The sequence below is a fragment of the Megalobrama amblycephala genome, linkage group LG6 (genome assembly GCF_018812025.1).
Source record: "Megalobrama amblycephala isolate DHTTF-2021 linkage group LG6, ASM1881202v1, whole genome shotgun sequence".
Taxonomy (NCBI): domain Eukaryota; kingdom Metazoa; phylum Chordata; class Actinopteri; order Cypriniformes; family Xenocyprididae; genus Megalobrama; species Megalobrama amblycephala.
The window spans coordinates 14,655,737-14,887,203 of NC_063049.1; the positions used below are offsets into that span (position 1 = coordinate 14,655,737).

Consider the following 231,467-nt stretch of genomic DNA (forward strand, 5'->3'; position numbering starts at 1 on the left):
TCAATACTCAGCACATTACAATTAGGTCACAAAATTCGTTCTGGACTATATGCATGTTGTTTGTCTTGGTGTGACAAGGAAGATGCTTAATTTTTGGACCAAAGGTGACCTAAAATACAGACAGAGCTCCCTTAAGATAAAAGCCATCTCAGAAAACTTGTGTGGATGTTAAAGTACATACCTTCTGAATTCGCGTGAAAGCCAAGGCCACTCTCTGAATTGGATCTCTGGAAAGCTACAGCGTTTCGTCAGTTTCTCCTTTACACTGGTCCAGTAGTACTGAAAAATGTTCTCCCAGCTCCACTTTACAACAACTTCCTTTCACTACCCATTAGCATATATTTGATGCTTTCTCCAACCCTGTCCACCCACTACTGTGATTATGCAGATAACCTGATTGGGTACTTCCTTGAACAGTTCAGGACCTTGTATGGGGTTGAGGGGATGGTCTACATTATCCACTCTCTGTGTCATCTGGCAGATGATGTGAGGAGCTCAGAAAACCACAACACATTCTCCAGCAAATAACATGTGTTGTAGAGAGGCAGCCTACACAGAACAAGTCCACTTACCACCCAGATAAACCCAAACTAGGTAGAAAGCACTCAAATGGCCCAACAGTGCCAGACGGTGCATCAAGATTGCAGTACAAAAGGGCCACAATTGAAAATGCTACAATAAAATGTAGGAAGGGAGACAACTGTGTAATTATTGATGGACAGCTTGGCTTGGTTGAGAACATCTTATGTGACAGCACCACAGAAGAAACTTTCATTCTGTTTAGAAGGTTTTTGGATCTGGCCCCACTGCACACAGAGCCAATTAACTCTCAAGACATTGGCATCTTCACAGCTTGTGAAATGTTTCTCTTTGTGAGGTTTGGTTAATGGTGGCTGAAATGCATCTTTACGCACAACTGCCAGCCAGCATGGAGAGCTTCTTGAGACTCCAGAGACACCAGCAGCTTCAAATACCTGTTTGCTGCTCAACACTGGCTTTTTTATAGCTGCCCTTTTAATACAATTCATTTTTTTGACAGGAACTTTCATTAATAAGCCTTTATCTGACCGAGTTCTGCTGTGCTCTAAATCACTCAGAAATCTTATGATAATTTGATAATCTCCATATTGCATGAGAACTGTGACTTGTTTAATAATGTGGAATAACCTCCCCAGCCAGCAATGACACGTGGGGCCCAGATGGGTTAACTACGGGTTCCATGGGTACTGTGTGGGCATGGGCTTTGGCTGGGTGAAATCAGCGGGTCCCATGTAGGTTTTGTAGTATGAGTCCCACATAGGAAGCCCATATGAGCTGATTACATGGGCCCCATAAGGGACAGGCATGGGCCAAGTGGGCATGGGTTTGATCTGGGAACACATATATGGGTCTTGCATGGCATATTTATGGGCCAAATGGGCATGGGTTTGAACTGGGAATGCACATATGGGTCCTGCATAGAATTTTTATGGGCCAAGTGGGCATGGGTTTGAACTGGGAACACATATATGGGTCTTGCATGACATATTTATGGGCCAAGTGGGCATGGGTTTGATCTGGGAACACATATATGGGTCTTGAATGGCATATTTATGGGCCAAGTGGACATGGGTTTGAACTGGGAATGCACATATGGGTCCTGCATTGAAATTTTATGGGCCAAGTGGGCATGGGTTTGAATATACGCATTTGAATAATACGCATATTGCTGAGTGACACGTGAGCCTTGCTTATCGTGGACGCTTGCACACACTAATGTCCCTGTGTGCTCTGCACGCATACACATGCACACAGACACACGCACACACACACACTTAGTGTCATGTAAGCTGGTTATTTGATGTTAAATGGTTACTTATCTTTTTATTGAAAGCTCCTGTTGAACACTGATTTGCTCAATTTTTGTCTAATTTCATTAAGGTCTTGCCAGCCAGAAGACAGGAGCCAACCAGACAGGAGCCAGCCAGACAGGAGGAGGTGTACCCTGTTGTTCATAAATATGGCGTAAGTTTCCATACATCGACCTTAAAGTTTCCTTTAAATGCTCCTGATATGTTACAAGACGTTGACAAATTATGTTAATTTCAAATGCTTATGACTTATATCACAGTAGTTTAACCAGGATATTCTCATTTCAAAAGCAGAGGTGCAGCCCACAACTGATATTACATTTGATATTTGATGAAAGTTCCCAATCAGGGAGAGGAGGGCTCTAAAGTATTCAGAATTTGGGTGGATATTTTATTTAACCCATTTTGCCCATTTTTATCAATTTCTTACACGAAGGGTTTTTCCTCCATAGAGATTTCGGTGGCGGCCGCCACCACGTTATTTCTTGCCGCCACCACCTCACGATGAGGAAATCCAAAAATAAATACTTCAAGCGCTGTCTGTCGGGTGCGCTGGTTTTTCTTATTCTGCGCGACCCATGCTATTTCTGGATCTTACAGTTACGCTAGCACCCCCCCACCATCGTAGCTATGATCGCACCATGCCGCGTGCTCCGCGAGGGGTTACCACCACTCTCCTTTTTTGGCCAAGGAAAAACCCTGATATTGCTCAATTAAACATGATTGTAGTATCAGTTCTGGCCACAATCTTACATATGACTCCTTTAAACAGACCATCACAGATTAGGGATGTGTCACGATCTTTGAATATTGGAATATATTATTATTAATTATTATTAAAGATAATTTTTGTTGTTCAATTTAATATATTTCTTGCAGTTCAAAGCATCAAGTGTCTTGTATTTATCTTGTACTTACATTCATTCTTCGTTTTTAATTTTTCTTAGATTGTTTCCTAAAATGAATGGTTGGGCTTACCCAATTATGAATTTAATTATGAATTACCATTAATTATGAATTGCCCAGTTAGGACCAACATAAGATCCTTACAGAGCCCACTTTAAGCCCATATGGGCATTCACGGTTGAATCCTGGTGCAAGCCCACTTTAAACCCCTTTAGGCAGGTGGGGCCCAAATGGGTCTGACACAAATTGCCCGGTTAAGACCCACATAAGACCCTTACAGATCCCACTTAAAACCCACCTGGGCATCCATGGCTGGCCCCCATGTGGATCCCGGGTGCAAGCCCACTTTAAACCCCTTCAGATTGGTGGGCCCCAAATGGGTCTGACATGAATTGCCCAGTTAAGACCGACATAAGACCCTTACAGATCCCACTTAAAACCCATCTGGGCATCCACGGCTGGCCCCCATGTGGATCCCGGTTGCAAACCCACTTTAAACCCCTTTGGGCAGGTGGGGCCCAAATGGGTCTGACATGAATTGCCCAATTAAGACCCATGCAGTACCCTTACAGGTCACACTTTTAGTACGTCTGTGTCAGGGTTCTGCCCTGACAGCCCTGTCTGTTTTGTCTTTGTTTAATGTCTCCATGTTTATGTTATGTCTGAGCACATGGCTTTGTCTGTGTTTGTGTCTGCCATGTGCTCCTCTGTTCCCTCCTCCTTGTTTGTCACCACGCCCCCTGGTCTAGTCATTGTTTAGTGTTTTCACCTGTTCCCTATCCTCCCTGCTCCCTTTCTTGTTGAGTCCTCGTTTGTCTAAGTGTTGTCACCTGTTCCTCATGTTCTTTGCCTCCTTTATATTGTGCACTCTTTCCCTCATGTCTTTGCCAGTTCGTTAAACTTCGTGCTTGTGTTCTAGTCTTTGTTCACCTAAGCTCTTAGCGTTTTGTGTTGGAGATTCTCGTATCCCTTTTTGCCATTGTTGTCTTCCCTGTTCCAGACCATCTAACCACCTGTCTCGTCTAGTCCTCGTAGTGTCTCTGGTCTCCCCCTGTCCTGTCCTACAGACTGAGGATCCCTGTGGCTGCTCCTTCTCCCCGACAAGCAGCAAGACCGGTTCAGTGCCTGATCGTGTCTGATGGTTCTAACTGCTTAAGCTGTTTGATCCTGTCTGGCTCCCACTACATCTTTGGGCCTCATACTGCACACCTGCCAATGCTCACCGGCCTGCTTACTACCTGGGCTGTTCTCAGTGGCCGTTCCCTCAGCGTGCTCGTCTTTGTGTCGCACCCCCTTCCTATTGTATGGACTGTGTTCACCTCCACACCCTCTATATTCCCAGTTTGTCAATAAACCTGTAAAACTCATCCTGCGTTTGAGTCCTCCCTCACAGATCCCTGACAGTCTGGGCTTCCACGGCTTGCCCCAATGTGGATCCCGGGTGCAAGCCCATAATGGGGCCCACATTTGCCGCCCATGAAGCCCTCATCTGGGCCCCACATGTCATTGCTGGCTGGGTCTAAGTATGGTTTCCATAGATCTGGCAAATTATTTTGTATGAGATTGATACCAGTTATCTAAAAAGACATGGATAAATAAACATTTTCTTAGAAAAACTAAAATCTGAATGTTTATTGTACTGAAATCTTACTGATATGTCACTTGCATAATAATTTGGAACGCAGTGTATTACACCATTCGTTCGATAATCTTCTCACAACATTCATTTGATTCTTTAATTTTGTTAAAATATGGAACAAATGTAATTCCATAGTTAAACGGGTATCATTTGTATTATTATCTATTACATCATCAATAATCTTGTACAGCAAATTTGATATTTTACATTTCACACATTGTTTAAAGAAATGTTTAGCCAGCCAGGTAGAGCAGCAGAGGTTCCCCATCTCTCACTTAGTCGGACTCAGAGTTAGCAGCACCTTCCAGGCGTCAACCGCGTCGTAACCTGTTCACCTGTTCTCACATCTCTCATCCACAAGTTTCTGTCTGATAGTGGCCAGTTCCTCTACTATGTACATTTCATCTGAGTTCACACAAGACATTGGCCATGCTAAAATGATTTTTAGCTCAGGCTTAAGCAGTTTTTCCCTTATTTTGTCAAAAGAACCATACAAATAACAAGTCACCGGCTCATACAGATATGAGTGTCTTGTTTGGGAAGCGTGGTCAACAGTGGATTCGTCGCATTCTGTCTTAAGGTGTTTTTCTATCAGGTGTTCCAGGAGCTTTAATGATCCTGTCCCTTGTCACTCCACTACAGCTGTTCACGTCATCACCGGCACTGTCAGAGGTCTGTCAGAGGCTTGAGTGATGTAGAACCCTCCCCAGTGGTAGGTATTTTAATGATTGTAAAATGTGGGCAGAGCGACAGTCTGAACACCACGCCTGGTGGGGAAGAACCATTCAGTGTGAAACAATTTCACTTTGATACCGTTGTACCTTTCAGACACATCACACCACTTAAACAGCTGGTCTGTTTTGGCAAAAACGTCTTCCAGCACAGGTACATCTTTCCACTGAAACATGAATTTAATGTCGTATTTCATATGATCAGCCTCTGATATAGGCCATGAGCATTCAGGCATCCCTTTTCCGAAATCACTACAGAGAATATAAACATAATCATCTGCATATTTTTTGACGTGATCTTTGAGCAACCTGTATCTTGTCCCCATGGTCACACCATTCTACTCGGCAATGAACAAAGGCTCGTCAACCCCTTCTTTCAGATCATGCCACACTCGTGGGTAAAACAAAATCCAGTCTGTGAAAAACAGATCGGGGTCATCTGTTGCATTCATTGTAAATCTTTCTTCATTGTGCACATTGACCAATTTGACCTCAGGGTTATTCTTGTCGAAATCGTACGTACACACCCAATTACCTGACATTACCTGTTTACGTAAATCATAGGTTTTGTGTCTTGTGTTTAAGAAGACTGTGAACCTTTTTTAAAACATCCCACCAAAAGATGCATGTGCACATCTATCCACTGGTGTTGGGGGTGTGTTATGGGGGTGACTGACGTCGGTTTTGGGGGCGTGTTAGGGGCAGAGACTTGGGTGCGGCTTCACAGGCCCTTCTGTCCTCATTCTACATTTGTCTCCGGGTGGTGAGAATATTTTTATCAGGGTAATAAATCAATAATTTGACACATGCTGTTGGCCAACATGTAATTTTGCTGTATTCAGCACAAACTCTGCTACAATAATATGAGAGCAAAATAAAGATTATACATGGTTAGTAAGTTTTGGGAAAAAATTGTCTTTGCACCATAAAACACATACTCTATAGTTGTTCACAAGACTTTTGACTTATCAAGCTTGTAGGCTAGAATTTTTACTTGAAAAAAATGTTACACAATAATTCTGAACAATCCTTGACAAACAACCAGAGATAGATTTGAGGGGGGATGCAAGGGATGGCATCCCCTTAGTTGAAAAAAAAAAAATAAAAATGACAAAAAGCATCCCTTCTGTTAAGCCACCATCCCCTCATAACAGTGTTATGTATTATGTCAAACTTATCATGTAAACTAAATTTTAAAATTCTCTGTATGGCAATTAACAAACTATAAATAACAGCAATTGGACCAATCAGAACTCAATATTGTAACGTTCTATAAAAAGAAGAGAACAGAAGGTATGATATTACTTTGATTAGTGCTTTAATAACATTCCCCTGACAGTAGAACAAATACCAAATACCACCACCAGCCTTCGACAAAACTCAGACAGGCAGTCACTAGGGTTGTGCCGATGGACGATATCATCATCCATCGTGATGGCTGATCGACATCACGGTGGAGAGACACCATCATGATGCCACGCCCCCGCCCCGCTCCGCTGCAAGTCTTGCGAGTCGACACCATGGACACTAAAAAAATACACACACTAATCCTAGTCTTTTCTATAGACTATAGTTAACCTAAAATCTTTGCAGGAATTGCTCTGTAAATTAAATTGAGAATATAACTAATGCATATATGCTATTTTAAATACTGTAGTCTATGCCAGAGACGTGACGTGTGTCTGTAAAAATACCGCGTCAGGCATTTGATCTTGACATTGTTAGAATCTTGTCTTTTTTACATGTCTAACACTGTACATTCAACTTAAAATATTTTATTTTGTTCAAGAAAACAGCACATTATTAGTAGCCTATTGTAGTGTAGTGGAGATTGTGCTCATTGTTACATAGCTCTGTGGCTATACTGCACTGAAGCGGCAGTTTAAGATATAAACCCAGAATTCAGCGAACGTCAATTAAAGGTGCTAAATAGGATCTTTTTGTTGACTGAGAAACCAAATTTTTGAAATGAGCGCATGTGTAAGAACAACCCCCCTCTTTCACAGCTGGAAGGAAACGGCATTCGCTGTGTCGTGTTAGTGGATTCATTATGTCGGACTCACCTCAGGTAACTCATAATCTGCAGTTGTTACTCCTGTCTCCTGACAAAAACATTGCATGCAGCGCCTGTGGAGTGTGGAAAGTTACTAGAGCGCGCAGCCGCGCTCGTCTCTCACAAGGAACGTCATGGCAGTGATTGACAAGCCAGAGGGCCAATCCGTGCACGTCTCTCACAAGGAACGTCACGGCAGTGATTGACAAGCCAGAGGGCCAATCGTTTACGCGATGATCGCGATTTGCTGTTTTGAGCCCCATCGTGTTGCACAGTCCTGTCAGTAAAGATGCAGTAAATAATAAAATACATATTAAATAATTTAAACAATAATGTAATTTTTTTTAATAGTTTTTAAATAATTTGTTCGTTGTTAGATAACTGTTTTAAAAATTACCATGATCAGTGAGTGCTCAGGGAGTTTCATTTCCACTTTCCACTGTGCGAAAACACAGTGTTGACTGTCCAGCAAACCCCAAAAGCTCGGTCTGTGCTGGCCCTCTGTTGCGCAAGCGAGTTGTTTATGGCCAGGTTCAAGTTGTGCCCAAAGCAACTTAACCATGGCTATTTCAACTGCCGGATGGCTGCAACAATATTCGCCCCATTGTCGGTAGTTATACAGGCAATTTGTTTCTCCTGTAGTTTCCAGTCATTAATTGCCTTGCGCAGTGCTTCTTTCAAATTATCTGCTGTATGGCTTTCGGGAATGAAGCAAGTTTGTAAGCATTTGGACTGCAGTGTCCACTCTTTATTTACATAATGCACTGTCACTTACATATAGGGCATCATATTGCAGCTAGACCACATGTCCGTTGTCAGGGCCAAATATTCTACATCACCCAGCTCTTTATTGATGTTACTTCTAACCTCGTTGAAAAGATTTGGGATAGCCGTCTTTGAGAAATATTTCCGACCTGGCAGCTCGTACTGTTTAACAAAGGTATGCAGCATGGCCTTGAACGACAGCTTCTCCACTGTATTGAACGAAACCATTTCTTTGGCCAGGAAGCGATTTACCGCATCTGTCAACTGCCTCCATCTGTCACTGTCGGTTTTATATTTAGTGCCTTTTGCAAAAGCCCCAGTTATCGTCTGCTGACCCTGGCTAGCTTTTTTGCTAGGCCCAGCACGTGCAGGCAAGATGGCATATTCTGCTGGATGGCGAACACGCAAGTGGTCATGAAGATTGGTCTTCTGCCCATATTTTGCGCGGATCACACATGAGCAGATCTTGCACACAACTTCAGTCAGGTCCCTTGGCTGCCCACTCTCATCAGGTCTAAATCCAAAAAATTGCCATATAGGCAAAGTAGTACCCTTTTTAGCAACCAATACCAATGCCATTATCAACTTTTTAAGTGGAAGGACGCTACTTTTTTTTTTTCCCCTCACATGCAACATATTGGAAAGCCCAGATGACGAAATTATAGTTTTTAAGAAGAAAAAAATATATATTTATGTAAAGAGATATATTAAAATAAAAAGTGCTTAAAAGTGCACAACTCTTTTTAAGTGGAAGAAAGAATCATGGCACTCTACCAATTGTTTTGCACTCTGCACTTTTGATGGCCTCTGGACAATAAATTCGTTGGAGCTTTTTTGACTTCATTCTCGTGTGCGGATCTTTCATTCTTTTTGATCTTGATTTTAATAAAGACACAGAACTATCATTTCACGGTAAGACACAACGGAAGTGCGTCACTTTTTTTTACTTTCATTTTCTCTTCAGGGTAAACCAATCAAGGAAAACATGTGCCTAGAGCACCTCCTCGTGGTCATTATATAAAACTTAACAGCATTAACTCAAAATATATGCAAGCTAAACTAAAAGAAATGATTCTTATAAGAGTGTTCCCTTTCGAAAGGGAACTTCAACTCTGCGTTGATTAACGCTTTGGGGAACGTCACGTGACCCAGGTGTCTGAAAGCAACTATCCAATAACTCCAATCCCTATTGGCCGGCGACAGCCTATGACGTAATATGGCACTATAAAAGGAGCGCCTGGAGAAACAGAAGACATCTCATCGTCTTTCGGTGCTGTTCTGTCTATCGCGACTATATCAACTCCGGTAGGGTTTTTATATATGCCTTACAAACGTTCATTAGAGTGTGTTTATCTGTGTCCCAGGGTTTGACACTTGATATACATATTTTTCTGTGCGTTTTTTTGTTTGGAGAGGAGCGCGCATAGACAGTGCTTGAGGGCACTTCTGTGTGTTTGTCTGTTGTTTATTCTGTTGGAATGTGTAGCCTAGCGCAGGTTGCAGTTAGCTTCCCATAGTTATGTTGGGTTAGAGCTGGTTTCCTGTAGCTTGGTCCCCTTTTAAATTCACGAGCTGGAGCCACATGTCATTGAATCAGCAGGCCCCTTCAGGCCTCCTTTTTAGTCCACACGTTGACACGGTTGGTGTTTTAATTTGCAAACAGGCTGAACGCCACTTGTTGCTGGAATGGTAGGCCTCTCAAGGCCTCTTTTCTTAGTCGACTTGATGGCAGGATGCCTGGGAAACCATGCCACCATCGGCCACGCCCCATCGCCAACGAATAGGCTCTAAACAGGCCTGTTCTCGATGTTTGGCAGTGTTTCATGTATTTCCTCTTTGGAAATTTCTAATACATGGCTCTTGGGTGGTATGGTTAGGGTAGCCACTTGCTAATGCCACATGTTTACTAAGGTAGGCCTACCTCGGCCTACGGTGTAACATGTGGAGTTCAGTATTCATTATTATTGAGTGGCTGGCCCCTCAGGTTGGTTATGGTTGTGAAACCTTTCTGAGGTTTGGTTTTATCTACATCTGACTCCCTGAGTCTGATTTCTACTCTAGTTGAGCTAAGAGCCACCTAGCACCTAGGGTGGATCTATTGTGCTCCTAGAAACGGCCACTAGTCTTACGCCGTGTGTCTTAGAGGTTGCTAGGCCCTATGGGCCGCCTTTTTGAACACACTGGTGTATGTTTGTGTATATTTCTCTTTGAGAATTCTGTATACACTTCTGGTTGGCCAGAGGCCCAAGTGATAAATCCAACCTCCTTTGCTCAGGTTGTTTTTGGTGCCCAAACACTGCCACAAGCTGATGCCACATGTCTGAGGTTATAGGCCCTTCCAGGCCTTCCTTAATACGTGTTGGCATGCCTTGTACTTCTCTTGCTTTAAAAGAGTGAAAAGGTGTTTTTACTGAGTACACTGCTCGTTGGATTGTGTCAGGTAAGGTGAACCACCTCAAAAGGCCACGCCCCACCCTGATGGATAGGCCCTAATCAGGCCTGTTCACGGTGGGTGGCAGCATTCTATGTATTTCTTCTGAGGAAGTCTTTAATACATGGCTTTTTGGTGCTCTGGTTATGGCAGCAACTTGCTGATGCCATATGCTTACTAGGTAGGCCTACTTCGGCCTCCGGTGCAACATATGGAGTTCAGTCATGTACTCTTCTCACTATGAGGGTAACAAGGTGCTTTTACTGAGTATTTTGAGTGGCTAGCCTCTCAGATGGAGTATGGTAGTGAAACCTTACTGAGGTTCGGTTTAACCTACATTTGCCTCCCTGAGTCTTATTTCTACTCTAGTTGAGCTAAGAGCCACCTAGAGCCTAGGGTGGATCTTTTGTGCTCCTAGAAACGGCCACGAGACTTACGCCATGTGTCCTAAAGGTTGCTAGGCCTGCGGGCTGTCTGGAGTATGTTTGGGTGTATTTCTCTTGGAGAATTATTTCTATACACTTTCGCTGGCCAGGGGCCCAAGTGGTAGGTCCAACCTCCTCTTTGGCGGGTTGTTTACCGTGCTTGGGATCAAACACTGCCACAAACTGATGCCACGTGTCTGTTGAGGTTATAGGCCCCTCCAGGCCTTCCTTAATACGTGTTGGCATATGCTGTACTCCTCTTGCTTTAAAGAGTAAAATGTGCTTTTACCAAGTACACTGCTCGTTGGATTGTGTTAGGTGGATTGTCATGCGGGCACTTTGCAGCCTCCTATGCTGCCGTTGACAGACGTTCAGGGTGGCCCTTCCAGGCCACTTTCTGAAAATACTTCTGTTTCACATATAGCTACTATCATGCTGTAGGCCCCTCTTCAGCCTCCATGAGTATGTGCCCTTTGCATGGTCTACCTGTTAGGTGTGCTTTGTACTTCCCTTTTAGGGTTATGTTTGTAATAGTGCTTAGCTTCCTAAGCTGATCATGGAGGTAGGCCTTAATCAGGCCTCCTCCTAAGATTCAGCCCTAGGCTGGTTTGTGCTCTCCTGTAGGAACAGGTGTTTAGCGCACAGCCTCCTCAGTGCGTTAATTAAGCACTGAGTAGGTCCTAGGATGAGCGGATTATACTCCCCTCAATACGAGGGTTCATAACACTCAGCTGAGTTCTGCTCTCCAGGATGCCCGTCTCTACGCGTGGGTCTGAGTTGCTCCTGCCTTTCTGCAGTCACTCTTACCTGCTCTCTTCTTTGAAGAATGCATTATGGAGATTCTGTATTCAGACAGGGCTGGCCAAGACTTAGTTTGTCTTACGATAGACCAGGTCGGCCTCCCTGGTGGCATTGGGGGTGACTTTGTTCCTCTCTAGTGACTGGTCGGGGTTCCCTTCGGTTCCCTGGCCTCATTCCCTAGTAGAGACCACTTTGTCTGCGGAGAAATTGGTCTTAGATGCTCTCTCTCTTTAGAGGAAGGCCTTCTGTAGGCTCAGCTTGGGCTGTTGGCCATAGGGAATGCCGTCACTGACAGCCTGGTGTGACCTGAGGGTGAGTTGCTAAGCGTTTCCTTCGAAACTGCTCAACGTTTGTCAGCCATATTTTTTGACATGCACTCTCCTCAAGCATGGCGGCGTGGGTATATCGTTCCCCAAAGCGTTAATCAATGCAGAGTTGAAGTTCCCTTACGAAAGGGAACGTCTCAGGTTACGAATGTAACCATAGTTCCCTGAGAACCAGGGACCTTGCCATGCTTTGGGCTGCCTGCCTGCAGAACAGTCCCTCAAGATGCTAGATGTCTTCTGTTTCTCCAGGCACTCCTTCAAAATCCCCTTGATCAAATCAAATCCCCTTGATTTTTTTTTTTTTTTTTCAATTCGTCCTCAATTCGTCCATGTCTTTCTTTCTTCAGTCGAAAAGAAATTAAAGTTTTTGATGAAAACATTCCAGGATTTTTTTTCCATGTAGTAGACTTCAATGGGCACCATACAGTTGAAGGTCAAAATTAGTTTCACTGCAGCTTCAAATTGTTCTACACGATCCCAGACGAGAAATAATGGTCTTATCTAGAGAAACAATCACTCATTTTCTAAAAAAAAATAAAATTTTATACATTTTAACCAGAAATGCTCATCTTGATCTAGCTATCTTCTTCTTCTCTATCAGAATTCCGGCAGTGTAGATACTGCTAAGTGTATTACTGCCCTCCTCAGGTCAAAGTTTTGAACTCATTTTTATATGCAATATGCTAGTTCAATAGTATATAACAATTAGTTCAAACTTTGACCTGTTGAGGGCAGTAATACCCTTAGCAGTGTCTACACTGCTGGAATTCTAATAGAGAAGAAGAAGAGATCTTGTTCAAGATGAGCATTTATGGTTAAAACTATATAATTTTCGATTTTTTTTCAGAAAATTTCTTTATAACTTTTCTATGAGTGGAACGCATCGTTATATTATATGTTTAGTATCTCGAACTTTCCTGAGCAGCATTTTGCACTCAGACAAATGACAAGGGGAGTAGCAACCTCAGGTGAGCGCAGGTGGGGTAAAATGCCCCAGTCAGACATAGCAATTTGCTTTACACATTTACAGCAAAATCAGAGTACATGAAGTTTTATCTTATAAATTAAAAACAATATAATCAATTATGAATAACACAATTATAACATCCTATTTGAAAAATAGTGTTAGCTGATGCTGGCTAACTAGCTACCTGATGCTAACTTTTAACTTTTAAGTTTTAAACATAAAGCCAAATATTTTTATTCAACCACCTAGTTAGATTACATTTGATGGAAAAACAAATAATTTGATTTTGAGAACAGAGTAGCTACAGTAATTATGACAGAGGGAAGCCATTCCCCTTGGGGACATTTTACCACACAGACTAGGTTTGTCATTCTGAAAATAAAATTATTTTCCTTAAATAACACATAGTCCCTTATCTACAGGCCTTACTATTCTCTTATCATATATTACCGTGTTCAACAAAACAGCAAGCTTTAAAACACATTTTCTTAGCCTACTGCTGAAATTAGATCATTTACAGTGAAATCCATTTTCTTTCAGGCTTCATCACCATAAGCTTCATGGGCTCTCAAGTGTCACGCATTGAGCGTGACAGTCACTCATTGAGCGTGACAGTCACTCATTTCGGTCTTTTGTCACACATTCCCGCTACACATTGTATTTCTCATGCAGAAAAACTATTTATGATATATTTAATATGCCGCGGCTCTCTCTCTATGAAACCAGACAGGAATCAAGCGCGTCTCCCCTGGAGTTCTTTAGTCGAGCCTGCCACTTATCAGCCAATCAAAAATAAGAAAGAGGCTACAAAATAGCCAATCAGAAAATAGCACTATTGTGTCTGGGTAAGATTTAACGCAACAACCAATGAAAAAAAGCATATCCTGGAATTGTTCACCATCATCCTCGTTCACCCACAGAGGAAACCACTGGAGCTCCGAGCATCACTTTAAAGTTTAAGCAGCACAGAATAAGTCATGATCTCCTGTTTTAATGTTACAACAAATTCACAACTTGTTTGACAAAAACAATGACAACTTGACTGCTGTTAAAGAATGTTTTCCAGATGATCAGCATCAGTTTTTCTTGAGTGTCTGATCTTAGCCAACAGTTTTACAGCCTGTTCATTGACAACACCTGCTCAGAACAAGTAGTCTAGGCCTAGTTATATTGTCGTTATCACACAATGACTGACATTTTGTCACATTAAACATCTCTCTCCATATAGGCTTAATAATTTTATTAGCACTAAATCAATTAAAGTGTATTGCATCGTCGATGTTATAGGTCACTTTTAAAATCATGTTTATATCCTGGCCATGGATGCATTAATCATTGCATCTGTCTTTCAAAGATGTCAGGTAAAAGGCAACTAGGCATCCTCTCATTCGCCCTGAGAGGAAAGCCCCCTAAAAAGGCCAGGTTACAGGATGCTGGCCCAGAGAAAGTGGCGAAAAGGGTAGGCCCATTAGAGGAGGAGACAGTGCAGGTGGAAGTGGAAGAGATGAAGAGACGGAGGAGATGGCTAGGGTGTCATAAGAGACAATCAAAACAAAATGGAGAAAAGTACCAGGAGCAGCCACCTACAAGAGCTCTTTTAATAATAAATGGACCTCTAAATGGCCATTTAATACTGTAGGAAGCACCAGCTCCTATTACTGGTGCTCTGTCTGCTGCCAAGAGAACTCCTGTGCCCATCAAGGTGTGCAGGATGTGACAAGGCACATGGAAAGTAAGGGGCAAGATTTCAATAGTGCCAGCACAAAAACTATGTGCATCATTAATCAAGCAGTTGCACCACATTATAGAAACGAGCTGGTGATGACGGTGAGGGAAAATCCCTTTACACTGGTCATTGATGGCTCAAATGACACAGGTATACCTTTGACAGCTAAATTGCCTGTTTCCTTGGCTGGGCTTGAGCCGAACTGTTTCAAATGGGAGCCAACACCACAAATGATAAAGGAGTCCAAAAAGGCAACAAACATTTACAATAAACAACACCAATCATAGTCTCTCTCTCTCTCTCTCTCTCTCTCTCTCTCTCTCTCTCTCTCGTGTGTGAGGAGCGTGGATGGGGAGTGAGCGACCCCAGTGTGAGGTACGAGTGTTTGAAAACTTTTTCTACCTTTTCTATCTCTGCTTTTTGTGTCATATTAGTTATTTTGAGGTATTGGTAATATTAGCGAGATAAAGGTGTTTATTTTGGGGAGTTTTTACTCCCAGTCTGTGTACTGGGAGTATGGCAGCTCCAGGTGCAGAGAGTTTGGAGTTTCTAACAAGACGTCATGGTGTGAAAATCGATACTACTGCCAGTATAGAGGATTGTAGTTTAGCGGTTAGTGCAGTAGTTGGACATGAAAATGTTTTATCGGCATCGCGAATGAACAACGCGGTTGTTTTGTTTGTTAAGACGATTGAATTGGCGAACTTGTTAGTAGAGAGTGGTGTAGAAATAGGTGGTATTTTTACCTCAGTATTACCTCTTTCTACGCCTTCAAAGAGAGTAAAGGTCATTGCACACTGAGTCCGAAATTCGCATGCGAAACTTTCGCACGTTAAAAAATAAATTCGACCTCACGTTATGTCAATCGCGTTTGCACACTGCCTCCGAAACTTTCGTCCGTCAAACAAATATTCGGATCAGGTTCGATTTTCTGCGTTTTTCGCATCCGTGGCACGCATTTTGAGAGACGTTTTGACAATTCAGAGCCACCGTACGCGAACGCAAAAATCTAGAATGCCATCTGACAAGTTGATCCACGTCATCCACAGCACAAAACAGCAGCACTGAATGACTAACAACGTGAGGAATACAAAGAGACCGAATATAAAGACCTATTGTGCCAGTAGTAAAGCATCAAACCGAGCCACTGACATCCTGAAGTAATCTTTGAAACGCTCTGATAATCACGCAGCTCCTTGATGAGGTGAATTCTCCTTTCTCTCTATGCAATCTCGGGATTGAATGGACCCAATATTTCCTCTTTCTTTTTCTCTTTTTAGAAGAGAGGAGACAACTAATCGTGCTCACTACTTGAAGACTTCATTTTGTATTGTTTTGCGTTTTTTTTCCGCAACGCATTCATTAATAGGCCTACGCATCGGACTCAGTGTGCAAGGTCTCTGTGCGTGACGAATTTTTAGGATTGCGAATACGAAGAAACGCATGCGAAAATTTTGGACTCAGTGTGCAAAGGCCTTACTATCTAATGTGCCGCCGTTTATTAAGAACGAGGTTCTAATTGGTAGATGCTCTCTAGGTATGGAAAACTGGTCTCTTCAATAAAAATGATTCCAATTGGAAGTAAGTCTTCTTTGTTGAAACGTGGTTTCTTTCAGACGTTATGTTTATATGGTACTGAAAGATAACGTGGAAGAACTTGATTTGACTCTTAATTTTCGTCATGATGAATTTAATTATGTGATATACGCCACAACAAACACAATGAAATGCTTTGGTTGCGGTGAAAATGGACACCTTATTCGTGGTTGTCCAAAAAGGGTGGAAACTGCAACTGCACAAACTGTTGTCTCAGAAAATGTAGCTGAAGTGCAGAATGATGTTGCTGCTGTTGATGATGAGATGCCTGGTCCAAGTAGGGCACCGGTTGGCGCAGAATCTGTGAAAAATGGCGCAGAGTTTCTGGAGGGAAAAATGGTTGAGAAAGACAGGACAGCTGCAACTGAGATAGAAAAGGTGAGAAGTTCTCTGAGAACAGAGCAAACAGTAGGTGGATCAGATGAATCAGAAGGTGGCAATAGTGAAGATGAGGCTGTGGTAAATCCAGAAGATGAAGGTTCTTTGTTGGGAGATGAAGGATGTTTCTTTAAAATCCCCCAAAAAAGAAAGTTGATGGAATGCCTTACTGATAAACAAGCAAAAAGAACAGATAGTATTCATATGAGCCAGACCGACACAGAGAGTGAAAGTGACATTTCAGAGTGTAGTGTCACTGCTAGTCTGCCCCAAAGTGGTTTCTCTAGCCGATCATATACAGTTGGTGACATTAAGTCTTTCTTGAAAGTGACGAAAAATCTGAAAAAGGTAAAAATAGAAGAGTATTTTCCAGACATTGTACAGTTTATTGAAAAGGTTACAAAGTTAAGTAGTTAAGTAGTCAGTCAGGTGTGTCCAGCGAAAACAGCCAGAATGGACAGTTTGATGCATCTTTTGTGTTTTTTTTTTTTGTCTCTTTTGTTCTTTTCTTTTTTTCTTAATGGGGGAAATAAATCTTGCTTATTTGAATGCTAATGGAGCAAGAGATTTTAAGAAAAGAGCTCAATTAATGAAACAAAAGAAAATTGATGTATTGTTTATACAAGAGTCTCAGCGATGCATCTAATGCTGTGGAATGGGCCAAGGAATTTGATGGTTTAGTGATTTTAAGCCATTATACCTCTTTGAGTGGTGGAGTTGCTGTTTTATTTTCAAAGAATTTTACCCCATATTCCTATAATGTTGAAGAAATAACTAAAGGAAGAGTGTTGAAAGTTAAAGCTGTATTTGAAAATAGCTCTTTTGTTTTTATTTGTGCATATGCTCCAACTATGGCAATTGAAAAAATGACCTTTTTGAACACTTTGGATGATGTTTTAAATGATTGTAGCAATGATGATTTCTTAATGTTAGGAGGAGATTTTAATTGCACTGAAAATGATATGGACCGAAATCATGTTGAACCACATATGCAATCAAGGAAGAGGTTAATTCAAATGATAAAGTCTCATAGCATTACGGATATATGGAGAAATTTCTATGGTTCTAAGACAGTACACTTGGGCTCATGCTCATGATAATCAGATATCTTTGGCAAGGTTTGATCGATTCTATGGTTTTAAGCATCAATTAAGCATGTTTAGAGAATGTTCAATACTTCCTGTATGTTTTTCTGATCATAATTTGATAAAATGTGTTGTGGCAAAAAATGATGTAAAATCAAAAAGCGCCTATTGGCATTTTAATAATAATCTACTGTGTGATTCTCTATTTAGAGAAGTTTTTAAAGAGTTCTGGACAAATGCTAAAATCATGAAATCTTCATTTTTAACATTACAGCAATGGTGGGATTTTGTGAAGGTACAAATAAAACAATTGTGTTTGCAATATACTCACAACGCCACAAGAGATATTAATAGCTAAATTAATGTGTTGGAAGAGGATTTAATGAAGTTACAAGAGTTAGCGGAGTCCAGAAAAGATGCAACCTATGTGAAGAACATAAAAAAGAAAAAGAATTTATTAGCTGATATGCTGGGTTTGACAATGAGAGGGGCTATAATTAGATCCCGTTTTCAAAATGCAGAATTAATGGATGCTCCTTCAAAATTCATTTTTTAGTTTAGAAAAAAAGAATGGTCAGAAAAAACGTTTTCATGCCTTGCGGTCTAAAAAGGGGGATTTTTTGACTAACCCCTTAGATATCAGAAAAAGAGCTGTACAGTTTTATAAGGATTTGTACAAAAGTGAAATTTCAGGTGAACAAGATTTTTTTTTTTTTTTTTGAAAATTTACCACAGATTACTAAAGATGCTAATGAGAAAATTAGTAAAACCTTGAGCTTAGGTGAACTTGAAGAGGCACTTAAAAAAATGGAAAATGGAAGAGCACCAGGTATTGATGGTTTCACGGTTGAATTTTATAAATCTTTTTGGGTAGAAGTGGGTCCAGAATTAGTATCTGTTTTTAATGAGAGTATGGTAAATGGACAATTGCCCAGAAGTTGCCGGAGAGCAATTATTACTTTATTGCCAAAAAAAGGAGATTTAAATGAAATAAAAAAAACTGGAGACCAGTAAGTTTATTATGTAATGATAACAAAATACTGTCTAAAGCCTTAGCAATCAGACTTGGTGAAGTCATTGAATCTATTATTTATCCAGATCAGTCATATTGTGTACCAGGAAGAAGAATCTTTGATAATGTCTCCTTTATTAGAGACATTTTAGATTGTGGAAGACTTTTTGATTTGGATTTTGGGCTCATATCAATTGATCAAGAGAAGGCTTTTGATAGAATTGAATATATGTATTTATGGAGTGTTTTAAAAGCTTTTGGTTTTAGTTCTGATTTCATTTCAATGATAAAAGTTATGTACTGTGGCGTTAAGAGTATATTAAAGATTAATGGTGACTTATGCTCTCCATTCAGGGTATATAGGGGTGTCAGACCAGGTTGTGCACTGTCAGGCATGTTATATACCTTAGCCATAGAACCCCTGTTAAATAAATTAAGAAATGATGTGCATGGTTTATATATGCCAAATTGTGAAAATACTTTTAAGTTATCAGCGTATGCTGATGATGTCATTATAATAATCAGTGAACCCAATGATGTCAATGTGATGTTAAAGATTTTAGATGATTTTAAAGCTCTTTCTTCTGCAAAGGTTAACTGGAAAAAGAGTGAAGCCATTTTAGTGGGAAAATGGTTGAATGGCGAACCAAGGCTTCCTGATGGTCTAAAATGGTCCAGAGATGGTTTTAAATATCTTGGTGTTTTTTTAGGAAATGAAAGTGTTGTAAAAAAGAATTTTGAGGGAACTGTTGAAAAAGTAAAAGGGCGATTGGATAAGTGGAGGTTTTTACTTCCTAAAATGTCTTATAAAGGATGTATTCTGATTATTAATAATCTAGTGGCCTCTGCACTCTGGCACCGTTTAGCCTGCATGGATCCTCCAGCTGATGTTCTGATGAAAATCCAGTCAATTTTAATTGATTTTTTCTGGGACAAATTGCACTGGGTGCCAAAAAGTGTTTTGTATTTGCCAAAAGATGAAGGAGGGCTTGGTTTGGTACACTTGCAGAGCAGAACGGCTGCGTTTCGTCTGCAGTATGTTCAAAGACTTTTAAGGTGCTCTGCAGAGTCAAGTTGGATGAGCGCAGCTTGTGCAATTCTTCGATGTATTGAAGGCTTGGGACTAGACAAAGCTTTATTTTGGTTGGACCCTCAAAGATTAAAACTCTGTGATTATCCAATTTTTTATCGTAACCTGTTTAAAGTCTGGTCTTTATTTAAGACAAATAGGGAAAGTAATACTTCCCTCTTTTGGTTATTACAGGAGCCGTTGATTTTTGGCTCACGACTGGACTTATCAAGAGAGATGTCTTTTGCCATACCAGAAAGGACTTTGCGTAATGCCCAGCTGATAACAATCGGTCATCTGCATCAAATAGCTGGAACTGCTTTTAAAAATGTGACTGTGATTGCTGAGCGGTTAGAAATCAAATCATGCCGCATAGTGGCGAAAGCACTTGAAAAATGGAGATCAGCCCTTACTGGGGAAGAAACAGAGTTGTTGGATCAGTACTCGAACGGGTCTATTAATTTTGACTGTAAAGACCCTTTTCCAAACTTGAGTATAACCCCCATTTTGGGTGAGTGTAATGGTATGCTGTTGGATAATAAAGAATTGATGTTTGTGGGTTCAAATTCTGTATGTGGCAAGGATTTGTATGTGAGTTGTGTAAAAGCCTTTAATAAGAAATCTTTGAACAATAGGTGTGACACTCCATGGCGAAGCATACTTAAGCTTGATGTCAATGAGAAACCAGAATGGAGAGCTTTGTACAAGTCACCATTGGTCAAAAAAACTGGGGATTTACAGTGGAGAGTGTTGCATGGTGCCATCGCTGTTAATGCATTTGTTTCTGTGATAAATTCTGAAATCACTGAAAATTGTCCTTTTTGTTTGCATAAAGAGACTCTTTTTCATGCTTTCATGCACTGTGAGAGGTTAAAACCTTTATTTGTTATCTTAAAGAGGATTTTTAATCTTTTTGATGTGACCTTTACAATGAAAATGTTTATTTGTGGTTTTAGATATGTGAAAAAACGTTGACAAAAGTCTCAAGTGTTGAACTTCTTATTAGGTCAAGCAAAAATGGCTATTTATGCTACAAGAAAAGAAAAAGTTGAGCAAAATGTTAGTCGCTTAGAAGTTGTTTTTGTTAAATTAGTAAAATCTAGGATTTTGATTGATTATCATTATTATAGATTAATGCATGATCTTGTATCCTTTGAAGCAATTTGGTGTTTAAGTGGAATTCTTTGTGAAATTGTTGAAGAAGAGTTGTATTTTTCTTTTTTGTTGAGATGATTTTTATTGAATTTTAATATTTAATTAGTGTTTGGTCATTTGCTGTATTGGGTTTTGGCATACAATTGTAATAAAAGGGGTTTTGAAAATCAAAAATCTCTCTCTCTCTCTTTCTCACTCTCTCTCTAATAAATAATAAGTCAATTGTTGAATTTTTTAATTGGACAGGCCAAATTTGCTGTTCACGTAACCAGGAAAAACAAAGTAGAGGGTAGAGAAGGACAACATGTGGTTATTGTTTTTAAAAATCTGGTAAAAGCGAGGGTTATGCTTGATTTTAAGTTTTATAAAATGATGAATGATCTTGAAAGTTTTTCGCATAAATGGTGTTTTAATGAAGCTATTTGTAAAGTTGTAGAAGAAGTGCTGATCTTTACTACCTTATTGCAATAATGTTTTAGTTTTTTGTACTTCTGTACTTTATTTGTTTGTTTTGCTTTTTTGGATAATATTTGTTGTTCTGATGAATTTGTTATGATTTAAATAAAGTGTGTTGAAAACTCCCTCTCTCTCTCTCTCTCACACACACACACACACACACACACACACACACACACACACACACACACACACACAAATTAATAAATGGAAATTGAATAAATACTTTGTATTTGGTGAATTTTTGTTCAGTTATCCTTACCAAACACAACAACACCCCCATTGTTGTGTTTGGGTGGGGGGTTGGAGATGTCACTCTTGCCTGTCTTCAAAACTTGAGAGACCTGATACTTCTACATCACTCTTGTCAATGTAGTCTATAGTTACAACAAAAATGTATCTTGACTTTATTTAGTGGCAATTTTGTGGAAAAAACAGTAGGGGGCGTTTCCCCCCTAAATTCACAATTAGGGATGGGCATTTTTCCAAAATATTGTATTCGAATATTTGAGCTCGTAAAAAATGAATATTTGGACTTCCGGGTGTGCTCATGGAGTAGTTGGTCGCATTGAAACCTCTCTCCCACTTTAACCTTGAAAATCCCGTTTGAACTCGCTATTTTATTCGTTATTTTTAACAAAATAATATATGAAAGGGAGAAGAAACACACTAGGCCACAAAAGATCGATAAAAATGCCCAAAGCCCAGGATAAAAGTGCCTCAGCCGCAAAAGCTAACACCCAACTGGACCAAGCTAGCAACATCACGGCTAGCGCGGGAACGGAGAGCCCCGGGGCAAACATAAACGCAGATACTGCCGGGGTACTTAAGGCAATAGAGGACTTAAAATCAGATCTAAAAAGAGACAATGCCAAGCTCAAACAGGATATTGGCCAACTGGGACAAGAAATCAATGGTAAACTGGACAATATTGCAACTGACGTACAAGGCCTATCACAGCGGATGGATGAGGCGGAGGCCCGCATGAGCCAGGTGGAGGGATGGGCAGAGGAGGCGACTGAGGCGCTGTGCACCTGTCTTGAACAGCAGAGGAAACTTCAGTTCAAAGTGCTTAATTTAGAATCACGATCCAGAAGAAATAATATGCGTGTCTTTGGGGTGCCAGAAGGACAAGAGGGGGACTCTGTAACGCAGTTCATTGAGAAGCTTTTGCGGAGCCAGCTACAACTACCGGAGGATTTTAACTTTAAAATACAACGCGCACATCGGGCTCTTGCAAGTAAACCCCCGCCTGGTGCATCACCGAGGGCGGTAATTGTAAACTTTCTGGAGTTTTCTATGAAAGAAATGATCTTGAGGGAAGTGTGGAAAAAAGGCAGGATACAGGTGGGCACCACATCTATATACTTCGACCACGACTATGCACCCGAGATTGTTAAGAAGCGCAGAGAATATAACGCCATTAAAAAAATACTCAAGGATAAAGGCATACGTTTCCAAACACCATTCACTAACATGAGGATTCATTGGGAGACAGGTGTGCGCACATATTCCAGCGCTCAGGAAGCTTATAAGGAGTAAACTTTTCAAATGGAGGAGCCGGTTATAGCCAACAGAGGGAACAGCGCGGAGTCTCGTCTTCGGGAGCTATTGGGCTGGCAACCGGCAAGCAGCAGCGGGCCCGTCGTGGCGCTCAGAGCGAAGGCCAAGTTGCAAGAATTCCAGAGGGAACAATCCGATTAAAAAGGAGCAGGGCATCAAGTTACAACGCGTTGTTTTTCAGGCCAGGACTTGATTATCTACTACGTGGGAGAGGTCACACTTTTTCATTTACGTTGGACTAATAAGATGGAAGTGTTTTTATATACAGACACATTTTCTGTCTTTTTTTGGGACCTCTTGTCTAGAGAGACTTAACCCTCGACCTGCCAACGGGGTTTCATGGGAGGAGGAAGAATCCTCTTCTCGTTTGGAAGTCAGGTCATTAAGGTTCATTTTTGTTATTGTTCAATGTGTGTTTTTAGGGGCCGCTATATCATGTAAGGGATTTTGTTATTATAACAGTGTCTTGTGATTTAAAAATTGCTTCTTTGAATGTAAATGGCTTGAGTAGTCCAGTGAAAAGAAAAAGGGTTCTAGCTAAATTGAGAAAAGATGGGTTACAAGTCGCTTTTCTACAGGAGACGCATATGTCCAAGCAAGAACATGATAAATTTAAAACATTAGGGTATTCAAATACATTTCATAGCTGGTGTAAAAATAGTAGGAAAGGGGGGGTGGCTACATTTCTAACTCTTTAAACTTTGAATTAATTTCTGAAAAGGCTGACAAAGAAGGCAGATTTATTATTATAAAAGGGAGAATTGATAATGTTGTGGTTACGTTTGCTAACATTTACGTCCCACCGGAAAGTGACGGGAAATTTTTAAAAATGCTTTTTGATACAATAATTTCAGTAAGTGAGGGAATTTTAGTTTGTGCTGGTGATTGGAATACAATCCTAAATTATTCTATGGATACAACCAGCTTCAAAAAACAAAAAACTGGCAGGTCAAAAGATCTTAATATTTTAATTAGAGAAATTGGTATGTATGATGTCTGGAGGGATCTCCACATGAAAGAGAGAGATTTTACCCATTATTCTCTCACACATAAAGTCCACTCCAGGATTGACTTCTTTTTGATGAACACAACTGACAGGTTTAGGGTGAAGGATTGCAAAATTGGAACATCTGATATATCGGACCACAATGTGGTTTATCTGTCTATTCATTTATCTAATCAACCAAAAACAACTCTATGGCGCTTAAATATAAGCATTCTCAACAGGGAAACCACAATGAACGACATTAAGAAGGAAATTGAACTATCCCAGGGACAGAGCCAACCTCAAACCCGTTTAGGTGGTAAAGTTATCTCAAATAAAGATGGGAATCGTATAGTTGAAGACACACTATTAATTTGGAAAGAGATTGTAAATTGACTAATGATATTAAACTTTTGATCTGGCCCTCCTGCAACCCGAGTTTTCGACTAGGTGAAATAGACTCTTCATTCTTGAGTTGGAAAGATCGAGGCCTCATGGCACTGTGTCAGTTTTTAGATGGCAACACATTCAAAAAATTCGAACAACTTAAGAGTCAATACAAACTGGAGAACAGAGATCTTTTCAAATATTTTCAAGTGAGACATTTCTACAACAGTGAAATAAGAAAAGGTATCTCTCCTGAGGGTAATGACATTGTTAAAGTCTTTAGTGATGCTTATAAGTTCTTGCCAAGTAAAACTGTCTCTAAATTGTATAAAGCACTGCAGAAACAAAAGGGAAATAATACATTGTATATTAAGTCGAAATGGGAAAAGGAATTATGTATGGAAGTGTCAGAGGGTGATTGGCTTTCAATGTGTGTGACACAACAGACATCTACTAGTTCTAAAAGATGGAGGGAATTTGGGTCGAAGAGTTTGGTTAGATTTTTCATTACACCTCATATTATTAATAAACAAAGGGGTGAACAACAGCAATGCTGGCGACAGTGTGGACATCGGAACGCCAATCACTCTCATATATTTTGTATGTGCCCAAAGTTAGAACAATTCTGGGACAGTATCCTTTTAATTACTGGAAGGATAATGGGTTATGTCATCCCTAAAGACCCTAGGATTTTCTTATTAGGTCTTCTACCTGGTGAGGTGGTCCAAAAAGAAGACACTTATCTTTTTAAAATTCTAATGATTGCATGTAAAAAAGCTATCACTCGGTCTTGGTTAAAGATTGACCCACCTCGGACTGATCAGTGGAAAGAAATAGTGGAGGAGATACACTCAATGGAGAAGATGACATACTTTCTACGTATCAAAGGACACATATATAATAAGTGCTGGTCAAAATGGTTCGCATATAAAGAAGCAGAACAATTTTAATATTTTATTTTAGTATTTTATTTCGCTGTTATATAATTTATAGTGCCCCTTGTCCTTTGTCCTTGTATGTTGTGTTGTAATTAAGAAAAATGCCAAATAAAGAGTTAAAAAAAAATAATAATAATAATATTTGAATATTCGTTTATTTAAATATGTTAAATGAGAAAGACGTTATTTTTTTTTATATTCATCAAGATTTTGTAACCATTTCTGAACAAGCTTACGATTAGGCAATATACACAACAAGCTTAAATTATATCTTAAGGTTTTATTTTAGTTGAAAGCATTAAATATGTGCAAACAAAACATATAAAGAACAAAAGCATTTAAGCTCAAGCAGCAGAGCGGGAAAAACACTATATAAAGTAGACAGCGCCAGTTATCGTACATAATACACTCGAGTCAGTATATGGTTATCGTGTTTATATTGTTTCACGTGTATATATGTGACCTGATCCAGCAAAATGAGTCACAGTGACCCAAATTTCAAAACTGAGATTTTGGTATCAATGGAAAGATGAGACAATAAGCTTTAAAATGATATCCTAGTCAAAGTCATACCTTGAATGGTTTTAAAGATATACCCATTTGAATTATGGTCGTCTGCCCTCTTTTTCCAATTGAAAACCTGAGAAAATCGCTTTGAAAGTTTTTTGCCCGTTTTTTTGTTTATATCTTTCAAAATCCATTGCATTTAAAGGGATAAACTATTTATTTTACAGCTTAATTTGACCAAAGACATTTTTATATATATATAAATGCTATTAAACCAGGCTGAAGCTCAAATTATTTTAAAGTATTTATTATATATATTTATAAATTAACCCTTTAAGACCTGAAGGCTTTTTTAGAGTTCTTTTTTTTTTTTTTTTTTTTTTTCTGAGCGGCGACACACAAAAGTAAAGACTCATAACTCCAAAACTCTAGCAAGGAGAGTCAAAAGGTAGGTATCATTTGATAGAAAACATTTTAAAATTTAAGAAAATATAAATTACATTACATTTGGACATTATCTTGCTGACAAACAGCTGATAAAAGACAAAAAATATATATAATTTTTTAAAAATATTTTTTCTTTTTTTATTTGACATGGAATAACTCAGGAACACAATAAGATCGCTAAAAAATTATTTTTTGGTGATGCTCTCCTATATGTGAGCTGCATCTGGTTCAAATTTCGTGGCGATATTATAAAGAATAGTTTGAAAAATTGTTGTTCATTTTTTTCGCAGCCAGGTGGCGCCAACGGGCGGTAAACTCCGGTTTAGAGGAGCTTCTCATCACTCGTTAGGAGTTTTTCGAAATGGTTAGATGCATTACAAAGATGAGATTCTAAGCTTTAAAATGATATCTATTATGTGTTATTCCACGTTGGAAAACGAACATGGATAGGTCCGGGAACATTGGATACACACTGCATCCCGGAGAGATGAGAGACATGTTTTTAGCCAAGTATGTTAAATCATTTCGTGAGTAATATCTTGTGATCAACGCAATATATTATATTGATTTTGGATTCATTTTAATCTTGAGAATCTGCTTTAAATATTGATGTGCGATTTTTATGATCTGTGCATTTTTCATGAAGTTATGAGCATGTGAAATATACATACTTGTATTCAGCTAGCTGCTGTGCTATTTTTGTTGTAAACGCATATTACTCAGACTCATTAGAGGGTGAAAACAACGCAACAGAAGCATGTTGGAGGCTTGATATTAAAGTTTAAAGTCTTTGGTTTTGTATGCAAAAAGAATTTTTGTGCTACCTATATGGATTCAATTTTTATTGGCTTTTAAAGAGAGACACGCAAATGGGAGTTTTATTTTATAAGGCGCGCTAGTCTGACAGGAGGATGGCTGGACCGATCGCGTGCCTGTCAGTCGAAACGGGGCTTCCCATTGTTAAAAATCAGCGTTTAGGTCAGTATGTTTACATTTCTAAGCTTTTTGATTGGTTCTATACAACGTGTAACACCATATTTGTAGAGCAGAGATAATGACGTTTCAGGGGATACTGGGAAATGCTCATAAGTGACGAGAGGAGTTGAGAAGTTAATTTCCAGCGAATTTAGTAAAACCATGTCAAATTTAATAGCCATTTAAATACCTTTACTCAATTATCTGGACTACGAAACTTTGGGAGATTATTTTTGAAAGTCTGTTCTTTGAAATTAGCTTTAAAAAAAAAAAAATCGATTTTTTCATTGTTTTTCCACATTATCGGCCCATATCTTAAAATAGAACGTTGCGACTTCTATGGAGTCAAATTAATGCCTTAAAGTTTTGCACAAAAATAAAGTTTTGCAAAACACAAAAAAGAATTGAGCAATAAAAAAATGTTTTGCAAACAAAAATAAAGAATTGCAAAGGAAAAATAAAGTATTGAGCGGAAAAAAATAAGTTTTGCAAACAAAAATAATAAATTGCAAAATAAAATAAAGTAGTGCAAAAATAAAAATATAATCAATTACAAAAATCAATGACAGCTGTAATCCTATTTTATCTTTGCCACATATTTTCCATGCTCAAACCTACTAAATCATTTGCAACGCTCTTTTTATTCTGCGTTTCAGTCAAGCGTGCGCTCACGATACCGGTTTTCTTTTGCGCTGCACTTTTCTGTGCGGATCTCTTTATGGCACTGGTTTGACGTGGGGGTGGAGTCAAGAAACGGGGGCACGCCCCTGCGAAATGCATTGGAGGGGAACGTAATCGGCGACAGGTGAAATAATTCTTTGACATGGTTAAAAATAATGAATGGTTTGTTTTTGTTGGTTTGTTTAGCATATGTTGTCGCCGATTACGACCCCCTCCGATGCATTTCTTATAGTAATATGACCCGTTGCTCTCTGTCTCACTGCCTGTATCCACTTTTGTGTCCTTAAACATTCGTTTTTGGGGGTCGACAGCTTATAAAAACTTATTTCTGGGTTTTTTAGCTTGTTAGCTGTACACCTTGTCACACAGCAGCTTTTAGGCATTGTTCTGTTTTTTGTAATGAGTCAGAAAAGACAAGAAGGCAGCCTGGAGACAGTTGGATTGTTTAATAAATGCGCTTTGTCTCTATGCTTGATCTGTTCTGTTGCGATCTGCGTCTCCTGCCGATGACGTGTTTCGCGGGGGCGTGCCCCCGTTTCTTGACTCCACCCCCACGTCAAACCAGTGCCATAAAGAGAACCGCACAGAAAAGTGCAGCGCAAAAGAAAACCGGTATCGTGAGCGCACACTTGACTGAAACGCAGAATAAAATGAGCGTTGCAAATGATTTAGTAGGTTTGAGCATGAAAAATATGTGGCAAAGATAAAATAGGATTACAGCTGTCATTGATTTTTGTAATTGATTATATTTTTATTTTTGCACTACGTTATTTTATTTTGCAATTTATTATTTTTGTTTGCAAAACATTTTTTTATTGCTGAATTCTTTTTTTTGTTTTGCAAAACTTTATTTTTGTGCAAAACTTTAAGGCATTAATTTGACTCCATAGACTTCCGACTCATTTCGCCAGATCGGGTCACATATTGGTTCATGTTGAGAAAAACAATAATATCCACATGCTCGGGTGAGAAAACGAGCTGCAGATGTTGCAGACACACAAAGATAAAGATAATACATAACGGTATGCTAAGCAGTGGCGGAGCCAGGATGTTTTCATAGGGGTGGCCAGGCAGGGGCCAGCAACCAGTCTGGGGTGGCACAGAAATCTGCATTATTTCAACATAAAAATGAGTCTGACTATAAATTACTGGACTGTGCCTACAAATACAGTTAATTTGTAGCCTACTTAATTGTAACTGAGATTAGATCATTGAACGCTGAGTGAATTTGACCTTTTCTTTTTCTTTCTTTCTTTCTTTTTTTTCATATCTCACTTGCAGGCATATAAGGAGCTCACACTATAGCTAAAATTCAACTTGTTCAGTCAGTTCTGGTTCTCAAAACCCCCAATAGCTTGTTCTCCATTGTTGCATCTCCATGGATGAGACACGCAGATACATAATGTAGTTCAAAGATTACTCAACCTTCATCAAATTTTATGTATAATCAGTGAACTTCAACAATTCTGAGTTTGTCTGTTTCAAAAACTAACCAAAAATGTAAACACTAAATGTTTAACTTTCTGTATTGTCAAAATAAATAGAAGAATACGTTTTATTTATATAGTGCCTTTCCATAGCTCAAGGTCGCTTCACATAGTGCTATACAATGCATATGGACATCCACATACACAATACAAACACATAAGGCCAGATTTAGCCACATTATCCAAAATAAATATTGAAAAGATATGTTTTTAGCTGAGTCTTGAAGGTAGGCAAAGATGATATATTATGAAGTGTAAGGGGTAGCGAATTCCATAATTTAGGAGCATTATCACTAAATGACCTACCACCTACAGAGGACAGCCGAAAATGAGGAAGAGCACAAGACCATTTAAAGCCTTAAATGTTAGAAGTAATATCTTAAAGTGAATACGTGATGCCATATTCACTTTATAATAATTGCAACAGTTCTATCATACCTAAATTAAACTCAGTACAAAGAAAAAAAGAAGTGTTCTCTTTTGAATTCCCATTTGCTGATGTGGAAGCGGAAGTCAACAGCACATAAATGCCAAAATGTCAAATTTTATGCATTTAAATGTGATACATTTTTGTTTGTACTTTATAAATCAATGCAAAATTAGCATCTTCTAGTATAAATGCACAGTTCTCACATTTATTTATGCATTAAAAAACGACATATCAGTTTGTGCCTTATATTGTTGTAACGATCAGCCAAATCGGTTGAGTCACAAGATTTAAAATGGGGTCAGATTTTACTGTGCGAGTTTGCTAGTGGTTAAAAGAATGAGACATAAAATAGTGATAAGTTTAAATAAGAATTGTGTATTTACAATATTCACAGGAACTTTAAAACAACACAATAAAACCAGGAAAACTCAGTCTGTTAAAAGCATACAGTCCAAAGTACCATACCCTAAAACAGTCCAAGAATCCTAGTGCGCTGATAAAGTCCCAATGTGAGTGTCCACCAGTGTATATTAGTGATGTTATGTATGACACTGAGGCTTCGATGTGCGTATCGCGCATGCGATTTCTAGCGAAGCCCCGTATCGGGGTGTGTATTGGTCACATGATCGATGACAAATGAAGCCTCACTTTCTATCCAATCACGTGCGCGTTTCACTTTGCGTGTCAGAAGGTTCAAACCCCAGATGTTACTTAAAGGGATAGTTCACCCAAAAATGAAAATTTGATGTTTATCTGCTTACCCCCAGTGCATCCAAGATGTAGGTGACTTTGTTTCTTCAAATAATTCAAATAATGCGAGTGGATGGGAACTTCTACTATAAGAGTAAATAAAACTTGCATAGACAAGTCCAAATTAAACCCTGCGGCTCGTGACGACACATTGATGTCCTAAGACACGAAACGATCGGTTTGTGTGATAAACCGAACAGTATTTATATCATTTTTTAACTCTAATACACCACTATGTCCAACTGCATTCAGCACTCGTTAGTAAGGTCTGATCGCGCTCTGACAGCAGCAGTGATGTCTCTCTCTCATTGAAGTATATACACGAGACATCACTGCCGTTGTCAGAGCACGATCAGACCTCACTAAGCGAATGTTGAATGCAGTTGGACATAATGGTGTATTAGAGTTAAAAAATGATATAAATACTGTTTGGTTTATCACACAAACCGATCGGTTCTTGTCTTATGACATCAATGTGTCGTCACGAGCCGTAGGGTTTAATTTGGACTTGTCTGTGCAAGTTTTATTTACTCTTATAGTAGAAGTTCCCATCCACTCGCATTATTTGACTGACAGACGGCAACGGTTGGAGTTAAAAATCATCATTTGTGTTCTACTGAAGAAACAAAGTCACCTACATCTTGGATGCCCTGGGGGTAAGCAGATAAACATCAAATTTTCATTTTTGGGTGAACTACCCCTTTAACGAGTCCTCGTTGGCTCAGTCTGGTTGATGGGTTTGTAAGGAGAGTGCTGTATTTCGAAAGTTAATCAATATATTACATTTAAATAACCAACAACATTTATTTGTCACTACTTATTCATTCTTTTTTTTTTTTTTATTTATTCTTACTTTATTGTCTTTTTGTTTTTGTAAAATCTTTGCACTTTTGGTGTTTTTTTAGGTAACTTGGTGTTGGTATTTGGGGTTAGGGTGGGATTAAGGGAGAGGGGATAGGGTTGGTGTTTGGTGAAGGATTTGTGTTTAGAGCCAAAAAAAGAAAGACTTCCCCTATCTGGGAATATTTCGAGCTTATACGTTCCAATGTATGTATGCTTTTCTAAAAAAAAAACATCAGTTTTTGCTTAAACTTATTTTGTTCTTGTATATAATTTCTTAATTTCATATAACTTTATTCAGAAGGTGGGATGCTTGGTGTGTGACAAGGAACTTATGTATGGAAACAGCACATCATCCATGTTAAGGCATTTCAGAGCTTTATATGAGACTGCACAGCCCCAAAACAATCCTACAAGCACACAAAGTAGGACTGTTGCTTCATGATTTTTATTCATAATTGTGAATGCATTATCATGATTTAAGTCAATACATGTATATTATATAAAACTTTCATTTCAATTCATTATAGCATCACGCAAGCAAATGGTTGATGAGGCATTGGTCAACATGGTCATAAAAGACTCTCAGCCATTTACAGTGGTTGAGGATGAGGGTCTCAGGGGCCTCATCCATGCCCTTGATCCTTCCTATATAATCAGACAGGTGAGTTTAAAAGAGGTCAATTTTGATCTATAATCTATATAATACATCTATATCTATAATAATATAATTGTATAATTGTCTCTTATTTTTTTGTGACCTCAAAAAGGCTTTAAAGAAAATGGTGGCTTTAAAATATGAAAAAGCAACTGCTGTGTCTCTAATATCAGATATGTGGACTTCTATCAACACAGATGCATATCTTGCAATAACCTGCCATTACATTGATGACAGTGTTGAGATGTTGAGAAGTTCCCAGACAGATACACAGCGGAAAATATGGCCCTGGTGAAAAAGAATGTCATGATGGAGTGGGCAATCAAGGACAAGGTGAAGTGTCTTGTCACAGATGCGGCAGCAAACATGATTGCTTGTGCAAAAATTCTGCAAGTGAGACATTCAGTTTGCATTGCACATGCACTTAACACCATGGTTAAAAAGTCTTTTGATCAGGTACCAGCTCTGTATGACATTCGAAACAAAGCTAAAAAAGTGGTCACCTCTTTTCGAAGCAGCACCTCTGCTAAAGAAATGTTGACCCAGGTGCAGAAAGAGATGAACAGGCCAGCTCGTAAACTAGTGAATGATGTGGAAACATGCTGGAACAGCACTTTACACATGCTTCAACGGCTGCATGAGGAAAGGCAAACTGTGGGAACATCCCTTGCATCACTTAAAACTGATATAGCTCCACTTCATGCACAGGACTATGAAGCCATACAGCAAATTCTGTGTGTTCTTGCCCCATTCCACCTAGCCACAGTAGAGCGGTCCGAGGAAAAACGAGTGTCTGGCTCCAAAGTAATTCCTTTGCTAAAAATGATTCACCATTCATTCAGGGGCGTAAATCGCGGGGGGGGACGGGGGGGACATGACCCCCCCTATCTGAGTGCTGTCCCCCCCCAAAAAATTATAATTAAAAACCACTCTAAGTATTGTAAGTAAATTATATATCCTTAAAATAATTGTGTAAGAAGTAAAGCAATACAAACGCAAACAGGCGTTTAAGTTTAGAAACATTTTGAGTCACCCCTCCCTTGCCTCACAGTGGTTTGGTCCACCGCGCACGTCACACTCGTGCGTGTAGAAATCCAGCGGCGCCGGCGGGAGAGGAGACAGACAGTGGTTGAAAGGAGCTCTAGTAAGTAGGCTTTTAAGGCTATTTTATTCAAAAACATAGGATGAAGTGGTTATTTTTGCTTTAATGCTGATGACGCTGAGTAATTAGTCATAACAAAAAAAGCAAGATGATAACATGATTTTTTTCCCCCCGTGAGTCCGCTATTTTAGCGATTATAATGTTACTTAGCGTGTTTGGTAGCTTGTTTACCATAGCTTGTTGGATATTATAAGATAAGTCACCCACACCAACAATTAACATTGTGATAAGAATGTGAACTGTAATAAGGCTATTAGATTTACTGTTGTGTGTTGGGTTTTGCTCAAAGTGTATTCATCGTATTTTGGTGACTTGGTTGTAAACAACTTCAAAAATATTCCAATAAATAAATGATTTTGAATATTTTGGTCAATTTAGTCAGTTTTTTTAATTGAACCAAAGAGAAACATTGAGCATAATGGCAGTCTACATGCTACACTAATAATAGTAGTAAGGTTTTCTTCTGTGTAACATTATATATATGATATATCCTTTATAAGTAAAATTTTGGCAGTATTATGTGTCCCCTTCAAAAATTGCTCTTGAGAAATGTTATGTTTATTGTCCCCCCCCTACTGTCCGATGAAATTTACGCCCCTGCATTCATTACAGGGTGAACAAAACAGGTATTGATTTTTATTTATGTACATTAACGAATGTAATGAATGTTTTGATGCCTTTTTTATTCATTTTTAATGTTTTATTTTTGTATTTCAGTAAATCATTGTATATTTCATAGGTTAACATTGGCCATTGCAAAGGAATTAACAGACAACCTCATCAGGCGTCTGAAGGAACATATCTGGAATATGGAGTCGCTCAGCATAACGACCATGGCAACTCTGCTGGACCCAAGGTTTAAAACTTTGGGTTTCCTTAACCACACTAAAATGACAGAGGCTGTCAAGCGGCTAAAAGCAGAATGTGCTAATGTCATTAGGGCTGAAGATGTATTTATTTATTTATTCTTTATTTGACAGGGACAATGGACAATAAAATATTACCCCAGAATTAGCTACAGAGCTAAATTTCATCTGCTGTCCCTGGGCAGGAGTACAACAAATTATCAATAAAAATACCATAGAAATTAAACACAATAGAATACAAAAAGTATAAAAACATATTCAAAAATCATTACCTTGTATAATTAATGATCACAAACCTGACATGCCTTTAAAAATCTTTTCAAATATAATTTAAACTGGACAAAGGTAGTACACCGTCTAATATCAGTTGGTAAACTATTCCAATAATTAACAGCTTTTACAGAAAAAGCTGATCGTCCAAAATCTGTTTTTCTAAAATGCGCTTCACAGTCACCTCTTAACGAGGCTCTTGTCTGTCTTAAACTTTCATTGTGCAGTGAAACAAACATCTTTAAAGGTGGAGGTGCAAGATCATTCACAATTTTATACATTAAACTACAATTATGAAATATTACAAAGTTTTTAAAAGTAAAAAGATTATGTTTTTGAATTATAAGACAATGATGATATCTGTCTGGTTTCTTATCAAAGACTTTTATAGCACGTTTGTATAAACTATGTAAAGGTCTAAGAGTAGATTTTCCTGCTTGGGACCATGAATTAATGCAATAAGAGAAATGAAAAAAATAAAAGAGTGCAGAAAGATTCTTGCAGCTTCTGCTGAAAGTTGACTCCGTATAAATTTAAAATTTCTAAGTTGGGGTGTAACTGTACAAACTATTTTTTTAACATGCTTTTCAAATGTCAAGTGAGTGTCTAAAATAACTCCAAGGTATTTAAAGTCCGATACAATCTGTAATCTTTCACCATTTACCCATATATCTGGTACAACCTCCTCCATCTTTCTAATCGTAAAATACATACAAGCAGTTTTCTGGACGTTTAACGATAAACAACACTGATTAAACCAGTCTGAGATTTTGGTCATGGCAGCAGATAATTTTTGTGATACCCGTTCATGTGTTTTAGCATGCACATAAATCACAGTATCGTCTGCATACATTTGAATAAATGCATCAGAACAAACATCTGGAAGATCATTCAAGTACAGACTAAAAAGTAGAGGTCTTAGTATGGACCCCTGAGGTACCCCTGAAGAACAGTGTCTTGTTGAAGATGTACGTGTTTTAATCCGGGTGCATTGCTTCCTTGATATAAGTAAAAGACTCAATCCATTTAATTGTTTGCATAGAAAAATTAAAATTAGTTAATTTAGATAACAAAATATTATGATTTTTTGCAAATCGAGAAACACAGCACCCACAACCCCACCCTTATCTAATTTTAATCGCACTTGCTCAATGAAGTAACATACAGCAGTTTCCGTAGAGTGCCGTTTACGGAACCCGAATTGCATAGGGCAAAGTAAGTTATTTTGTGTATCTAAAAAATTTACAATTTGCTCAGTTACTACACTTTCTGTTATTTTTGATACAGCTGACAAGATTGAGATTGGCCTATAATTTGCTACGATTAGTGGATCGCCTGCTTTGAAGACTGGGGTGACTATCCCAGTTTTCCAGCAATTTGGAAAAACAGATTGCTTAATCGATAAGTTCACAAGGTGTGTAATTGGTAGGGCTGCACGATATATCGCATGAGATTATCACGCGCATTTCGTCAGTAAAGCCGGTTCCCTGATTACCGCTAAATCGCCATCACCTGCTTTCAAATGGAGCGGCATTTAATAGACAGAGCCGTAGGTCACTGAAAAGCCACGCAATATCGCGTTCATTATCGAAGGCGATTCATCTGCGATATGAACGCGATATTGCGTGGCTTTTCAGTGATCTACGGCTCTGTATATTAAATGCCGCTCCAACAATGGCGAAGCGGTAATCAGGGAACCGGCTATGACGAAATGCGCGTGAAATCTCAGCGATATATCTGCACCCTAGTATTGGTCAAAAAATATTCACAGTTATTTTTAAAAAAATTACAATTTAAACCATCTATATCTTTAGCGTTGAATTTCAGGTTTTTAAACCTTCTGAATCTTATTCCTGATCTTTGTTAAATCAAAAGCAGGTTCAGCTGATTAACAGAGTAATTCTCTATATCTGAAAATTTATCATCAATTTTGAATACAACAAAATAATTATTAAAAGATTACAATTTCATCAGGTTTATTAAGTATTCTTTCTTTTAATTCTGAACATTTAATACATGATTTAGATTCTTTCTTTGTCAATTGATTAATAGTTTGCCACATTTTTTTGCCATTTCCTTTAGCCTCATTTAAAATATTAATAAAATATTGTGCCTTAGCCTGCCGTAATGTCTTAACCACCTTATTTCTTAAGCAATTAAACATAAGTCGATCCTGTTGTAAACCAGATTTTATAGCTTTTTTTAGAACATTATCACGCTTTTTCATGAGCATCCACACCTCTTCCGAAATCCATGGTAGGTTATTCTTTCTATGCCTATTTCTAACTAATTTTGTATATTTATTTTTTATATTTTTTTATCTCCTCTATAAACATTTTATACCCTGTTTCCAAGTCTTCAGTAGATGAAAGGGATACCCAGTCAATCTGTCCAAGCTCTTATTCGAAAGCACTCATATCCTTTTTTGGTATTCGAAAAGAACAATTCTGTTCGTTCTGTGTGGTTTCATGATAAACAAACCTATTTTTATTTAACTTCCTAGATATGAGAGTTAAATTATGATCTGATAATCCAGTTAAAAAATTAAAAGTCTTAGTAATTCTATCTGGTTTATTAGTAAAGATAAGATCTATTAAAGTTCGCAAAGTAGCTGTGATATGTGTGGGGGTCTCTATCATTTGTATAAAATCATACAATTTAGTTATCTCCTTCGATTTCTTTCTGGCCTTTTTATCAAACCAATTAATATTGAAATCCCCCATAACAATACACTCTTTGCGTATATCCACTTCTTTAAAGAGATTTTTAAAATGATCATAGAATGAGATATCTGATGAGGGACATGAGATATCTGAAGAGACATTTGCGGAGATAGTGTAATTAAAACAGCAATACATTCAAATTCATTAGAACACTCAAGATGTAGGCCTACTTGTTTGCTTATCAAATAATCTTTAACATAAATAAGAAGCCCTCCTCCTCTACCAATTTTCCTATCCTGTCTGTAATGTTTATACCCAGGCATTGCCAAAGCAGCACTAGGAGAAGTTTTAGTTAACCACGTTTCAGACAAACACAAGAAATCTAAATTTGAGTCCAAAAGCAGATTTTCAATTTGTTCATGTTTTGAAGACACACTTCGGATATTTAAATGTCCTCCAAAAATACCTTTCGGTTTAGACCCACGGTCCCAGATTACTTTAGACTGGTTCACAGTTTGAAAGTAGTGCAGCGTCCGATGCCTCTCGCCAGCCGTTCTATGATGGCGAGTCGATGTAGCTCCGGCCAAATCACAATGACCAGACGATGCTTGTTACACTTGGACCACAGCCAGCCCCAGGCCCAGCCTGAAGACCGGCGACCGACCTGGAATACTCCATCTTACAATACTTCTTGCCATCTGACACACGCCGACATTCCGACAGCGCCTCCAGGCCATGTACAACCCCGGCATGATGAGCAGAAAGCCCAGGCAGATCACCAACACATACCGGCGAGACGACCGCCGCGGGAAACTCAGGCGAATCTCCAGTCCACTCCAGCAGGCCAACTAGGCCGTGACCAGGTCCACCCCGACCACAGATGTCCAACGACGACAGCAAAGCACCCCCAGATGCGTCGCCCGAAACTAAGACAACGCGCTGAGCACATCCAGTGTCGCCAGGGCCTGGGTTGAGTTGAATATCACCAGCAAGGAGAAGCGTCGTTACCAGGTAAAGCAATACCTTTCTCTGAGGCCGCATAGATCTCTCATGTGCGGGACTTCTCGATACAGTTGGTGTTAACGCTTTTCCGTGTTTTAAAACAACGGAATACGAAGCAAACTGGCCCAGTCTACTTAGGCAAATAGCAACTGGGTCTCGTTGTTAGGTGCACAAGTAGTCCAACAACACTGAACAGAAGCGTAAAGGAGGGCAAACATATATCCGAAAATCAAAAATCTCTGCATAAATTTCGATTTATAAAAATTCATAAAAACCGCAGTAAAGTTGACCCAACCCAACAGCCCACACCAAACTCATTTATGTTTTTTTTTAATCATTTATTTAAAGGTCCCGTTTTTTGTGGTTTTTTGAAGCTTTGATTGTGTTTATAGTGTGCAATATAACGTGTTCATGTTTCGCGTGTAAATAAAACACAGTATTTTTCACATAATATACTTATCTGTATACCGCTGTTTCCACTGTCATAAAAACGGGCTGATGACTTCCTTGTTCTATGAAGTCCCTCCTTCAGAAATACGTAACGAGTTCTGATTGTGCCAGCGGTTCCTGTGTTGTGATTCGACAGCAGCTTAGCAAACCTTGCCCGGAAAGGTCACGCCTCTTACCATAACGTGGAGATGCACGCGCTCAGTGTTATTGTAAACATGTCTTTAATTTTACCCTATCAATTTGAGCCGGAATCAGACCCGGTGATTGGACTGCGGGATGAAAATAACAGCGTTTCGACGACATGGCGACAAACACACTCTACAAACGCAACTCTTGTGTATTCCTGTGGGTGGAGGTTAGTCAAAAAACTGTTTTAGTGACGTCATTAAAGGAGGAAGTAGAGGGATGTAGTCCAAACTGGCCGTTCTATGGCGGCATTTTAATGCCATTAATGACCGAGCGCACAATTGATGCTTGCGCGCGCAGTAAATCACTTCCGCGAGAGGATAACAGATCTGCACGCGAGGAAACGGGAGCCCGCAAGCTCATTTTAAACCCGCGCGCGCGCATGACATCTCCTCTGCGCGCAGATCAAGCCCTCGCGTGCTCGGACAAGATTTGCAGCACGCGCGTCATCATTCCCCACACTCGCGCTCAATCTTCTATTTCGCTCGCGCGAACACTTTTGATTTTTGTCAGTCGTGGGGCGGGACTTTACTTATTTCAGTGTAAGCTCAAATGTCATTGGTCAATTCAGTTTTTCCAGAAGTCTGTTTTGATTGGACGCCTGTTGTAAAATGATTAGACATGGCTTGGACCAGATGAAAAAATACTATAGTAATTTATAGTAAATACTATAGTGTTTTTGAACCATAGTATAGTATAGTACTTTTATTTGCTGTGGTAATTCTATAGTTGTTGAGGGTAATATAAACAAATTACCCAAATACTATAGTTTTCTACAACTATAGGGTATATTACTACAATATACACTAGAGTTTACTGTAGTAAAAACTAAAGTAGCCTATACAGTATTTATTACAGTTTATCAGTTCATCATAGTTAATACACTGTATACTGAAGCATTCATTAACAAAGTGTTGTAAATAGTATAATGTATACAGTATACTACACTTTACTATAGTATGGTCCAAAACACTATAGTATTTACTAGTATTATGCAAGTGAGTTAAACTTTATTTATTGACTGATTGATTGCATTATTATTATTATTATATGTCCTTATTAGATACTATATTAACTTGATTTATTATTTTTATGGAGCTGTAGCTGCTGGGGAAAAATGAGAACACATAGTAGTTCACCGCTACATTATCATTATACTTCCACTAAACAGTATCTGCTTACCCATGATAGTATACAAAAACAACAACAAAAAAACGAAATATGTCTTAGATATAAAGATTTCTAAATTGGGTTTCGGGGGGTATGATCATTCATACTGTGTACTGTATCTTAACTTTAACTGCAACCTTTCAACAGAGTGAAATGCTGAAACCATTTTATACTGTATTTAATGGAAAATATATTAACCTGATAATATATTAAACTGACAAAGAATGATAACAAAAAGCTTACACAACAACTCTTGCTGATATGAACAAGTGATGTATCTTTCATCCAAAGCCACATGAAGCAATTCTGGATTTAGAATCATAGTTACAACTATTTAATTGACACTTTTGACATTTCTGTAGTTCTCAGAACTGATATAATTTTGGCTGGGTAAACAGATACTGTTTAGTGGAAGTATAGTGGTAATGTACTACAGCAAATATAATATGTGTTCTCTTATTTCCCCAGCAGCTACAGCTCCATAAAATAAAAATAAATCAAGTTAATGTATATGGTAGGCCATATTATAATAATAATGCAATCAATCAGTTAATAAATAAAGTTTAACTCACTTGCATCTGGTCCATTGATGAAGCCATGTCTAATCGTTTTACAACAGACGTCCAATCAAAACAGACTTCTGGAAAAACTGAATTGACCAATGACATTTGAGGTTACACTGAAATAAGTAAAGTCCCGCCCCACGACTGACAAAAATCAAAAGTGTTCGCGCGAGCGAAATAGAAGATTGAGCGCGAGTGTGGGGAATGATGACGCGCGTGCTGCGAATATTGTCCGAGCACGCGAGGGCTTGATCTGCGCGCAGATGAGATGTCATGCGCGCGCGCGGGTTTAAAATGAGCTTGCAGGCTCCCGTTTCCTCGCGTGCAGATCTGTTATCCTCTCGCGGAAGTGATTTACTGCGCGAGCAAGCATCACTTGTGCGCTCGGTCATTAATGGCATTAAAATGCCGCCATACCGTTCGATGTAGGCGACTTCTGTTAAATAAAATATCTCGCTTGGCATTGAACTTTGAGCTTTAAAATTTTACAGATTTTATTTATACTCTAACAACAACATTACACACTAACTAAAGTTTGAAACATGGGATCACGAAGAACGGGACCTTTAATAATTGTTGACCGTGGACGCGGCTGACCGCTTCTCCTTCTTTCCAAAGCGCTTGCGCTCCTGTGGCGTCGGTCGTTGCTATGCAACCATGAACTGAGCTCTCCAAGAGGATCAGGATGTTTCTGCAAAGGATAAATGATTTCTAGCCCTTGCATTAGTTTTACTACGAGATATATTGATGGAGATAAGATATAAAAACCACCATGTACAGCTATGATCAGCTATGATCAGCTGTTCGGCTGAGCTTTTGATGTTTTGTTACGGAAAGGCCATAGCTGATCGGTTGATTCTTGTCACACGACCTGCGGTGCGCTTGCGGCATTCTGAGAAGTTGGGAATTGCATGCGCGTCGCGACCGCGTTGATCCAATTATGAGCGCGCCTGCCGCGCAGCTACATTTGAAAATAATAACTGACTTGCACGCGGAAAAGACGCAATATGTGAACGGGCCCACAGAACTTCTTAAAGCAAAGCATCGCAAGCGTCTTTTGCTTTTCTGTGAGCACAGCTGTTGCTGTGCACTGCGGTGAAAGAAAGCCACGACTTTTCTCACGCGACCATGCAAGAGACTGACATGAGAAACGTTTAAACCTTGCAAGATTCAATGTGTGCCCGAAACACTTACTGAACTAGAGAGCTGATTAAGACACACCATCTACGATAAATCGTTACACCCCTAATACTTATAGTAATTTAAAAATGTGGTAGCATTGGATCTGGACAGGAAGGATAACTCTGGGAGTTGGAAGGGGTGTGTCGCGATTCTGCCTTCTCACATCGCGATACAGGTTCGTGGACCTGCGTATCGCGATTTCGGTTTCATATCGCATATCGTTACAGCCCTATTGACCACTGATGTGTCTTATCTTCAGCCAATGTACATGTTCAGTCATTCCCAATCATATATTTTTGTCCTCACACTTCTTAGGTAGAAATCTTTGGCTTCTGTTGGACAGTGCTGTAGACCACAGCAAACAAAGCTCAAATGCCACTTCTGATGCGATCGTACAAGTTGATAGATACCTTACAGAGACAAACATACAAAGAGCTGAAGATCCACTTGAATACTGGAGAATGCAGAAACATGTCTTTTTTTATTGTAAATTATTTTAAAAAATGAAACTTTCATTTAGATTCCCTACATGTAAAGTAAAACATTTCAAAAGTTTTTTTTTATTTTTTTATTTTTTATTTGTTGATTAGAGCGTACAGCTAATGAAAGTCCAAAATCCAGTATCACAAAATATTAGAATATTTACATTTGAGTTTCATTAAATGACCATCCCTACAGTATAAATTCCGGGTATCTCTTGTTCTTTGAAACCACACTAATGGGGAAGACTGCTGACTTGGCAATGGTCCAGGAGACAATCATTGACACCCTCCACAAAGAGAGTAAGTCACAGATGGTCATTACTGAATGGGGTGGCTGTTTACAGAGTGATGTATCAAAGCATATTAACAGGAATATTCAATGGATGTGTTGTCTCGAGATCTTGAACAGCAGTTTCTGCTGAGACCTTAAGATGTCTTGAGAAAAGTGCATATGAGCAGAGTCCTATGCACAAGGCCTTACATGCAAATGGTCCTTTAACTACCCACCACAGACGGCTACAGTATTACAAATCACACTATAACTATGTTCAGCCTGTTGAAGTCGCACTTGGTTACAGTGATACAGGCCAGAAGAGGCACTATCATTACATTCCAATACTGGAAAGCCTTGGTGCACTGCAAAGAGAGTGCAGTGCAACTCATCAGAGCTTCAACCATCTTCTTGTTGAAGATGGTACACTCTATGATTTCACTGATGGCCATGCCATTAGATTTAATGCCATGTTTGTGTCAGACCCAGACTCATTAAAGTTGAAGCTTTTTCAAGACTCTTTTGAGATGGCTAATCCTCTTGGAAGTTTTAGTCTACTTCACTCTGGGAAATTTCTATCCACACAACCGGTCAACTGTTGATCAAATACAGTTGGTCCTACTCTGTATAGAGAAAGACTGAAAATATTTTGGAGTGGATAGAGTTTTCAGTAAGCTTGAGACAGACTTGTGTGAGCTGGAGGTAAAGGGCATTTCTTTTGAGGGAAAGCTATATACAGGGACGGTTCCATGCATAATGGGAGATAACCTGGGCTCCCACACGATTAGTGGGTTTACAGAAAATGTTGGCTCTGCTGAGTATTTCTGTAGATACTGCTTAATGACAAAAGATGAATTTCACGCTAACCCTCTCACAACTGTCACTCAGAGAGATCCTGCTGGTAATAAAGAGTCTGTGCAGTTTTTGGAGAGACATCTTGAAGTGACCATGCATCAAGGCATTAAACACAACAGTGTTTTCAACAAACTGTCTAACTTCCATGTGTGTCACCCTGGATTACCGCCCTGCCTAGCACATGATTTGTTTGAGGGTGTTGTTGATTATGACCTAGCGATGTGCTTGCAGTACTTAATTAAAACGAAAATGTGGTTCAGTTACGAGTCACTAAATGACAGACTCAGATCCTTTCCTGGTGAAAGCAGCAACAAGCCAAATGCTCTACCCAACAAAGGAGTAAAGCTTGGAGGCCATGCAGCCCAAAACGGGAGGCTTTTGAGGTTCTTGCCTCTTCTGTTGCATGACAGAATAGCAGATGCTAACAATGCTGTTTGGCAGCTGGTACTTCTGCTGAGGGAGTTGGTTGAATTTGTCTGTGTGCCTAGACTTTCAGAGTCAGATTGCTTACATGAAAGTGCTGATCAAAGAGTATGTGTAAATGAGACACCGGTTATTTCCACATGCAAATCTCAGACCAAAACACAACTTTCTGCTTCACTATGCTGTGTTGTAGGCCTATGTTCTCGCACAATAATTTATAATTTTTTCCGATTTAGTTGATATTCGTGAAGATACTGAATGTATTTGTTACTGTGCCCTCACTTTTTTATTTATTGAATTATTAACTTATATTTGTTGGTGGTGCCGTTTATTTAGTATTGTACCAAGCCAGGCATATATGTTGTAGTAATGTTAAGCAGCTGTGGCAAATGAATTACAATATTATGTGTATATTGGACAGTTAGTGCCTTCAAAGAGTATGTGGAAATGAGACACCGGTTATATCCACATGCAAATCTCAGACCAAAACACCACTTTCTGCTTCACTATGCTGACTTGACTTTACAGTTTGGTCCACTCATACATACTTGAACCATGCACTTCGAAAGTAAGCATAGCTATTTCAAAAGGTGCATCAGGTCAAGTAGGAAAGTCCCTTGCTCATAGACATCAGTTGTTTCAAGCATTTCAGAGTAGTGGCAATTTATTTAGCCAAACGGTTCAAGTTTCAGACTCCACTAGCTTTTATCCAGAGCTCTATGATAGTAGCATAAGAGAAGCAGTTGCAGACTTTGGACTTACCTCAGTTAACTCAGTTGTCACAGATAAAATCCAAGTTAGAGACACTTCATACGCAAATGGTATGCATGTCTTACTGAAATACACCAAAGACAGCTACAAATAGCTAGCATTTTTATCAAAGACGAAACCATTGCCCTACTTTTGCTGTGGGGAAAAACTGCTAACTGGGTGCCTGAGCTTGGAGTGTACGAAATGGATAAAAATGCTTCCGATAAAGCTCATCTGTAAAAATCTTGTCAAGCTCAGTGACTTTACTTCATTTTCTTTTTACCACAGAGGTGCAAGGTTACTTCTCCCACTTAAACATATCCCACTATGGAGTGTGTGAAAGCTATGCCATTACTCAGAAATGATCTGATGGATTCACTTTGATTTTGCTTGTATCTTTTATTATTACTATTATTACTATTATTATTATTATTATTGTTATTATTATTAAAGATAAATCTTCCCCAAATCTTGGTATGATTTTGATCAGAACTAAAGTGATTGTAGCAGGAGGCCTTGACTTGTATTTGCATGTACCATATTGTTATTACTTAAATAATGTCCATTGCTCATGTTGTTCATTTTTGGTTAAATGTGTTATGCATAGGGTCACAAGCACTTGTCTCCGATTCTCCGTCTCCTCATCAGGATATTCATGCACTTCAAACACTATCTCTGACACAAAGTTACGTAGCATGTTCCACATCTAATGAGGTATATGTTTTACCATGGCACAAAATACCCTCAAACCTCATGCTTTCCTTAAGTGGAAAGAAAAGACCAAGACCCAGTGAGAGAAGGGAGCTAGTCTGCATCGTCATTGATGATTTACTCCATAAAGAGAATGAAAGGCCTGGAAGAGTAAAGCTGTGGGATATTGCAAAGCAGATTGTAGATAAATATCCCTGCTCTAAAAAAAAGTGCTATATAGCACTAAAAGTGGTTATTGGCTAGTAATCATAGGGGAACCACTTTTGGTGCTATATCTTTATATATTTAAAGGTGCTCTACATGGTGCTATGTAGAACCCATAAGAGGTGCCATATCGCATTTTATTTCTTTAACAAAAATGGTGCTAAACAGCACCAACAGTGGTTCTTTGGCCCGTAAAGAACCTTTAAAGGGGCTTAACAGGTTCTTTGTATGGCAGTGGTGCTATAGCACCTCAGTCATCCCAAAGAACCAGTGAAGAACCACTGAAGCACCAAAATCTGGTGCTATACAGCACTTATAGTGGTTCTCCTATGATTACAAGCCAAAGAACCACTTTTAGTACTATATAGCACCATTTTTTTTGTGTTTCCAAGACAGAGATATCTCATGATCATATCTTCATATCTCATGATCTTCAGGAGTCCTGCACTAGAAAATTGATGGCTGAAACAATTGCATCCAGTGTGTAACCATCAACAAAGGAAGCAATGTAAACACAGTATTGGAAGAGTGGCCTTTCCTTTTTGAAGCTGTTGACCTGTTCGATCACACATGTACACATTGTCACACATTGGCTTTCCTGTGCAAAAAAAGCTGGCAGAGGAATTAACAAACAAAGGAAAAACCATCAGAGACATCCTTAATTCAAAAGAAATGAAGACTGAACTCTGTGATGATCCAGTTCAGCTGATCTCTGGTATTGCCAAATTCTTAAATGAAAACCCTGATCACCTTTACTGCCAAAATGAGGTGGGTTTACACTTTTAATGTTTTATTTAATTTTAAATTTTTTGTGATTGCTTGTATGAATTTAAATCACAGAAAATGACTTCAGATTTAAATTCAACTTCCTTGTACCATGATCTGTGCTTATCTTCTGCCTCTAGCTGTTGGATATGTTCCATACTCTGTAATGAAAATTGAGCTTGCAACCTTTAGGCTTATTGTAAATACTGTAACAAATGTAAAGGTGCCCTAGAATCAAAAATTGAATTTACCTTGGCATAGTTGAATAACAAGAGTTCAGTACATGGAAAAGACATACATTGAGTTTCAAACTCCATTGCTTCCTCCTTCTTATGTAAATCAATTTTTTTTAAAAGACCTCTGAAGAACAGGCGAATCTCAACATAACACCAACTGTTACGTAACAGTTGGGATCATTAATATGTACGCCCCCAATATTTGCATATGCCAGCTCATGTTCAAGGCATTAGACAAGGGCAGGACGTCTGGATGTGCACAGCTGAATCAACAGACTAGGTAAGCAAGCAAGAACAATAGCGAAAAATGGCAGATGGAGCAATAATAAATGACATGATCCATGATAACATGATATTTTTATTGATATTTGTAAATTGTCTTTCTAAATAATTTGTTAACATGTTGCTAATGTACTGTTAAATGTGGTTACCATCATTTACCATCAATTACCATCATTTATTACTGTATTCACGGAGACAAGAGAGCCATCGCTATTTTCATTTTTAAAAACTTGCAGTCTGTATAATTCATAAACACAACTTCATTTTTTGTAAATCTCTCCAACAGTGTAGCATTAGCCGTTAGCCATGGAGCATAGCCTCAAACTCATTCAGAATGTTACGTAATAGTCGGTGTTATGTTGAGATTCGCCTGTTTTTCAGAGGTCTTTTAAACAAATGAGATTTATATAAGAAGAAGGAAACAATGGAGTTTGAGACTCACTGTATGTCTTTTCCATGTACTGAACTCTTGTTATTCAACTATGCCGAGGTAAATTCAATTTTTGAATCTAGGGCACCTTTAATGATGCACCAAAATAGGCTGTTAAAAAAATTTATTAAAAAAAATCTCTGATGGTATATTGAGGTCTTATGAAGCAAATCGATCAGTCTTTTCAAGAAATGGAATGTTATTTACAACATTATTACATGTAATCCACAGCCTGGGCAAACTGTCTTGAGCGCCTTCATGACAGTCTGCAGTGTGAGCTTCCTGTCGCATATGCCGTATGTACGGAAGCTCAAACTTTGTGTCAGTGTCAGTCTTCCCTATTTGCAATCATGCACATGTAGTATTGTTCAAAAGACTGGAAATATTATTAATGTTTTAAATATTTTAAATATTTGTATTAAATATTAATGTTTTTGAAAGAAGTCTTGGTAACACTTTACATAAGGTTAGTTAACATGAACTAATAATGAACTGCACTTAAACAGTATTTATTAATCTTTGTTAATTTCAACATTTGCTAATACTTTATTAAAATCTTGTTAACATTAGTTAATACACAGTGAACTAACATGAACAATGAACAACTGTATTTTCATTAACTAACGTTAAAGATTAGTAAATACAGTACCAAATGTATTGCTTATCTTTAGTTCATGTTAGTTAATACATTGCCTAATGTTTAACTAATGAACTTTATTGTAAAGTGTGAATCAAGTCTCTATTTGATCAAAAATACAGAAAAACAGTAATATTGTGAAACATTACAATGTAAAATGTTTTTTTATTGTAATGTACTTAAAACCTGTGATACTATTTCCAGGATTCTTTGATGAATAAAAAGGTTTAGCATTTTTTTTTTTTTTTTTTTTTTTTTTTTTTTATTTTTTTTATTAAATTAATATTTTTATAGTTCCAAAAAATCTTAAGCAGCACAATCATATTAGAATGATTTCTGAAAGATCACGTGACACTGAAGACTGGAGTAATGATGCTGAAAATACAGCTTTGCATCAAAGAAATAAACGCACTCATGACATTCAGGTTGTGGATTACAGTCATTTCACTTCATAAGACCTCAATGTATCGTCAAGAGCCACATATATTTTTGGATGAACTGTTCCTTTAAGTCTTACCAGTCATTTATAATAAAAGTATGTGAAACTCTAAACATTGAATACATTTCATGACTTTCATATTGACTAAAAATATATGCACCTCTTGATGGAAATAACATCACAACATTTATTTTCTTCGAGAGTTGCATCAATTTTTGGTCAAGATCTTGACCAAAAACATTCCAAAAACGTACACTGGGGTTAAGGTCAGGACTCAGAGGTGCCAATTCATGTGTGAACACACTCCATCATTTAGGGTTAGAAGAACTGTTGCCAAACATAAAACATGCTAGAAACATAATAAATACTGTAATAATGATCCATTCATAGACTCTTAAGTATTTGCCTTTTAAAATCCAAACAGCAACTTTTGTGTCTGTGCGTAGTGTGTCTGTGTGCGCATGTATGTATATGTATGTATTAGGGATGTTGACGAATAATCGACGATTGATTAATTGTTGATAATACATTTAATCGATAAAACCTATTGATCGTTGATTAAGCATGTTCATGCACGTGCATGCTGCTCAACCGTGAAACATGTAACACAGACACGAGGAAAAATAAAGCGAGCATGCTGGAGTTAGGTTTGGGACCATTTAACAGCTAGAGTTACACCATCATCATGACTAAGTTTTTGTGTGCATTCGCAACCTTTTGTTTTGTGCAAATGTAAGTTGTAATATTTTTTTAAAAGGTCTGAATCTCAAGCTTCCTTATTTTTCATATATCAATTTTAGAGTAAAACTATTTTGTAAAGTATATTTTATATAAAATTAAATGAAACTTTTGAAATGTTGAAAATATAAAAATGTTATTTGAAATTATTTATAAAATGAAAAGATACTTAATGTAAAATTAAACCCACCAGAAGGTGGCAGCAAGTCCCCTTTAATGAGCGAGTCATTGAAATTCAACCGATTCATTCACCGCTAATTCATTTAGTAAGTGTTGCTCAGAGACGCAAAAACAATGCTGTGGACTTTGTTTAGAATTATTTTCCTTGGTGAAACAGCTAAACGGGCGATTTAATGTCTAAAATGTAAGTCACTTAATATAAACTTCTTGTTTATTAAACGACGTTGTATAAAATCAATATCACATTTTAAAAAATGCTTATATTTAAATAAAAATGGCACTTCTCATGTAATATTGGTTAACTATTTTAAATTATATAAATAGAAAAGACATACAGGGGCATTTTTGCCCCTTTTCTTGAATTCTGGGTGCATTCTAAATGCATTTTTTAATAGACTAAATCACGCAGTGAACTCTAAATTCGCACGCACGCTCATCCGGCTATCACATAGTGTATGCGTTCACTCAATAGCATAGGGTGACCACCCGTCCCGAAAGTACTTAAATTGGGAGCTTTGTACAGTTCACTGTCAGACAGCACTGTAATGTCCTTGACATTCTTCTTAACATTTAGTAGATGGCAGGCTGCTGCTCCAGATATCTATCCATCATGTCATAAATGGTATTTCATTGAGTTGGGGAGTCATGTATTAATTTGTGAACAGGGGGCATGAGCAGCTGTTGTGCTTTTATGGAAAAATGTTACAACATTTCTGACCTTACTCAACAGATGGCTGATCTGATGAAGTGCTACTGCCTTCTTGGTTGCAAGATTGAGAATGTGTGCAAAACATCCTATTTGTGGCCCTAGTCCAGCTGGTTCTTTTATGGCATTCACCATGTTCTGTGCATTATCTGTGGTGACTGGAATGGTGATGTTAAGTCTCTGTAACTTCCAGTCTGTCACTGCACTCATCAGTGCATCAGCCAAATGGCTACTTGTGTGGCTTTCAAAAAGGGGACATGTTTGTAAGACAGAACTTTCCATTTTCCAATCCAAAATGTAATGTGCTGTCACTGTTAAGTAACTTTCAGTTGCCCTTGAGGTCCAACTATGAGTTGTCAGAGTTAAATTTTGTGCGTTTGCAAGTTTGTTCTCAATTTTGCCCCGAGTTTCATCATACAGTTCAGGAATAACCTTGCTGCTGAAGTGGGTACGTGAAGGGATTTCATAACGTGGCTCGAGCTTCTTAATCATATGCAGAAATCCCACATCGTCAACAACGGAGTAGGGATTAGCACTTGAAAGTCTTTGTTGAAACACAGAAGGCAATGTGTGCTGTTTCGGTCTCACCTGCGCTCACGCGCCGTCAACACCCGGGTGGTGACGGTGTAAATGACTTATCATATTAGATGTATTGCCTTGAGCATACGGCACTCGCATCAAACTAATTCTACACAGAGTGACCGTTTTGTCTACATTTTTGTGACCATCACTGCTGTAGCGTATTGGAAACTTAAAATGTTTACAGACAGCAGACTTATATGAAGGTGGTGGTGGCTCTATTATCGGCTTGTCTCCTTCACTTGCCATGATGAACTGTCCGCAACACACCAACCAACACGTGAGGAACGGTGATGTCAGCAACATACTAAGAGTTGATTGGACGTGTTCTCTCACGTGAAATGCATGAGGAGCATATTTGGAACCACAGATTAGCAGAACCATGTGTTTTATGCGTTGTTTTTTCACCAAACCATATTTACATGTATTATCAGATTAACCGCGGTGCACATGCGTGCCAAACCGTGGGAGGAGAACGGTACAGTTCGATTTTTTACCGAGAACCGTTGCACCCCTAGTAAACACAACTACACCAGCGAGGGTTTCATCTCACATACTGGATAATAGGGCTGGGCGATATATCTCATGCGATTGTCACGCGCATTTCGTCAGTAAAGCCGGTTCCCTGATAAAGGAACCTGCTAAATCGGCATCACCTGCTGACAAGCTACGCAATATCGCGTTCACTATCGAAGGCGATTCATCTGCGATAATGAACACGATATTGCATAGCTTCTCAGTGAACTACGGCTCTGTCTATTAAATGCCGCTCCATTTGAAAGCAGGTGATGGCGATTTAGCAGTAATCCGGGAACCGGCTTTACTGATGAAATGCGCGTGACAATCGCATGCGATATATCGCCCGGCCCCACTGGATAAGAACCTCAAGAGCTCCTCAAAGCTGCCCAAACTGATGATTTAAAGCATGTAACCATCGATCCTGATGTTAAATATTTCCAACGAACATGTGCCGATCCCGTGCATGCTTGAGCGCCACCCACGGAAATGGTCGAGCACCTACGGAAAAACAGGAGATATTCTCCTTTCGTTTTAACCAATAAAAAATTGATTGCAACTTTTAGACATGACTTTGTTCTCACCTTAATAGTCCATTTAATGCGGGTTCTATGGCGTTATTATAATGAAAAATGTCAAGAGCACATTATTTTAACACGAGCACACCAAATGTGCGAGCAGGAATCTCTCCGCTCACAGGCAGATTCCCTTTTCGCACAAAACTGGACATGCGCACTATCTCATTTATATATTACATGTACATGCTCAAACTTTGTCCTCCTGCATGTACACCCATGAATCTAGAATTGTCTTCTCTCCAGGATTTAATGTTGTCAGAAGCGTAACATTATAGTGTGGGCACCCACCGGCAGAAACATTAATTGGTGCATATGCCAAGTTTGCCAACAAATGTAAATCAATAATAGCGTAATAGTGTTACACATATAGAAAGCAGGCATCGTTTCTGGTGCAACACATCTAATATGCTTGTTTTGCATTCAAATCTGCAAGGAAATTAGTAACAAGATAAAGTCAATCACATATGGAGCTTATCAATTCTGTGTGTTAGCTATCTCGTCTCACATTAACTGCTGTATTAAACTATCATAAACTCAGTATAACATTCTCTAAATGCTCTATAACATTCCCTGTTGTTCACAAACAAATGTAAACATATTCACTTGCAAATACAGTTTGCATATCAAGCATATGAACACAAGTTGCTTAATAACAAAAAAATAAACACTGTTAAACTTAATTTGACCCTCTACAATATTTTCAGTATGTTTAACCACTTCCCAGAGTAGGCCTACATACTTTCTGTCCCAAACATTACATATTTACTCTAATTAAACAATGACACTTTAATGTTTTCTTATGTCACATTTTATTACTGTTTGGGTTCATAGGCGAGCGCTTCACCTTGTTTGTGTTGTTGGTAACCCTAAACCACAGCGACAGACAATTTACACAAGATGGCGGACACCAGCGAACTCCATGTTCACCACTTAAATCACTTTACAATTAAATGATCTGTTTAACCATAAAAATAACAATAAAATAAGTGCTTTAAACTATATATTGTCACTCCGGTGGACAATAACGATCTTGGTTCAATACAAACTTCCACCACAGCTATCTACGAGTAATTACAATACAGTCGTGGTGCTCAAAACCTACCCAAAGCACCAGAACTGCAATGAAAACTGAAGTAACAATATAAAGTCAACCACATATGGAGCGTATCAATTCTGTGTGTTAGCTATCTGCTCCTCTTGCAACTGCTGTATTACGTGTTCTCTCTAGCAGACCTTGGCGAGAGCTCCCTCTAGTGGTTTGGATAATTTACGCCATTGTGTACACATGGAAAGATGTAACCTTTCTGCAGATAGTATCATTTAAAGTATAAAAGAGGAGCCAAAAAAACCAAAAAAAAAAAAAAAAAAACACATCAAACACTTTTAGACATTTAGTCTGGATAGATTACCATTTCTGTATAGAAATATCTAAAACTCACATTTTAAATTTCCATTTATGTCTTTTCTTTACACTATCTTTTCTTTAGTGCCACAATAGCAGCAAATTTATCTGTCTCACACGTGTCCCAAATGTCCAGCAAAATCACATCTAGACTACTGTGCTACAACAGATCAATAGCCAGGTGGTCACCCTACTCAATGGGTGTGTTTTTGTTTTGTTTTTGTAAAGTGAGGGACAATGATAATGCTCCAACTCCGTTCATGACTCCTTTAGTGATGTCTGATCGCGTTCTGACAATGGAAGTGATGTCTCGTGCATATACTTCAATGAGTGTCAGACATCACTGCCGCTGTCAGAGCGCGATCAGACATCACTAAAGGAGTCATGAACGGAGTTGGACATAGTGGTGTATTAGAGGTAAAAAATGATATAAATACTGTTCGGTTTCTCACACAAACCGATCGTTTCGTGTCTTAGGACATCAATGTGTCGTCACGAGCCGCAGGGTTTAATTTGGATTTGTCTAAGCAAGCTTTATTTACTCTTATAGATGAAGTTCCCATCTACTGCCATTATACGATTGACAGACGGCAGCGGTTGGAGTTAAAAATCATCATTTGTGTTCTACTGAAGAAACAAAGTCACCTACATCTTGGATGCGCTGGGAGTAAGCAGATAAACATAAAATTTTCATTTTTGGGTGAACTATCCCTTTAACAGTGGCGCCTGCAGCTGTACTGCTGTACGCACTGTGCGTACCATGAGAGGGTGCTAATTAATGCTGTTATTTGTTTATGTTTTTTTACATAATTTTTAAAATGATTATTAATCTATCTGTATACTCTCACGACATATTGAGAAAGCATGAGAGAATGAGAATAAATAAAGGTGTGGGTTTGTGTGTTTTAATGTATGTACTTGAAAAGTGGGGGGATGGGTGAAAATAAATCTATTGGCTTTAGTTTTGTTTAATTGGTGCTTTTTCCACACACGACAAATTACAATTAAGATAGTTATTGTTTACAGCAAGGTTCAAAATGAGCAAACACTCTCTAAAACGGCTAAACTTAATTGAGACATTTGCCAAAAGGCCTAAAACTAATGAGACAAATATTCGGGTGTTAAGTCTGACGTCACGCCGCAACACTTCCGGGTCCAAATGCTCTATCTCATACCACAAGAAAACAACAAATGGTGCTAATATACACACACGATGTGGTGTAATACTACAAAAAAATTATAATCATAACCTTTATCTCCATACCAAAACTCCAGATGGCCAGACAGTGATTCATCTTTTATAAATCGTTAAAATATTAATGTCTGTGACGCTGTGAGCACGGAGACTGTTGTGTAGACTGTAAGTATTTAAAATGTTTAACTTTTTAAAATGAATAATGTTTAATATGAATAAATAGCGCTCATAAACGGCCGTCGATGGCTTTCTTAAGTGAAACGAGTCACGACTTAAAGGGATAGTTCACCCAAAAATGAAAATTTGATGTTTATATGCTTACCCCCAGGGCATCCAAGATGTAGATGACTTTTTTTCTTCGGTCGAACGCAAATTATGATTTTTAACTGCAACCGCTGCCGTCTGTCAGTCAAATAATAGCAGTGATTGGGAACTTGAACAATAAGAGTTGAAAAAACTTCCATAGACAAGTCCAAATTAAACCCTGCGGCTCGTGACGGCACATTAATGTCATAAGACACGAAACGATCGGTTTGTGCGAGAAATCGAACAGTATTTATATATTTTTTTACCTCTAATACACCACTATGTCCAAGTTCGTTCAGCTTCCGGCTAGTGAGGTCTGATCGCGCTCTGACAACGGAAGTGATGTCTCGCGCTCATTGAAGTATATGGGCGAGACATCACTTCCGTCTTCAGAACGCGTTTTTTGACCTCACTAACAGGAAGCTGAACGAAGTTGGACATAGTGGTGTATTAGAGGTAAAAATTATATAAATAATGTTCGGTTTCTCGCACAAACCGATCGTTTCGTGTCTTAGGACATTAATGTGTCGTCACGAGCCGCAGGTTTTAATTTTGATTTGTCTAAGCAAGTTTTATTTACTGTTATAGTTGAAGTTCCCATCTACTGCTATTATTTGACTGACAGACGGCAGCGGTTGCAGTTAAAAATCATAATTTGCGTTCGACTGAAGAAAAAAAGTCACCTACATCTTGGATGCACTGGGGGTAAGCAAATAAACATCAAATTTTCATTTTTGGGTGAACTATCCCTTTAACAAGCGGATTGATCTTCCGCCCGGGGGTTGAGACCGCACCTGAGTCTGGGCAACTCCAAGCCAAGCCCCACTCTCTTTCATCGGATGATGCAGATCCAGCTGCCAGCTGCTCAGCCTCCTCGCATGGAACCGCTATCCTCCAACAGCAACCATCAGTTATCAGTTATCGGAATTTTGGAAAGCCACAGATAATACAGATTGTAAAAAAAGTCATATTTATCATCCCATTTACCTCAGAAAAGCCGTACAGTGTCCGAAAACTTATTAGTCAGCTACAAAAATGAGAGAAAAACTTAGAGCGGAGCATTTTGCTAAATATATGCACTATAGGCTATTGCATATCCCTTGTATTTGTACTTAACTTGTGCTTCAATATTCAATATATGTTTGAATGACAGCCACCATTTAAATGTTTATAGGCTAATAAACGAGTAGAAACATGTATAATAAATGTATTATAAGGTTATTTGAAAAACCTCATGTTCTTTATATAGCTTACACATTGATAAATTTTAAACTTTAATAATATAATGATGTACCAACTGTCACTCCTGTATAGTTTACAGCATTAGCTGAGAGATATTTTTTTCTTTGAGGAAATTTGCCATGTAATTAATCGTATAGGCCCCTAATTAATCAATATTGAATCAAATAAAAATCTAATCGCAAGCTCCTGAATTGAATCAAAATCGAATCCAATTGTGAAATTTGTGTCAATACTCAGCCCTAGTGTCAATACATTTTATTTTTTATTTTATTTTTTCTTGAATCATTTTTTTCCATTTATTTTCTTGTCGGAGTGCACAGAAACGCTTTGTTTACATGTTAAAATCACAAACATTTTCTCATGGGGATGATGCCCCCAGACCCCCCTACAATAAGTTGACAATATTGAAAGAAGTATATAGAGAGGCGTTGGCTTTGGAACAACTGCCTCCAACATTTAATGATGCATTAATTACTCTAATTCTTAAAGGGACAAGGATCCTTATGATCCTGGGAGTTTTCGTCCAGTTAGTCTAGAAAATGTTGATTGTAAAATGGTGTCTAAAGTATTTGCGTCGAGGTTGGAAGGTGTTTTATCCCATATTGTTCATAGTGACCATGCAGGTAGGTTTTATTAGAGGGAGTTCCTCTTCTGACAACCTTCGATCACTACTAGATGTAGAACTTTATAATACTACATTTGAAATGATTAAAATATGGCCAAGCAGGAATATAGATGGCATAGGCTGGTTGGAAATAGAGAAAACTTTAACTACCCCATTTGGTGTTATTGTTATTTTGCTGTTATCTCAGCGATCACCATGTTTGATATAACCCTATATTGGAACACTCAGCATGTCTGGAGAAAAGCTCATAAGATATTTAATTTGTCTCTCTTAAAGCAAGGCTATTCTTCATTATGGAACAACACAGCTATTAAGATCTATTAAGGGCAGAAAACAGTGTATTGAAAGGACTGAATGCACTGTGCAAAGTGCACTTTATTAATTTCAGGAGTTGAAAGTTCAAATTACTGGATAAAGTGATGCGAGAGTGGTGCTGTGAAATTGGATCCTCTTTCAAGGATTGGATTGAGTTTATGACTTCTAATGCATTATATGAACAAATGCTGGTAAAACTTACAGACTCCACCTATGCTTTCAGAGATGGGGTAGCTTTCTGAATTATTTGGAAAACATGTATAGATATATAGAGATATAGTTTTGCTGTTTTTTTATTATTATATTGTTATTTTTATTATTGCTGGCATTAATTTACGTACGCGCAAAAGCTAGATTCTGCGTACGCACAAAAAAAATTCAGATTTATAAAACCATGCATAGGCCAGAGCCTGCGCACAAATCCCTTTATAAATCCCAGTCAGCGGAAGATTGTGCGTACCCAGCAAGCAATAGCCGTCATTTCACCGTCTCGGTTAACTATAGACCCGATATAATCTATGACATGTTATATTGTGTAGGCTGTGCGTAGCCACGATTTAGCTCATAGTCAGACCGGCTATTTGTAGCCCACCTATAGTCAATCCTGATTTATTGTAGTTTTTGGACAGGAAGTGCTTGAGATGGTTGATATCTCATCATGTTCGCAATGTCAATGATTTCTACAAGATTTAAGTGGCATTTCATGACATGGTCTATATGTAGTCACGATTTAGCTCTGAATTGGATAGGCTATGTGTAGTCTGCTTTTAGTCCACCCAGCGAAATCGAGGCAATTTATAGTCTAGTTTTTACGGCTTGGCTATAGCCCTGATTCAGACCAGCAATGAGTGTAACCAAAATAGTGTTAAGTCATTTTCGACCACAAAGCTTGTGGGGTTCTTGATATACTAGTATAATAGTATAATATACATTTATATGCAAGTATATATTTGAAACAGCATATTTTTGCTGTCACACAATCCTACATTCTACGATATCATATAAATATATATATATATATATATATATATATATATATATATATATATATATATATATATATATCAGGGTATAGCCAAGCCATATATTAATTATAATTATATACAACACACATATATGACTGTATTTAATTTTAAGTTAAATAAAAATTTACAATTCTCAACCGCTAGATGGCAACTGTGGCTCTACTGAGACATGACCACTGGCAACGCGAGACTTGAACGTTGACTCTCGATCACTGTTGCCAGATCTCGCGATAAACATTTCCGCATTTTACAACTGTTGGAGACGGAGAGCAAGCAACAGCAAATGTTAAAGCAAATTCTTTCCTGCTTTTGGTCTTGTAAGTATCTGTGTTTTTCATTTTGACATGTGTTTATTATTTATGTACATTATGTGTAGGAACCGTGACATTTTAGCGGGTAACAGTGCAGACTCAGAGTAAAACGTGGTTAGATTAACATAAACGCACATGTACTGTAGTGTTTCCTTGTGCCCTAAAACTCTGTAATTATCTAAATACAAGGGGGTAAACATGAAACCTGTGCACCCTACTATTATTTGTTATGGAAGCCTTGTATATCTTTTAATCTTTTGATCATAATGAAATAAAAATATGAGTTTTTGATTTGGCAAGGCAAGTTTATTTTGTATAGCACATTTCAACAACAATGTTCAAGGTAATTCAGAGTGCTTTTCATAAAACATGGAATTTATGGAACTGAAAATTAATCAGGTTGTTTTATAAACCAAAAAATATTGTTAACATTTTTTATTTAACTTTTTTTTTTTTTTTGTCAATGTTATATATTTTATTGTTACACGTTGTAATTTTCTTTTAATGTTTATTTGTATTGTATTTGTAATTTTTTTTTTTTTTATCATTGTGCATTATCTTGAGTTCTTTTTCTAAATAAAACCTTTTATATTTAATTTGTTTGGACGGATTGTCATTTATGAGAACCTGTTAGGCCTATATTTAAGTGAAAAGAATCCTTTAGCCATTATTTAGTTGTCTATTGCATGTATAGATGTAATCATTCATTAGTAGTGTAATTGATGACTAGTCTATTTTTAGGTTATAGATAGACGTCTATTAGATTTTCACTGACAGCCCCAATTTTGCCTTATTTTAGCCTAGACCCGTATTAACCGTCTTTTAAACATAAATATGTAGTTGTCTAATAGTCGTCTAATTGATGACTAGTCTACTCTTGGGTTATGGTTAGACGTCTGTTAGATTTTCACTGACAGCCCAAATTCAGCCTTATTTTAGCCTAGATCCATATTCACCGTCTATTAGACATATATATGTAGTCGTCTAATAGTCGTCTAATTGATGACTAGTCTATTTTTGGGTTATGGTTAGACGTCTATTAGATTTTCACTGACAGCCCAAATTTTGCCTGGTTTTAGCCTAGACGGCCGGGCTATGTTTTGACGGCTATTAGACGTCTAATAGACATAAAATTGCTTGCTGGGTACGTGCATCTCCACCCTGTCTCCTCCCCGAAATCACCATATATGGAGCTTACGATGCCTAGTTTTACTATGCATAACCTCATCTGCATATAATTTCCATACATATTCCCATCCAGGTGACACCACGTTTAACACCGTCAAAGGTACAAGACATTGGAAAATATTAGATATGGACTATAAATGCAATTTGTGCCACACATTATATCATGGGCGTCGGAAGCAGAAAAAATGTGGGTGGGTCCTCCCTCCAAATTTTTTTTATGCAATTTTATATTATATGGTTCCGACGCCCATGCATTATATTGATAAAGATCATCCAATATCCTCTTTATGTTTTAGAATAAATATATCAAAATATCCATAAAAACATAATTGTATAAAATACTTCAGATAAAGGGTTTTTGAGTAGAGTTGATTCATTCATTTCCACTGGCCAGATAGTATTTTAATAGTTTTAAACAATTCAAATCAAATTTATGCAGTTTTGCTGATAAGGTGAACATATCTTTTAGGAAGTTTATAGGCTATTTTTAGTGGAAACAGATCGGCCTACTTATTTACTGCAGTGTAAATACAATTGTCTGACTCGGCGCGTCACTGACAAAGTATTTTAAAAAGAAAACATGCAAATCTTACCGTTTTCCTCAAATTAGATCCTTCAAATGGTAATTGTTTGAAGATCCTTCACACGACATCAACTCCTCCTGCAGTTGTGGTTGTACAGTAAGATATTATTGGACCTATTCAAACGTATTCAATGAAACTAAACCTACTGGATTTAAAGGAGGTTGTGTTCCTTAAAAATCCCTTTAAACATGATAATGGATTTACAGAAACCATGATTGTTTTGTTGTGCAGGTTGACATTATGGTTTTACTTCAAGTAAAAATAGTAATTGAATTCGGGTCATTCTACAGAAAAGTCCACTTTTGGTATGACAAAATGTCTTAAAATGTATTTTTTTTTTCTAACGTTTAAACTTAGACCACATTATTATATTACAGATTGACTTTATGAATACAAATGACAGCTTTATGATTTATTATTATTATTATTATTATTATTATTATTTTGTGCATTTAAAGACAGCATGTACCATTTTTTTGTCACTGTTACCATACTTCTCTGGCATTTTAAACATTTTTATGAAATGATATTTCTCAATTTTTTTCAGCACATGCAGTCAGAGTTACAGAAAAAAAGATAATGAAAAAAATAAGGAGATTGTGTTTTTTTTTTTTTTCAATCAGGTTAGTTAAAAGTGATTGAATTATGCTAATTTAATTATGCATGTATTTGCTATAACAATGGAAATATTTGAAAAACAGTTATAAACAAGTAATGCAATCCTTTACATCTTAATTCTTGAGTTTAGCAGAATTCAATGAATGTAAAAGTATTATCATGTCACATATGACACATTTTATTTAATGAGAAAAACAGTAACAACAGTGACACAATGAATCACCAGTGACAGATACATACACTCTAAAAAATGCTGGGTTGTTTCAACCCAAGTTTGGGTCAAAAATGGACAAACCCAACCACTGGGTTAAATTTTTAAATGCATTTTGTAACCCAACGGTTGGGTTTGTCCATATTTGACCCAAATTTGGGTTGAAACAACCCAGCATTTTTTAGAGTGTAGGACCAAAGATAGCCTACTTATTCTTCAACTATAATCAAGGAGAGGAGACAAAATTTTTTACATTTTTTATACAATCAAAGACTTTTCATTGACACTTAGTGAAAGCAGTCAGTAAAAGATCATAAACAACATTTTAAAAATGTCTGTAAAATACGCTGTCCGTAAAGTCGCTGCTTCTCAGCTTCTCAGTTTAGCCAAATACCCTCAATTTAGCCATATCTGACCAAAGGAGGATTAACAATAGGAAAAAAAGTTAGAATCACATTATTTAGTGCTATTTTATGCAAAATAACTAAATAAATAGCTTTGAATAAAGTTTTTTTTTCTATAAACAACACCAGTGACAGTAACACCAGTGACATTTTTCATGAAAAATGCATTTTATGGCTGCTGCAAGGTATCAATCCACATGTTGTCAATCATGGTATATTCACTAAATTAAGTAGTTTAATCCATTTGTATTCTAGTTTTTTAAAATTCCCTAATAATAAAGTAGGTCACACCAGTGACTTCAACTAAAAGCTTCATATGAAATTATGATTTTCTAATTAAAATTTCTGATAACTGAAAAGAGATAGTGGACTTTCCATGTGTCTTTCTTCATGGATCTTCAGGAAATAGTAAGAAGGTAGTCAACTGATGTCAACAGGGTGATTTTTATTTCAAAATAAGAGATTTTTGTTAAAGGTAACACCAGTGACACAACACCAGGGTTTTTTTTTTTTTATATATTTTATAATATTTATTCAGCATTTGTTTTTGTTTTTTTATGTCATTTACATAATATATTTGACAGTTATGCATACATTATTGTATTTAAACCCTGTTTCTGAGCTCAAAATAAAGCACTTTCCCACATGACTGTGGGGACGAGCACTTCTGTGCTGTTTGGAATTTTTATAATTAAAAAACAAATACTGCCACATTGATGCGCAAGAAGGTTTAATTGTTCAAATATTGTTTCATATTAAAATATATAAAAACAATTGTTTTCAATATAAAAAAAAGTGTAATATTTCTGTAAAGGGACAGAAAAGTTGACTTTTCTGTAGAATGACCCATTCATTGTAAAATGAAGTAAATATTAAAAATGAACAACTTTCATGTTAGCCTATGGGAAAAAATAATGGAGTAACTTCAACCTACTAACTAATTAAAGATGTCATCAGATCATGTGTGCTTTCAGCAGTTATCATTTTAAACATCAAAATCATGATGCCCCCCAATAGTAGGCTACTGAATATAAGATGTGGGATAATATAAGAATGGGACATTTTATCCAAGTCATCTCAATGGTAAAAAGTGTCCCAATCACCCTGAACTGGAGCTCTAAAATAATGTTATTGACTTCAACTGATGAATGCAGCCAAAGAAAAGATGAAGAATGGAAAAGCACTTTGCTGGCAAAGAAATTGGAAAATAACACAGGTAAGACAATTCCTATACCCATAAATACCTGTCAAACATGGTTTTATTAAAGAAAAGTTATTTTAAAAAAATTACTTTAATTTTTACACATAAGAAAGGTATAGCATGTGGCAAAAAGTGTAATATAGCCACACTGTGAGATACAAGCAAGTGACGATCGAGTGACGTCATTCTTTAGGTTACGCGCATGTATCCATGGCAACGCTCGGCTGCATCGACAGTTAACGGTCCTGCCGGTGATTTTCTCAGATGAGGCCTTGAGTTTTCTCTTTCGTCGGTCGAAAAGGTATTTTAAATTTTAGTTTAGCAGACATTAGCTACCATAACCACTGTTTATCTTGTAAAGTTTAAATTATATGACAAGATTACATTTACAAACGTTTGCTGAAGTTGTTGTCCGTCGCGGCTGACCGTTACGGCCTATCTTCAAATGTACGCTAATCTTGGTCTCACGAATCCAAATTGTAAGTAACAAATGTTTCTTAATAGACAAACGATACCTGAAACATTATTGAATGTGTTCATTTTGTCGTTTTAGGTTAGAAGCCATCGAAAAAAACTGCCATCGGACTACCACAGCTGACAACGAGAGACGCGCGTGCACAACTGCATAACACACACACACACACACACACACACGGAAAGAGCACAACAATTATGAAACTGCTCATTTATTATAAATAAATAAATGTATTTTTCTCCTTACAACGTGTTTGTGTTCTTTTGTTAACCTAGAAGTAAAATAAAAAACAATAAGAGGACTTAATCGAAAGTCCCCTAAACGTCCCGAATGGCCGCTGAACGTCCTGTGAACGTCCCCGTGAACGTCCGGAGGACGTCTTTGCGGACGTCCCCGGGACAGCTAGAGGACCCTACACATGGACGTTTGGGGGACGTTCGCAGAGGCCATTCAGGGGACGTTCTGGGGACCTTTTTTTGTTAGCTGGGTGGTTGCAGAAAAATAGCGGTAGCAATTGAAGGAAAATGTGCAAAATCCACAGAATAAGAGAAAAATGTTTTGTTGTGCCTCTGGATGTTGGAATTGGAATGCAAAAAATATAGTCTTCATTTTTAAAGAAAACCATTGTTGAAAACGTCCTTTGAAGATAAACAGAGACGTTTCACAGCCTGGACTGATGACACCTGCAAGGATTAGTCTACTATTAAAGCAGGAATTTGATGTAAACAGTAAGTCTACATAATTCACATATGTAGGGGAGAGTGGGGTAAAGTGGGACATTTTTTACATTTGCTCCCCTCTAAGCGAGCTAAAATGATATATCAGTAAATGTACACCTTTCCCATTAATTCAGGATGTTTCCTAGCCATGGAAATGATCAGAATGTATTCAGGATGAAGATCCATGAAAATATGATTGTTTTTAAAAAAGTCATCTTGTGTCTCACTTTACCCCAGTTTAGGGGTAAACTGAGACAGACCACAAAAATCAAGGGGGTAAAGTGAACCAGCTGGGGGTAAACTGATCCACTTACTTTTTCCACTGTGAAACTACCATAACAACACTTGTTGTAACCGTTTGAATCCTGACAGCTAGTCTGACAACCACACATTCCAGAACTAATGTCGGACTAGTAACAAAATCATGGGGATTGGTCAATTAAGCACTTTTTTTCCTAAACACTTGAAAGTAACTTTGAACAAAATCAAATACAACATAATATAATTCAAAATATTTTAATTAACATTCAAATGACAGATAGAACCAGTTAGATTAGAACACAGTCTGGGGGTCAGAACACAGGACCCTTAGGGTGCGTTCACACTTGTCATGTTTGGTTCAATTAAAACAAACCCTGGTGCAATTGCTCAGTTAGCGCGGTTCATTTGAACATATGTGAACGCTGCCTAAAAAGAAACTCTAAAAAGGATAGAATCCTCACACATGTTGGTTTTTCTTGTCATAGTCGCAAGTTTGCCCATCACAGGCATCAGATGCGCGTCTCGTTTGTGTGTGTAACGGATGGATTCCCGCCGCTATTTTGACTACTTTACACATTTTATGAGCTCTTCATGAGTTCCCAGCTGGTCAAAATACCATCACATGCAGGCTACGCACACACAAAAAGCGCATTTACCTCAGCACACAGCATTGTTTTGGATGTTTGTTAAAGGTACAATCTGTAATATTTTTTTCCGCTAGAGGTCGCTAGAAGCCTATTCAAAACAAAGGCGTAGTTTGATGGCTCCAAGTTTTAGAGCAGAAACTTGGGACATGTGGTCTCCATCTCAACGGACGGTGCAAAAGAATAGGGATTGGAGTCGGGAAGAACTCATGTTCATGGATGCGATTATTAACGTTACTGTAGAATGAAGCAGAGCAGGAGCGAGTGTTGTGGAGCTGAACGAGGAGCTGGAGCGATTGATCAACACACGCCTCACGAGCAGCGGGACTTTTATTATAACACAGTCACCGGCGCCGCTTCCGCTTTTCCGGTCATGAGTATGAAGTTTACGGGAGCTGTCCTTGTCGACAGAACCAGCGGCAGACGGTAAACAGTAATTATGTTCCATAAATAAGTAACACAATCCACCATAAAACGTGCAAGAAGTAAATAAGGAACAGCTTGAAGCAAGCTAGTGGTTTGCTGGACGCTAGACACTACTTCCGCATTTGTCCACGACACTGTTGTCATGTGGTTTCTACGTCAGTAAAGGCGGTAACAAAGGGTAACCAACGTCATTGACAGGCGACTGCACTGCCCCGTGTCACTGTTTAGAATGGGAATTTTCTCATGATTTACAAGGAGTTGAAAACATTAGAGATATTGTTAGTCATCAGCTGGACAAAATATATAACACTAGCCTAGTGGTTTTTGGATATTTTACTGCGAATATCTTACAGATTGTACCTTTAAGTTCCAATTCAAAATAGGCAATACATCATAAAATCTGACCAATCACGTTGTGAATGTATTGAACGTAATGAACTCAAGGTTCGGTATCTTTTGGTTTGGTGATAAAATTGCCAATCTGAACGCTAATTGGACCGGGACTAAATGTTTTTTTTTCTTCTTTGGTCCGGACCAAATAAACCAAACGAACCGAACTACAAGTGTGAACGCACCCTTAGAGCCAGCTAGTGTCTGGAGGTCAGAGCAAAGCACAATCAGAACCAGCTAGAACAGCCTGGGACTCAGAACACAGGACTAGACCCACCTGTATTAGAACATCAGCCTACTGTTATACTCTACAACTAGGCCTACTCTACATTCCAGCCCTGAAGGTTACAGGGAAAGATGAGGAGATGCTCTCTCCATCTCTCCAGGCCTTTTAGGTTGAGGCAGCTTCTTTACCACATCACTTTTAGGAACATGTGCCACATCATTCTCCTCGAGGGGTGTTTTGCCCCAGAGGTTGTCTTCCTGGTGTTTTGCCTAGGCATGATGGCTTTTCTACAATGTTTATGACATTAAAAATAAAACATATGTAATGTAATATTACATTAAAATATGTTTAAGACTAAATTTAACTTGTGCCTTATGTCTCACTTTACCCCAAAGCATTTGTCTCACTTTACCTCACCACTACATTTTAGAAAAAAATGATCACTCTTAGCAATTCAGGCTACTCTTCAGCTTGCATCATCACATGGTTTTATATGTTGATAGTTCATCAACATGTATGATATAAGTTTTTCTACCTGAATCAGTTTGCTTTGGCACAACAGTTGATTAAGTTGACCGCAAGAAAATTTACTTTTATATGCAAAAAATATATTTTTGTGAAAAAAACATGCTTAGCACAGCACCATGAGGTCCTCTCCTTCATGGCCAAGGGGAAATGTGAGGGGCTTGAAAACATAATTGTCACATAACCACAAATGTGTTCCTTTGTCGAGATACAGGGGGTGTCTCACATTACCCGATGTCTCACATTACCCCACTCTCCCCTAGTTCAGAGGACATACATACATAGCAGTTACAGCATGAAATAATTATAATTAAAATAATTTAAACCTACAATATTTTACATAGATAACTTTTAAACATAATAATTTTTATTTCACAATTCTGACTTTTTTTTTCTTGCATTTGCGTGTTTATTACTCCCAGTTCAGACTATAACTCGCAATTGTGAGTTTATTTCACAATTCTGAGGGGGAAAAAGCCAGAATTGCGGGATAAATTGCAATTCAGAAAAGACAGAATAACGAGCATATCTCACAATTCTGTTTTTCTTTGTAAGAAATGTGAGATGTAAACTCAGATTTGCGAGAAATAAAAGTCAGAATTGTGAGATATAAACTCAAAATTAACTTTTTTCATTCTTTTATTTCGTGGCTTCCATAGACTTCTACTGCTCAACTGTCATTTTCTGCAACCAGCTAGGCTCCGCCCGCAAAAAACGTCATCGCTGTTTGCAAACACCAAATTGGTCTATACGTCGCCACAACGTAACTTTGTGACGTTGCCAGTTAGTAACTGCGACGTCGTGGCAACGTTGTGTATCAATAGTTGTGTGTTGGTCATCAGTTGGTAATTCTTATATTTATTTATTTTTCTATGGGCGGACATGCAGTAGTTTAACCTAATTTATGTCCTCATTTGCCCAAACTAATGTAAAGGCTATTCCAACAGCTGTGAACGACGAATGCAGACTCGAAATGAATTCAATTCATTTATTTTGAAAAACACACAGAACATGAACAAAACTCCAAATAAAAATAATAAAATACACTCAAACTATAAATAAAAACATATAGCCTACAGCGAAACATAAAATAAAAGCATTCAAGACGTTTTGCTCTCAGTATCATTAAAAACATATGCTATGCTAACGTACCATTTTGCTAACATATATTTCAGACGATCAAGGAAATCACAGAGGTAAAAATATTAACAAAAGTACTTAAAGTAGACTGTGGGTAATGTTACTTAACCAATCTGACGCAGTTGTTGAACTTTATTGCTATAAAATTGACGAGAAACACGGAGAAACGTCGACGCTGTCCTCTCCAGCAGCTTGAATGTTTTCCCGGTTGCCATGGCAACTCTAACGGACACCTGCACTAACGTAAACATAACAATAAAAAAAGGTTTTGCGTCTTTCCAAAGTTAACTTTATACATTTTTATAAAAGCCATTTATTCGTTGTCACCTCGGAAAAATAAATTCTTCTCTCAGAAAAATTAACTTTTTAACTCCATTTGTGGAGGCGCGCGCTGTATGTCACGTCACTATATATTAAAATCAGTCATCCATACTCTGATTTGGTGAAAAGAAACATTTTTTTTCTTAAGGGACATTTCAGTCTTGTGTCTGACATTTAATTACACGTTTTATATTGCAAATTCTGGTAATAATAACATATAAAGAATATGTAAATGATGGTAATGAAATTATGAGCACATGACGTTGCTGTTACCTTGCCAGTAAGTCATGGAATGACCATTATATTACGAATAGAGGACGTATCTGGAACGTCCTTGGTAATCTTGTAACGTTAGGAGAACGTACTGACGACGTTGTGATATGGTAATTTGATGGTAATATTATTATGGGCATACAACGTTACGTAGTAAGTCATGGAATTGCCAATATATTACGAATAGAGGACGTAACTGTTACGTCGTGTGTTAGCTGGGTAGGCACGGTTCGAAGTTTGCTTAAAGGTGCGCACATTCTCCCATCACGTTTGTTTTTATAGATCACAACCTTTGCGTGGGAACTGGCGTACGCACGTTTCCAGCCCCGTTTTATACGTATGCACGGTTTATAAATGAGACCCCTGATGTTTTGTAATGCGATCGCAGTGTGTTCATGCGATTTTTACGTCACTCGTCACGATTCTGTGCTCATGGGAGTCTATTCAAAGATTTTACATACCCAACGTTCTCAAGACAGTTGCGAAAGGCAGTCAGTAAAAGGTCAGTGATGTGTCAGAACTCGTATATTACAGAGACAGCTTTATAATACAAGCAAAACATAATGGGTCGTATCATAAAAGTTTCAAAACTCTGCTCTCTTTTGTCACATCATTGTCTTTATTTTTCATATTGCCAGCACATAATTTCGCTGGCTTCAGCAGCAGACCACACTATAAATAAAGGCATAATTGCTTACTTTAGGGGCTTTTTACACTACATAGTTTTAGTTTTCAACATTCTGGATGTTCATTTACACAACAACTGCGTTTTTGTCGTATGAAAACGCAAACATTTGAAAAGGGTTTCAAAGTGCAAGTTTTTGAAAACGATGTTGTCATCAGCGATCTCCTGTCATGTGTAGGGGTGGGAATCGGAGGGTACCTCACGATACGATACGATCACAATAAATGGCTCACGATAACGATAATATCGCGAGTCAGCGATTCTGCAATAATCTATATTCACGTCACCGAAAGCAAGAAATATGATGTGCATTTTATTGACCATCAGCTAATTTCAAAATCAAAGAACACAATAGGAGAGATCGGCAACGGCACTGGTAAGGTCTCATTACTTTTAAGGAAGACAATTTTGTAACGTTACGCATCTGCGACTTACTTTCACTTCATATGCGACAGTTTGCGCGTCAGCTTGCTGAAGAGATCTGCGGCGATGCGTGATGCAGTAGCGTTGTCATATATGACTCTCACATATGTTTCAGTTTTAGTATTTTTGGGAGAAGTAAAATTTACATATGTAGTTTCAACAACCAGATGCATTTAGACTGATGCATAGACAGTTTTGACTGGAATGCGTCCCAGACCATCTCCTGAAGTGGTTTGAGCGATCGGATTTAAATCCATCTCAAATGCGTTTCGGAGGGCATTTAGACCTGGGATCTCATTTATAAAACTGTGCGTAGGATCCCTACTAAATGTTTACGTGCGCCCAAAAGCCTAAAATGGCGTACGCCAAAAAATATTCCGATTTATAAAACCCGTGTGTACGCACACCTGTAAGCAATGTTCCCTTTATAAATCACAGATCACCCGCAGATGTGCGTATGTGAACCAGCCTCATATCCCGCCCTGTACACGCCCATTTGTAACCATAAATAGTCAATGCAAATCACCTCATGACTGCTGATCGGCATGTAAATGGACTGGAATGCATGCGACCCGCCAATTAATTCATCGAAGAAAGTGAAAACGTATGTATTTGTGTTACTTTGAATAATGGCGACAGGTGAGAAAAGAGAGAAAAAAAAAAAAGTAATTTCTCAGACACTGAGATTGAAACACTTGTAGGGGAGGCGGAGGCTCGGAAAACGGTGTTATTTGGTGGCCACAGCAGTGGGGTCAATATAAAAAAAGAAGCAGTGCGAGTGGCAAAGTGTTGCTGTTGCCGTCAATTGTGTCAAGTGGGACAGAACGGACAGTTGCAGAATTAAAGAAAAATGGTCCGACCTGAAGGTATACTAATTTTTTACCAACATATTAAATTTGTGTTTTATTACATATATATATATATATATATATATATATATATATATATATATATATATATAGTTACGACCCGTCCTAATCTAGGGGTTGGACGGATCGGTAACAAAGAAATTAGAATAATAAAAGATCTAAATCAACGAAAATTCCTCCTCTCCTGTCCCAGCTCACAATAATCACCACGTTTTGAAACGAAAACTTTTGTTTATTCTCTTCTCACAAGTCAAAAATGAACAGAAGCATTTTCTCGGAAGGGGGACAAAGGCCAAAAAAAAAAAAAAAAAGGGAATCTACCTAAGGGTTTGGAGAAGCTGACTTACCTTACGAATGAAATATAAACAAAAGTACAACAAACTTCCCTAACTCCCCAACTAAACCATAAACAGGAGAAAACAAATTGCACAAAGTAAAAGTGGCGCTCCCCCCACCTACAGCTTCGCATACAATATAAAGGGGTAACAGAAACAAGCGTTATTTAACAAGAGTATATGATGAGATAGAGCAGTTCTTACTGGGCGTTGTTTAAAGTCTCCGTCACACAACTGGGAGAAAACAATTCTCACACATAGACAACAATAGCATCGGTCACACCATAACAATTATTAACAGTCTGGGGCAGGAGACAGAGGACAGGACACGCGTGGAGCTCACGACGCGCTCGACACAGCTCAACAACACAGTCCTCCTTTCCTGCATTTAAGCGCTCCCGCTCTTCCACGTAACTTGCCGCAGCTGGTCTCTCAATCAAGCGGTGCTGCCAGAGAGAGAGAGGGAGAGGGAGAGAGAGCGAGAGAGAGAGCGTGCACTACACATAATACATTACAATAAATGTATACAAAACACAACAGAGTAATACGTCTATGACGTAACAATACACATAAAACAAATACGTTCATGACGTAACACCCCCACCCTTAGTTACAAATCCCGATTTGTAAGAAGTTACATCATATACATTAGAAAGAAAAAAAAAAATTCAGGTATCACCAGCGTAAGCTCTAGATAGTGCGTCAGCGATGAGGTTTTCTGCACCTTTCTTGTAACGTATGTCTAGATTGAACTCCTGTAAAATCAGTGCCCACCTCATTAATCGCTGATTGGAGTTTGACATGCGAGACAGGAACGTTAGCGGATTATGATCGGTGTAGATTGTAACACAATCACCAGAGCTCAAGTACACTTCGAAGTGTTGAAGGGCTAACAACAAAGCCAGAGCTTCTTTTTCGATGGTACTATAATTTTGCTGACACCTGGTAAACTTCTTGGAGAAGTAACTGACAGGATGTTCGATACCAGCATCATCAGTCTGCATAAGCACTGCACCAGCACCGCGGGCACTTGCGTCAACCTGCAAACTAAATGGCAAATCAAAGTTTGGGGCAGACAAGATTGGAGCATTGCACAACAGATCTTTAGCAGAGCAAAAGGCAGACTCACACTCATTACTCCACACAAATTTTTGTTCGGTTCTCAGGAGATCGGTAAGAGGCGCAACCACAGAGGCAAAGTTCTTGCAAAACCCTCTGTAATACCCGGTCATTCCTAAGAAACGTCGTAGTTCACGTTTATTGGTTGGCGAAGGAAACTCTGCAATGGCTTCAATCTTTGCATTCACTGGCTTAACCTGGCCCTGTCCCACTAGTTTTCCAAGGTAAGTAACAACAGCCTTGGCAAACTCACACTTGCTAAGGTTAAGTGTCAAAGATGCATTAGCCAAGCGTTTTAAAACCAAATCAAGGGTGTGTAAGTGGTCATCCCACGACATAGAATAAACCACAACATCGTCAAGGTACACTTCACAATTCTGCACGTCAGATAACACCATTTGCATCAACCTTTGGAACGTGGCAGGTGCGTTGCGCATTCCGAATGCCATCACAGAATATTGCATGAACGCATCTGGCGTCACAAAGGCAGAGATCTCGGAAGTGCGCGGTGTCAGCGGCACCTGCCAGTATCCTTTTAGAAGGTCAAGCTTCGTAACGTAGCGTGACGATCCCACTCGATCGACACAGTCCTCTATTCTGGGAAGTGGAAAAGAGTCAGCTTTAGTCACGTTATTCACTTTGCGGAAATCAGTACAGAATCGGAGTGAGCCATCAGATTTGGGCACAAGAATGCAGGGCGAACTCCATGGGCTCTGACTGGCTACTGCAAAACCATTACGTACCAAGTAGTCAACCTCATCTCTCATCACTTGACGTTTATGTGGGTTAACCCGATAAGCATGCTGTTTGATAGGCGTGCTTTGACCCACATCAATGTCATGCACTAGCACGTTAGTTTTTGAGGGAACATCATTAAACAGCATTGGATACCTATTGATCAGCTCAATGACATCATCGCGTTGTTCATCGGGCAGATAAGAGAGATAAGACGGCAAAGTAGACAGAATGGCAGAATTCGTAAGCCTACCACAAGTGGCTTGAACACCCTTGTCAATCAGGTCATCTTCCTCAGACACATTTCTAGAGGGCAGATCAACATTCACAACAGACATGTTCTTAATAACGGGACTGACGTCATTCTCATTTCGGGTAACATACGCTTTTAGCATATTTACATGGCAGACTCTGCTTTTGCGCCGTCGATCAGGGGTTAAAACAGTGTAGTTAGTGTCACTCAGCTTCTTTTCAATTTCGTACGGACCAGCGAAACGAGCATGCATAGGAGAATTGGGGACAGGCAGCAGCACAAGCACAGAGTCTCCAGGTTGAAAACTGCGAGCAACACTCTTTTTGTCATATCTCGTTTTCATTCTGGACTGAGAGTCAGCAAGATGCCGTTTAGCGACCTCCCAAGCTTTATGGAGATGCTCATGAAACGTATTCACATATTGCAAGTCTGGCATGCGGGGAGAATTTTTAGAAAGGAACTGCTCACTTATCAACTTCAAAGGTCCCCGGACTGTATGCCCGAACACAAGTTCAGCAGGGCTGAAACCCAACGATTCCTGTACTGTACTCCTTATGGCCAACATTAACAGGGGTAAGCCATCTACCCATTTCTTACCAGTTTCGACGCAATAAGTGCGCAACATTGACTTAAGCGTCTGGTGAAAACGCTCGAGCGCTCCTTGCGATTCTGTGTGAAATGCAGTTGACAGTACATGCTCGACTCGCAGCTCTTTAACCAGCTGTTCAAACATGTGCGAGGTAAAGTTTGTACCACGGTCTGTTTGAATTATTTTAGGTAAACCAAATAAAGAACAAAACTTGATCAATTCTTTAACCACCGCTTTCGTTGTAATAGAACGCAGGGGTACGGCCTCTGGATACCGAGTAGCTGTACACATTATTGTAAGAATGTACTGGTGACCAGACTTGGCTTTTGGCAAGGGACCTACACAGTCAAGTATTAGTCTTTCAAAGGGCTCTCCCATCACAGGAATAGGCTGCAGCGGGGCTTGAGGAACCACCTGATTTGGTTTACCAGCAAGTTGGCAGACACGGCAAGATTTAATAAATGCAGACACGGAAGACTTCATGCTGGGCCAGAAAAAGTGTCCAGCGATACGGTCGTAAGTTTTTGTAACACCCAGATGTCCCGAGCAAACATGCTCGTGGGCCAACTTCATTATCTGAATCCTGTAGCTGGCAGGAAGGACAATTTGAAAAGCCCCATCACGTTCAGAGTCTGACGGCTTCCACCAGCGCATCAGTACACCATTATCCCAAAAATAACCTACCGACGTTTTTAGAACTTCTGCTTTATCACTAGCAGCATTAACACATTTACTCAATGTCATGTCACCTTTCTGGGCAGCAATTAACTGTTCCCTACCTACTTTCAAGGGAGCGTCGCTTTCGTTCGCACGGTCATCATCTGGGTGCGGCTGCGGCTGAACAAGTAATTTACACTCTGTATTCTCCGGTGATGAAACCAGGAATGAGCTAGAAAGATCAAGTACATCATTAAATTTCTTTTTCTGTGCGCGCGTCACTGCGCACGACGGAAAAACAGAGGAGAGATGCGCAAGGGTGTCATTTTGACCGCTAACATCAGGCTCTGCAGACACAATCGGGAACGGAAAAACTTTAGCTCCAGCCAAATCATTACCTAGGATCATATTCACACCATCTACAGGCAATTGTGAATGCACACCGATACTAACCGGACCAGAGATAAGGTCAGATTCTAAATGGACCGTGTTCAATGGCACGGACGTACAGCCCATTTCAATACCACGGATGAGCACATTATTACCTGTATACGATTTTGACGAGAACGGCAGTGCATTTTCCAGAATTATTGACTGAGCAGACCCTGTGTCTCGCAGCATTACAATGGACTTAGGTTCAGCGTCATCAGAAAGTGCAACGGTACATGTGCGCAGGAATGACTTGAAAGGAGAGGTATTCGATTGTGAATTTGCACGACCAGAAACAGAGGTAAGCGCTACTCCTTTAGGTTTATTCGTTTTCTGCTGCCAAGCTTTGCAGTTTGAAATTAAATGGCCAGAATCAAGGCAGTAGAAACAAACCCTCCGTTTATCGGGCCTTTTCGGAGCGTTTCTGGACTCGCCAGCAAGCCGAGAAGAATATTTACCCTTGTCTTTCCCTGCATCCACGGTGGAGAAAGGTTTAGCAGCGCACGCGGGAGAGAATACAGTTTTATGCGAAAGCACAAATTCGTCTGCTAGAATTGCAGCATCGGTCAATTTAGAAACTTTCTGCTCGTTTAAATGTACTACCATACCCTCTGGTAAACAGTTTTTAAAATCTTCGAGCAGAATCAGTTCCTGCAACTCTTCAATAGAAGTAATTTTGGTAGCAAGACACCACTTTTCGAATAGTGCTTTCTTTTCGCTTGCAAACTCTACAAACGTTTGCTTGGCTGTCTTTGAACAAGCCCTGAACTTTTGTCGGTACGCTTCTGGAACCAGTTCGTAAGCGCGCAAAACAGCCAATTTTACAATATCATAATCCAGTGAATCTTCAATTGGCAAAGCCGCACACACCTCCTGGGCTTTGCCAACGAGATTGCACTGCAACAATAATGCCCACATATCGCGAGGCCACTTTAATTTACCCGCGACCCGTTCGAAGGCCACAAAGTACGAGTCTACTTCGGTTTCGCGGAAAGGAGGTACAAGTTTAACGTACTTACCTACATCAAAGTCAGGTTGTTGCCCAACCTCAGAAGTACTGGAAGGGGGCCTGGTGCGCGGTGATGGAACCGGCTGGTTACGCAGTCTTTGGACTTCCAACTCCAGTTTACGTAACTTGACATCCCGATCAGTTTTTAACTCAAGTTCTTTTAATCGGAGTAATTGCGTATCGTGCTCTTGTTTTTTTAACGCAAGATCTAATTCTTTTAAACGAATGGTAACTTCAGGATCTACAAACTGAAGAGACTTTCTATCACTTACCGAATCTGCGCCATCAGACGCGGCCTCTCCGTCAGTCTCCACTTCAGGTCCTCCTGCTACCATACGTTCAGGCAGAATACCCATCTCGACTAGCTTACCATAAAGTTCGTCTTTAATGAGATGTTTCCTTTGCTCTTTGGAAACCAATACGTTAAAGAACTCCGCAATTACAATTCAATCTTTCTTTCTACAGCGATCAAATTCTTCCAGCGTAGGCGAAAGAGTGAACTTGATTAAATCAAACTCCATATTAAATCCTTCCTAACTTCCTCCCCTACCAAAAATTCAAAGCAGCCAAGCAAACTCGCTGTAATGAACGGACGAGACCAACTGTCATAAGCGGATGAAGCACCAATTGTCGCAATAGGACGAGCCCCCAATTGTTACGACCCGTCCTAATCTAGGGGTTGGACGGATCGGTAACAAAGAAATTAGAATAATAAAAGATCTAAATCAACGAAAATTCCTCCTCTCCTGTCCCAGCTCACAAGAATCACCACGTTTTGAAACGAAAACTTTTCTTTATTCTCTTCTCACAAGTCAAAAATGAACAGAAGCATTTTCTCGGAAGGGGGACAAAGGCCAAAACAACAAACAAAAGGGAATCTACCTAAGGGTTTGGAGAAGCTGACTTACCTTACGAATGAAATATAAACAAAAGTACAACAAACTTCCCTAACTCCCCAACTAAACCATAAACAGGAGAAAACAAATTGCACAAAGTAAAAGTGGCGCTCCCCCCACCTACAGCTTCGCATACAATATAAAGGGGTAACAGAAACAAGCGTTATTTAACAAGAGTATATGATGAGATAGAGCAGTTCTTACTGGGCGTTGTTTAAAGTCTCCATCACACAACTGGGAGAAAACAATTCTCACACATAGACAACAATAGCATCGGTCACACCATAACAATTATTAACAGTCTGGGGCAGGAGACAGAGGACAGGACACGCGTGGAGCTCACGACGCGCTCAACACAGCTCAACAACACAGTCCTCCTTTCCTGCATTTAAGCGCTCCCGCTCTTCCACGTAACTTGCCGCAGCTGGTCTCTCAATCAAGCGGTGCTGCCAGAGAGAGAGAGGGAGAGGGAGAGAGAGCGAGAGAGAGAGCGTGCACTACACATAATACATTACAATAAATGTATACACACAACACAACAGAGTAATACGTCTATGACGTAACAATATACATAAAACAAATACGTTTATGACGTAACAATATATATATATATATATATAGTAATATTGCATTTCAAAAAGGTTTATTTACATGTGCTTACAGTATGTGAAATAGATTCTCATTCATTCAAGGTGGAGACAAAGAGAAAACTGTCCTCCCACCACCAGAGCATGGCTGCAACTGGTGGGGTCCCAATTACAGAAAATTGCTGCCATAATTGGGGAGGTCAGCATGTGTAGGATTGTGTTGGAAAAGGAGGGAGACACTGACGTGACTGAAACCACAGAGAAGTAAGGTTAAACAGATTTTTAATCATTAACGCTGTACATTTGAGTGTGTGGGGTGATAATTGTTGCCAATTGTTTGTCTTCCAGTCCTTCTGGAGTCTGAAGCTGTGGGTGAACAGGAGGTTCAGTGTGAGGGGTTCTCAGATGCAGATGCACAGCGTCCGGCTCAAAGCGGTGCATCTTCTGCGTCTGGCACATCCAAAAGTGGTCGGGTACTCACTGACGCAGTCCTGCAGTTACAGCGAGACACAATAAACGCTGTCAACAGAGTTGCAGATGAGCTACGGTAGATGAGAGAAGTGATGCAAGAAATTGCACAATTATTAAAAGATGCAGTTAAAACATGAACCTCGAGTTCTCATGGATTCTTGCACCTTGTTGATATCCCTCTTGTCGGCCAGGGGGCTGTGGCTCGGGGCCATAATGCTGGGGAAGAGGGAGATCAGGAGAGAGAGGAATACCATTCCTCAGTGCTATATTGTGCAAAACACCACACGCCCTTATAATCTTGCACACTTTTGATGGATGGTATAAAAGTCTGCCATCCGAGGCATCCAGAGCACGGCATCTGCATTTCAGGATGCCGATGGCACGCTCCACAGCTGTGCGGGCATGAGAGTGGACCCCGTTATAATGAGTTTCCTCTGAGCTCTGTGGGTTTAAAAATGGGGTGAGGAGCCAGCGTCTCAGGGGGTAGCCACTGTCACCTGCAGGTTATAATTATATTAAAAGTAACATTCTTATTGTATTAAAAGCAACAAAATTGTTACAGTTTCTACTTTTTAATATTGTTAAACTCATCAAGAAGCCAGCCATCACGTACTGTGCCTGCATTTAGTCTGTTCCCTACACTGCTATGTGTCAAGATAAAGGAATCATGTGTCGAACCAGGCCAGTGTGCCACAATGTTTGTGAGGGTCATGTTGGAGTCACATATGACTTGCACATTAATAGAATGCACATGCTTTCTATTAACATAAGAAAATTCATTTTCAGATGGTGCCCTTATAGCAAAATGAGTGCAGTCAATTGCGACGATTACATTTGGGAAACCAAACATTACTGCAAATTGCAAAGATACATGAACTATTTACATTTACATGTAATGTTAGCTTGTTTCAATGTAGTTTAAGAGTTGGCTATAGAGCTCCACTAGGCTAGCTAATGCTAAAGTTTGCGTCATGTATTTTACCAGCTTAAGTACAATAAAAGTAAGCTTAGTAATTAAAAAATGACAGAATGCCAGAATAATTTATATAAATTATACGTTGATGGAATGCAATAAAGCCGTACACTTCACAAAGTGCAAGCGAACATACACTTTAACACGAACATTAATTTTAATTTTGGCCTGTTCTCGCACAGTGTAGGGGAACCTGATGTATCGACTACCCATATTAAGTATACCATTCAAAACGACAGATCGTCCCCTTGGAATTATAAGGTTCTATCTGCATTCTGAGCAGTTTTGAGATATTGAGCTTCAAAGTTTTCGCATTCCATATAGCAAAAACTATATGGGGAACAAGTTTCTTTCAAACATGAAAATGACAGGGACCCTAAGTGTATTCTAAATGTACAATATCAAATTCCTGTCAAATTTGTATATATGAAATTTCGGAACGGGTCAAACGCAGATAGAACCTTCTAATTCTAAACACTTTTCGCTTGGAATTATAAGGTTCTATCTGCAAAAAAAAATTAATTGAAGCAATAATTTTCATGAAACACAAACAGTTTACTTATAATTTGTTTTAAAACACAAAATTAGTGTTGTAACAATGTGTTGACATGCATGAGAAAGTTAAATTTAAAAGTTTTTATGACATTTATTTCATATTTTATCCCTGTGTTTAGTTTTCCTGTGTATGACCCTGGACTGCCTTGACTACTCTGATTCTGTTCGCCGCCTGCCTTGTGATCTGTTTGCCTGTTCTCTGATTTATCCTGCCTTGTCTGCCGCCAGCCCTGATTGTTTGCCTGTCCCCGATACTGAGTTTGTCTTGGCTCTGATATTGCTTCTGCTGTTATCTGACCCCAGCCTGTACGACTGCGATCTTCTAATAAAGCTGCACATGGATTTCACTGAGTCTGCTTCGTTACAGGTTCTATCTGCAAAAAAATTAATTGAAGCAATAATTTTCATGAAACACAAACAGTTTACTTATAATTTGTTTTAAAACACAAAATTAGTGTTGTAACAATGTGTTGACATGTATGAGAAAGTTAAATTTAAAAGTTTTTATGACATTTATTTCATATTTTAAATTAATAGTTTTTTTTCTTGTTGAATAGTTTTTTCTTGTTATGTCTTAAGCATAAAAGGCAGTGTTAAATATTTTGTCCAGTGCAGATGTTAAATTTAGGTAGGAATATGATGGGTAATTTATTAGGGGTGTAACGATACACTCAGGTCACGATACGGTATGTATCGTGATACTGAGTTCACGATACGTATCACGATATTTTTAACAAAATGAAACTGAAATTCAAATAAGATTTATTTAAAAAACATTAACAAATTTCAATAATTTTCCTTGTTGTACATACAAGATCACATTTCAAGGTTTAATAAAAACCTTCTGTATTCAGATTAACAGCTGAATAGGTCTGTCTGTCACTGAAAAAAATTTTACATTTAGAATTAAGAATAGGGACCGTTCACATATCACATCTAAAAACGCGCGGAAGACGTGGCCGTGCCGCTTTCTCCTCCTTTCTACAAGTGCTTGCATGTCATTGCTATGCAACCACGAACTGCGCTTCTCCAAGTGGAGTAGAAGGTTTCAGCAAAGGATTAATTTATTTCTAGCCCTTGCATTACCTTTCCTACTATATATATTTATGGAGATAAGATATAGAAACCACCCTGTACAGCTACAATCAGCTGTTCGGCTGTTTTGTTACAGACAGGCCATATCTGATCAGTTGGTTCTTGTCACATGACCTGCGGTGCGCTTGCGGCATTCTGAAAAGTTCAGAATTTGTCATCTCGTTGCTCCTGGAAAACGCACCGCATGCACGTCGCGAACATAGCGTCGGACCAGATCCGGCCCAGATCTGGTCCGCGTGTAAACCACATGTACCAGATGTGGGCCGGATCTGGGCCACACTATGATGCTGTCTGGGAACTGACTTGCTCGTGGAAAATGTGAACAGACCCTAACACGAAGCACCGCAAGTGTAGCAGTTCTGTCTTCCTCTGACGTAAACCACAAATAAGAGGAGTGTCTCTAATTACACTCATTTGGTGGTGTATAAATGCTCCCGTAGGGGCGCTATGTGTGTGCATCTTCTCTGTCTCTGGTAGCGAGTCACCTTACTTCCGGCAGGGCGTGTGGATGTTTGTGGGGTAGGAGCTGTTGTCAGTGATTGTGGTCTGTTTGTGGGCTTTTTTTTGTTTTGTTTTGTTTTGTTTTGTTTTGTTAAAAGGTGGACTGAGGAGCTTTGTTGGATGCTATCATCTGTTTTTATAATGCATTTAGCACGCAACAATTTATGTGCCATGTGAGCCGCATTACAGGTATGTTTTGATTTTGAGCATATAACTGTATGATCATTAGCGGCCTGCTGGTTAAACTTATGTTTGTGTATTTTACGTTTAAGGTGCGGGCCAACATGCAAGTGACGTTACAGTGGGCTTTGTGTCTCGTTTATATCTCCGTTTGAATTGCCGTTTGGATTCCTGTCGTGTTGACTGCTTCGCTCTACCTCTACTACACTGCGTTATCGGACTTTTGTCACCGCGATCATTACTCTGTGAATCAAGGACGACTGGATCACAGCCTATGGTTCTATTGCTGAACTAGACTGTTTTCTCCGCGCTGTGAACTAGTTTCACGTCGTGTCGTGCTACATCGTGTCTATTACTAACCGTTTATATTTGCAGCATTCAATATTTGCAGCATTCAACACCTGCTGAATCGGCTGGACTGTGGTTTGGTCTTGTGGCATGGTGCTTTTATCAATTGGAATTGTGTGAGTGACAAACTGAATTTTAAAGCCTTAAAGTGGTGTGGAAAAGACGACCGGCCACCTAGCGATCACCACGCTTTTCTACTGTCTTGTGTTTGTTTGTTTTTCTAAGTGAATTGTTTTTGCTTTATTTTATGTTTCATATATGTTCTCTTCTGATGTGTTTTTGAGTTTGATATTTATACATATTACTTTGTTTTCTGTGATTGATTTAAGTGTTTTTGTATTTTTCTTTTTGCCTTGTTTGATGTGAGGTTGTTTTGTATGTGTTTTCTTTGGCAATACTGCTGGCTACCCGTTTCCAACCTGGCATCCAATTGGTTATTGTCGGGACCGGATGCGGTCCCTTGACCAGTTTAGGACCAGGTAGGATTGACATGGACAACTTGCATACTGGTTGAACTTGTGATGCATGTTTGTTTTATTGTTAGTTTTTAAACTAACTTTGTCAGTGGTTGTTTTAGTGTGTTTTATTTCCCTTCAGAATTGGGGCAGTCCGCTGCAGAGGACCAGTGTCTCTCGTTGCTGTGGTGGTGGGGCTTTTGCCTGAATGCAGTGAATCACAGTGAGGTGTGGCGTGCTGTGGTGTGAGTGTACACATGTGACTGCTGGTTTCCTTGGATTAGTGTGGCCAACCCCCAATTCTAAATTTGGTAACCTGTGTGAGAGTGACTTTTTATTGAAGTGGTATTTTCTATTATCCCAAAGATCATTGTTGAACTTTACGCCTCATTGTCTGATATCTGAGTAGGCCCCTGGGGTGGCGTAGTTGGTCATTAGATACAGTTGAATTCCCTCCATTTACTGACACTGCCACACACGCATCTTTTGCTTTTCTGTGAGCACAGCTATTGCTGTGGCACTGCAGTGAAAGAAAGCCATGACTTTTCTCATGCGACCAAGAGACTGACGCGAGAAACGTTTAAACCTGTTTGCAAGATCCGATGTGTGCGCGAAACACTTGAACTAGAGAGCTGATTGAGACACACCCTTAATACATTTGCTGGTCATATAATTAGAATATCATCAAAAAGTTGATTGATTTTACTAATTCCATTGAAAATGTGAAACTTGTATACTATATTCATTCATTCATTACACACAGACATATATTATTACAGAGATATATTTCAAATGTTTATTTCTTTTAATTTTGATGATTATAACTGACAACTAAGGAAAATCCCAAATTCAGTATCTCAGAAAATTAGAATATTACTTAAGACCAATACAAAGAAAGGATTTTTAGAAATCTTGGCCAACTGAAAAGTATGAACATGAAAAGTATGAGCATGTACAGTACTCAATACTTAGTTGGGGCTCCTTTTGCCTCCAATTACTGCAGCAATGCGGCGTGGCATGGAGTCGATCAGTCTGTGGCACTGCTCAGGTGTTATGAGAGCCCAGGTTGCTCTGATAGTGGCCTTCAGCTCTTCTGCATTGTTGGGTCTGGCATTTCGCATCTTCCTCTTCACATTACCCCATAGATTTTCTATGGGAAAGTTTGCTGGCCAATTAAGAACAGGGATACCATGGTCCTTAAACCAGGTACTGGTAGCTTTGGCACTGTGTGCAGGTGCCAAGTCCTGTTGGAAAATGAAATCTGCAATCTGCGACAGCTGAAACCCATGTCTTGCATACATCTGTGCGTAGTGGTTCTTGAAGCACTGACTCCAGCTGCAGTCCACTCTTTGTGAATCTCCCTCACATTTTTGAATGGGTTTTGTTTCACAATCCTCTCCAGGGTGCGGTTATCCCTATTGCTTGTACATTTTTTTTCTACCACATCTTTTCCTTCCCTTTGCCTCTCTATTAATGTGCTTGGAAACAGAGCTCTGTGAACAGGCAGCCTCTTTTGCAATGACCTTTTGTGTCTTGCCCTCTTTGTGCAAGGTGTCAATGGTTGTCTTTTGGACAACTGTCAAGTCAGCAGTCTTCCCCATGATTGTGTAGCCTACAGAACTAGACTGAGAGACCATTTAAAGGCCTTTGCAGGTGTTTTGAGTTAATTAGCTGATTAGAATGTGGCACCAGGTATCTTTAATATTGAACCTTTTCACAATATTCTAATTTTCTGAGATGCTGAATTTGGGATTTTCCTTAGTTGTCAGTTATAATCATCAAAAGTAAAAGAAATAAACTTTTGAAATATCAGTCTGTGTGTAATGAATGAATATAATATACAATTTCCACTTTTTGAATGGAATTAGTGAAATAAATCAACTTTTTGATGATATTCTAATTATATGACCAGCACCTGTATGCGGTGACAATCCGGCTTCTCTCACTGCCACCTCCATGTTGCAGAGTAGGTCATGTCGGCAGCTCAACCAATAAGATTAGACTGCCGTCATATCGTAAAAGTATCGACATCACTCAATGATACATATCGTAACATTTTTGCATAGCGAAATATCGTACTGCGATATATCGTTACACCGCTAGTAATTAGGAACCATTTAAGTTTAAGTTTCCTTTTGTTTAGACAGAAAGCAGCTACTGTAATATATCTGAGCAGGACTTTATTCCACAGAAAGTGGGACATGTACAATGGCTTTCTCTAGACATCAATAATGCTGAAATAACATGCTAACGTTTATTGTTGTAATTAAGACCCCATCAATTAAATTATTGACGATTTGACCTTTAAGCCTTAATATTGTAAAGTTTAAGACTAAAGAATATATAGACTAAAAAAATAGACTTTATAGACTAAAAAACTGCAAGAAAACAGACAATGCTTCAACAAAGGTGTTTAATAAACATTGAAAAAATGTTTCACTGACTATATTAAAAATATTTCACATTTAAAATATTTAAATTACTTGCAACTATGCAACTATGCAACAACTCCATTTTTACCAACAATGAAAAATTTAACAACTTTAATTTAACTTTAATCCAGTATGCCATAGCGTAGAGCTATAGCTACATAGTTCATGCAGCTCAGTACAAGTACACAGGTCAAGGTTAGATCAAGGTTAAAACATAAACTAATATATACATAACTTTCCCTCGTATGACAACGACATGACTGGAAATAAGCAAAGACTGCAAAACCTGAACCTATCCTCTTAATAGCGCTGCTGGCTAACGTTAGAGTGGTGTCTAACTGAAAATAACTCCTCAGCAATCGGATACAACAAAACACACAAAAAGACTGTAATTCCATGGAATTTGGGCTGCTGTCATTGACAAGATCATAAATAATACAGTTGATCATGAGGTTTCTTATAAACATCGCGTTGTGTGAAATTTAGTCTTTTTACCGATTTAGCGTTTTTAAGCGTTAGCATTCGCTATCGCGCCAACATGACAAAGAACGCTGATCCGGATTGGTCCTCATGTGTGCATTCGAAGTGCTGATTGGCTCACGCAGATAGAACTTTATAGAGCCAAGTTAGAGTGCGACTTTGTAGATAGAACCTTTTTGTTTTCTAAAAAAAGTAACAAAATGTGCACAACTTAAAAAAAGAAACATCACATAATGTAAATAAGTTGTCACAGAATATGAATATGTGAATAACTCAATTTTGACAAAAATATCAGATAGAACCTTATAATTCCAAGGGGACGATTTTGCTTTTAGTCCAGACATGTGAGGGATGTGTATGTGTGTATATATATATATATATTATATTATATATATATATATATATATAATATATATCAAATAGGCCTACATACATTCAAGCAGTTTTAACTCGGCTTTAATCCCCTTTTTGGTTATTTCATGATAATAGACGACAGAACTACGATGCTGCATGCTTGTAGTTTCTTGTGCACTTTATTTATAGTGAGTAATATACAGCGCGCTATTTGCCCGTGATTGAAAAGTGCGCGTTCTTGCAACCCAACAGTTGAGAAACATTGACGTAAGCTATATATAATGTTCGCCATCACTGCTCTGCTGTAGCTCAGTCCTGTATCATTTTCGTGCGCGTTTGACTTGCGCCTGGCACTGAGGCGAAGTTGGAGTGCGCGTCTGAAAACTCTCCCGTTTTTTGCGGACTTAAAGAGGCGGTACTGCGTTTAAATAAGCGCAATTCTTGTCAACAAAATTCACTGTCTTTCTCATTCGACAGGTGTTTAGATTTCACGCGCTTTCTCATTATAGTGTTGATATTATGATAACTCAGTTTCATTAATTCATTTGATAAAAAGTAATTCCATTTTGTAAGAGAATTTCCATCCATGCAAGTAATTTCAAACTTTGCGCGGGCAGGCGACAACATTTTGTGAAGATCAAATAAAATAAATTTGTTAAACATGCTCCACAGCGCCACCCGGTGCATTTAGTTATAACTGCGAGTTTTAGTGCTTAGGATTTATCATGGATTCACTGCATTTATAGGTGCCCTAGATTCAAAAATTGAATTTACCTCGGCATAGTTGAATAACAAGAGTTCAGTACATGGAAATGACATACAGTGAGTCTCAAACTCCATTGTTTCCTCCTTCTTATATAAATCTCATTTGTTTAAATGACCTCCGATAAACAGGCGAATCTCAACATAACACCGACTGTTATGTAACAGCCGGGGTGTACGCCCCAATATTTGCATAATGCCAGCCCATGTTTAAGGGATTACACAAGCCAGTAAAGTCTGGATCTGTGCACAGATGAAGTATCAGACTAGGTAAGCAAGCAAGAACAATAGAAAAAAGGGGCAGCATCGAGTGTAAATCAGTGCATAGTTAATGATGCCCCAAAATAGGCAGTTAAAAAAATGTATTTTAAAAAATCTATGGGGTATTTTGAGCTGAAACTTCACAGACACATTCATGAGACACCTTAGATTTATATTACATCTTGTGAAAAAGCATTCTTGGGCACCTTTATGGCCAGAAAAGCAACATAGTAAAATTTGAATAGTATTTTTATTTTTCAAATATTAATTACAGATCGAATATTCGACTATTTGTGCACAACCCTATTCGCAATTGTGATTTGCAAAGTCTGAATTGCGTCATATAAAGCCACAATTGTGTCTAATAAAGCCAGAATTGTGAGATATAAATTGCAATTCTGATTTTTTTCTCAGCATTGCAAGTTTATATATTCTGACTTTATAAGCCACAATTACAATCCATATAATTTTTTTTTTTTTTTATAATATTCTCTCTATTAGTATAATGTTTTTACTCAAGTATTGATTCATAAAAATGAAAACCAAAAACTAATAATTGTTAACATTAGGGATAAGAAAGCGGTAAATATATTTTCAAAATTAATGTACAAATTATTCTGTACCTCTTCCGGGTTAAAATGGATGCAAATGCAATAGGAGGGTTAAAATGTTAAGTACTGTCAGAGGTCTTTAATGACGCTCCATATACTGGGATGTGAATTTGATAGGTGCTTGATATAATATAAATGGTGCTTTAAAAAGTCCTTGAAAGTTCTTGAATCTGGTGTTCATGAAAGAGTGGGAAACCTCCTTCATATTCATGACATGTGCCTTGAAAATTACATCCAGGATAAAGGACTCAAAGCTCAGGATGGTAGTCTTTTGTCTTTTCTCCTAGAAAAGAGATGAGCCATGATAAATACAGCCGTTTGTTTAGACTACAGTATCTTCTTTCACCAAAACATGCACTCTTGAAAATAAATGTGTGGTTTATGTCAGGCATTCCACATTACCATCATCTCAATCTCTTGATAAACTTTTTGTAAGTAAACAAAAGGAATTCACCTTTTTGCCAGTAGAGTGAGCCGATTCCTGTACCATACTCGTTTGAAGCTTTACAGATATACATGCCATTGAGGTCAGACGTCAATTCCAAGAAGATGATTTTGTTCCCTTCTATTTTAATGACATCATTAGGGATAGTCTGGTGTTTGCTGTTTCATGAAAAAGAGCAAAGAATATAAAATCAGTTTAGTGTAGTCTGGTTTTAACCCTCTACCGCACGCATTATGATAGACCTATAGAAAAAAATGTTTGACTCTTTTTTTTTTTTTTCTTTTCTTTTCTTAGAATGGCTTAACTTGGTGCTGTAAAAAAAATTGTGAATTTTTTTTTTTTTTTTTTTTTTTTAAGGTATTTTATGATATGTTGCCATATGGCAACAACATCCATAGTGGAAATAACTTAGAATAAGTGTAAGTGTATATAGTTAATATTTTTCCTCAAAAATGTTTTTTGTATTGAATCAATTGGTGCTATTATAAGCTTTAACAGAAATTATAAACAACACCTTATACATACTTTCCAACATCTTGTGATTTTATTCTGCTTTATATTCTTTGAATGAATTTCATTACATTTTTCATGAATATTATTTAAACTGCAAATTTATACAGTTAAAAACAAATAATACTGTTTATCTTGTATCATAAAACATTGACAAGAAACCAAAAACATTGTAGTTCAAGGAAAATTCAACATTACGCAGATGTATGCACCTGCATACACCTGCTGGACAGCTTGTCATAGCCAGGTTGTTCAGCAGGTACCTGTTCGTCATTGTTGGCACAGTGTAGAAATCGTTTGATAGCCTCCCATCTTTTCATTGACATTGTCTCAGCCACACAATCTACTCTTGTCTTTGTGCCCCAAACATTCGGGTGTGTGGCAGACCATGCACAGACATGTGAAAGCATATTCCCAGGAACTGCTCCATCTCCTCAAAGGTGACATTCAAGGGCGTGGTTTGGTCACACTGGATGGCATAGAGATTGCTCTGGACCACCATCTCTTCAATGATGTTTCTGCTCAGAAGACACCTGAAGTATTCAATGGGCTCCTTTACATGGTCAGGATGAGGGGGGGCTACCCTTCCATCCTGGAATGTCAGCAGTGCTCCTCTTTTTCATCCATTTCAGGTTCTTCATCTTTTGGAAGGGTGGGTACAGGGCAGCGCTAACCTCTTGATTTAATGAAACGTAAGCAAACATACATGAATGTAATGTAGAAAACTTGTAGGAAGATGTGGATGATTCGATTTCAAGACCTCTTCTTTTACCTGACCCATAACTGTCTCTTTTACCCACCTTGTTCTACTTTACTTTCTGCACAAGTCCAAACCTATATGCACACTCTCTCACGCACACGCGCACACTCTCTCACGCACACGCACACACTCTCCCACTCACACACCCACACACACACACTCATGCACTCACACATGCATAAATTTTCTTTAAGCCCTAATCTGTACGAGTTGAGGGCGTGTCAATGAGAAACAATAAGTACCACAATATTTATAGATATTAGCAGTGGCATTGTCAGGCTTTTCTATTTACAACAAAGTAAGCTGATTCCCAGCAAAAAATACAATAGAATCATATAAAAATGTAATATGTAACGATAACGTTTACAATGGCTTAATTAAAAACATAAAAAAGAAACATACAACCAATGCACATTCTTGAGCTACATTTTCTAGAAGTAGAAGTGTTATTTTGTGTAATTAATTTAGAGAAGGCACACCGCCATCATATTCCGACGAAAGTGACTTACCTACGCACCTACCATCGTACACGACTTCCCGCCTCGTAAATACGAACTTCCCAGGAGGTCTCCTCTTTCCAACACGCACACACAAAAAAAAAAAAGAATGTTCTCTTAAAGAGACAGAGGCAAGGAAATGAACACAAAGTGTATGTTATGGCATATATGGCAACACCATGCGGTAGAGGGTTAAGACTATCCACCGTAAAAAAAATAAATAAATAATCTGTAAAAATACGGGACAAAGTACCGTATTAATGTGAAGGAATTTTCCATATTTTCTTTTTACAGGTTTTTACCTGTATTTTGAATTATGCATTGCATTGTGGGAGCAAGAACCTCAGTCGGTGTGAAATGCATGAGAGACAAACGCCGTTACACACACGGATCACCATCACGTTTCAGTCAGATTCTGGAGTAGGATAAACCTCAAGCTTCTGTGGTAAACATTAAGAATTGTATTTTGATTTTTATATTTTTGTCACATAACCTGTTTTAGTGCGCTAACTTAGTATTATATTTTAGGTGCGATCTGGCTTGTTTGTCAGACCCTTTGCATTTACCGAAAAAGGGGTGTTTTGGTCTGAGATTTGCATGTGGAAATAACCGGTATTTCAATTCCACATACTCTTCGATCAGCACTTTCATGTTAGCAATCTGAGACTCTGGAAGTCTCAGAGTCTCAGATTGCTTACATAAAAGTGCTGATCAAAGAGTATGTGGAAATGAGAGACCGGTTATTTCCATGTAAATCTCAGACCAAAACACCACTTTCTGCTTCACTATGCTGTGTTATAGGCCTATGTTCTTGCACAATGATTTATCATGATATTTCATTGTCTGAATTTCTGAAGCACTGCAGAACCCACAGACATGTTAATCATGTATTTTTCTCGTGTGGCCATAAAGATTGTGGATGAAAGTTTTCCTCATTCAATTGCTTTACTGTTCATATGTCTTAAACACATCCAAACAGGAGGGCCAGACAAACCTGAAACCGGAATGTGTCTATACAATTAAAATGTTCAATGAATTAATGCATCACAGAATATGCAGATGTTAAAGGGCTTCTGTTTCACTTGAGTAGCCACATACAAGAGGGGCTGACTGTAACTTGTCCCTTTGATGGATGTTCTAAGACTTTCAATGTAAAATCATTATTTTCATCTCATATTTCCAGATATCATAGAAGGTGGAATGTCACCCAGATAGCACCGGTTCATCTACAAACTCGATTCCAAAAAAGTTGGAACACTGTACAAATTGTGAATAAAAACAGAATGCAATGATGTGGAAGTTTCAAATTTCAATATTTTATTCAGAAGAGCATATATTGTTCTAGAACTTGGATATACCTTTCAGCATTGATGGTGCCTTTCCAGATGTGTAAGCTGCCCATGCCGCACGCACTCATGCAACCCCATACCATCAGAGATGCAGGCTTCTGAACTGAGCGCTGATAACAACTTGGGTTGTCCTTGTCCTCTTTAGTCCGGATGACATGGCGTCCCAGTTTTCCAAAAAGAACTTCAAATTTTGATTCGTCTGACCCACAGAACAGTTTTCCACTTTGCCACAGTCCATTTTAAATGAGCCTTGGCCCAGAGAAAACGCCTGCGCTTTTGGATCATGTTTAGATATGGCTTCTTTTTTGACCTATAGAGTTTTAGCCGGCAAAGGCGAATGGCACAGTGGATTGTGTTCACCGACAATGTTTTCTGGAAGTATTCCTGAGCCCATGTTGTGATTTCCATTACAGTAGCATTCCTGTATGTGATGCAGTGCCGTCTAAGGGTATGGTTTTCCATCCAGTATGGTTTTCCGGCCTTGACCCTTACGCACAGAGATTGTTCCAGATTCTCTAAATCTTTGGATGAGATTATGCACTGTAGATGATGATAACTTCAAACTCTTTGCAATTTTTCTCTGAGAAACTGCTTCCTGATATTGTTCCACTATTTTTCGCCGCAGCATTGGGGGAAATCGGTGATCCTCTGCCCATCTTGACTTCTGACAGACACTGCCACTCTAAGAGGCTCTTTTTATACCCAATCATGTTGCCAATTGACCTAATAATTTGCAAATTGGTCCTCAAGCTGTTCCTTATATGTACATTTAACTTTTCCGGCCTCTTATTGCTACCTGTCCCAACTTTTTTGGAATGTGTAGCTCTCCTGAAATCCAAAATGAGCCTATATTTGGCATGACATTTCAAAATGTCTCCCTTTCAACATTTCATATGTTATCTATATTCTATTGTGAAAAAAATATAAGTTTATGAGATTTGTAAATTATTGCATTCCTTTTTTATTCACAATTTGTACAGTGTCCCAACTTTTTTGGAATCGGGTTTGTATGTGAAGTTGCAGAACAGTCTTCTCCAGGTGAGGGAGCACATGTTGATTATAGTGTACCTGAAGAAATTGATGTGGTTAATGCAGACCAATGTAAGAATGAAGTGCAAGATGCCTACACAGACAATCTAGCTCTGTTTTACTTGGGTTTGCAGGCAAAACAATTAGTTCCAGCCTCCACAATTACAGAGATAGCAAATGAAATGCAAATTCTTCTGGATATTCAATAGGAATATTCAATGGATGGTATGGTGTTTCTGCTGAGACCTTAAGATATCTTGGGAAAAGTGCATATGAGCAGAGTCCTATGCACAAGGCCTTACATGCAAATGGTCCTTTAACTACCCACCACAGACGGCTACAGTATTACAAATCGCACTATAACTATGTTCAGCCTGTTGAAGTCACACTTGGTTACAATGATACAGGCCAGAAGAGGCACTACCATTACATTCCAATACTGGAAAGCCTTGGTGCACTGCAAAGAGAGTGCAGTGCAACTCAGAGCTTCAACCATCTTCTTGTTGAAGATGGTACACTATGATTTCACTGATGGCCATGCCATTAGATTTAATGCCATGTTTGTGTCAGACCCAGACTCATTAAAGGTGATGGTTTTTCAAGACTCTTTTGAGATGGCTAATCCTCTTGGATCCGCCAAGCAAAAGCACAAAGTTTAGTCTACTTCACTCTGGGGAAATTTCTATCCACACAACTGGTCAACTGTTGATCAAATACAGTTGGTCATACTCTGTATAGAGAAGGACTGAAAATATTTTGGAGTGGATAGAGTTTTCAGTAAGCTTGAGACATGTTGAGACTTGCGTGAGCTGGAGGTAAAGGGCATATCTTTTGAGTAAAAGCTATATACAGGGACGGTTCCATGCATAACCTGGGCTCCCACACGATTAGTGGGTTTACAGAAAATTTTGGCACTGCTGAGTATTTCTGTAGATACTGCTTAATGACAAGAGATGAATTTCACGCTAACCCTCTCACAGCTGTCACTCAGAGAGATCCTGCTGGTAATAAAGTGTCTGTGCAGTTTTTGGAGATACACCTTGAAGTGACCATGCATCAAGGCATTAAGGCCAGAACACACCAAGCCGACGCCGACAAACTAGTGGCGACGAAAGCAGACTGCGGGGTTGGCTCACGTCGGCAGCTTGGGTCCAAAGTTGCCCTGACACACCAAACCAACGCTAAACGGCTGACGGCCAAGCAGCACGTCAGTTCTGCACCTGCGTGAGATGAAATGCCTTTCTGAACCAGCAGGCGGCAGTAGCTGAACAGCCAATCAGAATTATCAAATGGCCCGACGGACCGATGAGCTACGACGCCGATTCAACATTTCGAATCGGCCGAAAAAAAGCTGACGAGGACCAACTTCAGCCGACGGTGTGGAACACACTGAGAAAAACTGCCCGACGGCCGACCGTCGGCTTGGTGTGTTCCTGCCTTTAAACACAAGTGTTTTCAACAAACTGTCTAACTTCCATGTGTGTCACCCTGGATTACCGCCCTGCCTAGCACATAATTTGTTTGAAGGTGTTGTTGATTATGACCTAGCGATGTGTTTGCAGTACTTAAAACGAAAATGTGGTTCAGTTACGAGTCACTAAATGACAGACTCAGATCCTTTCCTGGTGAAAGCATCAACAAGCCAAATGCTCTACCCAACAAAGGAGTAAAGCTTGGAGGCCATGCAGCCCAAAACGGGATGCTTTTGAGGTTCTTGCCTCTTCTGGTGCGTGACAGAATAGCAGATGCTAACAATTGGCAGTTGGTACTTCTACTGAGGGAGTTGATTGAATTTGTCTGTGTGCCTAGACTTTCAGAGTCTCAGATTGCTTACATGAAAGTGCTGATCGAAGAATATGTGGGAATGAGACACCGGTTATATCCACATGCAAATCTCAGAGCAAAACACCACTTTCTGCTTCACTATGCTGACTTGACTTTACAGTTTGGTCCACTCATACATACTTGTCCATGCACTTCGAAAGTAAGCATAGCTATTTCAAAAGGTGCATCAGGTCAAGTAGGAAAGTCCCTTGCTCATAGACATCAGTTCTTTCAAGCATTTCAGAGTAGTGGCAATTTATTTAGCCAAACGGTTCAAGTTTCAGACTCCACTAGCTTTTATCCAGAGCTCTATGATAGTAGCATAAGAGAAGCAGTTGCAGACTTTGGACTTACCTCAGTTAACTCAGTTGTCACAGATAAAATCCAAGTTAGAGACACTTCATACGCAAATGGTATGCATGTCTTACTGAAATATACCAAAAGACAGATACAAATAGCTAGCATTTTTATCAAAGATGAAACAACTGCCCTACTTTTGCTGTGGGGAAAAACTGCTGGGTGCCTAAGCTTGGCGTGTACAAAATGGATAAAAATGCTTCCGATAAAGCTCATCTGTAAAAATATTGACAAGCTCAGTGACTTTACTTCATTTTCTTTTTACCACAGATGTGCAAGTTTACTTCTCCCACTTAAACATATCCCACTATGTAGTCTGTCAAAGTTATGCCATCACTCAGAAATGATCTGATGGATTCACTCAGACTCGATATGATTGGCGTAAACAGTGTAGATTACTATAAGCAATGGGTTACAATTTAAAGCTTGTATCTACCTTAAATTTAATTGTTCAATTTAGCTCATTTGATTTTACTTGTATCTTTTATTATTATTATTATTATTATTATTATTATTATTATTATTTATTATTAAAGATAAATCTGCCCCAAATCTTGCTATACGATTTTGATCAGAACTAAAGTGATTAGAGCAGGAGGCCCCGACTTGTATTTGCATGTACCATATTGTTATTATTTAATGTCCATTGCTCATGTTGCTCATGAACCACTCTACAGCACCTTTGTCAAATGGTGCTATGTAGAACCCATAAGAGGTGCCATATCGCATTATATTTCTTCAACAAAAATGGTGCTAAACAGCACCAACAGTGGTTCTTTGGCTCGTAAAGAACCTTTAAAGGGGCTTAACAGGTTCTGTATAAGGTAGCAGTGCTATAGCACATCAGTCATCCCAAAGAACCTGTGAAGAACCACTGAAGCACCAAAATGTGGTGCTATACAGCACTTATAGTGGTTCTCCTATGATTACAAGGCAAAGAAACACTTTTAGTACTATATAGAACCATTTTTAGAGTGTTTCCAAGACAGAGATAGCTCATGATCTTCAGGAGTCCTGCACTAGAAAATTGATGGCTGAAACATATTGCATCCAGCGTGCAACCATCAACAAAGGAAGCAATGTAAACACAGTATTGGAAGAGTGGCCTTTCCTTTTTGAAGCTGTTGACCTGTTCGATCACACATGTACACTCATTGGCTTTCCGGTGCAAAAAAAAGCTGGCAGAGGAATTAACAGACTTCCTTAATTCAAAAGAAATAAAGTTTGAACTCTGTGATGATCCAGTTAAGCTGATCTCTGGTGGCCCGACAGACCGACGAGCTCCGACACAGATTCAACATGTCGAATCGGACAAAAAAAAAAAGCCAATTAGGATTCAGCTGACGGTGCGGAACACACTGAGAAAACTTAGTCGGCCGACAAACAAAAACTGCCCAACGACCAACCGTCGTGTGTTCCTGCCTTTAAGGCTTGCAGAGTGAACATGGCCCTAGTGGCTTTGTCTTTTGTTTGGATTACAGTTTTTTACAAACGTTAGGACACATTTCTCAATACTTAGGTCACTTTTGCAAAACTCTTCACACAGTTCTCCTAACCAACTTTCAGCTTGGCAAAGCAGTTCATTTCACATTCAAAATGCACTACAACTAGCAAAACACTTTATTCAGGTCTCAAATCAACTCATTCTTCCAGAACACTAGGTTGACAGCCAACAAACACACTTTGTCACCCACAAAACAATGACCTAAAAAACACAACAACATGTAGCATTATACAATGTTTTCTTGTGTAAAACAAGGACACATCTATGTTTATAATTCACTGCAATATATGTTACTGGAATAAATCAGACATGATGCAGAATTTGTCAATATTTTATGTCATTTATTTATTTTTATTTTTTTGCACTGAGTAATTTCAAAATACAAGAATTTGTAACACCATCCACTGATACAGATACAATTCAATTGTTTTTATAGCATTTAATTTTAATATTTAAAATATATTTCATTAAAATATTACTGTAGAAATGCAGCATATTTCTGTCTTATTCAGTTTTGTATTATGTTATTGTTTTGAACATAAGTTTAACAGTTTTGAAAACAGTATGTAAGCATGTGCAAATTGGCCTGTACGTACAAAGAGTTTTGGCAGTTGTTGTGTCTGAGTGAGAAAAGAATTCATGAAATTTGAGAGATGTAGTCATTGAATGCATTTTGTACCAAAGCAATGATAACTGATCCTCAGTTTAGCCCACATAGACTTCTGTTGTGCCCTAGTGTCTGTAAAAGTGTCTGTGCCCTAGTGTCTGTAAAAAAAAAAAAAAAACTGTAATAGAAGTACCATTTGCACATAGATCCTCGACTCAGCTCTCCCTCCCTGCAGCCACACTCCAGATGCAGGTATAACGACCATTGTGAACATTTGCTCTATAGTACAGTGGTTTTGGTTCAACTGAATCCTTTAAGATTTCATACATCAATCAGCTTTCACAAGAAAGTAGTGCAGTTCACAATCATTTTGTGATGAGGCAACCATTTTAAACTAGTGTTGATTTTTCTGTCAGGGAGATTAGAAGAGAAAAGATTAGGAGAGACAAGAAACGACAAGGCAGATGGTGAAAACTTAATTCTTCACTGACACAGGTGGCAGACAGAACCACGAGAATAGAGCTACAAATAATCTAAAATAGTATCCACTACAAACTATTAACAACAAAGCATACAATAGCTCATGAAATAACACAGTAGCACAAAGTTTACCTCACACAAGGCAGAATGTATAACGAACTGGCAAAACATGAGGGAAAGAGAGCACATTGGAAAGGGAGCTGAGAACATGAGGAACATGTGAGCATACTCAGGCAAATGAGGACTCATCAAGGACTAAACAAGAAGGCATGGTAATTGGAAACAAGGAGGTGGGACAAGAGGAGCACATGGCCAACACAAACACAGAGTCATGTGCTCAAGCTCAAAACAACCAAAGACACATTGAACGAAGACAGGACTATCAGAGGAAAACTTGAGTTCCACTTCCAATTTAGATGTTTTTCATACAAAACAACTTTGGTTTGTAATCTCAAAGTGGAGAACACTCAAATATTATGCCAACATACAGAATTATTAAAATTAATTAAATTAAAATTCTTTATTATTATTATTTTTTAAACCCCAATAATTTTAGTTGGATCAAATATGGCTATTTAATCTGATTAGAATGAGATCTAGTAATGATCATTTAGCACTTCTTTTACTATATATATTTTTTTATTATTTGACCTTAATATGACAATACATTACGGTGAATTCTGCACATGACAAAACTATTTTATGACAGGTGTTGATAATTAATTATATTAAATTACATTTGAGTCACATCATCAAAAAAAAAAAAAAAAAAAAAAAAAAAAAAAAAATAGTAGGGGTGTAACTGCGGCATCCTGGCCAAATTTGCCCATTGGTCTCTATCCCCATATATATACACTGATATATACTGAAATCTATCTATCTATCTATCTATCTATCTATCTATATATATATATATATATCTATCTATCTATCTATCTATCTTCTATCTATCTATCTATCTATCTATCTATCTATCTATCTATCTATCTATCTATCTATCTATCTATCTATCTATCTATCTATCTATCTATCTATCTATCTATCTATCTATCTATCTATCTATCTATCTATCTATCTATCTATCTATCTATACTTATCTCTATTTGCATATTGGATTTCCTACCTGTGCCAGCTGAAGTGTGTAGCTGCAGGATTGGCATCTGCCTCACACTGATAGACTTCAGCATTAGAGTGATTTTCGAAAGGTGTCACAAACACCAGCTGAGGTGGATCTTTAAAACACACAAACACAAACATATGACTGCAAAGTTCTCACATGTAAACTACAATCCAGCTAAACAAATTCCTGTATACATTTGTGCAACCAGTTCAAATGACAAATCAACTGATCAAAATAATAAATGTGTAAACATTTGGATAAAAAGATAAATCAATATTTACAGTAATGAAAAACAAACATTTAAATACAATGATTGTGAAAAAGTCTGCTTAATAGTACTGAATGTGCACTCCTACTATACTTCAAATCTTAAAAGTATATATATATATATATATATATATATATATATATATATATATATATATATATATATATATATATATATATATATATATATATATATATATATATATATATATATATATATATATAAAAAAAAAAAAAAACCTTCACTTGCAGATAATATATTAATGAAATAAAAGGCAACTTAGCATACTTAAAGGGTTAGTTCACTCAAAAATAAAAATTCTGTAATTAATTACTCACCCTCATGTCGTTCCACACCCGTACGACCTTTGTTCATCTTCAGAACACAAATTAAGATTTTTTTCATAAAATCTGATGGATAAGAGAGGCCTGCATTGCAAGCAAGACAATTAACACTTCCAATGCCCAGAAAGGTACTAAAAACATATTTAAAACAGTTAATGTGGTTCAACCTTAATGTTATGAAGTGACGAAAATACTTTTGTGCACCAAAAAAACTAATAACGACTTTAATCAACAATATCTAGTGATGGCCGATTTCAAAACACTGCTTCATGAAGCTACAAAGCTTATTGAGTCATTTGTTTCGAATCAGTGGCTCAGAGTGCGTATCAAACTGCCAAAGTCACGCCCCCCAGTGGTAAACCACTGAAATTTCGAAACACTTATGATGTAACAAAGTCTCATTTACTGAAATCATGCGACTTTGGCAGTTTGATACATGCTCCAAACCACTGATTCAAAACAAATGATTTGTTAAGCAGCTTCATAAAGCGGTGTGTTGAAATCGCCCATCACTAGGTATTGGTAAATAAAGTTGTTATTTGTTTTTTGGCACACAAAAAAGTATTCTCGTCGCTTCACAACATTAAGGTTGAACCACTGTTTTAAATATAACTTTAGTAGCTTTCTGGGCATCTGAAAGTGTTAATTATCTTGCTGGCAATGGAGGCCTCACTGAGCCATTGGATTGTATCAAAAATATCTTAATTTGTGTTCTGAAGGTGAACGAAGGTCTTACGGGTGTGGAACGACATGAGGCTGAGTAATTAATGACAGAATTTTCATTTTTGGGTTTAATTACTGTCATTAATTACTGAGGCAGGAATTGGCCCTCAAATGACAGAGATGTGTGCAGTTTGTGTCATCTTATAAAGACTCACATTACTCACAGTGCACATTGATCTTGTGATCAATTCTCAATTCCTCTTTCATCGTGGCATGTCTGATCACACACTTGACAAGCTGTTGATTCATCTGTACAGTAGGAGTAGCAATCAGACTGCTTTTGACAGTAAATGTCCCATTCAGATGTTTCACTGTGCTGGTCGATATCCTCACAGAATTAGAGAAAGTGCCCAAATGCCAGGACACCTCAGCAGCAGGCTCCGCTGTGGAAGCTGTGCAGGTCGCCAGGGGAACCTCAGAGCGTCCAGCCACAGGCACTGCATCCACAGTCAAGCTCACATTCACAGGGCTCGTGGCTGGTGATCATGAACAACTAGGTCAGTCAATCAGATCTTTTAGCACATTTTAAGTAAAAAAAAAAGAGAGATTAAAACCAATATAATAACACATTTTTATATTTAGACACTTGTATTTGATATTTTTAAAGCAGGGATGGTCAAACTCAGTCCTGGAGGGCCACTGACCTGCAGAGTTCAGCTTCAACCCTGATAAAACTCACCTGCCCCTTCTTTAGTAATCCTGAAGACCTTGATTAGCTGGTTCAGGTGAGTTTGATTAGGTGAGCTAAACTCTGCAGGACAGAGGCCATCCAGAACAGAGTTTGCCAATCCCGGTTTTAAACAAATGATAAACACTTGCAAATGAAAGCATTTGCTCATGTGGAGTATTTCGTGGGTGTTAAATAGACATTTATACAATGTTTTAAAGATGTTTTATGTTTATGATTTATACTTTTTAAGGATGTTCCCAGCTAACAATTGTTAAGTTATGAAAACGTTATTCCTGAATGTTTTTTAATCGTTCAAAATGTCCTTTAATGTATTAAGAATGTTTTTTTCTTGATTTATGTGATGTGTCTATCATTATGAAAATGTTATTTCTGTATATTTTCTGAAAAAATCGTTTTTAAAGGTTTTAAGAGCATGTTCTCTAAACATTACGGGAACGTATATTAACTATTAATTACATTATAAGAACATTGCATAAACATTTTCCTATTATGTCAACAAACAAAAATCAGCACACTGCCACTGCTGCTCTCAAAATTTATTAAAAAGACAATGTTTCGACCAAAGAGGTCTTCGTCAGGTCAGGCAAACAGTAGTCAAAAAATGGCAATTTCTTTCAAATTTTTTCAACATGATCAATCACACCTGATACAAGTCATCAAACTCATCACCCAATAATCCAATCAACACTAGTAACAAATGGAATCAAATAAACTCCCGTAATTTGTATGGCCCTACCTCGTTATATGAATAATCACATCAATACATTATTCCAAGGTTGTCCAGTTGCCAGATCTTGTATGAAACGCGTCCTACTCACACAATAGATATCATACAATTTTTAATCGATTTGTAACCTCAACCTGGCAACCTACAACTCGGTTGCGCTGTTGATATCTGCGCAGGTAGACGGGGGAATTTGAATCAACCGTCACTATTAAAAATGGCATTAGAAAGCTCAAGTGGTGCTACGGCGAAACAAACTAAATATAGCTGCAAATATAATAACAGGTGGACGGATTTCATTTCTTATCAAGAAGAAGCATCGACAATTCTCACGCTTTTTGCAAAATATGTCGCACTGATTTCAGTATCGGACACGGTGAGAAAACGACGTAACGCAGCACAATAAATCACAAGGGCACAATCGCGCTGTGGAGGCACAAAGTGGCACACTGGCGATTTCAAACTTTATCACTAAGGGACGGACGGAGGCAGAAACCGTATTAAGCCTCATTTACACTGCACACGTGTGTGTTGCATTACGGCTCCGGCAAGGTTTTGTTCCGTCTTCTGAGCGGTGTTAACTCACACCAGAAGCATCTCAGAAGCGAAGCGGCTGGATTCCCAAAGACCACGAGATTTGCATGTCTGACATTTTTTTCATTGATTTTTTTCGTGTTTTTAATGGCTAAATCGTTATATTTTGTCCTGTTTGATTGTGTTTATTGCTATGCGAGCCGCTTCTGGGACGCTTCTCAAATGCACCGCGGCGTGGCTGGTGTAAACACGAGCATTGGCTAGAGTGGTCGCGTATCAGCTCCGGTAGCCGCGTCGGAGTCCTATCATTACAAACTACAGCTCACCAAGCTGGACTTGAGTGAGAAGAAGAACTTGCTCCTCCCACAGAAAATTGACATTGGCCTAGGTGCAGATAAAGCCCTGAAGGTATTATGGTCAATTTTGAAGTTGTAGTTTTAGAAATTTTGGTCAGGATACAAGAAGCAGGAATCATTATGTTGTACATTCTACTTACTTGTGTTTTTATTGTACATCCCTCTTCAGGACACTAAAATATCAGATCTCAGAGTCCTTGAATTTAGAAGGGACTGCATGCAGGGGCTGACTAATATAGTCAGAAAAGTGCAGGAGAAGAGCCCACTCAAATACGCCACTGTCAGGCAGATGGCCTGTCTGGACCCCTCTAACATGTTCAGAGACCCAGACAGGTGCAAGGAACAAATGAAATGTCTGGTGCAGACCTTTCTACAGGAGAGAGAGAATTATACTGCACTTTATGTTTCAGATTCAGTATACTACGAGAACTTTGATGAGCTTTGAACACGTTGGGGTATAACAATATTCAATTAATGTAAACTAGAATTCAACGTGACTGAATGTTTCACATATAAGTTATCTCAGTAAAAACAATTAATTATTTAACTGGGCTTTTTAAATATACACATTCTATCTTTCGGTGTTGAGGTGGGCCTGTTAGGGGCGGATAACGTTGATGTTTGGAGGCGTGTTAGGGGCGGAGACTTGGGAGCGTTTTCACAGGCTGTTCTGCCTTCATTCTGAATTTGCCAGTGATGGGAAAGGACGTGTTTCACAGATCAGTGTAAGAATTATTTTTTGCTAAAACGTTAACAGTAAATGTTAGAAGTGTTTTGCTTGAAAACGTACTCGGTTACGTACGTAACCTCTGTTCCCTGAGATACGGGAACGAGTACTGCGTATGGGAAAAGCTCCTTTTTCCTCCTCGCTGAAGCCTTTTTCAATAGCGCAGTGTAACTGCACGTCTATTGGCTCAAAGGAATGTAACTCTTTGAACCAATGACGGCGCGGTGTAGTCGCGCGAGCCTATGGCGAAACAGCGCGCCAACAAGCCCGCCAAAACCGGCGTGGCTTATGGCTATATAAGCCGATGTTTCGCCATGGGATTCAGTTTAAACTCGACTGAAGCGACGACACTGAGCCGCAGTGTCGAGGCATGGCATAAAACGCAGTACTCGTTCCCGTATCTCAGGGAACCGAGGTTACGTACGTAACCGAGTACGTTCCCTTTCGATACTCGCACTCATACTGCGTATGGGGAACGAATACAATCACGCCGTGCTACGACAAGGACAGACAAAAACATATCATGGGCGCGAGGGGGCCCAGAGGATACGTGAGGGGCCAAGGCCGTCGAACCCTAGGTACACAGGAGCAGGGAGACCCCTGAGGAGGCGTGACGACGGGGCTCGAAGAGGCCGTCGTATCACACCGAGAGGACCCGAGCATGTAAGGTCGGGATGTCCAAGTTGTAAAACTGACAAAAGTGGACGGCGAGGACCAGCCGGCCGCCTCACAGATGTCTTTGAGAGAAACGCCACTAGACCACGCCCAGGATGAGGCCATGCCTCTAGTGGAATGGACTCTTACTCTTATGGGGCAGTCCAGGCCCATAGAGGAGTAGCATAGAGCAATCGCATCGACTATCCAACGCGAGAGGCGTTGCTTTGAGACCGGAGACCCCTTGGTGCGGCCACCAAAGCAGACGAAGAGCTGGTACGATTGCCTGAACGGCTCGGACTGCTCAATATAGACCCTCAATGCCCTGACGGGGCAGAGCAATTGCACCTCTCGCTCATCCAAAGAAGGAGGTAGCGCCGAGAGGGAAATGATCTGTGCTCTGAACAGGGTCGAGAGCACCTTGGGGATATAGCCATGTCTGGGTTTCAGAACGACCTTAGAGTCGTTGGGCCCGAACTAAAGGCATGCAGGGCTCACAGAGAGGGCCTGCAGGTCGCCGACACGCTTAACCGATGCTAGTGCGAGTAGCAGAGCGGTTTTGAGCGTTAAGGGCCGGAGATCAGCTGACCGCAGTGGCTCAAATGGCGGACCTTTGAGGGCTGCAAGGACAGTGGCGAGGTCCCAAGAGGGAACGGTAAGTGGTCTAGGGGGGTTAAGATGCCTAGCACCTCTTAGGAAATGGACAATGAGGCCGTTTCTGCCCACCGTCTGGTCAGCGATAGGGGCGTGAAACGCTCCAATGGCTGCAACGTAGACCTTGAGCGTGGAAGGGGTGAGACCTCTGTCCAGCCGTTCTTGGAGGAAAGACAGTATCTGAGATATGTCACTCTCCACAGGGTCGATGCTGCGCGTTGAGCACCAGTCAACGAAGACCGACCATTTCTGAGCATAGAGACGCCTGGTAGACGGAGCTCTAGCTTGAGAAATGGTGTGCAGAATGTTCCCGGGGAGACTTATCGGCTCCCATCGAGGGACCACAGGTGCAGAGCCCATAGCTCGGGCTGGGGGGTGCCAGATCATCCTGTTTGCCTGAGAGAGGAGGTCTCATCTCAGGGGGATTGGCCATGGGGCTCTCGTGGAGAGCCTGAACAGCTCCGAGGACCAGATTTGGGTCCTCCAGAGTGGGGCCACCAGGAGGACTCTGTGTCTGTCTTCCCTGATCCGTCTGATGACACAAGGAATCATCGCGAACGGGGGAAAGGCATAAAGGAGGAGCCTGGGCCAGTCGTGGGCCAGCGCATCCATTTCCTTTGAAAAGAAGGTTGGGCAGTGAGAGCTGTCTTCTGAGGCAAAGAGGTCTACCTCTGCCTTCCCGAAGATCTCCCATATCTTTTGTACCATCTGGGGATGGAGCATCCACTCGTCTGAGGGGACATTGCTCCGTGACAGCATGTCTGCCCCTAGGTTCGATTTCCCAGGTATGTGCGTCGCTCTGAGCGACCGCAGCCTGGGCACTGCCCATTTGAGGAGGCGCTTTGTCAGGGTGCAAAGGCGGCTGGACGACAGGCCTCCCTGGTGGTTTATATATGACACGACCGTCATGCTGTCCGATTGGACCAGGACGTGGTGTCCTTTCAGGAACTTCTGGAACGCGGCCAGGGCGCGTTCTACTGCCAGCATCTCGAGGCAGTTGATGTGCAGATGGCTCTGCTCGTGGGTCCACGAGCCGAAGGCCGGTCTGCCCTCGAAAACGGCTCCCCAACCCGTGTTGGAGGCGTCCGTCGAGAGCACCTTCCTTCTTGACACCGCCTGAAGGGGAACTCCACGCTTGAACCAGCTGGGGTTTGTCCAAGGTCTCAGAGCTGTGACACAGGCTTGATTGACCCTGATTAAGAAGCGGCCATGCCGCCAAGCATGCAGTGGAACCCTGAGTTTCAGCCAGTATTGCTTTCAGTGAAGCTTTCAGTGAAGAAAGCGATCCGAGCGTGGAGAGAAGCGAGACTCATGCACTCGCAGTGCGGGCATGAAGTCTCGGTGAGCGCGGCTTCTGCATGGGGCTTGCCCAGACATCCGACGCACTCACCGTGGTCGTCGTCGTCCTGCAGAGGGGCTCTGCAGGTGCCACAAGCGTGGCGCGGCATTATAACAACGCTGCCGCCGTTAAAACGGCATTTGGGTGGGCTCTTTTAGAGCGGTATAGACCGCGGAAGAAGCTCTTTTAGCAGCGGCGGAGAACCGCTTGAAGGTGCTTTAAACTCTGCTGCTCCAGCATTTGGGAGAGTACACTCATGGTGACAACAGATTCATCCTCACACACTGTGGCTTTAGTTTGCTTAGGAGGCATGATCTTACCAAGATGTACAAAAGGTGATTATTGTTGTTGAATGTTGGCAAAAATGCTGATGTCCAGGCCCTCTTCAAGCAGAGTCCTTCTAGGCCAAGAAGCCTCTTGACTTAGTTTAACACCACACTCCTTATGTTGAGTTTTTATACTCCACTAAACACAAAAAAACTGAAGCGTAAGTAGAACTTGCTTCGACAAATAAGTCACTGCTAAGATTTCCAACAGGATTCCACAGATATTTGTTGGATTCTGGTAACATTCTTATAAGCAAAATGCTTAGAGACATGACATGGCAGCTATCTGAGTGCCGCTCTTAAGCCATTGGTTGCATTCAACACTGCCTTCCAGGTAGGTAGAATGAATGGTGAAGACCAAGCATTATATATATACAGAGAAATCTTAATTTATGTAGATGTTAGTCCCCTTGAGCTTTTTAGCATTACCTGATGTCAAAAGTTCTGAGTCAGTCCTTCTAGACAAATTTCGCCAGCTGTGAGTAGGTTTGCTCTGTCTCCAGGTGTAAACCTGCTGTAGTTTGTAATCATCAGCGTCTCTATGAAACTTTTTCTTCTTCACCGCTTTTATCTCCACCTCAAGTTGTTTTTGTTGTTGCTCACATTCAGCGATGGTCTCCTCCAATTTGTCCTTATCAACAATTGTCTTTCCAAGACTCTCACAAGTACTTTTGATTTCACCACGGACAACAGTCAGCTGTTCCGTGATTTCTTGGATAAGGAGCGCCATCAGATCAAATGAACATTTGTTAGTGATTTCACACCATTTGTCACAAAATGCAGGATTGTTAATGCCCAAAGTTGTCCCTTTTTGAATTCTAAGTCCTTGTGGAATTCTTCTTTGACCAAGGTAATCACTCAGTGTCACTGCATATAGAAAAAGTTTAGTTTCTCTAATGAGGAGGTTATTGAAAGTCCGTCTAAGATCATTATTCCCAGAAGTGATGTAGATGCATCTTCAAAGACAGATTTTTTTAAAATAATCCTTTCATAGTCCTCTTGAGAATTCAAATGTGTTACCAGTTGCCATCTTATCACCAAAAAACCTTAAATCCAACGATGAGAGTCTTCACAAAAAAAAGGAGTGCCGCACATGAAAAGCAATTGAGAAAAAAAAAAAACACACACTGCCACTGCTGCTCTTAACATGTATTAAAAAGACAACATTTCGACTACAGAGGTCTTTGTCAGGTCAGGGAAACAGTAAATAGTCAAAAAATTGCAATTTCTTATCATTTTCTCAACATGGTCAGTCACACCTGATACAATTCATTTAATCAACATGATCAATCACACCTGTACGGTGTCCATTTTAGGACATTCTCAAACCTCAGTCATACAACAAAAAGGCATCATGCCTCAGACTAAATGGCTTCAGTCATCAGACAAAACGGCATCACGCTTCAAACTGAAAGGCTTCAGGTCTCAGGAAAAACGGTGTCAGATCTTGTACAATTAGGCATCAGACGAAACTGCCTCAGAATAAAAGGCTTCAGAAGAAAAGGCATCGGATGAAATGGACTCAGACAAAAAAGCAGACTAAAAGGCATCAGTTTTTTTTTTTTTTTTTTTTTTTTTGGCTATGTTTTTTTGTATAACTTTCTATTGGCTTATCCCATCGTAATGCCATCCTTCAGTTATCTTTTTCTTTCTCCCTCCTTTTTATATTTATCTGTAACTATTACCAAATTGATATAAGGTGTGTGTGCATGTATGTTAATTATGTAGAATCTATCTATTGATGGTATTCATGTAGGCTATTTATGTATTCCCTTAGCAATGTTCTTTGTTATTGTTATGTAATATATTATATATATGGCCACATTCACACAGCAGCAGAATACGGTTGTCAGTCCTGTATTTGAGTCCTTAATACGGTTACGTTCACACACAGTACGGTTATTTACAGGTGTGACAACCGCATTCTATAACAGAACTCACACCCGTAAATTTTCAGGACTCACAACCACATTCTCAAAATTTCCGCACTGTGTGAACGGAACAGGACTGGACAACTAGTTGTCTGTCACGTCATACAATGCAAGAGAGCGGGTGTTTTGTGTGTGGTTTCACTTTCAGTAACTTACAGGTACTGTAAGCTATAGGCTACCTTATGAAATTTTATTCTTACAGCTTTAATTAAATATTACACTGGTTAGGTTCTATACAGAAAAGAACATGGCGATTTTCACATTGGTCTGCAGGAAAACAGCAATTATCTGAATTAAAATGTAATCGACTCTGACAGTAGGTGGTGCTGGAACAGCAGAAATAAAGCCTTTTCCTTGGTAACCTTTGTACACAAAGCAGCTGTGGTTATAACAACGCAGTCTAATAGCTTGAAAGATTTTTTTTTACTTCCCTTATGAAAATTGGGAAAACTGGGACGCCATGTCATCCGGACTAAAGAGGACAAGGACAACCCAAGTTGTTATCAGCGCTCAGTTCAGAAGCCTGCATCTCTGATGGTATGGGGTTGCATGAGTGCGTGTGGCATGGGCAGCTTACACATCTGGAAAGGCACCATCAATGCTGAAAGGTATATCCAAGTTCTAGAACAACATATGCTCCCATCCAGACGTCGTCTCTTTAAGGGAAGACCTTGCATTTTCCAACATGACAATGCCAGACCACATACTGCATCAATTACAACATCATGGCTGCGTAGAAGAAGGATCCGGGTACTGAAATGGCCAGCCTGCAGTCCAGATCTTTCACCCATAGAAAACATTTGGCGCATCATAAAAAGGAAGATGCGACAAAGAAGACCTAAGACAGTTGAGCAACTAGAAGCCTGTATTAGACAAGAATGAGACAACATTCCTTTTCCTAAACTTGAGCAACTTGTCTCCTCAGTCCCCAGACGTTTGCAGACTGTTATAAAAAGAAGAGGGGATGGCACACAGTGGTAAACATGGCATTGTCCCAACTTTTTTGAGATGTGTTGATGCCATGAAATTTAAAATCAACTTATTTTTCCCTTAAAATTATACATTTTCTTAGTTTAAACATTTGATATGTCATCTATGTTGTATTCTGAATAAAATATTGAAATTTGAAACTTCCACATCATTGCATTCTGTTTTTATTCACAATTTGTACAGTGTCCCAACTTTTTTGGAATGGGGTTTGTAGAAAACTGCGTGCATGTGACGTCACATTGAGGCAGGGCATTTCGCTTCCTTAAGTCCATTTCGTCTGATGCTTTTATGTCTGATGCCTTTTTGTCTGAGTTCATTTCATCTGATGCCTTTTTATCTGAGTGCCTTTTAGTCTTAGGGTTGTTTTGTCTGATGCCTAATTGTACAAGACCTGACACCTGACGTTGTTTTTCCTGAGACCTGAAGCCTTTCAGTCTGAGGCGCGATGCCGTTTTGTCCGAAGTCATTAAACTCATCACCCAATAATCCAATCAACACTAGTAACAAATTGTAACCCTGCATTAGGTGTGATTGATCATGTTGATGAAATGAATTGTATCAGGTGTGACTGACCATGTTGAGAAAATGATAAGAAATTGACATTTTTTGACTATTTACTGTTTACCTGATGAAGACCTCCTTGGTTGAAACGTTGTCTTTTTGATACATTTTGAGAGCAGCAGTGGCAGGGTGCAGATTTTTGTTTGACTCTGATGATCGAGCACCTGCTCTAAGTTGAGCTGGGATGTGCGCATACTACTTTTTTCTATATAAACATTGTCCTAACATTTACATATTCTTTAAAGAATGTTAGTGAAAATAATGGGAACATTCACTGCTTCAAACTTTCTGGACCGGCTTTTTCAAGCTTGACAAACATTTTTCATCTAGTTTTCCCTGTTTTACTATCTGAAAGCAAATATTTGTGTCTATTAAAATGCCTGGCTAACAGGTGTTGGTTTCACAAACTCTTCCTCAGCTGAGTCCCAGCCAAAATTGCACTGTCCCAGCCAAAAGTAAATAACTAATCTAAATGTTTATCATTCTGGTCATTTAAAGTTTGAACGGTTTTTGACCATGGCCACCCTTCAATTGCTGGCAAGAAGCAGACCTGGCTATCTGGGTATGTTTCTGCACTGTTTAGCTGAGGAGACTGTTACATCTTACATCTGTGGATGCAATTGACCCGCCCCCTTTAGTTACTGTTGCTACGTCCGACAAGGCGTGCCGATCTCTCGCCACACATCATGTTCTCACGCAGTGAAAAATACATCGCAGAGCAAACATTCGGCGTTATGATTGGTTAGATCGCCTGTCAATCAAACTCCTGGTGAAGGGTCAATTGTTTATCAGCAGATGGCAGCCTTGCTAATTGTCACACTCTGTTATTCCTGGACTCAATTTCCCAGAACTCTGTGTTCATTATTAGTTCATCAGTTTCAGCTGGGTCTTGTTTAAACCATGTAATGAAGGCCCCGTCCACATAGAGACGCGTTTTTTGTGAATACGCAGAAATTTTGTATTGGATAGGCATTTTGTCCACACGGATCCGGCGTTTTCGGAGGGTGAAACTGCTATTTTTTTAAACCATGTCCCAGAGTGGATAAATCTGAAAATGCCATCTTTGCATTTTTATGTGGACAGCCTATCCGTATATTTTGTGAAACAATGATGTCATCACCCCATGTTGACCCTAGTCAGTCACCGCTAACAGCACAAAACAGCAACAACAACAACAATTGCAGACTCTAGATGCTTGTGTTCGTGCTGCAGAAGCTACTGAGCCAAAATAAAGCGTTATTTCTAAGCTTCACTATAGTTTCTATACAGCACGCAAGGTTTATGCGCATACTTCAAGTCTTATTTGCTGTTTTAAGTGTATCTGTGTGGCTGAATTACAGCACCTGGTCTGGCATGTACAGGTATACTACATAATTTTGAGTCGTTTCAGTGGTTTTGTGTGAACGCAGATATTTTTTGAGACGAAGAAAAAAAAAAAGATTGGATAGTGTAAGCTCCAGCTTTAAGTGGACGTAGCCTAACTCTTGTCTTTTTATACTTCTCTTGGCTTTGTATCAGGACAAAGTCTTGTTTTTGTGTTTTGTTACTGACAGTTTTCTGAGTAGTCTGTCTTGTTGTTCCTGGTTCTCTCAGTGGTGTCCTTTTGTAACAGAAAACTTCAGATGGACAAGTTGATCCATGATGGTCCTTGAGGGTTGTTCAGTGAATTTCTGAACTATGCGTTGTTGTTGTTAAGTGGGTCCCCTTTAACCACAGAACTTGGTCTGCACTTTCATTCTGTGCCCACTCTAATGCTAAAAGTCCCAGTGATTACATACTCGCCAGTGCAGTCACGTCAGAACTTCTAGCCATCAGCGCAGCCATGCCTGAGCTCCCAGCAGTCAGGATTGCCAACCTAAAGCCTCCAGTTAAGGATGAGACCGTTCAGTCTTCAGCTGTCAAGGACACCATCCTTGTTTTCCTGGGTGTCGTTGATGCTGTGATTGAGGATGCCAAGACATATCCACATTGGGGCTTTGTGTCAAATTTAGCAGATCCACCTCTGAGAACCTTCTGTCCAGCATGCACCGCCCTGAAGACCTTCTGTCCAGCATGCTCCAACCTTTAGACCTCAGAAGGTCCAACATGCTCCACCCTGGAGACCTTCTGTCCAGTGTGCTCCGCCCTGGAGACCTTCTGTCCAGTGTGCTCCGCCCTGGAGACCTTCTGTCCAGCCCACTCCGCCCTGGAGACCTTTTGTCCAGGCTGCTCCACCCTGGAGACCATTTGTCCAGCCCACTCTGCCCTGGAGACCTTTTGTCCAGCCTGCTCCACCCTGGAGACCATTTGTCCAGCCCGCTCCGCCCTGGAGACCTTTTGTCCAGCCCACTCTGCCCTGGAGACCTTTTGTCCAGCCTGCTCCACCCTGGAGACCATTTGTCCAGCCCGCTCCGCCCTGGAGACCTTTTGTCCAGCCTGCTCCACCCTGGAGACCATTTGTCCAGCCCGCTCCGCCCTGGAGACCTTTTGTCCAGCATGCACCACCCTGGGGACCTTCTGTCCAATGTGCTTTGCCTTGGCCATCTTCGTCTTTATGATCTTGCCACATCCAGCTTGCTGGTCTTTGGCTTTCGGCTCTGCTTCTCCTCCTGCCTCTGTTTCTGCTCCATGGTCCCTGGCCCACCTTCCCGCCCCCAGATCCACCTCCATTCCACCTCCCACCAGTTCTTCTGTGTTGGATTGTCTGGAAGCCGCTTCTTCAAGGAGGGGCAATGTTACATTTGTCAGCTGCGGATGCAGTTGTTTACCAGCAGATGGCAGCCTTCCTTATTGTCACACTCTGTTATTCCTGTACTCCATTTCTCAGAACTCAAGTTTATCAGTTTCAGCTGGGTCAGTATGAAGACATGTTTTTGTGTTTTGTGTTACTGACAGTTTTCTGAGAAGTCTTGTTGTTCCTGGTTCTGATATCTGCCTCGTCTTAGATTTGGATTGATAACTTGTGCTTTGACCCTCTGCCTAGTTTTTGGACTATGACTGTGGGTTGTATTTTCTCATTAAACTGCTTGTGGATCTCTGTGCTCAATGCTGTCCTTTCATAACAGACATTTGATGCATTCCAATTTTGCTGCATCCCAACATCCTAATTGCCTAATAATATTAACTCTGCTTTGGTGCTGCAAGAATATTGCACTATGCCAAGATATCCAGCCTTCTCATCTGGGCTACCTCAGCGGTCTAACGATGCCTATCAATGTCATTTGAGATGACCAATTAAATCAAAGTAGGCGGGCTTTATGTTCACAAGCTGCTGGGCACAAATTACAGCACAGCGCTTCCATTAATGGCCAAAGTGCAAGATAAAAGTAGCTGAACTAAACATTTAATATTTAGGCCCCAAGCACCGATGGTGTGAGGACCTTATTGTAACTGATCAGTCAATTATTCTTCTCCGAAATGAATTGCATTTTTGAGGGCCTAAACATGCTCAAACACATGAAACTTTGCACACACGTCAGAAGTGGTTAAAACTTACATCTTACATACGTAATTACACAAAAAAGTACACAAAAGTATTTGAGTAAATTTCAGTGTCTTGATTTTGATTAAAAAATATTTTGTAGTTCAGATTTATTGTGATAATTAACCGAAACATGTTTGTTCCCTTTCGAATGGGAACTTGCACTGCGTCCAAAGACACTTTGGGGAATGCCCTCGGCATGATGATGTCTTAAGTACATGTAAAAACGTGACAATGACATTGGCCAGCATCAGCCCGTGACGTCACTCCAGTGCGACCGTGAGTACAAAAGGGCACCTAAAGCACTTATTTAATCAATTAAAGTATAAATCCTTTCATTTAAACATACTCATGTGAATAGCATATAGTTCTGTTGTGTTTTATGTTTATGAGAAAAGACATGACTTTGGTTTCCTCACTGGAATTTTTAACTTGTAATATTCTAAAAACAACATTCGGATACAATGAATACTACATTAAAGGTGCCCTAGAATTAAAAATTGAATTTACCTCGGCATAGTTAAATAGTTCAGTACATGGAAATGACATACAATGAGTCTTAAACACCATTGTTTCCTCTTTCTTATATAAATCTCATTTATTTAAAAGACCTCCGACGAACAGGCGAATCTCAACATAACACCGACTGTTACATAACAGTTGGGATCATTAATATGTACGCCCCCAATATTTGCATATGCCAGCTCATGTTCAAAGCATTACACAAGGGCAGGACGTCTGGATGTGCACAGCTGAATCATCAGACTAGGTAAGCAAGCAAGGACAATAGTGAAAAATGGCAGATGGAGCAATAATAACTGACATGATCCATGATATCATGATATTTTTAGTGATATTTGTAAATTGTCTTTCTAAATGTTTCGTTAGCATGTTGCTAATGTACTGTTAATTGTGGTTAAAGTTACCATCATTTCTTACTGTATTCACAGAGACAAGACTGTTGTTATTTTCATTTTTTAAACACTTGCAGTCTGTATAATTCATAAACGCAGCTTCATTCTTTATAAATTTCTCCAACAGTGTGTAATGTTGGCTTTAGCCCTGTTAGCCACAGAGCATACTATCAAACTCATTCAGAATCAAATGTAAACATCCAAATAAATACCATACTGTTACGGCCCATGTCCGAGTTAACAGCTCGTTTAAAATAATAACTCCAATTAGGACATGAACCGCACACATGCAAGAGCCACAGACACCGGTAATTAGTTTTCAGGACAATAGATCGCCCTCGTTTAATTATAATAGACAAAAGGAATAAACAATTCATAAATAATGTTGCAAACAAAATTAAACAAAATATTGACAAAGGAATTAACAGTAAACAGGTAGGGAAAAACAGCCAAAGAAACAAAGAACGCCTGCCTGGCTATTCTATACACCAATAGTTCTTACCTAGCTTCCGACAAAGCAAAAGAGTGAGTCTTCCGGGCCTCTGCTTCCTTCACTATACTTACTACATTAATAAACAGTGACTTGTTTAAGCAAATCCACTACCCGTTACTGTTAAAATTAAACATTAACCATATAAAGAAAGCATATCAAACAAAACAATGAAAGATCAAGAAAACAAACTAAACTACAACAAAACACAGACTAAGCGCCCCATGAGAGCGGACGGTAGATGTTCAAAAGGGACCGCAGCGAGGGAATCGCAGAGAGAGACACCGGCGTAACCAGCCCAGCGAGAGAGAGACTCCATTGTCGCCATCCACGCTATTTATGCCGGAAACTCAGTGACGTCATCGTGCTTCCAACAATTCAGAACTTCATCGCCACCTATGGGTCTTTAAAAATAAAAACTACACAGCCACGTAACACATACTTACACGATTAGACATGCTGCATGACGAACACTTTGTAAAGATCCATTTTGAGGGTTATATTAGCTGTGTGAACTTTGTTTATGCTGTTAAAGGCAAGCGCGAGCTCCGTGGGCAGGGAGCAGGAGAATTTAAAGGGGCCGCGGAGAATCGGTGCATATTTAATGATGCCCCAAATTAGGCAGTTAAAAAAATTAATTAAAAAAATCTATGGGGTATTTTGAGCTGAAGCTTCACAGACACATTCAGGGGACACCTTAGACTTATATTACATCTTTTAAAAAGACGATCTACGGCACCTTTAAGGCAATTCTAAGATGGCATTCCATGCGACGAACCATCAGTTTCAATATTATAAAGCACTTTTGTGAACAAAATTGGGATTCACAATATTAATACTAAATCTCTGTTTAGTCTTCAAGCAATACTTGCAAATGCCTTAGCTGTCCAGGGGCCGTATTCACAAAACATTTTATCTTACCATTAAGAGTTCTCCTAAATAGCAGTAAAAGTTCTTAGCTAAGAGTTTTCTCTTAAAACCTATTCACAAAGCTGCTGAGACAAACTTTTACTAAGGAATATACTGAAGTCTTAAGCTAAGAGTAAGGGTGGGGTTGACCTAGTTGCTATGGAGTATACACACAGTGATTGGCTGATGGGGGAGGAGTCAGCGATCTAATCATAGAAATATTGTAGAATGAGGTGTCATGTTTCCACATTAAAATATAGGTTTTAAAATACAAATGTTGCCCTATTCAAATAAATATTTTTTTAATAAAAATGTTGCCATAGTCAAAATAAAATGTTGCCATAAAGGTTTTAAAATAGGCTAAGTGTCACTAATTAAACTAGTATATACAGTTAATTGTCCACCTCTTGGATGTCTGCATCTCAAGAGAATGCAGAATTCAAGCGACAAATGATGTTTTATAAACAAAGTTTGGGAGAAACACATTTGAACAGTTTTTCTAATCAGCTCAAGAGGAGGAATATATATACAGACGAAAGCCGACTTGCCTATAGTTACTTCGACAGTTTTCTGCATCCCTCCGCCACCCCACTCTTCACTCTCAGTTGGGGATACAGAGATAACTTTGGGTTTGGGCTAAATTCCAAGCTCGGAGCCCTCAATCCCCTTGGACAGCACACCAAATACGCTAATAATATATATATATATATATATATATATATATATATATATATATATATATATATATATATATATATTATATAATATATATATTTACTCTATTCAATCATTTGTAAGTGTGACTCATGAAAACCATTGCCACAGGTAATCAGACAATATTTATTTATTTGTTAAAGTTTTTTTTCTTCAAGGCTGAAGTTGGCCCAGGCTTTAACTATATAGCGCTCAGTGGGGAAGCCAGACATTATGGGGCCTGGCATGCAGGGCTGGAAGATCTTTCGCAGGAAAGATCTTCTGCAAGCCTGCAACATTTAGCCAAAAAAGCATAACGGCTAATACTAACACCCTGCCCCCTGGCGGTACGCAGAGAAGGAGACCAGTGGCTGTTTTTTGAATGGATGTCAATGGATGAGAGGCTTCACTATGCTGATTAAACAGCTTTTGTGGGGAAATAGCTAATCGTTTAATTAAAGGTGATAGAGAGGATTTATTCGTCGACTGAGAATCCAAAGACTGTTACTGAGTTTTTGAAATGAGCGCATGCGTAAGAACAGCCCCCCTCCTTCACAGCTCATTTCAAAGGACGCCTCCCAAAACTCGTGCACGAGTATTGGAACACGAGTGTTTACCACCGGCATTCGCTGTGTCGTGTTTTTTGGATTCATTATGTCGGACTCACCGCAGGTAACTCATAATCTGCAGTTGTTACTCCTGTCTCCTGACAAAAACATTGCATGCCGCGCCTGTGGAGTGTGGAAAGTTACTGGAGCGCGCAGCCACGCTCATCTCTCACAAGGAATGTCACGGCAGTGATTGACAAGCCAGAGGGCCAATCGTTTACGCGATGATCGGCTGATGTTTTTAAGGCCCTACCTCATGCACAGATGATGTATATTAATATTATTCCTTTCAGTGCACCTAATAAATAGCCTTTTATCAGTTAGTAAAGACAGTTTCAAGTAGTATTGCAAAAATGTATAAAACAAAACATCCTCTTTAGCACCTTTAATCGACAGCCTGTTTGCTAATCTTCAGCATATTTACACTAAACAATACTTTCTAAAAAAACTATATGTAGAGTTTAGCTTGATAAAAATGTATTTTTTCAAGAGAAGGCAGACTAGGGAATGTTGCGACTGATGTCACTGCCATTACACGATAGGTTGAGAGGTGCCTCATGTGATCAAGTTATCCTTTATGCTTTCTCTAGTGTTAAGAGATACAGACCCTCTTATCTCCCTATAATAATACGATCTCTGGAGTAGGGCTGGGCGATATATCGCATGCGACTGTCACGCGCATTTCGTCAGTAAAGCCGGTTCCCTGATTACCGCTAAATCGCCATCACCTGCTTTCAAATGGAGCGACATTTAATAGACAGAGCTGTAGATCACTGACAAGCCACACAATATCGCGCTCATTATCGAAGGCTATTCATCTGCGATATGAACGCGATATTGCGTAGCTTGTCAGTGATCTACGGTTCTGTCTATTAAATGTCGCAACTCGCAACTGGAGCAACTGCGCTCGACTGCAGAATCCGACATTTCTAACCAGCATGCACCTCGCGGTGATCAGCAGTGATGGGTTCTGCACAGATTTTGCTTATTTCAAACGAGCCTAGAGAGATTAGAGACGTTTCTCAATAGCTACCAAGTTCGTAAAGTTTGCCTCTTTTCATTTTATTTAAAAAAAATAAATAAATCAATAGCCTCACAAATGTGGTTCAGGCAACGTGTTCATCTTCACTGCAAACGACATATAAAACAACCCTGACTCTTTTAGTTAACATTTCAAAAATATTAAACATATAATATGATTCAGGCAATATGTGCATCTGATTATCTTTCAAATGGCATATAACATAAAACATACCTGTCTCTTTTTGTTAAATGTCAGTTTTAATGATCAATAATAGCCATTATAAAAGGTATAAAAGGTATAAGAATATATACAATAAAAAAAAATAAAGCAAACAATTCAGTCAAACGTACAAAATCAGTGCTTTAGTAGGCTACAAAGGTAAAGTTAAATATCCTAAATATATAAAGTTATGAAACGTCACTTTGCCCTCAGCCAAAACGATTTGCCAGGGAACAAATTATAAATTCATGAGACCAAAGATCAACCTTATACAAAAGATGAATTATGTCATGTTTAACCACTACAGAGACATCTGAGCCAGCGGCCAACGTCAGAAGAACTAGCCGAGGTAAGGCTGCTCTTGGCTGGGTACATGAGCGCTGAGCGCCCGGTGATCGCCTGGATCTCACAATTCTGAAAACGTCATTTCAAACTTTCAAATAGGCACTATACAGTATTTATCAATAAACTGCAAAATTGAGCTTTAAACCAGTATATTCTCACCTGAAAAACTCTTAAAACTACATATCATGACATAATAATAGTAATGTTTAAATTACGCGAGTTTTCTCCTTTACTATTGACGCTCGGTTAGTATGAGATGTATTCTGGGATACCTGGCTGTCTCAAGTCTGCACAAGTCACCTCTTGATGCATCCTCGATAAAAGGGGCGGATCAAGAACACGTCTGGGGATTTGAACTGTACTTGGCTAGATGTGAACTTTGAATTAGAACAGTACTTGGGCAGCGACTGATGACGTTTCACAAGTCCACAAGAACACAAGTACAGACAAGAACGCATATTGAGAAACGGCTTAGATCTCCCATGGAAGTGTGAAAAGGCACAGACTGGCTTTTGTGAAAAGCTCAGCTGTGCACAGATCCAGACATTAATACTGCCTGCCCTTGTGTGAATAAAAAATATCCTGAGGCATCCATGCTTTATAATGGCAGAATGCATTACCAAACAAGTATGAGCTGAAGAAAGTGTCTCCATCCACATCCATACATCATAAATAATAAAGGCCTTCTGAAGCAAAGTGATGCGTTTGTGTATTAAACAAAAGGCCTTTATTAACCCTCTGGAGCAGTGTGGGGATATATATATATATATATATATATAAAATGCTATTTTGCTGGTTAATTACGGATTTTAATGATAACCTAGGCTACCATTGTTTAAAAATTATGATACATGTTTTTTGTGAAAGTTTTTTTGTTGTTGTAGTTTTTTCTATAGTATTTAAATTTTTGGGAGAAAATCAACAACAGATAAGTCACATATAATTTGCATTATTACATTCAGAAATAATACAGTTAAATAAAGCAGAATGTTAACATTAAAGGGTTAGTTCACCCAAAAATGAAAATTATGTCATTAATTACTCACTCTCATGTCGTTTCACACCCGTAAAACTTTCGTTCATCTTAGGAACAAAAATTAAGATGTTTTTCATAAAATCCAATGGCTCAGTGATGCCTGCATTGCCAGCAAGACAATTAACACTTTCAATGCCCAGAAAGCTACTAAAGACATATTTAAAACAGTTCATGTGAGTATAGTGGTTCAACCTTAATGTTATGAAGTGACAAGAATACTTTTTGTGTGCCAAAAAAATAAAAAATAAATAATGACTTTATGACAATATCTAGTGATGGGCGATTTCAAAACACTGCTTCATGAAGCTTTCAAATCTTTTGTTTCGAATTAGGGATTTGGAGCGCCAAACACATGATTTCAGTAAACAAGGCTTCGTTATTACAAAATTTCAATGGTTCACCACTCGGGGGCGTGACTTTGGCAGTTTGATATGCACTCCGAACAACTGAATTGAAACAAAAGATTCAAAAAGCTTCGAAGCATCATGAAGCAGTGTTTTTTTTTTTTTTTTTTTGCCGCACAAAAAGTATTCTCGTCGCTTCATAACATTAAAGGGATAGTTCACCCAAAAATGAAAATTTGATGTTTATCTGCTTACCCCCAGCGCATCCAAGATGTAGGTGTCTTTGTTTCTTCAGTAGAACACAAATGATGATTTTTAACTGCAACCGCTACCGTCTGTCAGTGGTATAATGCATGTCAGCGGGAACTTGGACTATAAGAGTAAATAAAACACGACAGACAAATCCAAATTAAACCCTGCGGCTCGTGACGACACTTTGATGTCTTAAGACACGAAACGATCGGTTTGTGCGAGAAACCGAACAGTATTTATATCATTTTTTACCTCTAATACACCACTATGTCCAACTGCATTCATCACTCGATTCGTTTGGTCTGATCGCGCTCTGACAGCGGCAGTGATGTCTCGCTCTCATTGAAGTATATGCGCGAGACATCACTGCCGTTGTCAGAGCGCGATCAGACCAAACGAATCGAGTTTGTCTTAGGACATCAATGTGTTGTCATGAGCTGCAGGGTTTAATTTGGACTTGTCTAAGCAAGTTTTATTTACTCTTATTGTAGAAGTTCCCATCCACTAGCATTATTTGACTGACAGACGGCAACGGTTGGAGTTAAAAATCATCATTTGTGTTCTACTGAAGAAACAAAGACACCTACATCTTGGATGCTCTGGGGGTAAGCAGATAAACATCAAATTTTCATTTATGGGTGAACTATCCCTTTAAGGTTGAACAACTGTAGTCACATAATCTGTTTTAAATATGTCATTAGTAGCTTTCTGGGCATTAAAAGTGTTAATTGTCTTGGTGGCAATGCAGGGCTTACTGAGCCATTGGGTTTTATGAAAAATATCTTAATTTGTGTTTCGAAGATGAACGAAGGTCTTAAGGGTGTGGAACGATATGAGGATGAGTAATTAATGACAGAATTTTCAGGGTTTGAAAACCTGTGCTCTAGGTGACCTTTTGTACTCACAGTTGCACTAGAGTGACACCATGGGCTGTCACAGGCCAATGTCATTATCACTGTTTTTACATGTACTTCAGACATTGTCATGCCGAGGGCATTCCCCAAAGTGTTTTTGGACACAGTGTCTCTTTCCCTTCTCAGGGAACTATGGTTACATGTAGTGATGCACCGATACCATTTTTTAAGGACCGAGTACGAGTATCGATACTTTTCTTGTACTCGCTGATACCGATACCGATGCCTATACATTTGTTAATTTCTTTTTTTTTTTTTTTTTTGGTGTTGCAGTTTTCCAAGCACAACACAGTGAGACTAATGAATGTAGAACAGCTTCTTTATTTTTTATTACTCTAATGAAAAAAGTAATAATTTTTATGTGCTTGTCACAAACTTAAAGAACAAAAATTTCACTGCCCAATAACCTTCAAAGGGCATAATTACCAATATATATAATTGTTGTTATATAAAAAGAAATTTACAAACAATACAACAAATACTATAGAGATAAAAATTAAATAAACTTGTTTTTCAGATACAGCAGGTTTATTTACCATGTATAAATTTATTTATCATCTTTTGTTGTTTTGTTAACATTAATGACAAATATAGGCTACGGTCCCTTTAAGACCGAATCCATGGATACTGGATACACATGGATACACATCCTGTTTGCACCCAAATGTTTACGTCCATTTAAGCCATAACCGACTGTATTCATTTGAGATACTCCACACGATGGACATTTTGACTACTATGTGTGCATTTGACCATTTAGGAGGACTGATCGCGCACTGTCTGAGAGAACTGGGATCGCATCAGTGTTTCCAGACATACGATAATTATCGTATTTGTACTATAATATTGACCCCTGTACGATGTACGATCAATAATGTAAAAAATCCCATAATGTACGATAATTTCAGAATTTTGTGACACTTCAAATAATGGTCATTATAATCGGCTTATACTTATTGATCTAGCTGATCTATGATCATAAGGAGAATGTGGACTTTGTTAGGCATGTCTTCCATCTCATCTCATGTTATGTGTTCTCGGCCAATCATCGTGGAGAATGAATCTCAATTCATCAAAAGCCAAAGTATATCGAACTCTGATGACATCATCAGATCTTGCTCCCTCTATGTAACGACAAGAGTGTGTGAAGGTGTGTCCAAAGATGAATCACATATAGCTTTGATAATAACCCAGCAAATTAGACAGTTAAAGACCACTGTTATAAGAATTAAGCACTTTTCAAGGACTTTCAAGTTCTTGACACAACATTTTCCAGCACTTCAAATCTGAAAAGTTTGAATATTATCCAATTTAAATGTTATTAAAAAAATAACATTTAATTTGGGTAATATTCAAAGTTTTGTGACCATGTGATGACAAATTTTGGTAATTTTTGTCTATTTTTGCACTGAAGTGTGAAGTATATATTTGAAGTAAAGGTCACAAAGTCTCATGAAAAACAAATACTTTTCTTCAAATTGTGAATGAAATTCCACAGACAGTGAGTAAGGGGGTAAGCGGGGCACAAACAAATGCAGGTTAGTTGTTGTAACAGACAACCATGTTGTATGGTCAACCGTTTGTAATACAATGTGCCTTTCAACAGAAACTTTCAAAATGGCCAAAAATTAATTCAAAGAATGCTGTTGTACTCAGAGAATTTTCAGATTTTCTTAATGCCTGTCAAGATATCATGCCTCATGTCGCAAGATTACGAATCTAAATGACTGTGAGGAAAACCAAAAGTTAGTTAAAAAAGACAATAAGGACTTTCCTGACTTTAAGGCCTTTGCAGCATTTGTTTCATTAGAGGCAGAGATTGGTTCAGAGAAACGAAAAGTAAAGTTAATGTCCTCAACACTCAGACCTTCTTGGGGTTTGAAAGGCCAAAGATCACAGAGAAAATTGCCAAATCTCCCTGTGCATTTTGTCAAGATCCTAAGCATCAGCTCCATGATTGTCCCAAACTGATGACCAAGACATTAGCTGAACGACGGACATTTATAAGAGAAAATAATCTCTGTTATGGATGTTTGAAAACTGGCCATTGTGCTAGAGACTGTCATCATCGTCTTTCCTGTAACACATGTAAAGGGAAACATCCCAATTGCCTTCATGATGATAACTTCATCAAGAGAGAAAAACCAGTCCCTGTAACATCATCTGCTTCAAGGTCAGAAGATGAGTCAACAGCTGTTGTATCCTTGAGTGTGGCTGGAAGGGGATCATCCTATACATCAATGGTCATACCAGTATGGGTATCATCAAGCAAAGATGTGAGTACTCACTTACTTGATTCATAAAGTGACACAACCTTTATCGACTAAGAAGTGAGCAATGTCTTACAGGCAGATAAATCTCCTGTCAAGTTAAAACTGACCACCATGATTGGAAAGGACACCATAGTGGTGTGACAATGTGACAATGTAAATTACTCATATTTTTACATTTTAAATTACACATATATTTGCATTTCATTTTACAAGCACATCTGCATCAGATTACTACATTATTATCTTATTATATTACTATTATCTTACTACATTCATCAAAATGGGCACCTGGTTAAAAACTGCCACTTTAAAGAAATCAAGGGACAGCGAACCATCTACGTCGGCATCATCTGTGGAGGTGTACACTGACCACGGTGGTGAATATATGGAGAAACCTGATCGTATGGATAATGAACGAGGTGAAGAGGCGGGAACAGAGAAACGTAACAGAGATGTACCTGTCAAGAGAAATAGGCCTACATGAGAGAGTGAGAAAATGTCAAGTAAGAAACACAAATACTGTGACAGTTACATTGGTTTCGTGTTTACATGGATTGGTGATGCAGAAAATCAGAACCCGCAATGTGTAGTCTGTGGAGAAGTTTTAGCTAATAGCAGTCTCAAGGGGACATTCTAAAACGCGTGAAAAACTTGTTAATGTGGCTTTATGTACTAAGACAGTGAATTTAACCCTCTACCGCATGATGTTGCCATATGGCAACATACTCTTTGCGTTCATTTCCTTGCCACTGTCTCTTGAAGATAACATTCTCGTTTTTTTATTGGTAAGAGAAGACCTTAGTTTAGCCAATGATGTGCTTTGGTTAAGTCACATAGCATGCATTTTTTTTTTTCTGTGGCGCTATTTCTGACAGATTGCCATCTCTTGTCGGTAGTTGCTGAAAGCAAACTAAAATGTCAGTAACAAACAAGGACCTGCCCATGTCACATTCACAAAAAAAAGTGGTAACATCAGCTCACATAAGTTATGATGACATATTCACCACTCAAAAAAGTTATGAAACAGGGTTTCTACAGGTTTCATCAAATCTAATTTAATGCTTTTTAATGCCTTTTTAATGCCAATTTTTAATTTTTTAATGCCATATATATATGCGCTAAATATCGATAGATGACGACATACGGCAATTAGAATATTCATCAAGTGTCAGCCCTTTACATTTGTTTGCTTCTCTGCTGCTACACTTTTGCTCACATAATGTATTTTATCACAGCCAAATTCCCAGTAAAATTGTTTCATATATTTGTTCTGTTTTTGTTGTCAGACAATATGAAATGGTGACTGAAACACGGCCCATTAAGATTACACAGGGCTCGACATTAAGCCTCGTCATGTGGACAAGAGTAAATCAGTCACTTGTACGAGTAAAACAGTAGCTTGTCTGGAATGTTTTTGGTAGAAATATAAATTTGTTCTGAAGCAATATCCTTTCAGAATATTGCAGCTTTGACATATGTAAATCTGCATATTTTTGATTGATTACAACTGCATTCATTAATGTTATGGGATTGTTTTAAATACTTTTTGAAAATACAAATATGAAATGTTGGAGTGGAAATTATATTTTAAAAATGAAACTAAACACTTATTGAGTGGGTCATTGATTGATTCATTCAAACGATTAATTCCAAAGGCTGATTCATTCAAGAATGAGGCAGTTGTTTATGAATGGGTCATTTAATCTTTGACTCAACCAATTCATTCAAAACGCTCAATGATTCAGTAATGAAAACAAGGCTGAGTGTTGCGCTTTGCTGTGATCTTTGTTTGAAACTATTTTTGCTGCTAAAATAGAACAAAAACAGTCGATGTTCCTTCTTAAATGTAAGTGGCTTAATATTAAATACTTGTTAATTGAACAGTTGTATGAAATCAGTGTCACGTTTTTAATCGTGATGGTAGCCTGTAAACAGCATTCTTTGTTGTGTGGTTTTGCTTACCAGTATTAAGTTATAAAAACTCCACATTTTGAATTTTTACCGCAGTATGTTTAACTGAGTTTCTTTTTGTGTGTGCTTCACTCGTTTCCATTTCTCCTCGAGATGCTGCGCGAGCCTCAGCGCAACATTGTTATTGTCACTACATTATACAGCTTATTATTATCCACTATCGATCGCCACTAACACTAAATGTAATACAATCAGTCACGTTTTGGCGATTCCCAAGTTGCTGTTTTTTTTTTTTTTTTTTTTTTTTTTTTGGTATTTACGTTCTAATCAGGTCCTTGTGCGGTCGGGAAAGTAAAGTTCGAGCCCTGACATGATAATCGAGACGTTGTCTGACAAAATCATATCTATATGTATCAATCTATATGTACACGTAAAATGATCACTCAAGTTAGAAGCAATAGTATCTATTTTATTTGTTCTCAGAGCGCACATCCTCAACGCCGAACCAGAGAGGCTGAACGGCTGTGGCAGGAAAGCAAGATCTCGCGCTCGTGCGGCAGTACCGGGGAGTCTCGGAAGCTGGATCAGGTTAACAAGTCGCTATATTCGTCACAACAAGCTTTCTTAGAAAAAAGTCGCAAAAGGGGCCTGAAAAGTCGCTAAGTTGTCAACACTGATGCAGCCTTCTGTCTACAGGTCCCAGCCCGCCGCTGTCCAAACTGGCATTACGGCAATTTTGCACTGGCCAGAGACAATGACCAAACTGGTTCCGTGTGCGTACTGGTTCCGTGTGCGCAATGTATATATTTTGCGACAGCAAATCAAAGTTATTAATTATTTAGGCTTTATTCAAAATAAACTGGTAGTATTCTTTTTCTTCAAAACTATCTAAAAATTTAATGCCTGTAGAAATGAAATTTAATGCTTTTCAATGCCATTTAAGGCCTTAAATTTTCGCAAAATCCATTTAATGACTTTTAAAGGGTCATGAAACCCCAAAACCCCTCCTCGAACCGTCACCTTAACGTGGTGGAGGGGTTTGAGTGCCCGAATGATCCTAGGAGCTATGTTGTCGGGGGCTATATGCCCCTGGTAGGGTCACCCAAGGCAAACAGGTCCTAGGTGACAGGTCAGACTAAGAATGGTTCAAAAAAGCCCCTTATGAAAAGATTTCCACCAAGATCAGTTACGTCGCCCGGTATGGCGCAACCGGGGCCCCACCCTGGAGCCAGGCCCGGGGTTGGGGCTCGCATGCGAGCGCCTGGTGGCCGGGTCTTACCCCACGGGGCCCGGTCGGGCTCAGCCCGAAGCAGCGACGTGGGGTCGACCTCCCGTGGGCCCACCACCTGCGGGAGGGATCGTAAGGGGCCGGTGCATTGTGGATTGGGCAGCAGTCGAAGGCGGGGGCCTCGGCGACCCAATCCCCGGACACGGAATCTTGTGCTAGGGACATGGAATGTCACCTCGCTGGGGGGGAAGGAGCCTGAGCTTGTGCGGGAGGCTGAGAGGTACCGACTAGAGATAGTTGGGCTCACCTCCACGCACAGTTTGGGCTCTGGAACCCAACTCCTTGAGAGAGGCTGGACTCTCCACTACTCTGGAGTTGCCCGCAGTGAGAGGCGGCGGGCTGGTGTGGGCTTGCTCATAGCCCCCCAGCTTAGCCGAAATGTGTTGGAGTTTACCCCGGTGAACGAGAGGGTCACTTCCCTGCGCCTTCGGGCCGGGAATAGGTCTCTCACTGTAATTTGTGCCTATGGGCCGAATTGCAGTGCAGAGTACCCGGCCTTCTTGGAGTCTCTGGGAGGGGTGCTAGAAAGTGCTCCGACTGGGGACTCCGTCGTTCTACTGGGGGATTTCAACGCTCACGTGGGCAATGACAGTGACACATGGAGGGGATTGATTGGGAGGAATGGCCCCCCTGATCTGAACTCGAGTGGTGTTCTGTTATTGGACTTCTGTGCTAGTCATGGCTTGTCCATAACGAACACCATGTTCAAGCATAAGGGTGTCCATCAGTGCACATGGCACCAGGACACCCTAGGCCGGAGATCGATGATCGACTTTGTGGTTGTTTCATCGGACCTCCGGCCGTATGTCTTGGACACTCGGGTGAAGAGAGGGGCGGAGCTGTCAACTGATCACCACCTGGTGGTGAGTTGGATCCGATGGCGAGGGAGGAGGCTGGACAGACTCGGCAGACCCAAACATGTTGTGAGGGTCTGCTGGGAACGTTTGGCCGAGCCCCCTGTCAGAGAGGTCTTCAACTCCCACCTCCGGCAGAGCTTCGATCGGATCCCGAGGGAGGTTGGAGACATGGAGTCCGAGTGGACAATGTTCTCAGCCTCCATTGTAGACGCGGCCATTCGGAGCTGTGGCCGTAAGGTCTCCGGGGCCTGTCGTGGCGGCAATCCCCGAACCCGGTGGTGGACACCGGAAGTAAGGGATGCCGTCAAGCTGAAGAAGGAGTCCTATCGAGCCTGGCTGGCTTGTGGGACTCCTGAGGCAGCTGACGGGTACCGGCAGGCCAAGCGGACTGCAGCCCGGATGGTTGTGGAGGCAAAAACTCGGGTCTGGGAGGAGTTTGGTGAGGCCATGGAGAAAGACTATCGGTCGGCCTCGAGGAGATTCTGGCAAACCATCCGGCGCCTCAGGAAGGGGAAGCAGTGCCCTGCCAACACTGTTTACAGTGGAAGTGGGCAGCTGTTGACCTCAACTGGGGATATCGTCGGACGGTGGAAGGAATACTTCGAGGATCTCCTCAACCCCAGCGACACGTCTTCCTTTGAGGAAGCAGAGGCCGAGGGCTCAGAGGTGGACCCGTCCATCACCCAAGCTGAAGTCACCGAGGTAGTTCAGAAGCTTCTCGGTGGCAAGGCACCGGGGGTGGATGAGATCCGCCCTGAGTACCTTAAGTCTCTGGATGTTGCAGGGCTGTCTTGGTTGACACGCCTCTGCAACATCGCGTGGCGGTTGGGGACAGTGCCCATGGACTGGCGGACCGGGGTGGTAATCCCTCTTTATAAGAAGGGGGATCGGAGGGTGTGTTCCAACTACAGGGGGATCACACTCCTCAGCCTCCCTGGAAAAGTCTATGCCAGGGTACTGGAGAGGAGAATTCGGCCGATAGTCGAACATCGGATCCAGGAGGAACAATGCGGTTTTCGTCCCGGTCATGGAACACTGGACCAGCTCTATACCCTCTTCAGGGTGTTGGAGGGTTCATGGGAGTTTGCCCAACCAGTCCACATGTGCTTTGTGGATATGGAGAAGGCATTCGACCGTGTCCCTCGTGGCACTCTGTGGGGGGTGCTCTGGGAGTATGGGGTCCGGGGCCCCTTGCTAAGGGCTGTCCGGTCCCTGTACGACCAGAGCAGGAGCTTGGTTCGCATTGCCGGCAGTAAGTCAGGCCTGTTCCCGGTGCGTGTTGGACTCCGGCAGGGCTGCCCTTTGTCACCGGTCCTGTTCATTGTTTTTATGGACAGGATTTCTAGGCGCAGCCAGGGGCCGGAGGGAGTCCGGTTTGGGGACCATAGGATTTCGTCACTGCTTTTTGCAGATGATGTTGTCCTGTTGGCTCCATCAAACCAGGACCTTCAGCGCGCACTGGGATGGTTTGCAGCCGAGTGTGAACTGGCTGGGATGAGAATCAGCACCTCCAAGTCCGAGGCCATGGTTCTCAGCCGGAAAAGGGTGGCTTGCCCCCTTCAGGTTGGTGGAGTAGTCCTGCCTCAAGTGGAGGAGTTTAAGTATCTTGGGGTCTTGTTCACGAGTGAGGGAAGGACGGAGCGGGAGATTGACAGGCGGATCGGTGCAGCTTCTGCAGTAATGCGGTCGATGTACCGGTCCGTCGTGGTAAAGAAGGAGCTGAGCCGTGAGGCGAAGCTCTCGATTTACCGGTCAATCTACGTTCCAACTCTCACCTATGGTCATGAGCTTTGGGTCATGACCGAAAGAATGAGATCCCGGATACAGGCGGTCGAAATGAGCTTCCTCCGTAGGGTGGCTGGGCGCTCCCTTAGAGATAGGGTGAGGAGCTCTGTCACTCGGGAGGAGCTCGGAGTAGAGCCGCTGCTCCTCCACATCGAGAGGAGCCAGCTGAGGTGGCTCGGGCATCTGTTCCGGATGCCTCCTGGACGCCTCCCTGGGGAGGTGTTCCGGGCATGTCCCACCGGGAGGAGGCCCCGGGGAAGACCTAGGACACGCTGGAGGGACTATGTCTCTCGGCTGGCCTGGGAACGCCTCGGGATTCCCCCGGAAGAGCTGGAGGAAGTGTCTGGGGAGAGGGAAGTCTGGGCGTCTCTGCTTAGAATGCTGCCCCCGCGACCCGGCCCCGGATAAAGCGGAAGAAAATGGATGGATGGAAACCCCAAAACACTTTTTTTGAGATGTAAACAGATATGTATAGGCTGCACATCATTGAAAACACTAAAGGTACTCATTAATGTTATTCATAAGTGAAAAATAGTTATTTTTGCATTTTTCAGAGCAATTTCTGTCTTCCTGTTTGAGAAGCTGAGTCGGAGCAACATCACAAAATCTGACGTCATCGTGTACTTTCGAACATGCTGATGTAGATTCTCGACATATATATTCATGACATAAAGCTCATTCAATCCAATCACTGCACTGTAGTAGGCATACAATTATAATTGCAGTATTATGCATGAGGAAGTATCACTTCTCTCACCTCGGTCTGTTGTCATTCAGAGACATATCGTTGGTGTTTGTTTCCTCAGTGCTACAACACAATGTGTTTTCCTGCGACGTGACCAGAGCAGAGGTTTGTGTGCATGTGGATTGTTTTGCTGTAATCTACCAGCACGTGTGTTGTTTGTATTTTGCTCGCGATGCGGTCAGAACTGGAGTTTGAATACGAACACATGAAAAATACGATTGTTTTTATGATATACAGGCGGAGCGCGCATATGCTCGGTTTCAGCGCGGAGCTCCGCGATGAGTTTAATAACACTAGCTACGTGGCACATAGCTCATACAGAATAAAGTATCCGTGTTTAAAGTTTTTATTTCGCACATTCTCCTGCACCAAACATTAACCAGCATGGTGTAGTTATGCACACATATTTCATCAAGTCTTCTTCAAATGAATTATATGTGCAAACTGGACACTGATACAGTGGTGTAGCCTATCTGAACGCGACGACACGATTATTCTAAAAGACTGATTTTGAGACTGCAGTGCTCGTAAATGTAATCAAAGTAGCCTATTATTAGCCCTATTAAATATTCTTTCACATTTCTCCCTCGTGCTTGGGAGTTTGTTGTCATTCTCTCCATGCTCATATATTAAAGGTCCCGTTTTTCGTGGTTTTTTGAAGCTTTGATTGTGTTTATAGTGTGCAATATAACATGTGTTCATGTTTCACGTGTAAAAAAACACAGTATTTTTCACATAATTTACTTATCTGTATACCGCTGTTTCCACTGTCATAAAAACGGGCTGATGACTTCCTTGTTCTATGAAGTCCCTCCTTCAGAAATACGTAACGAGTTCTGATTGTGCCAGCGGTTCCTGTGTTGTGATTCGACAGCTCTGAGCGCACCGTGCCGGAAAGGTCACGCCTCTTACCATAACGTGGAGATGCATGCGCTCAGTGTTATTGTAAACATGTCTTTAATTTTACCCTATCAATTTGAGCCGGAATCAGACCAGGTGATTGGACTGCGGGATGAAAATAACAGCGTTTCGACGACATGGCGACACACACACTCTACAAACGCAACTCTTGTGTATTCCTGTGGGCGGAGGTTAGTCAAAAAACTGTTTTAGTGACGTCATTAAAGAAGGAAGTAGAGGGATGTAGTCCAAACTGGCCGTTCGATGTAGGCGACTTCTGTTAAATAAAATATCTCGCTTGGCATTGAACTTTGAGCTTTAAAATTTTACAGATTTTATTTATACTCTAACAACAACATTACACACTAACTAAAGTTTGAAACATGGGATCACGAAGAACGGGACCTTTACAGTTTTTTTCAATCGCTAACAAGCACTAAACCATACATCAGATACTTTTTCTAAACTCTTAACACAGACTCACACCTACAAAACACAATTGGCCAAATGGATAATTTTCTTCTCAAAAACACATTTTGTTAAATATATACTAAATCTTCATTTCAAAATAGAACACATCTTTCTCTGCACACACTAACTTTACCAAAACACTGGAAATCTGACTCAAAATTAAATTATTCTGTCAAAGAATAACACTTGTTTTCACCTCACAAGGTACATGCAGTCAATCAAAGTACACCAGGTTTCAAAATACTGGCTATTGTTGACATTACAAAAACTGCATAGACTTTTAGGTTTTAGTTTTACAGGTATTTGCATGCAAAACATCACCGTTTTACACTAAATTTCTTGGTTAGGTACTGTATGTCCAAATGTACAGTAAAGTTCACATTCAAAAGCATTCCAGTAAAAAGCAATTTTTTTCCTTTACTGTTTACTGCAGAAGGTACAGTAGAAACACAGTATGATAGAACAGAAAAGGTTTTACAGTATTGCTTACAGTGAACAAAATATCCATGAAACACATAAGAGCATTCTGAACAAAAAAAAAAAAAAACAACAGCAAAAAGCCCAGATAAAAAGGGGGGAACTAAAAAAAAAAAAAAAAAACACAAAATTACTGTATCTAATCTCTGCGATCTTCAGGGTTAGGCCACATGTTTTCATCAACATCACATCTGATATTATCCAAGGCGATGCACCTGGGATAAAACCGCTTGGTATGTCGGATCCACCCTTGGCAATCATAGTCTGATAGTCATAAACCTTCCACCTCCATGCAGAAAAGAACTCCTCTATGGGGTTGAGGAAAGGTGAATAGGGTGGAAGGAAGACACATATCAGTCTTGGGTGGACTTCAAACCATGTTGTTATTGCTTGCGAATGATGGAAAGCCACATTGTCCCAGGTAATTACAAAGGTCCTCATGTTTTCACCCTCCTGATCCTGCTCTGGAACCAGGCGCTGGTGGAGATCATTGAGAAAGGCAAGGAGGCGCTCGGTATTATAGGGTCCAACCTGACATCTGTGAAGGAGTAATCCTGCATTTGCAATTGCTGCACACATGGTAATGTTTGCCCCTCTCTGTCCTGGCACATCAACTGTGGCCCTTTTTCCAATTACATTTCGTCCACGTCGACGCCTTTTGGCCAGATTGAATCCTGCCTCATCTATGTATATGAGGGGCCTGGTTGGCCTCCAATTCCATAACTCTCTGAAACAAAGTTCATGTAAATCATGTCATTACTGTATACCATACTGTACTGTAACCTATTACTGTATAGGTTACCTACTTGCAAAGTGCAAAGCTTATAGAACTGGACATTGAATTGAATATACACTATACCTGGACATATTGTTGTCGTAGCTCCTTGACTCTCTCACTGTTCCTCTCAAAGGGAACAGTGTAGAGCCGCTTCATCCGCACTCTGTGTTTGGACAATGTCCACGTAATCGTTGTGAGGCTGATGCTATCGATATTGTCAAATATCTCATGGTCCTCTACAATTCTAGTTTGAATTTCATGCAGTTTTATTGCATTATTTGCAACAACCATTTCTACAATGGCAAGCTCTTGATCATTATTTAGGAGCTTTCCTCTTCCCCCAGAGGGTGGAAGACGTTGCATTCTTTAGAGGGACAAAAAATTCGACATATGCATTACTGTATGACCTTATTGACATGTCAAGTGAGAATAGAAACAATCCATGTAAATGCAATACTTACCTGTTGGTTTGTTGAAAGATGCGTATAATGGAGGCAACCGTTGACCGCCTCAAATTGGGCTGCACTCTTTCACCAGCCTCTCTTAGTGAAAGACCATGGTTGATTACATGGTCAATGATAGTGGCACGAATTTCATCACTGACTACTGTTCTTGCAGCCCTTGGAATGCCACCACCACGCATTCTTACACCTCTACCTTGCCCTCTCCTTGGCCCTGCTCCTCTCACTGCTCCTGCACCTCTCACTGCATCTCTCACTGCTCCTGCACCTCTCACTGCTCCTCTCACTGCTCCTGCACCTCTCACTGCTCCTCTCACTGCTCCTGCACCTCTCACTGCTCCTCTCACTGCTCCTGCACCTCTCACTGCATCTCTCACTGCTCCTGCACCTCTCACTGCATCTCTCACTGGTCCTGCACCTCTCACTGCATCTCTCACTGGGCCTGCTCTTCTCCCTGGGCCCCTTGCTCTTACTCTTCCTCGTCCAGACATTACAGTGTTTGTCTTTTTCTGTTTCTGTTTCCAAAAACATCACTCCTCAAAGTCCTCCTTTTATTGTATAAGTGTCAATATAAATATATATAAATAACCCCTGCCATTGCCTGACATAGTCCAATCTGTCCCACCACCGTTTGAACTGAATAAACTTAAAATATTTTTTTCTTCTTGCTTTTAGGATACCACTGCGAAGGACCAATTATCATTGGAGGATCAAGTATATGCTGAGAGTGTTGTGGAGAAGGTAGTAAGAGGAGCATTGCAACATTTTTGAAAATGCTAGTGTAGTAAGAAATCCACATCGTCCTTGATTTTTCATGGTGTTTTCAGATGTCACCTGTCAAAGAGCACTTGGTAAATGAGGAGAAGAGCTTTTGTGCCCCCACTGAAGGAGTTAATGAGGTATTTGCATGTTTTAAACTATTTACACAGTGTTTCCCATTAAATCATATTTACTCTGGCTGCCTGACACAGTCCAATCTGCCCCATCACCGTTTGAACTGAATACACTTAAAAAAAAAAAAAATAATTCCCCTTGTTTTCAGGATAACAATGAGAAGGACCAATTACCAATAGAGGATCAAGTCTGTGTTCAGAAGGTAGTAAGAAGAGCATTGCATCATATTAGAAAATTCTAGTGTTGTAAGAAATCTTCTCCACATCGTCCTTGATTTTTCTTGATGTTTTCAGATGTCACCTGTCAAAGAGCACTTGGTAAATGAAGAGAAGAGCTTTTGTGCCCCCACTGAAGTTATCTGTGAGGTATTTGCATGTTTCATTTAAACTATTTACAGCATTTCCCATTAATTACATTTACTCTGGCTGCCCGACACAGTCCAATCTGTCTCTCCACCTTTTTAACAGAATTAACCATCTGGATTCTTTTTAACAGAATTAATCATCTGGATCAACATACACATTGCACAATTTCTATATCCTAATTATTGTTAATGTAATTCATTTTTCAGGAGCTCATTGCTTCTACGTTCAGTTAAACTGCTAACAGTGATTGTAAATTAATTGCCTAAATTATTACATTAATTGCTAACCGCATTCTTTAAATTATAATGTTGACATGCATTCTCTGTAAAGCTGCTTTGAAATGATATGTATCATGAAAAGCGCTATACAAATAAATGTGAATTGAATTGAATTGAATTTTCCTCTTGCTTTCAGGATACCACTGAGAACGACCTATTATCATTGGAGGATCAAGTCTGTGTTGAGAAGAATGTGGAGAAGGTAATAAGTGCATTGCATAATTTTAGGAAATGCTAGTGTAGTAAGATACATTTACTCTGGCTGCCTGACAGTCTAATCTGTCCTGCCTCAGTTTGTGACCGAATGGACCAAAAATATTTTTACACTTTTCACGATAACATAAATTGTCTTTGACCTTCTGTTCTGTACCATTGCTTTGGCAAGCATCTGTCAAACGAACAAAATTGAAAGTACAATATGTGTTAGTGCGCTTAGCAAATTGCAAAATTGCAGAAGGCTGTGAAGACTTTTTTTGATACCCCAAAAAAAAAAAAAAAAAAAAAAAAAAAAAATATATATATATATATATATATATATATATATATATATATATATATATATATCTGGTAACCTTTAAAAATATATCAACTAGTAACCTTTAAGCTCTGTGACACAAATGTTCTTTAATGATTGTAAGTGGGCTTTTTTTTTTTTAAAGATACGACCAAAAATGTTTAAATATATAAAACAATACAATAACATATGATATTGAATGATAAACAATCACTGTTGTTGTTGTTGTTGTTATTCTTCATAGGTCTGCAAGCACGACGTGGTTACTTCAGCGATATCAAGCATGGACAAATGTGCTGAATGTGTGGGACCTGTTGCGGCACTAAAGTGGTTTGAAATGAGGTGTAAATGTTAGTATGATGTCTGTTCTGTTTTTGCAGCATGACAAATCTTCACAATTTGTTTAGTTATACTGTGAATTCAGCTAATTCACAAATATAAATTGTATAACTGTTGAAGTACATCATAATCAGATTATTGTTTATGGCCAGGGGCTATAAACAATTTTAAAGGGATAGTTCACCCAAAAATCAAAATTTGATGTTTATCTGCTTGCCCCCAGGGCATCCAAAGATGTAGGTGACTTTGTTTCTTCAGTAGAACACAAATGATGATTTTTACCTCCAACCGTTGTGGTCTGTCAGTCACATAATGCATGGCAATGGGAACTTTGTCTATAAGAGTAAATAAAACATGCACAGACAAATCCAAATTAAACCCTGCGGCTCGTGACGACACATTGATGTCCTAAGACACGAAACGATCGGTTTGTGCGAGAAACCGAAAAATTTTTACCTCTAAAACACCACTATGTCCAACTGCCTTGAGCATCTGGTGTGTGAGGTCTGAAAACGCGCTCTGATGACAGAAGTGATCTCTTGCGCATATACTTCAATGAGTTCAAGACATCACTTCCGGCATCAGAGTGCGTTCAGACCTCACACACCGGATGCTCAAGGCAGTTGGACATAGTGGTGTTTTAGAGGTAAAAAATGATATAAATACTGTAATGTATTGTCATTTTGACAATGTTTCTTTAAGTGGCGCTCCGGCCTCCGTAGTCGATGCTATGACTCCTCCTACTTTGTATATGCACTGCAGTACCCAGTAAACTGAGTATTTCTCGTTACTGAAGCTCTGTGTCAGTCGCATTACTTTACAAATACTGTTTGGTTTTTCTCACACAAACTGATCGTTTCGTGTCTTAGGACATCAATGTGTCATCTCGAGCTGCAGGGTTTAATTTGGATTTGTCTGTGCATGTTTTTTTTTTTACTCTTATAGATGGAATTACCATGCATTATACGACTGACAGACGGCAACGGTTGGAGTTAATAATCATCATTTGTGTTCTACTGAAGAAACAAAGTTATCTACATCTTGGATGCCCTGGGGGTATCAGATAAACATCAAATTTTCATTTTTGGGTGAACTATCCCTTTAAGGCTAAAAGTAGCTCCTAACTTCACAAATCATTTTAGCACTAAAACTAGCTCCTAAATCTGTGAAACATTAGGAGTAGTAATCAAGAGGACTCCTAAGTCACTAAGACCAAATCACAAACATTCCTAATGGCCATGCCAATCCGCCTCAGCAATCCACCCAAAGACACTGTACACTATTGAGGCAATAGTGATAGAGCCTTGGGTGCTGAACGTTTTCTTCATAAATGCAAAACATATTTTGATTTATAGATTTGAATCTATGATAAAACGGCAAAAATAAATCTGTAATAAATTAAATAATGTCTGATTACCTGTGGCAATTGTTTTCACGAGTTCACATTTACAAATGATTGAAATAAGCTTGCATATTTGGCATGCTGTCCAATGGGATCGAGGACTCTGAGCTTGGAATTTATTTAGCCTAAACCCAGAGATCTCTCATATACCCAGCCAAGAGTGAGGAACGGGGTGGCGGAGGGATGCAGAAAACTGTCGAGGTAACTAGGTGAGGCGGCTCTCGTCTGTGTATACCTCCTCTCGAGCTGATTAGATAGACCGTTTGAATGAGCTCCTCCAAAACTTTGTTTATAAAACATCATTTGTCACTTGAATTCTGCATTATCTTGAGGCGCAGACATGTAAGCGGCTGACAATTAGCTGAACATGTACCAGTTTAATTAGTGACACTTAGCCTTTATTTGTATGGCAACATTTTTATTTTAAAACCTTTATTTGTATATGGCAACATGATGGCTCATTCTACAATATTTCTGTGATTAAATCGCTCCTCCCCCATCACCCAATCACTGTGGGCATAGTTAGTAAGCGTGTTGACATCCATATCAAGGAGGTCAACCCCGCCCTTACTCTTAGCTTAAGACTTATGTCTATTGCTTAGTAAAAGTTTGTTTCAGCAGCTTTTATGAGAAAACTCTTAACATTTACTGCTATTTAGGAGAAGTCATAGTGGTAAGATAAAATCTTTGTGAATATTGCCCCAGATGTGTAAAACCATTAATAAGAACAGGGGGTAATATTGTTTGTGTAATTTTAGGCATAGAATCTCATGTTAACAGCTGATTTCTCTCATAGTGTGTTCTAGTTTTTGGCACAAGTCCTGCTATTCAAAGCATCATGAATGGAATAGAAAACAGTCCTCATGGGTAAGAGAATTCTGATTTGATTCTGTTTTTTGTTTTGTTTTGTTTTTTCTATAGTTTTATGAATTACCATACTTTTCTTGTTAATTTAATTAATCATAAATATCTCAACAATAGGAAGTAAGTTCAGAGGAAGATTCGCTGTCAAATGAGGAATACATACCACAGTCTGAGTCAGACAATCAGTCAGACAGTTCAGATGAACTGACAACAATACCAGCAAGATATGATCAGGCTAAACACAGGGAGCTGCATCCTCTAAGTTTAGTGAACCTCTGAGATCAGACGTAACCCCCTTGAATTTATCTCAGGGCAAAGGAAAACAAACCTTAAAGGCCAGGGAAGCAGCTTGTGTGTATGAAAAGTCTGACATGCTTTGTCATGAGGAGCAGTTGACTGATGTTGAGACAGACAGTGAACCAGGCGGTTCTGGTGAATGCCACCTTCCCAGAAATGTGGTTATGCAGTCACCCCGATCACACAACGGAGAGGAGAGTAGTGAGAAGATTTTGAATGCAAATAGGGCAGCAGCATTGAGAGAGGAAGGGAGGGAAAGCAGCATGGCTGAAGCAGATCAGTGTGTGCAATCAGCAAAAAATTCTTGTTCTTCAAATAGTAAGAACTACTGTTACATCGGCGGGAAACCTCAGTCCAAGTTAGCACGCCATTTGAAAACCTACATGGATGAAGTTGAAGTTGGGCAGGCTTTGTCACTCCCTGTGCACTCGAAAGAACATAAAGCAATGCTGCAGAAACTCAGGAACAAGGGCAACTATCAGCATAACACTTACAGTGTGGAGTAAAATAAAACTCTTAAAATAAAACGAGCACCAAAAAGACAGTGTGATTCCAAACAGTTTGTGCATTGCATGTATTGCAAAGGGATGTTCGTACGGACAGATCTATGGCATCATTTGAGAAAATGTCCCTCAAAACCAGTGTCTGACAGTGAAAACCAAGGGAGAATCAGGGTTTTGGGTCTTGCAACTATGGCAGAGTCTTCATTCAGTCAGCCGATCTCGCAAGGAGTTTGGAAGCTCTTAAGTGTGATGAAGCAGGATGACATCTCTACTGTTGTCAAAAATGACCTGAGTATTCTTCAGCTTGCACAGTCTTTCTTTAACAAACATGGGCATGACCCTACCAAGTTTTAGTACATTCGACAAAAACTGCATGAAATTGGAAGATTGTTGTTGACGTTGCGTAGAGAGTTTTCTATATACAGTCTTGAAGAAGCTGTGAAACCTGCCGATTTTCATAGACTCATTCGAGCGGTCCAGAGGGTGTCTGGTTATGATGACGAGAGTCACTACTACCAATGCCCCAGCCTTGCACTGAAACTGGGGCATTCGCTGAATAAATCTGTGAAATCATTTACTGCCGCGCACTGATGTCTGAGGACAAAGAACTAATCATGTCGACAGAGACCTTTAAAAAGCTCTATTCCTCAAAGTGGTCTGAGATGATCTCGCACACTGCTTTGGTCACACTGAATGAGGCGAAATTCAACAAGCCTTCAACGCTGCCTTTTACTCAAGATCTGCAGTGCCTGCATCAGTTCCTTGAGAAGACTGCACATGCTGCATTTCATAAATTAAATGAGACTGAATCACCTCAAAGCAATGCAGAACTAGTTAAAGCGTCACTCACCAAGATCATTGTGTTCAATCGTAGGAGAGGTCTCGAAAATGCTGCTCAAATGCATCAAAGAAAGGGACAGCACTTCTCTTCATGATGATGTTGCCTTGGGTCTGAGCAGGTTTGAGCAGAAACTCTGCAGCCATTTTAGTCGAGTTGAGATCAGGGGAAAAGGGGAAGAAAAGTTGCCATTCTTCCTCACCGGATGTGGTTGATGCTCTGCTGCTGCTGGTCAGCAAGAGAAGTGAATGTGAAGTGCTGGACACGAATTAATTTTTGTTCAGTAGACCAAACTGCCAAAGTCACTACAGAGGCCAGGACTGAATGTGGAGCTCAAAATCCAGAGTTTCTAAGATCAACTCATCTGCGTAAACATGTGGCTACTCTCTCTCAAATCCTAAACCTGAAAAACAATGAATTAGATCAGGTCGCTGATTTCTTAGGACATGATATCTGCATCCATCGCGGCTATTACAGGCTGCCAGAAGCCACTACTCAGCTGGCTAAAATTTCAAAATGACTCTTAGCCATGGAAAAGGGATGTCTTCCTAATCTTCAAGGCAAATCGCTTGATGACATTGAGATCAAAGGTATGTTCATCCTATTGTAGGCAGTACAGTGGATCTTTTACACTCATGGGGAGGTTTAAGGAAACTGATTATAAAGAATTACGAGAAATTATTTGATGCGCCATTCATCCATTGAGTATGCTGTAGGGTGTAGTCTAATTTGGAATGTTTCATAAATGACTTCTGAATATGGGTTAAACAGAAGTTGTTCTTGTGTTATACAAGAACATCCTCTGAGGATGATGCTCCTGCTGGAGCTGCTGGCATCTCCAGTAATGCTGGTATGTCAACTAACTAAGTTTATCTTTATGAACATGTTTATTATTAATTTAATGCATAATTATATTAAATTGTTACCATGAATAAAATGCATATATACAATTTTATGTTGTGCATACATGTTTAGTTCAGCTGTTCTAAAAGACCCTTTTCATGGGCTGTGATGATACATTCCCACAGTTATCAAAATTGCAAATTTACTAAAATTTAAAATTTTTCATGTTTAAAGTCCCCCTGTAGTCAATAATTTTAGCATATTGGCTGTTGGGTCTCATATATCACTATAAAAGTTTACTCAACAATGATGACTTCTGTTTCTGAGAACCCTGGAAATGTGGAAATGGTCCATTAGGGATGCGTCAATTTCTGGTCGATACCAATAAGTTGATCATTTTCATGTTGGCCAAAAACTGATAAATGTAAGATTAACTTAAGTTTTAAAAGAAGATATTTAACAGTTTGATAACATTTAATCTCCAGAATAATATTTTGAATATGCTGTTTGAAATATTATTTTTAGATATCAGGTGTATAAACAGTTCTAATTTTTATATGCATGCCTTATTTTTTTATGCATGACTTAATTTTTAGATGATGCAAGGAGGTTTGAGTTACATCTGAGTTTCCTGAACAATATATAACTGATTTCTTGCAGATGTTCAGAAGATGCCCATTGAGAAAGTCCCTGAAGTTTCTCAAGGTACCTGAGGTTTAAATTAGAATACGACCATCATTGTAAGAACATTTTAAGGCACATATAACCAAAGGAAAACTGGCCTCACTGACTGAATGCAAGCAGTGTAAGACCGCCGAGGAGCCCGGTTTTGGGAAAGCGCAGTGCACAAATCATCAGAGATTTTGTAAGAAATCAAGGAATTAGCATGAAAAGAAAAGCTCAAAATAAGTGATGTTACATCATGTGTCACCTTTGATACCGTACTATTAAGATTTTTACTTTGGTTGTTGGTTTTGTTATTTTCATTCTGTAGAGTAAAAATTGTTGAACGGTAAGAGTTCATACTAAGACTTCTCTATAGAAAATCTAGAAGTTTATCTGTTCTTTAAAAGGAAAGTTTGTCAAAAAATGACAATTCTGTCTTCATTTCTTCACCCTCATGTTGTTTTAAACCTACCTCTCTGACTTTCTATTTTCAGTGGAACACATATGGAGATGTTTAGCAGAATGTTAGGCCAGCCTCAGCCTTGACACCATTGACATTCATTTAACTTTTTTTTTTTTTTTCTATACAGCGAATGTGAAGAGTGTCAAAGCTGAGGCTGGCCTAATATTCTGCTTAACATCTCCATATGTGTTCCACTGAAAATAGAAAGTCAAACAGGTAGGTTTAAAACAACATGAGGGTGGGCCTTATAAAGTTTCTCTATACATTGTAGCATTCATTGATTGTTCAATGAGTTCATCACACTGCCTGTTCAATGACATATTCAAAACCATACTTGTATGATTAAAGCTGAAGAAAGAAAAAAAAAAAAACTAAATGTCTGTTATTATAATTTCTAATTAAAGTTCTTCTAAAACACTTTGGTCCCTGTAATGTTGTTAATGCAGTTGTGTATTGTTTAAGATCAGGTACTCTTTAATCACCTTAGTCTTGCTAATACGCCATGTCGTCAGGTTTGTGTGTTGTGTGTGGTCATGTGCCAGTAAAACACACTGCTCCCTGTAATGTTGGAGTTTGTCAGCTGTGTATTGTATTGAGGATCCGGTACTCTTCAATCACCTCAGTCTTGCTAATACATGTCGTCAGGTTTGTGTGTTGTATATGGTCATGTACTTGTAAAACACACTGGTCCCTGTAATCCAGAGAAATTACATGTTTTGTGTATTGTACAATAGGTGTCCTCTTAAATCAGGTCATACCCAAAAATCACAATTATGTCATAGGCGGGAACATTTTAGGATGGGCGGGAATGTCCTTGTATACCACTGATATATCATGTTGTCATATTTTCCGTTCTGTTGTGTGTAAAGAAACTTTAAAGCCAGATTTGTGATCTGCAGATCAAAACAAAAATTTTGATCATCACTGTAGGGCATCGGGAAAGGTGTGTCCCCCTAAACCACAATCCTATTGGTTTGAGCATCAAGGTCCTTCTATACCATAAAAAATGTGTGTGTGTGTGTGTGTGTGTGTGTGTGTGTGTGTGTGTGTGTGTGTGTGTGTGTGTGTGTGTGTGTGTGTACGCTGACTGAAGGACGCAGCTTGCAATCTGTGACGGTTTTCTCTCTCAATTGTATGTTTGTGCATCCCACTAGAGGGTTATAAGGTAAACCAGTTTAATTTCTATCATTTTGTAACTGTATCGTTTTATTGTGATGTTGGTTTTTGTGTAAGAGTTATACTGTTTTTGTTTGTGTTTGCTGTAGCTCTTACAGTGTCTACATGAGTGTCACGAATAAAACGCTAATGGAAACATCAGTTTAAGGAGTATTTGACCATCATTCCAGTGGGGTAGCAACAGTTGTAACAAATGGTTTAAACATTTCCACACATGCTAGCATAACAAAGCTTACGATATTTACTAGTTGCTATATGGACATAAGTTAATTTTTCATCTATATTTTTTGTTTATAAATCCAGTTTGGTTCAGAAAACCCATCAACAATAATAATAAAAAAAGTTTATGTTAGAATGTATGTGTTCCATATACAAGGCCTCTTAAACAAGGCCCTTGGACTATGAGGGCTCCCTGGAACTTGGGCCCTATCTGAATATGAAGGCCCAAAAAACTCTTAGGGGCCATTCACACAGAACGTGTTTTTGCTTTGAAAAGTATGAGACATGGGCAGTGGAATGGGGGAAAAACAACCACCGCAAGGTGAGGGTAACACGTTTGCCCACAAAGATTACTTTTTAATGTTGTATTATGAAGCAGATGTGCCTGAATGCACTCTCTCACAGCTTTTTTTATTGAGGTGGGAACTTTATGAATGACAGAAATTGCACACACAGAAAAATTCAGGAGCTGGTTTTCAACCTCTGTCCCATGAGTTTTATAAATAAAATGGCTTCACTACTGAAAGCTACATTATATTTCTGATAACTTTGCTGTAATTAATCCAACAATCTTCACTATTAGGCTATTTGCATGTGTTGTGGAAATTTTAATTTTTCATATGATTTTTACCTGTATTCTTGTGAAATATGATGCTTATGGAACATGGTATGATGTTGGCTTAAGTGGTAATGTTTAACATAGTGTTAACATAGATGTTAGAAATAGAAAGAGCAAGATATGGTATGGGGACATGCAAGATGTATGTTAAAAGCATGTCTGTGCTAACAATGTGTGGAAAGTTGCAGCCACTAAGAGATGTTCCTAATATGGTAAAAGGACAGAGGCTTCGGCCTTGGAGGTTAGAGATATAAAAGTGAGGGGAAGCTTTCGTTCTATGTCTTACACTCTGCAGCTACTTGTGTTTCTGTATGACCTGTCTGACCTTTCTTGCAAGAAATAAAACCTTTAAAGACAATTGGACATGTTTGTCTCTTATGCAGTAGAGTCGGGTTGATTTTTTGCCACAACACATGCTTTCTCTCTCTAATTTATTTAAATTAATCAAAAGAAATAATCTTATGGCGCTACTTTATTTCACTTCAGAGTTCTAGATCTGTAAAAAAAATAACAAATAAAAATTACTGTTATTTTCCTTTATATATCAGTTCGGTCAGATTTTGCAATGCAAAACATCCATGACCGCTGTTATCTTGTCCATGCTGGCAAATACTTATATAAATAATTTTAATTGTTTAATAGATCACTGACAATCATTTTGGGTGGGAATTAATAAACACAGATATCAGATACCAGTCGAGTCTAAAGTTAATATAAACAGGAGGGCCAAACAATTGGATATGGTCAAAAGATCAGGGGCCTCATTTATAAAACTTGCCGTAGATTTCATCCTAAAAGTGTTAGTTTTACTATGCATATCCTCATCTGCATATCATTTCCATGCATATTCACATCCACGTGACACCATGGTTAACATTTGTGCCATACACATTACATTGCTAAAAATCATCCAATATTCTTATGTTTTAGAATAAATATATCAAAATATGCCTAAAAATAAAATTGTATTAAATACGTAGGATAAAGGTTTTAGAATAGAGTTGATTCATTCATTTCCACTGGCCAAATAGTATTTTAATTGTTTTAAACAATAAGGTGAACATACCTTTTAGGAAGTTTATATGCTATATTTTTTAGTGGAAGCAGATAGGCCTACTTATTTATTGCAGTGTAAATGCAATTGTCTTTCTTGGCGCTTCACTGAAGTATTTTAAAAAGGAAACGTGCAAATCTTACTGTTTTCCTCAAATTATATCCTTCAAATACAGTGGTAATTGTTTGAAGATGCCTTCACATGACATTAATGGACCGTTCGACCACCGAATCCAGCAGTGTCTTCCATAATATCTAAGTTAAGTGTGCATCGATAAAATATTTTGTATAACATTTGCAGTGTAGTTTAAAGAGGAATTATTGTTCCCTTTCGTGGGAACTATCGACGCTGCGTGGTAACGCATTGGGAACCTTCTGCGTGATGTCGTCACTGAAGCACTCATGTATCTAGCCAATCGCGTAGCGAGACGTCAGAGACGGGTGACGTCACGGACCAGGAAACTATAAAGCACACTCGGATGCAGAGCACGCCAGCTTCTGTGTCTTCAGCAAGCGCTCTATGTTATCTTGTGTGTCTTATTTGGTGTTGTTTGTCCCGCTTTATTGCACAAAACGTTATCTCTTCGTCTGAGGACAAGAGCTCTGCAGTACACCACATATATATATATATATATATATATATATATATATATATATATATTGTGAAAAAGACACGAGTTAAAATGGCGGAAGGCAGACAATTTAAGAAGTGTGTTCACCCATGTACACGTTACATTCCAGATGGGGACACCCATGAAATGTGTGTTGTCTGCCTGGGGGTTGAGCATGCACAGGCAGCTCTCGAGGGGGCTGTCTGTGATCATTCTGAGAAGCTCACCCTCAGAGTTAAGATCACGCCGGGCACTCTTTAACAATAAAGAGGGTGCTCCGGTTGGCGTTCCCCGCGGATCGGGTCCCGCTGTTGCCGAGGTGCAGCGGCGGCTTCATTCGTGGGGTTCGCAAATGGAGCTGGCAGAGGGGGTTGAGACGGGCCCAGCCTTATCTCGCCCTTTACCTGCCAGCCTCAGTGCCTCTTCTCAGGTGGCGGAAGCACGCGCAGCTGTTTCTTCCCCCCAGAGAGAGGCACCCGCGCTTCATCTCTCTTCCTCCGAGGAGGTTGAGGTGATGAGCGTGGGGGAAGAGGAACCGCCATCCTCTTCCCCAGCACATGAGGAGCTCCTGGAGGTAGTGACCAGGGCTGTGGCCAAACTAAAAATCGATTGGCCAGCAGAGCGGGCAGATACAAAACCAAAAAGCAAGCTGGATGAGCGCTTTCTGCCCACTCGGTCACTACCCCAGCATCAGGGTTTGCCTTTCTTTCCTGACCTCCACACTGAGGTCTCGAGGTCATGGAAAAAGCCGGTATCATATTGTGTGTTCAGCCCCCAGACCTCAATGTACAGTAACATCGTGGGGCTGAAACAGCAAGGCTATGCGGCGATGCCTCAGGTGGAAGAGACGCTTGCGGTCTATCTCTCTCCTGAGTCTGCATCGTCGCTGAAAACCCCGACGTTGCCCACCAAGCCACTAAAGACCACATCAAGCTTGGTGGGCAAGGCTTACGCGGCAGCAGGTCAGGCGGCGGCATGTTTACACACCATGTCGCTCCTGCAAGCATATCAAGCTGACCTGCTGGGGGAAGTGGAAAATAGCGGGGAGGCCACGTATGAGTGCATCCAGGAAATCAGGATGGCAACTGACCTGGCTCTCCGTGCCACCAAAGAGATGGCAAAAGAAATCGGCCGCTCTATGGCAGCATTGGTGGCTACGGAGAGGCACTTGTGGCTGAACCTCTCGGACATAAGGGAGCGTGACAAAGCCTCCCTTATGAATGCGCCGCTGTCTCCTGCGGGCCAATGGAGGCTAAGAAACAGTCTGCGGCTTTCCAGAGGTTCATCCAGAGGTCTCCACCGACCCTCCGAGGAGGGCCGGCCACTTGATTCGATTGTTCTCTGCCGGTGCGCCGTTTCAGAGCGTTAAATCGGGTGCTCAAGAAACACCAGAGGCCAGTCTCGAGAGACTGGTTCCCTTAGTAGATTTTCTGGTAGAATGGAAACTTCTCCCGAATATATCGAAATGGGTGCTGCTCACTATAAAAGAGGGTTACAAGATTCAGTTCGGGTCTCGCCCGCCCAGATTCAACGGGGTTCTTCCCACAGTGGTAACCCCCGAGCAGTCTCTGGTTATGGAACAAGAAGTTACGACACTTTTGCGAAAAGGAGCTATAGAAAGGGTCCCTCCTCCCAGCGATCAGTCAGGGTTTTACAGCCGTTATTTCATTGTTCCAAAGAAGGATGGAGGTCTACGACCTATCATAGATTTACGTGTGCTAAATCGCTCAATACAAAAGCTCAAGTTCAAGATGCTAACACTCAAACAGATCATACCACAGATCAGGTCCGAGGACTGGTTTGTGGCAATAGACCTGAAAGATGCGTACTTTCATGTGTCCATCCATCCTTCTCACAGGAAGTTCCTCAGGTTTGCTTTCGGGGGCGAAGCTTACCAGTACAGGGTTCTTCCGTTTGGCCTATCATTATCACCCCGCACATTCACGAAATGCGTGGACACAGCTCTGGCTCCGTTGAGGATCCAGGGCATTTGCATACTGAATTATATCGATGATTGGTTGATTCTAGCTCAGTCAGAGCAACTAGCAGTTCAACATCGAGATGCTGTTCTGTCCCATATGAAGAGGCTTGGGCTGAGGCTCAATGCCAAAAAGAGTGTGCTAGTTCCAGCTCAATCCACCAACTATCTGGGTGTAGTGTGGGACTCCACCACGATGCGGGCACATTTGTCTCCCACTCGGGTGAGTGCCATTCTTATGGCTATGAAAGGGGTGAAGTTAGGCCAGTCACTCACTGTAAAACAGTTCCAGAAACTGCTGGGTCTGATAGCAGCTGCGTCCAACGTAATACCTTTTGGCCTTCTGCACATGAGACCCCTACAGTGGTGGCTCAGGACCAGGGGGTTCTCCCCGAGGGGAAATCCCTTCCGCATAATCAAGGTCTCAAAACGATGTCTTCGTTCTCTGACCATGTGGAAAGACCCCCGGTTCCTGTCCCAGGGACCCGTGTTGGGGGCCACTGCTCGTCGAGTAATGCTTACGACAGATGCCTCCCTCACGGGCTGGGGAGCGATCATGAGTGGTCGCTCAGCTCAGGGTCTTTGGGAGGACCATCAGCTCTCTTGGCACATAAATCGGCTAGAGATGATGGCAGTGTTCCTAACTCTAAAACACTTTCTCCCAGACCTGAGAGGTTACCATGTGTTGGTTTGTATGGACAACACTGCAGTAGTTGCATATATAAATCATCAGGGGGGTCTGCGGTTTCGCCGACTATATTACTTGGCCCTTCAGATCCTCCTGTGGTCCCAAGGGAAGCTGCTCTCGCTGAGGGCAGCTTACATCCTGGGACATCAAAATGTGGGAGCAGATGCCCTGTCGAGGCAGGGGCCAAGGCCCGGGGAGTGGAGACTCCACCCAGAAGTGGTGGATCTCCTATGGAAAAATTTCGGTCGAGCGGAAGTCGACCTGTTTGCTTCGGGAGAGTCAACCCAGTGTCCGCTCTGGTACTCCCTAACACATCCAGAACCTCTGGGTTTGGATGCTATGGTACAGACGTGGCCGAGGCTGCGCCTGTACGCATTTCCCCCGATCGCCCTGCTCCCGGGAGTTCTGGAAAAAGTACGCCGAGAAGGGGCCAATCTAATACTGGTAGCCCCATTCTGGCCAACCAGGATATGGTTCTCAGACATAGTGTCATTACTCAACGGCTCCCCAATGGAGCTTCCTCTCAGACAGGACCTCCTGTCTCAAGCGGGCGGCATGATTATACATCCCCGCCCAGAATGACTGAAACTATGGGCTTGGCCTCTGAGGGGGCCAGGCTCGTAGATGCTGGTCTCCCAACCAAGGTTGTGGAGACCATTCTTAACTCCAGAGCTCCCGCCACGAGGAAGTTGTATGCTTACAAATGGAATTTGTTTTCTACCTGGTGTAGACATAAGAATACGGACCCTGTCCTTTCTTCCATTAGCTGTGTGCTAAAATTCCTCCAGGAAAAATTCTCGGAAGGTCTATCTCACTCAACCTTAAAGGTTTATGTTGCAGCAATCTCAGCATATAATGCTCCTCTTGAGGGGAATATCTCGGTAGGTCGAGACCCCCTCGTCACACGCTTCCTCCGTGGCACACTGAGGTTGAGGCCTCCAGTGCACACAAGGCTTCCGACCTGGGACTTGGCTGTGGTCTTACAGGGGTTAGCTGAGGCTCCCTTTGAACCACTAGAGGAGGTTCCTGAGAGGTTCCTCACTCTTAAAACGATTCTTTTATTGGCTATCACTTCTCTGAAGCGGATAGGAGACTTACAAGCACTTTCTGTTGCTCCTTCTTTTCTTGAATTTGCTCCAGGAATGGTGAAAGCATTCCTGTATCCTAGACCGGGTTATGTTCCAAAGGTCCCTACCATTGTCCCAGGCCCCATTGTGCTTCAGTCCTTCTATCCTCCTCCATTGGAATCTGCGGATCAGGAAAAATTGAATCTGTTGTGCCCAGTAAGGGCTTTGGATGCTTATGTCCACAGAGCTGCCCTGTGGCGTAAGTCAGATAAATTGTTTGTCTGTTATGGGTCCCCTAAAAAAGGGGGCCCAGCATCAAAACAAAGAATGAGCAAGTGGGTGGTCGAGGCCATCTCACTTGCATATGAAGCGGCCGGACAGCCCTCTCCTTTGAATGTTCGCGCCCATTCGACTAGGGGTATGGCGGCATCAAAAGCTTTGATGTCAGGTGTCTCCATGAGTGATATATGTGATGCAGCTGGATGGTCATGCCAGCACACATTTATTAAATATTATAACCTTGATATCGGCTCCACTCCGGGGTCCTCTGTCCTGTCAAGATAACTTTGACAAGTGTTTGAGCTACGGCTCAGTTGGGATTGCGTTCCCAATGCGTTACCATGCAGCGTCGATAGTTCCCACGAAAGGGAACGTCTCAGGTTACAGATGTAACCCTGGTTCCCTGAGTAGGGAACGAGACGCTGCATCTCTTGCCGTACCCCTGCACACTTGCGAGTGCTTGCTTCAGACTTACTTAGAAGCTGGCATGCTCTGCATCCGAGTGTGCTTTATAGTTTCCTGGTCTGTGACGTCACCCGTCTCTGACGTCTCGCTACGCGATTGGCTAGATACATGAGTGCTTCAGTAACGACATCACGCAGAAGGTTCCCAATGAGTTACCACGCAGCGTCTCGTTCCCTACTCAGGAAACCAGGGTTACATCTGTAACCTGAGACGTTCTCCTAGTGCTCCTCACTGTCATTAAAACAGCATGTCAGGAAAAGTAGGAAAAGTGATAATAGTGATAGTAGCACATCTACTATCTGAATTCATATCACGTTTGATTAACTTCTCCGTAATGACTGCGTAATGTAATTTCAGTGCTTATCACCATTAGTGAAAGTGTAATATTAATGTAAATGTGTATATCAAAATGAAAACGTGAGTTTCCATGTGAGTTTAAATCATTCTTTTATTTATTTAAACTGTTATTGTGAACATGCACTGTATTTATGATTATGACTCAAGGATTTAAAGTGATTTTCCTTCATCTGCCGTCAGTCCCTCAGCTCACCATCGGTGTCGCCAAACTGCTCTGTCTCCAAAATGTTCGTACGCATGGGTGAGAGTTTGCGTGGAGGTGCGCAAATTTTCCCGTCAAGTTTGTTTTTATAAATCTCAAATTATGCGTAGAAATCTCTCTTAGGACTCCATCTCCCATGACACTTTGTTCCGGACTCATCGCTGATCATTGCACACAGCTGTCTTTACTTATGTCATTGGTTTCTGTCTATTTATACTTCTACTTCTCCTACTTCTAAGAAGGAGCGGAGGACACGACTTAAACTTGAAGGCCCTACGCTAGCAGGGCATAGAGGTGGGTGGATTGGCTTTCTTTTTGGACCTTAGCGGTGGGGTTGAGGCTGAAGGGCTCTGGGCTTATTGAGAAATTTAATGACTGTTTGGACCTTTGCCTTCATGGGAGATGAAGGAACTTAAGACTCTGGGATTTTGGGAGTTCATCGACACAATACAGGATAAGGGTAAACACAATAAGAGAAGCAGGTTGAGTAGGTGACGGGGAGACGCCGTATAGCAAATCTAATAATGTCACTAATTAAACCCACTCCCTATCACTCAATAAAATAATCACATAGCTGAGTGTTTCTGGAAGTGTTGTATTTTGTTTGGTTTAATTAACATTACATTTGCGAGTATGACTCTCACTTGGCTTTGAATGAGTATAACTTGCATGCAGTCACTTCAAAACTATTAGCAAGCTTCTATAGGTTTGATTTTGGTTGTTGAGATAAAAATATATAAATACAGAAAAAAATAAAAATACAGTGTGTCGGTGTCTGTCATAGACTGTAAAACTGTAAAAACGGTGTCTGTCCGCTGAATGCCCCTCCGATTTTCCTCCGTGGTCATATGGGAAAGTAAATATTTACAAAGAAAACATGAAAACTAAAGTTACATTTACACCCTTCCAACGAAGAAATGGATCTACTTCTATCAATTTGTTGAATACATTTTTTTAATTTGGACATTTTCTACCATATGATGGCTGAAGCAGCAGCACGTGAAACTTTTTTTCACGGTAACCAGATCAACATTGTAAATGGAATTCTACAAAACTTCAGTGAAAACACCAAATGATCATGATAAAATATCTTCTCTTCCCTGCAAACGATACCATGAAGAATGTAAATATTTAACCAAGTCAAAAACAAAAAAGGTAAGCAGGTATACTCATTTCAGTATTAACAGATGCAAAACGCTATAAAAGGTGACAACTTTTAAAGTTAAACGATAAAAGTTATGTAAATGATGAAAGCTCATTGTGGTTTCTTGGTTTGATAGATTTGAGCTACCATAAATGACACAAAACAGAGAAATTTTGAGTTTGTGATAGGATTCCTATTTAGAAAAATCCCTCCTTGCCCTCCAACCGCATTTCGTGCAGCAATAACATCATGTGCAAACAACCTATAACGTATTTTGCAGCATTGAGCAATGTAGCCAATCACAGACAAATCTGTTGATTTCTGGAACGCAATGAGACATTATCCACTCACCGTTCAAAACACCTGAGTTTTTTCAGGGAGCCCTGTCAGCTGGTATTGGCCAATTATTAAATGTTAAAATTAACAACAATATATATATATCTGCTTCTGGATTAAATGCTTTCAAAAGTTAACCAATCAGAAGAGACGACTGATCCATGAAAATGCTACTTGGAATCTTATTGGCTGAGAGTGAACTGCAGATGGAATTCTTTCGACAAAGATGGATATTTAATTTCTTTACAATTTAATAATATTTAATAATATTAATCAAAATGTAGGCCATATCTTGGATGGTTTCTATATTAATAAGCTTGTTTGTCTAACTGCATCATATTACAGGTCAAACCCTACTGAACGATTTATCCAAAACCAACATATCAGCCAATTTTATGGACCAAAACATTAAATTAAACATTAATTTAAAACAAAATATTTAACAACTAATTTAATGTTATAAATTAGTCTATTAAAAAACATGGATTAATTTAAATTTTTTAGTATTTTTGTATATATATTTTGTATATTATATTTTTGTACCTCAAAAGGAATTTACTATAGGTGATACATTTGATCTCTACATTTTAGGGAATGTATTTAGGGAATGATGATCTGACCCTGATCTTGTTCTGTCTTAAAGTTCTGTCAGAAGATAGTTTTGGTAACACTTTACAATAAGGTTTCATTAACATTATTTAACTGCATTAGTTAATGAACTAATAATGAACTGCAGAAGCATTTATTAATCTTTGTTAATGTTAATTTCAACATTTACTAATACATTATTAAAATCAAAAGTATTTAACATTAGTAAATGCACTGTGAACTAACAAACAGCTGTATTTTTAACTAACGTTAACAAAAAATAATAATGTATTGCACAGTTAGTTCATGTTAGATAGTACATTAATGTTAACAAATAAAAACCTTATTTTAAAAGGTTACTTATTTTTTATATAAATTTCAACAAGTACAAAAAAAAAAAAAAAAAAAACATACGACCACAATAACTTTAAGAACCTTTTTTTTTGTTAATTTGGGGGAACGTTGATCCTGGAGGGCCATTGTACTGCAGAGTTTAGCTCCAACCCTAATTAAACACACCTGAAACTAATCAAGGTCTTCAGGATTACTAAAGTTACAGGCAGGTGAGTGTTTTTTTTCAGTGTTGAAGCTAAACTCTACAGGACAATGGCCCTCCAGGATCAACCACCCCTGGTTCCCCACCCCTGCTTTATAGAGAGGCTAATGAGGGTAATGAACAACAGCTGTGAATAATCAGTGATGAAACAGGGCAGAGGATAATGGGATATGCAGTCCAGGCAATGTATTATGGGTAATGGAGTCTTTGACAGCGATAATAGTCCAGGGTGGAGTCAAAGAATATACATTAACAAGAAGTGACACTCAATACAATGCTATTACTCCACTAGGTCTGATCTATAGTGTTTGCTTCAAACATGATGATCTTAAATTTATTAATTATTAATTTACTATTAATAAATGTGTAAAGTTGCATAAAATGGAAATACTCAGTAAAGTGGGCTAACTACGTTACCTCAGATGGTTGAACGGTTGGATTCCACAACTGGTAAAATAAAACATATATAAGACAATACAACATTTACTGTAGGTGCTATAAAATTTACTGATGATTTCTTTTGAAAAATGTTCTATTGCGCTTTTGATTTGGAAGTGAAATTCGCTGATTTTGGGTGCGTAAGATGTGAAGTATTCTATGGTCCAGTTAGTATTTTCAACCCATAGTGGCTGCCACGCTACCGGAGTGCCATCTAATGGCTGTTGCCCAAAAAGTATCAGAGTGTCGCCTCTTGGGTTCTATACTTTTGGTGGAGTGCCCTCTGGTGGCAATGATGGACACTCTCACTGGTGATCGTGACACAGTTAGACTAGGTTACATTTGATTAATATTATTAAATTGTAAAGAAATTAAATATTCATCTTTGTTGAAAGAATCCCAGGCTTAGTTCACTCTCAGCCAATAAGATTCCACGTAGCATTTTCATGGATCAGTCGTCTCTTCTGCTTGGTTGATAACTTTTGACAGTGTTTAATCCAGAAGTAAATTCATTTCTGCAGGAGAACAGAGAGATTCGCGAGCGCGTAGGACACAATTTGAGTGCGCAGGACACAGTTTGAGCGTGCACATGCAATACAGAAACAAAATTATTGTTGTTTTTACAACCAACATACAAAAAAAAAAAAAGGAAAGAACAAAAGGATGTCATAGAGAGAACTCCTGCTGCCCCATTATGAATAAATAATTATAAAAATTAAAATTTTAATATTACAATAAAAATGTATTTATGTAGATTATATAATGTTTATTAAATATAAATGTATTTATGTAATTTATATATAATGTTTATATGTATGTATGTATGTGTGTGTGTGTGTGTGTGTGTGTGTGTGTGTGTGTGTGTATATATATATATATTAGTATACATAAATACATTTTTATTGTTATATTGACTTGTTATTATTGTTATATTAGTATTGTTTTCAGACAATATATTGTTGTTTTGTAATTCTCATCTTAATTATTTTAAATGTTTTTTTTTTTTATATTTTTTAATTTATGAAAAAAATGATATATTACCTTGAAAATATATATATATATATATATATAAAATATATATATATATATATATATATATATATATATATATATAAACTTAAGACCAATACAAAGAAAGGATTTTTAGAAATCTTGGCCAACTGACAAGTATGAACATGAAAAGTATGAGCATGTACAGCACTCAATACTCAGTTGGGGCTCCTTTTGCCTGAATTACTGCAGCAATGCGGCGTGGCATGGAGTCAATCAGTCTGTGGCACTGCTCAGGTGTTATGAGAGCCTTCAGCTCTTCTGCATTGTTGGGTCTGCCATATCGCATCTTCCTCTTCACAATACCCCATATATTTTCTATGGGGTATTGTGCAATTCTCAAGCAATGTGGATTGTGTGCCTTTCCTCTCTTCCTCCAGACTCTGGGACCCTGATTTCCAAAGGAAATGCAAAATTTACTTTCATCAGAGAACATAACTTTAGACCACTCAGCAGCAGTCCAGTCCTTTTTGTCTTTAGCCCAGGCGAGACGCTTCTGACACTGTCTGTTGTTCAAGAGTGGCTTGACACAAGGAATGTGACAGCTGAAACCCATGTCTTGCATACATCTGTGCGTAGTGGTTCTTGAAGCACTGACTCCAGCTGCAGTCCACTCTTTGTGAATCTCCCCCACATTTTTGAATGGGTTTTGTTTCACAATCTTCTCCAGGGTGCGGTTATCTCTATTGCTTGTACACTTTTTTCTACCACATCTTTTCCTTCCCTTCGCCTCTCGCCTTCGCCACTCAAGCCTATCATGCAGGTGTGGCCTAGGTTTGCCGTTGTTGCCGCTCAAGCCTATCGTGTATGTGTGGCCTATGTGGCCTTACGTGGCCGTTCAAGCCTATCGTGTATGCGTGGCCTAACGTAGCCATTGTTGCCGTTCAAGCCTATTGTGTATGTGTGGCTTAGGTTTGCCATTGTCGCTGCTCAAGCCTATCGTGTATGTGTGGCCTAACGTGGCCGTTGTCGCAGCTCAAGGCTATCGTGTCTGTGTTTCGCCGCTCAAGGCTATCTTGTATGTGTGGCCTAACGTGGCCGTTGTCACCACTCAAGGCTATCGTGTCTGTGTTTCGCCGCTCAAGACTATCTTGTATGTGTGGCCTAACGTGGCCGTTGTCGCCACTCAAGGCTATCGTGTATGTGTGGCCTAACGTGGCCGTTGTCGCCGCTCAAGGCTATCGTGTCTGTGTTTCGCCGCTCAAGGCTATCTTGTATGTGTGGCCTAACATGGCCGTTGTCGCTGTTCAAGGCTATCGCGTCTGTGTGGCCTAACGTGGCTGTCGTCTCTATGTAGTCTTACCCTCTTGGTCTTTTTTTTTCTTCTTGTCTTCCTCTCATCTAGTCTATGTTGTGCCCTTACTGCTTTCGCCATTTTCTCACACCATGGCGAAGTTGCTTTCTTGCACTGACAAGCATTAGTCTTTTCATGTTTAATTAATTTTTATCTGTTTCAGGAACTGCAAGATCCACCACTGATGGGTATATATTTCCTCTCACAGTTTTTGGGGGTTGGGGCTAGGCTCTGTCCAGTGGGATAATTCTCCACCATTTTGGGGGGTTGGCTATGCTATTGGCCTGCCTTCATCTTCAGTCTGCAACCCTTTAGGATCTGAGCTACGGACGGGGCCTACGCCAAAGAACTTTCTTACAACATTTTGCTTGCTGATTGTTAATAAATATGGTTGTCACGTTATCTTACCTCCCCGAGTCTTTCTGGTAGAAATAATATACAAGTTTCACTTTTTGAATGGAATTAGTGAAATAAATCAACTTTTTGATGATATTCTAATTATATGACCAGCACCTGTATGGGGGTCATTCTTCAATTGGGGTGGCAAATGAGAGGCAGAAATTGTAAAAATGCTTTTTTGTTTTCTTTTAATAAAATGTATTGTTATGCATTTAAAATTAGTTTAATATGCTATATCCATTAAAATTGAAGCTTACAGTTTTTGCCCGTTGCTTGAACACTATAGACCCATGCTTAGACTAAAGTAACACAACTTGAAGCTTTTGTTACCTTACCTCAAACACATGTACCCATACCTTAAACAAAAGCGCTGCTTTGTAATCTAGTTGCAATTCTGCAACACACTTACTCCTTTATGCAACACATTTGGTCCTGCATACTACACTCTATTTCATACATAAGACACTTTGTTCAAAAATGAAATCTCAGGGTGCCATTTGGAAAACACATGTATCCAAAATACAAAACACATTGGGTAATTGCAACCACTCAAATACACACCTCAAAACACTTACTTACAAAACTGAACACCAATCAGCCAGCTACAAAAAGCCCTCAGTTAAGCCATTTTGAGAATTTTGCAAGCATGGAGAGCAAGAGGTGGAGGCAGAGGAAGACAAAGAGAGAGAGGAGTAGGACATGGTCAAAGAGGCGATGCACGGAACAATATTTCAGATGATATTAGAGCAATGGTGGTGGATCATGTGGCCAGACCCAAACAGACAGGATCTATAATCCCACCCACGGACAATTAGCCTGTTTTTCTGTATTTACAGTAGTGTGTTTCATTTTATTTTTGTATTATTTTTGTGTTACTGCATTTACTTTACTGTATAGTACTGTGATGTGCAGTATTGAGTTGATGTCATTTGTAACCTTTCAGTATTTTCATTTTTGGTTGTTGTGAAAACCTTTGTTGGGAAAAAAAAAAGAACAAAAACTGTAACTGTTGTGTTGAGCTTCACAGAATGCTAACTGATGAACTGAATAAAAACAGTGAAAATTAAAGACTGCAGTGTTTTATATAAAGTAGACTAGTGTGTTCCCCCTGATCTGAAAGTGTATGCATATGATGCAAGTGTGTGTCATTTTGTCATCAGAGTTACATTTTGACAAAGGAATGTTAGGTTTTGATGGCAGAGTTTCAATTTGACACAGATGTGAATGGTATATTTTCCAGTGTTGTGTCATGTTTACTTGTGTGTAGAGTTTTGGCACAATGAGCAAACTTTTGCAAAATGTGTTCAAGCAACGGGCAAAAACTGTAATAACATTTTTAATTTTAAATAATTTTAATCAAACACTGGTGAAACATCCACTTATGTCTGTGGTGTTACCAATATTTGAAGTAAAATTTTGTTTTGTTCTAAAATGAGCAGGGATATGAAACTTTAGGTAATAATTAATAAATAAATAAATAAATAACTTTAAGGACTCATTTTCATTGATCATTTAAATTTAATTTTTAAAATGAAATGTTAATTTGTTCTTCTCTGCCCCATTTTTGCCAAAGAAGAATTGTTTCTTTTTTTTTTTTATATGGGTATACATCAAAAAAGGCAGGAAAAATGGTCTGTGCTACTTTAATAGTCTTTATTCTAAAAGATTAAAACCACTTTACAGTCTAAAAACATTAAATTATAAGATTAAATGGCTCTGAAAGAAGGACATTTCAGATACATATTGAAGTAACACCACAGACGGATTATAACACCACATACTTCATGTTGCATAAAAGGTTTAACAATTAAAAGTTTATTGAGCAAAATAGTGAATATAAGAACTCTGATATAAGAACAATTAGAGAAAAACGGTATTAAAAATGTATAAGTAAAATAACCTGCAACCTGTTTCTCACTTAACAAAAAATGGTCTGCACAATGGATTGTGAGGCAATATGTGATCTGTTTTAATCGAGAATAAAAAAAAATCAGAAACTCTTCAGTGAATAAATCCTGTATCCATAAACTTATTTAACACTAAACATTAAAAATATTTCAGAACATCTTCAATTAATAAATCATGTATCCATAAACTTATTTAACACTAAATATTAAAAAAATTCAGAAAATCTTCAGTTACAGTTTTTTTCAATCGCTAACAAGCACTAAACCATACATCAGATACTTTTTCTAAACTCTTAACACAGACTCACACCTACAAAACACAATTGGCCAAATGGATAATTTTCTTCTCAAAAACACATTTTGTTAAATATATACTAAATCTTCATTTCAAAATAGAACACATCTTTCTCTGCACACACTAACTTTACCAAAACACTGGAAATCTGACTCAAAATTAAATTATTCTGTCAAAGAATAACACTTGTTTTCACCTCACAAGGTACATGCAGTCAATCAAAGTACACCAGGTTTCAAAATACTGGCTATTGTTGACATTACAAAAACTGCATAGACTTTTAGGTTTCAGTTTTACAGGTATTTGCATGCAAAACATCCACCGTTTTACACTAAATTTCTTGGTTAGGTACTGTATGTCCAAATGTACAGTAACGTTCACATTCAAAAGCATTCCAGTAAAAAGCAATTTTTTTCCTTTACTGTTTACTGCAGAAGGTACAGTAGAAACACAGTATGATAGAACAGAAAAGGTTTTACAGTATTGCTTACAGTGAACAAAATATCCATGAAACACATAAGAGCATTCTGAACAAAAAAAAAACAACAACAGCAAAAAGCCCTCTTACTGTATCTAATCTCTGCGATCTTCAGGGTTAGGCCACATGTTTTCATCAACATCACATCTGATATTATCCAAGGAGATGCACCTGGGATAAAACCGCTTGGTATGACGGATCCACCCTTGGCTATCATGAACAGTGATGTCCCTGCAGCCAGCATCCATGGCTTCAAGGAGGGACATCTGGTCATGTGGCTGATAGTCATAAACCTTCCACCTCCATGCAGAAAAGAACTCCTCTATGGGGTTGAGGAAAGGTGAATAGGGTGGAAGGAAGACACATATCAGTCTTGGGTGGACTTCAAACCATGTTGTTATTGCTTGCGAATGATGGAAAGCCACATTGTCCCAGGTAATTACAAAGGTCCTCATGTTTTCGCCCTCCTGATCCTGCTCTGGAACCAGGCGCTGGTGGAGATCATTGAGAAAGGCAAGGAGGCGCTCGGTATTATAGGGTCCAACCTGACATCTGTGAAGGAGTAATCCTGCATTTGCAATTGCTGCACACATGGTAATGTTTGCCCCTCTCTGTCCTGGCACATCAACTGTAGCCCTTTTTCCAATTACAGTTCGTCCACGTCGACGCCTTTTGGCCAGATTGAATCCTGCCTCATCTATGTATATGAATTAATGAGGGGCCTGGTTGGCCTCCAATTCCATAACCCTCTGAAACTAAGTTCATGTAAATCATGTCATTACTATATACCATACTGTACTGTAACCTATTACTGTATAGGTTACCTACTTGCAAAGTGCAAAGCTTATAGAACTGGACATTGAATTGAATATACACTATACCTGGACATATTGTTGTCGTAGCTCCTTGACTCTCTCACTGTTCCTCTCAAAGGGAACAGTGTAGAGCTGCTTCATCCGCACTCTGTGTTTGGACAATGTCCGCGTAATCGTTGTGAGGCTGATGCTATCGATATTGTCAAATATCTCATGGTCCTCTACAATTCTAGTTTGAATTTCATGCAGTTTTATTGCATTATTTGCAACAACCATTTCTACAATGGCAAGCTCTTGATCATTATTTAGGAGCTTTCCTCTTTCCCCAGAGGGTGGAAGACGTTGCATTCTTTAGAGGGACAAAAAATTCGACATATGCATTACTGTATGACCTTATTGACATGTCAAGTGAGAATAGAAACAATCCATGTAAAATGCAATACTTACCTGTTGGTTTGTTGAAAGATGCGTATAATGGAGGCAACCGTTGACCGCCTCAAATTGGGCTGCACTCTTTCACCAGCCTCTCTTAGTGAAAGACCATGGTTGATTACATGGTCAATGATAGTGGCACGAATTTCATCACTGACTACTGTTCTTGCAGCCCTTGGAATAGCACCACCACGCATTCTTACACCTCTACCTTGCCCTCTCCTTGGCCCTGCTCCTCTCACTGCTCCTGCACCTCTCACTGCATCTCTCACTGCTCCTGCACCTCTCACTGCTCCTCTCACTGCTCCTGCACCTCTCACTGCTCCTCTCACTGCTCCTGCACCTCTCACTGCTCCTCTCACTGCTCCTGCACCTCTCACTGCTCCTCTCACTGCTCCTGCACCTCTCACTGCATCTCTCACTGCTCCTGCACCTCTCACTGCTCCTCTCACTGCTCCTGCACCTCTCCCTGCTCCTCTCACTGCTCCTGCACCTCTCACTGCATCTCTCACTGCTCCTGCACCTCTCACTGCTCCTCTCACTGCTCCTGCACCTCTCCCTGCTCCTCTCACTGCTCCTGCACCTCTCACTGCATCTCTCACTGCTCCTGCACCTCTCACTGCATCTCTCACTGCTCCTGCACCTCTCACTGCTCCTCTCACTGCTCCTGCACCTCTCACTGCATCTCTCACTGCTCCTGCACCTCTCACTGCTCCTCTCACTGCTCCTGCACCTCTCCCTGCTCCTCTCACTGCTCCTGCACCTCTCACTGCATCTCTCACTGCTCCTGCACCTCTCACTGCATCTCTCACTGCTCCTGCACCTCTCACTGCTCCTCTCACTGCTCCTGCACCTCTCACTGCTCCTCTCACTGCTCCTGCACCTCTCACTGCTCCTCTCACTGCTCCTGCACCTCTCACTGCATCTCTCACTGCTCCTGCACCTCTCACTGCATCTCTCACTGGGCCTGCTCTTCTCCCTGGGCCCCTTGCTCTTACTCTTCCTCGTCCAGACATTACAGTGTTTGTCTTTTTCTGTTTCTGTTTCCAAAAACATCACTCCTCAAAGTCCTCCTTTTATTGTATAAGTGTCAATATAAATATATATAAATAACCCATGCCATTGAGTCTAAGCCAGACTGGAATCAGCTGTGGTTGGCCCAATTTACACAACATAAATCAGCTGTGTGTCAATTAATCAATTGTTTGTTTATTATCAGCTAAGATATATTGTTTTTGAACTGATAACATTGCAGAAGCAGAGGTTTTTATACTGTATCTAAGGTTTGGAATATTGTTTTTGCTATTGTGGGATGTTGTGTGTTAACATTCGTAAATACTACAAAAAGGTAGAGGTAGAGCTTGTCTGTTAAGAAAATGTAAGCATTGTGGAAATGTGTTCAATGACTCCATATTGTGTGAAAACGACATGAAATGTGTGAATGGTATGGCCACAATAGACAGATGCTGTGCTAATTGTGTTTAGAGTTTTGAAAATGTGACAACTGCTTGGACAAACGCTTGTTAGTGACTGAAAAAAACTGTAACAGCAAACACACTTTGTCAGTCATAAAATACTGACATAAAAACACTAACATCAGGTATCATTATACAATGTTTTATTTTGTAAAATTTCTTAACAAAACAAGAATAACACTTTCTATTGTTTGTAATTCACTGCAGTTTGTTACATGAACCTTGTTTACATAACAGTACAAAATTATTTCGAAGTTTTCCTCTTTGAATGGATGATAATGAAATTGAAAAACGAATGCTTGTGTAGGTGTTCAGTTTCATCTAATTGCTTTGATAGTATTTGATTTTTTAGATTCAGCATATATTTCATTACAATATTACTGTAGAAATATAGCAAATTGCTGTCTTATTCAGTTTTGTAATATGTTATTGTTTTGAACATAAGTTTAACAGTTTTGAAAACAGTATGTAAGCATGTGCAAATTGGCCTGTACGTACAAAGAGTTTTGGCAGTTGTTGTGTCTGAGTGAGAAAAGAATTTTGTGCCAAAGCAATGATAATTGATCCTCAGTTTAGCCCACATAGACTTCTGTTGTGCTCACTGTGTGAAGTGAAGAGTTTTGCAAAAGTGACATAAGTATTGAGAAATGTGTCCTAGCGTCTGTAAAAAACTGTAATGTCACATTTGTTTACTGACGAGCGAGCAGAGGTAAACAACCAAACTATCGGCTTCATCTCGTGTAGTGCTGGTAAGTCAAATTTATTCTATTGAATTGGTTCGCCTTAAACAGTCCTCCTCTCATGTGTAGTTTTGGAAAATCAGATTCATTCTAGCGAATCACTTCGTTCGGAAGTTTCATAATGAATAGATTCCCCGATTCGAGTCCCACATGACATTTCTTTTTCTTTTCTTTTTCTTTTTTGTTGCTGACTATTTAGTTCATCATGTATAATTAAATATTACAGTAAAATATTCTAGCAGTATTCTAGTTTTTTATTATTATTTATATTTACTATCATTATAGTAAATAAAAATGTGTAATTATAGTAAATATACATTTAAATGCATCTTGTTTAGGCTTATTCAAAATATAAATAAAAAACAAAGTCTTTTCAACAATATTTCTGTTTAACAAACATTCAAATTATTTGATATAATACAGAACAATATACTTGGATAAAAGTTTATATTTCAGATATAAACTGATGTCTACAGTAGCGATCAAAATTGAGTAGGCCTAAATCTTTTTGAAAGTAACTAGATGCTTCAATTGTATCAATGATATTGTTATCCCAGTAGGTGGCGACAAGTGACTGTTAAAAAATATTATTTTATTTTCCGGTTTTTACGATTGCTTACACACAGAAATTAAAAATAACACACAGTTACTGAAACCTTACACTTAAGGAGCAAAACCTTAGTCCAGATTTGCACAACTATAAGCATATTCTCAGCCTCACACTTTTTGCAAAAAACTACACACATTGTTTTGCACAACACTAAACGCACTTCTCTACATTAGACACAGAAATCTAACATAATGTCACTTCTTTGCTATTTCAAGACACTGCTGTCTAAAATACCACACACACCTATAAACCAATTGGTCAAACACAGCCGTCAGGTGTGCAGACACTTAGGTGCTTAACTGTAAACTCAACAATCAGGTGCAAGTACTATATAAAGGAAAAAGGTGAGTTCATGTATCTTCAACAAAATGGAAGGCAATGTTGCAGTAAGAGGAAGAGGGAGAAACATCATTGGCCAGAGAGCTATTTTGAATATCCTGGGACAACGTGGTGGTAACATCACAATGTATGTTGCAATCACGCAGAATGGGGTCCTCCACCAGCAAGCCAACTTAGGCCCTTACAACACGGCCACATATTCACATTTTAGACAGACTGCACAAAAATCGTCAGACGAAGACCAAATGGATATACTGTCCCTTCCTTAAACCCACTGAGTTTGACACTGTTTTTTTTTTTTTGGCATGGAAGGTTTACAGTTTTTGCCTATTGCTTGAACACTATAGACACAAGCTTAGACCAAAGTTACAAAACTTGAAGCTTTTGTTACTATACCTTAAACACAGTGTAACCATACCTTAAACAAAAGCGCTGCTATGCACTTCAGTTGCAACTCTGCAACACACTTGCTCCTGCACACTACACACTGTTTCATTCATAAGACACTTCGTTCATAAATGAAATCTCATGGGTACCATTGGGAAAACACATCTATTCAAAATACACATTGGGTGATTGAAAACACTTACTTACAAAACTGATCACCAATCAGCCAACCACAAATAGGCCTCAGTTGAGCTGTTTTGAGAACTTTGCAAGCATGGAGGCAGGGAGAGCAAGAGGTAGTGGAAGAGGAAGACAGAGAGAGAGAGAGAGAGGAGTAGGACATGGTCGAAGAGGCAATGCACGGAACAAAATTTCAGATGATATTACAGTTTTTCTCGATTGCTTAAACACATTTTTTGAAACTATGCCTCATATTCTCAAAACAGTAAACACAAATCCATAACGTCTCACCCAATTCCCCAAACATCATATTTTCAGGTCAAAATGAAGCTCTGAACTCAACACCATTCACTCTTGCTGAAAACCAAACTTTGCCCTCAGACAACACACACAAGCCCTGTAATAAGTTGTGTTGCTTGTGGTTCACCCCCTCACTGAACTTTTCACATGATGAACACATTTTTTATTCCTTAATGTACTGTACAGTACAATACACCAAACAACAACAAAAAAATATTCTGCCCCAGCATCACATCTTTAGTCTGGGACAGGCCAGAGAGTCTCGTCAATATCACAGGCTGTACTGGCCCTATCCAGGCAGCGGGAGGAAAATCCTCTTGCATGCCTGATCCACCCCTGACACGCATCAACTGAAATGTCAGTCAGGCTTCTTCTATTCCATCGTCTCTGTGTCCTACAAAAATAGAAGTACTGATAACTGTAACTGTAACATCCTTTTTACAAAATGGAAGCTGTATGTAAGGCAATTTGATGCATGTGTTGTAACAGAGTACAGCACTCAAAAGTTACAGTAGAGTACAGTGAGGTACACCTAACTGTTTCCCTCCCTGAAGATTCTTATGATTGAGGTGACGGTGAAGCAACTTAAGTTTGGCTGAACTCATTGCCCAGCCTCCCTCATAGTCATACCATGGACAAGCACATGGTATGTCCCCCTGAGGGGGAGAACCACAAGCAACACAACTTATTTATGTTTTTTGTAATATTGTTTTGAATTTATCTCACCAGTGTGTAAGACTATGTTAGTGTGTGTGTTTTTGAGGGCTTGTGTGTGATGTCTGAGGGCAAAGTTTGGTTTTCAGCAAGAGTGAATGGTGTTGAGTTCAGAGCTTCATTTTGACCTGGAAAATAGGATGTTTGGGGAATTGGGTGAGACATTATGGATTTGTGTTTACTGTTTTGAGAATATGAGGCATAGTTTCAAGAAATGTGTTTAAGCAATCAAGAAAAACTGTAAGATTGAGCACAGCAGTGTGTAAATGAATCAAACAGAATCAGAATATATGAACCATGTGTGTTCCATACGGTGTCAAAGTTTGGTTTTGTTAAATTAATGTTAAATTAAAGTTTAGAATGAAGTGTTTCATTTCACAAAAGTACTGAGGTGTTCTGTTACTTGTGTGTGTGGATCTGTGAATTGTGTGTAGTGTTTTGACAAAATGAGCCTTGTTTTAAAAATTGTGCTTAAGCAATCGTAAAACACTGTACTATTCAAGAGATTGTTCAAAAACGCTCATTCGTCCAGTAATGAAACGATAAAAGTCTTTATGAGTGAATCCTTGAATCAGTAATTTTAACATATTTTTTTTTAAATAATACAAATTTTATATTTTTAAATAGACTGCAGCAATTAGCATTTTGTCAGAACCTATGGCAATTATCTTGTTTAGTATCTATCTATCTATCTATCTATCTATCTCTATCTATATATCTATCTATATATAGCCTATATATATATATATATATATATATATATATATATATATATATATATATATATATATATATATATATACTGCTCCGGGTGTGTGTTCACGGTGTGTGTGTTCACTGCTATGTGTGTGCACTTGGATGGGTTAAATGCAGAGCACAAATTCCGAGTATGGGTCACCACATTTGGCCACATGTCACTTCACTCTCTCTCTCTCTATATTTGTACACACACATATTAGACAAAAAATAGAGGTGCTGCTACAAAATTATTTAAATTTCAATTTCTAAAATAAATAAATAAAAATAGCCTACTATTTTAGATGGAAAAAAAAACGTTTTTATTAAACGTTTTTATTGACAAAATATTTTAGTTTGTCATGTATATTTTTTATTAGATCAGATAATATTTTAAGCTGTCATATGGTCATGTTACAATGTTGTCACATTTCTCTTCCCTTTCACTTACCCTATTTCGAGGTAAATAAAGAAAAAAGTATACATTGTATTAATGAAACAAAGCCACATATTTGTACCAGACGTGTGAAATTAAGGTGGAACCAAAGAAATTCTCTGAACCCTAAATATTTACACAAACTGATAAAGTCAAAAAACGTTAAGTTGTTCCCCGCTCTCCCCTAGCAAATTAGAAACGCTCAGATAAACAGATAAATCGCTTACCTTCTGTCCCACCTCTGAGTAGAAAATGCGAAACAACAATTGTCGTAATAAAGTGACTGGGAAACATGTCCATAACAGGCATCATCCGCGTTTACTGAGTAAAGAAAGTCCCGTCATTTAATGTACCCTGTCACCTTTGGCAAGTCTTACTGGGGAGTGAGCCTGCGTGAATGAAATAAATAGCCCATAAATACGTGCTTAAGCACGCAGGCACAGGGAGCGGCAGATTTATGGAAAGATCATCAGCATTACAGATCATCAGCATTATGGAAATCTGTTCTCTATGTAACTTAATATTAAGCAGCATGCCTTTCAGAATATTGAGATTTTATATTAAGAAAAAATGTAAAAATAATTGTCCATTGAGATATTTTAACTTTTTTTGTGCCATCTGGCTTCATAATAATCTAATATGTGTCCTAATAGCACTCACTGGACTGCTTTTTCAGCGTTCAAATCTTTAACTGATGTTATGTGTGGTAGCTACACAATTTAAGTCTTTGAAATTTTTATTCTTTGGTTGAAGATTCATTGGGCTAATATACTAAACCTCCAATTTGCACATTGGCCTTTGTCAGTCATTGTCTCCTAATCATCATCACAGCTTCTGATTGGCTTCATCACTCTGTCTGCTCCACCATGTGATGGGTGATGGGTGTTCTGCCGCACTATTTTGGCGTATTGTAGGTGGATGCTGCAAACTGGTGGTGGTTGAGGAGATTCTCCCCTTATAAAGCATTTTGAGTGTTGAGAAAACTGCAATATAAATGGAATTTGTTATAATTATTGTAAAATCCTCCCATAGATACACTGCTCACATATTGCCTGCATATTTTTTGCAGATGTGTAACTGATAGACAGAGGATAAATGTCACAGATTGACCTCTTGGCTGAATTAAAAAAAAAAAAAAAAAATAGAGTTTTGGTAATGTTCCCATTGAGTTACATTATTTCTAAATAGAAACCGTATTTCTAAATGTTCTTCGAATTTACAAATTGATCATCTTTTTTTATTTTTTATTTGGTTATGTTAATGTTAACGAAAACATAAGGGAATGTTTTCTCTATTTTCTCATCTTGCAAGTATTATGGGATTTGGATGTTCTATGAACCAACCAGGGTACTGTTGCTGCAAGTTAAATTTTTTTTTCACCCATGGATTAAAGGTTTGGCATATTGCATAAATTATATTTGAATGAAATGGTTGTATCGGAATATGTTCTACAATAAAACTGTGCTAGATGTTAAAGGGATAGTTCACCCAAAAATGAAAATTCTATCATCATTTACTCACCCTCAAGTTGTTCAAAATCTGTATAATTTTCTTTGTTCTGTTGAACACAAAGGAAGATATTTTGCAGAATGTGTTAAACTGAACAGTTTTGGGTCACCATTGACTTTTTTTCCTACTATGGAAGTCAATGATGCCCCAAAGTGGCCGGGTTACAAACTTTCTTCAAAATTTCTTCCTTTGTGTTCCACAGAACAAAGAAATGTATACAGATTTTGAACAACTTGAGGGTGAGTAAATGATGATACAATTTTCATTTCTGGGTGAACTATCCCTTTAGGTTTTGTTCAGGAGGCCCACTGGTAGGGAACCTTTGAGCTGTTTTTATGATCACTACAATATACTGGAATGGCATATTTTGAGATTCAGTGTTTGAGATATTTTCATCGGGCTGCTTTTGGGCTATTTTTGATTGGCCATTGGGCTAGTTTTGGCACACAGACCTGAACCATATGAAAAAGTATAATGTTTCAAAACATTAGTCTAACACCCAGCTAAATGAATGTTTCAGAAATACATTCCATGAATGATGATAAATAATTTTGTGACAAGCAGGGCAGGGCAAGACCTGTGAGAGAACGGCGCGAGGCCGGTGGCTTGACTGCCACCATAATGGATTGAACAGAATTGTAATGGTTTTTGTCTGAACTTATACAAAGCTCATTCAACATTACTCCATGTAACTAAGCATGTGACTGGAAGAGCACATTTTGTGTGTGTGTGTGTGTGTGTGTGTGTGTGTGTGTGTGTGTGTGTGTGTGTGTGTGTGTGTGTGTGTGTGTGTGTGTGTGATTTTGGCATTGCTTGCAAATGCTTTACCAGCTATGAAGACATAAAAAAAGCTTTAGGTGTATTTTGTGTGTATATTTTTTTTAAAATCAACATATGATTTACACAATACAAAAGAATAATAAAATAAATGTTTCCCTATCCATGTGTACCAAGATTGTGGAAAACTAAATATTCTAAAAATAAAAATATTAAATAACTGCATGTGCTGGACATTATTTTTCATAACAGATTCAATAAAATCAAAGGCCGGACTTCCTTTAATTATTGATGCAAATGCAATGCATTACATAAATCAATACCATTTAAAATATTAATATTTTATTAATATTAACTGCAGTCAGGTCGAGACCCCGATGAGGACGACGAGCATGCAGATGAGCTTCCCTGAGACGGTTTCTGACAGTTTGTGCAGAAATTCTTTTGTTATGCAAACTTTTGTTATGCGATTGTTGCAGCAGCTGTCTGCGTGGCTGGTCTCAGACAATCTTGGAGGTGAAGATGCTGGATGTGGAGGTCCTGGGCTGGTGTGGTTATATGTGGTCTGCAGTTGTGAGGCCGGTTGGATGTACTGCCAAATTCTCTGAAACGTCTTTGGAGACAGCTTATGGTAGAGAAATGAACATTCAATCCACGGGCAACAGCTCTGGTGGACATTCCTGCAGTCAGCATCCCAATTGCACGCTACCTCAAAACTTGCGACATCTGTGGCATTGTGTTGTGTGATAAAACTACACATTTTAGAGTGGCCTTTTATTGTGGCCAGCCTAAGGCATACCTGTGCCATAATCATGCTGTCTAATCAGCATCTTGATATGCCACACCTGTGAGGTGGATGGATTATCTCTGTGCTCACTAACACAGACTTAGACAGATTTGTAAATAATATTTGAGAGAAATAGGCCTTTTGTGTACATAGAAAAAGTCTTGAAAAATAATCAGCTCATGAAAAATGGGGGCAAAAACAAAAGTGTTGCATTTATAATTTTGTTCAGTGTTTATATATCAGTGTGTGTGTGTGTGTGTGTGTGTGTGTGTGTGTATATATATATATATATATATATATATATCAATCAATCATAGAAACTATTTGATATATTGTGAAAGATAACTTAATAATATTTGAATGTTAGTTTAAGGCTACTTAAAATCTCCCTAGAATCTCCCTAGCTTAAGGTTACTTAAAATCTCCCTGGCTCTTTCACCTTTGAACTATCAACAGCAAGCTAGCTAATAGCATGTTTTTTAATAGCATGCTATTAGATAGCTTGCTGTTGATATATTCTATTCTAGCTAGCTAATGTTAGCTCACTCTATAAAAAAAAATGTTTTTTTAAAGGTTCAATACATGTAGCAACAGTTCTATTTAGAAGCGTATCGTCTTGAAGAACCCTTTGTTTGCAGAAATGGTTCTTTTTTTGTTAGAGTTTAGGGTTCTTTTTTCCCGCCTTTTTGTTTTTCAAATATGTAACTGTCAAAGCCACCTCATTATTGATTTTCTGGAGCTCAGCAGCCATCCAGTTACACAGACTGTCCGCACAATCTCAACAGGTAAATTCTTTCTTAAAATGTTTATAAATATTAACTTTTAAGTTGTTAGTGGTTTCGTACCAGTCATTACTTTTTTCTCTTTTTAGTTAAACAGAACATAGAAACCTATTCTGCATCAAAATAACACAATAAAGGAGTAATTGTGACTTTATATCTCCCTAATTTAGTTTGTTTCTCATTATCATGGCTTCATATCTCACAATGTGATTTTATATCAAACTCGACAGTTTGTTGCGTATGGGGCTGCATAGCCACAGACCGGTCAGGGTGCCCATGCTGACCCCTGTCCACCACGAAAGAGCCAACAGTGTGTAAGTGTGAGCAGCTTTGTTCAGTTAAGGATTCTTCTCTTCTCCACTAAGTAACAGAGATTGAATTTATGATCCATATTGTTAGATTTTTTTTTTTTTTAAATGATTACTTTATACATAAATGTACCCAGTCACAAAAAAACATTAAAGCTATCCCATGACTATATATAACTTTTTTCCTTATAATGTTGTGTAAAAGGCTTACATACTGTCCATTTTTGCTAATTTTGGCCTTCATAAACATACTTATTTTTATATAAAAGGGACACTGTAACTGTAATGATACACCTGTAGAAAGCACTATAAAAGCATGTTTTTTTATAGAACCTTATAAAAAGGGCTCTATTTAGCACCAAAAAGTGTTCTGTTAATTTGGTACTGTTTAGAACCATTTTTTCTTAAGAGTGTAGGTCAACAAAATAAAAGTTGAAATAGAATGTTATTATAAGTATATATTGTCGCTGTTGGGCGGAAAACATGTATCTCATAAATTTGTCATAAATCAATGCTATTGGTCACCCTTTACGTCAGTGTTCCTGAAAAGTAACAGTTTTGGATATACAAGGTTTCTGTCCGACACTGACGATATATAATAAGTATATACCTGATCAACTGTTTGATGTGCATTTGAAAATATGCTTGTGCTTTTTAATTTCTATAATGTACTTAAAGTGCTCTATTTTCGTGCACTAATTTTGTACTTAATATACTAAAATTCTTCTTTAGTACTTCTTAAGATAATCTTAAGAACATCAAAGTGTACTCAACTGTGCTATTTTGAGACACCATGAAATATGAACTAAAATGTGCTTTTAATATAATATCTCTGTTCTTATAGTACATTTGAACCCATAGTGTACTACAAGTGGTAACTAAATATATGTACTTTTTTTTTCACCTGGGAAGGTCAGTCTGGAGTTGTGGGTGTACGTCCAGCTCTCCAAGACGAAGAAGACTCCTCTGATGACATTGAAGACTTGTCTGATGAGTCATCTGAAGAGGAAACTCAGACCCAATCCAGTAGATTTAGTAAAAATGGGTCTTACTGGAGTGAGTATCGCCTGGTAGTAGAGCTGGGATGTGGCCTTGCCGAAGCTGTTTCTGTACTAAAAGCAACCATGGGGCTCAGGAGAAATGAGGATGCAGGTTCATATGGTTTGGTATCCGTAGGTTCATATGGTTTGATGACAAGAGGACCAGGGCTTTGCAACATGGTGACATTTAAGTATGTGTGGGACTGTTTTCTGGCTAATTGCAGAAGACTGTGTCACCATAGATGAGAAGCTTGTGCCATTCCGGGCCAGGTGCAAGTTCTTGCAATATATGCCCAGCAAGCCTGCTATGTATGGATTAAAAATCTTCTGAATGTGCGATGCGAGGGTCCCTTATGTGATAGATGCAATGGTCTAAACAGGGAGGCAGCCAGGAGAGGAGGTTCAGCAGAACCTTGGAGAGAATATCTTCCAACAGTTGTGCGACGGAATCAGACAGACAATATAGAATACATAAGTGAATATACTATTGAAATTGAGGGAGAAGCATTGCTCAGAATTTGGATTCAATTGCAACATGACCATGGTAATGTGCCGAAGAAGGGAAAAGCTGTTGTCCTTCTGAGCACAAAGCAGTGGATGTTACGTTTGCTGGTGTAGAGATGAGGCAGATACGGATTTCCACAATACATTCAATACTTTAATATAAACGAAGGCAGAGAACACCATACAAAACACTAACACAAACAGAGAACGGACAAGGAGTGCAGGGAGTGAGTGCATTATATAGGAGAGCTAACAATAGAGTCCAGGTGCAGGTGATGAGTGCTGATGAGGAGCTGACGAGGGAAGTGAGTGCAGGTGTGGAGAACAGGAGGAACTTGGGAAATGGAGTCCAGGGAGACAAGGGATCTATAACAGTACTCCCCCCTCCCGGTAGGCGCGACCTCGCGCCGTAGATGGAGACACCGGGAGGGGGGGCGGGCGCCCTGGAGACCTCATGCAGGTGCAGGGAGAGGAGCGGACAGGAACGGAGGTCTCCAGGGCGGATCCATGAACCATGGCGGGTCTGGAGCCGTGGGCAGCCATGGAGGGTCAGGTGCAGCGGGCTGCCATGGAGGGTCAGGTGCAGCGGGCTGCCATGGAGGGTCAGGTGCAGCGGGCTGCCATGGAGGGTCAGGTGCAGCGGGCTGCCATGGAGGGTCAGGTGCAGCGGGCTGCCATGGAGGGTCAGGTGCAGCGGGCTGCCATGGAGGGTCAGGTGCAGCGGGCTGCCACGGCGGAGGCCCACCCACATGTGTGGCGCCCACATGTCCCCCACCCACGGGTACTTGGCCCCCCCAAAAAATACTTGGAGAGGTTTATGATCATATTGAGGAGTCTAAGGAATAAAGTCAATATGTGGGTGGAGGAGCATGGAGCTGGTTTGGCGGCGCATGGAGCGGTTGGTTCGGCGGTGGATGCTGGAGCTGAGGGCTCGGCGGCGGCTGGAGCTGAGGGCTCGGCGGCGGCGGCTGGAGCTGAGGGCTCGGCGGCGGCGGCTGGAGCTGAGGGCTCGGAGAGGGTTGGAGCGGCAGGCTCGGAGAGGGTTGGAGCGGCAGGCTCGGAGAGGGTTGGAGCGGCAGGCTCGGAGAGGGTTGGAGCGGCAGGCTCGGAGAGGGTTGGAGCGGCAGGCTCGGAGAGGGTTGGAGCGGCAGGCTCGGCGGAGACTGGAGCGGCTTGCTCGGCGGAGACTGGAGCGGCTTGCTCGGCGGAGACTGGAGCGGCTTGCTCGGCGGAGACTGGAGCGGCTTGCTCGGCGGAGACTGGAGCGGCCTGCTCGGCGGAGACTGGAGCGGCCGGCTCGGCGGAGACTGGAGCGGCCGGCTCGGCGGAGACTGGAGCGGCCTGCTCGGCGGAGACTGGAGCGGCTTGCTCGGCGGAGACTGGAGAACTTGGCTCGGTGGAGACTGGAGAACTTGGCTCTGTCCAAAAGTCTATAAGCCAGGCCACCTCACTAGGTGGCTCGCACAGGGTTGGAGCAGGCTCTGGAGATACTGGAGCGGGCTCTGGAGATACTGGAGCGGGCTCTGGAGATACTGGAGCGGGCTCTGGAGATACTGGCCCGCAGGAGACTGGAGAGACTGGCTCGCAGGAGACTGGAGAGACTGGCTCGCAGGAGACTGGAGAGACTGGCTCGCAGGAGACTGGAGAGACTGGTTCGCAGGAGACTGGAGAGACTGGCTCGCAGGAGACTGGAGAGACTGGCTCGCAGGAGACTGGAGAGACTGGCTCGCAGGAGACTGGAGAGACTGGCTCGCAGGAGACTGAAGAGACTGGTTCGCAGGAGACTGGAGAGCGCTCGCCCTTCTTCCTCTTCCTCCTCTTAGGTTTACCGGACCCAGCGGAGATTTGTGGGCCCGGCAGGACACAGGGGGAACCTTCGCTGGAGGGGTATGCGGAGGAAGCCGGAGGTTGACTGACTGGCCCGGCCAACCGTGTTTCTGGATGGACTGGACGACAACACTTATCCTGAACCGTGTCCACGAAGAATTTGGAGCCATTTAAACACAAAATTAAATTGATAGTTTCGCTTAAGGAGAAACGATAATATGGTTCATCAAAACGGATAGTGTCGTCATCCAATCCATCCAGAAACAGGGAGATCAAATATGCTTCAGGCCAGTCAGACAAATAAGCAAGCTCAACGAACTCCTCCACATACCTCTCCAGCGAACGACCAACCTGCAAGAGCCCGATGAGACGATCGCCGGTAGACAGATGGATGAGGGGCATAGGAGGAGCACGAGCCAGGGAGCCAGGGAAAGTCTCCATCTTTCCTTTGCGGAAATCCAACGTTTTTGGGTCCGTTCTTCTGTTACGTTTGCTGGTGTAGAGATGAGGCAGATACGGATTTCCACAATACATTCAATACTTTAATATAAACGAAGGCAGAGAACACCATACAAAACACTAACACAAACAGAGAACGGACAAGGAGTGCAGGGAGTGAGTGCATTATATAGGAGAGCTAACAATAGAGTCCAGGTGCAGGTGATGAGTGCTGATGAGGAGCTGACGAGGGAAGTGAGTGCAGGTGTGGAAAACAGGAGGAACTTGGGAAATGGAGTCCAGGGAGACAAGGGATCTATAACAGTGGATGACAACAGTGTTTTTTTTTAATATATATATACTTATTTTTTATTAGTTTTTTGTTGTTGTTGAAAACGGAAGAACACAGGGGGAAAAAGGGAAGTTTATTACAAAGGTTGCCATACATTACATATAAACATTAAGGAACATCAAAAGTTGTCATAAAGCACAAACCTTTAGTCATTTCACCAGAACATTATATCTGTAAACATTTATATACACTTTACATATACAATCATCTAAACCACAGAGGGACATGTTAACTATTTCCTCCATTTGTTCTCAAAGATTTGCATTTGCAGCAGAAGTATATATGTGATTTTTTTTTTTTTTTTTACTATTAACAGAGGTCTTTTTTACCTCTGTTACTATTTGAAACCAGTCTTCTCTCATAGGCGGGTCTACTTTGTAACATTTTACTTGTTACCAGTAAAATCTTAAATAAATATTTGTCATCTTGTCCAACCTCATCTGGAATATCTCCCAAATGTAAAACAGAAAATGATTTTGGTATAAGTAGAGTGAAAACACTATTAGTAGTAGAGCATATTGGAAACTTCTGAGTTTTCTGAAAAAACAAACCTCAATCGAACCTGAAATAAATATACCCAATTCACACAATCAAATGCCTTTTCCGCTTCCGGGCTAAATAAAGTTGGTTTAGTATGATCTACTGGTCTATATGAACTACACAGGGTTTTGTCTTTTCCTTCTTTGTGTATAATTGAAGTAATCGCTTCTCTCCAAGAAGGAGGGATAACTGCTTCTTTAAGGGTCCAATTAAATGATGAAATAAGAAGTGGTAAAATCTCTATTCTAAATGTTTTGATCCTCAGTTTAGCCCACATAGACTTCTGTTGTGCTCACTGTGTGAAGAGTTTTGCAAAAGTGACCTAAGTATTGAGAAATGTGTCCTAGCGTCTGTAAAAAACTGTAATTTTGTACTGTTAAGTAAACAAGGTTTATGTAACAAACTGCAGCGAATTATAAACGATAGACAGTGTTATTCTTGTTTTGTTAACATTGTATAATGATACCAAATGTCAGTGTTTTTAGGTCAGCGTTTTATGACTGACAAAGTGTGTTTGCTGGGTGAAAACCTTTGCTAGTGTTCTGGAAGAATGAGTTGATTTGAGACATGAATGAAGTGTTTTGGTTGATTTAATGCATTTTGAATGTGAAATGTACTGCTGTGCCAAGATGAAAGTTGGTTAGGAGAACTGTGTGAAGAGTTTTGAAAAAGTGACCTAAGTATTGAGAAATGTGTCCTAACAATTGTAAAAAACTGTAATTAAATGTGTTTGAAAAGTAAGACAAATGTTTGCTTTTGAGGTGTTTGTGATATTTTGAATATGCAAGAAATGTGAGACATTTTGCATTTTGTGTGTGCAATTCTTGGATTTGTGAGTAAAGTTTTGAAAAAAAAGAGGCAAAGTTTTGAAAATGTGTATAAGCAGTTGAAAAAAACTTTGTCAAATATTAATCAATTAATCATTTGGTGATTTCTATAGATAGAGATTGTATAGATATAGTTTGTACTTTGTTTGCAATTTCTGACACAGATAATCATAAGAACTTAATTTTTGTTTTACATTTTAAGTGATTTATCTTAGATTCTAACCACTATGTTCAATGTGTGTGTATGTAATCATTGTATTCTCTACATTATGGGGACAAAATGCCCCCACAAGAATAGTAAATCCAGTAAATTCTGACCTTGTAGGGACTTTTTTTTTTTTGGTCCCCATGAGGAAAAAGGCTTATAAATCATACAGAATGACATTTTTTTTGAAAATCTGAAATATCAGAAAGTTTTCTGTGATGGGTAGGTTAGGGGTAGGGGATAAAATATACACTTTGTACAGTAAAAAGTACTATTACAAACATTATGGATTTTATGTCAATTATGTAATTTAGGTAATGTAAGTGTATTTTCCAATGTGGCGTCTGTAGCCTGTGTAAATATTTCAGCAACAATGGTGATTTGAAAAATGTCTCTTGCATTGTTTGCTATTGAATGAACTGATTGTTAAAAGTACTAAACTGAAAGAAGAACATACTGTTGAGATTCGGTGATTAAACCAAATGTTCTCGGAGAACATGTTGTTTGAAACAGTGATTATGTAGAATGAAAATATGTACAACTAGAATGAAAGCATGAGATCAAGTTTTGAAGAATGACTAGTTGTGTCACAAGTGTGATCTGTTTGGATTTTTATACTAAGAGTTTTGAAAATGTACACCTTAGATGTGAAAATAGTACCAAAGCGAATTAATGAGTTTGTCCATACAATCTTTAGGATATTAGGTTAGCTGATTTGGCTTGCTGTCCACTGAGGAGGGGCTCAATGAAGCAGCTTCAACTCGAGCTCTGATATACCCAGTGAATAAATATAGGATATGATTGCATAGGGCAAAGTACTTGAGATGAAGGTGGAGTTTGGGGAGGTGGAGGGATGCTGGAAGAGCTGCGACTGAAGAGAGGTAAGGAGCTGCTTATATTCTCTGGCTGTTGATTGGAAGATTAGATGGGCTCGCTCCTCCCTAAATTACGTTTAGGAGCTTAACTAAAAAAACTGTAATGGAGTGAAAAAATGTTGTTGATATAGAATGTAATAGAATCCACTGTGTTGCAACCTTTCCACTTTGATACATAAAAGACTATTTTCTATTGTGTGATTTATTACCATGTTACTATTGCAACACTTAGGTTTCATTTAATCTTCACATTTTCCATATGGTTTCCGCTATTTCTCGCACAATTCTGCTTTCCAATCCATCGGCACATAACCATATTTTTGACATTTAACAACGTGGGGGAGGAATAAATTTACTGAGTAATACATCCTGGAAACACACGTTCTTGCATTTTCCTCATCGAAATGTAACATCACTGAGAGGCTATTTATTCTTTTCTTGTTATTAATTTACTTCAATTGCTTAGCATAGATCACTGTTTCTCCTGTAATACTTTTCTTGATTACATTGGCAGAGATATTAGATGATGTAATTAGTCCTCTCATCCATTTATCTTATTGTTAAACAAGTGTCTCATTAGAGATTTTATCCAAGGGCTTTCTTTTGTTGTACACTATCCTTACAAAACAACAGTGGAGATCACCATGGAGCTCGAAACCCCCAAGAGCAGGTGTACTGTAGGAAGAGGCCATGGAGGAGATGGAGCCAGGAGGAAGAGACAGAAGGAGCCATCTCTGTGGCTGTTTATTTTATATTTAAATAGCATAATTTATAATAAATAATGCATATATTCCATAAAAATAAGAAATGTTTTGATTTCATGATGACTTTAAACATTTTTTTCCATTCATACTTTGATCACCATTCCATTGCCATATTTGCAATTATACCATAATGTGCTATGAGCATTAAAATCTTAACATATACATCTCCCTTCTTATTGTCAAAATTAACAATTTTAATATTTCAATAACAATTTTTAATATTTAAAGGTACAATGATGTTGCTGCCTATGTGTGGATCAGATACCCTCGGATTTCATCAAAAAATATCTTAATTTGTGTTCTGAAGATGAACAAAGGTCTTATGGATTTGGAACGACATAAGGGTGAGTAATTAATGACAGAACTTTCATTTTTGGGTGAACTAACCCTTTAATGTACAAAGATGTTATATTTGCGTTTCCCTGTAGGATTATTCTCCTCCTTTGTGTGGGTTATCTCCTTTGTTAGTGTAATTAACTTACTGCTTGCGAATGTATCTTTGCCTCACCTCTCCTCTTCCCTGGACTGTTCTGTGACAAGAACTGTGTGTTTCCTTGTCTCCACAAAAACAACCATGACCATAATTTCAATAAGGAGAAATAAATCATGCAGCTCTCTCAAAGTCTGGGTCTGTAATGTAGGATACGAGGAGAAACTTTAGGGAGATTCATCTTTTGCTCACTTACTGGGAATAATATTGTAGATTATATGATAACAGACAAACAGATGGTTACATAACCTGAAATTTACCTCAGTTTTTATCAATCAGTTTAATCAGTTTTCTTATCCATAAATGTATCCGTATTGTCACATGATCTGCTTTTCTTAGAATACCATCCAGCTCCCAGCCAGAGAAAACACAGTTTGCACTAACAACCTGTCAGTAAACTCAACCATAAAAAAATAATAAAAGACCACGCCTCTGGATGCAATGTGAAAATAAGAGCTAGATGAAAGATATTGACATTGTCATGACTTCGGTCTGATCTGCTGTGTTTTGTTGTCTTGTCTTAGTGTCTGCGTGCCTTGTTGTCTCTGAGCACATGGGTTTTTCATCTCCCACTCGTTATCCTTAATTCTCTTTTGTGTTCTCTGTCACACCTGTTGTCATTCATTCCTCATTAGCTCTCCCCTATTTTAGATTCTCTTGTGCTCTCTCTTTTTTGTCAGACCATTGTTGTATGTTGAGCAACGCTTCGCTCGTAATTATCTTTTCATGTTTGCCTTGCCTTGTCTTGTCTTGTTGTGTTGTGACTTTTCAGGCTCCAAGTGTTGTTATGTTTCTTTTGTTTTGAACTGCTCCTTCTCATCCTGCCAGACTATATTTGTTCTGCTATCTGTCTAGGCTATCTCTGCTTCCATTGAGACTCGGATGCACCGCCCCAGCCCCTTTCTGTATGCTCAACGCTTTCATCGGGAGCTCAGTGAGACTTTGACGCTGCGTCACGGACGACGCTAGGATCTGTCCCTGCTGAGAGGCTCTTTCCTGTTCCTGTGGACTTTGATGTGTTCCTGTTGTTTTTCCTTGTGCTCAGTGAGAGCTAAATGAACTTTTCTGTTACCTGCAGCTGAATCAGTTTTCCCTGACAGACATACAATAGGGTCATGGTGGTCAAGGGGTCATGGTGCTGCTGGAGGAATATAATGAAAGTCTAAGATCGTTTTGAAAAATTAAAACAAAGAAAAGTCATGACATGAATAAAGTTTATTTTAAGATCTAGGCCACTAAACAAATAATTATAAAAGACAAATTAAAAGAGAGTCAATCCAAAAACTAACACATTCTGAAATTCAGGCGGCCCACTCTTACATATAAATAAGAAAAAGCTTAATTCGCAGTATGACAATATGTTATCTTGCCTTGCAGGTAAAAAAGCCAGACGCCTTGTTGATAGAGGCATTGTAAGTTTGACTTATCTTGGCCTGCCTAAAAATGCAGATTTTAGCATGATTTCAATTTAAGAAGCATAATTTAATATCATTATTGACAGATTTTATATGTCTTGAAATGACTTGACACTGCAGAAACATAAAATCACATCCAGGATAAAGGACTCAAAGCTCAGGATGGTAGTCTTTTGTCTTTTCTCCTGGAAAAGAGATGATCCATGATAAATACTATAGTCTAAACAAACTGCTGTATCTTCTTTCATCAAAACATGCACTCTTGAAAATAAATGTGTGGTTTATGTCAGTCATTCCACATTACCATCATCTTGATCTCTTGATAAACTTTGTTTTTGTAAGTAAACAAAAGGAATTCACCTTTTTGCCAGTAGAGTGAGCCGATTCCTGTACCATACTCGTTTGAAGCTTCACAGATATACATGCCATTGAGGTCAAACGTCAGTTCCAAGAAGTACAGTTTATTCCCTTCTGTTTTAATGGCATCATTAGGGATAGTCCGGTGTGTGCTGCTCCATAAAAAAAGAGCAAAGAATATAAAATAAGTTTAGTGCAGTCTGGAGACTGTAGGATGAAAATACACGCTGCCATCTGAATGCCTGTTAATTTACAAAACCTGGCAAAAGACTGAGTCAACTACTAGGGCCAAAGAAAAAAAAAAAAAAAACTGTCAAGCTGTTCTGTACATATATAATCATGTCACAATAGTCATTATGTGCATTATGTGAGGCAGTTTGTGAAGAATGCATCTGCAAAGCAACTAAATGTAAACGAATGCAGTGTTCTTCCTGTTGAAAGGTCACTCTCAGCACTGTTTTGAGGAAGCAAATTGTGCCTAGATAGTCATGCTGCTTTCACTTCCTAATACTTGATCCACTACAGTTTTTTTTTATTTTTTTTTTTATTCGCTTTGGTACTATTTTCACATTTTCAAAACCTGATCTCATGCTTTCATTCTAGTTGTACAAATTTTCATTCTACATAATCACTGTTTCAAAACACAAGATCATTGAATATACACAATATAAGTGATTCATCTATATAAATGTTTCATTCACAGTAACTACCTTTTAGATACTATTTTAATACCTTTTAGATACTATTTTAACTTTATAATACTATTACTATCAAACTTTTGATTTGCATCTCTTTTCTTTCTGTTTACAGTTTTTTATAGATGCTAGGACACATTTCTCAATACTTAGGTCACTTTTGCAAAACTCTTCACACAGTTCTCCTAACCAACTTTAAGCTTGGCAAAGCAGTTCATTTCACATCCAAAATGCACTACAACTACCAAAACACTTCATTCAGGTCTCAAATCAACTCATTCTTCCAGAACACTAGCAAAGGTTGATAGCCGACAAACACACTTTGTCACCCACAAAACAATGACCTAAAAAACACTAACAACATGTAGCATTATACAATGTTTTCTTGTGTAAAACAAGGACATATCTCTGTTTATAATTCACTGCAATATATGTTACTGGAATGAATCAGACATGATGCAGAATTCACCAATATTTTATGTCGTTTATTTATTTTTATTTTTTTGCACTGAGTAATTCCAAAATACAAGAATTTGTATACACACCATCCACTGATACAGATACAATTCAATTGTTTTTATAGCATTTAATTTGTAGATTTAAAATATATTTCATTAAAATATTACTGTAGGAATGTAGCAAATTGCTCTTATTCAGTTTTGTATTATGTTATTGTTTTGAACATAAGTTTAACAGTTTTGAAAACAGTATGTAAGCATGTGCAAACTGGCCTGTACGTACAAAGAGTTTTGGCAGTTGTTGTGTCTGAGTGAGAAAAGAATTCATGCAATTTGAGAGATGTGGTCATTGAATGCATTTTGTGCCAAAGCAACGATAATTGATCCTCAGTTTAGCCCACATAGACTTCTGTTGTGCTCACTGTGTGAAGAGTTTTGCAAAAGTGACCTAAGTATTGAGAAATGTGTCATAGCGTCTGTAAAAAACTGTAATACATTTGTCTATTATTAAATCCAACTGATCTTACAGTTTTTTTCAGTTGCTAACAAGCATTGTTCAATACTGAAACCACATTTTCAAAACTCTCCACACAGTCAGCGAAACAGAAGTCAATGCAGACCAAACTGTGAACCATTTTTCATTGCTTTCAGACAAAATGCATTCAGTGACCACACTTTTCAAAATTCAGGAACTCTTTTCCCATTCGTACTCCACAACATGCAAAATACTATGTATTTTCAGCACATTTTTCTAAATGCTAACACACTGCATTCAAAATGATTAAAAACACATTCAAAACAGAATGATGGCAAATTCCAAGCATTTATGCAGTAATTATTTTAAAATATTCTCAATTTTATAGCCAAAAATTGAAAAAATAATCATTACAAGCTAATTGCAATTTTAGCTGAAATTCCACCCAGGTGTTCTGCCTTAGTCTCATTACCATGATTTAGTATAAAAGGGGATAGTTTGGAACAGAATTTGTTGGCCAATATGGATCAAAGAAGAGCGGTTCAGAGAGGGAGAGTGCGTGGAGGACAAAGGAGAGGAAGGCCAAGAGTGGTGATCTCTGATGAGATAAGAGCGACAATTATTGACCATGTAGTAAATCATGGTCTCTCTTTGAGAGAAGCTGGTCTAAAGGTGCAACCAAATCTGCCAAGTTCAACAGCTGCATCAATAGTACGCATTTTCCGACAACACAACAGGTGAGATGAGCATCCCTTAAAGGATTATTCCACTTTTAAACAAACTTTTCCTGATAATTTACTCACCCCCATGTCATCCAAGATGTCCATGTCTTTCTTTCTTCAGTTGAAAAGAAATTAAAGGTGCCGTTCTTCATGATCCCATGTTTCAAACTTTAGTTAGTGTGTAATGTTGTTGTTAGAGTATAAATAAAATCTGTAAAATTTTAAAGCTCAAAGTTCAATGCCAAGCGAGATATTTTATTTAACAGAAGTCGCCTACATCGAACGGCCAGTTTGGACTACATCCCTCTACTTCCTTCTTTAATGACGTCACTAAAACAGTTTTTTGACTAACCTCCGCCCACAGGAATACACAAGAGTTGCGTTTGTAGAGTGTGTTTGTCACCATGTCGTCGAAACGCTGTTATTTTCATCCCGCAGTCCAATCACCGGGTCTGATTCCGGCTCAAATTGATAGGGTAAAATTAAAGACATGTTTACAATAACACTGAGCGCGTGCATCTCCACGTTATGGTAAGAGGCGTGACCTTTCCGGGCAAGATACGCTAAACTGCTGTCGAATCACAACACAGGAACCGCTGGCACAATCAGAACTCGTTACGTATTTCTGAAGGAGGGACTTCATAGAACAAGGAAGTCATCAGCCCGTTTTTATGACAGTGGAAACAGCGGTATACAGATAAGTAAATTATGTGAAAAATACTGTGTTTTTTTACACGCGAAACATGAACACATGTTATATTGCACACTATAAACACAATCAAAGCTTCAAAAAACCACGAAAAACGGGACCTTTAAAGTTTTTGATGAAAACATTCCAGGATTTTTCTCCTTATAGTAGACTTCAATGGGCACCAAACAGTTGAAGGTCATAATTAGTTTCACTGCAGCTTCAAATTGTTCAACACGATCCCAGATGAGAAATAAGGGTCTTATCTAGTGAAACCATCGCTCATTTTCTGAAAAAATTGAAAATTATATAAGTTTTAACCAGAAATTATCATCTTGAACTAGCTCTCTTCTTCTCCTCTATTAGAATTCCAGCAGTGTAGACGCTGCTAAGCATTTTACTGCCCTCCACAGGTCAAAGTTTAAACTAATTTTTATATGCAATATGCTAGTTCAATAGTATATAACAATTAGTTCAAACTTTGGCCTGTGGAGGGCAGTAATACACTTAGCAGTGTCTACACTGCCAGAATTCTAATAGAGGAGAAGAAGACAGCTAGTTCAAGATGAGCATTTAAGGTTAAAACTTATATAATTTTCAATTTCAGAAAATGAGCGATGGTTTCATTGGTAAGACCCTTATTTCTCATCTGGGATTGTGCTGAACAATTTGAAGCTGCAGTGAAACTAATTATGACCTTCAACTGTTTGGTGCCCATTGAAGTCTACTATAAGGAGAAAAATCCTGGAATGTTTTCATCAAAAACTTTAATTTATTTTCGACTGAAGAAAGAAAGACATGGACATCTTGGATGACATGGGGATGAGTAAATTATCAGGAAAAGTTTATTTAAAAGTGGACAAATCCTTTAATGATAATTGAATTACACATTACAGTAAAATACAATATAATGTGTACATTTTTACACATATTGACATTTTGAAGCCTATTACAATACAGTAATAGTTGTGATTTACTGTAGGATCCAAAGGTTGCCCACGAGAGGAGGGAGATGCAGAATCTTTTCTGATGCGCAAGAAATTGCCATTGTGGATATGGTAATCGCCAACAATGCAATAAAACTGCGGGAAATTCGGAAGAGAGTGCTGGCAGACAATGGCACTTTTGAAAATGTGAATATGGTTAGCACAAAAACAATTGCCAAAGTCCTAGAGAAACATAAAATAAGGATGAAGCAACTGTACACTGTACCCTTTGAGAGAAACAGTGAATGTGTGAAAGAATGCATAATGTCAATTACTGTGAAACTGTTTGCAATTTAGAGGGTAATGGAGATGGAAGCCAGACGAACTCCACATACTTTTATCTTTGTGGATGAAGCTGGATTCAACCTGGCAAAAACACGACGCAGGGGAAGAAATGTAATTGGACAGAGAGCGACTGTGGCCAAAGGGGAGCTAACATCACGATGTGTGCAACAATGTCCAATGAAGGTTTGCTGTTACACAAACCACTTATTGGCCCCTACAATACAGAGAGGCTCATTTCGTTTCTAAATGACATATTCGACTTGTGCCAGCAGAGGAGAGAAGCCAAAGGGCATCAAACTCCCCTTCCTTCATTGTTGTGTGGGATAATGTGGCATTCCACCACTCTGCTGCAGTCACAGAGTGGTTTGCGGCACATCCCAGGATGTCAGTATTATACCTGCCTCCATACTCCCCTTTCTTAAACCCCATAGAGGAGTTATTATCTGCGTGGAGGTGGAAGGTTTATGACCACCATCCACATGACCAGATGAATTTACTGGAGGCAATAAATGCGGGGTATGGAGACATTTCTCCTGAAGACTGCCAGGGATGGATTAGACATTCCAGGAGGTACTTTCCAAGATGCATTGTCAGAGACGACATCAGATGTGATGTTGATGAGAACTTGTGGCCAAATGCAAGAGAGAGAGCAGACTAGAACCATCACTGTAATTTACTATAAAGAACAACTACACATGTTGTTAAAGTAATGTGTAGACTGTATTTTATTTATTCTTTTTTTTATTATCATTGCAGCCCTGGAGTTTTTTCCCTCTTTTTTTTTTTCACCTTTTGGTTATAATTTTCAAGTACTATATCCATATAAAAAACTGAAATTTTGATGAATTTCTGATTCATTCGTGTTACAAATGCTTGCAATAAAGTGAAATTGTGTTACAGTATTCTATGAAGAACTGATTTATGTGGAAAATCAATGGAACTTTAAAAAAAGAAAAGTTCATCAATTATGTAATGCTTCCTGTTGTTAGTGTTTTTTAGGTCAGTGTGTTGTGAATGAAATGTGTGTTTTCTGATTGAGAATTGTTGTCAGTGTTATGTTGGTCTGAGTGAGTTTTGTAGGTGCATTAACTGTTTGGTCAACATTCATGCTGGTAATGCAGACCGTGTGAAGAGTTTTGAAAATGTGGTTTCAGTATTGAACAATGCTTGTTAGCAACTGAAAAAAACTGTAATGGTTAATCAATTAATCATTTGGTACACCTATAGATTTCTAGAGATACTGACTCTATAGGTATAGTTTTATAGAACATTTTTGCAATTTACGCAACTCTGTCTCATTAGAAAAATGGAGGGGAGAGCGGGGCACAACCTAACGCTTTTTGACTTTCTCAGTTTGTGTAAATCTACTTGGGGTTCAGGGAATTTCTTTTGTTCCACATTCATTTCACACATGTCTGGTACAAATATGTGGCTTTGTTTCATTAATACAGTGTATACTTTTTTCTTTATTTGCCCCCGAAAGAAGTGAAATGTGACAACATGCCCCATAGGTGGGGCACATTGTAACATGTGATGGGGCGCGTTGTAATATGACCATACGACAGCTAAAAAAATGATCTGACTTAATTAAAAAATATATACATGACAAACTAAAATGTTTTGTCAATAAAATTATATTTTTTTCATATAAAATAATAGCATTTTTTTAGAAATTCAAATTTAAATAATTTTGTAGTTTGACAATGAACACTCTGCAAAACACAGCTATACAGCCTAGGCCAAAACAATACAGGCAAACAGATGAAGAAACATATTCAGACATTCAGAAAAAACACAGAGATGAACAAAAACACTCCTCTCCCTCCACTCACAGCTCTCACAGAACACCAGACAAATAGACGAGACAGTACAAATGCTGAACATTTCTTGAAATAATATTTTCTGGATGTTCAGGTTCTTCCTCTCAGTCTTTATTCACCTTTTTTTTTCTCCATAGTTTATCAACAGAAATTCATAAAAGTTGATTATGCCAGTTGTATCGTAACTGTATAGAATAGTATAGTTCTAATAGCGGGGCACATTGTACCGCAGTGTTACAACGAACCCTATCTGTGCAACTGGAATTTAAACCTGGTTAGTGTCTTCTGATAGTTAGTGAAGTATTAAAGGTGCCGTAGAACGACTTTTTAAAAGATGTAATATAAGTCTAAGGTGTGCCCTGAATGTGTCTGTGAAGTTTCAGCTCAAAATACCCCATAGATTTTTTTTTTTTTATTAATTTTTTACCTGCTTATTTTACCTGCATCATTAAATATAAGCCGATTTAGGCTGCGGCCCATTTAAATGCTCATGCTCCCCGCCCACGGAGCTCTCGCTTGCCTTTAACAGCATAAACAAAGTTCACACAGCTAATATAACCCTCAAAATTGATCTTTACAAAGTGTTCGTCATGCAGCATGTCTAATCGCGTAAGTATAGTATTTATTTGGATGTTTGCATTTGATTCTTAATGAGTTTGAGGTTTTGCTCCGTGGCTAAAGCTAACATTACACACTGTTGGAGAGATTTATAAAGAATGAAAGTTGTGTTTATGAATTATACAGACTGCAAGTGTTTAATAATGAAAATAACGACAGTCTTGTCTCTGTGAATACAGTAAGAAATTATGCTAACTTTAACCACATTTAACAGTACATTAGCAACATGCTAACGAAATATTTAGAAAGACAATTTACAAATATCACTAAAAATATCATGATATCATGGATCATGTCAGTTATTATTGCTCCATCTGCCATTTTTCACTATTGTCCTTGCTTGCTTACCTAGTCTGATGATTCAGCTGTGCACATCCAGATGTTAATACTGGCTGCCCTTGTCTAATGCTTGAACATGAGCTGGTATATGCAAATATTGGGGGCGTACATATTAATGATCCCAACTGTTATGTAACAGTCGGTGTTATGTTGAGATTCACCTGTTCTTCGGAGGTCTTTTAAACAAATGAGATTTATATAAGAAGGAGGAAACAATGGTGTTTGAGACTCACTGTATGTCATTTCCATGTACTGAACTCTTGTTATTTAACTATGCCAAGATAAATTCAATTTTTAATTCTAGGGCACCTTTAAAGAACTACCCAAACTGCTAAACAAGAGATATACAAACAAAAAATATAGATGAAAACTAGCTTAAAGGATTAGTCCACTTTTAAATACACTTTTCCTGATAAATTTACTCACCCCCATGTCATCCAAGATGTTCATGTCTTTCTTTCATCAGTCGAAAAGAAATGACGTTTTTTGAGGAAAACATTCCAGGATTTTTCTCCTTACAGTGGATTTCAATGGCTACCAACAGATTGAAGGTCAAAATTACAGTTTCAGTGCAGCTTCAAGGGCTTTAAACGATACCAGATGAGTAATAAGGGTCTTATCTAGCGAATCTTATCTCCTACGCCTTCCCCATTCTACTTACGGAACGAACGCGGCGCCAGTTTCGTTTTTTTCCATAACTTGAATAGGGAAGGCGTAGGACATTCAGCGTAAGCGTTATGAAGAATGCGGAAGCGGAAAGTACGTTCAAGGCGATATTTTGTTAATAAAGCATAAACGGTTGTATTTTTTTCGAAAATGACCGATCGATTCGCTAAATAAGACCCTTATTCCTCGTCTGGTATTGTTTAAAGCCCTTGAAGCTGCACTGAAACTGTAATTTTGACCTTCAATCTGTTGGTAGCCATTGAAATCCACTGTAAGGAGAATAATCCTGGAATGTTTTCCTCAAAAACCTTCATTTCTTTTCGACTGACGAAAGAAAGACATGAACATCTTGGATGACATGGGGGTGAGTAAATTTATCAGGAAAAGTGTATTTAAAAGTGGACTAATCCTTTAAGTAAGAAATTTACTTTTGCTATTGTTAAATAAATGTTCAGTGATATCTTCCAGAGATTTCTGAAGTTTGGCGTAATTTTTTTCTGTAGGCCTATATATTGTCGATATGGCAAGTTTCTTCATGCTAGCGTGTGTGGAATTATTTAAACCACATGTGTTACAACTAACCCCGCGCTCCCCTACATGTGGAACGTTTTCGGGAGTTGCAAAATACATAGTTGAGATGGACTGTTTTTTGATATAGAAGACATAAGTGTAGGTAGGAAATCCAGTCTCAGAGGGGGCCAAAGAAGGAGAAAAGAAAGAGCCAAGACATGAGGGAGAGCAGGAGTAGTTTGTTGCTGCTGTTAGCTTTTCCACAGGTGCAGCCCCAGCCAGCACTAGTATAGCTATCGCGCCGACTGATTTGAGCCAGTCACCAGTGGAAGAACCAAGAACGCACTCTTTGACGCCAGTAACCTCCACGTCATGTCAGCGTAGTTTCCTAAGGGGCCGTTCACACAGTATGTGTTTTTTCCATTCCAATGTGCTACTTTTCCATTGTTTTTCTATGTAGATGCACTAGATGGACGCGTCTTGTAGAGCTGGTTCGGGAATGGTTTCAGGCACATCCTCGGTTTATGACCCTCTACCTTAGCCCATACTCCCCTTTCCTCAACCCAATCGAGGAATTCTTTTCTACATGGAGGTGGAAGGTGTATGATCGCCATCCCCATGAGCATGTCACCCTTCTTCAAGCCATTAATGAAGCTTGCAATGATATAACTGCTGAGCAATGTTAAGCCTGGATTCGTCATGCCAGAAGGTTTTTCCCACGGTGCCTGAACAATGAGGACATTCACTGTGATGTTGATGAAAATTTATGGCCAAATGTTGAAGACCGGCTTGATGTTAATTAATATTTTGTGTATTTCAGATCTCCATTTACAGTTTTCTTTTTCTTTTTCTTTTTTGACAATGCAACCACAGTAATGTTGTAAAAACTATAAAATACTTTTTCTGCTTACTGTGTGTAAAATCACTTTTGCTGTGTTCTTTGATCATGTTGTATAAACATACTTTTTTTATTATTATTTTTGAATATGGCTTTTGTCAGTTTGTTTGAATGTAACTGTAACATCTATTGTGATGGCTGTGTATACAGTTTTACAGTATAGTAACATTCATTCAGCACCGATGGCGATTTGAAATCTGTACCTTGCATTGTTTGCTACTGAATGAACTGATTGTTAAAAGTACTAAGTTAAAAGAAGATCTTACTGTTGTGTTTTGCTGATTAAACCAAATGTTCTCATTACATATCACAATGATCTTGTGTTTTGACACAAAGATTATGTGGAATGAAGATATGTGCAGCTAGAATGAAAGCATGAGGAAGAAAGTTTTGACAGAATGACTTTCCACTTTTAGTACATCATTGTGTAAACATACTCTCAGTTTACTTTCTTTGCCTGTTTAGGCTAGTGTCCTTAATGACTGTTAAATGACTAGTTCCACCTGTTTCTTGTTTTATCCTTCATTTTCTCAGTGTATTTATAGGTATAAAGTATACAGTATAAGTTCTGTTATAAGTTCTTTTTTTGTATAGTGTGGTTTTGTTCTTTTTCATGTTTTCTAGTTCTCCTAGTGGCTTTGTCTTTGTGTGGATTATAAAAGTACTGTTTACACATAGATCCTCGACTCAACGCTCCCTCCCTGCAAGCCACACCCATGACACAGGTATAAAGATCATTGTGAATATTTGCTCTATAATGGAAGATTTCAGAATTCCCTTAATATTTCATACTTTCATTAGCTTTCAATAGAAAATAGTGCAGTTCACAATCATTTTGTGAATAGGCAACCATTTTAAACTTTTTCAGTTCAACAACTTAAGTTCCACTTCCAATTTAGATGCTTTTCATACAAAACAAGATTTGTGATCTCAAAGTGTAAAAGGAAAAAGACGAGAACACTCAAATATTATGCCAACATACAGGACTTTTTCTCTCTGTTTCACCAATTAAAATTCTTTATTCATTATTTTTGTTATCATTTATTTATTTATTTTTAGTTGGATCAAAGGTGGCTATTTAATCCGATTAGAATGAGATCTAGTTATGAAGTTTTAGCTTTTCTTTTTACAATTATTTTTACCTTAATATGACACGGCAAATGCTGCACATGACAAAACTATTTAATAACAGGTGTTGATAATTAATGATATTAATTATGTTTGAGTCACATCGTCAAAAAGATAGTAGGGGTGTAACCTCGGCATCCTGGTCAAATTTGCCCAGTGCCCATCATCATGACATCCCCATTTATATACTGAAATAAATACTGACGTATCTAAAATTAATTATCTCTATTTGCATATTGTATGTCCTACCTGTGCCAGCTGAAGTGTGTAGCTGCAGGATTGGCATCTGCCTCACACTGATATACTTCAGCATTAGAGTGATTTTTGAAAGGTGTCACAAACACCAGTTGAGGTGGATCTTTAAAACATACAAACACAAACATATGACTGCAAAGTTCTCACATGTAAACTACAATCCAGCTAAACAAATTTCTGTATACATTTGTGCAACCAGTTCAAATGACAAATCAACTGATCAATGTACAATCAATGAATAAATCAAATAATAAATGTATAAATGTTTGGATAAAAAGATATTAATGAAAAACAAATATTTAAATACAATGCTTGTGAAAATGAAGTCTGCTTAGTTCTGTACTGACCTACTATACTTCAAATATTATATATATATATATATATATATATATATATATATATATATATATATATATATATATTTATTTATTAATGAAATAAAAGGCAACTTAGCATACTTAAAGGTGCTACAGAGGATCTTTTTGTCGACTTTCCTTTTAGTGAGTTTTTGAAATGAGCGCATGCGTAAGAACAACCCCCCCCCCTTCACAGCTCATTTCGAGGGAACGCCTCCCAAAACTCGAGCACGAGTATTGGAACACGAGTGTTTACCACCGGCATTTGCTGTGTCGTGTTCATGGATTCATTATGTCGGACTCACCGCAGGTAACTCATAATCTGCAGTTGTTACTCCTGTCTCCTGACAAAAACATTGCATGCGGCGCCTATGGAGTGTGGAAAGTTACTGGAGCGCGTGCACGTCTCTCACAAGGAACGTCATGGCAGTGATTGACAAGCCAGAGGGTTGATGTTTTTAAGGCCCTACCTCATGCACAGATGATGTATATCAATATTATTCCTTTCAGTGCACCTAATAAATAGTCTGTTATCAGTTAGTAAAGACAGTTTCAAGTAATATTGCAAAAATGTATAAAACAAAACATCCTCTGTAGCACCTTTAAGGGGTACAGTTTTTCATTTTAAAGGGGCACATTGTAATGTTGAATTATATAGAACTATATACAATGAATTCATATTAGTGTTATGTTGTTGGGGATAACAAAGTTGTTCTATCATATTTACATCTCCTCTCTGTAGTTTCACTCTGTTTCAACATATTCATTGTGGTGTGGAATAAAGCAGCATTCTCCCACAAGCCTACATGTTGGAAAGAGTTTACCTATCTGTCTAACTTTGGGAAGAGAGATGCCATTGTGAGGGTAGAATAGCAAATGTGTAGTTAATATTCTTAAATACATGAGAAGTTTAAATAGAATTGACATTGAAATATATTTTGGTTTACCATACTTGTCAGTACATTCAACAGTATATTTAACATTATTTTAAAGAAAATAGAAGTTATTATGAAATTATATAGAACAATGTACTTAAGTCCTACTTTTTGCATTTAATTTGCATTTAATATAAATTAAAATTAAAGGGTTAGTTCATCCAAAAATGAAAATTCTATCGTTTATTACTCACCCTCGTGCCGTTTTACACCCGTAAGACCTTTGTTGATATTCGGAACACAAATCAAGATGTTTTAGTTGAAATCCGATGGCTTCTGTGAGGCCTCCATAGCCAGAAATGACATTTCCTCTCTCAAGATCCATTAATGTAGTAAAAACATATTTAAATCAGTTCATGTGAGTACAGTGGTTCAATATTAATATTCTAAAGCGATGAGAATATTTTTGGTGCACCAAAAAAACAACAAAATAACTACTTATTTAGTGATGGCAGATTTCAAAACAATGCTTCAGGAAGCATCAGAGCATTATGAATCAGCGTGTCAAATCATGATTCGGATCGCTTTTCAAACCGCCACACTGCTAAAATCACATGACTGTGGCACTCCGAACTGCAGATTCGACACAGCTGATTCATTATGCTCTGAAGCTTCTTGTGTTTTGAAATCGGCCATCACTAAATAATTCATTATTTTTTTTATTTTTTTGGCACACCAAAAATATTCTCGTCGCTTTATAATATTAATATTGAACCACTGTACTCACATAAACTGATTTAGATGTGTTTTTAGTACCTTTATGGATCTTGAGAGAGGAAATGTCTTTGCTGGCTATGCAGGTCTCACAGAGCCATCGGATTTCAACAAAAATATCTTAATTTGCATTCCGAAGATTAACGAAGGTCTTACGGGTGTGGAACGACGTGAGCGTGAGTAATAAATGACAGAATTTTCATTTTTGGGTGAACTTAACCCTTTAAAGATGCATTACTTAAAGCTGCAGTCCGTAACTTTTTTGGGTTGAAAATGATCCAAAATTAATCTTTGAGCAAGTATATAATCAGCCAGTGTCCAAAACTATCTCCTTACCTTAACCCGATTCACAACGGTAGGCTTGTAATAATGTTTTCTAATCTGAGTGGTACTGGTGGTTTTCTGCAGGAAATTCGAGCATGCCATAATTCCTCTTTTTTGTGTCATTACGTCATGTCTGTTTACATAAAAAGTCCCAGCTAGTAGGCTATATCGCATCTGAGGATGTGACAGATCATTTTTAGCCTTTTCTCACAGCAGATGGAATAATTAAATAATTAAACTTACTAACCCTCATGTCGTTCCAAACCCGTAAGACTTCTGTTCATCTTTGGAAAACAAATGAATATCTTTTTGATGAGATTTACAGTCTACACAACTACCACTTTCAAGCCCCAGAAAGGTAGTAAAGACATCATTAAATAATTTACCACTTTATTTACAAAATATTAATCTCAAAAGTGCATCCATGAGAGCACCACGACGCATACGTGTTTGTGTTGACGCAAGAGCAGACGTTGTTTCATGAACGTGTGTCTGAAATTAATATTTTGTAAACAAAGCGGTAAATTATGTTGTTTTTTTTGCGCAAACAAAGCACTCATGTTGCTTCATAAAACTAAGGTTAAACCACTGGAGTCACATGGATTACTTCAATGATATCTTTACTATCTTTCTGCGGCTTGAAAGTGGTAGTTACATAGGCAGTCAATGGAGGGACAAAACTCTCAGATTTCATTAAAAAGATCTCCATTTGTGTTCTGAAAATAAACAAAAGTCTTACGTGTTTGGAAAGACACTCTTTAGTTATGGATCAGTGGAAAACGCGTTATTTTTAATTGTCACTTCCCTTTTAATTGCCAATTACTGTCAACCAGCTGAGGCAGGAATTGGCCCTCAAATGACAGAGATGTGTGCAGTTTGTGTCATCTTATAAAGACTCACGTCACTCACAGTGCACAGTGATCTTGTGATCAATTTCCACTTCCTCTTTCATCATTGCATGTCTGATCGCACACTTGACAAGCTGTTGATTCATCTGTACAGTAGGAGTAGCAATCAGACTACTTTTGACAGTAAACGTCCCATTCAGATGTTTCACTGTGCTGGTCGATATCCTCACAGCATCAGAGAAAGTGCCCAAATGCCATGACACCTCAGCAGCAGACTCCGCTGTGGAAGCTGTGCAGGTCGCCAGGGGAACCTCAGAGCGTCCAGCCACAGGCACTGCATCCACAGCCACGCTCACATTCACAGGGCTCGTGGCTGGTGATCATGAACAACTAGATCAGTCAATCAGATCTTTTAGCACATTGTAAGTGAAAAAAAGAGAGATTAAAACAAATATAATAACATTTTTTTTATATATAGACACTTGTATTTGATAGCTTTAAAGCAGGGATGGTTAAACTCGGTCCTGGAGGGCCACTGACCTGCAGAGTTCAGCTTCAACCCTGATAAAACTCACCTGCCCCTTCTTTAGTAATCCTGAAGACCTTGATTAGCTGGTTCAGGTGAGTTTGATTAGGATTGGAGCTAAACTCTGCAGGACAGAGGCCATCCAGGACTGAGTTTGCCAATCCCGGTTTTAAACAAATGATGAACACTTGCAAATGAAAGCTTTTGCTAATGTGGAGTATTTTGTGGGTGTTAAATAGACATTTATAAAATGTTTTAAAGGTGTTTTATGCTCATGATTTATAATTTTTAAGGATGTTCCCAGCTAACAAAAATATGTTCTTAGAATGTTCCGCTGTCACGTTTCCAGTCATTCCTGGACTACATTTCCCATAATCCTCCCTGCCAATCACCTGCACTCGCTCCACCAATCAGCTAATACTAGTCACCACACCCAGCTGCCACACATTACCTGGACTATCGGTACATTCCAAACGGGATATATCGCCCTCCGAAGGGCACTTCGGAGTGAAAATAATCATGGCTGCCATGTTGAAGGGTCGTTCCAAACCGAAGTGCTCAAAATTGACCACTTCAAAGGACCCTTCGAAATGAAGGATTTCGAAGGGTACAACTGATGGACCCTTCAGGCCCCCATGATCCTTTGCACAGGAAAAGTTGTTTGACGTCACAGAATGAGTACTGGAGGCTCGGAGTTTGATTTTGCCTTTAAATGTATGTATAATATTTTTCTATACTACTGTAATATTTATATGAGTTAGATTTGGCACATTATTATGGTCAAAACGACATTGTACTTCAAAAAAATACTTTACAGCTCCCTATATCAGTCCATTCAAATGTTTAAAATACATAGACACAATATACAATATGGTGCGATAGACCTAAATCAATAATAAATAAATAAACTAACGTTAAACAAAGGGCGCAGCTTGCACAATCTACTCCTCTTTGATTGTCTCGTTAAGATGATGCAGGAGTGCGTTCCAAAAAAAGAGTTTTTTGACCCCTACACTCCAGAGGCAACATATAAACGCTAAACAGGATAGGCCCAAGTACAGACCCCTGTGGGACACCCTGTTGAACTAATGTTGGTTCAGATCAATTTTTCCCCAAACTCACAAATTGAAATCGATTTGTAAGATAAGATGTATACCATTCAAGTGCAGTACCTGAGATTCTGACCCATACACGCAACCTTTCAAGAAGAACATCATGAGATACTATGTCAGCAGCAGCAGTAATGTCCAATAAAACTAAATTACTACAAACCCCCATATCAGCAGCAATGAGGAGATCGTTTGTGACCCGGACAAGAGCAGTGTCAGTGCTATGACCTGATCTAAATCCGGACTTAAACGGTTCTAGGAGATTGTTAATAGACAGGTGTTGCTGCAACTGGCCAACAACAACTCACTCAAGAACCTTAGCCAAAAAAGGTAGATGTGCAATAGGCCTGTAGTTAGATCACAACCAGATTTTTTAGGAACTGGTGTGATGGCAGCCATTTTAAGGGATGAAGGAACCTGACCAGTAGATAGAGAGTTATTAATGATTGCAGTAATAGAGGGACACAAGAATGTTAAGCACTTCTCAGTAGGCATGGGGTCAAGGGAGCATGTAGATGAATTTATAGACATGATTAATTTTGAAATATCATCTGTGCTAACAATAGCGAAATTAGAAAAGATAGAAAATGAATTTGTAGGATAGGGCTCATTAGACAGCAGATAGGAGTCAATAACCATGGAACTATAAATATTTTGAACTTTCTCTGTAAAATATTTATGGAATTTGTTACACATCCCAACAGAAGAGCAAATATGTTGATTATGAGGTTTAAAAATTTTGTTAATTGTTTTAAACATCAATCTTGAATTTTCTACACCATCATTAATCAAATGTGAATAATAAGCCTCTTTGGTGGATTTAAGAGCAAGATTCGAACATCAATTTATGGACAGTAAGACCAGATTTTTTGTACAAGCGTTCAATCTTCCTTCCCTCGGCTTTGAGAGCCCGCAATTCATTAGTATACCAAGGGGATGACCTGGTGAAAGAAACAACTCATTCTTTCAAAGGTGCCACAACATCAAGAATAGAGGAGAGTGCAGAGTTATAACAGTCCACAGAATCAGTCACAGGAAGCTCAGCAATAGAGCTAGAGAGCAACTGAGGATCAATATTTTTGACATTCCTAAAAGTTATGATACGATCCTTGGAAGATTTAAAAGAGGCAGAGATGGTAAATTCACAGGTCAATAATTTATGATCACTGAAATATACTTCATCATTTCTAAGTTGATCTATATCTATGGTCACAGTGCAGACTAACCTTTCAAAGCACAGTGAAATCGTTCCACCGTACCATTAGCTGCAGGGTAGTACACAGATGTACGGATGTGTTTTATTTCTCGTTCCTTCAAAAACTCAGCAAAGACAGCTGAGGTGAACTGAGTACCATTGTCCGTAACGATGCACTCTGGATTTCCATGACGACTAAAGGCAGTACTCAGAAATTTGACAACATCCTCAGCAGTTGTACTGCTAGCAAATGCGAGCTCAGGCCACTTGGAATGATAGTCTGTAAGTGTTATGGCATATCTGCACGCAGGAGTAGCTGTTTCAAATGGTCCAACTATATCCAGACCCAGTTTTTCCCATGGGCCCTCAGGAAACTGAACTGGCAACAGACGTGCTGGATGCGTCACAGCAGATTTGTCATTGGACTGGCAGGTAATGCATGTAGAGATAGTTGACTGGACCTGAGAGTCCATCTGTGGCCACCAGTAGAGATCCCGCAACCTCTGTTTTGTGCGGACTACTCCCTGGTGAGCCTCATGTGCCAAGGAAATCAATGTGTGTCGTAAGGCTATAGGGACTAACAACCTTGTTCCTCTGACAATGAAAGCATCTTTCACTGCAAGTTCATCTCTAACTCGGAAGTCTGGAACCAAGTCCTGACTCACTGCTTTGACGGAGGGTGGCCAGCCAAGTGTAATTTGCTTCCACAGCTTTATCAGCTCAGGACAAGCAGCACAGGCAGACTCAAAGTCAGACACTGAAAGAGAGCATAATGATGAGGAAATTAATGCAACAGCATTTCATATAACAGTCAGTAATGATTGTTAACTTCTCGTAGATTAGTGCACATTCGGATCCTACCGGTTTTCTTTCCAGTAACAACGATGGGGGACTGTCATGATCACCAGTTGGAGTGCCCTAGTTAGCCACCAGAGGGCACTCCAACCTGGACTGTTCCTCACCACACCCGTGAACTCCATTTCCCATAACACACTTCCCAGACTCATTATCCTGTTTTATTGCACCCAGCTGTTTTGTGTTTCCTGTTCATTGGTTAATTGGTTAATTTGCCCCACCTGTTCCACATTATTACCTGCCTTGTTTGTTCCCTACTTATTCTCCTTGTGTTTGCAGTCCTGTGTTGGTTCGTTGTCATTCAGATATTGTATTTTCCCTTGTGTGTTGTAGTCAAGTTCTAGTCTAGTCCTAGTCAAGTCAGTCAAGTGTAATTCTAGTCTGTTTTCCCCCTCGGGGTAGTTTTTGTTGTTGTGTTTTGTTTTATTTTTCATTCATTTAATAAAGACCCATCCTCTTCCTGCATTTGAGTCCTCGCTCCTTCCAACCCTAACAGAACGAACCAACCATTAAGAGGACTCAGCAGAGATGGGTATCTTCCTCTTTCCATCTCCTAATTTCGTGGGCATAGAGGATGAAAGAGCCAACAAGGGTACTCAGCAGAGAAGGGACTCACACCATCTGCCAAGTTCTACTGCCTGCAACCCCATCTACCAGCGCATGCTCCAGGTGACTGCATTAAGATCCCTCCGTCAGCAGGGGACTGTTCTGAAGGAGTTTGCCCAGAAGTTCAGGAGGGTAGCTGAGGGGCTGGAGTACAACGACTCTGCTCTCAAGGACCTTTTTAATAATGCTCTTGATGAGCCCATATGCGGATGGAGAATATTCAGCAAGGAACATCTGTCTTTTGAGGGGTGGGTGGATTTCCTTGTAGAGCACGCTGCAGGCCCGGAGGCCTTCCCAGAGCACGCTGCAGGCTCGGAGGCCTTCCCAGAGCATGCTGCAGGCCCGGAGGCCTTCCCAGAGCACGCTGCAGGCCCGGAGGCCTTCCCAGAGCACTCTACAGGCCCGGAGGCCTTCCCAGAGCACTCTGCAGGCCCGGAGGCCTTCCCAGAGCACTCGACAGGCCCAGAGGCCTTCCCAGAGCACTCTGCAGGCCCGGAGGCCTTCCCAGAGCACTCTGCAGGCCCGGAGGCCTTCCCAGAGCACGCTGTTGGCCCGGAGGCCTTCCCAGAGCACTCTACAGGCCCGGAGGCCTTCCCAGAGCACTCTGCAGGCCCGGAGGCCTTCCCAGAGCAAGCTGTTGGCCCGGAGGCCTTCCCAGAGCACTCTACAGGCCCAGAGGCCTTCCCAGAGCACTCTGCAGGCCCGGAGGCCTTCCCAGAGCACGCTGCAGGCCCGGAGGCCTTCCCAGAGCACTCTGCAGGCCCGGAGGCCTACACAGAGCACTCTGCCTGCCCGGAGGCCTTCCCAGAGCACTCTGCAGGCCCGGAGGCCTTCCCAGAGCACGCTGTTGGCCCGGAGGCCACCCCAGAGGTTTTAGAGTCGAACGCCTCCCCGGTGAGTCCTGACATGGCCAAGAAGACTGTCTTTGTCTTTTATGTCTTGACAGTTTTGCGGGCTTGGAGAATGCACGTAGGGTCTGGCGACCACGGCCCGGAGCAGTCCAGGCCAGCTGCTGTCCCAGAGCAGCCCGAACCCGCTGCCGTCCCGGAGCAGCCCGTTCTCCCTGATACGGCCACGGAGGCCATCACCGAGCTGCCCGCTCTCCCTGATACGGCCACGGAGGCCGTCACCGAGCTGCCCGCTCTCCCTGATACGGCCACGGAGGCCGTCACCGAGCTGCCCGCTCTCCCTGATACGGCCACGGAGCACCCTTGGTCCGCCCTGCCACCGCCCAGGCCGTCTGAACCGTTGAAACCCGCCTGGTCTGTTCCTCTAGCACCGCCCTGGCAGTCAGCCAGGACTCCAGACCTGCCGGAACTCGCCTGGTCAGTTCCTCCAACGCCGCCCTGGCAGTCAGCCAGGACTCCAGACCTGCCGGCGCCTGCCTGGTCAGTTCCTCCAGTGCCACCCTGGCAATCAGCCAGGACTCCAGACCTGCCGGAACCCGCCTGGTCAGTTCCTCCAGCACCACCCTGGCTCTCAGCCATGACTCCGACCTTCATGGAGTCCCCATGGTCTGTTCCTCCGGCTCCCCCCTGGCCTTCAGTCAGGGACTCTGGACCTGACCCGCCATCCCTCCCCCTAATCCTCCTCCAGTCCACCTCCCTCCTGAGATTTTGTTTTATTTTTTGATTTGTTGTCTGGTGGAGCGTCTGGTAGCCGCTCCGTGGGGAGGGGGTTATGTCATGATCACCAGTTGGAGTGCCCTAGTTAGCCACCAGAGGGCACTCCAACCTGGACTGTTCCTCACCACACCCGTGAACTCCATTTCCCATAACACACTTCCCGGACTCATTATCCTGTTTTATTGCACCCAGCTGTTTTGTGTTTCCTGTTCATTGGTTAATTGGTTAATTTGCCCCACCTGTTCCACATTATTACCTGCCTTGTTTGTTCCCTACTTATTCTCCTTGTGTTTGCAGTCCTGTGTTGGTTCGTTGTCATTCAGATATTGTATTTTCCCTTGTGTGTTGTAGTCAAGTTCTAGTCAAGTCAGTCAAGTGTAATTCTAGTCTGTTTTCCCCCTCGGGGTAGTTTTTGTTGTTGTGTTTTGTTTTATTTTTCATTCATTTAATAAAGACCCATCCTCTTCCTGCATTTGAGTCCTCGCTCCTTCCAACCCTGACAGGGACACCCAGGCCGAAGCATCTACACGTTCGATGACACCTGCTTTCAGCAGATGGTCTAATTCAGCTGATACAGAAGCTCGGACTGCAAAAGGTAAGCGTCGTAATTTCTGATGCACAGGTTTTACTGCGGGGTTAATTTTTACCTTGTGGACAAAGTTCTTTACACATCCTATGTCAGTATCTGTCAGAGGTGTGGTATTGGTGGCCATGACAGAGGTGCAGACATTATCACTGTTAATTTGTAGTTGCAGGGCAGAAATCAAATCCATGCCTAGCAAAGCAGTCCCTTTATCCACAACGAAAAAGGTGGCAGCGGCTGATGCATTGGACACACGTCCTTGTGCTTGCAGGCATCTGAGTACAGGTATGCATTCCTGGGTGTAAGTCAAAAAACGGATGGCAGGTGTAGATAATTGTGTGGCACTGAAGTGGCGTTTATAGATATGGGTGGGCAATATCGACACAGAAGACTCTGTATCCACAACGAATTGTACTGTGGTGCCAGGTGAAGCAGCAGGAGTACTAACGGTCACATTGCAATGTAGTTTCTTTGGTGCTTCGGCAGAGTTCTCTAGATACAGCACTGTGACATCATGCACTTGCACTTCGCGCACATCACTCGCTGGGGTTGAACGGCACACCCGAGCAAAATGTCCCTTCTTGTTACACAATTTACAATGAACTTTTGCAGCAGGGCAATGTGCTGAGTTAGCTAGGTGTTTGTCTGAACCACACCTGAAGCATGACTTACGGGCAGACGAAGCAGGGGCAGCAGCTGGCCGTGAACGGTGTTTCCCTCTCGCGTGGTGTGGCTTGACTTACACAGCGCGCACTGAAGCATCTCTATCGGCCGTCATTCTCTTTGCATGCTCAGCTGCAGCTTCTAATTGTGTTGCAAGGTTAGTTGCTTTCTGTAATGTCAGGTCCGGCTCGAGTAACAGTCTCTGTCTTATATCATCACTTTGTAAATGTTCCAGCAATTGGTCGCAAATAATATCGTCAACTTTATCACCAAAGTCACAGTTAGTGGCGAGCGCATGTAAAGCAGCAACGTACTATTGTATGTTTTCATGTGCAGCTTGTAATCTTTTTCTGAATGTATGCCGCTCCACGACCACATTAATTTTGGGAATGAACTGTCTTTTTAAAGCAGCAACAGTGGTATCATATGTCTCACCGGTGTCCGGCAGTGCGTACAAGATCTGTTGGCCCTCGGCGCCTAAACAATGAAGTAATGTAGCCCTCTTCCGAGCGTCAGGCCATGCAGAGCCCACTGCGTTGATTACCAGCAAATAGTTGTCAAACATGCGCAACCACATGTCGAATGGCATGATAGGCTCTCCCGGGTAGGGCAGGAACATTGGCGGTGACGAGACATTCACAGACATTGTTTATCAGTCAATAAAGTCAATTCTCAAAACTTAGTATCCTCGTCGCCAATTTGTTAAGTCTGCGAGTAGTAAGCACACACTGTATATATTCAGAGACCTCGTATTTATTCCGAACAGTAACTGCACATGTAAACTCTGAGCGCACCTCTTCACTTCTAGTCACTCTCTCCTTCTCTCTCCTATACAGCGTATCTAGCGGCAGCACAAGGAACTACATTATAAGACACAACACTGGGTTTATTGGATGTTTGAACACAATGTCTGAAGTTTATATATCTCCAGACCATGGGTGTTTCCTCCGAGTAGGCAAGGGAGGCAGTACCTCCTCAAAAAAATAGGATGAGAAAATAATCCATATTACATATAAAACAACACAAATATTACAAATTATTCCATTAAAAAGAGCGAAAGTCATGCATATTTCTTAAGGAACACTGCCAAACAGCGACACCTGCAGGTAAAGTTACACAGAGGAGTCATGTCTCCCTTTTGTCTCATAGAAAACTATAGAAAATCATCAGACCCCCGGCGTGCAGTGGGTTTTGTGGGGAGGTAATTGAGAATGAATGGGTGAAAGTGAGAGGAGGCAATGTCTCCATCGCGCTATGATTGGATGTAATTGGTTATGATTAGATATGATTGGTTTGTGCGATAAATCCCACCTCTTGTTGACGTGCGCGTTCCGCGCGTCAGTTTGACTGAACAAATGATGGCGTCAATCGGAAGACTAATTTGAAAAGTAAGTAAACAGATCATCCAGTTAGATATCACTGCTTCATGTCACGTCAAAATCAAACTTGAAATGGACTTAAAGCTTGATGACTGCGGCGTTTTTAGTGTAATCAGCTTGGTGAAATTAAAAATACATCTTCGTGACTGTGATCCAAAATAGCCTAAGTTGACTATTAAAAAGAAAAACATCAATACACAATTAAAATATATTATTTAAATTATTATTGCCTTTAGTTATTATTTTGAAATGAATGTAGAAATTTCTAAAACAATAACTTTGTGAGATTGACTTGGTTTTGATAAATACATTTATTACAATACATTGTTAATGTAAAACTACAAAATAGAATTGTCTTTGGTTTATTTTTTTTTATTTTATAATGTTCATTTAACAATGAAGATGTGTCAACATTAAGAGTAATGAATGAATTTACATTGATTCATAAAAAAATAAAAAATGTGCCTCCTCATTTCAGAACACCACTGCACGACACTGCTCCAGACATCTTGGAGACATAGGTGTGCTATCACAAAACAGCATCAAGAAATTACAGTCTTTTCTACATTTTACTGTCTGAAAGCGAATTTTTGGGGTCTCTTATAATACCTGACTCCAGCAGCAGTGACTGCAGTGTAGCGGTGGTGGTTTCACAAACTCTTCCTCAGCTGAGTCCCAGCCAAAATTGCACTGTCCCAGCCAAAAGTAAATCACTAACCTAAATGTTTATCATTTTGGTCTTTTAAAGTTTAAACAGTTTGTGACCATGGCCACCCTTCAATTGCTGCTACAATGTGAGCAAATAGAATAGGGATTAACTTACCCATACAAGGTGTAAGACATGCAAAGCTTCTTCCCATTGTCACATCCATTCAGAAATCTGATCTTTCAGTCGTATATAATCACTTTTCACTCTATATTAACGTTTTTATCACTCCGTGCAGCTGCCTCTCTATCTCTCTCTCATCTGCCCGAATGTATGAGCGTCTTGTGTTCTGAGGGTTACATATGTAACCAAGACTTTCCCTCTCAGTCGGTCACATTCGACGTCACGTCGGTGACTGCCGAATTGGGAATCCCTACCAAAGCGCCACAGGTGCTGCCCCTTCCAGCGCCCTGCGTAAGCCTGCTGAACCCTCCTTGGAGATGGGACAAGGCTGACGCAGAGAGAGTCGTTCACTGCTGTCCCATCAGTGAGACTTGGATAACACTGGGAAAGCGTACCCTTTCCATAGCCACATCCTATGATAGGGAGGTTCTAAGTGGAGTATGCACATATGGACTAACCCTGTAGTGAATATGGAAGTCTCTGAGGTATTTCTCACCCAGTTTAGGAGGAGGCTACACATGGCAGAGATGGCAGAGCTGACTCTGCCAAGGGAAAGACACAGGCTTACCGTGGAAAATACACATAGGGATCCCCTCAGGGTCACTATACATGGGTACCCAGCCTAACACCAGTTTTCAAGAATGCATTGAGTGAAGGCCTGGTGCCGGATGGTCCACCACTGTCATGATCATTAGTGTGAGTGCCCTATCAGCCACTAGAGGGCACTCCATCCTGGACTCTTGTTTTCACCCCGTGGACTTCATTACCCATACGCACTGCCGGACTCATTATCTCATGATCACTTCATTACTCACAGCTGTCTTGTATTATGTTATCAGTGTCTGTCTATTTATACCCTGTTGGTTTCTGTTCTAGTCATGGAGTTTTCAGTTCACATTTCCCGGTCTGTGTTGTTTCTTGTTCCCTGTTTTTGTGCCTGTTTTTGTATGGACTGCTACTCTGGATTTTGACCCTGGCCTGTTTATGGATTCACGATATTGGATTACCCATTAAACTTACCTGCATTTGGATCTGTCTCTTGTCTCCGTGTTTGCTACCGTGACAACCACATCCAGCTGAAGAAGGTGATGGAGGAGCTCAACAGGGTTTGCTCAAACAGAAAACTCTCTGGAGCAATATAAGCGCATAGTAAGGTGCAGCAAGTAAACACTGAGCCAGGGCCTCTCTGTGCTTTTACCCGTTTGAGGTTAGAACACAGGAGGATACCAGCACAACATGGAGGTTCTAGAATCCAACGAACCTGTTAAGTGTTGCCCAGCCCGAATGGGAATTTCTGAAGTGCTCTAAACACCTAATGCAGGGACATGGCCTGGGGGGCTACATGGCGGCCCACAGCAGGGTCTGAGTGTGCTGTGCACCCACTTACCCGGTTCCACGGTTGGGCAGAGGGTGCATGAGAACACTTGGTCATGCTCTCCAAACACCCACTGCCTGCTGGCAGCAGAAGAGGAGGATGAGAGTGGTGAGTTTTTTGTCACCCACTGCTCTCCGTTCCCTCTTGGAACCCAGAGATAGAAGAAACTGTTCTTTCTTTGAGAATTTGGGTACAGAAGCAAAAGGAAACAGAAAGGAAAGAAAAGATTCTCCACCTGGCCCTCCTCTGGGGGAGGGAGGGGTGTGGTCACCATTTCCCAAAGAGCAGCTCCCTCCATCTCTGGGTTGCACGTCTCAAGGCCTCTTGCCCTTACGCTTGCTGCCAGGTTTGGCAGGGGCCTGGACGGGCTGGGCACCTTGCTTGCGACTGGTTCCACGATGCTGCTTAGTTGGAGGCTGCTGCTGATGCTGCATGGGAGCGGAGGCAGATGCAGGAGGGCACCCTCAGCAATGAGCAGGCTGAGACGCTGAGGCCGGTGGTCGGGTGGAAGCAGCAGCTTTTCGCCGGGACATGATATGCTTGATGGCCTCAGTCTGCTTCTGTGCGGCAGAGAACTGATGGGCGAAGCTCTCGACTGCATCACCAAAGAGGCCGGTCTGGGATATGGGGGAATTTAGAAACTGAATTTCATTAACTTCCCTCATGTCAGCCAGACACAGCCAGAGGTGCCATTCCTGGACCACCAAAGTGGACATCGCACATCCCAGAGACCGTCGCTCAAGGCGGTACAAAGTTCTTGTAGAACTTCTGGGTCATGACCACCCTTATTTAGGTCTTTTAGAGTGCTTTGGCACCTGCAGTAACGCCATAGTGTGTAGGGTGGAGGCAGCCTCTTTACGGGCTTCCTAGGCATTGCCAGTTAAACTAGATGAATACCTACAGGCCCATGAGGGGAGACATGGGTAACCCGCCAGGTGGAAGGAGTGCTCTGACACAATTGCATCATGCACCACATATACCCCTTGGCTGCCCCATCGTCGAGGGAGGTGTAGGGTGAGGAGAAACAGGGTCTGGTTCTGGCTGTAAAAGGTGCCGTCCATGACCTGGTAAGCTCTTCATGCACCTCTGGGAAGACTGGGACTGGGGCAGGACATTGAGAACCAGCACGAGCCGCACCGGGAAACCCATCATCTAACCTCAAGGGCTCAAGACACGGTGGAGGAATCCACTAAAGTCCGACCCTCTCGGTGGCCCGGGCAAGCATAGCCATCAACTCTGTGTCTGTCTTGGACAACGGGACCTTTCCCGAAGAGGCAAAGCAGCTGAATCATCATCCCCAGAAAGAGTAGGCTCACCCTCCGATGCAGCAATCGACATCTGGTCATCGAGGGGAGCCCCTAAGGATACGGCTGGTACACATCGATTAGACGGTCCAGTGTGTTCATCGGGCAGCTCTACTGTTGCATGTGGAATGTCAATGTTTATTGTCTGCAGGATCTTGCTTGTATCATTTATTTCATACAAAATGTCATACCATGTAATGATACTGCACAGGAATGGATAGGTTTTGATTTTGGTTGATGATGGGTGGGTTTGAGTGCGTCAATCCTGCTTTCCCTTCCAGTATTGCTGAGGGGCTTAACTGTAAGGCCACTGTCACCTATGTGCTGTTTTAACACCTGCCAGCGAGAAGTGGAAGTGCTGAAAAAGCTGTAGACCTCCTGTATCACTGTAAAGAATTCCACTGCCTGCAGGCAGCACAACGCCGCATCATTCACTACTAAGTTAAGAGAGTGAGCACTGCACGGGGACACCACTGTGTTTCCCCCACATATTCGATCCATTGTCATATCCTTGACCTCTCATATCCATTATGTCAATCCCTAGATCGCCAAGTTTCTTAACCACGTCATCTGTCATGCCAGCACTGGTGGAATCAGTTAGATGTGCAAATTCTAAGAAATGCTCCTTGATTTTTTATTTTCTATATCTTTGCAAGAAATTAATTTCATAATTCAGTATTCCAGGTATTCTTAATTTACTTGTTTTTGATCATCACAAATCCTTATTTCTAACTTTTTGAATAAAAATCGTTTTTGTATCACTACCCTTCTAATGCACAACATGGGTCTAAATGACCCGTATTCATTCCCTATGTTATTTCAAACATGGCTGAGTGTTACTTTGCTGAAGAAATGTATTTTATGATTTATTATTCCAGCTATTCATTAAATATCTTGTTTTTGATTTCTACAAATCATGATGTTTATTTTTCCTTACTTTATAAACAAACACAGTTTTTGTATTTCTACATCAATTATTGCACAGGTGTGCCTAAGACCTGATTTGATCTGGGCCACCACATTCGCATGACCTAATATGCATGTGTTAAGACTCCATATTTTATGTGTGAATTTATCATACAAGTTTTAGACTGAGACATATTGTTGCATGGTCTGATAAACCTGACGCTCCTATTGTACAGTCTCTTACCCTGTGTCTGTCCTTGTTAAACATAAAAAAATAATCTATCCTACTGTATACACCATGGGGTGCTGAATAATGAGAATATTTACATTACAAGGATGAAGGTCTCTCCAGACATCTATTAATCCCTGATCTTCTAATGAATTCCTAAATTTTTTTGATTGTGTTGTCTTAATTCTCTCACTGTTGGATGAATCTAATTGCTGATTAAGAACAATATTGAAGTCACCACCGCATATCATTATTCCTTGAAACTCTGTGACCACAAGATCAAAAATTGTGTTGAAAAAAGCTGCTTTACTTCCAGGAGGTGCATAAACATTTACTAGTGTAACCAGATGCTGATCCAATTTTCCCTGAACCAAAACATATCGGCCTTCTTTGTCTGATATCTCTTTCAACAAATCAAAATTTAAAGAGTTCTGTATTAATATGGAAACACCCCTTTTATTAAACTTTTTTAAAGAACTGTAAAACGTTTGTCTGTACCTGTATTTTTTAAAGTTTATCATGTTCAGATGGAGAGAGATGAGTTTCTTGTAAAAATATAATCTGGCTCTTTCAAGTTTCAACTTGGCTATTACCTTACTCCTTTTAACTGGGTTATTTAACCCATTTACATTTAGCGATGCGATTTTAACATATCGCTGCATATCGATTTAGAGTTCAATAAAAAACGCTGGCAACCTTTTTAGAGAGAACATGTAACTGAAATAAAACCGAACACACAAGAACAATGACTTCCACGATCAAGGTCCAAACATGACCTGATAAATCCCAATTCCAATCTTGGGATGAGGGATCTAATCCTACTACTGGTAGGGGACCCTCGCTATCACCTAAATGGGGGATTATCTCCCTTAATAGTATAGCACCAATCATGTCAAATAACAGTCCCCGGTCAGTTTTCTCAAATGTGCCTTATATAGTTCAATGATATCATAAGCATAAAGACTCGTAAGATTAGTAATATAGAGGAGTGTTTTGACTCAAAATTAAATATATTCAGTCCACCCAAAGTCTGTATACCTCTTCAGAGCTCAGCTCAATAATGTCCGTTCAGTTATTAATCCGATGTTGGTGGTTGTCTCTGGAAGCTCCGGAGCTTCTCTCAAATGCGATTGTGAGCGCTTCTTCTCACTTTCTGCCTCTGGATATGTCGCGTCAGCCTTTCTTCCCACGGGTGTTCAGATCCTTCAGATATCCCTGTCAAGTCCACAGCATACCCTCTCTTGTTCACGTCCTTTCAGCTCAGTTTTCAGAAGGCCATTGATGAACTTGAACATGGACGCACCCTCCGCTACTTCTTTAATGCCATAGATTCGGATATTATTTCGCCGCGACTGACATTCGAGATCCATGATCTTGCCCTGCATCGTCCTTTGTTCCTTCAAAGCATGAAGTTATGCATCTTTCAGTTCAAGGTTCCTCAGTAATTTGTTTCTCCGGCTCTCTAACCTTGTGCTATGTGACTGAATGTCCATGGCAATATCTTGCATCCTCTGGTTTATGTCTTTTTTCACTAACCATTTCGTTATCCTCCTCCGCTGTTATAGTCGTTTCTCGTATTTGAATAGGAAAGTTTCTGAGTATAAAGACTTTTTCAATTCAATGACTGGGAGCTATTCAGTGTGTTATCAAACGGTGTGATGAAGTTATGAAATGGCCATGAGGTTTTGTGCAAGGAGAGAGTTTGTTTGCTGCCAATACAGTAAATGTTCTCACTGTACCATATGACTGAATACTATACCTTTATAAGGGTGAGTTACAGTAATGTGGCAGTCCCTCTACCATGGTAATTTATCGTATCATAAAGCATACATACTGTAATGTAAAAAGCTGCCTTTGATGCTATCTGTCTCTTTTCTTCTGATGTATATCTGATCAATCTGATGTTATAAAGTCATTGACTGTTTCCATGTTTTATGGGGATATTCCATATACATAATGTTGTTGTTTTGTTTGTTTGTTTGTTTGTTTGTTTCGTTTTTGTTTGTTTGTTTGTTTGTTTTTTTACTGTACAAACTGTATATTTTATCCCCTACCCCTAACCTACCCATCACAGAATACATTTTAAGCTGCCATATGGCCATGTTACAACGTATTTGTACTAGACGTGTGGAATTAATGTGGAAAAACATAATACTTTGAACCCCATGGATTTACATAAACTGAGAAAGTCGAAAAGTGTTAATTGTGCCTCGCTCTCCCTTAGAGTGCTTCCTTAAGGGAGCTGTCAGTTCAGTGCAAAAACTACTGTTTATAGGCTACCATTTTAAAACCACCTGATTATAGGCTTGGTGCTGTGTGTAACTTAACATGTCAAAAAGCAAACAGATATCAGTGCACATAAAACGCACAACAAAGCATCTGCAAAAATATCCGAATAGGCTATAGATTTTTATTAATTTTTTTACAGAAATGAAATTTTAGTAAGTATTGAATGCAGATTGCTTCCTTATCAGTTTACATTAAAGTGTCGATATCTAAACTATTAATCTGTCATCCACTTTGGCATAAATCTCTCAGACCGTGTCATGTATTTCCATTCCCAGTTTCTGCATTTCTAACAGTACTAGCTGCACCACGATATTTTTGCAAATAGAAACGTTCAAAACAGATAAATCGCTTACCTTCTGTCTCACTTCTGAGAAGAAAATATGATACAACAATTGCCGTAATAAAGTGACGGGAAAACATTACTATTAGGCTACAGGCATCATCCACGTTTACTGAGTAGACATTACCGTCACTTTAAATTACCCTGTCACCTCCGGTGAGTGTAGGGCTACTGGAGAGTGAACGTGTGTGAATGCAAAATACTCGAGCCACAAACACACACAAGCACGCAGGCACACGCCCACATACAAAAAGAGCTGAAGTATAAACTCTCTTCACGTTTCCTGAGGTTCAACAAATAACACTGTTCTGAATTTAGCTTTATTAAGCAGCATGCCTTTCAGAGTCATTTTTTACATTGGCTTCATTATACCCTTTGTAAAAACAGTGTGTCCTTCCTAATATGTTTAGAAGCACTCGCTGGACTGCTTTTTCAGCTTTCAGATCTTTAGCTGATGTTATATGTTGTACAGTTTACGATTGATGTCTTTGAAATTTTTATTCTTTTGGTAGAAGATTCATGCCGTTGCTTCCCCGGTACACTTAATGTTACAATAATATTCAGATTGGTCCGACAACCCTATGTTGTTCTGAACGGAATGGTTCTGAACCATTATTAGCCTACACAGTCTAAGTATACATAATTAATGTCATTGTGTTAGTTGGAGCTCTAAAATATCAGTTGGTGTGCCCCACTGCTCCACCTAAGCTATACTTTAGTCAGTTACTAACCTGATCATAGATTTGAGGAATTATGGATTTATAATCTATTAGTCAATAATTTCAGAGTCAGAATAAGTCAGAATAAAATCAAATATAACAATTTATTAATCAGGTAAATGTATCATGCCTATCACATAATCAATTCAAAGATGATCAATCCAAAACATCAGATTGCTCAGGAACAGAGTAAAAGATGCATTACCTGACATTAGAAAAATACACATTGCTGAGTTTCTGAAGGACACTTCAATCGTGCCCTGAGCCTCCTGCAAAATCTCTTTAAATACTCAGACCAAGACAGAAACTTCTTTCAAACTTTAATCAGCATCCTAGACTGAGTAGTTTACACCTTTTGGGGACAGAAGCCATTTGCATGAAAGAGCCTGTGAAGGTGGACACACCCATTACAGAGAGCAAAATATCTCTAAAATCTTTAAACCTTTATTAGCTTCTGGTGGGAATGAGACCTTTGTACCGGTTGAACTGAGACATTCAAATGATACCAAACATGTATAATGTTGTATTATAACTATGTGAACAGTCCCTTTTCAGTCCCTGATGGCAACTATAGATGTGGACAATGTGCACAATATAATTTCACTACAAAATGTCACACTTTTAGTCATCCGCACTCAGGGAAACAGTTTAAGATTAAGGGAATACTTTCGTGTAATACTAAAAATGTAATTTATATGATCAAATGCCCCTGCGGTTTGGCCTATATAGGTAAAACAAAATGTTGTTTAAAAACGTGTATAGCCGAACACAGAAGTAATATACGATTGAAGGACCAAAAAAATCCCATTGCTGTGCATTTTGGTGCTTTCAAACATAATTTATCAGCTCTTCGTTATTTAGGCATTGAACAAATACAAGTACCTAGAAGGGGTGGTGATATTAATAAAATCCTATTACAGAGGGAAGCTTTTTATATTTACACATTAAATACTCTTTCTCCTAAAGGTCTAAATTTGATGAGTGCAGGGGCGCCGTTGGCACGGGGTACAGGGGGGTCAGGACCCCCGCAGTTTTGAAAAGATAGAAGTCGACCCCACACTTTTGATAAGGGCTGCGCTCTCGAACGGAGAAACGCGTGATCTCCAAACCATCGATCAAAGCGTGCTAACGTTTTAGGACAGGTCGATGGTATATATAAATCATGCCCGAACGTTAGCGTTTGTCAATCAAGCCAAACCGTCCATTCAGAAACCGAGAAATTTGACACTTTAAGGTAAGGAGGCTGATCTCTCAGGTTGACGCGCGAGCTGGCTTGACTGAAGTTTTCGTGAGGATTTATAGTTTATGGACTGTTTTGATTTTGGTATTACATCTTGAAAGGCAAAAGCATTGATGGCATCTAGATATCTGAAATAGAAACGAAAGTGATATTGCCTCATCCAGTGGAGATATGTGCATTTAATTGGTATGTGTATAAGTTACTTTAATACTTAATTTACAATGCTTATCAGTGGCGTGCACTTTGATCGTGAAAGTGAAAGTGCCTTTTGCGGTCGCATCGCGGTGCTCCCGTGTTCCCGATGTGAACGTGAGCTCCAGTCCATTACAATTTAGAGCGGTTAAGGCCCGGGTATACTTCATTCCCAGGCCCGCGTTCCGTTCAGTCTCACGCGAGCCTTTCAGAGAAACTCCTTTGCCCATGAGCGCGGAAAGACCATGGGATAGACGCGCATGCATATGTGCACCGCCCGTTGTCATAACAATAACATACGAGTCCGTTGTCATGACTTGTAAAAGGTGTGATTGATCATGTTGATGAAATTAATTGCACTGTTAAAAATTGTCCTGTTAAAAAACAGTAAGTAACTGGCAGCACGGTTGCCAGCAAGTTACTGTTAAATTAACAGTGTCTTGCTGTTGTTGAAATTTACAGTTTGTTACTGTTTTTGTAAATACAGCATAAAGCTGTTATTTTCTACATTAACAGTAAATTACTGTCAAAAGCATTAACAGTTAATTAATGTTTATTTGCACTTTTTAACTGTAAGCTACAAATATGTTATTATATTGAGAAATTAACTGCTAAGAAAAAAAGGTGGAATTATTTTTCTAGATATTTCCCCTTAGAAGTGTAGCTTTAAAACCATGTTTTAGTACAATGTACAAATATATCCTTTGAAACATTACACATTTAACACAATGCAGTGTAACTTCAAAATGTGCTTTATTAAAACTTTGACAAACTTGGAAAAAAAAAGCCACTTTAATCACACAATATTCTCAAAATTAGTGGCTGATGCAATTTGAATGGCTAAAACTTAAGCTTCAGAATATGTTTAACTGAATAAACAAAATATTTATATAACAGAAAAAACTAAATGAGTGACTCAGAGAACTACTGAGTGATTAAGAAATACTGAATTATTAGTGAATAAGAATTACTGAATGAAGAAAGATGTAGGTATTCAAAAATGAACACCTGAAAAAATTGTGCGACTAACACACTAAAAGCATGTTTTTGTTGTTTTTGTAGAATATGTGTAAGGTGTGTATGTGGTATGTTAGTGAATGAGTGGGTTCACTTATATGAAGTCCCACTCAAAGTCCATTAGCTTCTTAAGAAGACTGGCAACCCGAGTGTTCACTGATTTCTTTTTGTGGGCGACCTTCCCTGTCCGCTTCGACAAGACTTGTCCACCCTTGGTGCCTTTTTCAGGATTTATTCCAATGAAGCGCCTGAAAAACAAATACATACATTCAGAATTAGTGTGGGTAAAAGTTTACATAACGAGAATGTGAATAGAAATTAAGATAACACTTTACAATACGGGTGCGCTAATATGCATTAATTCATGCTTAACTAATGCACAGATAATAATGAGTTAATGCATGACTTTACTTGTTGAGGCACATGGCTATTAATTCAAAACCCATAACCACAATTACATATTACTTAACAATTAGTTAATAGTCATGTGCCTCAACAAGTAAAGTCATAACATGATACCTTTGTAAATCATTAGCTAATGATTAACTAAAGCAGACAACTGGAAGCTGAAATGCATGGCTTTGACCGATTGTGGTAATTAACACGTTAATTTACATTATTAGTTAATATAATATGTTTTTAGGGAATTAATACATTATGACACATTAACTAATAACAATTTAATGAGTATTTAAAATATGAATCATGTAGAATCTTTATTAGTTGCTGATGCAGTAATCATTAATAAATGGTTTAGTTCTTCATAAGTCATACATTAACTCATGATTATCTGTGCATTAGTTAAAGGGTTAGTTCACCCAAAAATTAAAATTCTATCTCACAAAATCACTCATCCTCATGTTGTTCCACACCCGTAAGACCTTTGTTCATCTTCGGAAGACAAATACATTAATGGATCTTGAGAGAGGAAATGTCATTGCTGGCCATGCAGGCCTCACTAAGCTATCAGATTTCAACTAAAATATCTTAATTTGTGTTCTGAAGATTAATGAAGGTCTTACGGGTGTGAAACGACATGAGGGTGAGTAATAAATGACAGAATTTTCATTTTTAGGTGAACTAACCTTTTAATCATGAATTAATGCATATTAGTGCACCCATATTGTAAAGTGTTACCAAAATTAATATATGAATCTAAGCATCTAACCTCTGAATGAATTCCAACGTGGATGCAGCCTCAGCTTGGTACTCCACATTGAAATTGTAGAAAGTAGAAAACACAGCAGCAAGTCCAGACAGAAAACTTGGCGTGATGCCCTCACAGATTATTTGCCCCTCAAAACTAATCATCCATTTATGAATGCAGCTTCCTGGTTTTTCACCTAAAACATTCCAAAGAAAAAAACAATGCCAGGTAGTCATATAGCATATTCATTTTTTTACTGCCAGATTGCAAATAAATGCAAGGGAAACTGAAATCATTTTACCAAGTCACAGAGCCCTGTTCTTTTAACATAACAAATGCATTTCAAAATGCTGATTGTGGACTGGTCTGGACAGACACGTGTATATGTATTGTGAAATTGTTGCAGCAATTTTTGTGATCAATTTAACTCAATATTTTTGTTTAATATAGTTGAAGTAATTGAATGAAAATGTAGTAATTAATTAGTCACTCCAACTTTCAAAGAATTTTCATTTTCAAAACACAAATGAAGCTGTTTTTAATATTCTTTCATCATTTCTGTTCATCCATTAAAAGTCCAGTCAGAACAAACCTCATTGGTTCTCACATCAAGCAAGCATGTTTGAGATTATTTGCTCCATGTATGCTCAATGTTTATACATGAATAAACAAAAATAAATTCATACATTTACAATAACTTTATTAACTTTTTGAAGCATCAAAGTTTTTTTTTTTTTTTTACTTTTGGACTTTCAATTGATGAACAAAAATGATGAAAGAATTTTATTAATATTTTTTTTTTTTTTTCAAAGATCAATAAAAGTCTTGAGGGCTTAAAGGGATAGTTCATCCAAAAATGAAAATTTGATGTTTATCTGCTTACCCCCAGTACATCCAAGATGTAGGTGAATTTGTTTCTTCAGTCGAACGCAAATTATGATTTTTAACTGCAACCGCTGCCGTCTGTCAGTCAAATAATAGCAGTAGATGGGAACTTCAACTATAACAGTAAATAAAACTTGATTAGACAAATCCAAATGAAACCCTGCGGCTCGTGACGACACATTGATGTCCTAAGACACGAAACGATCGGTTTGTGCGAGAAACCGAACATTATTTATATAATTTTTACCTCTAATACACCACTATGTCCAACTTCGTTCAGCATCCTGTTAGTGAGGTCAAAAAACGCGTTGTGATGACGGAAGTGATGTCTCGCCCATATACTTCAATGAGCGCAAGACATCACTTCCGTTGTCAGAGCGCGATCAGACCTCACAAGCTGAACGAAGTTGGACATAGTGGTGTATTAGAGGTAAAAAATTGTATAAATACTGTTCGGTTTCTCGCACAAACCAATCGTTTCGTGACTTATGACATCAATGTGCCGTCACGAGCCGCAGGGTTTAATTTGGATTTGTCTATGGAAGTTATTTCGACTCTTATTGTTCAAGTTCCCAATCACTGCTATTATTTGACTGACAGACGGCAGCGGTTGCAGTTAAAAATCATAATTTGCGTTCGACTGAAGAAAAAAAAGTCACCTACATCTTGGATGCCCTGGGGGTAAGCAGATAAACATCAAATTTTCATTTTTGGGTGAACTATCCCTTTAAAATTACATGAGTGTGGGTAAAAGATTTTTTAAAAGAATAAAGGACTTTTAAAAGAATATTTATTTTGTGTGAACTGTCCCTTTCAGTGTTGTACAAAAGCATTTACCAGTTAAAAGTTTGCTGAAATACAAAAAAAAAACAACACTTAGTGGCTTATGTAATAAAATAGACTATATATTCATACAGTTCTATACATACCAAGGAGTATCAGTCGAGGAGTTGCAGGTAGTTCTAGTGTCCTTTCTACATCAGCTGCAGTGGAAGATGCCTAAGACACAGTTACAATGATGAGGACATAGAGACAAAATACACTAACAATAATGCCTTTGTATGCATTTAATTTTTAAATTAGGAAAGAGCATGTCTATTTCAGTTGTTAGGACATTAATACCATGATATAAACAACAACAACAACAACAAAAAAAATCTTACATTTGCAAAAAGGATCAGCCCTTCCTGAGTCTCAGAGAAGTGAGCCATTAGAAGTTGGATGATGCAGAAGGAAAGCTCGAGGTCTGGCCGCAGAGAAATGACTGCCCTGACATCTGCATTGGTGGGTTTGTTGCTGAAGAACTCCACAATGGCTCTTCCACATTCTTCAATGGCAAGCTCAAGTGCACGCATAACTTTGATGTCAGTTAGAAGCTCAAAATGAGCATAAAGCCCTTTCGGAGTGAAAAGGTATGGCCACTGCTTTCTTAAATCACTGATGGTGGGTGCTGGTAATATGTTTATTTGCTTCCGCTGGAGGCAAAAGGTTGTTTCCATAAGTTGCTTAACTTCTGCTCTTTCAACCCCATTTATTCCATCTCGACAGTATATCTCCTCCAGCCGCTGACGTTTCTGCTCTACGGTTGCATCTGTCTCCTCTGGTGGGAGATCAGGCTGGAATCTGGTGCAGCCATATGTATCAGTAGGCCCTCTCTTTAGTCCATCACCAGATGAACGGTGTTGGCGAAAGCTGGTGGTGCGGTTCAGATTTTCAATTCGATTTTTAATTTGAATTAACAGTGAGGTATAACCATTTCCTAGTACCTGACCATTGTCACGGAGATCAGCAAAACTTTGAGGATACTGGCGGATGATGTTTCGGCAGACTGTGACACATTGTCCGCGTGTTGGGTTTAGCTCATATTTCCTCATCTCATCTGCCAAAACTCTGACCATTTGTCGCCGTGCTGCTGGTGAAGGTCTCTTGCCATCAGTCACTGCTGAACGAATGTCCATAGGCATTGCAGTCCAAGGAATCTGAAAAGTATCTGGCCATGTTTTTTTTATTTGGGCGGATGGACTGCAGTCTTCGGAGCTGCTGGATTCTTGATTTGAGAGTTCACTTGATGCACTGGAGCAAGGAAGGTCTGAAGGCAAGCTGACTGCTGGTGTAGGGGAAGGAAGAATTTGTAGGTCCAAAGTGACCATCTCTGTCTCTGAAACAGGAAAAGCAGAGGTAACTAACATATGAGATTAACCAAAGGCCTGTAAATAAATCATTAAGTGATTGGAAATATCTGTATTTTGCAGGTCACATGCTAAATTGAGCACAATGTACATTTACAACTATTTACAACTATCAGTATCCATTAGTGCAAAGACAACTGGTAAATATGCAAGAAGTCCTGGAAATAATCAAATATACTTGTAAAACAATGTAAGTTAAAAATACATTTCCTCTAATTAAAAGCTTTAAAAGTAGTTAACTTTCAGAACAAATATTTAAAGATAATGTGCTTATCCCGTTGTCATCCAAGATGTTCATGCCTTTCTTTCTTCAGTCGTGAAGAAACATTTCAGGAATTATCTCCATATAGTGGACTTCAATGGTGCCCGCAAGTTTTAACATCCAAAATGCAGTTTCAATGCAGCTTCAAAGGGATCTAAATGATCCCAGCCGAGGAATAAGTGTCTTATCTAGTGAAACGTTCATTTTATAAAATAAAATACAAATTTATCGTCCTACATCGCTGTTTTCCAAAAAGGGGGTTGGGTCAGTACTTCTGCAGAGATATAGACTGATTTTGAAGTTGGAGGAGAAAATAAGATGGGAGTTCTCGTGGGCTCCACAATGAAGTCCACTATATGGAGATAATTCCTGAAATGTTTTCCTCAAAAAACATAATTTCTTTACAACTGAAGAAAGAAAGGCATGAACATCTTGGATGACAAGGGGGTAAGTAAATTATCTGCAAATTTTTGTTCTGGAAGTGAACTACTCACTTAAAAAAGGCCAGTCAGAGCTACTGTTTAAGAATTAACTCTATATTGCAAAACAGTAAGATTTATATCCACATTACCTTTTTTAAATGCTTCCAGAAGCTTCCGTAGTTGAATGACCGGCAGTAGGTCACCAATATCTTCTTTAGTCACATATTTCAGGTCTTGTGTAGATTCCAGACCGGAGTTTAATAGCTTGTCTATCAATGCCTGTAGAGTGTCGTTAGAAATTCTTGGCAAAGTGCTGAGGATGATGCCCCTCAGATCTTCATTCACAGTGCTCATTGCACTATAAAGAGGGAAAAGAATGGTGAAGAACAATTAGTGCCATGTCATGAATTGCATACTGAGGTAGAGGGTAATAATCCAGTAGGTCCTCTTGGTTCACACAGTAGTAACAGCTCTTGATTGGTGTGATGCAGTGAACACCTACATCATGTAGACACAAAGCCTTATACTTTTCAGTGACAAAGTAGACTGCAGAGTTTTTATGATTGAGTATCATAATAATCTTACCAACTTCAAGCCCATCCTCATCCTTACTGATAACAACAAACATGTTTTTTTTGTATTTAGTTCCTTTTACAGTTACTTCATGACCAATCAAAGTATTTTCAGGTCCAAAATCATAATTTGCAACTGATTCCCTGATGCCATCACTGTAGTCACATGGATAAAACTCAGTTGCCTTTTCTACTATAATTGATGGTGGGAAGAGATTGCCAGCGCTAAGATATGCTTGTAAAAGCTGGTGTCTTTCTGCAAGGCTTGAGCACACATTTTTAAAGTTGCGCAGTTTTCTTGTGCACTGTTTAAAGTATGTGTGCTTACTTTCGAACCTCATAGTCCACAAACGAATAAGTGGACCAAACTGAATGATGAGCTCTGGATAATGGCTCATGTAATGATGCTTAGGTTTAAGCCGATGATGGGGAAAGACTTGTTTTCTGGAATGCAAGTATTCTTCAATAAGGACCCTTAAATAGCCAGCAGAAATCTGGTCAGCAGAAATTGCTGGTGCACAAATCAATGCCACAATTTCTCTTAGTTGTAACACCAGTTGCCATATCTCATTGTCAGCAGGAGATGTCATCTTCTCTCCAATCAACACTGGTAACAGTCTCAGTAAGCACCAGTTTTGCATAGCATGGCCACTCAGTCTATCACTTCCTGGCTTCACCTCACAAGGTTTGTCATTTGCATCATTACCTAAATATCGGAACTGATCAATCATCCGATTTAAGTCAGTGTAAGTGAACTGTTTTTCAACTGTGACAAGATGGTTGATACACAATGCAAGATCAGAGGCAACAATGCCTTCAAACAAATCATGCCCAAGACACGGAGGCAACCCAGGTTGACATACATGAAACATAGACAGGCTGTTGAATAAGGAGTCAAATTTAATACCTCCACTATGAACAGAATGCTCCTCGAGGTTCTGAACATGCTCTTTGTATGACTCTGGTGTCCGAGTGTTAGCTTTGGACAAAGGATCTGCGTGAAACACGTCTTTGTCAATTTCACAATATCGACAGAAGAACCTACTGCCACTGAAATTTTCAACAAAACCTCCGATGTTGTGTGAACCCAGGTTGTCTCCACAAATGGCTCGCAAGATTCCTCTGCATACCTGTCCATCAGGTAGCACTATGCCATTAGTCTCAAGGTCTTGAAGGTCTTTCATCAAGCATCCCATGATCAATTCCTGTCCAAAATACTTGAAATCTTGTTCTCTACACAGAAAAACCAGTTGCATCTGGTCAATACGTGACCGGTTGTGTGGCAATAGGTCTGCAAGTGTGAGATACATAGCTAGTATTTTGTGTTTTTTCTTTCCTGACCCCAGAGGATTAACAACTTCAAAGGAATCTTGATAAAGTATCAAGCCTAAAGATGACCTCTCTATCTGGGCCAAGTTTTTTGTGGTGTTTTCACCATCCCACAAATCTTCAAAAATATCCTTCAACTGGATACGGCTGTGTACTTCTCTGTACTGCTTCCACACAGACTCACAATGAAAAAGGGCCTCAATTGTCTGTTTTACAGGGACATACTGTAAAAAACACTCTTTGCCAGCTTCATTATGTCCTAGACAAATGGGCATAGGTTCAACATAATTAAAACTGTTCTTAAACACTGTTTTCCTTCGCTGGTCTGTTTTTAGTGTGTGGCTATTACATGCTCGTAAGAGATCGTCTGCTTTCAGACTGTCCATGACATCATTAATGGAAGCCTCTGGAACCCCAAGTGCAACCAATTTCTCATTTAGTTTGAAAAGTAGATGTGACTGGTTGACATCATAAACTGACTGCATGTCTTCAATGATATTCTGAATGACTGAAGAAGGAAGCAATAACTTAGCCTGTAATTTCAGATAAAAGAGAGCAAGATTCTTCAAAAATAACGTCTCATTGATATTTTCTGGACTAACCTCCAAATTCTCACTATTTCCAACTACACCAGTTTGTTCCTCTGTCATCATATCACTGTCAATGTTTTGCAAGCTTTCAGCTTCAGTCACAAGTGATGTGGCAACAATGGATTCATTTAGGTTTACCTCTGTTGAATTTTTATGTTTCCTTGATATGTGAGAGGTAAAGGTGGATATCACTGAAAATGTTTTATCACACTGCTTAAAGGGGCATGTCACTCTTCGTCCCTCTTTAATGTGCACTTTAAGATGGGAATAAAACTGAGTTAGTGTATCACATTTAGCACTACACAAGTCAACATGGCATGCAAAGTCTACTGGAGGGTACACATGTGATCTAGGCACCACCACACAATCATTGTGGTGTCTGTAAAGATGTGATTTCAAAGCTGCTAATTTCACAAACTTCCTGTTACAGTCCTGGATGCAACAATGAAGAAACAAGTTAGGGATATTGCTGTGAATCCTCATGTGCTTCACATAGGCCACTGGAGTACTGCATTGCTGCCCACATAACTGACACGCAAACATGCTGACCAGTCAAATGCATGAAAATCTCAGCAACAAAAAAAAAAAATCCACTGAAATAAAATGTCCTTTAGCCTACTGTACTAGGCAAAGTAACATTACAATACATGCATTAACCACCCATCAACACAAAAAAATTAACAGGAATTATTCTTACTGAGTATTGTAACGCGCAACTTATTCTATCAAGCTAACTTGGATCGAAGCAATCCAAAATACAGCCAACACTAAAGAAACAAAACAGCAACACTAGTAAAGAAAAACTCCCCTCATAATACAGTTATGTACAAATTAGAACAAGCTTACCCAAATTTGCAAGCACAACGTTACCGAAATCAACGTTTTGTCTAATATAAACTAAATGTAGCCTATATTAGGCAATAAATGAAAAGATCTCAAGCTAAAATTAGCAAACAAGATGACGACAATTTCAGCGCGTTACAAATACATCGATATTACTTTGTTGCTATGATGTTAAAGGCTTACTTTGCAGAAGAGTTAATAGTATATCATTTTTGAAATTATATATATATAGATAGATTGATAGATAATCGTTATATACTGAACTCACCTTGTAATCGGGAAATCTCTGAATCAGAAATCCAGCTCCACTCTGTGACGCAGATTGCACGTTGACGGTTTGGCACTGAAATGAATGTATAAAACAGTTATAAGCTCAGCATCCACAATTATCACAGTTATTTGCAATTGCAAACGTGTAGCCTATCTTGTGTAAAAGGAGCAAGGAAAATGTGCACTCACCGGTTATATCAGTGTAAAGACGGATGAAAATGTGCTCGTTGCATGTGCTCGCTGCAGTTTTCAGTTCCAAAAATACTGTTAAGTACTGTTTTCTTTCCTTCGTGGAATAAATACGGGAAAATGCTGTTTACATTTGTCTACGTCATTTCACCAACCGTAAAAAAACAGCAATGTGCTGCTTTTTAATATAACAGGATTATACTGTTAAAATTTTGCCGTAAATTAACAGCAATTTTTAAGAGTGTGTATAAGGTGTTACTGACTATGTTGAGAAAATGATAAGTAATTGCCATTTTTTCACTATCTGTTTGCCTGACCTGACGAAGACCTCTTTGGTCGAAATGTTGTCTTTTTAATATATTTTTTGAGAGCAGCGTGCCCTTTTTTGTTTGTTTACCCTATAATGACTCTGATGATCGAGCACCTGCCCTTAGTTTAGCTGGGATGTGCGCATATTACTCTCTCAACTGTTAACATTAAACCCAGTGGCGTAGCGTCTGGGCATGCAAGGTATGCACGTGCATATGGGCCCGGGCGGATTGGGAGCCCGATACGAGCTACTCCAAAGTATATTTCGGGCGTCCACGCACCGTCCGCATCGCGAAATGATCATTCTGAAATTCCAAAGCAAGAGTCGAATCGGTCGAATTCAGACCTAGACTGTGTTGAAAAGCCGTTTTATCATTCCTATAAATGTTTTTTTTTTTACCATTTCTGTCTGCATGTTAGTGATAATATCTTATTTATATTAAAGTCCTGGGACTCATTCCTCAACCGATTTAAATATGTTTTTAGTACCTTTATGGATCTTGAGAGAGGAAATGTCATTGCTCCCTATGAAGGCCTCACGGAGCCATCAGATTTCAACTAGAATATCTTAATTTGTGTTCCAAAGATTAACGAAGGTCTTACGGGTGTGGAACGGCATGAGGGTGAAATGAGGGTAAAATGGCATATACATGACGTATGAGAGATGGTAGTCAGAAACGGTAGTGCAAATAAGTCACAATGACAGTAGTGCAAGTGAACGGTAGTGCAAATAAACATATTTATGAAATAGACATTCTCAACTATATTTCTTGAATGTAAAAGAAAAAAAAACTGTAAAAAGACAGAAATAATACACATCTATTGGTGTGGCCAAGAACTGGCAGAGCACCCATCATGCGTCTCAATCAGCTCTCCCTAGTTCACTAGCCAGGGCACTGATCAGGGAGTCGGCCTCATTCATTTACACGGTATACTGATACGACCTAGAAAGCTAGGGAGCTGTTTGAGATGCAGGGATAGTTTGTAGGGGTCTTCCTCGTCTACTTACTTTGTCTTCGTCGTCTTGGTATCAATGTGTGCTCGGCAAGAGCGTTTTGTGCTTGAGCGCCACCAAGTCGTGTTTTACTGTAACTTCAGCATCTCCAGGCACGTGAACAAAAGCGCCAATCTCATTGGTCTGCCAGTTTTTAACGTGGCGCGTCAAACCAGAAAAACGAACCCGAGGCGTTTTTAAAAAAATTACGCTTTTACGCCTGCCATTTTTCACGTTGGTGTGCACACTCACATTGGCGCCCTTTGTTTAGTCACGAGGCGTTAAACATCGGCGATAATCACGCACGATATTCGTCCCAGAGGTTAACTCATTATATCTCTGGAAACAAGCAGTCCTTGCATGTCAAGACACCATCATCATCTATAACCCCACTGTTCTCTGCACAGCTTTCATGGAACCAATGTGAACAGACTGTACAGGCCTTTACAAAATGAAAGTGCCCTGTTGTCAATAGGGGTGCAACTTTAGTAAATGCTTCTATGGGTTGTATTTAAGGGAAGTGACAAATGACCTATATAGGCGTATTGGTTGGAGAACATGTTGGATAGGCCTGTTATGATGTGTAGGCCTAACATTAAAACAGTGAAAATTGTTACTGGTGTTAACGTAAGAGCTGCTGTGCAGACAAAATTATATACCAGTGTCACTGTAAAGCTGCTTTGACACAATCTGCATTGTAAAAAGCACTACATAAATAAAGGTGACTTGACTTGTTACCTTTTTATGAAAAATTGTCACTGGTGTTACTGTCACCGGTGCTACCAGTTTATAGATAAACTTTATTCAAAGATTACATGATTATAACTTTTCTTTCTCATTGTGAATCCTCCTTTGGGCTGGTATGGCTAAATTGAGGGTATATGGCTAAATTGAGTGCAGCTGAGAAGCAGCGACTTTGCAGACAGTGTATTTTACAGGCATATTTAAAATATTGTTTATGATCTTTTACTGACTGCTTTCACTAAGTGTCAATGATAAGTCTTTGATTGTATAACAAATGTAAAAATTTAGTCACATCTACTTAAATATAGTTGAAGAATAAGGATATTTGGTCCTATGTACGTCACTGGTGATTCATTGTGTCACTGATGTTACTGTTTTTTGTCTGTCACATTAAATAAAATGTGTCATATGTGACATGGTAATAATTTTACATCTATTGAATTCTGCTACACTCAAGAATTAAGATTTAAAGGATTTCATCATTACTTGTTTATAACTGTTTTTTAAATATTTTCATTGTTATAGCAAATGCATGGTTGCGCAATTGAATAAACATTCAATCATACTTTTAACCTGATTAAAAAAAAAAAAAAACATAATCTCCTTATTTTTTGCATTATCGTTATTATTCTGTAACTCTGACTGCATGTACTGAAAAAATTGAGAAATAATATTTCATAAAAATGCCAGAGAAGTAAGGTAACACCAGTGACAAAAAAATTGGTACATGCATTCTTTAAATAAATGCACAAAAAAAAAAAAAAAAAAAAAAATCATTAAGCTGTCATTTACGTGTATTCATAAAGTCAAAGTGTAATATAATAATGTGGTCTAAATGTTAGAAAAAATCTTTAATCTTTAAAAGTTAGAAAAAGAAATATATTTGAAGACATTTTGTCATACCAAAAGTGAACATTTCTATAGAATGACCCAGAAATATTCAAAACAGATAAATCGCTTACCTTCTGTCCCACTTCTGAGAAGAAAATATGAAACAACAACTGTCATAATAAAGTGACGGGAAAACATTTCTATTACAGGCATCATCCGCGTTTACTGAGTAAAGACATTATCGTCACTTTAAATTACCCTGTAACCTCCCGTGAGTGTACTGGAGAGTGAATGTGTGTGATGCAAAATACTCAAGCCACAAACACACACAAGCACGCAGGCACACGCCCACACACAGAAAGAACTGAAGTATGGAAATCCAAACTTTGTTTCCTGAGGTTCAACAAGCATGCCTTTCAGAGTCATTTTTACATTAAGAAATGTAAATGTAAAATGTAAAAATGGTAGCCTACATTGAGATTTTGTATAACTTTTTTGCCCCATCTGGCTTCATAATAGCTACCCTTTGTTAAAACAGTGTGTTCTAATATGTCTAGCACTCACTGGACTGCTTTTTCAGCTTTCAAATCTTTAGCTGATGTTATATGTTGTACAGTTTACGATTGATATCTTTGAAATTTTTATTCTGTTGGTAGAAGATTCATTGGACCAACATAGGGTGAATTGCCCTAATGTGGGACATTTTTTGCATTTCAGAATTCTGTGACATATTGCAATGTGCAGCCAAAACATTAAATCCACATCCAGTACCATTTTAAAAACCCCAGGGTCTGTCCTAATCAAATCAAAAGAGAAATTGCAGATAACACATTCATAAAAGAAATTATTGACATATTAGTGCTCTTAGTGCAAGTCGCTTGAGAAAATCTGCAGCTTCCTATTGTGGGACAGTTGTCTCCCTAATGTCGGACACTGGAAAGTCTATGATAAAAGGCCAAATCATGTAGAATAATAACATCTTCTTAAGTTAGTAATTCACTTGAATTAATGAAACGTATAATTGAACATCATCAGACAAATTATACAATATGATAGTTTTGATGCAATTTTTATATAGACATTAAGCAACTGTTATCATAGGCTTGTTATGTTGTGTAGGCCTAGATTCCTGATGGTTCTCTAGTTTATTTTACTAAACAACAAACGCATTGACTCATAACAGTCTTTTTGAAAACCACCAGCATGCACAAACCTTGAGAACTACCTTAATAAAAACAACCTGCAGAGGTTAACTCATTACATCTCTGGAAACAAGCAGTCCTTGCATGTCAAGACACCATCATCATCTATAACCCCACTGTTCTCTGCACAGCTTTCATGGAACCAATGTGAACAGACTGCACAAGAAAGCCAGTCCTCTGTGGCCTTGGGGTCCTCTGTGTTACCATATGAATGCTGGTAGATAGCACAAGCATTCTGGTTTACCTGTCTTTTTTTTTTTTTGCTTTTTTCCCTTGTTCTTTACCCCTCTCTCTTTGATGAAAGAAAAATGGGCATCACTGGTCAAATCATAGAAAGGAGGCTTTGCCCTGGTAGTTGAGCGTTCTCCGACAGGAAGTGTGATCAGTGATTCAAAGGAGACATCTGGCTTTGTCACCACTTCAACTTCCTCTGACAGAGGTGGTGGGGTTACAATGATGGACAGTGGAAGGTGTTGTGGAGACTGTGGAGCAGGCGAGATTTCTGGCTGAACAGCATCCTGCAGAGGGTGGCAAGGGGTGTGCTCTGGAAGATCCCGCATCTGTGGATGGCAGGAATCATCATCCCCATCATCATCATCATCACCACATGGAGGATGACATGGGGTTTCTGGTGCAGGAGGGGGCACCTCATCTAGCTCCATTGGAGTTTCTCCAAAGGATCTCAGTTGTTTGAGATGGTATGAAAAGATTTTTATTGATCTTGGCCGGCTTGAATGGGAAAGTCCCTGACCCACGAAATCCAGACTGGGCATTCGATGGTGTATCAGCTTCCTTCCAGGCCTTAGAAAACAGAGGCATGAACAATGCCCTGTCAAGCCGCTTCCCTCCACTCTCCGCCGTGATCCTTCATCCCTCAAGCCTCCAGTAATATTTTAAGCTCTTGAACAGTGCTCTATCTGCTGGTTGTAGACAGTGAGTAGTGTGAGGAGGCAGGGCAAACACACAGATGTTGTTCTGCCTCATAATATTTAAAAAGTCGATGTTGTAAACATGAGAGGCATGACTATCAACAAAGAGCAGGTGAGGCCATGGATCAATTCATGGAAGTGTTTGTACAAACTCTGCATTTATCCACCTATTATCAGACATCCTTAGGTATGTGTTGTTTGGAGCCCCAAAAACCCAGTCTGTCCTCAGCCTCTTGCCTTTGAATATGATGAGTGTTGGTCCATACCCACCAGCAGCATTGATGCTGGCAAAACAGGTCGTAGTCTCGCCCATCTTACCATCGGTAACCTCAAAACAAGGTGACCCAACATCAGTAACCACCTTAGTTGACCTGAAGATCCCTGTTTCGTCACAGTTCCATATGTGATCGGGAGTATTCTCCAATCCCAGACTCTCAATTGTATTCTTATATTTTTCAAACCAATCTTTCACCACAGGGGGGTTGAACCCTGCAGCTCTTGAGGCTGAGAGTGCCACTGGTTTTCGCATACTCAGGTTCTTGTTTTGTTTCAAAAAACCCTGAAACCATTTGTAGCCAGTCTTTTCTCTTTTTTGCTGAATACCCTAAGTCTTCTTCTCTGCAAATTGGTAGGCCAGTTTCTGTTTGTCCCGCATCCTAAGGGGGAATCCACGTTTTCCTAATGTACATATAACATGCCACAGCTTCATCCTCCCTGTTAATCAGTGGTTTCTTTCTCTTATCCTTTCCCTGATTCTGCCTCTCTCTCTGTATATGACAATCTCTCTGGGTGTTCTGGGCACTATGGCTTGTGGCGTATCATAGGTGGATGCTGCACACTGGTGGTGGTTGAGGAGATTTTCTCCTTATAATGTAAAGCATTTGAGTGTTGAGAAAAAAGCTACATACAGTGCTCACCCCCTTTGAAAAGTAACATTTTAAACAATATGTCAATGAACACAGAAACCATTTCCAAAATGTTGACAAGACTAAGTTTTATATAACATCTGTTTAACTTATAACATGAAAGTAAGGTCAATAATATAACTTAGAGAACAAAATGTTCAGTTTTACTCAAATTAGAGTGATGCAAAAATGAGTACACCCCACTGAAAGTCTCTGGAGCAAAGCTAAATTTTAGACAAGAAATGTCTAATTTAACAAGAATTCAACCACAGGTGAGTCTAATTATTCATTACACAGGTGTCCAGCAGACAGTTGACTATAAAAGTGTGTTAAAACCCCTTCCCATTTCATGCTGTCAGCAATGGCAACACATGGAAGAGAAATGTCACAAGACCTGAGAAAGAAAATAATTTATTTACACCAGAAAGGTGAAGACTACAAGAAGATGAGGAAAGTTTTACTTATCAGTCAGAATACTGGAGCAAAAGTGGTACAAAAATTTAAAAAAGAAGGAACTGCAACCATCTCACAGAGACGTCCAGGTCGTCCACGGAAGTTAACACCTCGACAGGAGCGTCTTCTGATGAGAAGGGTTGAAGAAAATCGGCATGCAAGTTTACTGCAGTTATCTAAAGAAGTAGAAAGCCAAATTGGGGTGACTATTTCCTGTGACACAATATGGCGGGTGTACACTGCAGTGGAATGACATGCATGGGTGTCGTCCACGAAAGAAGCCTCTCCTAAAGCCCAGGCACAAAAAAGCCCGCCTATAGTTTGCCAGGGCCCATGCTGACAAAGATGAAGACTACTGTGGCTCTATACTCTGGCGTGATGAGACCAAGATAAATGTTTTTGGAACTGATGGCTTCAAAACTGTATGGCGTCGCAAAGGTGAGGAATACAAAGAAAAATGCATGGTGCCTACAGTGAAACATGGTGGTGGCAGTGTCCTTATGTGGGGCTGCATGAGTGCTGCTGGTGTCGGGGAGCTGCATTTCATTGATGGCATCATGAATTCACAGATGTACTGCTCTATACTGAAAGAGAAGATGCTACCATCACTCCGTGCCCTTGGTCGTCGTGCACTTTTCCAACATGACAATGATCCTAAACACACATCTAAGGCCACTGTTGGAAGAACAGGGTGAAAGTGATTCAGTGGCTCCTGATCTGAACCCAATCGAACACCTATGGGGAATTCTGAAGAGACAAGTTGAGCATCACTCTCCATCCAGCATCCAGTCTCTAAAAGAGGTCATTCTTGAAGAATGGAAAAAGATAGATGTTGCAAAATGTCGCCAACTTGTTCATTCCATGCCTAGAAGACTTGGTGCTGTCATTAAAAATCATGGAGGCCATACAAAGTACTAGTTTTTTATTTTTTTATTTGGTTATGTTAATGTTAGCGAAAACATAAGGGAATGTTTTCTCTATTTTCTCATCTTGCAAGTATTATGGGATTTGGATGTTCTATGAACCATCCAGGGTTGCCAAGTGGGGTTATACTTTTAAACTGTTGCCGCAAGTTTTTTTTTTTTTTTTCACCCACGGATTAAAGGTTTGGCATATTGCATAAATTATATTTGAATGAAATACTTGTATCTGAATATATTCTACCAATAAAACTGTGCTAGATGTTAAGTTTTGTGCAGGAGGGCTACTGGTAGGGAACCTTTGAGCTGTTTTTATGATCACTACAATATACTTGGTTTCATTTTGCATAACAGTGACTGTAAAATATGTATTTAATGGGAGTGGCATTTTGAGTTTCGATGTTTGGGATATTTCCATTAGGCTACTTTTGGGCTTTATTTGACTGGCCATTGGGCTAGTTTTGTCACACAGACCTAAACCATCTGAAAAAAAGTATAATGTTTCAAAAACAATTGACTAACACCCAGCTAAAATGTTTCAGAAATACGTTCCATGAATGATGATAAATAATATCGTGACAAGCAGGGCGGGGCGAGAGCCGTGAGAGAACAGGGCAAGGCTTGTGGCTTGATTGCTAAAGCCCAGAGTATACTTCATCCATCCGCATTCATGCACCATCTGCATGACGTAATTTGCTGAACTGCCGCCATTTTACTTTCATTTTGTATTGGTTTATTTTTTATTTAAGTGTGTGAACGTTCGCTCATTCCCGCCTCCTTCTTCCCATATATACGAACTGCATTACAAATATTTTTTTGCTAATATTTTTAAAACAAAACATTAAAGACCAAATAACTTTGATAAATTTACTAAGAATTTTAGTGGCACTGATGAAACAGTACATTTAAACATGCAAGAAGAAGAAATCACCAGGGGTCTCGTTTCTCAGCAACACTGAATTAAACATTCAAGATTGTCAGTAGACAGTGGACTAGAAACCACAAACTTCACAATGGTCAATAGTCAATTAGTTAATAAACAACTAATTTGATTGCCAGGCAACATAATTTAATGATAATTAAATCATCAGTTTTGTCAAGACAAAAGGTCTACAAACAATAGTTTGAAATCCAAGTGGTCAAACAAGATATATATCCTGAGGAACATTGTTTCTTTGTTATACAGTTTCAGGTGCAGTCACAATGTAAATCCATCTGACTAAAGATAATATACAGAAAATACACATAATCTTTCAATAAAATGCCTGCCAAAGGACTAAAGGAAGACTTAAGAAATGTTATTTGATCTCGCCCCTATTCAGCTAAAACAGTTGAACACCTTGTAGCTTTGATGTTGAATTAGTTGTACATTGTTGTCACCGTTCCAATAGATTGCATGTTGATTATGCAGCAATACAGGTGTTTACATGAAACTTTCTTGTAATTCTGCTTTGTTTTTTACACTTGCGATTTTATTTGTCACAATAACATTTTTTTGTGACATACCTTTTCATTAAATGGACATTATAACTCAAAACTGCTTGATTTTATACTTCATTGTTTTGTGTTACAGAAACAAGTTTGTCCCTTTTTTGTATATCTTTGAAATGGGTACCATACTTAACATATTGTCTTGTATCATGGTAACACACACACACACACACACACACAATGTGCTCTTCCAGTCACATGCTTAGTTGCATGGACTTATGTTGAATGAGCTTTGTATAAGTTCACACAGAAACCATGACAATTCTAATGGAGTTTTCATATTAACCAGGCAAGAACCTTTATAAGTATTTATAAGTATTATTAAATATTTAATATATCTTGTTATTTTAACAAAATGTGAATGTATGAGAGTTTATCTTTTCAGTTACATTGTATAAAAAGCAAAGGGTATTTGTGCTCCAGTAAGGTGCAATAACTGTGCATCAAGTATGCAAAACAACAAAACCACAGAGCAAATGAGTTCTCCTGTCCAAAATCATGTGAAGCTCACTCATTACATGTGCAAAAGCACACGGAGCAGGATGAGTGCATGCTGCGTAGGTAAAGGAAATGGAAACCACAAGTATAAGAATGAAGAGCACAATGCCAGAGTGACAGAAATAAGTGTTTAGTTGTGTGATTTGGATGGTGACTGTGAGGATTAGACTGGATTAATTTATATTTTGAGACCATTTTTGACATAACTAGCTTGTGTCAAAGATGGATTGGCTATACCGGAGGAAGACGGCTTTGTTCCTGGCTGTGTTTGTAGTTTTCACGCTCCATGTGAGCACTGACGCACAAGGTGAGTTCAAGGTAAAAATGTTCAATGTGATTTTAGTTAAAGTTTAATAAAATGTGGTGGTGCAGAAAGAATTTTTCAATTAACAGTTGCAAGTTGCAAGTGGAGCAACATGCGTTCAATAAATATATTTTAGAGTACAAAGGGGTTTTTTTAGGTGACATAACAAACAACCACAACCTTAGTTTAGATTTCCAGACACTTTTCATTTGTAGATATTATTGCAAAAAAAAAAAAAAAAAAAAAAATTCTTCATAACATAAATCAGGGTAACATTTTAGTGTAACATATGCTTAAAAGTTGCGTTGCAGTTGGGAATTTATAGTCTGTTTGCTATTAGAACAGTTTGCTATTGCATACAGCAAAGCATGAAAGTGTAAAGTTTGTTCATTTCCATAGCATTGTCTCATTTGAACCTTGTAATTGTTTGTATTAATAATGTAACTTTACACTGTTATTATTGTCTTCATACATTTGCTGCAATGTTTTTAATTTTAGGTCATGGCCCCAAATGTCCTGTCTTTAAAGTTCAGAGAGGGGCTGTTCATAAAGCCTGTATAAACAAGCCTTTCAAGATCTCCTGCAATCTGAAGTATTGTGATAATCAGACAATCAATATTACATGGACTAAAGAAAACCTGAAAAGATGGATTCCAGTGTCTGGAACAGGTCAAATGTCATCATCACAGATCTTTTCAGCACCCGATCTGTTGACTTCATATTTAACTTTCACAAATATATCGGAGAATCATGATGGCCTCTACAGATGTGAACTACAGTTACCAAACTCGTCAGCAGTTAGTCATTATATTAATATTTCTGTCCCAGGTAACTATTTACTATCAATGTTTTTATGTTTATGTAAGGCTAAAGCCATCAGAACCAGCTTTGGTAACTATATGAAACTTCAAATGAAATTTAAACAGTTCTAAAGCAGTTTTAAAACTTCCATAGATGACAGCCTGGGAGATGAAATGTCTTGCACTGAAAGTAAGAGCAGTTTCAATTTAATCACAGAGTGATGTGCATCATGCATGTTCTTTTCAAAAACAGCAAATGATTTAGTTTGGGGGTGGGGGGTGGGGTTGGGGGTATTATTACTGTAGTATTACTGTATGCTGTTCCAGCTTAAAATAAACATTCTCCTTTTTGAAAATGATACTAGTTTTTCTTTTCTTAGTTACATCAGAGAAAGAAAGCACTGAGAGAGACAACACTGATATCAGCTCTGATTCAAAGCCATGGTGGATGGCGTATCTCTTTATCTGTATGTGTGTAGGGATTCCTGTTCTCATATTAATACTCATCTTTATCCTGTGTATTAATGGATTTAAAAGTAAGTCATTTTCTCCTTTTTTATTATTTTGAGATATTTAAGTTTTGGCATGACCCTCACTTTGTCCCTTTAATGATCATTGTCAGCTTCGAGAAGAAGGAAAACACAGAGAGCGCAGGTTCAGGTACGTATTTTATAAATTACTCTGATTAGTGTTGTAAAAAAAAAAAAAAATGCTTTGAATTCAGTTTTTGTACTTGAATTGAGGTATGCAAAATGCAGAATTATACTGTGATTGTGATGTTATGAATATAGATTGAAAGAAATGTATAAACTGCTTTTAGTTTTAATATTTGTTTAATAAATTACTCATAAACACCTTATCACACATGCAATTAATCATGAATCTTTAAAATGCCACCTATAGAAATTTCTTCTTATCATTTCACATCTTGTTCCAAAAGGAGATAACTCTAATTTAATCTTCAAAATGAAGTCAAACAAAGGGAGCTTAAAAGATGGGAACCTTAAAAAAAAAAAAAAAAACACATTTTCTGTAATATTCTATTGACTTTGTTTGATTTCTTTTAATTGCAGTTTAGTAAATTCCACCTCTAGTTCCAGTTCAACTCATTAACTAAATTATTAAATTAACTCATAAATATTAAATTTTGCACACCCATATGCACTATACATTAACGATTATCCTGTTATGTTTGCAGTACACAGCAACATCTGTTTTGTCGTCACCGAGACCCAGTGTTCTGAAGCGTGATGAATTTGTCAGTGTCCAGTACTCGGAGGAAAAACAGCGGCCCTCTCGTGACAGCAACACATTACCACCTGTACAGTCACATCTGTCAGATTGTGGGGGTGATGGTTCTTTGTCCAACAGGAGAGATAACAGTTTAAGCCAGGTTGTATATGCATCTCTGAGCCACCTTACACCAACACCATCATCTACTGCACCCCGTCCGACAAGAGAGGAGTTTTCAGAGTATGCAGCAATCCGGGTGTCCTGAAATCCCTTCTGTGGGTTATGCATAACCATACAAAGTTAAGCAACATTTCCAAGGCTCCAAAATTCATTCACAGGGGAAGTTTTGTGAAACTGTACAATACTGTCTGGCTATTTTGTCTCACAGGAAGCAGGAGATGTATGCATGTTTTCACACCTCACAGTACAAATCATTGCATGATGTTGTTTTCCTCGTTGCATCACGGAAAACTGTCGCAGTGAGTTCAATGTGGTTTCTAAGCGAAACTCATACCACTAATCTATAGGCGTCTGCTGCAACACATCCATATCCTGAAGACTTGTTAGTCTACATTTTATGCACTAAAATGAAAAAGTTAATTCAGTAACAGTTTGTTACATAATTATTTTCTGTTGTTGAGAATGTGTTGTATTTTGGGGATTTCCAGTTGTCCTGTCAACTTGTGATTTAAAATATACAGATTTTAATAGTTTAATTTTAATGTTACATTATTTAAAAACAAATGTTAATTATTATTGGTCATTATTTTCAGACTAGGATGGTTTATGATTATAATATAAAAGTATTTACCTGATAATTTACCTGATGCTTCTGTCCCACTTACAAAATGATTAAAGCCCTTTTGGCAATTATTAATAACTGTTACATCAATTGATTCCTGAAATTTATATACATGAAGGGCAATTGATGATGAAATGTATTTGTCTCATTTAACTGGATGTCCCACTTTTGGCTGACTGCATCCTGAAAAACACTGAAAACCAGTGGCAGGTTGCACAAACTGCTTAGACTGTAAGGTAGTCATCTAAATTTCCTTTTTAGGATTGGTCATAACATTTTAAAGGTGGCCTCGAATGAAAAATTGAATTTATCTTGGCATTGTTAAATAACAAAAGTTCAGTACATGGAAATGACATACAGTGAGTGTCAAACTCCATTGTTTCCTCCTTCTTATATAAATCTCATTTGTTTAAAAGACCTCCGAAGAACAGGCGAATCTCAACATAACACCGACTGTTACGTAACAGTCGGGGTGTACGCCCCCAATATTTGCATATGCCAGCCCACGGTCCCAACATTATCATTATGAAAGGCATTAGACAAGGGCAAAACGTCTGGATCAACGTCTGAATCAACAGACTAGGTAAGCAAGCAAGAACAACAGCGAAAAATGGCAGATGGAGCAATAATAACTGACATGATCCATGATATCATGATATTTTTAGTGATATTTGTAAATTGTCTTTCTAAATGTTTCGTTAGCATGTTGCTAATGTACTGTTAAATGTGGTTAAAGTTACCATCATTTCTTACTGTATTCACGGAGACAAGAGCCGTCGCTATTTTCATTATTAAACACTTGCAGTCTGTATAATTCATACACAACTTCATTCTTTATAAATCTCTCCAACAGTGTGTAATGTTAGCTTTAGCCACGCAGCATAGCCTCAAACTCATTCAGAATCAATGTAAACAATATAACAGTATACAATACTCACATAATCCGACGCATGCATGCCGCATGCATGACGAACACTTTGTAAAGATCCATTTTGAGGGTTATATTAGCTGTGTAAACTTTGTTACGGCACTGTTTAAGGCAAGCACGAGCTCTGTGGGCGGAGAGCACGGGATTTAAAGGGGCCACAGCATAAATCGGCGCGTTTATAATGATGCCCCAAAATAGGCAGTTAAAAAAATTAATTAAAAAAAATCTATGGTGTATTTTGAGCTGAAACTTCACAGACACATTCAGGGGACACCTTAGACTTATATTACATCTTATATTACATAATCTAGGGCACCTTTAAATTCAGTTACATAAAAATGTAGATTGCTCTAACTGAAATCTGAAAAGGTAAGCTGATTACCCCTTGGCTGTTGGTCAAGTGTTAATTGGTCAGTTCTTAATACTCATCTAAAAA

General features: G+C 39.4%; 3 protein-coding genes across 7 annotated transcripts; 1 reads left to right on the forward strand and 2 right to left on the reverse strand.

Moving 5' to 3' along the window:
- Positions 1-76,278: 76,278 nt before the first annotated feature.
- si:ch211-214p13.3 (nectin-3-like protein) lies at positions 76,279-206,005 on the reverse strand. 2 transcript variants are annotated; one of them, XM_048193061.1, is made up of 8 exons: positions 205,836-206,005; positions 190,071-190,382; positions 186,827-186,935; positions 97,388-97,699; positions 95,892-96,000; positions 85,861-86,009; positions 76,539-76,896; positions 76,279-76,419 (listed from the first exon to the last, which is right to left on the reverse strand). In XM_048193061.1, the coding sequence occupies exons 3-8, from the start codon at positions 186,888-186,890 to the stop codon at positions 76,356-76,358; spliced, it is 1,056 nt and encodes a 351-aa protein (XP_048049018.1). In that variant the 5' UTR covers positions 186,891-186,935; positions 190,071-190,382; positions 205,836-206,005; the 3' UTR covers positions 76,279-76,355. The 2 variants fall into 2 exon arrangements, with proteins under 2 accessions (XP_048049018.1, XP_048049017.1); XM_048193060.1 differs by lacking the exons at positions 186,827-186,935; positions 190,071-190,382; positions 205,836-206,005 and adding an exon at positions 162,720-162,867.
- A 2,331-nt stretch (positions 206,006-208,336) lies between these two features.
- LOC125269950 lies at positions 208,337-220,866 on the reverse strand. 3 transcript variants are annotated; one of them, XM_048193057.1, is made up of 7 exons: positions 217,689-217,926; positions 217,498-217,572; positions 214,045-214,253; positions 212,186-213,180; positions 211,952-212,021; positions 210,159-210,333; positions 208,337-209,238 (listed from the first exon to the last, which is right to left on the reverse strand). In XM_048193057.1, exons 3-7 carry the CDS (start codon positions 214,247-214,249, stop codon positions 209,085-209,087), a joined length of 1,599 nt encoding a protein of 532 aa, XP_048049014.1. In that variant the 5' UTR covers positions 214,250-214,253; positions 217,498-217,572; positions 217,689-217,926; the 3' UTR covers positions 208,337-209,084. The 3 variants fall into 3 exon arrangements, with proteins under 3 accessions (XP_048049014.1, XP_048049016.1, XP_048049015.1); XM_048193059.1 differs by lacking the exons at positions 217,498-217,572; positions 217,689-217,926 and adding an exon at positions 220,698-220,866; XM_048193058.1 differs by having other exon boundaries at positions 217,498-217,926.
- A 5,832-nt stretch (positions 220,867-226,698) lies between these two features.
- On the forward strand, positions 226,699-230,489 carry si:ch211-214p13.8 (B- and T-lymphocyte attenuator). 2 transcript variants are annotated; one of them, XM_048193062.1, is made up of 6 exons: positions 226,699-227,271; positions 227,767-228,096; positions 228,223-228,258; positions 228,449-228,604; positions 228,691-228,728; positions 229,267-230,489. In XM_048193062.1, the coding sequence occupies exons 1-6, from the start codon at positions 227,187-227,189 to the stop codon at positions 229,564-229,566; spliced, it is 945 nt and encodes a 314-aa protein (XP_048049019.1). In that variant the 5' UTR covers positions 226,699-227,186; the 3' UTR covers positions 229,567-230,489. The 2 variants fall into 2 exon arrangements, with proteins under 2 accessions (XP_048049019.1, XP_048049020.1); XM_048193063.1 differs by lacking the exon at positions 228,223-228,258 and having other exon boundaries at positions 226,700-227,271.
- The last annotated feature ends 978 nt before the right edge of the window (positions 230,490-231,467 follow it).

Coding starts and splice junctions, on each gene's coding strand:
- si:ch211-214p13.8 (XM_048193062.1), top strand. CDS start 227,187: ATGGATTGGCTATACCGGAGGAAGACGGCTTTGTTCCTGGCTGTGTTT. Junction 228,097..228,222: donor TATTAATATTTCTGTCCCAG/GTAACTATTTAC, acceptor AAACTTCCATAG/ATGACAGCCTGGGAGATGAA. Junction 228,605..228,690: donor GTGTATTAATGGATTTAAAA/GTAAGTCATTTT, acceptor GATCATTGTCAG/CTTCGAGAAGAAGGAAAACA.
- si:ch211-214p13.3 (XM_048193060.1), bottom strand. CDS start 162,804: ATGATGCCTGTTATGGACATGTTTCCCAGTCACTTTATTACGACAATT. Junction 76,897..85,860: donor CTCACTCTACTGGCAAAAAG/GTGAATTCCTTT, acceptor TATAACCTGCAG/GTGACAGTGGCTACCCCCTG. Junction 76,420..76,538: donor AGAATCCATGAGAACTCGAG/GTTCATGTTTTA, acceptor CTGTAACTGCAG/GACTGCGTCAGTGAGTACCC.
- LOC125269950 (XM_048193059.1), bottom strand. CDS start 214,249: ATGAGCACTGTGAATGAAGATCTGAGGGGCATCATCCTCAGCACTTTG. Junction 210,334..211,951: donor TCCTCGACTGATACTCCTTG/GTATGTATAGAA, acceptor GGAATGTTTTAG/GTGAAAAACCAGGAAGCTGC. Junction 209,239..210,158: donor ACGTTGGAATTCATTCAGAG/GTTAGATGCTTA, acceptor TTTGTTTTTCAG/GCGCTTCATTGGAATAAATC.